The sequence below is a fragment of the Centroberyx affinis genome, unplaced genomic scaffold (assembly GCF_046629955.1).
Source record: "Centroberyx affinis isolate AG114_WGS23_722 - 3 ecotype Tasmania unplaced genomic scaffold, CSIRO-AGI_Caff_v1 ptg001004l_1, whole genome shotgun sequence".
Taxonomy (NCBI): Eukaryota; Metazoa; Chordata; class Actinopteri; order Beryciformes; family Berycidae; genus Centroberyx; species Centroberyx affinis.
In genome coordinates this window covers 2,680-288,571 of record NW_027279568.1, presented here as the reverse complement: position 1 = coordinate 288,571, position 285,892 = coordinate 2,680, and the positions used below count along the sequence as shown (strand labels likewise).

General features: G+C 42.8%; 18 protein-coding genes across 40 annotated transcripts; 9 read left to right on the top strand and 9 right to left on the bottom strand.

Annotated features, from left to right (window-relative positions):
* Positions 1–53,160: 53,160 nt before the first annotated feature.
* emx2 (empty spiracles homeobox 2) lies at positions 53,161–56,740 on the bottom strand. Its single transcript, XM_071522609.1, has 3 exons — positions 56,350–56,740; positions 54,875–55,059; positions 53,161–53,328 (listed from the first exon to the last, which is right to left on the bottom strand). The coding sequence occupies exons 1-3, from the start codon at positions 56,738–56,740 to the stop codon at positions 53,161–53,163; spliced, it is 744 nt and encodes a 247-aa protein (XP_071378710.1).
* Positions 56,741–59,895: 3,155 nt separating this feature from the next.
* eif3s10 (eukaryotic translation initiation factor 3, subunit 10 (theta)) lies at positions 59,896–69,570 on the bottom strand. 5 transcript variants are annotated; one of them, XM_071522590.1, is made up of 23 exons: positions 69,411–69,570; positions 68,636–68,826; positions 68,404–68,540; positions 67,968–68,131; positions 67,284–67,483; positions 66,967–67,175; positions 66,703–66,874; positions 66,350–66,454; positions 65,925–66,023; positions 65,692–65,808; positions 65,215–65,400; positions 64,512–64,859; positions 64,283–64,387; positions 64,079–64,192; positions 63,849–63,971; positions 63,592–63,745; positions 62,904–63,085; positions 62,599–62,623; positions 62,496–62,556; positions 61,933–62,393; positions 61,679–61,802; positions 61,367–61,569; positions 59,896–60,857 (listed from the first exon to the last, which is right to left on the bottom strand). In XM_071522590.1, the coding sequence occupies exons 1-23, from the start codon at positions 69,457–69,459 to the stop codon at positions 60,670–60,672; spliced, it is 3,717 nt and encodes a 1,238-aa protein (XP_071378691.1). In that variant the 5' UTR covers positions 69,460–69,570; the 3' UTR covers positions 59,896–60,669. The 5 variants fall into 5 exon arrangements, with proteins under 5 accessions (XP_071378691.1, XP_071378692.1, XP_071378693.1 ...); XM_071522591.1 differs by having other exon boundaries at positions 59,896–60,836; XM_071522592.1 differs by having other exon boundaries at positions 59,896–60,836; positions 62,599–62,620.
* A 7,019-nt stretch (positions 69,571–76,589) lies between these two features.
* Positions 76,590–81,122, top strand: dennd10 (DENN domain containing 10). 3 transcript variants are annotated; one of them, XM_071522598.1, is made up of 10 exons: positions 76,590–76,649; positions 76,846–76,900; positions 77,484–77,680; positions 77,804–77,883; positions 78,013–78,161; positions 78,891–79,002; positions 79,104–79,204; positions 79,361–79,468; positions 79,599–79,693; positions 79,808–81,122. In XM_071522598.1, exons 2-10 carry the CDS (start codon positions 76,855–76,857, stop codon positions 79,973–79,975), a joined length of 1,056 nt encoding a protein of 351 aa, XP_071378699.1. In that variant the 5' UTR covers positions 76,590–76,649; positions 76,846–76,854; the 3' UTR covers positions 79,976–81,122. The 3 variants fall into 3 exon arrangements, with proteins under 3 accessions (XP_071378699.1, XP_071378697.1, XP_071378698.1); XM_071522596.1 differs by having other exon boundaries at positions 76,600–76,736; XM_071522597.1 differs by having other exon boundaries at positions 76,622–76,900.
* Positions 81,123–81,162: 40 nt separating this feature from the next.
* Positions 81,163–84,852, bottom strand: sfxn4 (sideroflexin 4). Its single transcript, XM_071522602.1, has 14 exons — positions 84,699–84,852; positions 84,456–84,521; positions 84,312–84,368; positions 84,197–84,223; positions 83,713–83,767; positions 83,346–83,371; positions 83,199–83,252; positions 83,054–83,116; positions 82,752–82,820; positions 82,547–82,637; positions 82,091–82,206; positions 81,918–82,003; positions 81,585–81,702; positions 81,163–81,509 (listed from the first exon to the last, which is right to left on the bottom strand). The coding sequence occupies exons 1-14, from the start codon at positions 84,735–84,737 to the stop codon at positions 81,432–81,434; spliced, it is 945 nt and encodes a 314-aa protein (XP_071378703.1). The 5' UTR covers positions 84,738–84,852; the 3' UTR covers positions 81,163–81,431.
* Positions 84,853–85,286: 434 nt separating this feature from the next.
* prdx3 (peroxiredoxin 3) lies at positions 85,287–90,040 on the top strand. The gene is made up of 7 exons (XM_071522556.1): positions 85,287–85,338; positions 87,165–87,276; positions 88,133–88,274; positions 88,543–88,678; positions 88,867–88,970; positions 89,321–89,486; positions 89,649–90,040. The coding sequence occupies exons 1-7, from the start codon at positions 85,303–85,305 to the stop codon at positions 89,697–89,699; spliced, it is 747 nt and encodes a 248-aa protein (XP_071378657.1). The 5' UTR covers positions 85,287–85,302; the 3' UTR covers positions 89,700–90,040.
* A 369-nt stretch (positions 90,041–90,409) lies between these two features.
* tm9sf3 (transmembrane 9 superfamily member 3) lies at positions 90,410–101,654 on the bottom strand. Its single transcript, XM_071522565.1, has 15 exons — positions 101,494–101,654; positions 100,365–100,560; positions 100,077–100,199; positions 98,315–98,475; positions 98,019–98,096; positions 97,192–97,323; positions 96,897–97,063; positions 96,401–96,495; positions 96,126–96,256; positions 94,951–95,090; positions 94,266–94,334; positions 94,017–94,163; positions 93,761–93,844; positions 93,534–93,610; positions 90,410–92,169 (listed from the first exon to the last, which is right to left on the bottom strand). Exons 1-15 carry the CDS (start codon positions 101,584–101,586, stop codon positions 92,102–92,104), a joined length of 1,761 nt encoding a protein of 586 aa, XP_071378666.1. The 5' UTR covers positions 101,587–101,654; the 3' UTR covers positions 90,410–92,101.
* Positions 101,655–103,173: 1,519 nt separating this feature from the next.
* Positions 103,174–108,468, bottom strand: LOC139646820 (lysophosphatidylserine lipase ABHD12-like). Its single transcript, XM_071522560.1, has 13 exons — positions 108,251–108,468; positions 106,869–106,981; positions 106,664–106,769; positions 106,420–106,539; positions 106,255–106,285; positions 106,106–106,151; positions 105,465–105,594; positions 104,751–104,788; positions 104,590–104,672; positions 104,405–104,487; positions 104,204–104,282; positions 103,914–104,035; positions 103,174–103,793 (listed from the first exon to the last, which is right to left on the bottom strand). The coding sequence occupies exons 1-13, from the start codon at positions 108,331–108,333 to the stop codon at positions 103,772–103,774; spliced, it is 1,056 nt and encodes a 351-aa protein (XP_071378661.1). The 5' UTR covers positions 108,334–108,468; the 3' UTR covers positions 103,174–103,771.
* Positions 108,469–110,568: 2,100 nt separating this feature from the next.
* Positions 110,569–115,816, bottom strand: mocos (molybdenum cofactor sulfurase). The gene is made up of 15 exons (XM_071522559.1): positions 115,627–115,816; positions 115,450–115,539; positions 115,243–115,309; positions 114,476–115,120; positions 114,267–114,343; positions 113,941–114,140; positions 113,715–113,831; positions 113,230–113,622; positions 112,977–113,139; positions 112,762–112,849; positions 112,204–112,328; positions 111,643–111,739; positions 111,366–111,507; positions 111,173–111,277; positions 110,569–111,028 (listed from the first exon to the last, which is right to left on the bottom strand). The coding sequence occupies exons 1-15, from the start codon at positions 115,736–115,738 to the stop codon at positions 110,924–110,926; spliced, it is 2,526 nt and encodes an 841-aa protein (XP_071378660.1). The 5' UTR covers positions 115,739–115,816; the 3' UTR covers positions 110,569–110,923.
* A 5,975-nt stretch (positions 115,817–121,791) lies between these two features.
* LOC139646817 (poly(rC)-binding protein 3) lies at positions 121,792–129,446 on the top strand. The gene is given in 13 exon segments (XM_071522557.1): positions 121,792–121,869; positions 122,172–122,195; positions 122,315–122,347; positions 122,457–122,573; positions 122,770–122,901; positions 123,365–123,493; positions 124,117–124,206; positions 124,967–125,008; positions 125,441–125,516; positions 126,439–126,491; positions 127,738–127,904; positions 128,270–128,448; positions 128,451–129,446. Coding segments are annotated over 13 exon segments (1,299 nt in total). The 3' UTR covers positions 128,630–129,446.
* A 9,996-nt stretch (positions 129,447–139,442) lies between these two features.
* vwc2 (von Willebrand factor C domain containing 2) lies at positions 139,443–151,723 on the top strand. Its single transcript, XM_071522611.1, has 3 exons — positions 139,443–140,111; positions 141,696–141,825; positions 151,572–151,723. The coding sequence occupies exons 1-3, from the start codon at positions 139,443–139,445 to the stop codon at positions 151,721–151,723; spliced, it is 951 nt and encodes a 316-aa protein (XP_071378712.1).
* Positions 151,724–161,521: 9,798 nt separating this feature from the next.
* On the top strand, positions 161,522–167,781 carry LOC139646827 (protein SPMIP7). The gene is made up of 9 exons (XM_071522577.1): positions 161,522–161,960; positions 162,408–162,505; positions 163,353–163,435; positions 163,906–164,044; positions 164,964–165,031; positions 165,135–165,176; positions 165,329–165,436; positions 165,704–165,808; positions 167,667–167,781. The coding sequence occupies exons 1-9, from the start codon at positions 161,522–161,524 to the stop codon at positions 167,779–167,781; spliced, it is 1,197 nt and encodes a 398-aa protein (XP_071378678.1).
* A 4,218-nt stretch (positions 167,782–171,999) lies between these two features.
* On the top strand, positions 172,000–189,637 carry ikzf1 (IKAROS family zinc finger 1 (Ikaros)). 11 transcript variants are annotated; one of them, XM_071522571.1, is made up of 9 exons: positions 172,140–172,418; positions 177,346–177,399; positions 177,586–177,699; positions 179,526–179,534; positions 183,407–183,673; positions 185,634–185,801; positions 186,544–186,669; positions 187,273–187,407; positions 187,966–189,637. In XM_071522571.1, exons 1-9 carry the CDS (start codon positions 172,274–172,276, stop codon positions 188,697–188,699), a joined length of 1,752 nt encoding a protein of 583 aa, XP_071378672.1. In that variant the 5' UTR covers positions 172,140–172,273; the 3' UTR covers positions 188,700–189,637. The 11 variants fall into 11 exon arrangements, with proteins under 11 accessions (XP_071378668.1, XP_071378667.1, XP_071378674.1 ...); XM_071522567.1 differs by lacking the exon at positions 179,526–179,534 and having other exon boundaries at positions 172,000–172,418; positions 187,276–187,407; XM_071522566.1 differs by lacking the exon at positions 179,526–179,534 and having other exon boundaries at positions 172,000–172,418.
* A 4,177-nt stretch (positions 189,638–193,814) lies between these two features.
* On the bottom strand, positions 193,815–197,313 carry fignl1 (fidgetin-like 1). Its single transcript, XM_071522610.1, has 2 exons — positions 197,242–197,313; positions 193,815–196,349 (listed from the first exon to the last, which is right to left on the bottom strand). The coding sequence occupies exon 2, from the start codon at positions 196,330–196,332 to the stop codon at positions 194,383–194,385; it is 1,950 nt and encodes a 649-aa protein (XP_071378711.1). The 5' UTR covers positions 196,333–196,349; positions 197,242–197,313; the 3' UTR covers positions 193,815–194,382.
* A 316-nt stretch (positions 197,314–197,629) lies between these two features.
* Positions 197,630–205,181, top strand: ttl (tubulin tyrosine ligase). Of its 3 annotated transcripts, XM_071522594.1 has the most exons (8): positions 197,630–197,928; positions 198,142–198,325; positions 198,592–198,670; positions 198,806–199,038; positions 199,448–199,583; positions 199,720–199,989; positions 200,789–200,932; positions 201,553–205,181. In XM_071522594.1, exons 2-8 carry the CDS (start codon positions 198,157–198,159, stop codon positions 201,749–201,751), a joined length of 1,230 nt encoding a protein of 409 aa, XP_071378695.1. In that variant the 5' UTR covers positions 197,630–197,928; positions 198,142–198,156; the 3' UTR covers positions 201,752–205,181. The 3 variants fall into 3 exon arrangements, with proteins under 3 accessions (XP_071378695.1, XP_071378696.1, XP_071378694.1); XM_071522595.1 differs by having other exon boundaries at positions 197,630–198,325; positions 198,845–199,038; XM_071522593.1 differs by having other exon boundaries at positions 197,630–198,325.
* A 752-nt stretch (positions 205,182–205,933) lies between these two features.
* Positions 205,934–214,699, top strand: polr1b (RNA polymerase I subunit B). Of its 4 annotated transcripts, none has more exons than XM_071522582.1 (15): positions 205,934–206,126; positions 206,889–207,056; positions 207,975–208,121; positions 208,225–208,357; positions 208,514–208,650; positions 209,565–209,788; positions 209,891–210,062; positions 210,458–210,629; positions 211,041–211,322; positions 211,965–212,098; positions 212,214–212,384; positions 212,514–212,670; positions 212,890–213,086; positions 213,188–213,438; positions 213,814–214,699. In XM_071522582.1, the coding sequence occupies exons 1-15, from the start codon at positions 205,950–205,952 to the stop codon at positions 214,694–214,696; spliced, it is 3,405 nt and encodes a 1,134-aa protein (XP_071378683.1). In that variant the 5' UTR covers positions 205,934–205,949; the 3' UTR covers positions 214,697–214,699. The 4 variants fall into 4 exon arrangements, with proteins under 4 accessions (XP_071378683.1, XP_071378682.1, XP_071378684.1 ...); XM_071522581.1 differs by having other exon boundaries at positions 212,163–212,384; XM_071522583.1 differs by lacking the exon at positions 206,889–207,056.
* A 676-nt stretch (positions 214,700–215,375) lies between these two features.
* On the bottom strand, positions 215,376–217,162 carry nanp (N-acetylneuraminic acid phosphatase). Its single transcript, XM_071522585.1, has 2 exons — positions 217,027–217,162; positions 215,376–216,023 (listed from the first exon to the last, which is right to left on the bottom strand). Exons 1-2 carry the CDS (start codon positions 217,114–217,116, stop codon positions 215,382–215,384), a joined length of 732 nt encoding a protein of 243 aa, XP_071378686.1. The 5' UTR covers positions 217,117–217,162; the 3' UTR covers positions 215,376–215,381.
* Positions 217,163–246,381: 29,219 nt separating this feature from the next.
* Positions 246,382–252,735, top strand: cyp1b1 (cytochrome P450, family 1, subfamily B, polypeptide 1). Its single transcript, XM_071522558.1, has 3 exons — positions 246,382–246,752; positions 246,868–247,875; positions 248,887–252,735. The coding sequence occupies exons 2-3, from the start codon at positions 246,878–246,880 to the stop codon at positions 249,488–249,490; spliced, it is 1,602 nt and encodes a 533-aa protein (XP_071378659.1). The 5' UTR covers positions 246,382–246,752; positions 246,868–246,877; the 3' UTR covers positions 249,491–252,735.
* A 2,326-nt stretch (positions 252,736–255,061) lies between these two features.
* On the bottom strand, positions 255,062–282,171 carry LOC139646838 (regulator of microtubule dynamics protein 2). Of its 2 annotated transcripts, none has more exons than XM_071522599.1 (11): positions 282,125–282,171; positions 280,441–280,913; positions 270,841–271,018; positions 270,607–270,709; positions 269,139–269,199; positions 261,836–261,911; positions 261,083–261,160; positions 259,131–259,229; positions 257,919–257,972; positions 257,699–257,779; positions 255,062–257,354 (listed from the first exon to the last, which is right to left on the bottom strand). In XM_071522599.1, exons 2-11 carry the CDS (start codon positions 280,902–280,904, stop codon positions 257,301–257,303), a joined length of 1,248 nt encoding a protein of 415 aa, XP_071378700.1. In that variant the 5' UTR covers positions 280,905–280,913; positions 282,125–282,171; the 3' UTR covers positions 255,062–257,300. The 2 variants fall into 2 exon arrangements, with proteins under 2 accessions (XP_071378700.1, XP_071378701.1); XM_071522600.1 differs by having other exon boundaries at positions 282,130–282,163.
* Positions 282,172–285,892: the final 3,721 nt, after the last annotated feature.

Here is a 285,892-nt window from a genome sequence, read left to right as displayed (position 1 = left end):
AGATTAGCTTACGGATTCACTCTGAGTGAAAACAACAGTTAGTAGCTAGCATGGCGAGTAGAGAAAAGTGAGTGAGGGTCATTAGCAGCATTAGATAGCTGATACAACCAGGTTTATTTTGGAGCTATTTCAGGTGAGCAACCACAGTGATTTTAACTGTAGGCTACACAGTCTCCCATCGCCGCATTCACTTACTATGGAAACAGGGAAAGTAGGCCCTGCTAGTTCAAACCAATCATATTTTATGTACTGCAAGTTTTACAAATCTCCTGCACAAAACTGCCAGACTTAGCCGCATATCACTTGCTTTAGAGCTGTTCTTATTTTCTCACTTTTGAGACAATGCTAGCTACCTACTATCATTCAACATAGCCTATGCGAGTTAGCATGGAGCACGGGAGCAAATAATCTACTGGGGACACATGGATGATTTTGGTGTCTATGTTCTCATCACTTAACGTGCAGTAAGTTGACCTGCAGGCCAATCTCCAAAAACTTGGTGTTTTCCTGTAAGTCTGGTTGGAATGGATTGTAGAGTTTCCAGACTGGGAGGCAGTCATGTGACATGGAAGAAGACAAAGGCCAGAGGATTTGAATGTGGATTTGAGTCTTGAACAATAGAGTAATGGAGCAACAGTGCCTCGATGGCTGGGAAGGCCTCTTCCACCTAACAAAGAGGACTGCTGCTGATCTCAGCCCTGCCTGCATTTGTTGACACTGCCACCAGAGGAGATCCATGAAGACAGACAGAGCTGGTGTTGTTTTCATCAAGATTGCTGAGCTATTAATTTTACACCTAGCCACCAAGCTTTTCTTTTTCTACCTCTTGTTTCTCATCATCATTAACAAACCTAGCACACATTTTGCTTGAGTTGAGAGAGGCTAAGTCCCAGATAGCCCTTTAAGAGCTCTGCTAATAACATACAGTGAGTGCAGTTTAGTGTAGAAAAAGGCCATGTTTTAGCACTAATATATACAGTATATAGAATAGGCCAACACCCCAAACTGTCTACTCTCAGGCCCATAATCAGCACTGATTTCACTCTTTTATTTTGAAAATTGAGTCTAAAAATCATTCTTCTAATGTATCCACCAGCAAGGAAAAGGAAATCCATGTAATATTTTTTCTTTCCATATACCAGATCACAAGGTGTAATATTGCCTGGTTGCAATTATCAATATTGAGAGTTGAATAAAAAAAAGCACAAATCATGGCAGTGACAGTATATCCAGACACCAGAGTAGAAACTGTTGAAGGTTTTCTGCAGGTTGCCTGAGCTTGTATGGAGGTGTGCATGCTGAAAAGTTGAAATATTCTACCAAAGTGATTTGACCCCCCACATCAATATTTTGCCCATACCAGCGCCTAACGATTGTAACCATTGTTGTTGTTGTGAAGTCCTTTTGAGCAGCTAATATACTGTACATGCATTTGGTATTGTTGCAAGGATTACATTCTTCCCTTTTCTTTGAACTCAGTTCCATTTCAGTAAGATTAACTCAGTAGCCACTGGGGCCCTCAGACGTGTTCTTCTTGCTGTTACCTATTTTCACCTCCTTTCACATGGTTTTTCTGCGTTTATTGCTAACTCTGAGATCGCTGCAGACAAAGACTTCCAGCTGTGAGATACTAACAGGACTATAATGCTTCAAAGACCATATAAATGGACCAGCAGTCACATTTTAAGGGAGGTGTTCATTTTCACTGTGTGTAAGATGCAACTGTTACAAATCATTGTATTACCAGACTCGTAACAATTTTTAAAAAATTATCCAGGGTCTTCTTATCCATGAGTTTGACCGTTTTAAAGATTACAGTAATATTAAACACATGAATTCAAAACATTTTGGACCATTTACACCCACATTCATTTTCATACCACAATATGATACAACTCATACAAATACAACTACAGTGCCTCAGTGTTATCAGTCAGATTTAGCAGATACTGCTCACACATAATAGTCCTGAGAGAAAGTCCCCAAGAGGAGGAATAAAAAACATGAAGGAGGTAGAAATCTGCTTTGCACTCCAGAGCTTCCCATAAGGGTTCAATGATGTTTAGATCTGGTGACTGGGGAGGCAAGGAGTTCATGCTGGTGTTCATGAAACCACTCTTGAATTTGTTTAGCATGTATGGGGGCATTATCATCTTGATGTATGAGAACACCATGAAGGAACATTGGGTGCATCTGGTCCTGTAAAGTGGTCTTATATTATTCCTGGGCTGTTACATCAGACCTAATGACTCCCACAGGATGGCTGCCTATACCATTACAGATCCACCACCATGTTTAAGAGTTGGCAGCAGACATGATGGGTGAAGGACTCCAATACAGAAGATGTTGTGAAAGTGTCAAATCATCTTTTGGTACCAAATTTATGTGTACTTCCCCTATATTAAGTAGCTAATATTTATTACAGATCTATTACACCATATATGAATCATACACACACCCACATTCCGTGATTATATCTTTTTCTTTTGGCCTACATCACCATCAGAGTTGCCCAGTCCTTACTTAGTGGTGAAGCTATTTTTTTTTATTATCCATGAAATGACTAGGGCACATTCTTCATCCTACTGCTGTGGCTGTCATTTTTGAATCTACACATCACAATACATAAACTAGATGAAGACAGAGAGCCATGCAAGATGTAACAGCATGACAACATCAGCTGTCCAAATCATCTTTTGACGTCTGAGCATGAATGCCAGTCCAGCACAGCTCCACCACTGGAACATAGGAGCTCATGCTGAAAACATTTGGTAGACGAGTCCTTGTTAACGACATCCAGGCACGATGTGTGCAATGTGACAGCAACTCGCTGTGACTGTAGAAGTCTCTTGCACAAGTTCATTCAGGACTATGCTATCGATCTAGAGCCACTCTGCCCTGTCATCCACTTGACAAAAAGGAGTGCACTCGACCAAACACTCAACAGAAACTAGGAAGAGGTGAGGGTCAACATTTATATTTACATTCACATTTTAGGCCTTTAGTTGACGGTCTTGGAGCAATTAACAATGAGTGGAACAGTAGAATAAGCTTAAATTCCTAGATCCTGGATTACAACCAACCAGTAATTAACATCTGTAGCAGACATTCAATACTATCAGTATACTGCTGCAAACAGGATGCAAAGCTGCATCTTTCACCCCGGGCCCTCTCTACTCTGCCTCTGTAACAGGAACATGTCCTCCCAGTCTGGCTGTTGTTATTGCACACAGTCATAGGGACTGCGGAGTACAAATCGCCTCAGCTTGGTGGGGCAAATTGGCCCATGGCATTTCCTAAGCACATTCCCCGGCGAAGCATCTTCCGACTCTTGGCTGTGTCTTTAATGTGCGTAATGTCTTTTAAAAGCTCCCAGTTCCAGGTGAGCATTCGCAGGTGAGGACAGTTAGTTTGTGACTGCCAGGGATTCACCCATTAAGGCCGTCGCTGCCTCCACCGTCCACAGCTTCACTGCAGTATACTAGATGTTTGGCTTTTGCTTCTGAGCTGCGTTGTGCATCGTCTGAATGATCTGAACCAGACAGTCACTTCAGTGGTTCTGATTATGGGATAATGTAAAACACAAACAGCTGTTTCTTTTGTAAGAAATATTTCTTCTATCTCCCAGGAAGTTCACAGAACTCAGATAAGAAATAGAAAGCCAGTGGATTTATCTAATACATAATAATCAAATTACAGTTGTGAGAGAATTACTCTAATTGCTTCTGCATTCCCCCTTGGACACACACACAGCCACACAGACACACACACACATATACACACACACATACACACACAGAGCCCCATCTGTCTAATAAGGACATTCACAAGCAAAATTAAAGCATATGCTATCATCACTGAAGATGATTAAACATTAGGGCCAAATCTGGCTCCATTCCCAACTCAAATTTACAACCAGATCTTTTTCATGTTTCTTGTTGAAGCACACAAGTCTCATTATCATGCCCGAAATACAAAGGCTATATTCCCTATGCCAATAAATTTCCTCATGATTGGATGCGAAAGATAATTAGCCATGTTGTATCAATGGTCTGCCAGCCACACCATCTCTTCAAACCTTTCACACCCAGTCGTGGCCAACAATTGGCTCCTTGCCTCCCTCATTCACATACACTCACTGAACAACCGCATGAGGGTTTCACAATGGGAAGGGGAGAGACTGACACACAGAGAGCAAAAGAGGGCGAGAGAGAGAGAGAGAGAGCGAGCGAGGGAGGGAGGAAGGGGTGGGAGGGGAAAAAGGGAGGGAGAGAGAAATAGCGGCCAAACTCGTTTTCCGCTTGATGGGTTAGCTGCAGAGAATGCGCCTTTACTAGGTAAATGATTAAGGGGGGTGGAGGGAGGGGACCTTTGCTGCTCTGCTATTATGTACTTCAAAGGTCTCCAAAGGCAGGTTAAATGAAAAGCAAATGTGTTGCCCTGCTGCTCAAATACCTCAAATGTTTTAGCAGGTGCAAGCAATGAAGAGGCGGGCGGTGACAGGAGAGCCGCTGCACCTTGCTTGGGAACGGTGGATCCTCCTTGCGACCGGGGGGCGGGGGGGGGGGGGGGGGGGGGAGGGACCGATCCGGTGTCCGGGTGTCCGCCGGGCCTCTGTTCAGCGTTCGCACCGCTCTGACCTCCAGCCAGACACACAGGTGGAAAGGCAATTGGGTGCAAGTGATGTAGCTGAGGTGCTGTGGGACGGAGCTCTCGGCCCTGGTTTGTCTTGCTCATTCACTGTCGTTCAGGGTGTTCAGCCCCTGAGAATATCAAAGGCTTCTACTCATTTTATTCCATTTTATCGCTTATTTCACTTGCACCAGTACTATTTACAATCATCTTTATTATATAGTAGTTATATAGTAGGGATGGGACGATATGCTAATCTCATGATACGATTCGATGCGCGATATGGGGTTCACGATTCGACACAACCACGATACGATGTAATAAATAAAAATTCAATGACAACAAAGTCTGACTGTGCAGATGTTTATTTCTGAGATTCAAATATTTCTAGCGATGCCATTGGCCTTGTTAGAATGTAAAGAACATTGGGCAAGCCATCTAATTTGTGATTACTACAGCAGAATAATATGGAGTTATTATCACAATTCATTTTTCTGCCCCACAATATGTATTGTCACATTTTTGTATTGCGATATATTGAATTTCGATATATATCGTCCCAACCCTAATATATAGCGAACAAATCACTTACATTAAAAACAAGTGAATAACAGAATTAGTCATTGATTTACTGATCAACACAGATCATTTCTGAATAAACATATAATTTAGATATAAACCCTGCTCATTGGCAATAGTTGGTACTGTTTACACACACACAATAACTATTACCAATAGTCTGAGTAAGACAATAGTATCATTAAGCCGTTTACAAGATTCAGTGAAGTGACAATAATCTGGTTTACATGTGACATGGTTAATGCAAGTATTGTGTTTTGCGCAAGAGTGGGCGTCCCTGACAGAACAGCATGACATCACCAACTACACATGACACACAACTTGATCACATTTAAAGAAATGTGATTAAGGTGCATACAGTACATGTTCTCTATTAATATCAATATAAAATCATTGTACTCCACATATGTTGTTGTGATCACACTTACTCCCATTAAGAGTATAATGGCACTATGTTTTTTGTCTTACTCTACATTGTCTGTATCACGTTACACGTGTGTTTTGTGTGTGAATGTAAACGTGGTCCGTGTTGCAGATGCTCCAAGTGAATCAACTTATTTCACCTGTTCCATATCAGCGAGGTCCATTACATAATCACAGTGCAGTGATTACAGTCTCCTACTGGCAGAGCAATTACCCCGGCTTGGTCATTATCACCTCATAACATCATCTGCTCTTTGCATATCAGCACAGACAACACAGCTGTATATTACTCAGTGTTAGGTCACCAAGCCACTCTGCCGCACTAATGCAGTGTAATGTTCATTATAATAAGTGCTAATGTAATAGGTGTAAGTGCTGATAAGCATATTTGTGATACCTATTATTCACGTGTGTTTGGGTTCTGGTTTGCTTGGGTTCAGACGTGTGGAAGAGATTGCACAAAACACACTGATGCTGAGGGTTTGCTGGGTTTTTGAATATGAATATGAATATGAATATGAATATCAGCAGTAAAAGCTGCTATGATTTTAAGAATATGAAATGTGTTGCCCAGCTGCCATTAACATCACGATGATCATAAGAAATTATTTCGATATTGGTATATAATGATATCTGCTAACATAATACATACAGTATTCATACTGAACTGCATGGTAATATAGCGTATGATAAAACTAAAATAATATTCCCATTTGTTTCAGATCTCATTTTGTGGGAGATTTCAATTAGTTTGGGCTTTTTATCATTAATTTAGACAACAGAATTGTGTATCACGATAATTTGATAACTTGATAACTTGATAACTTGATAATATCATTTCACCCCAATATCATTTTGTTGAAAGACAGTAAACAATACTATTGAATCATTGCCTAGCCCTAATTACCAGTCAGTTATTGTTGTACAAATTTGCCACAGGCAATTTTTTTGTTAAATTTTGATTTCTTTAATTATTTTTGAAATAATGAAATGATTTGATTTTGTTAATCGGGACAACCTAGCTTTGGGGGAACTTTTCCCATAATATTCATAGACTAGATATTTTGGCATTTCACAGCCGGCCCCAACATGAACAGAGCCTGTCAGGTTGTCCACTCAGTGTGACACCTCACTGTGAGGCTGAACCTTTACATTACACATTAACTCTGCCTCTAACATGTGTGCCACCACAGAGGTGCTAAAGAAGAAATGTCTGGCAAATACATTTTTCCGCTTTCAATTCAGTTAGAACAAACTTTATCCGTTTATGCTCGCAATATGACGAACGGCAAGGCGGACACCGGGGTCTCGCCTTGTTTAGTTTGCACTGTCTCTTAGTCTAAGAGCCATTTGGAAATCCACATCCAAGGTGTACAGGTGTTGATTAATCCCTTCGACATTTTCCCCGAGACATTCTTTCACTCGTATTGACATTCTTGTGGCTGCCTAGTGAGTGTGTATGTACTGTAGTATGTGTGTGTGTGTGTGTGTGTGTGTGTGTGTTTGGGGGTGGGGGAATGAAAGTGCTGCCATGGTATTTTGGAAGCCCCTCAGAAGTCAGACTTACACGGGCAAGCTGCTGTGATGGCCTACATTATGGAGTTTATGGCCTGTGGGGGGGGGGGGGGTTTGCTCCCACTAGCCCCCGATAGGCGTCCGTGTAAAATGCCCGTCGCTGACCGGCTCACCGCAACGCCAGCCTCCTCATCGCCTCCTCAGCTCCAGCTCACTCTCCGGCACACAGGGAACAAAAGGAAGCACCCAAAAAAACACGAGGGATGAACGTCCAGCAAACCCTCACTTGTGACCGAAGCATCACAGTGTTCATGTAATGGCTGTTAACTGTAATATTCAACAGTTTTACAGTGCGCTAAAAACTGTCCTCGTCCTGACCCAGCCTGCAGAAAACCACAGCTCGCCCACTCGTTTTTTACCCGTGGAGCCGGACACAAATCCAGCGGCCGCCCCCCCCCCCCCCCCACCACCCGCCCCAGTGGAAAGGGGCGGTGGTTTTTATTGTGGTTATGTTCTCTAGCGGAGTGGTAATGAGTCGCATTGCTCTGTGCTGCAGCTCCGACATGGTGGAAGCGTGTCACACTGCGGTCGACTCCGCACAGCAAGGCAAGAAAAGAATTTCATGGTGGTGGTTCAGCCGCCAGATAAAAGCTTCTCTTCATTAAAAAAAAACAAAAAAAACAACAACAAATAAATAAGAAATAAACAAGGGAAGAAAATTATATGTCAACACATTATTAACATAACACCCCCACCCCCCCACCCACCCCCCCGTCTCATTACGATTCCTCAACTGTGTTGTCTCCGAAAAGTCAGATGGAGGATGGTTCACAAAGTAATTTAAAAGTTCAATCACATGCGGTGGTGGCAGTTTGTACTTCGACAAACTCCTGGCAAATCACAGTTACAGATACAAGCAGACACACACACACACACACACACACACACACACACACATATGTACATACAGTACCAACATATGACAAGTTAACGAAATTGTAGCCTTGTCAGAAGTAAGAGGGTAACAGATTAACAGCGTCATTAATGCAGTTCTGTTTGATGCTTTGCTAAATGCAGCTCACCATTCAGCTGCATTGTTCTCATCAATGTTGAGAGTGATTGATACTGTTTCTTCCCTGGGAAAACTGTGTGGAGTTTCACAGAGTATAGCTGGGGGCTGAATATTATGCAAAGAGGCATCTCTACCAAAAGGTTTTTTTTTTTTTGAGGGTCAGGTTGGGCGCTTACTGATGGAGCAGCGAGAGGAATCTTGGCTTCTGCACTTATCTGGTGTGTGGAGTGTGGGGTACTTTCCTCCCTCTTTCCTCCATTTCTTCTCTATCTCTGGCACCAAACTTATCAAAATAATGTGCAGTAAGATCATTTTTGGCTTGCGCCTGACAAACTGATATAAATTTCAATCTGACTCTGACAGAAGTTTTCATTTTGCCAAGAGTGCAAAAAGAGGCAGGGGATGGGGGCGTTTGTGTGTGTGTGTGTGTGTGTGTGTTGGGGGGGTGGGGGGTGTACAGTACACGTCTTGTGAACACAAGTTAAAATGTTACCATGGGAAAAGAGGAGCCGTCCAGAAAATGTTGTGTGTTTTCAGACAACACTCAGTTGTAACAAGCATTTTCACTCAAGAATCAATTGGTAAACCGCAAATTCTTTCACAAATTACACAACTCCGCTGGAGCCAGATCATTGCCTCTGTTTCTGGCTTGAGAATCGCTATAATAAGGTTATTATTATTCTTCGGGATCATTACTATTATTATCATTCCCACCTGTTGGGAGCCGCTCCAGTTCAGCTGTGAAAGTATTGTGAGACTAGTCAGCGACTTGGACCCGAGCCTCCCCCTCTGATATGATGCAAGCTTTTTATCAGGTGTCCAGTGTGCAGGTCCAAGTCAGCGGTTGGAGACGGTTAAACCTGCGGAGGTGGCAGCCCCGCTCTGGCTGGGATGCCGCTCCTCGGTGTGTGCCATCGGCGCCCCGGTCCAGTTTGGCACCGGCTGCCGGAGCAGGAATCTTGCACCCTCATTACACCTCAGCCACTCTAATTACAACCTGCTCAAGAGCTGTTATCCTACACCTCACAGTGACAATGACAGCGCCTCCTCTTAGAGGCCTGGCCGGTTTTATACGCCGAGGTCCAGGGAGCAACACAACACCCCTGTAAATAAATGAAGGCGCTGCTGGAAAGGGCCTGTAGCGACGACTAATTACTGGCTAAAACCTGTGATCTGCTGGAGGCGAACATTTGCGCCTGCATTCAACTTTGTTCATGCATTCTGCTTTGATGATGATGATGGTGGCGATGATGGTGTGATGATGTATTCCGCTGAATGATGATGAAACCGAGCAGAATTCTTTCTGGCCCTTCGCTGGGTTTCATGCGGGAGAAATCCATTTACACAACAGGAAATGAATGCGGCTATGAATGTGTTCCATGGTGTCCTATCGCACACACATTATTGTTTGAGATCCTGTGTTATGCTGACAAATCCTCTCGTGGCAGCAATCACCTAAGCGTCTTCCATGAAAGGGATGTACATATTCCTCCACTTATTTCAGAATTTATTGTGCTCATCACTAATCCAAAGATGGGTTCCTCGTGTAATACCCGCCATCTAATCATTCTTAACACTCCAAGGGCTTGTTAGACAAGATACTGTAGACTGTAATTGTTTTGTCAATTGATCCCATAGAAAAGCCAAGATAGATTAGAGAACAGGAGACAGTGGAACATTATTTTGGAACACTGGAACACAAGGAAATTCGCTGAAATAATTACTCCACATTGATACCAACGAATTACAGCAAATATGTAAAAGTGTTTCAAAATAAAACCTGCTGTAACATGTGAAATGCTGCATTCAGGGGACGGAATGTACATCTATGTGAACAGCTTGCTAGTTCATGAAATAAACATCACTTTGAATGCACCGTGCGCTTTGTTTTCCGCTAAAGCGCTTGACTTTCAGCAAAGCGGCGGCTGCCTACTGTTATGTCCTAGCTGAACCTAAACATATTACACAGCATAATGTTTTTTTACGGAGGTCCATATTAGGCTGCGCGGGATCTTAAAAGGTTTATGACGACCATTTAGCATCATGAGAGCGGAGCTTAACATGGCCATGTCAAGATAACATGCAAGCATCCGTGTTGTTTTCATTGGCTGTCAGCACAGATTTTACAGTGGCTGCGGGGGAATAGGGGGCATATGTGCTTAAGATGCTCCGGCGAGGGCTGTCACTGCAGGAGCGCCGAGGACGAGGACGAGGACGGCAGCCTCCGAAATAGAACAAGGGAGACAGGGAGCTCTCCTGTCCAAAGAGATGATGAGGAAGAATGGAGCACAGTGGATAATTTGACTGGAGTAGGGGATAATGCGGGCCGCCGTTATTTTATTTGAAACGGCAGATCCCGCCCCCCCTCTCTCTCTCTCTCCCTCTCCCTCCCTCTCTCTCTCTCTCTCTCTCTCTCTCTCTCTCTCATTCACTCCTCTCTGCCGCCGCTGCTTCCTGAGAGGAATGCGAGCGGGCGAGAGAGCGGCGCTGCAGAAACTAGGTGGAGCTATTGCTTACATCTGCATCTGCATGGCAGGGGAGTCGGGGGGCCAAAGAGAGGGGACGGGGAAGGGCGGGGGGGGGGGGGGGGGGGGTGAGGGTGGGAGCAGGGTGGGAGGGGGGGGGGGTAGAAGACAATGTTTAGGAAATGAATGCAGTGCAGGGCCGGGTCACAGCCTGGAATAAGACCTCGGGGGTACGAGCAGAAGAGTTGTACTGTGAGCTGCGCACCTGTCACACAGGATCTAGAGGGTCTCAGACTTAAAGTACAGCTTTAGGCCTGGTTGTTACTCTGGGGGAGGCAGGAAAAAAAAAAATAAAAAAAATAAATATGAGGAATGTCTGCTGTCATGCTTTATCGAGCCGGTGCTCCTCTACACCCCTAAAGATGACACCCAACAGAAATTAATCTATAGGGAGATTGTGTTGCAGTAATGCTGAGTTGGATTTTGCCGACTAAATTGCTCTTTGGGCTCTATCTCCCCCCCCATCGCCCAATGCATCATAAAAGCTAGGGGTTTAGCGAGAGATGAATAATCTCGCTCCGGCATGCCTCTCTTCCACCGCCGCACCCCCCCCACACACACACACACCCCCACCACACCCCCCCCTCCTCACGCCATAATCGTCAGAAGGCGAGGCAGCTTAGTCAACCCGGTGCTACAGGCCAGGATAATAATTGCTGTATTAATTGGTGTTGTCCAGGCTAGACAGAATATAAGAGATCCCACTGGGGCTAATAATTAATGTTTTTTTACCCTCTCTTTCTCTCCCTCCTGCACTGCCACCACCTCCACCCCTCCCTCCCACCTACCCCACCCCACACACACACACACACTCTCTCTCTCTCTCCCTCTCTCTCTCTCCCTCCCCGTGTGTGCTGTATCATTAAAAAGGGCTTTCACTACCTCCGCCAATCTTGAGTGGTGGTGATGGTGACGTCTCTCGCCGGAGTATTTTTAGATAAGGCAGTGGACAACAGCACTATCGCCTATGCTTATTATGTTTATTTAGGTTCTGTAATCTCGCGCCTGCTAAAAGATACGGGTATCATGTATTCCTGGCTGTTCACAGTTGTCTGTTGGGATGGGGGGGGGGTTATGATAAGGCCCGTTATAGAAGCCTGGGCTAAATTAAATTACGCTGCCTTGATGGGAGCATGGCCGTGGTCCGGCCGGTTGCAAAATATCAGCTTTTCGATATGTGGAATCTTTGCAGCTTTGAGTCCAAGTCTGAAGCCTCGCCAAAACTTAGCCATGAATGAGTAAGTTAAATAAATAACATGGTGCGGTGCTTCCAGTGAATCATGTGTAGGTGTGCACTATATTTTAGTGTCCTTTTGTTTCCCCGAGCAGCATAGCAGGCTTCCTAAGCAGATGGCTGCTGTGCTACTGCCCCTCCTGGTGTGAACCTGCTTAATTTGCTTGGTTAAGTCTCTTGTCGGAGCCCAGTGACTCAGTCTGCGCGAGCGATTGCCAAAGCAGAAGAGAAAAGCATATTATGAGAGGCATACAGGAGCTCATGGCATTTTTACGCAGCCATCCACCTTCAGGAAACGGATAATTACAGACTGCATTATGTGCTGTAGTATCATGTCAGAAAGTATAGTGGCTGCACAGGGCTGCTGAATGCGCTATTACAGCATGTGTCCAATTGTAAAATGATGATTATACTGTATGATCCTTTTAAATGACAGATATGGGGATTTTTTTTTCTTGCTCAGCTGGTATTTAGCACATATCTCAGTATGGTGCTTTCGTCTTTCAAATAAATCTCACAGTTAAAGGGGGGGAAGGAACAGAAATTTGGAACTAGTTTAGAAAAAAAAATAACCTAATAAAAATCTCACCGGGTTATTTTTAAGTGTCTATAAGCCCAACCTCACACTAACACACAGATCTGTGTCACAGCATTAATAGAGTTACTTTCCAGGATATGTTCTTTCTTTCTTACCTTCTTTCTTTCTTTCTTTCTTTCTTTCTTTCTTTCTTTCTTTTTCTTGGCTACCAGGTTAAAAAAAAAAAAAAAACTAATGAGGAAAATGAAATAACCCTTTCTTTTTTGGGAACCGATTGAAGGTCATTCAAACACGAGTACCTGTACTGTGGAGATTAGGCAGCTGCGTATTAACAGGCTTCATTACAAGTCATTTAAGGTCGTATCTGGCATGTTACAGAGACTGTCGCCTAAGCGTCCTCCCTGTTGTCCTCTACCGAGTCTATTTACCATGCGCCTTAATTGTAGCCACAGCCATAATAAGAGCCGGTCGGACAGAAAAAAACAACTCCTCTGTAACGACGTGCGGGGGGAATTGGCCGAGGGACGGCTCGGCTTCGCACAGGGGCGGGGAATTAGGACCTTGTAGTGGCCCTACTTTGTTAACAGTCTTGACAGGGTTATTTGACCATCTGCTTTAATTACAGGTACTGACACACTCACAAGCTAATGCCTAGGTGTCACCCGTGCAGAGGTGCAAATTGGTTTCCGCTTGAGAGGAACCAGGGTGTCCCACAAATCAAACTAATGGCATCAATTGGCTTCAGGCATCAGGTACAATCAACTAAAGTGTCCATGTTAATCAATTTCTTTAGTATTCTAATCTTTTTAATTTTATTACTTTGATGACCCAATTGAGGTCTTGAATTAAATCCTTTACACGAGAAAATTCCATAATAAGATGATGCTTGTGTTCCTCTTTATCTTGTTTCGTAAAGAAAAGTTTGCATCAGTCGCTCATCTTAACTGTAACGCATGAGAAGCACTTGGTGCTGCGTTACATGTGTACACTTGTAGGCTGTGTGGGACAGAACATTGCCACCATGGTTGGTATTTCAAAGGCAAAGGTTTATGAAGCCTGGAGGGCAAATTAAACAGCTGCATTCCCGACGTGCCTTGTTTTGCAACGTACTGGCAGTTAACTTAATGGGAGCATAGCATTGGAGTGAGTTTTTAGTAGGAGTCGATCCACTCCCTGATTTCCAGTTGAGCTTGGTCAGGCTGTAAAGCCGGAGTCAAACTGCACTCAGACTGTTAGACTGACAACTTATGGCCCCCATAATGCACCTCTCTCCGCTACAGAGGCGAAGAGCTGCTGGCTTTCCATCTTCGACATCTGCAGCAACTCAGTACCTCTGCAGAGGGCACGACACAAGGGAAACCTACAGTATTACTTTTCACTTTTCACCCGCATTCACCTCTGACTCATGGGTGTTACCGCCATGAACTATCAACTAATCAGCTTTCCACACATTTCTGCGTAACGACGGCTTCACTGTTACTCAGTGTTAGTGTGATCTCCGGTAGGATGGAGTCACCTCGGTGGCGCGAGGGCTTAAATCAAGCCGTCATTAGTGGAAGAACAGATTGTCTTTTCTTCCACTGCCTCTGTCCTTCAGATAAACAGGCCTGAGTGCTGACATACGATCCCTTCCACTAACATGGCCTGTCTTGACCAACTGATGGGAGGAATAGTAATCAGGCGGGCGGAGTCACGTGGACGACACACTATACTGCCCATAGGATGCAATCTAAACTTCTTAGAAAACCAGGATGAAACGCTGCAAAACGCTGTATTTGTTGTGAGAATTAAGCATTTGTATAAACTGGATTTTCCAGTACTTCATAGGGAATCATTGTAAACACATGGTAAATTACACAGAGGTTTTAAAATAAGTAGCAAAAACCGAGTGTATATGTTCTCTGTTCTCTGCAAAACTTTGAAATGCTATTGCTAATCATCTGAGGTAGTCTAACAGAGAGAGAAATCAAAAGGGGGGTGGCTCTTGTTCTTGGCAAATGCTTCCTAATGGTGTGTTTTCATCCAAGCTAAACGTCTGTCTTTGTGATCTGTTCCTGCAGGAGCCTGGTGTTCTGTCAGCCGCCCAACCCAGGCAATAACTGTCATTAATTAGTCTGATAAATTACGTCCAAAACAATGACATGTTTAAATGGTCCAATTTAGCTCAAATCCTAAATGAGATATTACATCAAAAGCCAGCCGTTTCTCTCTTTTAGCCCATTTAAAGAGGCATACTGCCTTCCTGAAAGCGTTTTAAAGGTTACGATTTCCTCAGATGATAAAGCAGTACCTTTTAATGAAATTCTAATTAGTAATTTCATGGACTTTGTTACCAACCATATCTGATTAGTGCACATTTTCACAGCCCACTTTAATTAAGCACACTTACAGTACAGTTTCAAACATTCCCCACTCAAAAGATGGAGCCCGGCGCATCAGAAACTTACTTTGTAAACAAAAATGTTGCAATTTGGGGTTTTAATTAGATTGAATTTGAATCAGTTCTTTTTGTGTGTGTGTGTGTGTGTGTGTGTGTGTTTGCAGAAATATCTGCTTTTTTTCACTGCTGCTGCACATGCCCTTGAACATGAAAAAATATGGGATGATAAGGTTCTCGTTCGCTACCATCATTTTGGATTATTATTTAATATAATTACAATGCAATTACTCCACCGCTGTTTGTTTCTTCATCTGTTTTTTCATTTTGGAACTTTTTTCAGATCTCAGCCACAGTTGCATATATAGTGATGTAGCTTCACTTCCTGACATGAAATATGGTGACAAAAAACTAATAATCTGGGAGGAGCCATTACAGGTGGATCCCTCAACACGTCTATGTTTTCCAAGCAGTGTGCAAAACATAATCACATTACACTTTTTTCAAGTAGGTGGGATTTGATCGGGCCATGTCTCCCGTCCCATTTTGTCAAAGTCAATTACGCACTGTTGGTGTGCCGAGGCTTGGAGACTGTTGACCAAAGAGCCCCGAGACATAATCTGATTTCACTTTCATTCAAATCACTTCCCACTTTGAGATCTAATCCTGGTTCCATAATATGAACTCTGACCTGGAATCTCGACCGGACTGCAGTTGGTATTTAATGTTCATCGCGGCTCAATGTGGGAGTCTTCCCCTCACACTGGAGTGCTTTTGACACAGCCTTCACCCAGCCGCCCCACAGCGGGCCCCAGCGGACCCTCTCAGGTCCCTAACCACACAAGTGTTTCCACGGTGGCGAAACTGTTTCAGTCTGACTGACATCCCAGTGTTGGGGAACACAGTTCTAAAAGTGCACAAAGCGTGACAGACCACCTTGGCCCTACCTCCTCGCCCCATCTCTCCTTTTAAACATGGAGTCCGCCCTGTCAAGTCACATGCCGGAGCCGTAATTTAGACTAATAATTACCAGACATCACCACAATGAAACATCAGTGTCTGAACTTCTTTGGAGCAAACTGAATTTTAATACATTTGGAAAAGGTTGGCCGGAGGCAGGAACCCTGCGCACTGGGAAAGGCGGCGAACATGTGGAAGCACTTTGGGAAGTGATAAATGATTTGAAATCCACAGCGTCCCCGAAAATGGAAATTAGGGCGAACAGGTGTTAAATGGGAACCACTGGCGCATTTTGAGCAGGGAAAGAAAACGTCCCGGGTCTTTGGGGCCAGATGTGACGGGGGCCGGGATGGGCCGGGACGGGCCTGGGGAGGGGGGGGGGGGGGCGTTGGTGAGTGGTCATGGCCCGAGGTGTGTGATGTGTGGAGGCCCCATGTGCCTGACCTCCCCTCCGAGAAATAACGGATCACTTGTGTCAGCTGTTGTGGTGGGGGGGGGGGGGGGGGGGGGGTGGACGCATAAATAGCAATATTATCAATTTAGCTTTTATCCGCCTTCATAGATAGCATGTTTAAACTCATTCTCAGCTGTGATCTACTATACACGCGAGGTATTTGAGCTGCAGAATACGATAATAGCCTCCGCTCGCACATTCTCATCACCTCTGGCATGATTGCTAATTTGTATGGGTGCCGTCTTTAACATGGATAATTGCCATAAATTGGAGCTTTATTCACAGTGGGTCAGGAAATGGCCAAGTATAACAGCCATCAAGCGAGGAGGACTAATTTTCCCACTGCTGTGCCTTACTCCAACTGGAATTTCAGGCCAAGGGAACTTGGCCGTAACCTAAATGCCCATGATTTCATTCACATCATGCCTGGGGTCTGTTCACCTTTGGGAGCCATTTTAAATGTGATGAGTCATTTACATTGTCAGAGATAATGAATGAATAACAAAACGGCGAATGTTGCCGGCGTTACAGAAAATAACTCCGATGCAAGTAGATGAGAGGAGAGGAGCGCCGGATTGTGTTTCATTGTTGGAGCGACAATGAATATTCTCTAATTTTCAATCGAAGCATTGACAGGGTTGACAGTAAGCCGGCCTCTATGCCCACCTCGCTTCCTTCACACACACACACACACACACACACTCACATGCACGCATACACAGCATTCTCTCTGTTCAGTAGACTTTCCTGCTTGAAATTTCTTTTCAAGCTCCCCTTCCCCTTCCCCTGTCAATCTCACTTTCACTATTGATTTCATGGAAAGTTCCTCGGACACAGCTGAATTGTCCGCTTGTTTTAAGGGTGAAACTCTCAGATTGTTTTTGTCCCAGCTGTCAAAACAAGAGGAGTCAACATTAGGCACGTTTTGGGGTCTCGAGTGATGTCGACGATGTGCTCTATACAGCCTCGACCTGAGAAGTTCCCAGAATGCATCGCTCCGAGGGGGCCATGGTATAGCGTGGAGCTTAGAAAACAGACAGCTGCCGGGACTCCGTTGCATTCAAGTGTATAGGCTTCATACTAATAGAGTGGCACACTGCCCAGATGGAGCTTAATCCTATCTATACATCAACATAAGTTAACCATTTCATTAACCCTGCTGTACCAACCACTGCTGTGGGAAGGCTGTGCGGCTGCATTGTTTTGCCATGACACCACTGTATGGGAGTTTAATTGGCTATTCCATTAATAACACGGGCAAACTAATTTAGCAGAACCTGTCCTCTTTAAACCGCGGGAACAAAGAGTAGGAGGGTGGAAATCAATCTCAGCTTTGTGCCTGAGCCACTGACCCGTTCACGCTTTGAAGATTGTTGCTGTAAAAAAAAGCATCTGAGAAGTTATTTAACTACAAACAGAGCCTACCTTCCCCATTCCAGCTGCATAATCAGGCATAATAAGTGACTGCAAAGGTCCACTTAATGTATTTCTAACACTGGAGACCTGCTAATCCTGTCAGGGGGAATGAAATGGAGGGGGGAACCGTGCAGAAGCCCAGCCATGGAGCTGAGCATTTAACTCCATAACCATGCAGGCAAATGCCTGGGCGCCTTTCACACAAAAAGAGAAAGAGAGGGAGAATAAGCCCAGCTTCATATTTCAGCCCAAAGTGGGGATCCATTTTTCCGCTTTAGTGGCCATCGAGGAACAGTGGGAATAACAACAACAGCAGCCACGGCAGTAACAGCCTGTCTCACTGGGCTGAGTCCTCATAAACCTATGCCATTATCACTCTCTTTATGGGCCTTTAAATAGAGAGCCCTTCAAATCAGCCATGTGTGCTCGCCTAGGTGTACAGCGGCCCCCTCGCTTTTCATGGACTCTGCCATTTGTTACAAGCCATTTAATGCCATTTTGCAGGGGCCGCTTTGTCAATAATCATTTTTTTTTTTTAAATGCTTCCTACAGAGATTGTGTACAGTACAGTGTGTATGCATGTGTGCATATTTCTATGTAGTCAAAATTTCATAATGGGTATTCTGCTTTTAGGTCTTCTCCAGAAATGTGATTTGTTTACACTTTCCACTGATTCTTCATTACAGCTATATGATATATAGAGCATCCACTTTTATTCCATATGCTGTCAAACGACGGAAAATGCGATCTGACACAAGCGGAGGAAAATTTTCAGCACTTCGAACACGAATGCCCTGTGAATAATGGAAGCGTAAAAAAAAAAAAAACGGCTGGGGAAACCAAACAAAGAGCCCCAAATCAACAAACACACTCCGACTCATCAGATATCGCATTTTCCCCAGCTCTGTTTGTCAAAACACCTTTTATGGTGGTCTTTGAAATGCAGGGGCCCATTAACAGTTCAAGCATATAATCACATCTCCGTAATGAGGTATTAATTAAGCGAGGGGCATCTATTGGCCCGCTAAACAGCCTCATAAACAATTGACAGGAGATTTGTGATTTTTGACTCCCTGACACCATTAAACAAATCAATATTGGGTTTTGCAGACATGCTCTCCGGCTGGCTCTCTCTGGTCTTTGCCAATCAGCTCTGCGGAATACTAATGAGGGAATTAACTGCCTCATATTCCGCGTGTGTCCCATCAAACAGATCCTTATCGAGCGAGTCTCATTTGCATGGAAGAAGACTCTGCTTTGTAGGTAAAGATTTCACAATATGTCACTCATTATGCCAACCCCCCCCCCCCCCCCCCCCCCCCCCCCCCACACACACACACACACCCCAATCTCCCATCCCTCCACTTGTCTCCTGCTTGCCATCAGACTCTTGAATGCCCCATGACCACCACACACACACACACACACACACACAGCCATACTATTCATCAGTCCTGTTTGGTCTGCCCGTGCTGCAAAGAAGCCATTGATGATGTAACATAATAATGCATTACAAGTGCCGTGTTTATCCCTCTCACTTTTTCCTACGGCGAGATTTCCTCCAGCCACGCCTACAGTGCGTTTATTCTTTGAAACGGCCTGTTTGTTGTCGCCCGGCGTCGCTCTGCTTTTGAGCGCCGCAGTAATCTTGTTTGATGAATATTGCTCTTAGAGCGCTTAATGATGTTTGCTGTTCAAATTACAATGCCGGTCCCTTTCCAAACCTGCCTTTCTGTCTGAGTGTTAGACAATCTATAAGAGTGTCAAATACCGCCGAGGCTCGCATGTATATGTGATGTGATGTGACCTTTGTTCATCACATGAGCGCCAGCCAGCCTGCTAGGAGTGTGTGTGCTTAGAATTTTAAGGTTCTATTTGACTGTTTTCTTATCAAAATCCTCATATTCATGATCTCTGAATATTACTTTATGCTTCTGTATTGCAATTCTATTTAAACAAGGAACCTTTTGGGGTTAAATATGTTAAAAGGTAGAAAGTACATCAAATCAAGTCAAATCTTTGATGCTCAATATCTCAGAACTGCAGATAGAACCTTATAATTCCAAGCTCACAAGTTACTATCATTTATGGGAATTTGCATTATGAATTTGATCATAAACGCATCTAATAAATGCATGATTCCATTTGAAGTAGTGGATTATAATGCATCTAATGCTATGAGGCCATATCCATATATATCCATATACTACACTGAAGTTATCACTGTGACACGATGGCCCAAATGGCAGACAGAGGTTGGAGCTATAGCAGCAGACTTGTGTCCCACTTCCTTGCAGCATGATATTTTCCAAGTTTAGGTTTCAGCAGGTGAGCCCAGAAGGACAGGGCATCTAATTTAATCTATCTTGGGAGCACTCTCCGCACCGCTCACCCCAGTAAAATGAGTGACAGGGGATGGCCTGTTGTCTTTGTGCTGTGTGTGTGGCCGCGGGGCGGCGAGTTAATGCAGGAGATTGACTCTTAATTGCAGTGGGGAACGCTCATCTTTTCTCATTAATGAGACGGAGCCAGAGCCTGGAGATTTTCTCATCGCGGAAAATACACTCCTCCACCGGCCAGGTTAAGTGCTGTTTAGATTATTGGCTTCCCTGCATATGATTTTTCCATGCACTATGTCTCAGGTTGTGAACACGGGGAAAAGATGAGGGCGCTTGGGAGTGAAGCGGGGGTTAAGGGAAGAGGGTTGTGTGTGTGTGTGTGTGTGTTGGGAGGGGGAGGGGGGGGGGGGGGGTCTCTGAAGTGAGGCAGTCACATGTGTGGTACGAGTCCAGAAGAGGCAGGGCTCCGTCCAAAGGAGGCTGGTGAAACCTCTTCACAGCGCCTAACGAGGCAGATGAGAAGGCCATTTATGGGATCACGTTTCATTTGCATTTTGTCCAGCCTCCAGATCAAAAGACAATCTTAATTTGAGGGCTGCACCAATAGCAAGTGAGTGTTTCCTGATGGATACAGATGTTGCGGGTGAGGCAGAGCAGAGCTGGGAGAGGATAGGACTGAGTGGGGCGGTGCTGCGAGTCTGTCTGTCTGTCTGTGTGTGTGTGTGTGTCTGGAGGTGGGGGTTAACCTCTGCCTAAAGAACGACCACTGGCTCCCCATGATGCATAACCGTGAGGGATTAGAGAGCACAAAGCAGCAGACTGTTTGGTGGAGCACTAAAATGTGCTCCTCTGGGGCTCATTGAAAAATGATTGCCGATTAAGTGTTTGAAGTCTGCCAAAGACGAGTGTGCGTTTTTAGTGGGATGACGATGAAACTCTATCTTTCCTGCTTATGCAGGCAATTTTCCCTCTCTTTTTTCCACTAACTGTACCATGATGTGTGTTCTCTTGTCGCGCCTGGAGTTGAGGTTGCCAAACTCATTTCACCTCTTGGACCCCAGCTTGACTGGAAGCCAGACAACCAAAAGTGATAAGAGTGAATTAAGCTGTTACTCTCCAGCGGGAATGTTATTATACCGCCAGAGAGAGGCATTGATTTCCTTATGAGAACAACAGGTGAGCTTGTAGAAAATAACTAGGAGTCTACCTAAATAGCAGGTAATACTGAGTCTATAAAGATAAAATTATGTTTATGGAAATAAAGAGGATTAGGTTCCATAACTCAATTCACATATGATAAATTGGGTCATGTCCTAATACCATATTTAGAGCGCCATAATAGTCATAATTTCTAGGAGGCCCTATTTAAGCAACAATTGGGAACGGTAAAATGTTTTATTTTTGGAATGGTATGTTTCCAACATGATTTACAATATTCTTTGATATTTACTTAGGATAGCAAACAGTGAAATGTAGGATTTAAAAAAAAAAATCCAGGTGTAGGATAGTAATGTATGGCTTTGTTTTAAGTCAGCAGTGACGTTGGGGTCAGTCAAACTTCCCCTCCAAAGGCATATGGAGCTGTGCTTCCTTTGATTAATTGAACCTCTAAGAAGACTAATATTCTGAAGTGAACTGGAGGAAATAATTTGTGCAGGAGACAATGTTGAGAGTGATGACAAACATAGCTTAGTGTTTCCCTGGTTGCACCTCAATTCCCTGCGATGTCAGCTTTGAAACTGCGGCACTCCTCAATATATTATCATGTTACACTCATTTGTTTTCATTATTGCATCAAAGAGGAACTGGTCATGCAGCGGCCATTTTCCGCTGTACGGAGGCCTAGAGAACAAATGTGACTCTGGAGTCACTTTGGGGTTATATAAACAATAAGGAATCTGCAGTTTAATAAAGGGTTAGAATCACATTCTTATGTTACTACCTAAAGAGAGCAACAGCCACTGGACTTCAGGGTAAAAAAAAAAACTACCCTATATTGCCCCGCTGTGGGCTGAGATTTGAATATCCATCTGCAGTTTAAGTTCATTCAAAGCTACATCCACGTCCCATTATGGAAACCGCCAGCCTCCCCCAACATTTCATGTCCCAGTCCAAACATTCCCTCTTCCCAGTGTTGGTAAACAATGGCAGAGTTTTGTTTAAGCGCTGTAAAAGGAGATGAGCGGGGTATGTTAAGTAGTCTCACAGAGGAGCCGGAGGGCGAGGGGTGAAGGGAGAGGCCGGCCCCAGCGGACAGGTGGAGGTAAGCTGAGAGCCGTACCACCCAAGGGGAGGATGAACTTGAGACGTGTCCCTCACCGTCCCGCGAAGGTGGAGGTCAGCAGACAGCCAGCGCTGATCGGGCCGCGATGCCCCAATCAGCGAGGGAGGGCCGGACCCTTCTTCCCCCAGATGAAATGGAGCCACCGGCGGGCCGGGTCAGTCACAATTAGGACTCATAAAATATAATCAAAACCTCAAAAGCCGGGCCCCGATGCTCGGGTGGTCAGAGCGGGACAGAGCACATCTTTGTGCTGGGAGTGGTATTGCTCATGCGTGAAACAGACACACCTTGTTCCAATGACTGAGATGTATCTCTCAATCAAGCCGGCCCGCCTCCCATCAACAGTGGAAGACAAACCCCCCGCTCAAAAGTTAGTGCCATCGCAGAGAGTCCCTCCAATAACGCGGAATTAATTAACTCCAGGAAACTATGATGCGCGCACTTCTTTAAGTGTCACAACCCGTGCACAGGCCCACTTCCACAGTATACGAGACATAGGGCTTTTACGCTAATCTCTGTAAGACATCGGAATATGGCGATAACCGTCTGTAAGCCCAGAGGTTGTTTGTTTTCCACCAGCATCTCTATCTAAGGCAGATTTATTGTTTGTTTTTGAAATCCGGTAATTAAGGCAGCTGCAAATTTGTATTTCTGTTGTCTGAGGCCTCAGGCCAGGATTAACAGCATTTAGCATTGTAGAATGCACCCCGCCCCCCTTAAATAGGGTAGATAAAAAAAAAAACATGGAGAGATGAGCTTGTGGCCTAGTAATATATACGCAGGGGGAAAAAAATACTGTATTGACGTGTGTATGTAATCGGTCAAGCATTAATCAGTGATTAATCGATCATGCACACACACTGGTGCGCTTGTGACATTCAGGAAAGCCGCAACATCGTTATTTACGAATATACATGTAAATACAGGATATGCCTAGGTAAATAATGGGTATGATACACTAGCTGTATCCAAAGGTGATCCAGTTCTCCTGACAGAATTACATCCAAAACATCACCTGATGGAGAATATATTGTTTTGGAAATAACCAAGTGGAAATGTTTGTGTTCCCTGCACTTCAAAGCTGACACCTGACATGAATCATATATTCTTAAGTGAAACAATTACAACTACACCTGCGGATGGATTGTGGTCTTGACACCCTGTTGACAGATGATGCCAAAAGGTATTTGGAATGGCCATTGCTTTTTGACACTCATTACCTTGGTATTACAAGAATACGTCAAGCATGAACATATTTCCCATTTCTGCAGTACAACTTGAACAAAGAGTTACATTATAGCCCAGGAATCCTTAGGCCCTCGCAAAGGCCTTATTTGCCCAGGGCTGCACCCATGGGTGACATCTCAACTCCCTGGCTGATTACACCTGCCCGTCAAGCGTCGGGTCCCAACCTCTTGCTCAATAACAAACACGATATGAGCTGTCACTGGGAGCGAACGGCTGCACGGACTCGCTTACCAAGGGGAAGTTTTCTGTTAAGACGCGGCTTTTGAAAGCAGATCAAGGCGATAAGCCAGATTTGAGCAGGTAATAAGTCATTTTTACCGCTTCATCGTTAACCTGGTCTGATGTGCTGATATCCATACTGATAGTATCTGCTACAAATTATATGCTATGTAAAGACTTTCAGGGGTTTGACGGTGCTGACGTGACAGTAACAGCCTCTGCCTGTAGATCATGAAGCTCCAGCCGGCCCTCTGCCCGACCCTCGGCCCACACTGGGTCACAATTAGCACATTTCTTGACTTAATGTTCCCTAGTTGTTAGTGGAGTCATGATAACTATGTGCTCCTGGTGCTGACACAAGAAGAAGACAACAACGTCCCACGGTTAAAAAAAAATCTTCTGCATGGTACATGTTCCTTCCTTTCCTCATTGTAAGATATAAGTGGAGACTTTAACATTTCAGACTGATGCATACAACTTTAAAGTAATAATTTTCATATAAAGAAATTGCTGCTCTCTATTGTGGATTGGTATAACGCAATGTATATATATAATAGTGATTCAACCTATAGCCGGTTCATGAAAGCTTTTACATTTGCTGATCTAAACACCTGGTGTCTGGTAGGTCTTTTTGGGGAATTTTACATTATATTATTGTTTGTAGTTCCTCAGCAATTGCATGTCTATCCGGTGTTGAGATAGATGGACGATGGGAGTTCTGCTCCAGTCAAACCTCAGTATGCCTTGATCGTCATGAGCAGTGTGCTGCGGCGGCTCGAGCGGCTCAGATGTGACCTGAGATGATGCAAGTGCTTCAGGAAAAAGGAGAAATCTGAGATCATACATAATCCCAAAGACAGAGCTACAGAACAGGCAGCACTGGGGGAGTTTCTGAGGTGTCGCTTCAAGGTACAAAGGTATTACCTTGATCTGGAACTTGAGATAGGAAGACACACAAGCACACCTGTATAGTCCAAGTTTGTAGGAACATGCTTCTCAGTATGAGGCGCACAAATCTAAGTTATACCAAAGTTACTACTGAAACACCATTATGCTGAAATATATAAAGAGGTTTGTTAATTATTTCAGTGAAATGTGAGATATTCTGAATTTGCTTGAAATTGCAGGCATCGCTGCAAAATGTACTGGTAGTCTTTCCCAGCACACTATTACCAGCCACAGTCAATGCATTTTAAATTACTATTTGCAGGAAATGCTATACATGATCTTGGTATAACAAATATGAAGAAGACTTTTGTTTTATTTCCCCATAGTAAGTAGATGAATGCATGCAGTCTGGCCGCATTGTGAATCTGCTAAGGTGGAGAGAGTGTGTGTCAGAGGCAAAGTTTATTTTTCCTCATACATTCCTCCACCTTAGCTCTGTCATAAGCTATTTTCTGCTCCACTGCAAATCCTAATTGATCGAGCTCAATCTTAGCTTTACATTACATGGAGAGATGACATCATTTGATACCGATATTTTGCGCCGCTCTTGCAGGCTAATGTTGTTTTGCCAGCTTTATGGCAACACGGTGTCTAGACAAAGGCGTATGTACACAGAAATAGAGTGTATAAATGTTTAGACAATCATTATTTTAATTTAAAAATTTTAAGGTTGACTTACCTCTGGTGGAAGGTGCCAGTCATTGTTGAATAGTGGCTCTGCGAGTGTTGTGCTAAGGCCTCCAGTGCTTTGGTGTCTTTCAAGCTCAATGCTCACATGCTTCAGGAGACTAAGTCAAATGTGAAGAGACAATAGTGTCATTTATGAGATAGCTAAAGATAGGACTCCGCTGTCAATCCTGGCCTGTCTCAGAGGTTATACATACACATGTATTGTTTCGGTTATGAAGCAATAATCAAAGTAATTTCTCATCTGCGTCCCACTGCTCTGTGGGAACATTTCTGACAGTCAGCTTTCTCATCAAATAATTGTTGTTGCTCACTGGTTTGATTAGGCGTAACATTGTTTTCTGTCAGGTAGATAGATAGACAGATAGACATATAGACAGACAGATAGATAGATAGATAGATAGATAGATAGATAGATAGATAGATAGAAAAAAGAAAAGGTTATATTAAACTTCATTTGAAAACATTTGTTAAGAGGCGATTGCATTTGGCATACATCTGAGTTTGAATTAACAAATGTGAATGTAAAAATGGTTCATTACTGTAGTTTCTGATCTCACTGACTTTACATATCATGTGTGAAAATGGCATGAAATACTTTGTTTTGTACACAATATATTGCTCTTGTCAGGTGAAAATCTTTTATCTCCAAAATGTCAACTTTTCAAGTACTAAGGAAAACAGCTTTGTTTCCACGCACCAAGGCTTGAGTTTATCCAGAAGGTTTTGAAATGGTTTCATACGCCCAAAGGGTCTTTGAACTTTCTCAACCTATAGAAGACCATGTGACCCTTCAACTGAAATTGAAACATGAAAATCCCCAAAAATGGGAGTTACAAGGTTTTCACCCTACTACAAAAATATTTTTTCCACCTTGATGAGGTAGACATGAAACTAGACATGAAACTAGTTTGCCAATAGCATCAGATAATGCCTTCATAATGACTTAATACTTAGTTTGCTTTTGCTATGTAGACTCACAGCACAAAAAAAAGAAAAATCGGTTTCTTCCAACATACCACAGTCTCCTTTTTAACAAGACAATTAGGACACTCTCAAACATCAGTCACTGCAGGTTTTATTGCCGTCCGTTTCTTCAGTACAGCAGCATCCCAGAGGGGCTGCTAAATCAACCTTAAGACCTGAGACTAGTGCTTTAACCCCTTGACTACCTCTCTGCAGCTCCTCCCCCTCTCAAAGCTTGTCCTTTAGACACTTACTAATAAACAACAGGTCAGCACCTGCGATGGCAGGTGATTTATCTGACCCTGAACAGCCATGACGAGCCAGCTATGTGTGTGTGTGTTGGAAGGGGGGTTGAGGTGTGGGTCTCCAGCAGAAAACCAGCTCCTCAGCCCCGGAGGCCTGGAAGTCGACGCCCCCACTGTAAACCACTTACCGCTCGCTTCGTTCTGCTTCTCATCTGACTGTTTTCTTTATTTCCCCAGTAAAAGACGACTGAATCATTGCCGTTTATCACCATGAGCTCATAAAAAGCCCGGAGGATAAAATAATCGCTCGTACGGAGGGAGGTGTGTGTGGGGGGGCGGGGGTGTGGGGTATGTCCCCGGTGTGTGACATCACTGGGTCTGACTGCACGTTGCCCCGTCGAAAACCTCCGGGGTCTCCTACCTGGCAAGGCCGGTTCGCAGAGGGCCACCATGTTGTGGCCCAATGATAGAGGATTAAAGCATGTTTCCCCTGCATCTGTCCGATGGATTGAGCTGATCAGACAAGGTACAGTGCAGGATGTTGTCCAAGGACCTAACGAGAGCAGAATTATTGAGTAACAGGAAATTAAAAAATTCCTGCAATGCCGATCCACCACTCAAAGCAATTCTTTCGCAATCTGGCCTGCCCCCTCTCTGAACTCCAGCCATTGAAGGTTTCGTTTTTTTGTGGTCATCGCCAAAATACAGGAGGCCTTTCAAGAGGGAGGAAGAAAACAACAAGCAAAAGTCACAGTACCTGTTGTCTTTTTTTTTGTTAGAGTATAGTTATTGTTTCATGTGTCACATCAGCACAAGCACAACAAATCGATGAAAATCTCTGATACCTATCCCCACTTGTAGTATCAGTATATCCCAACACACACACACACACACACACACACATACACGTATGTGCAGAAACAACACGGGCTTCAGCAGCAACACCGCCACACAAAAGTTAATGAAAACGAGGGAAAGTTTAATGATTGCATTTAATGAGATTCCGGGTTGTCTGGTTCCTCCATTTTGGGTATTTACTTAGTTCCTCTTGCCAAATACAGATAGTCTCTAGCTGTTAATTCCCTGCATAATACATGGGATAAAGGCCTAAATGTTCCACTGTTCCAAATCTCCCCTGAATAATTACACTGAATTTTCATTCAACATTTATGCCTGTGAGAGACTGATCCTTCTCCAGGAATGGCAGAAAAGGAGCCCATATCTCACTAAACAAATCAGACTTTCATCTATGTGGGTTAGCTGCTTTAAAGAGTCAGGAAAGTAGTCATCAACCAGAAACCACATGTTCTCCTATTAATGCAATCAGACCAAGCTTGCACATTTGGAATAAAATATACACAGGCCATGATAGTGGAAATATCATTAATGAAAAAGATTAGTTTTTAACCACTGACATACTGCCTATACAACATAAGCATGGTATTTTGCTGCTTTGTGTTGCATTAATCCGATATAATAAGTGTTCTTTTCACATGAATCAAATGAGACAGAGGGAAAATGAAAAACACCCTGAAGTGACCGCTGGGTAAGACTGGGTGCTTTTATGTGGGAGTTTTTATGAATTACCTGGACACATTACACAACCGCCTATATGTCACAGCAGTCCGTGTCTGTAAAACTGTAAGCAGGTGTGAATGAAAGCTGAACAGAAGTATCGCTCGGTGACCGCAGACTCACCGAACCTTTCAGACTCAGTAACGCCGGCCTCAAACCGGCGCGTCAAATATTAACGAACGGAGGAAAAATTACAGGTGCATTACTTTAGATTTCAACAGCATGTGGGAATGGTTAACGCGGCAAACGCTAATGTGGCCTGGCTGGCTCCTCTCATTAACGGGACGGCTGGGGCGGGGAGGGCCGGGTCACTAGGTGACGGGGGAACATCTATACCCATTTGTTCGAGGCTTCGGCGCACCTAAACGCTACAGCAGGGTTTGGTGATTTCACTTCCCGCTCCTCTGAAGGCGGCGCAGCTGGGATCATGAACACGCTCCATCAGTCCTGTGTTACCTCAGCCTGACCCCAAACAGATCTGGGTCAAACACTATTTGCAAATAGTTCCCTCGCATTTGTTTTAAGCAGCTCGGAGCACCGGATGGGTGGGTTTCACTCCGCTGGGACAAGCCAGACAGTGTCACATCATAGAGAAGTATAAATCTACTTTCAAATTCTTTCCTGTAGTAGTCAACATACATTTTGTGCTATTAGTTGTAGGGTTCTATGTGGCATATTCCACCCATTTGGCACCTAATGTACCAGTGGACACTTTTCACCAAATACTACACACACTCTTTGAAATGAAATGAAATTTCTAGCTTCTCAGATATGTATTATTTCACATCACTTTCAACAGGAAACTCTTAAAAATATTTGCGCTAAAAGACTAGAAAATTGTAAACAATTGTAAATTGTTGTGAAAATTTGGAAAAGTCTTAGATACCAGGGATGTCTCTTTTTTTTTTACTCTATATTCCTGAATGAAAAGACTAGAAACCCCATCAAAGCATGTGTGTCCGGTTCATTAAGTAACCCAAAACAAACCACAACAACTATCTGTAAATGCTATTTGACACCGATCTGACCCTAAACATATCCTCATCCATTTTTTCTCTATTGTTCACATCTCTTCTCACTGATCATTTCAGTCACTCTAAATAAGCAGCGAGTTAAACTAGCCTGCTAGCAGCTCAAGCTATCCGACAGAGCCGAGGCAGCCCAAGACAAACACTCTGCCTCTGACACACAGAAGTATATCATGTAGCTGTGTGTACTTCATACTTCACCCGAAAACATAGCTGTGCTTGGCTCTGTCACATACATTACATCAACGTCGGCCTAATTCGACTCCATCCAAACAATCGTTCGGATATATTGTCAAAAACAATCCGGCATACAGCAGGAGACGCATCGCGGTGAACTCCTGCCCTCCCTCTGCGTTTGTGTGTGTGTGTGTGTGTGTGTGTGACGGATGCACCGTTATTTCTCTCCCCCCTGTCACCGCCGTGAGGACTCGAGTGGAGCGTGAGTTGTGTTTGAAAGGTGGTAAACCTGCTGAGGCTCTTTAATTTCCCCCCTCTTCAGCGGCATGAGGGATGGTTCAAAGGGTGACTCTCTGACATGGCATGTGATCGCTCCTCCGTCCTTTATCTGCCTCCCCACATTAGCACGTAAATGAGGCTGCACTTTGGGTTTTGGGAGCCGGAGCGTGCTGCAGTGTAAACAGGAGTTGTACTGTTATCGTTATTGGACAGATTTCTGACACCCTAACACCTCCGTTTCATTAACATTCAAAAGCGCTCGGATTTTGACACTGCTCTCTGTTTATACAGATTCTCGAATACTTTGCTGTGGGGGATTGTATACAAAATATTGTATACATAGTATCTCCTCTGCTGAGTGGAGCCACACACTTCCATTTTGTTGACCTAAGCATTGAGCTGTAGACGGATGATTGTCCCGCTAATGCTGAGTGTTACATTATAGCATGAATGCTGCAGTTAAAAACGTTTTTTTTTTCGCTATATAATAACTTAAGAGGCTGTAATATAACTGTAAAGATGTCTTGCAAGTACTGATCACAAGAAAACAGAGCTTTTTTGGTGTAAGTTGGATTCAACATTGTGCGTCTAATTAGCTGCAGTGCTATATTTCAATGCGGCTTGCATATCGGTGTTGATGTGTATGCTGGAGTGTGTTCTCAGGCCTACATTGGGGTGACTGCAGGGTCCTGAAACTCCATTGTGATTCGAGCAGAGCTTATCGCATGGGAGAGAACTGGCAGCCTCTTAAAAGGTATTATATGTGCTCTCGTTCTCCTTCCCTCTGTCTGACAGGAGCCCTTGGGATGAAAGGGAAAAGCAGTGGAAAAAGAGACATCGGTTCCCGACATGGGGAAGTCTTTGTTTCTATTCTCTCCATCCCAAGTCTCTCCAGGAATCCTAATTTCCACCATTCACCTACCTATCGGCAGATAAAAGCTGGTTGAAGGGGGGGATTTCCTCAATTGAGACAGCTTGTAACCAGTCTGCATAAGGGGAGCCGCACAAAGCTCTGGAGTGAGAGGAGGTTGGAGCACAGATTTCAAACCGCTTTGAATTTGAACACACTGGCGAGCGATGCTTGTTTCTAAAAGGACATTTTTCACAGAGCCTAATCTGAAACCTGGCCGGGAATCTCGGAGCTGGGAGTTCGGGATAAGAGCGGCGGTGACACACGACACAAGAATCTCCGCGAATCCCGGAGATATTCCCAAGGCTCGTATACGACGGAGACGGGTGACGCGGGAGAGATCGGGAGCGCGATAGCTCCTTTCTCCAAACCACTCTTATTAAAAAGCTGTGTCTCTTTTTGTTGGGGGGTAGGGAGGGAGGGTGGTGCTCAGTTGGTGATGTCCAAGTTCAGGGAATGCCAGGCTTGGCAGCTGACGTCCTTAATGCGGCTGCTTGGCATGAGAATGAGGGAGGGGAAAGTCCATGCCAGTCTCTGGGGAGTGGGAGGTGTTAACTTCTAATGGCTTTCTCTGCCACAGCCCTGACATCTGCAGGGCTCCCAGAAAAGAGAGTGAGGCCTTTTTGAAAAATTAATGGAGCTGAATGCATCTCACAGCAAGGAGAGGGCTGGATTAATCAGCACATTAAGGGCTAGCTCCGGATTGGAAATAATTATGGGAGCTGACAAGGTGCAGAGGTGCCAGTGCCAGCTCCTTTCAGGAATGCATTTTAAAAAGCAGTTTAAAAAGCCTTCAGATGTTGGCATTATCTTGCGTGACCAAATTAGGAGCAAATGAGAAAAGTTTATCTGGCATTTTGGAGTATTGAAAGAGCTTAGGCTTTATAAATTATACAGTGTGTGTTTGTGTGTGTGTGTGTGTGTGCGTGCGTGTGTGTGCGTCTGCATGCGTGCGCGCAAAAGGGTGCAGATGTGTTTTCTGCAAGTGGGGGGAAGGGATGTAGGCAATGAGAATTATGGGTAAATCCTTTTTCTCACAAAAAAAAAGAAAAAACATAGGTTTCAGATTAAAAGTGGGTGGTTTGTTTTTTTCTAGAGGGACCGCACAAAACTTTAAGGGGGATTAATTTAAATGGGTGCTTGAAACTATCATACTGTTTGTGCAAAATGAAAAGTGGATGTCTTAACACCCTGAAAGAGCCAGACGGTAAACTGATTACTGTTGACCACCCATGAAAAGCATGAAGAGCGGAAGGGGGGGTGGAGGAGGGGAGAAATGATTTAATAAGCAGCATGTTTTTCTGCCTTTCAGAATTAATCCTCTATAATTTCTCCAGGAAAGTGATTGGGCATGCGTTGCATTTATCACTGATATTCCCTGCGTTTCAGACATCATTTGCCGGATAATGGCCGTTTCCATCTGAACACAATCAAGGTGATGCAAGCCACGTCAAAGATAAGGCCTATTTCTGTCAAAACAGCAAGTCGTTCCCCATGTATTTCCATTGGTGCTGAATGAAATCACTCAGATATACTACAGAGTGGAGAGCGTTGGAGGAGAATCAGAACTATTGTGATAATAGCCTGTCCTCACCATTTGTGTCTACAAAAAAGTCAGAAAAACCCAAACTCTTTAACATACAAATTCTGTCTTTATCATCTGACTTCTTTAGTATTTTCTCAATTTGGGAGGAGTAGTCATTTAAACAGCTTTTTATTTGAAGTCGAAGCTTCAACTTTAACCGTTCAAGTGAAGCGTGACGTATCAGCAAATACAAAAACGTTATTTTCTGTCAGAAACTTGCTTCATACAAAAAGCCGAGTGAAGAGAATGGTGATGATTCCTACGAATTTCAGACCTTTCCACTTTACCGTTATAAAAAAAACAACATATCTATCTCTGTCTCTCTCGGGCCTGTTCTGCATAAAACAAATATGGCGCCGTCCAGAAAGCGATCCGAATATGACTAAATCGATTAAGGGTAATAATGTTTACATCTTCATGGCGGTATGAAGACAATACCTTTGAAGAGAGGCGGACCAGGACATCAAAAGGAACTCTGTGGAATGCCGAAGGTTTGGCTGACTGTTTGATCTTTAAAGCCCCTTGATCAGATATGTAACCTTGGATAGAGATCTCCCATTATGGCTGTTATTCTCTTTTAACACAACGGCTCTCCAGGTAATGGCAACACACTCAATGACAAATTGGAGGGCCTCAGTGGCAGCAATCACCTTTACGATCTCTGTTACACTGCAGCGGCAGTCCCAAACTTCAGGCCACAGGACAAACTTTAACGCAGCTTCAGACAATATCGATGTAATGCCGTTGTCAGAGAATGGTTGCATATTGGCCTCTGGTTTTTTCAATTATTATTGCTGTCCTTGGCCATGTAATTACACAAAGCATGACTAAAGTCAAACCCTAGAAAATAGGTGGATTTGCAGATGCAATCAGGTTCGCGATAGACCCAATTCAAGGGGTACAAATTTGATTTAACTATTTCTACGGGTGATGTATGGAAAAAGATATTACTGAAAAGGCACGTAAATTGAAAAAATAAATAGGAAAGAGATGAGCTTAATTACCTTGAAATTAGACTCATATTACATGGTCTAGATATCAGAAATTGACATAGGTTACAGATTTCAGCTGTTTATCCACCAGTCGAGTTGGTGATTGCCGTAGATTGCATATTACAGTTTGTGTTTTTCATATGCCATATCAGTGAAATTGTGTTTGTTTCAAGATGGAGTAGATAATCCAAGCAAAGGTGCAAAAAAAAAAGTATGAACTGAATTGCTAAGTGGTGAAGACTAAATCACTGCCAACATAAATGGATTGGAATTGTGTGTGTGTGTGTGTGTGTGCGCGCGTGTGCGTGCGTGCGTGTGTGTCTTCTGCCCCGTAGCCCGTGGGTGTAATGCTTAAGCTTTTACAGTCGTGAAATCCAACAGGATATTTACCACATGTAAATGCTTACATTTACGTGGAACTCTAATTTCCCCAAATCCATGTGTGTATGATTGTGTTTCTGAGACCTCACCTCGGCCCCCGGCGCCTCGGGGCCCGGGCTGGAGCCGGCCTGCTGTATTCTGTAACGCTCCAACTACTGAAACTACTGAAACGAATCTGTGCTCGGACCAAGTTTTTGTCTCCGTGACACAGCGCTGATGAAGAAACAGGCTGGAAATGTATTATTAGGTACTATTTTAAAGTGGGATAGATATGCATGTGTATGGGTATTTTAGCATGTATACTTCCAAATAAATCCAATCAAACCTTAAGTGCAGCAGGGAAACCTAATGCATCAAGTGTGCTGAAGGGGAGGTTTGCCTTCAGGATATATGACAAACTTCTCAAAGTGTGGGGCGTTTTCGGAAAAAGACGTGTAGAGCTTGTCATTATGGCCGGTCCCACCTACTATTTCCCCTCTGTCTGTCTGCAGAGAGGAACCCATCTCTGCCCCCAGGGCCACGGCCCCGGGCATTGTGGGTAACTGTTTGATCACACCTCTGTCTCCTCTGTTCAAAAGCTGTTCAGATCCTGGGAAATATTTATGGATCCTGTTTCGATATGTTACAATATAGCGGGAACGCACGCACAAGAACACACACACACATTCTTTCTCACACACATTCACGTTTAGTCACTAAAGAGTAATTAAAGAGGTATGAGAATGCTGTGTACAAGAGGAAAGGCTGTTCTTGGAAAAGCTTAACTTATAAATCAATGGCAGTAACCATATTCACACACACATCACCTGCCGAGTGGTTAGTCACCATCCTTCTAATGAACTCTAAAGCAAAATCCCTGTTATCTACATGTTTCCCTTGAGAAATCACTATACTGCCCCTTATTACACATTCTTAGTTATTAGGTTATGGCAGCAAGGAGAGTTCATCTGGAGAATAATACCAATATGTGGCTTGATGAGTTCACTGCACACAAAACATCCTCTTGAATAGACAGTCTGAAAAAAGTTCCATGTAACATGAAAAGAAGGGAATAGCAAAATTGCACACATTATAATAAATACTCTCAAAGCTTAAAAATCCTTATTTAACTCATCTGCTTCTCTTTATCTCCATCTCCTCCTTTGTGATTGGTATAGATTTAATAAGGGAAATTAACCTGGATTCACCTCATCAGAGTACTTCATGAAAAGAGTAAATGTCCCTAATATTTTGCACATTCGGTGTACATTTTCAGTAAAAGAAAATGGTGTATATAAGTTCAGACCATGAGGAGAAATGTGTGTGATCTTCAACACAGACCTGAAATTGAACCGTTGAATTATTAAAGCTGCCGAAAGAGATTTCTCGGAGGCGAGGTCAAGGGTCGCAGGCTGGCAGCATGGGTGCTGCGAGGGTGCTGATGGTGCAGCATGGTGGCACGGGAGAGCTGCGATAAAGGCCAGCTCCTGGCCATTTAATGAGGGAGCAGGGAGACTCGGGGATGTGCCACCCCCCCACCCCCCCACCCACCCACCCACCCATAGCAACTCATCGCCACTTAATGGCACCACTAATCCCTGCAGAGTTGGTGCTGTACACACAATTGGTCTGCCTTCCATGTGGCGAAATATCCCAGCAACACTTTCTCGCGCCCGATGTCACCAGTTAGCGGTCCACAAAATGAAATAGTGGCTCTTTCAGACGACGTTTACAGGAAAAAGGGATGAGTCAGTTCTTCATAGAGGTGATTCACTCTTGAACACAGTAATTTGAATGCTGATTTGAGCTAACACTGCCTTTTCATCCGCTTTATAGCTGAAGCCTTGTGTTATTGTTGAGGAGGGCGCAAAGATCCGTTATTTTTCACTGCAAGACACTCTCTTTCTCTTGCATTGTGCTTGAACACTATTGACCACATGCTGCTGAACGGCAAGGAAATGAGAGTTCTTGCTTCCGTGGTTGTGAGGAGTTGTAATGTTCGAGTTGAGGCAGATCCACCGCTAACCTTTGCCCACGTCCGGATGCTCGTTTATGCAGTTTAAAGTGATCCTAATTGGCCTGAAGCATGAAGTGTGATATGTGATATGCTGTATTTTTTTTTCACAACAATACGCCGTTATTAAGTGGATAGCACCTGACCTGATGGCTTTGCCGGGGAATTCTGTCCTACATTTTCTCTCGCATGTATTCAGCAAGAGCCTCAAGCCACGGCTAACACCACCAATGTGCATACAGGCCCACTTTAGTTCAATCATCAAACACGATGATTTTCAAACCTCATTTTTGTTTATATACGGCACGGGCAATTCTCCTGTCTATATTTGAACTGAGCCTCATTAGAATGGCAGAGAGAAAGAACTTGAATTTTTGATAGCACCCCCCCCCCCCCCCCACCTCCCCTCCCCACACACACACACACACACACGCATCCGCCCCCAAACTCATGGGCCTTGCAGTTAAAAAGCACAGCAGCACATATGGAAAAGGATTTGCAAGTATAAATTCAAAAGCATGAAAATCCAAACCACACTCCACAAAAACATTCCACATTTGAGTGCGGTGGTCTTGGGAGGGAGAGCACTTGCCGCGTCACATTTGGGCTGCACAGATCCTGAAAGGTAATGCATCCAGCAGGAATGTCAAAGCAAGCATGTTTCAACTGTAAAACATCTCAATATGTTAACACGAGTTCCCGATTAGCATAAGTCATTGGGAATCTATGCATCTACAACACAATCATGCGCGGCGAGGAGCTTGGATTTTTTTTTTTTTTTTTTTTTTTTCTGGAAAAAGAGTTACATATTTTCCTTGTCTGGATAATAATTTACAGATTTGCTGTCTCACAGAATACACCCATTCTTAGACTCGAGTTGATACTTTAGTCTCAGCGGGACTCCAGGGCAACGGAAACAAAATCTTTCTGATTCTTTGTTCCTCCATATGTTTCGGTTTAGAAGCGGCTACCTCTACCTGGGAATTCACCCCGTCATGTCGGGACACAGAGGGCACGTGCCTTTTTTTTTTTCTCCCTGCATAGTTCAGAGTGTATGCCCATACGTAGAGAGCGCGGCCCACCTGCCCTACACACACAAGCCCTCCGTCTACATACACACACACACACACACACATTTGTCTTTTCTCACCATCCCTCCCTCAGCCTCAGCTCCAGATGTGTGCTGTGCTCCCGGCTCAGTCTGAGCTGCCAGCTGAGGCGAGAGCTTCGCCCGGGCCAAGAGCAGAAAGGCCAGATGAAACAGAGAGAGCAGGCGGATTAATCCTCTCCTCCCATCTTTTATTGGGAACCTGCACTCATGACGCCGCCACATACAGTCCCACTGACCCCAAATGCATTTAGGTTACTGCCTTTAATAAAGGGCAGAGCCTCTAATGCGCCCAAATTTATGATTTTTTTTGTCTTACACCTGTTCGCAGAAATGGGCCGCGGGTGTTTTAACTCTGACGTATACAACATGTTCATCCTCTTTAAAGTGGATGAAACTCTTGGGAAAATCCCCCCAGGTCCATGCAGTTGTAAATTATTGTTTATGATATTGTATTGGCCGGTGGTGTGTGTGTGTGTGTGTGTGTGTGTGGAGAGGGAGTGGACAGTGTGTGAGCATCTGGGTGTTTTATGGCGCAAGAAAGAGAGGGGCTTTAATCAATCTCGCTTTCTAAGTTAAATGAAAACTCTTGATGGCGCAGATGAATTTTATAGGGAAGACGCAGGCCAAAGAGGGCAAAACCTCAAGGGATGGTGCTTCGTATTTCTCTCCAAGAGGATTATGGGGGATTTCGTACACAGACACCTCTCTAAACCAAAAAGAGGCCATGGTGAATCAAATGTAGAGAAGGAAAAAAAAGCATGTTTGCTTAGTTTTCTGTCTGGCATGTTACATTTATTTTGTTGTGACGTTGTAATTGCCTCACAAAAAATAAGCCCCTTTATTGTGTACACAGAGTGGTGAGAAATGTGGCGGAAACAGTCATTTTACACAATAAAACTAAATTCACCGCCGGTTTACAGCCAGAACTGAGCTTCCATGACCGCCATGTAATATGGTATGTATCCTAGAAGATTGTCTTCACATTTTTTTTCTCCCCCCTTCTCCCCACAAAATAAGCAATTTATTTGTTTTTTTGAAAAGGTTTCGCAGGTCAAAAGACAAATCAATGCGATCTTTATGCCGCGGCGGCGAGCGCATGTGATGAGCCGCCAGCGAAAACAGCGATGGAGGCGAGGCTCTCGCCGCCGTTGCCCCCATCACTCTTGACAAATGGAGCGCCGGCAGAAAGGCCTCTTTGAGTGAGTTGTAACTTTCGGCAGCCCCTCGCAGGTGTGGGTGATCTTTCATCCTCCCGGCGCTCCTCCTCCGCCTCGCCGGCCTATCTCTGGCCTCCATCAAAAGTGAAACGTGCCGCCCCGGGTTCAGATTAACTCCACTCTGACAGACCAAAGGCCTCCCCTCCTCCTGCCCCTTTCCACCTCAACTCACACATCTCCTACAACAGGGGAAATTAGGGCTAGTTTAGCAGATCTTACAGCACCACTAAACACCGCCCCAGATCGCTCACTGATTGCCTGGCTCAATCCATTGTCCCCCCCCCCCACCCCCAGCCCTCCTTCACCCCCCACCCCCCCTTCGCTTATCTTTGCCTTTGGCCAAAAGCAGCTTCACTACTCTGAGCCACCGCCACCACCTCCCCTCCTCCAAGCACTTAGTTACCCACTCACACACACACACACACACATTCCCTCCCCAGCTTGTCCAGAGGAAAATATATAACTGACTTATTGTGAACCAGCCTCTCTACACAGGGTGAATAGATAATATCGGTTACCATGTCACAATGTTTGCTTTGTGGTTTCCCAGGAAAACACACTCAAAGTTAATGTTTCTTTTAATTGTGGGTTGAGACAAACCTTACACTGTGTTTATGATAAACTGTAAGAGCCGCTTTATAGGTTTATTATCCCAGGTTCATCCCAGGCTGGTGTTGGTGGTGACAGATTTACCTGGGATCTGGGACTGCTCTGTTCACCGAGGTGAACGCGGTTGTTGCTTAACAATGTAAGGTAACAAATCAATGGTAGACGGTGGAAAATTAGTTACGGCCAAAAGAGGATTCAGCGCTGTGGTAATTGCTCGGGGAGAAAAGCTCCATTTTAAGATGAAACCTCGTAAGACCTCTATCATTTAAAGACTTTTCTAATTATTACTCTTGCTGCAATTATGGATGATCAACCTTTGGCAAAGTGCTTAAACGGCCGTGGCTGGGTGAGACCTATCATTTGTCTCTCTTGTCAGTTTCCTGTTTTCCTGAGCAACTCCCCTGACCCGGCTGGCAGGCCCGCCTGCCCTGAAGAGCACTTTCCCTTTCCTCATTCTGTGTTGGGCTGTGAGGGAGGGAGGGGGGGGAGGGGAGGGAGGGACGGGTGGGGGGTCTAACTTAATCTGACCCATTGCTCAGGTCAGTGAGCTGCTTACCGGGTCTATCCAAACATAGGGGTTTGTTTTGCTAAAGCCGTGGAAAGAAGAAGTACCCTCTTAAATCAATGCTTTACTTAGAGCAGAGCACATGCAAGGTTGTTATGCGTGAAACCACAGGAGGCAGGGCTGGCACACAACCAGCCTGCTCCTCTCCTCCTGACTCCCTCACCATGAAGGCAAAGCACAAAAAAAAAAGAAAAAAAAAAAAGAAAAGAAAACTTGTCTATACACAGCCAAAAACTTTTTCAAACATCAGAGGCTGTATTCCTGCATTTCTAAAGCATAGCTGTAGACTGTCGAACAATTCCCCCGCAATTGCTTTGGCGCACTCAAACAGAACATGCATTTTCATTTAGGCCTTCCACACTGTGTGCTCTTCTCAATGACAAAAGGGAATTACACTCTAAAATGTATCCAGCTGTGTGTACTTATGTATTTTCCTGACATATTTTCACCGAAAAAGCCCCCCCGCCCCCCGATAGGATCGCTACACCGCAGCGCTACGAGATCGGACGCCCGCACGTGTTAAGTTTGTCGTCCGCCGACTGATTTTCGAACGGCGGCGCTCAGGTGTCAGAGCGAAGAGGAATGCAGAAATAACCCAGATTTATTGTTCCTGTGCGACTGAGCGTGTGTAATGGCGAGAAACGATTCCTTTACCTCGAGGAGGCATTCAAGGCATCTTTGAAGTCGTTGTAAGACTTTTTCTTTTTTTTTTTCGGGGCACTAAACGGCCTTGTTACGGAGAAGACCAGATGCGGTGCAGATTGCAGGGGTGAATTGTCATTTAGATTGAATTTTTATGAGCGCCCAACGGCACTCTCTCTCTCTCCCTCTCTCTCTCTCTCTCTCTCTCTCTCTCTCTCTCTCTCCGGAGCGGACGAGATCCTCCGCAGACAGGGTTCTGCGCTCTGGGTGAGGCAGGGCCGTGTCGAGTCGCTTTACCTCACACAGGCGGGGAAGGAATCCACATTACCTTGTGTCTTCTTCTCCACTTGTAACTCCAACACCTGTGCGCGGTATGCTCCAGCACACTTGACTCGGTGGAACACAGTCAACTTGAACCCATAAAGCCACATTACGGCTTATATGGGGGTTTCTGACAAACATGGCCACCGGTAAAAGGCTCTTGTTGTGACTGTAAACAAAAGGCTCTAATTCACTATAATGGTTCTGTGGGTCCAATGCTCTGGGAGATGCAATGGCCAGTCTCAGTAGCTTAATTATCTTTCTAATTTGTATTAGCACCGGCTATCCTCTCAGGGATAATTATGTATCTAGTGTGTGAGCGAGCTTAATGAGGTTAACTTCAGTCTTTACATGGAATAAGGGTTCAGTCACCTTATAGAGGGAGGGGGGGGAAAAAAAGCTTCAGTATGTTTTTCTCATATATAAATGCTCACAAAGCAGGACTCGAGTGAATCCCAGCGGTCTGCAGAAGCACAGTTTGAGGAAGTTACTTTGCTATCGCCGCTGCTGGTTCTTGTTCTGGAAGGATCGGCGGTTCAAACGGTGGAGGGTAGCGCCCCGTAACAGCTAAAACCTCGCCGAGCGCGCCGTAGATAAAAATCGGAGAGCCGCTCCTATCAGATCAGCGTCAGCCTAACTATCGCTCGCCGCGTCGCCTCCGCTGACATTTTCAACAAGTCTCACCACTCCTGCCGCACAAAAGTCACCGCGCGCCGGAGCGAATCGTGTTTAGCAGGTATTGATAACGGGGGGGGGGGGGGGGGGGGGGGGGGCGATAAGAGCCGGAGCTTGCCATCGTGATATCATCCGAATTCCCAATGTCTTGTGATAAACATGCGCTGTATCTCTCGCGGCCCCCAGATGATATACAGGACTACAAAAGACGACGTATTCTCTCTTATGATTGAGTATAATCCGCGGCTAAAGATCCCTCATTTATTCTCCGTGCCCCTCCCACTCGCCTGCCTCAGTACCTCGCTGTTTTTTACTGCAGGTTAGGAAGGGAAACCATCTTATCTGTGACTGGGGGGATTTATTAGTGCGAAAAAGATAATTGCTACCCATAGGCCACTGGGGGCTGATTTACAACCACTAATATTTAGGATTCCTAGAGCCGTTTTTCAGCTTTTTTTATCTCCAGCCCTGCCTGCAGCGCCGAGAGGAGAGAGGTCACCGTGGACGATGAGGGATGGGCCGGGCAAAGCCTCCACTCACAGCAATTTCGCTAAAGACTAATGTGCGAGGAAGTTGCCTACATAAAAAAAAAAAAAAAAAAAGGCAGCATCCACGTAGGTCTGCCTGGAGCTGACAAACACCTGTTCTACTTAACCCGCACTCAGTCTGTTAACCCAGATCCTCTTTCTTCTCCGTTTTGTTCCTGTGAATCCCAAGAAAACATGAAATGGCTTTGAAAGGGGGAAAAAACACAGAAACCACTTCTAACCACAGTATTGTTTCAGCAGCTCTTCATACATGTTTACATATAGGAAAATATCTGGAATGTCTTTGCATTATTGCCACTTGCCCATAGATTCCTCCTCACCCTTTACTAACAAAACTGGTTTGGGAGTTTGCAGTGTAAACATGACACTTTGCAGTTACCGTCAAAAGTGATGGTTCGAGTGTGTGTACATGTGTGTGTGAGCACGCCGCATTGTCCTCATGAAGGTCATACCTTGGCTATGTTGATTATATTACCTGAAACACAGGTAGCGTTTTGTGTTTTCGTTCGGGGCAGGCGAAACAGGAAATGAAGAGTCTTGGGCCTGTCTGTCCACGCTGATCCCGGAGCTGACCGGGAGGCTTCGGCGAGTGCGCTCACATGTCAGGTCACGGGTTCAAAGCCCAGGTGTTGTGCCTCGCAGCGGGACACTTCCAGTCTAAACAGTGTCGATGGGTTTCAGAGAATGCGGAGGTCGACCCCCAGAGATCAAAGAGCTCCACCTCATCAGAGGCTTATTTTCTACTGTATCTGTGAAAGACATCGCTTTGTCAACAAGCTAATCTGCTCCTATCTGTTTTGTGTGTGTGGTAATTGCATCAGTTATATTGGCGTTCTCACTTTAGGGGGTAATAAGGCGTGCTGGAGGATACTGTCAGCTGCCTCCGAACAGCCAAACTGTAAATCTTTTGGCTTTTGCTCATGCGTACGGATAATGAAACCTCAAATCTCAGTCCTGTTTTGTTGTATTTTGGTGAACAAATTTGGTTTAAGATAACAAGTTGAACCGAAGAAATACCAAATTTAATTTTCAATTTGTTGTCTGAACAAAAACAGCATAACAGTGGACGCAAATTAGAGTGGAAGAAGAAGTCCCGGTGAACATGGAGCCATTCCTTTTGATTCCCATTTCATTTATTTAATTTCTCATCCTTAAGAGATGTCACTTTGTCTGAAAATGTATTCATCCCGCATATCCGACTCTTAATAATGCTAATCTTTCCGCCGGAGCAGAAATCTCGTGGCAGGATAATCTGAGATAAATATAGTTAATTGAGGCCAGGTGAACTTTCTTTATCAGCACCACAGTCAAGCAATCTGAAGTAAATGTGATAATTAGAACGGAGATGTCTTCGCCGAGAACAGAGCGCGGTCCTGTCCCTCAGCCATATTCCTCCAATCATATCTGATTTCAGCACGCATCAGAAATCTATAGCAAATTAGCGGAGTGACAAACGCACTAATATTTTGCATCAACATTTGTATACGTGATAATCTGTAAGCAATAAGCAATAAAGACATCTTTTACAGCACAGGTGGAACGCTAGGCTAAACTTTCCTACGTTTTTCCCTCCACTAACATCCAGTTCTGCTCTCAGATCACGTCGCGCAAACGGCACAAATCGCCGAACATATATTTTCATGACATAATTTTCTCGTCAGCGGCAAGTGCGCCAAACAAGACGCTCCTTTCTCTCTCTCTCTCTCTCTCTCTCTCTCCGGCACGGGAACAGATCCGAATTCAAAGCGCGTGAAGAAAGGGCCCTCCTCTTCCTCGCGGGGCGCGCGCTATGAAAGGCCGCTCTCTTTGGCCATACGTGCAGCCTGTGCTCCGCCGAGCCTGACCACCGCTAACACCCCAGAGGAACCGCGTCCTAATTACTCATTCAGCCTGACAGAATCTCCTTAATTACAAACTTCATTAGCCTGCAGGACTTTGTTTTTCTCCAGAAAAGGAGGGAGCGGGGGGAGCGGGGGGGGGGGGGCTCGGGCCAAGGTGCAACGGAGGCGAGGGGGTTGCCGCTTTAGCACCTTATTCCTCTATGCATTGCTTTTTTTTTTTTTTTTTTTTTCTTAAAGGAGATGTTAAGACCTCAGTCAGAGATCTAATTAGATTCATGGTGAGAATCAGACACCTTTTAACTAGCCTCTGGAGTCCCCCCTAAAAGGACAGCGAGAGCCGGGCTAAGAGAGGCACAGAGAATTAAATGGACCTACTACTGCCTTTCATGTGTGAAGTGGTCTGATTTGCCATGTCCTCACCTCCAAATACAAAATAACCCCCAGCACTTACACACCCTGCTGCCATTATACCTCGCTCATAAACACATAGGACAGCCGGTGGGGGGGGGAGGGGGGGAAGACAAAAGCGTCTGTAATCGCACTTTTTAAGAAAGCATATATTCCCATTACCCTCGTTTGTAAAATCTAGCCTCGCTTCACTAGTTCACTGAGTTACTACCGCACCTGTCCCCCCCGCCGACCGCTGTTTTTACGGCCAAAAATCATGAACCTGAGAAAGCGACGCGAAACTCGCTACTTCCGGTGGCGTCGGACGTCGCAAATCACACGGTGGGTTCAAAGTGGCCCGCCATGTCATTTCGGCGGGGGTCGCGTGCGTTTAGAGCTCATGAGTTCACACGGCGTGCGGTAATATGGTCAAAAGCGCTTTAGCCGGTAAGCGTTACCACCGGTTAGAGTCAGGTGCAGCGCGGCGGACCGCTTCTAGCTCGCTGCTAATGCATAATGGAGTGCTGCATATCCGTCGATAGTGGAGAGGTTCCCAACCGTCGCTGGTTGAACTTCAAAGTCTCTCGGTGTACAGAGAGCTGCTGCTGCTGCTGGAGAAGTAATTATTTCACCTTAAGCTTACATAAACCCCCCTGCAAGAAGTTATGCTTGTTATTAATTAGAAGGCAGCTCTCAGAAACTCCACTCGAGATCGTTAGACAATGTTAGTATCCCTCTCCTTCAATGGCTAAGCTCTGCGGAGGACGGACATCATGGGTGAATGAGAGTGAATGATTAGCAAGTATAATTTGGGTTACTTTCTTTGTGGAAGTGCTAAGGTGTTCATTGGCAAATAATAGATGTCACAACCTGAATTACTACCACCAATCATTTACACCTCCTGTCAAGCAATGCTCCAATTCTCGGAGCAGTCACGCCGAGAAGCCCACGTTTAAGCCCAGAACACTTAGCCGAACGCCTCTTCTCCCCTCGCTACATTTCTTAAACATATCAGTGTGTTTAGATGTCAGACACATCAGCATACAGTATTTTTCTCCTGTGACACATTTTAAACACATGGTCATGCTTTTTCAAGATAGGGAATTCAGCAGCATCCGGCGCCAAAAGAAAGGAATAAAAACAAATCATAGAGCATTTCTCGCTGGCTGCAACTGACCGACTTGATATTCTTTTTATATGTTCTGTGTTTCACCTCTCCAACTTTTGCTATATCCTCAAGTTCATGATACTGAACCATTTTTACCTCCAAGGATTCTGGGCCGAATCTACAATCGAAGCGTTTGTAGGCTACTTACAACCTTCAGCATACAATTTCTCGAAACAAAACCCACAGACTATCTTGTCATACGTGCTGAACAGCCTTTTTCCACTAAGTAGCGCAGAGAAAGCAAAGATACCCACCACCTACCCACAAATACACTACACACACTCACACACATACAGCAGACACACACACCACCCTCACGGACCATATTGTTTGTGAACATTAGTCATTTTAAAACCAACTTCAGGGGTTTGTTGGGCAGGGGAGGAATTTTATTTTGACATTGTTGACCAGAGAGTTGGCACGGCTTCGCATGGACACCACAAACGACATAGATGTTACATGAACAGCTAATGGAAGCTGGCATGAGTGTTGGATCAGCATTCATGAAGCCAAAGCATGTAGCTGTTGTGGGGCATAAACTTCATGAATGGCTAAATGTATTATGAATTCCTGTATGTTTTACGTTCATGTGTTACGAACGTAGTCTGATGTAAATTAGGCTTCGCATAGTCTAAACTTATTGGAAGTCACTTTGGACAAAAGCTTCTGCTAAATGACATAATATACATAATATATATAGACATAATATCTAATTTTCAAACATATTGGAAAAAATTTGTTGAAAGGGAAACTTCTAAATTCCAAATAAAAAAACTATAATTTATTACTCTGATCATTTTGTCGATATTTTGGTATTTCCTATAGTGCTAAAGTTATTATATAAAAAACTGTTAAAGTATACATAATCAGTATATCGCTGTAAGCTTCTTGTCTACAATTGTCTAAAATTTTTCTCACTCTCAACATCATGAATTCTTGATTAGAGATCTCATATGTTCTATGAGTGCTATAAACACAAGTCGAAATTTTATATAAAAACCCAGGTTCCCAACCTTATTGGTGCCTGGCTGATTGTCGCCATCGTTTCACAATCGAAAGTAATTTTTGGCTTGAGGAAAGCGAAAATGGTGAAATAGCACCACTCAGTGGCATGTTTCACCATGCAGAGTGTTCACGTGTTTCGAAACTGTGCGCAATCTGCAGTATATGTTCCACCGAGCCATGCTAGTGTTTATATTGCTGTTTAAAATGTGTTCAGATGGATCTAATGTAATGGACCACCAACTGAACAAACTGATCTCGTGATAATGTGTAGGAAATGAAACAAAAAGGTGGGGAAAAAAAGACTGTGGTTAGTAAGCGTCAACAAAATTTTTACAGAAAATTCCGTACAAAATTTAATGAAAGGATGCCTAACACACCAGGTCCAAAGCCAAATGTCAACCAAGAGCAAATTTGTTTTCAACATCGAACCATGACCAAAATCTTTCAACTAAATCTTGCCTGACCCTGAGTCAGTTTTCTCTGTTGGGGAAAAAAGCCCTTTCCTGGACCATAATCCCCCCCTTCAACACTGATTTTCTTCTTACCTAAATTGCAATTGAGAGAGAAAATTGTGATTTTTTTTTTGACACTCCTCTAGGAGGAGCTGCTTGGACGTCACTCTTTTTTTTCAGCATTCTGTAAAATCATGTACATAACTTCTCACAAGCACTCCAAGGACACAATAATGAGCACATGTTATGCTGCAGATTAATTAGTATTTACTAGTATCGCATTTACTTTAGTTTAACACTTTGGGATTAGTCATGATTAGTTATAAAACACTTAATGACAAATCTAAATTTAGGTTTTAAATATTACATGCCACAGGCTCCATGGTCTCTCGCATTGAGAAAATACAAAATCCACTATCTACTATCCGAGTGCACAAGCCCCTATCCAAAGACTCCACTAGTATTTTAGTCTGCCTGCCTTCCCAGACACTGAGCACTCAAACACCATCAGACTCAACCGACAGCAACTTGATATTCCATGTATTTTGGGCCGATTTCTCTCCCTCCCAGCTACCAAGAGAGGGAGACACAGCAGAACTCCAAAGGGTGCAGAGCGGGGACAGCAGAACAGGTGCCCATAATTTCACCTGTCTGTTCCATAACCCCACACCCTACAGGCGATATTACATTTCGCCTCTAATTGTTGCCACATTTGCAGCACTTTCGCCGGCATGAAAGAGCCAGCGTTGGGAAAAAAACAGAGGACAACTGGGCTAAGACTCCAGTTTTAGGAGAGTGGATGTGAGCTAATGTCATTGGACGCAATCAAACCCTGACATGGAACGAGACAAAACATGGCCAGCTGAATTAGTGGCCTTCGTGTGCTGACTTTTGCGGTGTGGATACGCACCAGACGCCGTTGTCTGGAGCAATGCAGATTCCCCTCCGCGACCTATTGAACCCTGTTAGCCCGCAGCAGGTAAATGCACAATCTCATAAAATCTGCGGCATTATTTTCAAAAGTACCTGCCTGATGCGGACAGATACACCCCTATCAAGGGGCTGATGATGTGGGAGGGGACTCGCAGGGGTCAAGAGACACAAAATAGTTCAGCAGGCACATGTGATATATTTAGTGAGGCCATTGTTTGTTTTATTTAGGGAGCGAATTGAGGATTTTCCAAACTGCAGGGCCCCTGAGGTATTTTATCAGGTGTACAGTCCGCCATATGTTACACATTAGCGCACTGAGGGGAATGCTGGTTGCAGATATAACCTATAAAATGTTTTGAGGTTGGAACTTCAGAGGACGGGGGGGGGTGTCGACAATTGCTCTCTTTAAGGGCCGCCGGACATGTGGGAAACACGCCAGCTATATGCAAATGAAACAGCATCGCGTTACACCCTGAATATTCCTCTGATTAAAGAACATAAACTTGACGAGTCTGCGAGACGTAGCGGGCCATAAGGATATGAATTTGTCTAGCAGTGGACAGAAATGTTTACTGCCGGACCCTGCACCCCCCCCCAACACACACACACACACACACAAAACACAAGACTAATAAATCCCTTAAATGTTGCGAGGCCTCCCACACTGAGCTTTGCCTGTGCAGCGTGGCCGGCCTGGTTCAAGCAGATGCTGGAAGTGTCTGCGGACTCTGCGCGGGGCATTGCTGGGACTCGGGCCAAGAAGAAGCCGAGGAGGCTGACGGAGGGAGAAAAGAGGCGGTCTGTGCAGGTGGAAAAAGTTTAGTGTTTCTGAATCCGCATCTCGAACCGAAAACTCAAGATGAATATTTCATTATGAAATGCCCATTTGTCACCGCCGGGGCTGTGACATCTCTCGGGTCACGTGGCGCACCGCGTCGCGGCCTAAAATAGGGCCGGGGTGTGTGTGTGGGCGGCCGGCTGTAATGTAGCCCGAGCCTGCTGAGTGAAGCCCCGGGTCCGTCAGGGGCAGGTTGGAACGTCTAGAGTCGGTCTTAGCTTCATTAATCTGTGAACAATAACATTTTGGTGCCAGGCTCTTGGTTTGTCTACAGGCTGCAACCCTGCTCTTAATTCATTAAGACAGAGAACACAGAATTGGGCACTCTGGGCTCCTGTAACAACCCCCCCTCCCCACACACACACACACACACACACACACACACACACACACACACACACACACACTCATGCACACACACCCTCTCTCGCTCTCTCTCTCTCTCTCTCTCTCTCTCTCTCTCTCTCTCTCTCTCTCTCTCTCTCTCTCTCTCTCTCTCTCTCTCTCTCTCTCTCTCGAGGCTAGTAGGGGCGGGGACAGGGGAATAAATTGACAGCCCTAATTGCCAATAGGAATAAACCTCGAAGTGTTACATCACCATGCAAAAATGCAACTTCACAAATTATGTCCAATTAGTAAAGTGATGTTTATAGCTTATGTGTAGGCCTTATCTTCGGTTGGAAATAGACACTGCGTGGAACACAGACAAATTCAGCCCCGCACTGTAAATTAGCACATTAATTCGCCACATATTTTGACTTTTCAATTAAAAAAAATCAGCACTTTGAGTTTAGTGTAGACAAAAGACAGGCTATCTGTAACGCCTAATGAAGTTGTTTAATAAGATTTTAGGCTTTCATGCGAACAAGCGAGATCCCGTTTATGTCAATTCTAAAAACGCAGTAGGCCGATAAACAGCCTTACAATTAAGACGGCTGTGCGTGAGTGTGCGTCTAAGCAAGTAAACGCTTCACTTGTGATTAATTCATATGATTTAACACGTCATCTAGATAATTCAAAATCAATCTCAATTCCAAATCAATTCAAACCCATATGAAAAAACAACAGAGCAGGTAGTTAGTGTTAATGAATGTGCGTAGTTGCAGTCGGCGCCATTAGAAAGTCGCCGGACTAGTTAGTCAGTCGAGTCAACAACTGCTGACTGTAACCGATGGCAAATTGAAAATTGCTGCGTTTGGAAAACATAATCATCTCAGCACATCACGCCCCTCCCTCGTTATTAATAATACAGAAAGAAACTGAATCCGAGGCACGGATGTTTAATTTATTATTATGTAAGCTATTTGAAGGGTGATTGTATGGTAATTGCTCATTAGTCTTGTATATTTATCGCTGCACCTTATGTCAAGGCCAAGGGAATTGTGTAGGGGTTCATTCTCCCGTTTCAAGGATCAATTTCAGAGGCAATTTGTGAAACAGGAGAGATCAAGTTTGTCATGACGTCGTATATTCTGACAGGACCGGCCTGTAAGTGCCACCTCAGAAACAGGCATGTTACCCTGACACGGTTCACTTTGGGTATACTAGACAAAACGGGGAAGGCCTTTGCGCATCATGGGAGTTGATGGCGTCCAGCTCCCCCCAGACATTGTGTTGACTCTTAACTATCCACACATCCCAAAGCATCCTGTTCAAAAACCCACTTCTCCCATAAAGATTCCCAGGTAGATCACGTATTGACTTCAACTTGAATCTGAAGCCTCCTTCCCACCTATTCCCTTCCTCAGCTACTATTCGCATTAGCGGTGTCAGCGGAGGTAATTATACCTACTAATTGCAGATTAGAGGTTTTGGGTCAGTGGGGTCATTTGATAGGACCGACTACTCTTTTCAATGACGGATAATCATTTCACGTCGCAGGGCTGAATGTTTTATGCAATCGGGCGCGCAGCTACGTCCACGTGGATCTCCAAAAGCGGCTCAGTCGTGAATATCTATAGGAATTATCAATATGGCCATCAATCTATAGCGCAGTAGTCGAACTCGGTCAACAGTGAGCGCAGCGGCTCTGATGATTTATGGTTTCTTTGGCCCCTGGATGGAGCAGAGCATCTTAAGGTTAGATAAGCGGGTCACTAAAGGTCCCCGCTCTGGCCCTTAACGCACAGCGTGACTGTCTGCAAAAATAATCTGACCTCAGATCATAACACACTGCCCCGCACAGACAATCTGACTTCTGTCCAATCCAATTATATTTATGTGACCTTATAGTCTCAAACTGCGCCATAATGCGCAAAGACAAGTGCGTATAGAATAAAAAAAAAACTATAAGCTGAGTCTAAATATTAGACAGGCCCAATGGTTTGCAACCAGTATATTCTACGCGCAATGCTTGTTTTGTTTTTTGTTTTTTGTTTTTTTATCATGTTTGCCTAGACAGTTACAAGTGTATATATGGCCAGAATTTACATTTAGGACAACATATTTACAGATTTAATGATGAAATATTTGAGAAGTGCCTCTAGAATAAAGAGTAGCTGCAATTTAATTTAGCAAGTTTAAAAATAAACCCACAGCCGGTCAGGAGGAGCACGGTCCGAGCTTTACATTTTTTTTAAATTATGCTTTTAAATGTGACAAACCTAAACTGACATGTTTCACTGACATCTGAATTGCAAATTTCTCGTGTGCGCAAAATATATTTAATTGCGTCTCCTACAAACCTAGCCACCGTTGAAATAAATAAATAGAATAAAAAAAAGATTTGCTGGTTAAAATCAAACGCGTAAGAAATTAATAAAATTAGTGCCAGTTCTAATGAGAGGGCTGTCCTGTCTCCTGTCTGTGTCCATTGAGGCGCACAGAGGGGGAGAGAGTGCGCCAAATTTGTTTGCGGCGGATCAAGGCTCACCGCCTCCACTGCACTTTCTTTATCTTAATTCCAACTTGAAAAGATATAATTATCTAGTTTGAACAGGACTGCTATCAAATCCTTCTTTATAGGCAGGGTAGGGAAAAGCTCGAGTGGATTGTGAGGCTCTGAGCCGCTCGGTGTTGCCCGAGATAGGAGTAATGAAGTTGTGGAGTCCGGAGATACAAAGGGCATTAACCTCATTAGCATGAAACCTTTTCTTCTAACTATTGTGGGACCCTTTCAGTCCTCTAATCCCCCCTATTTCAAAGCTGGGTTTGTAATAAAGCTTTTAGGGTTTTTTTCCAAAGCTAATGGTATTCTCTAAAGATTTTTATTGCTGTTATAATCTATGGGCCGATTAAGAATTCCCTATATAGTTTTTTTTAGTCTGTGCCATGCACCCCCCCTCTCCCTCCCCTCCTTCCACAAACCAGAAAAAACGCATTTTCAGTTTGTGAAACAATAACACAAACACATTCACCTCGCACCATTAAACGTTTAAGTTGGTGTTGTTATATATTCACAAGCCAAATTCATAACCTAGCTGAATTTTGTCCGATTTTTAATTATTTGAGCTGCTGTGTTCAGTGTTTTGCTGTTGTTTTGTTTGTGGATATATATGGAATAATTTCCCTGCTGTAAATAACCCTGTGCATCTTTTTTTGATTTTAGCCCACAGTGCGTGCAGGCTCCAAAACAAGTGCTGCAGTAATGTTTCCGTTCAATTCAAAGCAGCAGCTTGCAGCACGATGCAGCCTACAAGACAAGATTTTAAACAAAGATCCCATTTTGCGGCACATTGCAACCTTCCCTTATCGCGTCGTGAGGGGTAGTCAGATTGTACTAAATTATGTCCAACCAAGCCCCCTTGGATCCGTGGATTAAGAGATTAAAGTGGACCACTGGGCAATGCATCCCCTTTCCCCCTCATATTACTCGCATGATAATTGCCTAAACTGATTTGCACTTTCACAAAAGCTTGTAGGGACTCTTTGTAGCTCGAGCGGACCAGACGTTAGCCCCTCAAAATAAAACTAATGCCGTCTATCACACTGAGAAACAAATGCAGAGCAGAGACCAGCAAATTATAGGCTGCAGCATTTTGGTGCGTGCGTTTAAATCAAACTCCGCAAAGTCCCAACGCCACATCACCAAACGTCAGCATAAACCCTTTAGAAATTATTCTATTTGAAGGCAGATAATAAGAATAAAGTGCAAATATCGAGCTACAGGCTCCATCTTGTTAGAAGCGCATGTTGTTAATGCGCAGGCCTCCATTCAACTGCTCTAAAATCAAAAGCCTCTACTTTTACTGCGCGCAACATATTGATAAAACTTTATTGACAAAATATTGACAATTACATACTTCTTGGAAGTATACTTTGTGTTAAAATTGTAGCAAACTTAACACAAACACAAAAATTATTTACATTCTGTAAAAGAGGGTTTAACAGAAACATTAACTTTTAGCATTTCTGTACATGGAATACGCTCAGTGCTTGAAGTTTTCTCAATTTCTTGCATTTAGTCCTTCGTGGCAACTTTCACTGGAGGGTCAAGTCCTGACAGTAGGCTGGGGCCACAGCGACGGATTGGTAAAGCTTTAGGTTAAAGGAATGTCCTGATACCTTCCCTTTAAGTACTTTAGATCTGTGGTATATGAGAAACTTTTAGAAAGTTTTTTTTTCCAAATTCATTTTTGTTCTCTTTTCTTTAAAAAAAAAACAAAAAAAAAACACTATAACGCAGCACCGCTACTTCATATGTTTTCACAATCACTTTTACACGAGAATCATTAATTAAAGACTGCACACTTTGTAAAAAGAAGAAGCACGACATCTCTCAGTTGGAAAATAGAGTGGAAAAACAAAAATGTTATTATTTTTTTTCTTTTCTTTTTTCAAGGGGGGAGAAAAATTTTGTCAAATTAAAACAACTACCAGGAAAAAACTAGACCATGCAATTCAAGTTTTACAAAAAAAAAATTAAATAAAATAAAATTTAAAAAAAAATAAACAGTTTTGTATTTTGGTATCTTGAGTGGAAACGTTTTTTAAAAACCTTTAGAAGTGCAAATGTCCAATGTGAATTGGAGGAAAATAAAATCGGGGTGGTTGATGGGGGTATTTGTAGTGGTGGGTTGGTGCGTGGAAGGGGGTCAGGTAGGTGGACTGAGACACTGTCAATCACATTTTCCTGGGTAATTCGGATACGGATTGACAGACCCGCGTACAGTGGCGGCAGTGCCACCAGTCGGGTTTCTCTCACCCTCAGCTGCCGATCTCCGGAGATCTGAAATGTGACATTGGCTTTTTTTTTTACCCTCTCACTGTCTCTCTACACGGCTTCCTTTATCCATGTCCTCCTTCCCTCGGACGCGTTATAAAGTCTCTTAATCGTCTGAGGTGACATCGATTTCCTCCGGGCTCGCCTGCTTAGTCGCCAGTCTCCACCGGTTTATGTGATGCGTCCCCTTCTTCTTCTGCTGCGACTCCGAGCCCTCCTCCTCCAACTTCTGCCGTTTGAACTTGGTCCTCCGGTTCTGAAACCACACTTTTACCTGAAAGGGGGGAAAACGAAACCTCGATCAGTATCACGAGATCAGCCGCGATTGGCCTGTGCGTAAAAACCACGCGTAAAAAAAGGAAACCTTGTTTGGATAACAGGGCGACGTACAGTACAGTCAGGCAGTGATGTGGTAAATAAAAAGGTAAACTATCACCTCCAGTCGGTGATCATCATGAGGCAAACAACCACCAATATAAACAAAAATCAGCTATATTTTCAGAAAAACATTAATTCCTGCTTCTCTTTTCCTTAAATGAGCCAATCCTCATATAACTTACACTACTGCTACTGCTTACTATAATATATAATACGAATTTACAGCATAAATATTTAACTCAGCCTTAAAATGGTGGGTAAATATATAATACACTGGGTTTAGTGGCTTTATCCCCCTCTACATCCCTGCAATACTCGCCCTGCAATACTGAGCGAATGGAAATAAGCAAATTATAGGCAAAAGTGTAATTATTTATGCATTTGGACCCACAAACATTTGATGTCTGAGCAAACTTTGGACGCTTCATGTAAAGTAGGTCAGATACAGTGAATAACATCCCATTCTATTCTAGTATGGGGATAAAAAGGAAATAAAGGAGGGTTTCACAAATTCAAAAATCTATTTTGACACGTTCGAGTAAACTGACCTATCTTGTTTTAATAATACCACCGGGAATTCACAGCGTCTAAATCGATAAATTGTCTATTGCTGCTTTGTTAGCCGCAGCCCCTTCGGTCTAATATGGCAACTGAGGTGCATTTAATATGCCTTCAGTCGGCTAATTGAAGTAGGTGATGGTTCATTTCTCCCTTCAGCCCCTCGAAAGGCCCCGCTTCCAAAAGAGACACAGCGGACAAAAGACAGCGGCTGATGGGCTCAAACAGCATCTTAAATATGGCAAGGGGAATTCATTGAACCCGCCTCATTCTTTGTATCGCCTATCCCATAAAATGGTTAACTGGTTAATTTGCCCTCCATTTTGAAAGGCAACATTCTCCCCCCAAAACAAAGTAATTCAACCCCTCCTAAAATGAGGTTAGGCCTATACAATGACGGTGGATTTGATCCAACAGAAAAGCCTCTGTCTTCGATTGACAACATTCATTTGCGGATCTCGCTACGTGGACTCCATTAGGTGCCTCATTCATTTTGAATTTTGTTTTGCAGTCTGGGACTCTTATTTCATTATATGCGTTAATATCCAGCCAGTTTAACAGTCACAGCGGCCTGGTTTAGTGCTTCCAGGACGCACGGTGCCAAAGAGAAAGAGAAGGAAATAACACACATGTGCCATCAGCCAGACTGTGAGAAAAATATTATGTTTTGTTTTTTTTTCCTTTTTCAAATAAATATAATTGTCAGCTGCAAAAAGGCCTGCACCATCAGCCACACCATGCCACAATTAAGCAAGCTGCAATATCACCAAAGTTCAATTTGAAAATAAAATAAGCGCAAAGCAGGCTGCAGTTTGCTGATTTTTGGTGAAATAATATGGATTAACGTGAAGGTAATTAACTGGGAAAGAGTGTGTGTTCCTTACCTGAGTTTCTGTGAGGCTAAGGCTGTGGGCGAGCTGTTTTCTTTCTGCTCCGACCACGTAATGGTTTTTCTCAAATGCGTGTTCAAGCCGCAGAAGTTGCGAAGGTGAAAAAGCTGTCCGGATTCTTTTGGGCTTTCTGGCCAGTGCATTGTGCAAAAGGAAGCTCTCTGGACTCGTTTCATTACCTGGAAACCACCAGAAAAACGGGGATCCGTTAGGACCTTTCTTGTTTTTTATGAGGCAATAACATTTCTACAGCAAACATCAACAGCAGAGCAGCAACTTTTCCAGGCCTACGCAGCCCAATAAACCAACAGTGAGGATAAGACTGAAATATCGCATGATCATTATGTGTGGGGAGAATTTAGACATTGACAAAAAATAGAGAGTTTATTTAGCCAATAGTGTGTGTATAATGAACACTTGTGCTTATTGCAAATATAGCCTTGCGTCATCTAACCTTAATGAAACCCACCCGCATGAAGGAAAGGGGGAACAATACAATGGCAGAGACTAGAGGTATAATCCTAATTAAATTAGTTCAAAAATAGCCTTGGTAAACAGAAATCATTTGTAAAATGGAAGCTGCATATAGTTCTATAACCATTTAAATACAATATGCAGCAAGAAAAAACAGGTTTAGAAAATGATTTACAGTAAATATATTTATTCCTTCAAAATAGAAACGTCTCCTCTATTCCTAACTCCTTTAATTTGTCAGAGCATGCTAGCAAAATAAACTATAATTGTTGACAGAAATACTATAAAAATGTGCAACCAGCAAAAGCAGAACGAATATAATTGCCTGCATTAATAAGCATGTAGTCTACTGTTATAGCACACAGGCCAAGTCAACTTAGTCATTCAAAATTAAATTACCACACATTTCAGTCTAATCAGTCCCGCAAGAAATTAGCAACAGCCAAAAAAAAAAAGCCCATGCCATCAGAATTGTTTTCTATTTTTTTCCCTTTAAAAACAAAACAAAAAATTACATCGATGTAGTGAAAACGTGAAATAGCCTTTAGCACAAAATACAGGGAATCGAAAGAGCCATATAAATATATATACAGGCCCAACTGCATATTGACATTTCACATATAGTAGTGGTGTATTTTTTAGCCTTAAACAGACACTCAAGGGGCGAAACGTTTTTAGAAGGCATGGAAAGCATCATTTCTTTATTCAGGCTTCTTTATCCAAGAGGCTTAAATAAAGACATGCATCAGAGATTCGTCATTTTGAACGAAATAACCTTTAACAATATGTGTGCATTGTTCGGCCCGGTCAGGGAAGATGGCAGGCTTTAAAACCACTGGACTACTCTCCACTACAGCTTCACACACTTTTAATTCCATCTATATTGCAGCCTGTTGTCAGCAATGATGGAGGGAGGAAAAATCATACATCATTCTCCTGCCGCTCGGCGCGTTTCGTGCGTAAAAGTGAGCCAAAGACGAAGCGCTCGAACTTACCTTGAAATCTGTGGCCCAAGTACCTATATCTGTGTATTAACCAGGGGTAGAAAGTTGAAGGGTCTCTTTGCTGGCTGGCGAAAAGAGGGTGCGGACTGTGTGAGGAGGAAAGTGGGTGAGCGGCCAGCGCGTGCGGCGGGGCCACCGGATGCACCGGGACGGCGGAGTTGGGCGGATGAGAGACCGCCTCGGCGAACACCAAGTCCGGGTTAGAGTAGACGCCCCTGCCGCCGGAGTGAAAGCCGTTCAGAAACGGGTTCATCTGGCCGGAGTTTGCATAGCTGAGAGCCGCTGGCCGGATGGGCTCCTCGGACCGGGACGCCGGTAGAGGATTATCCTTCGCCACCAAAGACTCTATAGTGAAACACCTCTTGGGTGTAGGTTGAAACATGGTCTGATAGTCCAGATTCCCCAGCTTAAGTTGAAGTTGTCGCAGGCGCTCTCGCTTAAAAAATACTCCACACCCAAGAAGGGGGAAAGTTTCTGCGCAGTAAATAAGTTGGGAAAACGGCGGCGGTGGTCGAGAAAGCCAAAAATAAAAAGTGGTCGGCTACTCCCAGACTAATCCATGGATGTGATCGTTTTCCTCGCCGGTTTTGTGCAGGCAGATTTGTTAGTTCATGAGCCTAATTAGCGCTGCAGTCCCATAAACAGCTTCCTCTGAAGGCTGTAATGGCATGGTGATTGGTCGCTGCTGCTGCTGCTCGCCTTAAGGTGGAGAGGGGAAGACGCTTTAAAGTGCGTCAATGGGAAACAGGGGCGCGGAGAGGCGGACTCGAACGCGCAACACGGAACGGATTCGTCCAGAGGAGAGACCCCCGCGCGCGCGCGCACTGACACCCGACACACACACACACACACACACACACATACACACACAGGCACACACAGATCTCCAGGACATTTTAACACACTCATCTGAACCAGTAGAAAAGCTCAAGGTACTTACGTTTGCATTTAAGTCCTATGACAGTTTCAGACTGACTTGGAGAGAAGGGGGGGGGGGGGGGGGGGGGGGGGGGGCATGCAGGGTTACTAGTAAGTGATTATTTCAAATTATGAGGCCTGTGCACAACAATGTTGCGCAAACATGAGTTCGGCTGTGTTAAAGTGTATTTTGAGGCTGTGCAGCACGCAGTATAAAACATATAGCTCATTTGGCCCAGCAGCTTAATTGCACTGCCACTCGGCCTCCATTTATTTCCCTGTTTGGTTTCTATCTTTGCTTTTAAAACTGGGCTAACGCACACAAACCGCTCTCGCTTCGTCGCTTCGTTTCTCCGCGTCTTCATTTTTGCCCCCCCCCCCCCCCGATTCTATTTAGGATTTGTTGGAAATTGAAGACTCCCTTAATTTCCATTGGCTGGAATATCGGGACGATATTGGAGTCACAAACAAGCAACGATTTGGGGCTTTTTGTCAACTGTACGAGATGGCGTGAAGATTGACAGGATGCTCAAAATTCAATGAGACATTTCCACTGAGGAGTCAACGTGTCACACAGTGCCTGCGCGTTATTCAAGCCCAGAACGGGCAGGTGTGTATTGGAGAAGCCTACCTGTGTGACTACAGGCTGTCAGCCCGCTGTATGGATCAGACACACGCGTGCAGAGGAGCGGCAGCCCAACACAAGGGACCTGAACCTGAGGCTCTGCTGACTCCCAACACTTAGGCCTTCCTAAATAAATAATACACTCTAATACCTGGAGTTATCCTCGTGATGTTACTTAATAACTCGCCACGATGCAGCACTTCCATTTCAAAATGAATATCAATCCAGTTGAGATTTTTGTACGTGTTTATGTTAGGTGACTCCTCATTTCAGTTTCATTTGCCGTTATATGGATCGTAGGCTACGACTGTAATAGGCGACAAAATGTTCAATGTTGGACATTATTATTAGGCTATTATTATTATTATTATTATTATTATTATAATTATGCCGACTATTATTATCATTATTATTATTATTATTGTTATTATTGTTATTACTATTATAATTATCATTATTATTATTATTATTATTATTATTAGGCCGACTGTTATTATGTCATTGTTATTATTAACCATTATTATAGCCAATTATTATAGTCGCTGTTGTTAGGGTTAGGGTTATTATTTAAAGCAGCTTATGGACAAGGCTAGCCTACTTGTTTTTTTATTGTTTTGTTTTTGTTGTGAGGGAAGGTCAAGGGTCTCTATGGAATAAAATACGAGCTAAGAAATGAAATGGGCTTCCAAACCTGTCAGAACAGCAGCCACTGTGCGACACACAATAAGCCCTATTGGACACGCTTACAGAAACCCTCGCTGCAGCACTATGGGGAATCACTGGAGGTTAAAAGTCTCTTATTTGCGATGGCGCAGTCCATTTTATTTTTTTAGATAGGTTATTATTTTGTAGCCTATTAAATATCAGTCAGCGGATTCATCTCACTTATGTGGTAGTAATAATAATTGTATTATGATTATTGTTATTATTATTGTTATTGTTCGTATTATTATTGTTATTGTTATTATTTCAACATATAGTCTATCCTATAAATCGGGCTAAAGCAACCTAATTCAAGGCCATTGGTTATCACAGGACAAACATCATTTTTAAGGAAATATTCCGCCGAGTGAAGAGGTTTTTTTTAACAGCCATAACAGCATATGAATTGTTTTCCTACTGACTGCATATTGACCACTGCCTGTGTGTTTATATTTGCTCAGTTTTACACTGAGTTGACTGCTGACCATGGTTAGACTGACACACTGTGACTCCTCTCACACTGTGGACCGTGCCGGTCCTCTCCACGGTGCTTTACCGGCCTCTAGTGGATGCAAGGTGAAAGTGCGCTATAATGGTTCCCAAACTAGGATCCAGGGACCTCCAGGGGTCCTTGAGAGTTATCCAGTGGGTCCACAGCAAAATTAATAATTGGTAAATGTCACTATTCTTCAGCAGTGTTCAAAGGTTTCACTCTCCCCAACTACAGTATAGACAGGTAGCCGATATAATTCAGAATCAGTCATATCTTAACAAAAATCTCCTCAGATGTGGTTCCTTGGGATGTGCTCTTGGAGGTCCAGGTCTAAACCATTTGGGGGTTGAAAAGTTTGGGAACCTAGCTGTAAAAACCTCTAAATGTTAAAGTAACAACTATGTAACTTCAGAAATAATGAGTAATATTAGTAGCTGTTCAAATTTGTATCGGAATGAAATTGACTTAAAATATTTTTTTTACATTCACAGTCAACAAAGACATTTGTAGGATCATTTTGTACCTGTATGATACCTGGACTGTTATTTTATCCAGATCTTACAGCCTAACACTGTATCACATAATATTTGACTGAATGTCAACCTCAAATTACTCCTTGCTACAATCATCTACCAGTGGGGCTTTGTGCAAGTTAATGATTTAGATTCATTATCAAATAAATAGGGCAGTGGCACAAATCGTCCATTTTAATGACTCGGTATAGACTACACCAGATTGAACAGAAGTGCCATGTAGTCCTACATGCCAATACAACATTTCATACAAAACAGACAAGAAATTGGTGAGCAAACTGCTTTATTAATAAAGGCTTTATCTGTACACATGCAACCTGCTTTCATACAGTTGAATGTGGTGAGATAGAACCACACACTGGATATCAGTGAGACCAATTTAATACTCTAAGCATGCACATCAAAATGGAAATTCCACTAGTTATTCAAGAGGTTAAGAAGCATCTTAAACATTTGGAGATGAATGGCAGAGATCACTGAAGCAGATGACAAATTCCTATTCATTCCCCCATCACCACAACTGCTGATCTATGCCATAGTATGAAGTTTATGCGAAGGTATACCAGTAGAAGAGGCGGTCAGTGATACAATGCATTTGCCTTGCGAGAGGTGGAGAAAATACAGGGGTTTTCATTTTAGCCAGATTGATTGTATTGTATTTGTGGCAATAACACTCCTAACCACTTGGGGCAGTCAGGTTCACATTGATGGTTTGCATTAGGCCTAAGTGCACACAAGTTCAATGGTTGATTGTGTTTGGGTGGTGGGAGGGCCTCTGGTTCTGACCGCAAATGCTACAAGTTACAAAAAAGACCTGCTTAATGTCAAATATAGAAATAAAAGAAAAAAGAAAACCCCTGGAATACTACTGTCTACAATTGTTTAATTCAAGGTAATAATAATACACATGAACATCAGAAGCTTTTTGCCATTAATTCACCACTGTGGCCAATTGGCTGATGGGGTATATTGGGACATTGTTTTTCAAAACCAATTCGTCACTACTTGAGCCGTTTGGAGGCAGAAGCAGGTGCTGCGACTCAGCGGCGGACGGTGGTCCAGCCGTCGTCATCCGTCTCGTTCTTGGTGCGACGGACGTTTTCTTTGTCACCGCGCCAGGAGTTCTTGTCCCCTTCGGCTTCGCGCTCACGCTCCCTCGGCCTTTCCCGCTCCTCCCGCTTCTCCTCACCGCCACGACGCCAAGACCCTGTGGAAACAGAACTGCTCACTAGAGAAGTCCAAGTAGGAGAGTATTGATTTTAAAGGTACATCTTTCTGCATCAAGTTGAAATAACTACTGCATGTTCCTAAGTTTGTATTTGTCCAACTCAATCAGTATTTTGGTACAGCAAATGCAGTAGCACTAATCTAAAAAAGGTAAACAGTGACATCTAGTGGCTGTAAACAATACACCACTTTCTGCAGCCATGTCAGAAAAGGAGTTCTCAAGAGAAATGGAAGCGTGCCTAAAATGACTGCTACAATATATTGATCATACTATCATGGATATCAGAACTGTCGTCATATGAGGATAGTGCATGCTAATCTGAAGTTTGAATGTTGAGCATTACTGCTCAAGGTATGTTCAGCCAAAAGCAACATTATATAATGTTAGAACTTTCTATCTAAATGATGTGGAACGTCCTGAAGGAAAAGCTGTAATTCATATCCATCTTACCTTATGCCCCTAATATATAATGCAAATGTTATGCTAAGCTTGGAGCAGGCTCTGCTTACCCTCATCATTGTCTCTGGGGGGCGGGGGTCTTTGTTCACGATCGTCCCGGCGGTCTCTATCACGACGCTCACCGCGGAGATCATCACCTCCGTGGCGATCGTCGCGGTCTCGGCGATCGTCGCGCTCGCCGTCCTCGCGGCGAGAATCTCTCCAGGCACTACTTTCTTCTGTGCCTCCCCTCCTCCAGGCACCACCGTCCTCTCTGTGAACACAGGGTCCCGTCCCATTAGCCCAACTGTATCAATTATTACTATTACAAGAATAGTAATACAGAAAAATCACATTCCTGGCACAGGCCTGTCGGAGCTCACCTTGGTGGGCGACGCTCTCTGAAACGGTCGCTGGATCTTTCATCTTCTTCGTCCTCATCTTGGCCACCTTCGCGGGGAGGCGCCCAGCTGTCCTCTCGGGCCTTCTCCCGCTCACGCCAACCACCTGTAAACGGAAGCATTTGCCTGTCACCCTGCATGACACAATACATTTCTGCTGAGCAAAACATTATGCTGTAAGATTTTGTTAGAGCTATAACCTATGCGAGTTGGAGACTGACTGGATACATGCATACCAGGTCTGCCAAGGGGTTTCCAAGGCTTGGCGTCATCACCTCCACGACGTGGCCCATCATCCATGCCTCTCCTGTCATCTCCTCCTCTTCTGGCGCCCCAGTCGTCATCGGCCCCACGCCTCGGACCCCTGGAGTCGTCCATGCCTCTGCGCGGACCCCTGTCGTCATCGAAACCGCGTCTGGGCCCGCGGTCGTCGTCAAAGCCGCGCCTCGGGCCGCGGTCCTCGTCTCCTCCCCTCCTGGGACCGCGGTCCTCGTCGAAGCCCCTGCGTGGGCCGCGCTCATCGTCCAGCCCTCTGCGCAGAGGACGGTCTTCATCGCCGCTGCGACGGGGGCCTCGGTCCTCATCGAAGCCCCGGCGGGGTCCTCGGTCATCTGCACCCCTGCGGGGACCATCTGCTCGTCTGAAGGACGTGTCTTTGTCCTCTCTGTCGTCTTCACGGCCCTCTTGTCTCCAGTCCCTTAAGGGACAACACAGGCATCGTTAGAGCACCTCCTCATACTTTAAGGATGTAAACAACAAAAATGCAGGAGTGAATTATGAGGTGCCAACACCCACATACCTATCAGGCACAGGACGACGCCACTCTGAATCACCACCACCCTCTGTGCGCTTCCTCCATCCTCCGCTGCCGCCGCCACCACTGCCACCACTGCCACCACCACCACCCTCCTCCTTCTCGGCCCACTCCTGTATAAGGAAAGAATATATTGATCAATCGAGAGCCATTGTGCAAATTTGTCAGGATCACTGAAAGTAAGGCCTGAAGGCCAAATTTTGCTGTCAACAAAAGTCATTTGGTCCATATAAATATGCAATTTCATTGTGTTGTCCTGTGGTCCATCACTCAGGTTATGTTTCAGTCGTTATCATTCGGTATCGTCATACCTGTACAAGCCATCAATTGAATGCAAGAGTGAATAGCTGCATGATCTAAGCAACGGTTGACAGGAAATTAGCGGAGTTATACCTTGGCTGGTTTCTCTTCTGGGGCCCTTCGCTCCTCCTCACGACGGCGTTCGCGCTCCTCAATCTCCTGCTGGCGGGCACGCTGCTTCCGCTCCTGCTCCTCCAGCTTGCGCAGGCGCTCCTGGTACTCCCTCTCCTCCTCCTCGCGCTGCTCTTGCTCCACACGCTCACGCTCCTCACGCTCTGTAACAAAACCGGAAAGTACAACTTGAAGCGTGTTCAAACCACTTTTTTGTACAAAAAGGGCTGCATGAGCTGCATTTTGTGCTAATAAAAAGCGGGACGTGCACTTTGTTTTCATTGTGACTAACTGGAGTAGCTGCCATCATCAGCAAACAGAACCTATGCCCATATGTCAGATACGTATCACAAACTCCCACAACACAGCCAATGGGCTGTGTTGATCTTTATGATCAGAAGAACAACTACTACCAACATTTCTACCACTACTTTCTACATTTTCATTCTGGTTTGCTGTTGTTTAGAAACTGTCAGCCGCCTATGTATAATGTAGCATTAAACTCTGCCTCTTTGTTGCATCATTAGCACTCCTCTAAAATGTTTGAACTTTTGAAATATTGAACTTTTTCAACTTTAGAAAGTGCTCTGGCTAAAAAGTAGACTTAATAGGTTCCTGTGGCATTTCTTAGTGAATTTGTGAATAATACGGTGTCTTTGACATAAAATACCTTTCTTGAGCTGCTCCTCATGGATACGCTGTGCCTCTTCCTCTTTCTGGCGATAGAATGCATTACGCCTGTCCTCTTTGCGTTGCTTCTTCCTCTCCTCCAGACGCTTCTTCCTCTCCTCCACCAAGCGCTCCTGGAACGCTTTTAGTTTTTCCTTCAAAGACAGAACAATGAAATTGAAACCACTGCTACTATCATATCAATACTCACTGCAGTGTTGGTGGCGGGACTTAATGGAATTGCTCTACTAGTCTTACCTCATAAATGAAGCTACGGGCTGCTGTTATTTTGGACACAAAGTTCTCTTTGTCCTCCATCATCCTGGACATGCGCTGCTTGTGCTCCAGAGCCTTCTCCCGTTCAACTTTCATGTTGCTGATCTATAAACAAAAATAAGGATTTTTTTTCTTAAATTCTTGATACTCGTCTGTGTATCAACTTCCCTTGATTTAACAATGGCAATTTTCAAGCAATGATTTACTCTTACCCTCTCCTCCTCCTGGAGCTCCCACAGTTCCATGTCCTTGACACGCTGCTCCTCATAAGCCTTTTTGATGAGAGGAATTTCCTCAAGGCGTTTGGCCCTCTCAAAGTAGTCAATCTGCAAAGAGCAAACCACAAAATTGATTGCCCAATCCACATGGGTGGTTGTTATTTACAGTGATTCATAAGTGATACATCGCTCTGTTACCTTCTTCTCCTGGTTCTTCAGACGCTCCTGAAGTTCCTTCTTCTCCTTCTCCAACTGCTCCACCTGTTTGGCCATGATGAAGTCAGGGTCCAGCTCCTCCAGGTCCTGTCCAAAATAGATCTGTTAGTCTCACCTTTCGAAGTTTGGTTACATTGACCCATTTCAGCAGCGTAACCTTCTACCTGATTATTTTGAATAATTTTACCGAGTTGACTATTAAGACATTTACCTCAATATCAATATCCTTGAAGGCCTTGGCTCCAAGTTCAGTCTTCTTAATCTGCTCCAGCCGTTCGCGCACGGTCTTCTTCTTGATCTGCTCATGCTCCTGCATGATGCGCTCCTTCTCCCTCTCTTTGGCTTCCTGGCGCAAGCGCTCCTCCTCAGCCTTGCGAACTTTCTGCATCTCTGCCTCGCGTTGCTCCAGCTCCTCCTTCTCTCGCTGGATGTTCAGGCTCTCCAGGCGCTCCTTGCGCTCTTCAATGGTCTGTCTACGAGCCAGGATGCGCTGGTGATCCTTGCGGGCATTTTTCAGATAGGCAGCGATGGCCTGCTGGCTCTGCTCCTCACGCTCTTGCTGGAAAGGGACAAATTAGGCCAAATTTCAGCTCAGAAATGGAGAATAAACCATGGCAACATGAGACACAGTACTGAACAAAAGAGATGTGTCTGTTAGTATTCAAGCTATGTGTATGTAAAAAGTCTGTATTTGTGTATATATTGGCTTGTGTTTAAAAGGGAGTCCTGCACAGGTTATTTTGTTTCTTCCCATAGCCACAAAACCATTTCCGAGGAACAAGCCATTTCCTCTTCTTCCACAAGACAAGCCAGACATTCTGAACCAATTTTGGTTTCTCATTGGGCGCCTGCAGTTGCCTGACCAGATGCCTCTGGTGTCTGTTTTCAAGTTCTCAGTAGAAGGATGAACTCACCAGGATGGAGGCAGGCTTGATGACCTGGATGGCCTTGGCCAAAGAGGAGGACATTGCAGTCAGCTGGTTCCTGATCTGCTCCGAGGGCATGTTCTGCAGGAACGGACCAACCGGAGAGTCTTCTTTGGTCGAGTAGTTCAGGTCAGAACCAAAACTCAATGTTCGAGAGCTGTGGTCAATTCGAACCTACAGAAGAAAATAGAACATAGTTACAAATGTGTAGAACAGTACGAGAGAAATACTAAGTCTTAACATAAGATGTAGTGCTAATGTGGGAATATCTCAGAATTATCAATGCAAGTGACTGTAATGAGTTTTGGTGACTGATTGAAAAAGTGTTATCCACACTCAATAAGCAAATGGAAAAATCATAGCTGTATTTTTGTGAGTGATTGCAATGAAAGTGGTTTGTAAGTGGTATCAATAGTGAACCCTAAATGTTGAATGCACAATTTCTCTCCAGAAACGTGACCCTACCTGCAGATCACAGTGTCGGGCAGCATCCACGATGGAGCGCTCCAGCTGGAAGGCATCCACGAATGGAACCAGGGAGGCCAGGCGGCTGAATTCGATGCTTTGATAGATCTGAGCAACCTAAAATTGTGGATGCAGCAAAATCAGACAGATATTACTCCCGTTACAGTGAAGACAGGATGGGACTTGTAGCAATTTTCTCTTAGGGGGAATGAAAAAGATTAAAGAGAAATCACCTGCTGCAAGAGCCGGAGGATGGTGTTACTCTGCAGGTGAGGGACGTACTGCTGGAGATCAGACTCCTTCTCAGCCTGGTCTCTCACCCAGTTCAGCACCTAGGAGGAGAGAAGGTAGAAGATGGGTTAATACCACAAGTTGGGATAGTTGGGAAATGACCATTTCTTACATATACATAATTATAGTACTAACAGGACAGATAACATCAGACAACACACTACTGTGTCCCATAATGTGGTGCAGGACGTTAAACTCCAAAATTCAAATCTAGGTAAAAATAAACTCAAGAGAAAGGATTCAACTCTGCATTTCTTCTGTCAATGATATGTTCAATGACCATAAAATAAATTGCACAATCGAAGAAGTGTCGAGATTAATAGTTTTTTCCCTTTTTACACAATCTCCATGTTGCCAACTTGTTTACCTTGGTCACTCTTCCGCTCAGCTTCAGAGGGTGGAAGTCTACCTCCAGCCAGTTGTACAGTTCTTTCACGTCAGGTACAATGTACTGCAGCAAATTAAATCTCACCTAAAGTGCAATCAATAGAACAAACAATTCCGTTAATACACCCTGAAGCAAAGGATTACAGAAAGCTAATTTTTAGAAGGTCATGATGAAAAGGTCAATGCCAAAGTCCCAACAGGAACTGAGTCTGTGTTTACAGAAGCAAGCAGAAAGAATCTTTGGCGTTGGTGATTTGAAAAAAAGAGGAGCAAGGACATTATTCATAATTAACACAATTCACAAAGCTCATTTCTTTGATGTGCATAATGTACCATGTCATTGATGAGACTCTGGCGGGTTGGTGGAGACTGCAGGCCCAGAAGGGTGGCCAGCCTGCGGTGTTTCTCCACAATGATGCCGTCCATGTCCAACAGCCGAGCAATATCGGTGCGTTCAGGGGTGATGGGAATGGACAGTGTGGCCAGGAGGACCCTGGTGGACATCCTGAAGAAGGAAAGCAACCGTTACTACCAGTCTGGTCTATACCACAGCAAAAAGTCATGTACTGCTCCACAGACTGCTAATGAATAAATTACCTCTGCATCTCCTCTTGAGTGAGGTTCTTGCGCATCTCCCTGGAGAGGTGATAGAGCCGGTGGAGGGTGCAGGCATGGAAAAGAGCATTACCAGACTTCCAGAACACAGTGGACACCTTGTTGTAGTAGTTGGCCATGAGCTGGGGTTTGGGAGGCTTCTTGGAAAGGGCAAACAGGCCGTGGATGTCCTCTACAGCCTTGAACGCTTCCTGGAGAGAGACAAATCAAATAATACTGCATCAGTGACATAATCGTCCAATGAAAACTGCATGGGTATCGTAGGGAGGATTGAGGGATATACGGTTAGGTTGACCGACCTGCCAGAGCTCCATGCTTATGGCACTGTCCAGCTGCACCAGACGGGTCTCCAAGTGCATTGACTGGCTCTCGGGGTTGTTCAGGTTGATGGCGGTGCTCTGGTTGTGGTGGCGCTGGATCTGGCCCAGGTGCATACGCAGGTTGTCACACAGCTTACGAAACTCAGCCTTACGGGTGTACTGAAGGCAGAACTTGAACGCTGCAGAGCATAGGACCGCATGTTAATGAAGTGTTTAGGAAGCGACTCTCAGAATGTATTCATTTCAAAATGTACTGCATAGTTTACCTGTGAATCAAAATATGCAAAATATATAAATATGCTCAATGACTCTTGCTTCAAAGTATATTGTCAAGCTAAAAATGTAGTTATGTACAGGAAAGATTTAAAATTAAGTTTTTACCTCTAAACTAATTGTGTGTATTTTCCCATGGTAAAGGTTGGTTGACATCTTTCTTTGATTTAAGCTTTAGACTTTATGAGACAAAATTACAGCATAAACTAGGTCAGAAACTCAACTTAAAAATATGAATTCCCCTGTAGAAATACAACTTATGTTTGACTATTTTATTGTTAGCAACTTTTGTGTGGCCTTAAAAAAAAAAAAAAACACACCTGAAGACAAAAACAGGTGAAACGCATACAAAAGGTATTTCAGGTTGGCCTATTCAATGTGTGTCACTACCTTGCTGGGCAATGTCATGGTAGAGGCGCTCCACCTTGGAGTTGTTTCGCAGCAGGTCCAGGCATTGGCGGTAGGACTCCCACAGGAACTTCACCCAGGGAGTGAGCAGCAGACGATCTGTGCGGTCCTGAGTGTCCTCTCCACTCACAGCACTCAGGAGCACACTGAAGTCACATAACAAGAGTGTCAGTGTCAATAACCCATCATAAGCAATTTACCTCATTGCTTCTAACCATCTTATATCCTCACTATGTGACTGAGCATTCATCAGTTCAGAATCAGCTGCACTATAAGCAGATGCATCATTAGCATCCAACTACATGAAAATGTCTGTTTGAATCGAGTTAAGGGTGATTCAACAACAGGGATGGTCATATTACTTGAAGCATTACAACGATTTAAGTGCAAATCAGAAGCCTGATTTCTGTAGCCTCACCTCTCTGGAGTCTGGATGTTATCTAGATCCTCTATGTCCAGGACCATCTGCTGGGACTCCTCCTTGGCCGTCTCGGTCTTCTCCTCAGCCAGCTTCAAGTATGCCCTGACCACATCCTCCAGGGATTTGATGTTCACCTAAAAGAAAAGGCAGAGATTAAGTTTGATCTCCAGGGGGCTAAAGAGTAAACAACCACCTGATCTGCACGAAAAAGGAGAGTTTTCTCACAGACCTGCTGACATATGTTCTTGTACTGGTAGAGGCCCTCCTTGGCCAGGTGGCTCTTGCGGAGATCCACGCAGAGCTCCAAGTACTTGAGCATGATGGGCTCGTGGATCTTCTGCCATGTTCGATGTTTCTTGCTCTTGATGACATCGTACAAAACATCCAAGGCAGGCTGCTTCTTGCCCACCTCCAGAAACTCTGTAGGGACATTAGCAGATGCGGACAATGAGCTCACATCCCACAATAAACAGGTCAATAATTAACTAGACAAAGGTAACAACTCAAAAACCCTAATAATCGCATCTCAACAAGTAACACCACTTTACAACACCTCAAAACATTACTATTAGCTGAATCCACGTCTGACTGACGTAACGTTAGTTAGGCCCGTCAGTGGCTGTTAACGTTACGTTAGCATTAACTGTGTGTAGAAAATGACTACCTTACACCTTGACAACTAGCATACATTGTCAACAGAAAGCTACCAAGACCGTTAACGATTGTCTATTATGCATCTCAATTAATTGGGAAGATGTTACTGACGTTACACAATATACGTGTTGCTGGACCACTACCACGAGAACGGCCTAGATAGCAAGCTAACTGCTAACTGTGCAATATGGCTTCCCCGCCATTCCAGCTAGCACTAGCCGTTAGCCAGTCTAGCTACACTGCAGCATGATGATGATGAGGCAACCGAAAGCTACCTAGCTAAGTTAGCTTGCATGCCTGATAGCTCGCCACAAGCTTGACATCTCTAAAAAAGGTGCGGTTGTACTTACCGTTCGCTCGTTTGAGAGCATTCTCTGGGCGTTGAAAATATGCCGGCATTTCGGTGGCTTAATAGTGACACGAAAGATTGGCTGACTTTGGTGAATTTGATAAATTTCACCAGTCCATCCGAGCCGGGCTCTGGTCCCCTTCACCACGGTGCTGAGAAAGGGAAAACCTCGTGAGCGGCCTAGTTAGGGTTGCCAAATGCGTCATGGGTTATCCCCCTTTCAAGGTGTCTAACAAGCATCATATCAAGGCTATGAAGCTCTTCTGACATGATAAACATGACCAACACTGTGTATGCGAAAAATTATGGCTGTATCCCAACCACAAATAAAGTTTAATCTATACTGATTACTTAACTGTAGTCTTTGATAATGTGAACATCTAACAATGCATATTTGTGCACATGCACACCATTCTCTACATATGTTCTTCCATCTGTATACCAGATAATCTGAACATTTAATGATGTAGGATTTGCACATCCGCTTCAAACCTGTGCATCTGTCAACGAAGATGCTCTGTACATATTTCTATTCTTATTTATATCCTTCTCTCTGCTGCTGTAACAGCACAATCCAATTTTCCCTCAGATATCATTAAAGCTTTAAATAACAGCACATTACAGCATAGGCCTCTCTCTCTCGCTCTCTCTCTCTCTCTAGATAGACAGATAGATAGATAGATAGATAGATAGATAGATAGAGATACATATTAGATACATTTTACATGAATGCCCCTATCCTTCTCTCTGTATATTTAAAGTTAAAATGTATCTAATTGTGAGATTATGAGATTGTACTAAATAATCCTCTAATTACGTATTTATGTTAATGGCTACAAATAAATCGATGATGGTAACCAACAACCTTCCAAAAACTAAAATCCCTAAAAGGGGGTTTCCTACAAACTTGGCAAGTCTGAGTGTACAAAGTTCCCGTATGTGCTCCTCTAATGCTGCGTTCAATACACCCTCGCAACCTGGCTGTAACCTGTACAGAGGATAAAGGCAATATTTTTCTTTCTGTAGTTAATATTAAATGAATGCATATTAAATATTCACGAGGAACATTTGGGACCACCACAGGCTGATGAGCCAAACAGGGTCTAAATACAACACCGATTATTGAGATGATTGGTTATAAACTGTGATATGACTGACCTGTTGTGGTGGAAATCAACAGTGATGGCTTACGGAGCAGTGGTCTTCACATCTGCCATCATACTTGGTCATATAATGAATGTAAGCAATAAGCCACAAGAAGATGTGCATCGCAGTAATTTTAGAACAGTTCATGTGTCAACGTTGAGTGGCTTAATTGCTTAATAAACGCAATACACAAATGCATTAAAAAAAGAATTAAATTCAAGAAATCATTTATTTTGAAATAATGATAATTCATAATAAAGATGATGAAATGTTATTCCGCCCCCAAGCAATACGGTTCTTGAACAGTAGTTAACAAGCACAGATCCCACAGACCCACGGCGCGTGTTCAGTTCCGCACTGAAGCCCAAAGACACCCACTCAGTCCAAGAGACAGTATGGACGGCCAGGTCTATCATATTAAGGAATCAATGAATGAATCAGTAAATAAATGCAATAACAAATAAAGGAATAAATAAATCAATAAATAGCCTAAATTAATGAATCAATGGTCAAATAAATGTGGGAATATTTATAGAAATACGTATATTAATAAGCTAAATAGGCTAACTTCAAAAATAAATCAATAAATTAATAAATACCTAACATTTTTGTTCATTCATTCATTCATTAATTGCCCAATAGCCACTAGTAAGCCATGCAAGCCAAATTGTTTATTAACAACGTCATCAACAATACGAGTTCTCTACTCGAATATGTGATTGTTACATTATCTGTGTAGAGTTCTATGCTTCCCCGTGAAACAACTTCAGACGGCCTTCACATGATGATTTGCAGACACCTTGCTCTGGTTATATTATCTTTCTAAGCCTAACTACATTTCACGATACACGAGGAACTGTACAATTTTACAGGTAAGGAAAGAGGTTTACTTTAACAATATTTAATACTGCTATTTATGTATTTTTATTGTCAGTATCCAGTGAGGGCTTTCATGCTAGAGAAACAGACAGACACCTCAGGTCTGGTTTCTTATTACAAATGTAATTATTGGTAAATTATTGGTTATTGGTTGGCTAAATTAAATACAAGAAATGCATAAATATGAGTTGTTGAGAGCATATTTTTGTCAGGTTCTGTCATTTGTCTCATTATAGTGTACATCTGTGCAAATTGCAACCTGTGTCATTTGTATTTGTGCACAAATGTCTGTCCTCTGACAATGCCTCTGAGTTTCCCGGGGAGTGTTTTGGATCGATGTATAGGTTTGAAACCAGCTTCTTGGGCTTTTCTTCCTCCACTTTGGTAATCAACAGCTGAGTCTCTATGCAACTGGATTTTAGATTTTCTGTCAGATAGGAAGCAGGTGGTTAAGATAAGTAACATGTTCTCTAGGCCTATGACCCTCAACACTGGGCCCCTCAGGGTTGTATTCTCTCACCTCTGCTGTACTCACTATATACCAATGATTGTGTATCCCATTCTGAATCTGTGCAGATTTTTTAAATATGCAGATGGCACAACAGTGGCAGGCATGATAAGGAACGGTGATGAATCAGCCTACAGGGCTGAGGTGGGGTCCTAGTGGAGTGGTGTAGGGCAAACAACCTGGTTTTAAACATCACTAAGACAAAAGAAATGATAATTGACTTCCGGAGGGGTGGGGCGGTCTTCCCTCCATTGGTCATCAATGACCAGATAGTGGAGAGGGCTGACACTTTTAATGTTATGTATATTTGATATGTATATAAATATTATGTATGTTTGAATGTATAAATGTGATAACTGTTTTTGCTGTTCTTATTTTATGTATTTTATTTACTTATGTGTGTGTTTTTGTGTCTGTTCTTAAGAGCTGCACTGAGGCAAATTCCTATCAACTGTGCTGACATGGCAATAAAGTATTGAATTGAATTGAAATCTTTAAAAGGCTGAATTTCCTAGCCTCATTTTTCTTCTGGCTTCACCCAAATGCCACCAAGTGTACAGCATCCCCTCGTTCTACCGAGCCCAAGAAGAAGATGAAGATTTTTCCATCCATTAATAAAATAATAATGATAATAAAAATCCCCCAAGGACACTGTTGCACCAGCCATCAGTAATGTTTAGCAGTGTGGTGGAGATGAAGGTGTCTCGGAGGGCCTCAGAGAAGGGATGTTATAGGACAAGACAAGTGTCTCTAACCGACTCACCCCTCTTTCTCTCTTGTCTCATGATCATGTCTTCCTTCAGGACTACACGAGGGATAGCAGCCTCACTATGACTAGTCCTGGAGAGGACTGCTATTTCTATTTCAACTCCACCTGCACTAAAGTATGTAAAGCTTCCATTTGAGCAAAAAAAAAAAAAAATCCAACCAGTTGTAATGACAGTATGAATGGTGAACAGATGGAAGATCATGGTCTTGTTGTGTGTTATTCTGCAGGGTGAGAGCTGCCTTTTCAGGCATTGCGAGGCGGCAAAGGGTACCGAGACGATCTGCACCCTGTGGCAGGATGGACGCTGCGTCCGTGCAGACTGTACGTTTCGGCACACGAAAATCAAGGTAAGCGAATGGCAAACTGAAGATTTCCCAGAACTATCTCCTTCAGGCTTTGCCAACTCCAGGCTGTGTGTGTCTTAAATGGCCATTTACGGAAGGGTAGAAAAAAGCCTCCCTTAAAACCTGGGTCAGGAGCCTCACTCCTGCCTCTGAACCTGTTGGCAGGAACTTACTGCGCAATCTATAAAGTCAGACAGAAAACCTGTTAATATGTTACTTACCAGTGAACAGAATTCACAGAAGACTCAATTTGGTTCATCCTTGTATTCAAATTAACATAAAGAAAGAAACATTTAGTTGTTCAGGGTTCTTACATAGGTGTAGAAACTATGGACAATGAATTAGTTGGGAGGAACACTAAATTACAGGGATAACTGGACATTTTCAGATTACCTTCCTCCAGAAATGTGTCATTATATAGAGAAAAGTTTCTCAGTTTTCCTTCAGTTTTCCTCTTCTTTACTACTCTTTGAAAGTTGACCAATCAGGCTGAAGTTAGATCCAATCTCTAGGTAAATCCATGGGGATAATTTGCTCTGTGACATTGTGGTCCATTCTGGCTTTAGAGCTCTTTGTAAGTGGAGTTGAGCAGAATGTTGTTACATGCTGTGTGCCTTGTTCACCCCAACAGAAAAACAGGAATGAGGTTCCCTGCTATTGGGAGAAGCAGGAGACCGGCTGCCAGAGGCTGCAGTGTCTTTTCCTCCATGAAAAACCTCGCTGCATTGGTGATGTCTGCCTCCCACCTACTGAAGGTGAGTTGGCTTTCTCAAAGCAGACAAACTAGGAATGTCAAGTAAAGAGATCAAGATCATCTCACATCCATCTGTGAAAGACAATAATGATATTCTACGTAATTTGTTTGATCTCAGGTCCAACGAAGAACGAGGACCAGGCACCTGAGGAACCAGCTCCTCCTCCACCTGCCCCTCTCCTCCCTGCAGCCGATCCTCAGCTCAAAGGAGGCATGAGGGCAGGAAATCAGGAGACCAACGGCAAACAGAAAAGGCAGGAGGAAAATCAGAGCCCGGAGAACTTCCCCAGCCCTAAAATGAAGAAGACCAAGAAGGCTCGTAAGAAAGCCCTATGCAAGAGCACAGCCCTGCCCAGCCATGTGGCCCCAGCTGGGGCTGAGGTCAGAGTGAAGACCCTGGAGGAAATCCGCAGGGAGAAGGCAGAACAAACTCAGGCTCAGCTGGCACCTGAAAATGGGAAGAGTCTTGGCACTGAAGCGTCCAGCGCTAAGAAGCCCTGCATGAAGAAGCCAGTTTCCCTTGGTAAGACAGCACTTCAACTGTTGATTAGTTTTGTTCCTTATGTGTTGCCACAAGCTCACAGAAACACTTGCAGTATTGAAAATAACAGTACATAATGAAATCCATGATGGCCAACTCTGGAACATACATCAGTCAACTGGCATATGATTGGTCTATGGGTCTTGAAGTGGCCATCTTTGATGTCATGGAATATATTTACTGATGATCGTGCATTCAGTTCTGTAGCCCTGACAAAGCCTACTATAAGCGAAACATGTGTTTTTAATATTAAGTTTTGTCTGTTGTTTTTGCAAGAGTAGCTGAATTATTTCATTGTTTCTTTGTTATGGACAGTCATGTACAGTATGTGTCCCTCCATTACATGCCATTATTAATTTGCTTCCTTTTCAGCGAGGGCTGATTGGAACGTGAAGCCTGCAGACAGGGTGAAAAGGAAGGCAGCGCCCCTCAACAGTGTCTCCACAGTGGCAGAGGGGCCACTGCACAAGACAGCACGCAGACAGGTGGAGGTACGTGGCAGACTGGGCCCGCGTTTGGAGTAAATTGTACAATTTGTTTTACACAACACGTGACACTTTCTATCCATACGCATGTGGGACTGTAGATGTGTTAATGTGACAGATAGGTAAAAGAAAGAAGCAGTTCCACTGCTATTATTGACCTTCTGTGACTTATTATATTGCCAGGTGTCCCCGTCTTCCGGTGCAGAGGCTCGGCTGAGCCCTGCTGTCCCCAGGAGCCCCACTGCCCTGCTGGGCTCAGGCTCCAGCTCCAGCCCCCTGAGAGAGGAGCTCCACACACTCCGTGCTTTCCAGCAGAGTCTGTTCCAAACCGAACCTACCGCCAGTGCCGCTGCAGCCAGGGAGGCCGCCACTGTCCCTCAAAGGTATGGGTGAGAAGAGATGTCATGATTGATTTACGGTTATGTCTGCATTTACATCATATGAGAAAGACAAGGTTCCTACAAGAGAATACTGTTCACCTCAGGCTTCAGATGATGAGAAAAATCATAAATAATTTGGTGACCACAATTCTTAAAATAACATGGCAACATTTTTTATTATTATTATTTGTGGTTGACCTTACAATGTTTGGCTTGCTGTACAACATGAACTCAAATGTTTTCAGCACTAAATTAATGTGTGAAGTGTAAAAAAAAAAAAAACTTATCAGGAGCAACCAAAGTCTATGGAAATCTTCAATCATCAAGTACAATCATGGCTCCTTGACAGCTTTGAGTTTGAACGTGTGAACACCTCCGACTCGTTCCGATGGTTATTCCCATATGACACGAATGCAGCATTATTGTCCGTCACTTAAGAAGAAGAATGAGTGAATATCAACTTGCCTCTCCCTACTTTTTAGCCCAGTGCCAAAGACAGCCACTCACCACAGCTTGGAGGAGCTGCTGGAAGAGTTCATTGACGACTCTCTGGCGGTGGACTACAGCAGAACAGTGGACGACCTGCTGCAGGAGCTGCTGGACATGACTGACAACTAAGGGTTCCCAGCAACATCCTACCACCTTGTTTGCTGGTTCCCAATAAAAACTGTTTATCTTAGATTATGATGTGCCTTTGTGATAACCTTGTCAACAGGTTGTTGAATTAGGAATGTTTTTGTCTTCATCAGTTTGATGTGATTCAAAATGTTTCCACTCAAATCTTATGGATTGAATCTTCTTTCTATTTTTGTCATTTTTATTTATGGACTCTGCATTGGCCTTAAAATGTAAATGTTTGACTGAAATTATATATTTTTTTAACCCATGGTTCTATCCAACAGCCATATTTTTAAATCACTGCTATCTGGGATAACTGTTGTAAGTGCTCTCTTGTCTTACTCTGTGAATGAACAACTCAGGGACTGTTTCTGATTGTATGATCTTTATGTGCTTGACATATATATGGTGTATATGTGCTTGACATATACACCATATTTCATTTCAACAGTGCTGTTTAGTTACTTGAATGCTGATGTATTTTCTTTTGTGAAATCTTGGCATTGGTTTATCAGTATGGTATGAGATCCTGTACAGACCATAGGTGTATCATTATTTCATTTTTACAAAGCTATTTCACATATTTACGAGCAGCAATTGAATGCACCATTGAATCCGGGGTGTGGCTTTCATGTGACCACGTAAACCCAAAGAGGTTCTATATTAACCCCGTAAACTTGCACTGCGCATGTGTAGTATTGCCAAATCTGATTGGTTGTGACGACTCTGTCCCCTCCTGCATCGTCCTCCTGGTCCGGAAGAAGGAAGAGACTCGCATAGAGAGGAAAGTCTGTTGACAGCAGAAATCACACCCAGGTCACTGACAAGCTTATGCATATTTATTGTTTTTTTTTAATCTGTTCCCCGTCGCATTTGTGTATTTGGACTTAGCAGGAGTTCAAGGTACACAGCGTTATTCTTCTGTTCACCGAGTGCCATACAGTCACTTACAGTGTGGAGACTGAGCCAGGTTTCTCTCTCAGCGGTTAAGTTATATTGTCAACTCTTTCAGGTATGGAATATGGCAGCAACTGAAACGCAGCTTATGTTAAGCGTCGGATTAATTGGTAAGTGTTTATTATTATTATCACAAGCCACTTGTTTTTCAACCGGTGCCGTCACGCTAACTTGGCGCCTCAGCAGTAGGCTCTGTGCAGCAGCATCACATGATATCGGTGTGATCCAAAATTGTCCTATCAGCAAGGCTCTGTGGCTCAGATACTGCTGGTTAGTACAGTTCCATTTGTCTGGTAGGCCTATATAAACTGTAGAATGTATTGAATAGGCCATAGAGGGGTTCCCAAGCCTTTTCATGTTAGGGCCCCCCACATTTATACACTTTTCACCACATTTTAGACCCCCATATGGTAAAGGTTTGGTTCCAAGGGGCTCTATCTTAGACTGTTTTGATTGTCAGTGTAGGCGGGGACAGGGAACCCTCTTATACAGTCTCTAACATGCAGTGAATGAAATAACAGTGACATTGAGCTAATCATATTTTGCTGGGGACCCACTGGAACCCCTTCAGGGACCCCTGGGAGACCCTGGATCCCAATTTTGGAACCAGTGGTATTGGCAACAGCAAAGAGTTTCCCGCTAGGTCTGGATCTATTTCCAATGCTTTTATTTATTTATTTGTAATCCACACAGAGAAAGATGTGAACGGAGACACACTGTGGGTGTGGTGCTACCCCTCCGTCAGCACAGAGCTGAGGGACGTCCTGCTCAGCAAGTGCTGTCTGACGCAGGCCAGCCGGGATCTTCACACCTTTGTGTTTGGTCAGTTCTGTCGCACCTGGTACTACATCACCACAGTGGAAGTGCAGGAACCCACGGCCCTAAACAAGGTCGAGTGTCACCAATAGCCGTTTGCCTTTTTAACTATAGTATATGTAGGACACAGCAATAAGTCAGCTTTCTTTAAAATCTTTGCACTGAGTTGTATTTTTGTCTCTAATTTCTCTCTTCAGGTCACTCATTTTTCTATAGTTGTTACAGCAAAAGACTTCAACCCTGAGAAGTATGCTGCATTTAGTAGAATACTCTGCAGGTACAGTGTGCCGTTTATTAATTAAATGTGTTATAGACTATTTCAAGATGAATGATGAGACGGTAGTTCAAACAGCTGAGTAAGTGCCTGTTGTGCGGTATTTTTTTGTTTTTCATTTCCATTATTCAGAATGTACATCAAACATGGCAGCCCGGTGAAAATGATGGAGGGTTACATCGCTGTCCTCACCAAAGGCATCTGCCAGAGTGATGAGAACGGTTCGTTTCTCATCAAGGATTACGATGTCCGGAAGGCGTACTTAGCCGGTTCAGTCAAAGGTAAAAGCTCACAATTATATAGAGGAAGTGAAATCAGGAACTTTGCCACGCTTGCCTGTTTTCAGTTTAATCTTGACACAGTTGAATTATTAGATTAAAACCAGCAAGTCCTACAGGAAAGCACCGTAAATGCAAATGTAGGGATCTTCCAATCGATCAGCTGCTGACTGGTATTGTTGGATATTCACTATTCGCTTTAAATTGGAGTTTGATCAGCCTGCAGGTGACTGGCCTCCTCTGATATACCAGTTATGTAAAGCAGAAGAGGCAAGATGTGTGTGTCCTCTCTTGGTCACCATCTATTGTTTTGCATTCTATTTGTTACCAGTGATAAATGTGATATTTTGCCATTTATTGGTGCAAGATTGCTGAAAAACATAGCTGAAACATACCATCGGTATAAGGTGAAAACATTGTAACTTCACCTGAAGGAGTCCATGCTCTTCTATGGGTTCACGTAATCTTTTCAAAACCAATCAGATAAACTCAAAACTGCATCATAGTGAAACTAAAAACAAGGCTGTTTTTCTTAGTTCCTGAAAAGTTGACATGTTGGAGATACTAGGTTTTCACCCGACAACGGCAATACTCTGCATTAATAAATCTTTCAGATGACCCGAAAATTGGCAATCCGTAGTGGTTCAGAAAGTCTCACTCGGAACATCGCTATCCAAATGACTTCAGAGATCCAAGTGGGTCATCCAGTGCAATTCCATCTTTCCGTTTCAGATGTGGTGTCCCAGTTTGGTATGGAGACCATCATCCTGTATACCGCTCTTATGCTGAAGAAGAGGATTGTCGTCCACCATCCTCGTATTGAGGCGTTGTTGGAGTTTACAAGGTGAATTTTGGGCAGAGAATTAAAATATCTGGGTTGAAACCTTAAGCCGCCTGCTGTGCCAGATGTGTGATTTTTTTCCTCGTGCCCCCCCCCCCCCCAAGAGTTCTGCCGGCTCTGACGTGGCACAGGAAAGACTGGTCCATCCTGCACCCCTATGTGCACCTGACTGACACCGAACTGGACGACCTCAAGAAATGCCCTGGTGAGGATGCCTGCCTACTCGAATCTACCATACTTTGTTACAGAAACATTTGCTCGTCCTCACGGTTAGGGATTAGCCGCCATCTGTGTATCCTGAAGAATCTCGTGGCGGGGGGAATGAATTATTTATGTGCCAATATGTTCGTTTTCTCTGTAGGATACGTGGCGGGATTTGTAGATCCAGAAGTGAGCAACAGATCGGACTTGTTTGATGTGTACGTGAACCTCCCAGACAGCGTCATCACGGTTTCCCAGGGTGCCAAAGGTACAGTATGGGTCCGAATGCGTCTGTTCAACAGGGAATGCGGTGTCAGTGTGTTTTCTAAGGCTGCTTAGATTCCCGAGAAAGTAGGGCAGCATTTCCCCTCTCACTGAAGCTCATTGTCCCACCGCAGAGGCCATGTCTATGGGGAAGCTGCACAAGGACGTCGGCCACTTAATTGTCCAATCTGCCGAGGACGCCGACAGGACAGACAGCCAGGTGATCAAGGTGAGAATGCACTCAGAACACCAACACGACTGTCCACCGTAACACGCGATCTCCATAATCCTCCAGTCCGTTTCAATTGTAAGAAATGTATTCCGTCTTCTTATTCATTCGCAGGACATTTCTGTAAAGACGAAAGAGATCCTTGCCAACTTGATTGCCCTGGCGGATGAGGGCGAAAACTCTAAGATCACACTGGAAGGTTTGAAGCGGCATCATTTCCCCCCAGCGACAGAGAACTTCTTGTTTCATTTGGCAGCTGCCGAGCAACTCTTAAGGATATAAGCCTGTTCTCCCACCCAAACGCTCTACTTCAGGACGTGCCGTTACTCGCAGCAGCATGGACACTTGCTGTGCTGTTGTGTTTATGTTGTGGCAAGCACTATGTTCTTAAAGGCTTGTGCGTACTCTAAATAAATGGTTATTATGGCACTTAAACAGCAACCTCGACGCTACAATCCAGTGTCACAATCATCAAATTGAGTTTAGCTGCACTGCTGTGCCAAAAGGTTATGTGACGAACAACATGTACCAACAATCAAGTATGATATCAGGATGTTTTATGTCATTTTGAGATAGAATTTATATTAGCAGTTGCTTACAATGAAAAGGTAAGTATTTGTCACTAATAATGTGAAATATAATGGAGACAACTGACCCAGGACTTGGGAGCTACTTTGTAACCATTGCCGTCTTAGAATGTTTTTTAGCGTCCATCCCACAGTGCAATGCAGCAACACTGACTCTTGCCAGTTCAGAAACATTGGGTACATATTGCACTGTGAGGACCCAGCTGTATTAGTGCAGCAGTGCCTGATGGCAGCTGAAGTCACTCAGATGTAACAAGCACTCTCTATTATTAATGAGTTAGTTTCTAGAGACCTGTTGTACGTGGGTATCAGATCATAAAGCTAACCGCAATATATTGGTATGTTGGTTTATTTACATTCTCATCTTTTTAATGCCTCATTTTTGTATTTACTAATGACTGCGGTGCCACCCACAATTTAAAACAAAAATACAAGCAAATTGTGTTGCCTTTTTTTTTTTTTTTTTTGCTATGATGCTTTTTCAAACGGCACAATGTTCGTTTTGATAAATAGAAAGAAAAGGCTGGTGCTGTTCATCTATCTGCAGCTGGTCAAATAATCGACCAGCTCATTGATTTCTGTTGCATATTCTGTGTCTTACTGTTAAATTTTCTATTGATGTATAGTTTGTGTAAAACGCTACATGTTATTTTACCATTGACAACATTGTCATCCCCATTGCCAAAAGGATGGTTTTGTGCCTAAGTATTTCAGATAAGACACTGTGTGTGCAATATATAGAAATGCTCATTTAACTTTGAAAACTAAATTAATGTATTTTCATGAATTGATGTAAAATTTAATATCTATAAATGCACCTAATCTTCCCATTAAATAAATTTACTATCAAACACTTATATTCAAGCTTCTTTTAATGTAATAAATAGTGTTTTAGAAGAAAAAATACACATGAAAACTAGGAGAAAAAGATTCACTGTATGAATGATTTTGCATTTCCTTCATGTCCATTACATGCACTTTACATTTGCTGCTGTTTAGAGTCCCTGCTGCATGATAAAAAAAATGGCAAATTATTATTATGCTATGCAAATTAGGCCATAATGTAGGAAAGGACATTGGAGACCATGTGTCACAGTCTTGGGTGATTTTTGCCTATACTATGTATAAGTGGGTGAAGTGCGGGCCGCTCCTCACAGTCCCCTGTGGTAGAATAGCTGGCCGTCGACAGCTGCCGCCTGCAGCTCCTCCTCCAAGTTTTCCTTTTTAATCTGCAAAACAGGAATAACTTCAGCCGAGTTCATCGCGAGGACAACGCTACGGTGCCGACAGACGCCGAGTCTTACCGTTCCCAGTTGTGGAAAGAGGCTGAATGACACAGGAATCATCAGGCCCAGGACAATCGCGGCGCTCATGTGCCGGACAGGAGCGAGCAGCATAGAGCTCCTCTGGAAAAGTCTCGTCCTGTAAAGAATAGTCAGCTTCAACAAACGTGATTTTGTGTAGGTAGATTCCTGTTCTTCCCCTAACATTTTCTCCAAAATCTTCAGTTAACCAGGAGGATGCTATCAACAATCCCCCTTCATCCCTTCTCAAAGTGTGGACATTAGATATGATCTAAAACTGAACACCTGCTGAAAACAGAATTCAGTCACAACAGCACAATAAAAGTGACTCACCTCTGTAAGAGCAAACCCAGCAGATTAGGAACAGCAGCGGTCGTTCCTAACAGCGCTGCTCTTGACAGCGCAGTGTCCCTCACTGCCTGAAAATACAAAGACAAAAAACTGTCAAATACTGCAAACCGTTAGAGTGTGAAGAACTCATTTTCCCCCACTGAGTCTCTTCTTACCTTTTCTCCTGCTGCTTTAGAGAGCCCGACAAGATTTCCACTGGAATCAAACACTTGGATTCCAGTTTCGGACTCCTCGCTTCTGACAGTAAACACATTGAAGGAGGCCAGAGCAGCTGGAGAGAGTTTCACAACACGTTTAGGGGAGATACTGCACATCAAACAGTCCTACCTCTATATATCTCTAATTATATTAGGTTGCAATTGCATCCTACTATCAATACATAATTGTATGACAAGTTATTTCCTGTTTAACCATAACAGTTAACCTATTATCAAAAGATGAGTAAATACAAAATTAGCAATTAATGCAACATAATTCCGCCTCTGGGAGAATTTATTATGTATGTACTGTATGTATGTATATATCTATATATCTATCTGACAATAACTTCAAGTAAAAGAGTATCCTAATGCAAGGGTGGACCTATTTTAGTTTAAAAATGGAGGACTTACCTGAGAGTGGGATTGGTAATATTGACCTAAAGAAAATCTGGAATGGCACGCTGCTTATGCCAAGACGATAAATTACTATTTGCGGAACGGCCTGAAACATAAAGTACAGAAAATTAAACAATTTTTTGGTAAGCTAATGATTTGACACTTTCATCTCTCCATGTACAGGGCTTTAGATGCCACCGCACAATCGAGCTGTACACACCCCTGCGCACGTCGCATAGGCAACCGATCCAGCGATCAATAGAATCTGCTTCAAAGACGTCTTGTGACCCTGGTGGGGAGAGATAAAGACACGATGAGCAGATAAGGTGAAACACACACAGAGGGAAGATTGAGATTAAAGACTCTCCACAGTGGGAGGGATTTAAAGCCGCTCGCCTCCTGTTATTTTTCAAATAATGCAACTGCCGCCTGGGCTGGATCAATCCAGCCAAACCCACTTCAGAGTGCTGACATTAGTACTGCTTCATTTATACTAACATATGTGGGGACTTAATACATTACCTGCTCTGATGAAGAATTTCTGTTTGCATAGTTGAATCCAGCACTGTAACTCTGCAGCAAAAACTGGAAGAATGCATTTTGTGTCATTAACAAGACAAAGTGTTCTGGTGATTTGTGGTTTGAACTGACGTGATGAAGGTTCTACCTGCCAGAACAGAGCTGGTTTGACTCCGCTGTGTGGCAGAAAGCTGGCAACAACCTGAGAGAAGAGCAATTTCATCAGTACTCCTTATACAAGCACTGCAATGTTAAATTCATATTGACTTTATTTATTCTCTGACAACAGACTCACCAAAGGGGCTGATATTGGCAATAATGCTAGAAAGAAAATAAGAGGAGTGATGGCATCTGTTTTTTATATTCATTGTTTCAATAATATAATGCAGTGGTATGGTAATAATATCTGCAGGTTTCAGAAAGACACATTTTTGAAGACTTAAGGGACATGAAGTCCAACTGGGTTTAGTAAAGCAGATGTGATGAAAAAACAATTTATATGTTTTGCATATTATACTGCTAACACTTTTCTGTATTGACCACCATTGCATGATGGAAAACTAAGACTTCCAATAACTATATAAGACATTTTAATACTTTTTGAGGCTTTACATTTAGATAATTTAAAATGAGAATTAGTCAAACTATAAATTCTACTGTACCTGGAGGACGGAAAACTAGTGGAAGTGCAGCACCAGAATCAGCATGGACAGACGACTGGAAACACATACAGGAGAGAACATTGAGCCTCACTCATCAACTTCTTTTCTTACATTTGTTCCTGTCAGTCATTTGCCAATAACATTTGCAAAATGGCATTTTCATTAAAAGTAGCCACATCCAACTCACGCTTATCATAATGTATGCACATCATAGCTTCAACAGTATATCTGTACATATCAAAAAGCAACTCAAAGATATGAAAATATCCATTGTGATTTCATATGCACCAAGATATCCAAGATCTATAGTAATCATCTATACTGCAATATCAGTTGAGTCCTGTTTGTTATTGTTATGGCAGTAGTCGTTACAGTGTTATACGGTATTATGGGTGATGTCTACACAGAATCACTTGATTTAATATAGATTAATTTTGTGAACATTCACGTATTATTTTCACTTGTTGTTTCCCATCCCACTTACAAGAGAAAGGCTCCATGCATGATCATCCTAGAGGAGGAAACAAGAAAGGTTTTATTCATCTGTGCAGGGCAAGGTTCATAACGTATGCAGTTAGATTTTCCAGCATTAAGCTTGCCTTTTCATTTAGTTTCTCCCCACTTTCAAGAAGGGTACGGGCTTGCTGTATTTCAGCCTGAGGAGAAGAAGAACCTCTAGTTAAACATCAGATGGTTTCTACTCATCTCCCACTATAGGGTCACAGCAGTGGCAGGATACTCACATCAGAGGAGAGCAAGGAATTGGGATCAAGGAGATTAAACCAGATTCGTAGTCGACTGGGGAATGACTGAAAGAGAATGAAAGAACAGTTCAGCGTTTCCAAAATAACATCAGGAAAACTCATATATAAACAGAACTCATTTGATACCATGATGGTATCTCTTCATCAACTTGATGATGCTCTGTGCCTGCATGCAAACCCCAAGGAGGTTCTATATTAACACAGTACCACTGTGCACAGTACCTGTCCCTGGCTTTTCCAGTACAGCAAGTTAGGATCCATTGGAACGACGTGTCAAATACTTTCTTATAAGCTCAATGGTCTATGGTTTGCATTACAATAAAATGACTAAAAAATATTCTACCGACATGCATTTCTCATGCTTTTGAGGTCAAACTCTATTTACAAGCCACTTCCGCATTCAACCACATGGCCGGTGTGGGCGGATTTATGCTGCGTTCATGTACTGTCGGAATGTAAAGCAGTGAAGTTCTGTGGGCTTGATTCCTAAATTAAACAACAGCCACCTTAACACTACTTTGTGACAGCGTCCATCTGTTATTATGTCCGACCCAAAGCATCCGCGACGAGTCGTATTTATAACGTCTGAAATCGAAAGTAGGCGCTTACGAGGGGGGGAACTCGCAAACTAGCATTACTCCACCAGTTCTGGGACTAATATTTCATAAACTCAGGTTGACCAAATGTTGCACAACTGCACTTCTATACTCATAATTATTCGATAACTGCAGGTTTCACTGACTGCAATGTGGGAATACAGACAACCGCGCACCTGCGTAAATACACATGATGACGTGAATAACGTGAGCCACTGACATAATCCAAAATGGCAGCCACCATCGGAAGACTGCTCAAGACCTCTGTAAGTGCTTTAAGTAATAACATGAGTTTTGCTGTTGGAAGTGTTTGGCTTTAGTTTAAAGTAGAGTTGAGAAGAAGTATTGGTCAGTAATGCACACTTTTAGTGAAGCGCTGTCACGGAGTGGAAACCTGAGTGGAAAACTGGCTCCGTAACTGGCGCTGTGGTTCCCAAAGTCTGGTCCGGGCCCCCCAGTGGACATTTGGCAGTCCCAACAGGGTCCCTATGAAATATGATAAAAAATGTTTTAATAGCTATCATTTTAGTAACTATTGTTTTATTTTCCCGACGTTTGCTCGAGAGGATGCATGAGCGACTATTTGATGATTCATTGTTTCAGCATGTTGCCTCATCCTCACACAGAAGCCTATAGTTATACAATGCTGAATTGACAAAACAAACCCTAACGAAAAATCAGCTATAATCTTCCTACAAGGACTTATATAGCCCAATGTGTATATGGTACTCCATAATGAGTTCATACTGACCTTATGACTTTATATTTTTTATCTCCTATGGCTGTCACTATTCCTATAGGGACTTAGTGTGTCTGAGGTATTCAGTAATGATGACTTTTCGTTTTTTGTTGTTTTTTAATCTCCTGTTGTATCGCTGTAATGTTCTACTTCTAATTCACTACAACATGACATTTGTATGGCATCCTCCTAAAATGTATTATAAGATATACTGTATAGTTGTTTTTCGCAAGAGAAACAACAAAACTTTTCACATGAGGCTGCCAGGAACTAAACACGTCAACTACATAAAAACAAAATTACAGAAAATTACAGAAGATGATAATAATGCAGCCTCCCTTGTTAGGGAGTACATTTTCATGGATATAGAAAATAGCCAAAATGGCTTATCTTAGAGTATGGGTGTGCTATTTCACATTTTCTCCTTTGTAGGCTGTAGACACAACAGTCTGTTAGTCTCATATTATCAGATAGGCATTGATTTATGTTGTTTTCCCGTTACCTTCACATATTTTATATCACTTGGATATTACTTAATAGGACGCATACAATGGATTTACCTCATACATATTTATGTCAGCCTAAAGGTAAACAGAAAGGTGGGTGGGTTTACCCTCCACTACATCTCTGTCCTATTAGTTATGAAAGGACAGGGACTTCTATTTCTTTCTCAGTGTAGAAGCCCTCTGAAGTAGTAGAAGGAACTCTGGTCAAAATATAAATAAAAATAAATAGCAATGACTTATTTTTCATTCCTTCTGACCATGGCATGATGTTGGAAGGCCAGCAGGTTAGCTAACTAGATAGTTATAAGCTAGTATGGCTAGTTTGAAGATGGAAGGTCAGCTAGGCTAACAAGCTAACCATAGACTTAGTGTGACTAGAATGTATTTTTTTCAGTTAGTAGCAAGAACAGCAGGCTTCATAATATTAGCTTCCTCCTCCCTTAATATAAAACCTCATTGCTCTTATCTCTTGCCTTTGTCTGTGGTTCTTTAGCTCCGCCTATTGAGGTTTAACTCAATTTCTCCCTCCAGAGCAGCTCTGCCTCCCAGAAATGTTTGAATAAATAAAACTCCAATCTGCAACATTTAGGACAAATTTGTCTCCATTGTAGTTAAAAACCAACCAGGTAATCAATGTAACCTTCTTGTCTCTCCCCAAGTAGCTAGTTCCAGTTTTCACATATGACTTCCTTTTCTAGCCTGACATTTGCCATTATGTAAAGCCATTTTAGGCATTCAAATGGCTTTAAGGTGAACTAAATGGAAGTGAACTTGCTGTAACCTGCTGATGGATTACTGAAAATCAAATTTGTGGACTAATGTTGACTTGATAACTGTCATGTCTCAGGCACGGGTTGCAGCAGGAGGGCTGAAAGTCTCAGCCTCCTGTCCACATGGAGCCTCTGGGGCTGCAAGGATCCTGACCTGCCCGACACTGCAGAGAGCCTGCTTCTCAACCAGTATGTATGGACTCAGTCACACATCAACTCCATCAACTTCAGACCACGCTCAGCATTGTTCAACTTTTTTGAAAGACAGCTGATCTAGGATAGTTTTCACAAAGCCGTTTTAGTATTAAGATTATCTCAGTTTTCTTTAGTTTAATTTACTCTCGGTCAGTGGACAGAGATAATCTTAATCCTACAAAGCATTGGGTAACCAGGCTGTAGATGTTGTGAAATGAGTCCGTCTGCTGTTCTGCATTCTGATGCTAACAGCATATTCTCAGATGAAGTAAGAAATAATATGGTTTCTTTCCAAGATAGTTATATACCTCATTATGGGTGGAACTTGCTTCCCAAAGGTGTCACATTGAAAGCCCTATTCAGTTTTTCCTTGTTCCTTGAAGTCAAGGAAATGTTAAACACCAATTTACCAATGTGATACCATTGGTGGATAGCTACCATTAACAATGGCTGATATTCTTGGTTGGGTAACTCTAAAACACTTGAGTTTCTAACAGTCAATTTTATGAAAACAGGAGTTTCAGACTGACTGCATGTTCCACGATTCATTTTTTGCAGTGTCACTGTAAGTGGCTCTTGATTGCAACACCTGCACAAAAGATTTACCATGAAAACATGGAACAAGTAGTCCACCTGGACCTGCTTTGTTAAATTAAACTGACAGAGTTTATAGAGTTATACAAACCATGCATGTATAATGAACATTTTCTTGATTTAGCAACAAACAGCAAAAGAAAACTCAAGTAGGGCTTGTGACGTAATGCCTCTACGCTATGCAAGTAAAGTTGGCATGGTTTTATATAAGCAAATAATAATATACATATTAATAAATCCTATTTGACTCTGTCAGGCACCAGCAGATGGGCCGCTGCTGTCACCCAGCCTGCGCCTGCTTTTAAGGCCACAGCTGTCCACAACGGGGAGTTCAAGGAGATGAGCCTGGATGACTTCAAGGGCAAATACCTGGTCCTCTTCTTCTACCCCCTGGATTTGTGAGTACTACTCATTCTCAAACACGCAGTGACACGAATAGCATGTTGGCATTGCTTACGCTTGCTTTAAAGGTGCGTTAAGTCTTCTAGTAACCTTTATCTACCTCTACTGGCGACCAGTAGGAATTTCAACATTTCTAGAACTTGTTTTGTTTTTGTTTGTTCCAAAACAGAGTATGAGAAATAACTGTGATGCAGATATATTATGGTAATTTTGAGCTTGGGGCAGTAAAATTATTAATTTCTCTCTGCTTTTGTCCTTTTGCAGCACCTTCGTATGCCCGACAGAGATCATCTCATTCAGCGACAAGGCCAGCGAGTTCCATGATATCAACTGTGAGGTGGTGGGCGTGTCGGTGGACTCTCACTTCAGCCACCTGGCATGGATTAACACGCCGCGCAAGGTACACTCCACTTAATCATTACTGAATAACAAACACGATGCTGCAAGTTTTATTCTATTCCTGGTCTTTGGAGAGGTTAAAGTTGACCTGTTGTTGTGTTTGTTGTGTTCGTAGCACATTGTAACTGTGAGTGAGTATTATCGTGATTTATTATTATTTAACAGAGTCTCTCATATTGTTTTTGTCAGGCTGGAGGCTTGGGCAACATCCACATCCCCCTGCTTGCAGACCTCACTAAGCAGGTTTCCAGGGACTATGGGGTGCTTCTGGAGGGTCCAGGCATCGCACTGAGGTACATTCATCATGCGGCCTGAAGAAGAATGATCTATTCACAGCTGCAACCAAATGGAAATACATATATAATGTAGAATTCAATTCTAACACAATTTAGAAGTGTAGTCTGAACTAAGCGAGGTCCCCTTACTACTACTATTACTACTATAACTACTACTAGTACTATTACTACTATTATTACTACAGCTAGTACTATTGCTATTACTATTACTATTACTGCTACTATTACTATTACTACTATAACTAGTACTATTACTACTATTACAACTACAACTACTGATATTACTACAGCTACTGCTGCTACTACTAATGCTATTCCTACTACTACTACTACTGTTGTTTCCCCAGGGGCCTGTTTATCATCGATCCAACCGGTGTGGTGAAGCACATGAGTGTGAATGACCTGCCGGTGGGCCGCTGCGTGGAGGAGACGCTTCGCCTGGTGAAGGCGTTCCAGTTTGTGGAGACCCACGGCGAGGTGTGCCCTGCTAGCTGGACTCCACACTCCCCAACGGTGAGCCGCTGCAACCCCCGGAGACCAGTTCTGTCTCTGTGTCACATGAACCGTTTCTCTCCGAAACACTAGATCCATTATGATTCATTCTGTATCGTTAAAATAGAAATGATCCTTTCTGGACTTATGTAGCTTACTATCCTATAATTGTTTGCTTTTCAGATTAAGCCAACCCCTGACGGATCCAAGGAGTACTTTGAAAAAGTCAACTGAAGAAGACAAAACTTCACAGCGCTTACTAAATCAGCGGACCATCCAGGTCTAAAGATGAATAAATGTGCACTGGCTCTTAAATAGTTTACAGTATAAAAAGTTGCATTCATCCATACACAACTGAATACAGTAATAAATCTATTCTTTATAAATGTGAGACATATTCCTTCTGTTTTGATTCATTTCTTGGCTTGTGGTATGATGAAATAGGTTTTGACATGTTCTTAGGTTGTAAGTAGCCAATTGGCCTGAAAGCCCTTTTTTTTTTTTCCTTCCAAAATTTATCAGTTATCTCGGTTTCCCTTCAGATGTCTCATGCTACTATAATAAAGGTTCATCTCACACCATTTGTCAACTCAATATTCATGTGTTTGTAATAATACCATACAGCTCAGGACTTTTGACAGTCCTAATTCACTACCATTTCCGTTTGGGCTGGATACAAGAATCCCAACTATATTAAGAGGTGGGAGTTAAATTGACAATTTCAAAATGTCTCACTTCATATTTACTCACAGCAAAGCTTATTTCTAAGCCTGTACAGTCATAATTTTGTCATTTTTAGTAGCAAAATCTGCTGGCTCAGTTGCAATCATTTTATACTCAATATTCTTCACTATGGCTATGTGCCTGTAATAAACGGGTACATTTTTGTAATAATTCAGTTAAAAGGTTTACCTTCAGTGACAAAACCACACTTGCATAACCCCTGTACATAAACATGTTTATTTTGTTTCTTTTTACAGCAAGTTAATATGCAGGTTCAAAATGTCTAATGAGACATTATTGGTACACAACATGAGGTGCCAACTTCAATCAACTTCAGTGGGGGAGAATTGGAAATTAGAAAAAAAAAGGCATTGCCACTTCTCATACATGTAAGGTACATACTGTATTTACACAAAATGGAAAAAAAGCATTTGAAACACTCCGCAGCACTGTATGTGGTTATGAAAACATCTAGTTTTAAGTGTACATAAATTTCACTTTGTACAGTATGTTTGCAGAAACAAAGCGATCGCCTCATTCCTTTCCGACATTCACGATGACGTTTCGGGTTAGGCAACGAAAAGAACGTGAGGGAGATGGCTTACCAGAAGATGGAGAGCCTTTTAAAGCTTTAAATAATATATGAAATCAAAATAATAGAAGTGTCCGTAAGCAGGCTTTTTTTTTTTCCAAACACCTATCTACTGGTCATCAAAATATACCTTTATGTTTTGAGACTGATTCAAGAGATGCTCACAATCAGGGAAGGTCAAAAGAAACAGACAGCGCCGACCAAAATGGACTTAGATGAGCAGATGGTTTGGTGAAAACTTCATGCAATTTCAGGCAAGATGTAACAGCGCCACCAGCCCCACCCCAAGCACCAAAAAAAAAGAAAAAAGAAAGAAAAGACAAAAACAAAATATATTTTTTTGTTTAGAACTGAATGATTCATTTAAAAAAACACCCTGTAGTAAATCTGTACAACGAAAATACATTTGGGATCTACATCTAAAGGTACATTATTAAGGTTATATACACTTTTCCCCCCTATCCATATATTATCTTTACAAGTAGACTTCATTCAAACCCAAACATTAAGAAAACATAAGACTAAACGGGGAAATGGGATCACATCAAACATCCATTTAAAACAATCTGTTATTCATACTGTACCTCAACCGTTGATCAGTCCCTCTTTTTTTTCATCTGTACAGTAAACTACAGCAGGACTAAAATACCTTTCATCAACTGGATGGATTGCTACTGTAACAGGGAATTAGAATCGTCGAAATAGGGGAATGACTCGAGAGTGACTCGACAGTTTGTATATGATCCATCATTGCAGTGGAAGTAAATTTGAACAACCTACTGTACTGTGTGATGATGTCATTTGTCGTTAAGTGTATGGAGACCAAAATACAATAGTAACGATATTCAGAGTGACTCAGGAATACAAAATAGAATCAGGTCAGAGCACGGACACAAACCCAACTCTCCAATATTCTATTACAATAGAACAAAGGCTTTCAATACACTTAGGCCTCTTCACTGAAGAGAGCTAGACTATTCCATCAATAAACATCTATGTTCTCTGGTCTCAGGTGGGACTGGGTTGGAAAGAGAAGCCATGTTATCCTTTAACATTTGCCCCCAACGTTTTGTCTGAAAGCAATTGATAAAAACACAACCAATGTTTGATACCTTTTTCCGCAGATTCTGCTCTTGTTCACTTTGTTTTGCGGCGTTTGAAATTCATTCAGAAAATGGAAAACTACATTGTACAAAGTGAGATTCCACAATCTCTTTGCAAGAAAGAAAAAAAATAATAGTAAAGAATGACTTGTGCCCGCCGCCTGTGTTAGGATACACTTAGGCAGATGCAAGGGTATCCCTGTGTTGCTGCTTCGGTCTTAGTCAATTTTCACATTTGTGTAGATCTTCCTCACGAAGGCACTTGTTCCCATGTATCCCACGGCACCTGGAAAAGACATCTGTTCTGTGAGTGGGTCGACAACCATGAACATTTTCAACTGAGTACACTACTCTTTCCGCCTTATCCACATACCGCACAGATCATTTTGCAAATGGAAGCCATATAAATCCATCATATCAACAGACTGCTGAGGCCCAGATTCACTAAAGCTTTACGCAAGAGAAAGCGCATGCATCACTAAAATGCCACGTCAGAATGCCATGCTATTCACTAACTGAGCAATGAGTTGTGTGTATTAGTACTGCTGCCTCACAGCAAGAAGGTGGTGTGTTGGAATCTCCGCCCGGTCCTTTCTGTGTGGAGTTTCCCTGTGTTTGCGTGGGTTTCCTCCCACAGTCCAAAGACATGCAGGTCAGGGGAACTGAAGACTCTAAATTTCCCATTGGCATGAGTGTGTTTAAGTGCAGTATGTTATATGTAGCATGTATATGATGGTATGTTAAGCCCTTTGAGACATGCTTGTGATAAAGGGCTATATAAAATAAACATGACTTGACAAGCTGCCAAATGCTGCTGTTAAAAACATAGTCTCTTTGCACCTGTCAAGGTCATATATGTAAATTATATGTAAATCTAATTATTTAGCTCACCCCATGTGTAGGTGAGGCAATGCAAATCGAGCCCATTTCACTAACACTTACTCAACACCAACTCCCCTGAATGACTGTAGCATATATAAGATTCTCTGAAAGGTGACAAAGACTTTGAGCAAAGAGAAGCAGATAGCAGAATGGCTGCAACTCTGATCTTCTTGTGTGTGACATGCATGGGCCAGACATGACCATCAAACAGCACTGTGCAGTTACTATGGCAGATCAGACCACGCTCCAATTATAAAGGACGCTTTAGGGCGCAAGGATGCCAGTCTTAGTGGATTCGTCTTCCAGCTGAAGTATGCAATTTGCACTTGCAATTGGTGGTGAGGGGCTATGTGATTGCACAGAGCAAATGAAAACTCTGCACTCTTAGCTCAAGTGCTGAGGTGCAAAAAATGCACAGAATGCCCTCACAGCGCAATCTTAGTGAATCTGGACCTGAATATCCTGGTTATTGTTTTGTTGTTTTTCTGTTTTGTATATTTAATATGGTCAATTGTCTTATTTCAGGTTATATTAAAATTAATCCTGGAAAATCATTGGCATATCTCTGGTATTACAACAAAATCACACATTTTTGATAAACACAGGATTTAAATGGCACACATTGCATAATAGGATTAAGAAAAAGGATTAAAAAAAGATGACTATTACATTAGTCTGCAGAATGCTATAAATATTATTCCACAAAGAGTTCCTTTAGTCCAGGACAGCCCTAGAATATATAAAAAAACAACTAGATGGGGGACTCACCACACATGATTCCTAGGGCAGTACTGAACACAGCCATGTAACCAAAGTAGAAGGATGTCTGGAAGAGCCCGTACATCCTGAAACACAGCGGGATCAAACGAGACATTCAACTTCGACAATCAGCTTTCATTTTCTTTTTTTGGAATCTCTCAACTTGAAAATGTTTGAGTCACTAATAAGATCCTATTTCATGTGATCAAAAGTACTTAAGGATGACTGAAACTCACTTAGTTTTGAAGAAATAGTAGTAAAAGGAGTACATGTAAACGTAAACAGCGGTAGATGCAGCGGAGAGGAAGCTTGTCCATTGCCTGGGAAGGAGAGAAACGAGTAACAGTTCAAGACCCAATCAGTAATTTGAGTATTGAATCACTTTTGCCTCATTACTGACTGTTTACTTCTGTGTTCAGAAGACGTTTGATGAAGGATGTAAAAACTGTGCCAAACCATGCCAAAAAAAGGACTTAAAGGTCTTATACTCACCATCTGTAGTCCTCAGCATTTAGCAAGAAGTATGTACACACGATGGTGACGCACACAGTCACAATGCACAGGATAACCAAGACCAGCATCATGAAGCCATAGACATAGTAGATCTTGTAGGCCCAAAAAGATGTGAAGATGAAGTACCTGAGGAGCGAGGAAAGAAGACGTGTTGACTGACGATCAGTTAACAACCAACACACCCATCAGTATCGCCTGCTCGCCTCCCACAGCAGAGAACAGACTTACATTTCAATGAAAATGGAACCGAAGGGAAGGATTCCTCCCAGGCAGACGATGACAGCCGGCTCCATGAACCTACGAGATCACAGGAGTTTTTGATCAAACTGCGTCAGCGTATCAAAATGACTACATGCCCCCCAGTGTTTGCACTCGGCTTTCACGTTCCACCTCTCAGGGAAAAAAGGTACATCATGCCTTATTGTATTTTGAGAAGGCGAGGGGAAAGGTAGATATCGATTCTAGAAATTCAACCCAAGTCTGAGAGCGGCCTTAGGTCACATCTACAGTTTCTCTCTCAGCGATTGGCCACAGCGCACGGCAGAAAAAGTTGTAAGCCTTACTACACGCACGGTTTATTACCATACTATTTATCATCACCCAAGCATATTTTGCACAATATTGCACTACTACAGTGTCAGCGAAACCCTTTTGTACTTCAGACCTGGCGCATAACACTTTTCAGCCACAGGAATGTAGGCCATGCAACGGCCATAACTTATTTCATGCATGTCATTATACTGAGCACAACTTCCTCATGGCGTACTGGACCAATGCACTACTGATCTCTAATGAGACTTTCCTCTGCAGCTACAGGTATGCCATACTGCTCCAATATCACCGAGGCAAATTCCTGCACAGCTATTTTCCTTGGGCAATTTAAGTGATAATGGCTATACAAGGCCACACCTACCATTTCTTCTCGGGGATTGGCCGTGGCACAGCGTTAACTCTGCAAGGAAAGTTTGGCTGGCCAGACAGATTTCTCCCCAAAATTGTTCCTACGAGGTTTAGCGGCAGAATTACAAAGAAGCAGATACAGCAAACAGCCACCTGCAGAAAGACAAAAAAAAAAAAACAATAGGACATTTAATATTCATTTGAGAGTGGTTGCTTTCAGTTAATGTAATATGAACTCCTATCACTTGCCTCAGTTGGCTTTTTTTCTGTATCGCACCATTAAATGTTTCCTGATATCAACTCTGCTAAATTGTCGTCAACGTTTTACTGGGAGACGTGCTTCAATTGGGTTTTTACCTGCTATGTGTGTAATTCCAAAAGACCTTTCGCACAGGACAAAAGATCTAAGTGGTTTCTCTCAACTTACTACTCGCAGCCTGGATGTAAAACATTATGATCTACATTTATTCCAACTACCGGTTAGAAAAGGGCTTTTATTATGGTAGTATTTCAAGAAGCTTGCTTAACACTTATGATACCTGTAACGTTCTACAAGTCTCACAGTCTACAAGTATTGTAGTTTTGTGTTATAACTTACGCTGATAACATCAGTATGAAAAGATATGCATTCCACTGTTCTCTTCTACCATCTAAAATTAACTGACAATTTGTTTGGTGTATTCTGTGGCATGCTATTTTGATGCTAATGGACACTAATGGTGTCCTAATGCTAATGGTGTGGTATTGGGTAAAATTATTTTATCACAACAACCCTAGATCATAATGGGAACCATGCTTGTCCCAACTCCTCAGAAATTGAGGTTGTTTAAAAGGACTAAACGTTTCACATTACTGAAATACAGGGCTAAAACTTATTTAACACACTGGTCATGGAAACACATTTTCAAGGGCCTGTACAGTATGATATGCAGTTAAAATAGTTCTGAACTCTGTATATTTTGTTCATTATGCTACTTGATGAGTTCAGATGTCTTCAGTTCAAGTTGTACAGGTTCTGTGACTATGCAATAATATATATATCATGCATCATGTGATTATTATTGTGACAACTGTGCAGCGCAGTGACACAGATAAACCGCCAACTGGTGACTCAGAGGATTTTTTTCATTCTGTGGTTTTGGGGAGAAGGGGGGGGGGGGGGGGGGGGGGGTGGCGCATAAAACTCACCATGGTGCCAAATGGGATGGCCCTGGAGGCGTGGTAGTAGATAGCGATGAAGTTGATGAAGAAGGCCGTCCCACACACCATGGCTGGGATCAGGAAGGCCCCAATGAACATTTGCTTAATCCATCTTCTGCCTGGGTTATCAGAGCAAATCAAAAACCACAATTTGAGTAAGGCGATTGAGAGAGCCAAATGCATTCTACATTCAGCATCACATATATCCAGGAAAGCTGAGTCAGAGAGAGAATGATGATGGATGAGGGAGTGTTTTATATTACCTCCTTGTTTTGCGTACAAGCTTCCCCCAAAGTAGCCATTGACAGGGGAGGTTGCAGCGTACACAAAAATGGCTGTGCTCAGCATGGATCCTCTCCTACAGAGAAAAATTATTTGAGTAGAGTCCTATGAAGCCCCCCACATTCCCTTAAAAACAGGATTTTCACACTTATAAAGTGTTTCCTTACACTCAAATAGCTGTAATCACATCTTTTTTTTAATCTTAATTAATATATCAACAACAGAGGGCTTGAATTTTGCCTGATTTGGTTGTGTTCAACTTTGTTTTTTCCATAACGCACACACGCACACACATGACATTACCATCTTTCCTTATTTTCCCCTCAGGACCATTCAATTCTGTGGTTTCCCCCTTTTATGCACAAATGATTCTTCTAAACTTAAATGTATTATTTGCATCCGTTTCCTCCGGACAAAAACAGAAGACATTCTGAACACACTTGGGCAAGTTTTTATCCCGAGGCGCCCGTCACTCACTCTGTATACAGATCCTCGATCATGGCGACGATGATGACGATGAGGGAGACGGAGAAGATCTGGCAGCCGGAACCGATGAGCGAGGAGAAGATCATTGGGTGGCTGGACGGCCGAAACACATCTCCGTGAACCTGCTTCCACCCGTACTCATCTCCCAGGTCTCTGTCCTGTAGGTATGCAAAGATAACACACAGAAATGAGAAAAGAAACGTACAGATGGGATAAAAAAAAACCCAAGACTTAGAAAAACATTCCTTGCTTTAAAGTGCAGACTGCGGCATCAATGAAATTTTACCATGTCATCCATTTCTTCCTCTTTGCTGTATCTAGCATAATCCTTCCTTAGTGTTCTCATCAGAATCATGGACACCAGACCGACCAAGAAAATGACCATCATGAAGGAGTTGAAGATGGAGAACCAGTGAATCTACAAATAAATAAATAAACAAAATTAATCAACCTCAAGAGCACATGTTGAGAAATATGCATATTGTAGAGCTTCTTACTTCTAAACTGAAATATTAAGAGATATTTATTTCAAATACATTTCAAAAAGCTTAATGGGCATAATTAACAAAACATGCAGTGATGTGAAAACATTTTCCATTAATTATGTGAAACTGCTATAATTTTCCATATGCATGCTGGTTTCATATACTAAAGATGTTACTCGGGTATTTCTATGTAATTAAGCCACAGAAATACTGGTTTGTACAATCCCTGATCCCAGTGGGTTCAGCGTCACGAGGCGTCACTGTACAAGTTGGGACAGGAAAGAAACTTTTTCATCCACTGGCTGTAGTGGCTGGGGGGGATTCCAAAAATCAGCAGACACTTTGACTATTTCACCAGCCAACATGCTTTTTAGAACAGGAAAGAGCCCGGCTGGACACCTGCCACAGCAGCAGGTAGCGTAAACAATCTAACCAGCCACAGCCAAAAGTTACCAGCGTTTGGTTGGTCATTACAGAGCATGCCTATCCTGGTACAAGGCTGTCAGCTCCACAGATCTAAAGGTCATATACCAGTCCTGTTACAACAAGCCACTCACCTTCTTGGCTGCCATGATAAAGCACATGCATTGTACAAAAAGGAATACCAAACGTATAATCAGCAACTCACCCTGTGCTGAAAAAACGATGGATCAAGATACTTGTCGAATCTGTCTTCAAACTTCACATCTGACTTCTTCCACTTAACCTGTGATGGGGAAAGGTTTGTTTATACTGGTAGGGAATGCATTACTAATGTCATTTTTTTTAATTTCTTTTTTATTTCAAGAGCTAAGTTAGTGCTCTTTACTACCAGAATATGAATGACGTGACCCATCCCACATGAGATTGTATGACATATTACAAAACATAAAAATGAGCATTGGCACATAAAGAAGCCCACTGAGTGCATAATTCAATACTCACAGAGTAAGACATTGCAATTCTTGTGTTTGGCACAAGCTTGACTTTGCCTTCGCTGGTCAGATTCACATCAACAATTCTGTTGCCATTGAAACCAATCTCCAGTTTCTTGTAGGTCCACAGGTAATGATCCTCTCCATTTTCATCTGCCTCGCCAACAATACCTAGACAATTAACGTGCATGAAATAAGAGATTTGGGCTTCATAAAAGGGGGTCACATGGGCAGCCTTGAGACTTCTGTTATTATAATAAATAGGCAGGCAAGGTCCATAATTACCAGCCTACAAGTGCTACATGGCAGTAGAATTTGTCTTTGGGGATAAATCGATATGACTCACTGCCACACTGGCCGGCAACTTTTTGTTACAATGACATTTGTATTCCTCGGACATAGCTATACAGTCACTGGTATTTGCCTGTTCTCAAACTTTGTCCCTGCTGACCACCGTACACTCTCCCTGACAATGAGCAAATCAATTTGATGCAAAACAATGGTTCTGTATCCGACAGCCTCCTGATTGGCTGCTTGTTAGTCCGCTCTACACAAAACTTCCTCCACTTTCTCTGCTGCCCGGATAGTTAATGAGCCTTGTGTTAGATGAAACTTTACGTTATTCCCATGTGGCGACACATAGCAGGTGTGAGGCCACTAAAATGAAAAATGAAGACAAAAAATATCTATTGTATAAGTGAGCAAGAAAGTTTTATATTAAAACTCTAAATCTGCACTTGTCTCTTTATTGAATATTTCACACAGCACTTGAGTTGATTCTATATATGAAATAGCATTGAAAAGGGGTAGGGTGTCATATTTCTATGAAAAATGCATGTTAATTACTTTGGCCAGTAAAAAATATTCTTGGCAATTAACTGTTTTAGTTTGCCAGCCCTTGGCAGGTGAGACAAAAAGTACAATTTCAGACACTGCAGTTAAGCGGGTGCTGCAGATGTGTTGTGGTCAGAAGGTGATAAGCAACAGATCTGCACACTGAAAGCCAATGAGCTTCAGGACTGCTGGGTCATTTAGTGAATAGCAAAACTTACTTCTCCCTGTCTCAGACATGATGAGCACACTGGTGAAGTTAACACGCTGGCATGTACATAAGAAACCGGATATGAGGTCAAAGTCTATATTTATTTATTCTGAATAGACCGTGAGTATGTACTATACAACGTGTAACATAGTTTGACTAAGGGCCCATGCCCCACCCATTGTCCACAATATCATCAGGCTACACAACTGACATGTTTGAGAAACTCTAGGAGTGGCTCAATTGTACAAATTGCCACGAAGCATGTGAGCGACCACACTGATAGCTTGTTAGAGTGACAGTATTAAGAGTCTGTGTTTACACAGAATATCAAAGGAGCTGGTATTACTAGCTCCGCTGCCACTTATGGACGTGCCAGTATTGTAAGTTGGCTAAGGACAGATGAGCATTTCCACCCATGAATAAGAACTGGTTCAACCTCTCCAACACCACGTGAAACAGTCTCATCGACAAAAGACCAGTGTTGTTGCAAAAGTTTGTAATCAGCTAATGACAAGTAACACACAAGCACAGACATAATGGCATGCAGAGTGAACATTAGCATGATAACTTTTTAACTTCTGCCAGTCAATACTACAGTACTATCCCAAATCACTGGACCACTCACAACAAGACATGCATTCAGTACCCAGTAATTCCCTGAGGTCTGGCCGGCCCAAGAAACAATGTTGTCTCTACAGAAAACCTTTGAGGAAATAAGAGTATCACTTACCCCAGATGGGCAGGTCATCGATGTACATTTGGTACCAGTAGTGATTCTTGATAGCATAGACAAAGGCATCCCGTTTGGCTTTGTCCAGGTCAATTTCACAGTATGTTGTTTGCAGGACTTCATCTATGAGGGACAATAAACACAATATCAGCTTTGTCAGATCAAGGATGAAGACGGTGTGGAAGAGAGTACATTGAGACATACAGTAACAAAACTAACCATTCCAATGCACTCATCAATTCAAATGTGCTCAACAGGTGTGTGGCGGTTAACGTGACAGTTGAATACCTTTGAACTTTATGTCTAGGCCGCTGAATTCCAGCTCCACTCCCTGCAGAGCCTCTCCAAGCGTTTCATGGTAGTGACTGATGGTCTTCTTCGTGCCCACGCAGAAGGGCAAAGAGAAATACTTGTATGTCTCTTGTCGGTTGTGGTAAGGCCCCACTGTATTCATCCATAAAACCACCTCCTCTTTATCTGTGTACTGTGAATGAAAGCAGAAGGGCACTTGCTGAAGTCCAAGAATGCTGCACCAGTTTTGCTAGTCTTACTAGTTCCTTGTCGTCAGTATTTGATATTCCACACAATACAAGACGTTTGTGGCTTACAAATGCACGCGCAAACCTACATTAGTTACAACGCAGTTGAAGCAACATTTTAATATTGAAAGTGGGGCTTGTAAGGACACGAGTTGCACCATATTTCCACTGAACAGATGAGTCCAGCTACATTCAAATTCATGCACGTATATGAAAATGCTGTTGGATTCAACGTTATATCCTGTTCTACGCATTAGTTGACATATCATTTAATGGAGACAATATTATATAGCTTTATAGCTATCTGTTGGTAACTAGTTGTACAGAGGACGTCTTGTTCAGATTAGAATGAACAGACTGACAAGAACCACCGAGAGGCCCTAACGTTAAACCGGCATCAGAGCAAGACAACATTACTGCTAACGTTACGTTGACTGGCACAACATCACACTCGTCACTTCGGGAAATCTGTGTTTTGTGAGGATTGCCTAGGGGCTTAATAGCTTTCCATATTATTCATATTAGCGTTACTGTTTTTGAGCAACTAGCTAGCCTAGCTGCAGCCTCCGCCGGTGCTTCAGCCCAGTTTGGGAGACGAGCTAGCAAGCTAGCTGGCAAATGTTAGCTATAAGCACTTGGGCCGATCAATGGTAACAAGCTAGCTAACTGAGTGCTTATCACTTCGATAGCTAACTAATTAACACTACACAACGCTAAAGTCCAAGCTACTTAATGTGACATGCCATGAATTAATTCTTCTTGTTTGCAGCTAGCCAGCACAGCTAATGTTAGCAAGTTACACTGTGAGCACAAACGTCCATTATTTTCAACACACGCAAGGCTCCCCTTTTTCAATCGGCCTCAAAACGCTGTCTTACCGTGTGTTCGTGTTCATCTGCGCCGACAGGTAACGAAGAACCCACTATAGCGGCAAACACCGCCACTGCTATCTTCCACCTGGAAGACCCCATTATTTTCGGCGAAAGTATGCAGAAAGATTGGGGATGTTAGCTTTGTAGGGCTATCCCACCTTCTTCCTGGTTGTATGACAGAGGCAATTTTTTAAGGATGCTCTCATACGCATATGGCGTAAGCGCCTCACGAGCACTCATCGCACACAGATACGATTGGCTAAAATATGTCACGTGGCTTACTGCTTCCAATCACAGTCGAAAGCGGTGGATAAGATGGTGAATAACGAAACTCTTTCTGCACATCGTCCGCAACCTTCAGCCACGTCATCCGACTGCCAGGAGAGGAGCAGCGTTTCACCTTTGACAGGGCCAATTCATGAAACATGATCCCTGCACATAACAAATAGGTCTTGTCATTGATGCTCCCCAGTGGGCCCAAAATATCCTGAACTACATCTAACTTTTCAGGTATTCTGTTCCACAAAGCACGCACGGAGGCCTCAACCTTTTTCATTTAGCCTGAGGCTTTGCCATTTCCACGTTCCCCTGAAGATGATGCAGCTAAAACATATTACCAGAATTTAAGAAATCATCTGCAGTATGTAATTTATTCCTTTGGCAACAGTCCAATCAATAGCCAAATGACTGAGAACATCCATCTCTCTGCAAAGACTGCAGTAAGCAATACAGATATAAAGTTTATCAAGGTCTGATTTTGTGAATTATTATCCTGAATTTGGATTAAAGTGGATATTAAAAAAAAAGTCTCATCAGAGCCACACTGCCAAACTACATACAAACTTTCACATGACCTTTTTCAGTGGAGCTACAGTTGTTTTCAGAAAAGTAACTCCAACACAACTCATCAAGTTTGAATTCCTCTAGGGACAACCTAGTGGTCAAACCTTCTCTTGCACTTATTACAGTGGCTTATTAACTATTCAGCCCCCTTGACTTTTTGTGCATAGGCCTATTGTCCTACAAAAGTGAAATACATTTATTTGGGATATTTGATCTAAAATCTACACAAAGTGCTCTTTTCTATCCAAGTGGAATGGAAATTCAAGCAAGTTATGTGAAATTATAAGAGTCCTGGGGTTTCAAATATATATAGTATAGTAGTAGTAATATATAGTATATAAATGTACAGAAGACGCATTATCAATCCACTTTCTCTTCTGTTTCATTATGGAATTCAACAAAGAAATTAGACAGAAAATCCCTGAAGAGTAATCCCTATATATTTTTACATTTTATATGTAAAGATGGAGGAATGCTAGAGATGAAGCAGAAGACACCCCGCACCCTAAACATCTATTAAGATGTACAGAGGGGACTTGGTTCACAGCAAGAAATGTGAAATTAGAGCAATTTTGAAAAGAAAATACATCTGACATGTCTAACTGCAGTGCAAAGATCAAGTAGGAATAATATATGGTATAAAGTGAGAGGGTGAAGATTTAATAGGTTCTTCAAGGTACCTTATGTTTCTAACATGTTTCCATTCTGTGTGAGGCTGTGAGGTTGGGTGTTGCTGTATGTATTGTGCAAAATGTTTAGGTTTTTCTGTGTTTTCTTGTGACCCAAAAATGCTTGGCTCTGTGATGACTTTTCTGAAAAAATGCAAGACACACATGCAATGAGTTGCTGGTTGATGAAGGCTTTCATAACATTTATTGTACTGTGCAGTAATTGCAATGATGTATGGCTGAAGTGAAGCATGGCAAAATTGGAAATGGCAAAAGATGTCAAAAGGTGATTCAATTCTGTAATCAATTTTATAATTCATCTATATTATTCCTAATTCCACTAATGTCATAACACAGTCAATGGAAAAGTGGTTTTCAGCTGTTTTACTGGTGTTATTTAGAAATTCCCAGACATCCAAGAGCCCGATTACCAGATTGAATATGCAGTATTATACAGTAGTTATCAACACACAGGAGTGTCCAGTAGAGGGCAGCTAACACTCTTTCACCTATCTTATTTCTAGCTCTGATCATGCAGAATAAATTCCTCACAGACATATCCAAAAGAAATTCGCTCACTTATTTCTTACAACCCTAAGAATCACTTGGAGAACTTGCTCTAATCACACAGCTGCATTCAAATATTCTTGAGTCAATCAGCAACAGCTCGGCTAGGATTTAGAAAAAGCAGAACATTTGAATTTAGAGTGTAATAAAATGTATTCAGTGCTCTTGGTCCTTTTTGGGCTTTTGCTTGAGACGTCTTTCCAGTTTTACAACGACAGCACAAACTGCCTGTTGAGGAGACATGATGAGACAGACATTTGGTTTATATGCAACCAAGTGTAAATGTAATGGATTCGCCCATAAAAATGCTAATCAGATAAAACATTAACAACAAATGTCTTCTCTCACTTTAGGATGTCAGGCAGACGAGGGTCTCTGTACAACCCGTTGTGCAGATACCCCAGGGAACCTTCGAAGGACACCATCTTGACTCGCTCTGAATTCTGGGTACTCACTGCGATCTCATACACCTGAGAGAAAAACCCCCGTAAGGTTAACAGTCGATCCAAAACAAAAGGTCATTCTAGAGAACCCGTTCAGTTACAGACGTGTGGAAAATGCCTCATCAATTTACAGTGTGATCGATGAAGAATAAGAGAAATTGTGTTTCCAGAGCAATTGAAAAGCTGCTCCTCTACCTCCTGAGGCTCTTTAATGGGAATTAAGTGGTCGTCTTCTGAATGAAGGATCAGGAGAGCGCTTCTCATTTTCTTCACACTGCAGAATCAAGAAAACAAGCCAATTTAATACTATTAATTGATTATTGTTTGGGATTTCTGCAGCATTCTATGATAAATCGTTGTGCATTGCCAAGGATGTCCAGCATATTTAAAACTTACTTTTCATCACTAGGGAAGACAATCTTGTTGTCTTTCAGCGGGTCGGAGAAAAAGTACTTGTAGCCCGGAAATGTCCAGTAAAACTTAAAGCGAAGCAAGCAAAGTTAAACGTGACAAGCTAAAATGTAATGTAGCGACATAAAATGCATGAAGGAAATAGACGGGGGAGTGTTAGGTGAGTGTACCCAGGCAAACGGATGACCTTCAGCAGCATGGCCGTGTGCGTTCTTGAACATGCCCTCCAGGATCACACCATCGACAACCACACCTGAACGAGACAAAGGAATCATATAGAGATTTATTTTCCCTCGTGAATTCCCCAAAATTCCATAATAGCAAATCCTACCTTGCTCCATCAGTTTGGCTGCAGTGTTAGTGGCCACTCTGCACAGAGATATGAAGGGAAACATCATTTAGACTCAATTCCTCCAGTTTTAGGAGTATTTTGAAATAACTGCTGCCTCTTTGACTATCTCAGTCATTTCTGATGGTAGGAGGCTTATTATACCTGAAGGTTGATTGCTTTCATTTCCATCACGAATATGCCCTGTATTGCACTTGAGTTGCTAATGAAGAGACTCGGTTGATGTAATTGTCTTTTAAATTATTTATTATGTAAGTACAGAGGTGGAAAGTCACTACAACTGCGAGTTCTGCGATTTTTTTAAGCAGTGCCAGCTCTTTGAGTACTTCAAAAGGCATCCACTCTTTTCCCTACTTGTGTAATTTTAAAGCATTTATTCCTACCAGACACCAAATAGCTTCCAGACACCGGGTGTTTAGAACAGAAAATGTGAATGCTTCCATGAACTGGCTGTAGGTTGAATCGCTATTGTGTTTTATCACTCAGTGATAGAGAGTAGCAAAACAGACATTTATTTATATGAAAATGTTGCGGATTATTACCTTAAAGAATTTGTATCCATGTGTTAAAGGTTAATATTTGTTAAAGGGGTGCATGAACGAATAAGTAACAATGACTTGACTACAGTTTAACCCAAATAACTGAGTAGCTCTACTTGAGTAAAATGCTGTAGATCAGCACTCTTTCCTTACTTACCCAGTGCCAAGAGAGTGGCCCCAGATGACTACCAGGCTGCCTCCACTGCGTGCTTTGACCCAGTGGTACAAGTAGAGGGCATCAGTCGTCAGGCCGGCTTCAGTCGGCTCCCCAGACGAGTCTCCAAACCCTGCCACAGTGTCCAACATCAGCTGCTGCAAACCAATCTACAGATCTACTCTTCACAACCACAAGGTGGCAGTCAATCAGAGGAAAACTTAGACAAAATGTTGACTCAAAGTTTAGCTGTTTTTGACATTGGTCTTTTGACTGTGTTGACCCTACCCTACTACTTTACAAAAATACACCTGTCGTCACTCTACTGCGATTATAAGGCTGCAAATGAATATCAAATCAATGTGAAAAGGCTGTTTCGAATATAGGATGAGAAGGCAAAGTAGCAAAGACAAACAACAGGTTCCCACACCTTTTCACTGATCTATTTCCAAAACTTTTACATGACGTCTCCATGACCCCTTTTCAAATTTCCTACATTTTAATGAGACTGGATTAAAAAGTAACTACACTAACTTTAAGCATTAGTTTGGTGTAGACAGTTTTTGGAGCCATGAATTTTCCAGGAGTGTGGGAACCCTGCAAATATGTCCGTTGAATGAGCAGCTATACAAATTCACACCAACCTCTGTAGTCAAGCACCAACGCGTGGTAACCCAGTGCGCTCAATACCTGTCGACAAATATTCTTATTTATCATCACAGTGGCTACTGAGGCCGTCAAATCTTTAGCAAGCCTCCAAAAGATGAATATTTGTGTTATGGTGATCACTCACATTTGCCACGCCCACACGATGAGTGGCTGCTCTGTTTAAATTAAGGCACAATTCACAAACAAGACTACCAACACATTGTTGCAATGAATGTGTCTAGCTGTGTGGAGCTCTCTCTCTCTGCTTCTTCAAAAGCCAGCCACAATACAATTGCATTATTTATCATACCTGTTGCCGCCATTCCCGTGAAGATATATGAAAATTGGACTTCCATCGCCTAAAGACTTCTGGTACCATGCAGAGTCCTTCCCTTGTGCCTCTTTCCACTGACTTTCAGGGACAGTGTGCCTTGAAGAATTGAAACCAGCACGTCCGCTTCAATATACATCTGGCAATTGGCTGATTAAAAAAGGGGTCATGTCTTATTTCTGCTCGAAAAGGTTGTGAAATGTTGAACTTGGCTTATACTCACCATACACCGAGGGAGATCCCCTCCTCTGATGTCAGGTACATGTTGATGGTGTGATTAAGGGAGAGATCAGCAGGTTGGCTGAGGTCAAGGAAGAACGGCACCCTGACTGCAAACAGGGGGAGAAGGGAAGTATAGGCCTTTATTTTGGTTATCTGCAAAGTAATTTCAGGATCTACTTTGAATAGCTGTCAGGGAATTCACTCACTTCTGTAAGAATAAACGAGCTGCTTGATTAAGTCAGGGAATGCTCTGAAAGACACCAACATGTAAATAACGAGGCCCAATAAGCCTCTTTTCAGCCAACGCCACCATCGGGATCTGAGAGAGAGAGAGAGAGAGAGAGAGACACTACTGACCATTTAAGTGCATATCTTGGCACAGTGGTCCCTAAAGTAAGGGCTGGGGACCCTCCTGGGGTCCTTGAAAGGGCTCCAGGGGGTCCCCGAATCAAATATTAGCTGAATTGTACTGTATTGTATGGAAGCCTGTTTCCGCCACCTGTTAAAAAAAAATCTGGCACATTTTTTTTTTCATCAAGTTATATTTTTTTCCAATAGGATGACTTAGTATCTCATAATTATGACTTAGCATTTATGAGATTTATGAGATACTATGTCAGTAGTTTTTCAAAATTAAAACGTACTATCTCGTAATCATAAGCTACTATCTCATAACAAATCATAATAAATCTCATATTTCTGACACCAGCCACTTTATTAGGTACACCTCTCTAGCAGCGGCTGGTCATCTGTTGCTGTAGCCCATTTATCATAAGGGCCAACACCTTGTGTGTTCAGATGCCGTTCTGGACTCCACTGTTGTAAAGACTGTTATTGGAGCATTAGTAGCCTTTCTGTTAGCTTGAACCAGTCTGTCCGTTCTCCTCTGACCTCTGACCTCTCTCATTATTAACAAGGTGTTTTCAGCCACAGAACTGCGGCTCACTGGATGTTTTTTGTTCATCGCACCATTCTCTGTAAAATCTAGAGACTGTAGTGTGTGAAAATCCCAGGAGGGCAGCTGTTTCTGAGATGCTGCCATGTCTGGCACCAACAATCACACCAATCAAGAATTATAAGATGCTCATAAATCTGACTTATGATGCAAAGTCATATTTATGAAATACTATCTCATACTATCTCACTAAAAAATCTATTTCATTTACTAGACAAAATATATGAACCGAATTTAACACAATGAAATGACACGTCTAAATAACGTGCTAATTTAACTGCGAGAGTGTAAAAATCAACACCCTGCATCGGTTTATATCAATCCATTGATTTGATAGTTTTGAACAGCCACTCCAGAGCCATATCAGCTTTATAAGTGAACAATCTCTCCAGTCAACACTTGCCAACTCCAAATCAATCAATGTCACTGAAAAATCAACTCTTATTGGCCTAACACTTATACTAACACTGGAAGATTTGCTATGAAGAACTGATCAATTTTATACTCTGACTCTATACTAGATCATATGTAACTACAAAAGTCTAGCCAGGTGAGGGTTCACATGGGTGCCACCTCCCTATACCTAATCCAAATTTCATCTTGGTCTAAAACAAATGTCCAGAAATAACTCACGGACTCCCCTTCTTGACTCCAGCTATTCTGTTATGCTGGGAGGCCGAGGATGAATCATCCTGCTCAAAGACCCTCTTCCTCATCACGCAGTCAACAAGTAACGTTAGGCTAAATTACTCCTTCACTGCGACCCACGAAAATAATGTATCAAGTACCAGACTAAGACAAGACTAAAAAGGTTAGTGGCTAACTTCATATAAACAAACGCGGTGGACGGATCAAAGTACAGGCAGTCAAGAGCCGGGAGGGAGGCACCGAGAGGCTTAAGGTAGTACCTGGTTATTACAGTTACACGAACGAGTCGTGTTTCCCACGACGCCACCTTAAAAACCCTTGGGCGTTTGAGTTGCAACACAGGCTAGACAAGTTACACAGTGTCCTTTTACAGTACACTGGTCAATGTTAATAATTTAAAAAAATATATTATTCCACGGCTTTGTTGAATACTCGATTCTGATTGGTCAATTACGCCATTCTACGGTCTGTTATTTCTGAATAGCAGACCGCTGCTATAAACAGTAGATAGAGTAGTAGGCTAGTATTTGGACTAACAGTAGGGAAGACCGGGGATGATGGTAACTCATTTTGTCTCAGTATAACTCAGAGTTTTGGTGTTACATCTCTCAAATTTTGACACAAAGTGACTACGTTTGTTTGCTACAAATAACAATCACTTTAACCTCTATTATAATATCACAGACTTATTGATTTGAAGTCAAATACGAGGAGTTCCATTGTGTCAACCTACCCCAATACCTACCCACAATAAGTTGTAACACTAGCTCGGGTAAGTTGTAACAACAAGAGGAAAGAAGCAAAAATTGAGCCCACACTATGCAATTTCCATTAGAACAGCTCTAATGAAGAATGTATGACATTAAAGAACAACATGACTGTCGGTCACTGTGTGTGTGTGTGTGTGTGTGTGTCTTTGACTACACTGATCCTTTTGAACTAAACCATTTTAACATCTCTTAACTGTGCATGCATGTATGGGTTGTCTTTTTAACAAAATTAACAAATCTCAAACTTAAATCTTAACTCAATTAAAACTCAATTGACTTGAAATGTGGTGTTCCATCACATAACTGTTTAATAAATTAGTTATAGTTACACTTTTTTTGACAGTGTTATAACTATCCCCACCCATCAGCCATTATATTTCTAGCTGTTGTAGAGCGGTGGTTTGAGATTAGCACGGATGTAATGCATCACATTTTACTTGAAAGACTACTGTTTAATCTAATACAAGTTCTATCATTTTAACTTCAACAATATCAGTGCTAATCAAAATGTAAACTTGATTCAAAAAATGACTTTCTTGCCTCAAAATAAGTTTTTTGGTTACAAAATCTGCAGCTTTGCTTCCACAGCCATGAAACTGCACATGTAAGATCAGGGAGGAAGTGGGTGTGTACAGTAGTGATCATATGACTTATCCCTGATTGCTGGAAATGGTGCTGTTACAACTAACCCCATGTTACAACCATCCGCGGTCTCCCCTATTAGTAATAATAGAAGTAGGATGGTAGTAGTAGTTCTGGTAGTAGGTGTAAAACCAGCACCGGCAGCAGCAGTAGTACAGTGGGCTACCAGCAGTAGCAGGTCTAGTAGTACTAGTAGTAGTTGTAGTAGCACTAGGTGTAGGCTAGTAACACTTGTAGTAGCAGTAGCAGTAGTAGTAACAATAGCAGTAGTAGCACAGGTAGCACTTTATAGTAGTAGGTAGTTGTAGTTAGAGCGTGATATACAGTGTTTGCTAGGGTGTTTCTAGAAGGTTGGGTTAGGGTTAGTTAGTAGTAGCAGTATAAAGAGTAAATGATTGAAAGCCAGTGCAAATCTATGAAACAGTTAGAGTGGTGTAGAGACTGTTCAAACTGCTAGAATGACATCACCCACTGCAGAGCAAGTGCAAAGTAGTTATAACTTGAAACCATTTAAGCTATCAACATTTTTCAAACTTTAAAATGTTCAGCATATTCAGGAATGGTGTGCTTATATTCATACAAGCAATCTGATATTTATAGTTTTTATAGCTTTTGCACAATTTTTAAACAATTTTTGGCCTTACACAGATGAATGGCAAAATGTTCAGCTCTGCAGTGTGTGATGTCACAATTCATTAGGCCTATACATTTTGTTTATATTATTTGCATTATGTTCATAGCCCAACAAAACAAACATTAAAACTAATATTTTATTGTATTATTATTTTCTTTTATGAAATGCAGTAAACATTTACATTAAATTATGAAACAATCTATTGATTTAAATTAGACACATTCGATTATGTTTAATGAAAAAAAAACTGCGCCCCAGTTCTCCTTTCAGACAATAATGCACATGTACTGCAATTGAAATAAATTAAAATTAGACCTTAGATAACAGATAATTGAATTGAATTCAACCTACCAGTTCATGAAAGCTTTTACATTTGTTTTACATTTCTGGCAGCAGCAATAGGAGTTTGTTTGGAATAAATAGAAGAAAACTGGGTAGTTAGCATGAGCAGTGATGGCTGAACAGACAAAGAAAAGAAACTCAAACTTCATCAACAGAAAATCCAAGCAAATAGACGTCACAGTACTGGACACACTGTTTGATTGACAGGTGATCTCTGGGAAGTGCAGTGCAGAAACACCACAGCAGCGGAGGATTTTGCAGATTACCACTTCAAGAAACATGTGGCTCTGGCAGTATCAGGGAACCCGCAGACAGGGTCTTGGCTGTAGTTGAGTCGTCTGGTAGCTGACGGCTCAGGTACACACCGAAAGTCACCTAGAAATTCACGAAATAACAGGCAAAGTGATTGTTCTGTTCACAGACAAGCACTTCACCCGCCCACCACTACCACTGCACACGCTGCACACACACACACACACACACAGCACCTAACTGGGCACAGCAATTGTTTTGACTGACCTTCCCAGCGCGGCAGGCGGAGAGAGACAGTAGCGGCTCTTTTGTTTTGGTCCCTGTGTCCTGCTCAACACCAATCATCTGGCACCTTCCACATCGACCTGCAACCTTTGGGTTAATCACACAGGGAACACATTCGTTTTTTTTTTTTAATCCACTTTGTAATGCATTCGGAGTTGTCATAGTATCAGCTCACCAGGAATCGAGTGTTGCCAATAATCAGGTGTGACCAATTATCCTCCTCAAACGGCTCCACTCCAGCGATGACTAAATTGGCTCGAAAGCGACTAATGAGATTCTGCGTGTCAAGAAGCGGATGGTCCTCAGAATACTCCTGTCTGAGAAAGAAGATGTGGACAGTGCATGTTGTTTGGCTGTGCTATGTAAATGACCCCTTGTAATGCTTATGTACAGGCAATTACTGCGTTCCTGATGTTTTCGCAATCTTGAGTAACGTCATTATGTGTTCAAACCTGCCGCTCATATGTTTCTGAATGAGCTCCACACTGGCACGGTTGATCATGAGGTACTGCGCTTCGTTCACCAGGGAGAGGGAAGCGGAGGTGGCCACTAGTAGGGAGAGAGTTTATATTATTCCAGTTTTTTTTATGTTTAACCACACTGAACAACCTGCATCCTCAAAGAGTCTGAATAAGTGAGGCTCTAACTGTAATACACAAGGTGGAAATATCACCAAATACCAATGTGTGAATTTAATCACACATTGATCATTAAATAAAATGTGCAATCACCTGTAACAAACAAAGCAAAAATAGAAAAAAGTCTGAATTTCACATTTGCTTTATGGGTCATGAGGTGATGCCTCTTATGCAGAGTGACTTGCAAAAGCAGAAAAAGCGGAAATTCCCAGATCACCAGCATTGCAAGCATGCAACACTAGGGAGTGCAAGGGTCAAAGCCACAGCACCCAAACAGTAATTACACCAAATGTTTATTCCTGTCATCCTACAGACAAGTCCCATAAGTAAAGAAATAAGAGCCAGGGAGAAAAGGTAAAATAAATGTTCATGTACCTCCGTCAGGCCTCTTTCTCATGTCTCTGGTAAAATCGGGACTTTGTCTTATCAGGCGGCATGGCTGTCCGAGGAAGTCTGAAAGCCATGACGCGGCTTCATCCCCGCAGTCGACAGTCTCCACCCTGGGGAAGGAAGAGGAATGTATTCGGGGCGTCCCCAGGGAAATCTATGGGCTTTGATACAACTTTCTTGGTTTGCTATTTGGTGCTACATCTAATCCCAGAACCGCTGGATGAATAGCTTTTTTTAACTTGTGACTCGTCATGCGGGTATCTGTCAGGGGAGATTAATATCATCTCTTGCTTATTGTTTGCTGTTCCACAAAATGGTAAATAATATGGATTTTATGTGAATTTGAGAGAGACACAGAGAGAGAGAGAGAGAGAGAGGCCTTATAAAGCCACACACTGTAGCGAAGGAAAGTTTCCAGCAACGGAACAATTCTGAATACATCGATACAAGTAAAAATAAATATGTTACAAATGATATCTGCCACTGTGTATCCCCGCAGTGTTTCAGCTGTTCCTTTGAGATTTTTTGAAAATGCCAACTCACCTGTCACCACAAACTTTACTTTGACACACCCGCAGGCTGCTGTGTAGTGGAGTCTTGTTTTTCAGGGGAACAGAAATGGTATCCATCCCTGTAGGGAGATATAAAAAAAAACATATACATCCAAGATCATTTATGGCAGAAAATCCATATGATTGAAAATTCCTTTGCTTAAGGAATACATTTATTTCCAATGAAATATTAACACGGTTTCTGACCCGATGCCTGCAGAAGCAATTTGTCAGATGGCAGGTGGACTTGTGGGCGAATGAGGCATAAGCGTGGCTCTCTCTTCTGAGTCAGACTCACACCGTTTCCATTCACCACCATCCAGCCTCTGTCATACAGCAAACCCAGAGCTCCCACTGGCCAGTCATGGACCTGCATGAACAATAGCACAAAGTAATATAAAAACACAGAGAGAGGTAAAGAATCAGACAGAGAGAGGGAAAGAGAGAAGGATGCTCTAACCTCATACGCTCCACATGATTTAATGGGATATATGTAGATGTTGGTCAGAGTGTAAGCCTCCCCATGGCTGTTTGCATCTGTACTGATTTCTCTGCCTCCGCATCCATTCATTGGTGGTTCTGTAGGGTTATGTCTCTTATCTGCTTGATGAATTGTGCCATTAGTCATTTGGATTGGAACATCTTGATTCGAGCCTTGGGAGGCTGCAGCTGTTTTTAATTTCTCTAGTCTAGCTTCATCGACTCTCGCTGGTTTCTCTACAAAGCAGTCGACGGCGAAGTTCAGGAAGTTCTGACAGTCTTCAAAGGTCGACATGTAGCCGAAGGACACCCGAACAGACCCCGTCGGCTGGCCTTCCACCAGGTCTATGCCGTCTCCGCACAAGTGGCCCGCCTCGAAGAGAACAGACATTACATTCATACCCAAACTCTCTTTTATCACGCTTAGAATAATGCATATTTTTCCTATTTCCCTCCTTTTCTCACCTGTAGATTTCGCTTCACCTCTTGATTGCTGATCCCAAGGAAGAGCTGGCAGGCCCCGGTGTTGCAGAAGCAACCTGTGCGCACATGAATATTATAAAGACTAGCCAGCTTGTCCACCTGAGGGGAATAGAATAATTGAGTTGTTGCAATATTCACTGGCGCTGCAGATGAATGCAGTAATTACACCGTATGGAAACAGAATATGAAGCCTGTTTACTGAATGCACCTGAGAGTAGCCAATCATCTGTCCAAGACAATCCATCAGGTTGAAGTTAAGGATTGCGCCCTGTGTGCTTGGACTCTCAAACTGGCCTTCGGTGTATATCTGAGCCACCGGTCGCCCGTTGCCATGGCAAAGACTTGACAGCAGCATGTAAGTGTAGCGTGCTAAGCCAAACGTGTGCAGCTGGATGTTGTCTATGCCCCCTGAAGCCAAAAAGGGGATAAAGACAGGGCTGCTGTTGATGCATTCTTGAAGCTGATTGCCAGGACACTGCAAGTAAATGAGGGTTTCTCTGTTTCCCAATAAACCATCATCCTCTTTCACCGTACCTGTGATCTTGTGCAGAGCGTCAAAACTGTGATTTAGAGCAATGATGTCCAAGAAAGAAACGGTGCCATCTTCAAATCTTTATCAGGAGAAAGAAACATGTTATTACCAAAGGAAGGGAGAGCTATGAATCAACTGTGAGCTTGTTACTTATTACTTGACGACTCCCCGAAACATATTTTGGCTCGTGCAAGCTTGTGCAGTATTTCACCTGTCAGAAATGTTTGCTGTTTGCACGTAATAATCTTCTCCGGAAAGGTAAGCCGCCGCTGTGCCCCCTCCAAAATAAGTCTTTTTTAGTATGCCTGCTGTGTCGTTGCGGACGAGAAGGGCCCCTAGACCTGTAGGGAAGCCAAACATCTTGTAAAAGGAGATGGGAATGAAATCAGCAGGGCACTCCTGTAGGTTTAGAGGGGAGCAGCTGACAAGAGAGGCCGCATCTAGCAGCACAAACCAGCGGCCCTGGTGGTCACACGCTGGGTAGAGCCGTCTCGCCTGGATGCCTTTCACATGGCTCAGGGGATACTTTCTTCCAGAGAAGTTGCTCTGCGCCGGGTAGCAGAAGAGGTGTGGCGTCTGGCAGGTTCCGTCCTCACCCGGAGCCGCATCCTTTGCCCCGTTTTCCACCTCGTGCGGGGAGAGCGGCAGGGCAACGACCCCCTGCCCGCGCGCCACTCCTCTGATGCCGACCACTGAGGTATGGCTGTCAGTGAGGTAGCAGAAGTAGCTCCCAGCTTCGGTTGAAGTGCGCGGCCTCCAGGGAAAGCTCTCAGCCACTAATTTGAGCGCCGCAGTACAGCCAGAGATGAAAATCACAGAGTACTCCTCAGGGGTGGTGTTGAAATGCTGCAATACCCTGTAAGAAAAGGTTCCTTTTTTTTTTACTCCTCATTCATTTGATCCAGCAAACTACCATTGAAAGCACAAAGTCACATGGGCTGATTAGTGCTTGCTTCTGATGGAAGAGAAAGGCTTTACCTATATCTGACCCGCTCCACGGTGTCATGGGTCAATCGGCTGCTGGGGTTATGGCTGTGGGGGTTTCCTATGGGTTAAACATAACACTAGGGATTTGAATAAAGAACATGCAAAACTCAAAGGCTATACAGTTTGTTGTTGAATTAAATAAAAAATGGAAGTTATAAAAATAAATCTTGGTATAAGATAATATATGACTTCTCTCACCATACACATTCCTTGAAATGTCCTGGCAGAAGTCTCTCACCAGTGACTCCGGGTACAGAGTTGCTGCTGCATGATCCAGATAGGTTATGCCTGTTTACAATAGAAGTGCAGCCTTGTAAACAGTCCGCCGGCGGCGACTACAGCCAACTATTCACATCTCACGGACAACACAGTTACCTTTAATCCTCGCGAACTCCTGGTCAATCACGTCCCGTAAGTTTCCTCCATAACCATAGTGACCCCAAACTTGCTGGAAAGTATCAAAGGTGCAAAGTTTTTGGAAATCCATCGATCGCTTTTCCGCAGAAGAGAGACAGAGCTACAGAGCACAGCGCAGTGTTTTGTCAGGCATTTCAGAGACTCCGTCTTTCTCATTGACATTTAAGGTCTAAAGTCCACGATCACAAGCCGAGTCTCTTGGTCCTCATTCGAGAGTTCATATCGGGTCGAAACGATTTCTTCGCATTCCTCTTCTGATCAGACACAGGAAGTTTGGACAGCAGTGACATAAGAAGTCGCTAGAAAACTTGTAAGAAGTTGAATTTATGTCGACGGACGAGGAAAAAACACCATAGAGCAGACTGGAGTTCCGCTTTTTTTATTCCCTCACCTACAAATGAATCTCAGCTATTTCCAGTTAGTCTAATTAATGTTTTTTGTGTTTTTCCCTCAGGAACAGGCGGCCCATGGCGAACAAACAACAGCCAGCATGGACGCAGGAAAAGTCAATTGAAGTTATTTTCAAAATATGAACCATTACAGATGATTGATTAGTTCAGATTATTCTCCTGTAGTATTGATTACGTCGTGTCAGACTGCTATTAGGCCTACTTCCTCCAAAAATCTGTGGTCAACAGTCACTTGAATAGTGTTATCGGCTTTGATGATGATGGTTATAATAGGCTATAGTAATAATAATGATAATAATAAGGTAAAAGGATGTTTGCAGCTACAATCTCACAATACAAATGGCCTTTTTCCTTTCAAACATTTTTTCCAAGTGACCCACCTCTATTTTCAAAGGTATTTTAAATCTGATTGCTACGGTGCTTTCAGTAACTGTAACAGATTACAAGTCTCTGTCATCAGTTTACAGTAATCCCATTACATGTAATACCCGACTCCCCAATCTGGTTTATACACATGGTACATGGAGGATGAAGGATGAAAAGAGGAAATTAGTCACAGGCAATTGCCATGAAATGATAATATGCAGCCTAAATCATTTCACGGCCTACGTCTGGATAGAAATAAGTTACTGTCAAATATTTTGTTAGATGTCATGGATGAAAAAAGCCCTTGATAGCTTTGTTCTGGTTTGTCATTCTGATTGCAGTTTCAGTATTGGCTCTAGTGTGGATGCACACCCACCCACCCACACACACACACGCACACACACACACACACACACACACACACGCTACTATACAATTATTACTATGCTTGTGAGGACCTTCATTGATTACATTCATTCTGTAAACCCTAACCTTAACCCTCAACACTACATGCCTAACCTTAACCTAAACCCAAGTCCTAGTCCTAAACTAAAGGCCCATTCACATCTATGATGATAACTACTTTATAAAGATAACTATAAAAATATTTAAATTTCTCTAAGTAAGTAAAATGTCTGTGTTCCCACTACAACGATAACTATAAAAACATCCAAAACGATAACTATAACTATATTCTTGGTTTGATTTTTTGAATGCAAATGAACAAATGGATGCAATCAACAATAAAACATTTCCAACCAATCAAATTATAGCTCCATGTAAGAAGGTCACTCACCGCTGTGACGGCTTCATTTGCTATGGAACTGATCACAAGACAGCTCCCATAAATGAGCATTTCATGCTCCAGGCTGCTCTCGTCTTTGCAGCAGTTCATGAACCCAAATCCTACTTAACCCTAAACCCGAGTCCTAACCCTAGACTAACCCTTTAGAGGAGTGAGTAACGGAAAAATGTCCTCACTTTGGAGGATCGTTCTCATCTTTCTATCCTTGTGAGGACATTTGGTCCCCATAATGACAAATACAAGAACACAAACACACACACAGGATTTTGTTACAACTTTTTAACTCTGTCAAGTGTATCTTGCCCTGAATATGGGAACACTCCCTAGTAGAGAAGTGGCTGTTTACGGCCTGCTGTTTTTAGATGCGAAGAGACCAGTGCTGCTCTGACTGTCGGCCATGAGGCTCACAGCAGCCATCATTGTCTCCGTGCGACGCAGTGAAAAGTAATTAAATATGCCACTTATGCTTCGCTGATTCATTTCCCTCACAATTTCGAAGCGCAGCTGAATACATTTTTCTGCGCAGAAGGGCCGTATTGTATCCACTATGGCCTCATTACGAGGGCAGAAGGGCTTTGGCGTAGGGGGGGGAGGGGCAGAGGCCGAGCGAGGGAGAGAGAGACAGAGACAGAGACAGAGACAGGGTGGGGGGGTGGGGTGGGGTGGGGGGTGGGGGGCAGGGGTGAAGCGCCCCGCGAAGACATTGTGCTTAACATGACTGAACACCTCAAACGCCACATTGTCCTTCCCGGTCCTCAATTAGTCGGGCGTTATGTGGCGCGGCTGCCTCGCACAAAGCACCGGTTTCATACAGAGGAGATTTATTTTTAGAGAAAATCCGGCCTTGTGCAAGCAGGAAGCTCTCTGAGAGTCTAATGATGAACACAGCAGTCATGCCGAGTTGTTAGTCACAGAGCTACATCAGTTAACAAAGCTTCTCTTTTTTTTCGGTCCTCCCCGCTCAAAGCCGTGCCTCCGCGTTGGACCCAGACCTTCCCTGTTCTGTTGTGGTGTCTGTAACTGTAACCCCGCTCTATCTGCGCTGGACAGCGTCCAGCCGGAGAGCCTCTTTGCCCTGCCCTAAGGCCTCCTCGGCGAGCGGATCTCGGCGCTGAGGAACGCCTCTTTCGTGGCTCTGACAGGGAGAATTAGGCGAGAGATGCGGGCTCACTTGCCCTGCATAGGGGCTTATCTTGGGCTAAGCTGAGGGACTAATAGCAAAGCCAGCCTCCACTCCAGCCGGTCTGAGGGCACGGGAAGCCATCTGTCCACTCTCTGTGCAAAAACTGACAACAAAGGGGGCAAACATTTAACACGGAGCGGAAACCAAAGGGCCATTCATTCAGAAGATACCAGGGGTAAAGAAGAGGAGCGAGCATTCTGAAATACAAGGTCAGTGCTTTATACTAGTCTTGTTGCGTCACAGGCCTCTCGGCCACAGAGAGAACTGAAAGGGTCAGGCTCTTTAAGTTTCCGTTGGTAATAATGTTACAGAGTGGAATAATATAGGGGTCTACCAAGCCAGGCGCATGGTTGGACTTTTCAGTATTCCTTTTGCTGCTGTACTTTTAATGGGAGCTGAAGAATGTGTAGCTTCATCTTGAGGTAATGTACAACTAACTGACTTCCATCAGGATGAGCTGAAGATCTGAACTGGTTGTTTTTCTGTAGGCTGCAATATTGCTTATCGTTGTCCAAATACTTGTAATTGAACACTTGAATATACAGCAGAGACAGAGTATTCAGCCTGAATACATTCAATCAAATGTTGTAGATTTGAAGTAAATTCAACGCCACAGGAATCCAGACATGTGATGAATCTCCAATCTTGAGTGGTGTAACCTCTATGCTGTGGGTGGAATGCCCTGCTGTAAGGCCCCGTGCTTAGGCTAATGTGTGTAGGCTCACAAATAGTTATAAATAGAATATTAATGCAGATATCTAAGAAGCAGTTCCTAATGGGTTAATAAAAATGGCTTATGTTGTAAACAAAGATGCATAATTTGACACATTCTTACAAATTTGATTGATTATTGTTTAAATCATTGGCTATCTGAAGGCCTTTGTGTACAAACTGGAGCATTGTTGAGGATGTAATCATCTTTATTTTCAATTCCTTCTTCTTGGTCCGCGCTCCAAATGGAAATCTATTTTCAATTGAAACCCTCCAAGTAATCCTCTTTCATATTGTTCTCCATAATAAACCTAAGGAAGTGTTCTTTCGCACAAGGATTAATGCCCGCTTTATTGTCTGCTGCACATTTCTGCCTGTCAGTGGAGTTGAGGTAGTTTATCTGTATATCATGTACGCTTTGTGGGTGCCGCTCTGCACGAGTGTTTTGTTCTGAAGTCTTGAGTGGGCGCTGACATGCTAGAGGTGACAGAAATGGGTCAAAAGGGTCTTAGCATTAACTAAACAAATCCTGGCCTTCAGGATTAGACTGTGATGTTGCTGTTTATTTGATGCGTTTACTGTAACTTTATAATGACACACTGAAAGGGGACTAGCTGAGACTCTTGTTAGCAGCCCATACCCTCCTCTTCAGCATGATATCGCCCCGATTAAGTGGTTTAGCTCAGTCTGCTATTATCAACACAGGACTGTACTAGGACAATGTTTTGATGTAAACTAAGCTAATCATTTGCTCGTTTACGCATCAAAATCCTCACTTTTTATTGGATCACGACATAGATTTGTTGACCATTGTAAGGATAATGTATTCCATGGTAAATCTCATTGTGTTGTTAGCCAGTCTAACTTAATCACCATGCTTGAGTCACAACCACACTCATTTCTGGTCTTTTTTAGGTGTGGAATGGCGGCAGAGCGTTCTTTATTTATTGGTTTGTGTGAGTATCTGGGGAGGGGGGGTGGGGGGTGGGAGGGGTTAAAGGTCATGTATTACAAATGCCATTGTACATACTGTAAAACCCTGCAGCGGGATTGAAATGTATTCTGGATTAACTGGGAACACCTCATGCGCATTCACCAATAGAGAGCGAGGTCCCTCCCCTTTTTACATCACCAAGGCCTCAGTGAGTAAATTCCCCGTTTGCGTTTGGCCTACAGATTTTCGGCGGGTTTCACGTGTTTCCGCACACTGAGTATGCCCAAAATCCAGGCAAGGGGCCCAGAATATCCCACAGTGTGCAACTGTTAAAAAGGAAATATCAGTCTCCCTCTACCCTAACTTCTCTTTTCATCTTTTCTTGAATTCTTCAACATCCTCTGTCGATTCGCTGAAGCCTCTCAGCTCCAGCCCAGTGTTGAAAATAAACGGTTAAAAACACTTCCTGGAAGCGTGGTGATCTAATAAGTGACGCGGCCTCTGTCCTCCATAGACTTGAAGGCTCCTCTCTGTGTGTCATGGTGCCCGCTGCGCTCCCCGCACTGCATCCAGGCATTCTTTTATCGCTCCTCAAATATGACGAATTGGATATGCGGCCAGAACAGAACGGAACAGAACAGACATTGTGTTGGTGTCAGTGCGATGTAAGGAGACGGTCACACAGACGTCACTTGATCCTCGGGCCTGTCCGACACAAGCGGCTTCCTTTGTGTCTTATCTAATCAAAGGGAGTCACACTAGTTGTATTTAGCCGGAACTAAAGGCACGGGTCCCATGTGAAGATCACACCTAGAGATAGGCTTATCTTCCTCCAGTCATAACTGCAGGATCACAACACAAACAGCAGTGGTCCGCTACTCATCGAAGAGCTTTATTGTAGAGAAGTGAATGAATTTAGTCTCAATCCACTCATGCTGTCACAAGTAACTGTATTGTAACTGTAACCTTTTAAGTTGTCATGTATAGAATAGATATAATAAAACTCAAATTCAAAGGCACTCACTGCTGGGAAAACCCCATCTTCAAATGAACAGTTTACTCCCTGATAAATTCTTCAAACCTTATCCAAGAGAACTCAATTGCCTGACTTTTACTGTCAAAATTAATAAATGCTTATCTCATCTTGGGATGATTTTTCTGCTACATTTCCCATAGTTAAAGTAAACTCTGCAACATTTTCATATAAATAAATGTCCGTTTTGCTACTCCGACTGATAACGCAACAGTGATTCAACCTATAGCCAGTTCATGAAAGCTTTGACATTTGCTGTTCTAAAGACTCTGTGTCTGGTAGGTCTTTCCGGGTCTTTCCCTCTGCCGCACAGGAAGTGACATGTTTTATGTTCCCAATTTGTTTGGAATCATTAGAAGAAGAACTGGGTAGTCAGCGTGAGCAGTGATAGCCACCATGGCTGAACAGACAAAGAAAAGAGAAACTCATACTGCATCAACAGAAAACCCAAGGAGAAGCCACAGTACTGGACACACTGTTTGATTGCTAGGTGATCTCTGGGAAGTGCAGTGCAGAAACACCACTAAAGATGTCACCAAATTAAAAAAACAACAACAACACTTTAATTTCACAGAATAATTCACTGAACCACCTGGAATACTTGTTATATTTACTGCAGATGTCTCAATCCATTTTTTCTTCTGTTTGCAGAGTTTACTTTGAAGCTCGGAAACATTGAAAATGTCTGACAGGGAGGAAATGGCTTCAGATGGCGGTCTGAATGTTACTCTCACACTAAGGCTGCTGATGCATGGAAAGGTAACCGGCTACAACCAGACCTGGGCCAAAACATATGTGGAAATAATGTATATGGTTTTGTTTTAGCCTACTTAGGTTCCAGATGGGTGGGGTTTGCTATGTAAGATGCTATTTGACTATAGATTTCCCTAAAAATACCATGGATTTTAATATCATTTTTGCTTTTAAGGCAAACATTTAGTAATAGCATCTCTCTGCCATTACGACCTCCAGATCCTATTCTGAATGTGAAATGTGAGCAGAAAAGCTTTTTACAATACAGTGTGCATTGCCATTAAGCTTTGTCATCTCTTTATTCATAGGAGGTGGGCAGTATCATTGGGAAGGTACATTTATTTTTCAATCCATCAGCATTTATTGTTTTATGATCTGCTTTCTTTCTGGTTTCCTTCCATCTGTAACACTCATCATGTCTTCTATTTGAAATCTTCTTACATGACTCTAGAAAGGGGAAACAGTAAAGAAGATGAGAGAGGAGGTGAGTATCGGTTCTGACAACCGTTCATGGGAAAACACTTTTATTTGAATGTTTTCTGGTAGATCAGTTACGACAAATCAAAGCTGGGAATTTCAACGTGTGTTTCCAGAGTGGTGCTCGCATCAACATATCAGAGGGATCGTCTCCTGAGAGAATAGTCACCATCACAGGACCCACAGAGGGCATCTTCAGAGCTTTCTCTATGATCGCGGAGAAGTTTGAGGAGGTACATGGCAAAAACAAATGTGAAGCAAACTCCACTCTAACTTTAAACACAAATCCTCCATGAAACCTCATTGAATTTAAACAGATTTTGTCTTTATTTCAGTCTGGATGCAGCTTTTTGTCAATCAGAAAGACTCAAATAAAGCTGGAGTTCTTACAGTCTAAAAAATACAGCATATTATTGAACTCTCCCCCAGGATATCACTGCAGCGATGACAAACAGCAACGTGACAAGCAAGCCACCTGTGACACTTCGCTTGGTTTTCCCAGGGAGCCAGTGCGGCTCACTGATTGGCAAAGGAGGCTCTAAGATCAAAGAGATCAGAGAGGTAGGAGTCCTCTCTCTTCTATCATCTAGAAAGTTGATTTCTGCGCCCAAATGGGGGCATCACAACAGAAACTTCCCCCTCCGGTGCTTCGACACCTCGAGTATCAAACATTCCAGTCAAATTTCCTTGTTTTTCAGATGCATTTTCTTCCGTTGCTGCACTGAAATAACCCATAGGAAACTCACTGATTATGCCTGTAAAGATCGGAGGAGGCTGAATACTCGTAGTGAATGGACAATATTTGTGTATGCCTCTTCAAATATTGGAGCAGACATTGCTATTTGGCATGCAGCTGCTGCCTGCACGTCGAAACTTGTTCAGAGTAATTCGGGGACGCTTGAGAACAGCAGTTGAATTTGGGCGATGATGGGATCTTTTCAGCAATAAATAGCCTTTTGTCTCCACCCCCCCCCCCCCCCCCTCCCCCCTCCACCCCCACCCCCCGCGGTTCGCCGATGCGAAGACCACGGGCGCCCAGGTTCAGGTGGCGGGAGACATGCTGCCGGACTCTACGGAGAGAGCTGTCACCATCTCCGGCACTCCACAGGCCATCACTCAGTGTGTGAGGCACATCTGCTCTGTCATGCTGGAGGTAAGCACTGTCAGAGAGGCGGACGCGTCGGCGCGTTCGAGAGCTCCGTCGAGGCGCCAAGGGTGTCACATTTGTTTAAGACGCGGCGGGAGGTGTTTAGCGGAACGTTTCCAGTGAGGTTAAGGCCTTGCGTCCGGTGATGTAGTGGCAAGGAAAGAGGCGGGAAATGATAATCTCCAGTCGGTGCAAACTACCACCAATATGAATTAAAAAAACATTTGTGATTCCAGGAAAGTATCAATTTAGGTTTTGGCCCTTTAAATGACCCTATCCTCATGTAACAGATCAGTTTGGTCCTGCTTACTATCATGCATATGATGATTTTACATCATAAAGATTTATATAAACTTAAACATTTGGTTAAACTATTCTGCAAATAAAAAGCAAAAACTCAACTCAACTTTTCAGGAATTTAGAAAACTAGCCTTATCTTCCAATTTTATCGACCATACATTCTTGAAATTGTATCAAAGGTTTCTTGGGTCCTAACTTTCATTAATCTCGCTCAACCGATGAATAAAACAAAAACATAAAGCATCAGCTCTAGTAAAAACGAAGAGATTTTTCCTCAGTTGCAGCATCACGTAACGTTTTTCTTCTTCTTTGGTATGCATGATCTCCAGTCACCGCCAAAAGGAGCAACTATTCCCTACCGTCCCAAGGCCATACCTGGAGGAGCCCATCCAGTATTAGCACCACAACACCCTGCACAAGTAAGTAGCCCTATGATGTTATCTGGACTGTACTTTTAGCCATTTTGTGAAAACATCAACAAGTCAATGGATTTATGAGTTGCCTTGTGTTTCCATTAACTTCATAAAGGTAAAAAATGGGTTCTTTGGGATTTCAGACATACAGTGGGTTCATCATTAACTATATTTCCACCACTAGAGGGACACAGCTGTGTAATTACACAGATGTGTTCACAGATGTGCAGCAATAAGCTCTTCATACTATAAGATGGCAAGGTGAAAATATGTCTTCAGCCGGAGCTCTACACCTTCACAGATATGATCCACAACCATTTTACATAAAAATGAATATTCCCCATTGTGAAGCCCTAATATGCTGATAGTCATCGAAGTTACAAAAGACAAATACAGTGACTGAACCCCTTGTTTTACCCAGGCTGGTTCCCCTCTCTCCTGAATTCGGCACAATCCGTCACAGCCTATCGCACATCTGTTTATGCTATTGGATTTCTAGGCACGGTCAAAGAGGAGAAGGAAAAAAATCAGATGACATTTAGATTAAATTCCATCACATACATAGGCATTAGAGCTGTGGAAGAAGGGAAGGGCATTACTGAAAGGATTTTCAGGATGCAATGCACTGGTGAGGATTACGGAAGCTGCACCCGGGTTCATTCTTCATGCATTTCTGACAAATTGAAATTTTGAACAACACGACACGACCAAGCATGTCCGCAGCTGCCAGTGACATAACCGCACCTCCTCTCTTGTTCATTCGCAGGCCTTTGCCATCCCGGGGCAGTACGCTTTTGCACATCAAGATGTAAGTGTGTCCGTCTGAGCCCCCCGATCACCTACTCCTGCCCACTCCCTCCAAGCCACCACTACACCCTCTGTACCCCACTTCAGCACAGACAACAACTTCGACAAACCTCCCCCGATCTGTCGACGTTACTAACACTAACACACAAGTAGCAGCATGCTTTGTCTTGAAATGAAACAGCGGAGATCATAAGAGTCACCCTTAATGATCAGCTTGTAGCTAGAGATACTACTGTACGGTTAACTGAGACGAGAAGCCAGCATGCTTTTCTCTTTTGTTTTGTTTTTTTTGTTTTTGGAACAAATCTCTCCACACTGACACACTGATCTGTGATGTTTGTGAACTTCAGATTTGGCTCTGTATTGCAGTTGTCAGCTCCTCTGAAATAATCCGGTTTGATTGGTTAGTTCTAACTTCCTTCCTACCCTGCAGTTGACCAAGCTTCACCAGTTGGCTATGCAGCATATCCCCCTCCCCTCCCTTGGGCAGAGCAACCCTACCTTCCCTGGTATGTACCCAAGGCTCCCCGGGGAAGTCCATCTCTCCCTCTGTCTGTTCGCTCCTCTTCCAATCACACCATCAGAACACCCCTGTCGCCTCACAGAGGATCAAGTCTGTCTCCATTTCCTCAGTTAAAACTGTTGAGTCTAAGATGGCTTTATAGAGATATACATATATTAAGTTATTTCTCACATTGGTATTCTCATCTTTTTTTTCCCCTACCAGAAATAAGATGGGGGGGGGGGAAAGAAAGAATAGCTGCAGGTTATCATCATCCGTTATCTTTAAATTTACTCCCTGAGATATTTATCATCCAAGAGAATAGTATGCGACAGATTTGAAGCGAAAAAGCAAAAAGCAAAGCGCAGTTCTTTGAGAGGGAAATGTGAAAAATGTCAGAAATATTTACAGTGTAGTAAATATTGGACCATTTCTCACCATTTCTCACCGCCTCCCCCCGAAAAATTTCAGTTCCATTTGCCCCCGTTTCCCTCTCCAAAAACATTTATCCTAATCTCTCAACCCCCGTCCTTGACCTCTGCAACATTTCTCCTCCAATTCTAACATCGTCTTGGCCAGACCATCCCCGACCTCAACCATCCCACGCACTCATGTATTCTACCATCACTAACTGAGGAGAAATTACAGTATAACATGATGAATAATCTAGGCAGGACTGATGTGATGCAGCCTTTAGTGTATGAAAAACATTCATTTTCACTGAGATAAGCTATGATATACAGTAATTTCCATAATGATGTAATATATATATCTATCTATATTATGTATGTATGCATGTATCTATTTGCTGTTCTTAATTTGGCAGTCTAACAGTGACAAACTAGGCAAAGTAGGAAAACTTGTCACAGCATGAAAGTGGAAGCCATTAGCGCCATATTGTTGTTACCGTTCCTTGTCCTACTTTGCAGGATTGGATGCGTCTGCCCCCACAAGTTCACAAGAGCTGGCAATACCTAATGATGTAAGTGTCACTTTGTTTGCGCTCAACTCTCGCTGACAACCTCGCGCTACTTACTTTGCCAACACTTCCCATGAAGACGGCAGCTATAATCAGGGGTGTAGTGGAGGGTGAACCCACCTTTTTATTTGCAGAATAGAGTTTATCCAGCTTTTTCAGGCTGGCAGAAATCTTTATGATAGAAGCTCACAGTGCACATCATTGTAAGCCTCATCAAACTGATGCATTTTATATGAGGTTAAGGGGAAAAAGCATAAATTCATGCATTTCTGAAAGTATAATTTACTTTTTTTCTATCTTAGTGGTTGTTTGCCTTATGATGACTACAGGTTATTGTTTATCCACATTTTTTATTTACCACTACATCCCTGTCTATAATGCATTGTTAGGGCCATTTACAAAGCCTGACTTATACTGCATTCATAAGGTATAATGCATACTAGTGTATGTATTTCATAATGTTTAATGAATATGGTAATAGACACAAACAACATTTCATGAGGTATTACACCTTACAAATTATTGTTTCTATAATGTGCTATGATAGCTCATAATATTACCAAAAAATTCAGTTTACTTACAGTTCAGCACTGCACTGCTTTATAGTAGTGTATTAGCAATGCTGCTTTAGCCTTCACTAATTTAGTTTGGGCTACTGAATCATTTAAGGATTACATGTACAGCTGTAGGATGTAATAATATTCCTTTTTAAATTTTCATAATCTTAGTAAGATTAATGAAAGTAATGAAACATTAATATTTACTGACAAGCTTAATCATAATATAATATATTTACGGGCTCTAGAGGGTTAGGATATTATCAAAGCAGATTGGAAAACATTGTTTTAGTGAAAATGTGCTTTATGATTCTAGAGAATTATACACAGTATAGCATAACCTTTACAGAGCCAATAATGTAAGATAATAAAGCGTTAGAAGCATCGCTCTCAGTGAAAACAATGCAGTATTCTGACCTATCATCTCAAATGACCTTATAATTACAGTATAATGTGTTAGGAATATGGATACGATGCATTTTAAAATACTATTTGCTTCAGAAGCAAATGTGCCAGCATCATATCCATTTATAGCAGCTGGAAGAGTGATTCTCTTCTATAGAAAACTGTAGGGAACCTGCGGTGTTGCTGTTGCCATGGTGTTGCCTCCACATGGTTTGTGTTCAAATTTATGAAAAGTGGGGAAACATGAGCTGTTTTGTTATTTACATGTTTTCCCTCTCCCCTTCAAGTTCATTGGCTGCATAATTGGAAGACAAGGCAGCAAGATCAATGAGATCCGCCAGGTCTCTGGAGCTCACATCAAAATTGCCAGTGCCACTGATGGCTCAGCCATGCGCCAAGTCACGATCACGGGCTCGCCGGCCAGCATCAGCGTGGCCCACTACCTCATCAATGCAGGTGAGACATTACAGAGGGGTAGCCATGTCCGGCGCGGCTTCACATCGCAGACTGTTGATAAGGCTGCCGAGCGCCATGCTATTGTATAAGGGCAGGCTTGTTGTGCTCAGGGTGTGAGGTCGGATTTGTTCCGACTCACTGCTCCATTCTCTTGACAGCATTAAAATCCTTATTGTCTCTGCTTTTTAACACATTCCTTCTTTGATTCTTATGTTTTTTCCTTTCTCTCACCTCCCCTTCTCCTTTGTCTCGCCCATCCCCCCCATCCCCCCCTCTTCTTTTTCTCCATGACATATCTTAACCCCTCACTGTCTCCCCTCCTCCCCCTCTGCCTACCGTGCCCCCCCTCCACCGTCCCGTCTGCAGCTTAGAGATGGCTAAATACACCATGCAGGCTGCTTCCTCTGCGACCCCCGTTGACCTCAACATGAGCTTCTCTCAGTCCGCTCCCACTGTCTCCACTCCTACCTCTATGGCTATGCTGGCGGCCACCGCCCAAGCCCCCGCCACCATTAGCGTCCACTCTCCCTCCACCTTATCCACCATCCAAACCCGCACTACACTGTTCCCGTTTCCAGTCTGCTTGGCATGAAAACTCTCCCTGTCCTGGCTGTCCACCCTGCGGCCGCTTCCGGCCTAACACAAGGTCTAGCCCCTTACGCCGCTAAAATGGCAACCGCCGGCATGAAAAAATCAGAGCGACAGAAGTTTGCTCCTTATTGATATCTGACACAAGTCTAGTCGGCACGGCAGGCTGGTTTGACATGATTAGATAACAGTAAATTATTTATATTTGGGATTTACGAGTACGCTGTTGCACGTACATTTTGCCAGTGCAGCACTTGTTTTACACAAATCAGGACAGTGTTAGGAACAGGCTTTCAGGTTAATTAGCATAATGATGGAGGATGATAATATCAACAATGTCCTCATTAACTGTAGATAATTGCATCAGGAAGCAGAGGTGAATATTACCTCGGTATCACCTTACAGACATGCATAACAATTCACGTGGGTATCTCAGGCTTGTATTAGAATATCTTAGAAAAAGTTATTTTTTCAGGTGGATTCATGTGATAATTTAATCCAAAATGTATTTTCCATAATGTAAAAATGGACTTAGTTTTGTATCTGTCTAAATAGTTTACAGGCAGGGGTTTTTTTTGTTAGAAAATGCAAACCAGTATCATATGGTGTGGTGCTTTGTTGGCAGCAGGCTGTTGGAAGGGTTGTCTTTGTAAAGTAGAGGTAAAAAATGTGTTAAGTATCTTTTAACAAGGATTGCTCCACTCTTCTGTTCCCCTGTCATATTCCCTCCTTTCCTTCACTAGGCTCTCATCAGTGGTAACAGGCTTGGGTGTTCTGTAGTAGCGCTGCACTGTTGCAGTTCTGATGGGATTATCCTAAAGCCACATTGGATTCTAGTGGATTTCACTCTACACAGTAATCCTGTAGAGCGGGACTGGCCTAACTAACTCATTTATTGTTTCTTTATGCTAGCTGTTTTTGTTTATTCTGAAACCTAAAATGAGTGGAATTCTTCAACTTCAGTGTCTGCAACTGATGCTGAGCAATTATTGTAACAAATGTATGTTTTATTCATGTGCTCCTGGTGTGGGTCTCCACCCCCCCCCCCCCCCCCCCCCCAAACAATGCAGATTTGTAATATTTGTTGATGGAATGACTTTGAAATAAATAGAACTTTTTATGAATACAAATTGGTTGTTTTCTTATAATTGTGCTGGAATGGGAAATCATTTACATTTCTGCAGATTACTCTGACCTCTAAATGCAAAATGTGTTTTTATCTTAGGATTTATGCATTGTTTACACTTAAGTGGCCTCAAGCTTTAATTGTAAATAAATTAGTTCTGGGTTTCGACGAGGGACCGCAAATTTCCACTCGCCTAGATTTATTGGCAATAACTCACAGGGCATTGAAGTCTGGGTTATTTTGGTTAAAATAACCTTGCTCCAGGAATGAATTCCTATTTTAAACTAGCTCCTGCAGGGATTTCTTGTAGATACACAATATTCATGCTGTTGTATGACTTTATATGTAAGTTGCAGACGGCAAGAAAAATATATGCACCTGTAATGTGATGTTGGTCCACCTCTATTTCCACTACTAATACTCTTTGGTTTTTGAATCTGTCTTGGGGCAAATGCTTGGCAAATAAGAGGATAAACACAACATTTCCAACGTCAATTTCATATTTTAATTTAAATTCATAGATATTTCAATTTCAATTATTGTTTTTCTCTATAGTGTTGTCTGATCTTGCAATGGATATACAAGAACAAAGACAAGACATACAGCATAATGCATGAGTTGGAGCAAAATTACCATCCGTTGTGAAGTCTGTGTCACAAAACTAGAAATACTTTATAGATGGATACTTTATTGTTCTCCAAAGAGCAAATTTGTTTTCACATCCCTTACAAGAAAAATCTGTCAAAACCTACATGTGAATTTGAAGCGCATGTGCTTTTTGACACATGTTGGTATGTGAACAGTTTTTTCAGGTTGTGTTCTGACATCACGTGACAGTTTTTCCTTCAAATGTGAAATTTTCTGTGTGTTTCAAGTGTTTTTTGCACATGTGAACATTTTTTCACGTTTTCACCTGCCATATGACAATTTTTGTTCCACATGTGAAAACTTAATTTCACATGCAAAGAGACAAGTCACAGGTGAGAATGCCATGTTCACATATAAAAAAACAAAATGTGTCCAAAAAGCACATGTGCTTTGAATTCACATGTGGATTTTCATATGTGACTTTTGTGAGTTCTGCATATGAAAACATTAAAGAACAGTAATACAGGAATATAGAAAACTGTAACACCAGACATAAACACTTCACAGCACACACATAGACATGTTGGCACTATATACTGTATATAAGAAGACAGTTTTTAAGTTTGTTGGGGGTGCAAAGCTCCTGCCAAAACAAACTTTTCACTAACACTTTACTGACAAAAGTGAGTCGAACTTGCACTAACCTTATGGTAAATATTCAACACACGCTGAGGCCAAACCCTCACAGGTGCTGCAGGAACAACTTCACCTCCAGTTGTCCACTCAAGCATGCTCTGCGCTAATGGCCAGGCAGAGAGTAGCCAGTCCCTGCTGCCCTCTTGCCCTGCTGTTAGACTGCCCTCTCTCCCCGTTTCACAGTGTAAAACCAGGAGTTGGGAACTCTGATCCACCCAATATGGGTAGTAAGCCACATGGACCATTTCCACATCAGGGTTTGAAATGCCGAAGTGGAGATAATCAATAGTTAATGGGGATGGAAATGTAGTGACAGTGAAGGATGACATTTTAACCTCGGGGAAGGCGTAGCAGCAGCGAACAGTGCTGCATGTGTGCTGATGTGTGCCCAGGGCAGTTATGAGTTCACAGCCAGCCTCTAATGCTATATTAATGATTTCCTCTTTCAACCTGACACAGCCAGGAGTGAGGGGACGGTTTTTTGCAGCTTGCTCCCATCAACCATTTTCGAAAAAGCAATTTGGAGGTTAAAAAAAAAAATCTTTTTTTTTTTGGTGCATAATCACTTGAAACTTTGTGGCAGTGCTGTCAGTCAATCCCTGATGAAGAATCACTGCAATATTCCTAAAGTATTCCTCCAGGGACTTGTAGTGTGTCTGCGTGCTCAACAGTGACTATGGTGTTTTTTTTTTTTTTTAGCTCCTTTGGTATTCCTATAATATTCCTGTAGTGACTTATAGTGTGTCTGTGAGACTCTACAGTGAGTTTATGGTGACGTTATGGCATTGTATAATATTTGTTTTTATCACCTATGGTATTCCTTTAATATTCCTATAGGGACTTATAATGTGTCGGTGGTAGTCAATGGAGTTTATAGTTACCTTATAGTACTTTGTGGTATTTTTTTATATGGTATTCTTATAATATTCCTATAGTAAATTATAGTGTCTCTATGACAGTCGATAGTGACTTTATGTTGACCTTGTCATACTTTATTTTTATTTCCTATGTATTCCTACAATATTCCTATAGGAACTTAGAATGGTTCTAGGTACTCAGTAGTGAGTTTATGGTGACATTATCGTACACATACATATGATCTCCTATGGTATTTTTATAGGATTTTCTGTGGCTCATTATTTGACCTTTTGATATTTTTATGTTTTGCTGTGATATTTATCTAGTATGTCTATAATTGTTTGTTAAAGGATTAGTATATAATTCCTTTTCATAATGGGCTTTACCCTTGTCTCAGTCGACGCGGAATTACACAATTAGAGATGACCAAAGTGTGTCATGGTAACAACTTCCCTATTCAAGACCATTAATTAAGCTCTTTAATCACAGCGGGGAATGAACCTCATGAACCCACCTATGAAACGTCTATTTAAGCCACTAATTGAGCGTGTGTGTTTGGTGCTTAGAAGGAGCTCAATTACTTCACACCGCACCACCTAGTGGCCGCCCACCGAACAGGACTCCCTCTTACATTACGTGACGTCGGAGCGCTACTGCTTTTCTGTTTTTTTTGTCCCCCCCTTAGAAATAAAGTGCCAATGTAGAGCGGGGGGCATCAGTAGCTCCACGGCACTTGCAACAGCGCGAGATCGCCGAGGACAGACCGCTTTCACTCACTGTAGCGATTAAAGTTGAGTGCGACACACTGATGACCTGCGAGCATCCTCCGGGGGAACTGTGCATTTGACTGGCTTAACGAGCGTCAGTTTCCATCTCTTCACTACAGATCATTTGTTGCTGTCTGGGCTCCGCTGTCCACAGTCCATAGGCTCTGCTTCAGCCCGGCGGTCAACTGACGGATACGGACACACACCCGAGGATTACAGGTAAATTATAGCAACGTGACCGCAAAGGGGTGCAACCTTTCATTTCTTCATTTTGAGCCAGAATTGCTCCATTGCTCAGGTAGCCTATCACATCAACTTAGTTTATTGGGGATGAAGTGTCTGGTGTAATATGGGGGAAATGGTGTTGGTGTGCATTTCAGGAGGATTTTACTCACCCAGGGTGAGTAAAGCCAGGATTTGAAATTGAATATATCACAATGGCCTATACATGTAAATGCTCTCCAAAGGGAAAACTAATGAAGATTGTTGGGGGGGGGGGAGGCTGTTGTGTCTGTACAGTGGAGGCTGTGCAAGGTGTCAGTGGAGGTGAGCTGTAATGCCATTTTGATGTAAATAGGTCTGATGGGTTTAGGCTGATTCAAAGAAGCATCCAAGGGGTTTCAGCACCCACAATAAAGGCTGTCTGTGGTTACACACTTCAGGATGCAATATTCCGTGAACACAGCCTCACACACCAGAATATATGAGCATATGAGGGATATGAGTTTACCAGTCACCTTTTTATATGTGGAATAGAGTTTAGCCACCTTTTAGACTGACGTCTGACCTAAATTCATGGTAGTAAATAGTAGTAAACTGATGTAAATGATATGAGGATAGGGTCTTGTAAGGACAAAAAAGCATATTTTTCTGATAATACAGTATAGTTGATTTTTGTTTATATTGGTGTTTGTTTGCCTTGTTATGATCGCTGAATGGAGGTCGTAGTGTATTCACCTGTTTATTTACCACTAACATCACTGGATATGAGCGAGCATAAGCTTGAGCCAAGTCAAAAATGTGACCAAAATAGGCCACTTGCCTTCATCATCATCATCATCATCATCATCACCATCATCACCATCATCATTATACATCTCCCTCCTCTTCTTCCTGTCCTTCTTGATCATGATGACCCTCATTATCAACACAGCTACTTCCACTCATGCACTGAGTAATATGGAAAACCAGCCTGTTTTGCATTCTGCAATGTGTTTCCTGGTCCAGATTTTGCTTGGCAGGCTTTGTGTATTGTGTATTGTGTATTAGCAAATTCTTACCTATTTCCACTCCACTTAATCCTAAAATCATATGACATGTTTTGCAGGGACCGTTGGTTTTTGCATTGCTTGTTTGAGGAAACTTTATGTGGATTTGGGTCACTAGTAAGACTTACAGTCAAAGGATAAAATTCAATTAGACAGCCCTGCAGCAATCTTTATTCACTGGCAGATGGCTTAATACTCTTGGATTCTGCCTTACCGTCCCTTATTGCTCTAATTGGATTTCATCATTTCACACGGTTTATCCATATAAATAATGAGGTTTTTTTTTCCAAGTTTGGTATCATTAATTCAATGCTTTCTCGGCCCTGTCAAATCCAAGCCCACTAGCCACCACTGTCGAAACACTTCACATTTCATCTCCCCTGATCTGCCTTGTCATAAATTGAAGTAGACCTCAAAGTAAATTGTTGCATTTCACATTTGCCATCGACGGTATGTTGGGATGTTGAAATAGCGTAAATAGTGGAATCTGTTATGTGCAATAAATGAACTGTACACAGTGGAGAGGGCATATTGTCAGTGTGAGTTAATTCAAGCCCCGAGGAGATCACTGGCTTTCCTCTAAATGACATCCAATCTCACTTCACAGAGGAGCATAACTGGATTTTTTCCGTCTCTAAGACAATGTGAATGTGATCTTTGTGAACTGCTTGTTTTGTCAGTGGGAAGATAAACATATAAAAACATATTCTGTATAATACCTGCCTATCCAAACAGGAAGGATGCTGTCAGATTCATCACAGCTGTATCATTCTGTCTGTACAATGCTGCTATGATTTTCTGTCACACTATGTTACTATGATGTTATTCTGTCAGATTAGAGCAAATGTACCAGTTTATTTCCTTCTACGTTATGTTTATTATTTAGGCCACTCCCATACCATACAGAAAACAAGACTAAATGAGAATTAGGCATAAACAATCGGACACAAAACATCTCAGACCGTCTGAGGAAATTCCTGGAGATGAGAGCCCTGCTTCACCAGATTTGTCCCTATTTATAGCCGTATTGTGTGAGTGAAACAGCTATCAACCGCAGTGGAAGAAACCTTTTGAGTGACATCAAAGAAGAAGCGGGGAGGTGGGTTAACCTTAACTGCCATGCTTTGTGCCATTGAAACCCTGCCAATTCAATCTATATGAAAAATAGTATCGTATTAGTCAGGGCGGAGCTGAAATTTTGCGGCGAGCTCAAAAATTCTTGTTTCATGAGTTATGGGCTATATCCGCTCCGTTGGCTAATGAAAACGACAATAATTTCTGAGTCATAAATCGATGAAATGGTGAGCGCCGTTGAACCATGAACCGGCAGGCAGGTTGAATCACTGCCTGATTAATCACTGTCGCTGCACCTCACTGGTCAAACCGGCTATGTTCAATAGCACTGGGATGCAAGCACAACTTTGGCCTTTGACAGAGTGATCTACACTGACATTGACTACATTGACGATAATAACTGAACCCACTCCTCTTGCCAAACACTGAGGGTAATGTTGAGTTCATTCTCTCTAGTGCAGGAAGCCACTGCACCACTTAAATGTCAGTGGAAACATTGTCAGTCCTCTGCAAGACTGTGGGGACTGGCAGCATTACAATATAAAATGTTTATGGTACAGCAGAATAAGTGCTACTTTTCTGCCAACTTTATTATGATTAGATTACCAGCGTATAGCAAACAATTAGAATTTCCCACTGCTGCTTGGGCCTTATTCCCAGGAAATATCCATATGTGACACTCGCTGTTTACTGCAGAAAACGAGAATATACAGCTTGCTGAAGCCAACGCAAGTTCCAGCACAGCACAGATCTACAGTTAAGGATAAGGGGAGCGCAACTTTAATGCAGGGAAATGGCAGTTACTGTTTATATTACAACTGGACTCATATGGGTTTTTGAAAGACGATGCTCATGCAGATGTTTCTGTATTGATGCTGCTGATAGCTGATTTTTTGTGCATTCAGTATCTTTCATTTTGACCATTTTCATGCCACATTTTGACAAGTACTCAGTGTTTATCCCAGACATTTTAGCCTCTGAAACAGAATTTGACCTTGGGACACTAAAACGCTCCACTGAAACCCAGACAAATTAAAGTCTTTTAGGGTTAGCAGCTCTTTAAGGTAGGGTGACCCAACCCAACAATAGTTCATATCTTGCTCATAGAAGGATTGTTTTCTTCACTCATGTTGAATCTTGATTCTAATAGTGTAGTATTGAATTTCATGGAAATCAGCTTTCTCCTCTGTTCAGTTGGCGGCTCAGGCTTCATGCTGTTCCACCTGTCAGGCCTCAGGTTTGAACTGACGACTTTTCCATCCTCGGTCTGTGTGCTGACCTTAGCTGGCAGGCTCAGTGCTGGAGGTGTTATAAAACAAATCTCAGTTTCTAACACTTCATTTAAAGTGCTCTACAACTTCATTATCAAGAGTGTTTTTATATGGGTAGAGAGGGTTTAGAAATGTATATTTAAGACGTATACTTTACTCCAGGTTCTGTGACTCAATGCCATACAGCAGACTGTGCTACTGTATTTTGTTGTCCCATTTAGGCTTTCATTAGTTCTCACAGCATCTGCTTGCATCATTGTTTACTAATCAACAATAGGTATGGCTTGAGAATGAGAAACAATATTATATTACCCACAATTCAATAGAGCAGTGAGGCCAATTAGGGGTCTTGGTTGTGTAAGACTAATGACCACTAATTTATAATGGACCATAGGCAGCATTCTGTCTGGCTCCACAAACTGTTTTGGTCCAACCCACTATCAAGCAAGACTAATAGCCATACAGCGCATTCTTGCATCTTGAAATTAAGAAAAAAAATCTTCCAGACTTTTGAAAGAATTCTTTGTTCGTTCTCATAATTTTAAAATTATACCATTTTTGATTGGACCAATTTGAATGTTTGGAACCACAAATAATAACACTTTTCAGTGATAATTATTTGGAGTTGACAAGTGTTGATTGAGAGTTGTTTGTCCACTTATTGAGCTGATATGGCCGTTCAAAACTATCTAATGTGTTAAATTAACTCTGATGGGTGAAGACTTGCATAATGTTAATTTTAACGCTCTCACAGTTAAATTAACCCTGATGACTTTGCTGTGTAGTCATCCATAACAGTAACGTCTAACTACCTCATGGCGATGTGTTCAGATATTGTATTGTGTTCCTCTTTTCGGTGTGAAGGTGTGCATTTTCATGTGTGCATCCAGCCAAGATGTCAACTATTCAAGATAGAGCAGTGAAGCAAAAACCTGAATACTCTGCGGGGCCGTGGGGCAAAGATAAATCCATGACCTTTCACCAAATGGCTTATATGGGACACTATATCTGTGTGGCCTATAACAGAATTGGCCATTACTCCATGACAATTTGTCTGGTCATTATGAAACTTGGCACACACTGTATGTTGTGTAATGTGAAGAAACAGTACCTGCAAGGCACTTTAAAAATGACAAACAGCAGGCGCCGCAAACGACAAACTCATATTTTTTTAAACTAGACATTCAAATTTCATGAATGATGGCACACATTTTGCTATATGGCTAAGAATTACTCAAATATCTTAAGTTTTGTTGTGAGCGGTAGATGTGGGCATGCCCTGTCAATACAAGTCTAGGAAGTATGAGATCAAAGGCTGGCACATCTTCTCCCTGCCTTATGCTCTTCCAGTTAAACAAGATGTGTTCTGTATTAAACATTAAGATGCCAAGATGGTATATGGGTGCAGCGGATGTAAACAACTTGAGATCCAGAAGCCCTACATGAAGTTACATCGATGCTGCATTGGAAGTATGTTGCGGTTCAGGGTGGGGGTAAGTACAGATCAATATTAAGACAGTGTGGCTCTGTGGCCAGTTTGGCCCAGTTGACAACTAGCCTGAGGGCCACAGAGCACTCCGTCCTGCCGGAGAGGAGATACAGGCAGCAGCAGTGTCAGTGTGACAGCTAGTAACAGCTGTTAAGGTGGAGAGGTGAGGCTGAGAAAAGCCAAATGAGGTCCTTTTACTAATGAGGCTTTGGCTCTGTCTCGCTCTCTCTCCCTCTCTCTCTCAGCTGCAACATTATCGGTATGCACCTCATTCTGCTTCCTCCCGGTTCCACCGCAGCTCCAAGGATTCTGCCTCGAACATAGCAATTCAGCTAAAACACAGCTCAAATACCACTGGAGTGCCAGCAGTAAATTCCAGCCTTTTTTCTCCCTCAGAGTGGATCAGAATTCATGAATATCAAAATGCATGACTTAAAACATATGGAGAGGCTTTCACTTCATACTTAGGGTGGAAGGAATTAATGTGGATTTTCTTATTTTCTGGTTGCATTTGTGGTGTAATTTGTCCCAAAAAAATTGACAAATTTTTGACATTTCCCAACATTATTGCTGCTTTTTCTGTGAGCATCTACTTACTCTCACACATCTAAACTTATTTGCTTACTGTCAGTTTTAAGCAATGGCATAGCTTTTGTTAGAGTAGCTCTGCTGGAAATTAGTTGTTCTCATTGAGGTTGACAAATTAATCAATACTGTGTGGACTATTCTTAAATAAGTTCAGACAAGGCTTTACAGCTAATTGTTGAGCCAGTCAATACAGAGTAATCACACCTTTATTGAAAAGAAGCTATAAATGTCAACATCACTGTAGCCTGTTAAATGGAGCTCAGCGAAGACACTGAACATTCGGCGTAAAGAAAATGAATGGAAGTAGGCCACAGAACGCAGCAAAGCATCATAGCAGGCATTTGAATTTCAAGATGCCGCAGCAAATCAAGTTAAACAGAAGACAAAAATAAAAACATTGACTGCAGCTTTCAAAAGTGCGCAATCTCACATGCCTGCAGCTGATTCTGGGACTTTACTTGACTGGAGCTGCTGTAGAGAAGGGCCACCATATAGACTCCTCACAGTGCTGAAGACTGAAAAGAAAGTTCCCTGCTGTTAATTTGAATTAAAACAAAAACCACAAGCTCCTCTATCTCCAATGCACTTATTTCAGAATAGGTTTTTGACTCACCTATGGCTCTCTGTAAAACTACAGCAGGTCTGCCTTTATTGTGAAATTGATACGGCTGTTTCTTTTGGCTGTAGTAAATTCATCTTTCCAGACTAGAATTATGTCCCATTTTCAAATCAATTTCTCCTTTTTTTACAGTTCACTGCGCTTCATTTAAAAAAAGCAGACATTGATCTTTATTCTTTGTTCCATGAGAGGAGCGGGAGTGTAAGAGTGTTAGATTCAGGTCCTTCTTTGGCCATTTTCCTCTCACTCTGTCACTGCTGGAAGCGATTGATGCAAGGAAGTGTTACAGTACGAAGCTGTATTGATTTCCTGACACGGCCCTATGAATACTCCCTATTCTGACCATCCAATTCACTGATCCTACAGGCTTGCGTCAGGCTCTGTGGGGTGTTTGTTTGACAGGATAGAGCGGTTCTCTGAAGTCAACCGAGTTTCCTGCACAGTTCTAGAGGCCAACTGAGACGAGCCGCTCGGCCTGTGACAGAATACTGAGGACATAACCCCGGTTTAATTTTCTCTTTCCAGATGGACTGGCTCACACCTGAGATGTGAAGTGTGTTATGTGAGCCAAGGTGTTTTCCCACCTCGCTGGTGGTGGGGAGAGATGCTGCACTCCGTTGCCATGACAGCGGAAGTTCTCTTTGTTCTCGGGTTCCTGATGAGCGGCGCTCGGTGCAATCCCGTGGCACCCTTACCGGCGAGCCGCGAGCGTCTGGAAAGGGTGCTGACCCAGGCCAGGGAGGATAAACATCAGGACCGGCAGGCCTCCGAGGAGCCGCCGGCCTACGGTGGTCAGCAGCGTCCGGAGGAAATCAATTCCCTGGGCGCCGAGGGCAGCCGAGAGGCCAACAGGACCGGCGCGAGCCGGGCCCGGACGAACTCCGGCTCCCAGAAACGAGGACCTAAGGGCGGGAAATCGCAGGAGCTGTGGGGCGAACAGTACGGCCCCAACCAAACGGACGAGGGCCCCACCAGCGAAGTCAACCTCTCCCTGGACGCCATCGACGAGTACGCCTACCCGGACTACAGGGGTAAAGGCTGCATGGACGAGAGCGGCTTCGTGTTTGCCATCGGCGAGCAGTTCACCCCGGGCCCTTCGACGTGCCCTTGCCTCTGCACCGACGAGGGCCCCCTGTGCACCAAGCCGGAATGTCCCAAAGTTCACCCGCGCTGCGTTAAGGTGGACACCAGCCAGTGCTGCCCGCAGTGCAAGGAGAAAAAGAACTACTGCGAGTTCCGGGGCAAGATCTACGCCTCCCTGGAAGAGTTTAAGGTGAGCCCATTAACTGCATTCACTCATTTCTGACATGCTCAAACTTTCAAGAACTGCTGACAGAACGTTCCCCTGCCGAACGTTCAATGGAGTTTATCACAGGCACTACACAGGCACTAGTTACCTTGCCTCGCAGCAAGCAAGCAGGCAGGCAGGCAGATTTATAATGGCAAAGGTCAGCACTTGTCTTTTCTCACACAACGCTCAAATATTACCGGAGGCTGTGTTTAGTAATGCAACTTCAGCAGTGGTTCCATATTCAGTTTGTTGATAGATATGATAGAGCTACACAGTTATAACAATATCGGAACTCTGTAAAGATTTAGATGTGTGTAGGTGTGTGATCCTCTTGACATCCTGCCAATGTGTATATGTTTCCATGTGTGTGAGAAGAGAGAGAGAGAGAGAGAGGGAGAGAGAGAGAGAGAGAGAGATCTTTCATGTTTTATCTTCTGACGCTTCTTTGAGAGGCTCTTCTTAAGGATTGCAGCCCAAGCTCGGTGTTACGTCTCTTACGAGGCATTACATTTATCAGCGGCTAATGCTTCTCTTTATGTTGGCGAGGCTCTCACCAGGAGGTTATGGCTAATATGGGATTTTCTTTTGCTAACTCGCGGTGTTACCGACGGCTCTGTGTCAGGGCTTAGCGTGTCCTGAGGGAAATCTACAGAAAGCACTACTTTCACAGGAGTGAAACGGACGTCATCCTTTGTGCGGTGGAGTGGGGGGGGGGGGGGGGGGGGTGAATGGGGTTGGAGGGGGGAGTGGCTGCTTCGAAACAAAGCAACAGGCAGGTTTTTATGGTTGATTGCTATGTTCTGGGGTGTTACACTAAGTGCCGCCTTGCTCCATTTTTCACAGTGGAGTGCCATGCGGAGGCACAAGCCTCTGCAATCTACAGCCACGCTGTCGGGATTAACCTTTGCACTCTCATTAAGACTAAAGGTGCACGGCTTGATACAAGTGGAAGTGCGAAGTGTGGCCGTCGAAGGGAAATGTAGTAGCTGGCCGCTGAATCCAAACTGTATAATGATCAGCCCCAGCCTTTGTCCCACATTTGTTCTATTCCTAGACATACAGTAAAGCTTGGTTAACCAACCCATTTTGCACTCTGTTCACGCGCCGCAGAAATTGGAAGCATCTGTCTTTTGTTTCCCATTCCTATTGATTTCCCCATATCCCTTGATTGTATAGTGAAGTTCATTTCTTGACTCGGCTCTCCCTAAAATGAAGCATTCATTTCCAGTGAAGTCGACTAGGATGGGACTTCCCTGTGGATGCAGCTCTCATGTTGAATGCGTACTGTCTTAAAGGCAGACAGGGGGTTTTTGTGGATGTGAGTGCGTATCTGTGCTTGTGTGTGTGTGTGTGTGTTTGTGAGAGAGATAGCAAGAGAGCGACAGAAGAAGGAAGAGAGAAACAGAGACAGAGTTTGAAGGAAACAAAGACCCAGAGAGAGAGATAGGAAGAAATTAATTAAGAAGAAGAGAAAGATGCTTTATGTTGTGTGTGTGTGTGTGTGTGTCTGTGTGTGTGTGCACTGTTTATAGGGGTGTTAATTACCACTTGTTGCCCGCTGTCCAGGTGTCTCCATGTGAGAAGTGCCGATGTGAGCCAAGTGGAGAGGTTTTGTGCTCAGTGGCAGCCTGCCCTCAGACAGAGTGTGTGGACCCGGAGTATGAGCCTGATCAATGCTGTCCTATCTGCAAGAGTGGTGAGTGGAGACGACTCACAGTTCTTCAATTCTTTCATTATCGTTATGTTTGTTTACCTTTATTTACCCGGGGAAAGCCAACTGAGCATGCTTGTGTTTTTTTCCAGCAACGCTCTGCTTCATATTCACACAGTTACACACATCCACACCTGCGAGCTGCCCACATTTTTCCATGCCAACAAACAGTGAAACCAGGTGACCGTGGCTAATATCGACCAACGTTTCTCTGGTCATGGAAAGTAAACAGACTCCAGTCGACTGGTTTCCTAAGTTGCTTGCAGTGTGAATGGAGGGTTACAGCACAGAGATACAAAACATGCAGCATGCTGCACCACAGTGTTTGCAGTCACTCGGCATGAGTGTGAGTCTATGTCAATGTACATATTTGAAGTAATCAAATCTATTTTGATACATTCTCCCATCATGCCCAAAAAGTGGTAATGCAGTCTGAGTCATGCCCTATTATTGTCTAAACTGATGTATTTTTCATGCATAATTTTCATTGGTAATTTCATTATCAAATCACTCTATTATCAGATTATTCAGCCCATCTGATGTCGCTGGAGCATATGTTCCAAATCCATCACTGCTGTCTGATAGGCTGCCATGAGTCATGGTAGGCTTACATTTTGTGCTCCTAGGGGTTGTGAGTAAGATCCCATTGGTTTGAAAGCATTGCCCCGTCTGAGGAGGAATTCTGCGGCTCAGAGTCGATTATCTAAAGTTGTTTCGGATGATTTCAGACAGCATGTCCTAGATTATGTCCCCTTGTTTTCTTGGTGTGACTCTAATGCAACGTGGCAATGTCAGCAACATTGCCTCCTTCAGCAAAAAGAATGATGACTTGCGATATGTATCTCTGACTTGGAATCTTAAAGTGGCGCGGGCTGTGTACTATAAACAAGGGGAAGCAATCTGCATGAAAAAGACATCGTTGTGATAGAGACAAGATATACCTTTCCCCAAAAAATACATGTATTGTGTATTAGCCACTTTGTGTGTTGTTTGTTCACTGTAAGCTTTTAGAGTTTATTTATTTGCACATATTAAAATGAACATAAAGAGATTAGGAAAGAAAAACAGATTGTACAAGTGAGATAAAAAAAAACCAACTTAAACTTAAACATTTAATCTCAAAAGAAACAAGTAAACAAATAAAAAAATCAAGATGATAATTGCATTGCGTAAAATAAACTAAAAGACAGAAAAACAGTGGTTACACTTTCTATGACCACATCTGCAGTGCATTAAAAGGACACTCATAATGAATTATAATGCACACCTAATGCCTTATGGCCATTCTTTTAAAAACACGTAATGCTTATCCATGTGTTATATCAGCACTCATAAAACATTATCAATCTAACATAACAAAGTGTAGTAAGTACAAGCATCTAATGGATGTTTATGACTGGTTAGCAATCAGAGCTCGCCCCATTGGATTAAAAGCCTATCTGACAACCTCTGAGAGATAACTAGTCCTAAACATTGACATAGATATGGTTGTCATAGAGTGCGTTACCCGCTCTATTAATATTTCCCCGCAATAATCTTAGGAGATGCATGTGGTCCTTTGTTCCCATTTTTTGCTGCTCACCCACATTTTATTATGCACATATTGATCGTGCTGTGAGAGCTTTGTGCAGAGTTTGGGCAGTGCTCCATATTTTCCCCTGTGAAATGCCCAGTGGATTTGCCGGGTTGCATTCGCAGGCACATCAGTCTGGGAGACAGATGTAGATATGTGCAGACATCGATGTGCACAAGCAGAGATGTGCCAGACTGAAGGGAGTGTGCATGTATATTCAAACGTCCCAACAAATCCATGTGCTCGTTCAGGCAATAAGGATTTGTGGTTTTAAGATGGCATCAGTCCCCTATTACCATAAGATTACCACACATTACCATTCAATGAACAGGGCTCACAGTGTCGGAGATGCCATGTTACCTGACCATACATCTAGCATCTGTCACAGCCTGAGAAAGAAACGCTAGGATTGTATTTTTGTAGTCAATGTTTCTATAATTATCCTAGCTCTGTTACTGCCTTTTACATATGCACCTGTAATTTGCTAAAGTGAGGAATATGTTCCTACTTCATCATTGCAGCCACTGTCAGCTCATTCAATATCCATGTTTAGGCTTTCGCTCTAGCTCACTTCTAGTGATGTACAGGAGCACAGCGGTATTTACCCAGGTGTAGAAATAGCCTTTGGCAACATGTACACTTCAATTTCCCTGTGTAGTGTTCAGGCTACAGTGTTTTAAATGGAGAAATGGGACTGCAATACAGAGCACCATCCCCTCCTAATTGTGACCCTGCAGATTTGCCCTATTTGCCCAAATTCAGTTTGTCACTTCTCTCCATCCAAACTGTCTCCTAAACAGCAGTGAGCAGGGGTTTGTGCAGAGAGAGCTGGACTCACCAACAATCGGTTAGGTCTCCCCTCTCTTTCCATTATTCCTGCTGGTGTCTGCACACAGTCAGTGTAGTTGGAGATATCAGGGCTCGTTTTGCTGCCATTCATTCTTGTACAGTATGAAAAACAACTTCCACAGACTTGAAAAAAGCCCGAGCTAGATAATCCATCACAGTAAAGATGAAGCCTTTATAGGTTTCATTGTTCCCAAGTTGAGTGTTTTCATATCGGCGTGTGCATTCAGTGACCTCTCATTGGACCAGAGAGAGTATTTCCGGCTCTTTGATTGGATGAGCGAGGCTAGAGGGCGGGCCTGTCACGGTGTAAACGCAGGATGTAGACAAAACTGGCAACCGCAGACATCCTTTGTGATTACGCTACGCTCTGCTTACTGTCAATCACCTGGAAGACGCCTACAGAAAGAAATGGAAGTCGCTAGGAAATAATCCCTCAAAAACATGTCATCTTACCAACTTTACTGTCACACCCATGTCTTCTTATTTGGGGCGCCTTTGGTAGATGGGGCGGCAGTTCATTTCAGGCTAGACAAACGACAAAAGAGAAAAACAAAATCTGAGCACATACAGCATGGATTGCAGAATGATTGGGGGGAAACGTAAACTACACGTAGACAGAAGTAAACGGGCTGCAACTGTAAGTGACACCGACGTTCTCCTTTCAGGCCTTTAGTCTTTTATTCATGATGCCCCTTTGCCAACCGGTGCAGAGGTCGCGCTTTAATTCACCACCGAGTGTCAAAACCCATCGCTCCGCTGTTGATCACGCCGCTCTCAATATCAGACGGCGCAGCGGCGGCCGCTCCCGTGATGCAATGAGGTTATCGGAGGTTGCCGCGGCGTTCCTGCTGTAAGGTTGTTATTTGTGTGGCGTGCAGATGTTGTTTGAAGGGGAGACAGATGCTGAGACCTCCTGAGAACTTTGATGCATCTGGAGTGTGACATCAAAGCATAGCCCGCCGCTTCGTTAACGGCCACCACCACGGTCGGGGGAAAGACTGACACACACTCCTCCAGATGTGTGCTACCAGGGTACGGAAAGAAAACTGCGACATGAAGTGTATTTATTTGCGCATATATAAAATGATCAAGCACAGAAAGGGAAAAAAAATCTGATTGAAAAAGGTGAGATTGAAAAAGAACATGGGACTTATTGATGCATCTCACTTTAAAAGGAATAAAGAAACCAAACATTTTTAAAAAAGCAGAAATTTAGACATATTTATTCCAAAAAGGGAGCGGTTTGGTTTGGCATTCAACAAGTCCTCCCTGCTGTCAGGTTCTCTTACCATCATCCCCCCCCCCCCCCCCCCCCCCTCTCCTCTTTACCGTTTTTGAATATTGATATAGATCACGCTGCAATATTTCAGCGTTATGAAGTTTGATATGTTCATCAATTATGCACAGACATTATCTTGGCCTTTTCAGGCATGCAAAGCCGCTGCTTATGGCAGAGCACCTTGTCTCAGATGTGTTGTTCAGCCTGTATGCAAGGAGACACTTGAGGAAGAGCCAGGGGAGGAAGATGAAAGTGAGAGGTATCGCTAACATCCACCCCAGACAGTTGTTCATGAATATCAAAGAACAGCTGTGAATGGAGGCACGGTGAAATGAAAACAGGTTCCCATCATTTTTTACTCATTATCTTAAACCACTGTAACACATTGCAATTAAACGCTTTCATACCCTCTAAAGTTTGCCACCGCCATTCGCACGCCGCCATAAAGTTTAATTAAACAATATTGATTCATGCAAAGAATGCCCCGTCAATATAAGTCAGACAAGAAAACCATGTTCTCAATACTCTTTTAAAGTATTTTTTTCCCTGCTGTCGATATTGCCAAATGTTATTTTCTTCTCTCCGACAAAGGACAGGAAAGGATTTAATTATGTTGGTGTCAAAGACGTGCAAGTGTTTGGAATAAAACCAAAGTTTTCTCTCGCCGCGTCTGCTTTTGACGATGCTCGGAGCAAAAAATCAATGCAGGAGAAGACTCTTTCCTCAGCGGTGCCCCCCCCCCCCCCTTGACCTTTGCTCTCGCAGGCTATCGCCTTGGCAACGCACGAGGAAACAAGTGGCGCCCTTGAAGACTCAGACATTAGGGTCAACACTAATCTTGGGGTGGGGGGTGGGGGGGGGATGTGATAAACAGCCCGAACTGGAGCCAAAATCACTTCAAATGGGAGCAACACAAGACATGGGGGCCTGGTTGCCAAGAGGAATGGAGACTCATCTCATTCAAATTAAGAGAGGCATGATTCATAGAGGGCCTTTTGAGATGTGGCAGTGTTTTTTTTTTTTTTTTTTAAGAACACATCAAAAAACACACGAGTGGGAAAGGGAAGTTGTCTAGATGGATGGTGAAATGGCTTGATTTGTCCTTTGGAAGCAGCCTTCAGCTCATCCTGACAACAGAGACAATGAACAGTGTGACAAACCGCACTATTTTCACTCATTAAATGCAAAAGCCAGATGTCCAAATGCATTTAACTGTACAACAATTCCCTCTTTTTAAAATTTGATGTCAACTCACTATGCAGCAGATGTCATAAAAGACGAGCGGTTGTGATTGAAATGTGTCGTGCCGGTTCTTATGGGTTACACGCCGACTGTTACTCATGATGTCATCAGTTCGGGAATGACACTTCTAATCTAATCTACACACCGATAGCTTTTACTTTTAGATAAACTGGAAAGGCAAAGCAGGACATTGTGCATTGAATACCATCTAATAAATCCACTCAAGGTTACAGTTATATTAGCCTTCACAGTTTGTTCACTTTTTTCATCACACCTCTGTATTGTATTACTTAAAAGCCAGCTCCCATTACTGGGCTTTGGGTTATAATTGGTCCAAAGGTCACTTTAATGAAAGGTTATGTAATGCTCGGTCACATGAAGTCATAAAAAATAGGGTCGTGCCGGATAGCTGAGTGGTTTTCAGTTTTTGGCTGACTTATTAAGTGTTTTTCTCTATATTTCTTGGAAATAAAAGCTGATGTTAATGCGACTTTCAATTACACATCACACAATACGCAGTACGCATTGAACAACAGTCGAGGAGGGTGTAAATTAGCAGAGAAATGGCAGAGATGAGCAAATATAACCCTCTATAATACCTTTCTTAGAATGATGCCAAAGCATTAGAGACACAGTTTAGGACATTTAAGCGTCGAGTAAGTAAATTAAACTCTTCCATTTAAAATCGGGCATCTGAACGCTGCCTTGGAGAGCTGTTGCATTCTGAGGTCTTGAACATGCTGCTGGAGGGTTTGCGGCTGTGTCCCTGTGAAGGACATCGGTTATGACGGTCATACTCCTCGTGTGCAGCCGGGTTGTTCAGCCACAAGATGATGGGTAGGTAGCTATCAAGAAAGCTGGAGACAACGTTCGCAAACAAACACTCACATGAGGTGGCACCCCCCTAAAACCTCACTGTGTGCAGCTTTACTGTGTATTTAGAAGTCCAAACTCGTCTGGCGCAACATCTCTGAAAGAAATTATTCATACTGTTGAAAAAATCACTGCTGCCGTTGTCTGTCCTCCCAAAGTACTCCCACTTACTGTCTCCACAAAGCAAGGTCATTTTTTCCTGCATTTATAATGCAAATTGTACTAAAGAAGTGCATTAAGACGAGTGATTTCCGCTATTCTTCCGCTTCCATTACCTTAGAATGGAGCTCTCCGGGTTTTTAACATTTCAGAATTAGGGGGTGTGATGGTCAGGATGTGTCCTCATTTCCCTGTCAGCGCTGTGGCGCTGCCACTGAGCCAAAAGCCACAGGTGCTAATGGCTATCTTTTTCACACTCTGCCCATGCCAGCTCCTCACACACTGTAGTGACAGTTTGGGTCCAACTGTTCATGCACATGGACAATCCATTTGTCCCCTCTGCCTCGTAGGGTTACGCTGAAAAGCTCTTGGAAAATTTGATGCGTGTGTAAAAAAAAAAGACTCTCACTGCCAGAGAAAGACAGAGAGCGATGGAGAGAGGTGGATATATTGTATTAATGAAGCAGGGATAAAAAGGTGGGTGCGATATGATAGGCAGAATAATAGGGTGACAGCAGTGAATGAGCGCGGCAGTGCTGAATCCATGCATTAATTAACAGAAATGAGTGTCATGCAACTGTGAATGAGTGCTTGACAGGCTTTGGTTTAATCCCAGCTCCAGGAGGAAGCGCTCTTGATTTATTTTGCAAAGCATATGATTATTTACCCATTTTGCTCTCCTCGCGCATCCTCGACATATGTGTCTTTCATCCGGGGCTGTGTGTTTCTAAATGCAGCTAATGATGATGAATCAATAGCGACAGCAGCCTGGGCCATGGGATGAGTTGTTATTCAGATAGGGTGTGTGCGTGTTCATCTGAAGACTTATAAATGTGTTAGGTCTGACATTTTGACAGGCCTCGGCAAACTGTTCACATTGATTGATGTGCCGGCGTGCTCCTCCTGGGCGCCGCCGTCCAATGAAACGTCGAGGCTGCGGCTGAAAGACTCCCCATTTATCAGCATCTTAATTATACAATAGAGTGGCTCAAGACCTTGTTAGTCTAAGGAAACTAGCCATTGTTATGCTATACCTGATGTTGTGAAAGCGGCTCCCGCGGTGTTTATATTTTGCCGTGCCGCCCGAGAGATAATGGATGATTTATGAGGGGCTCTTTCTCGCCAGTGGCTGAGGACAGATGCACTCTCGGCAGACAAAAGCCTTCCCGTCTCACCGAGAGCCGAAAGAAGCCGGTGCCGCGGCGAGACAAGGAGGACGTTTATGTTCTATATTACGGATTTGCCAAGTTCATTTCGGTACACGCGGCGTTGGCAGAGCGAAGGGGACGGGGACAGAAGCCGGGTTCCAGTGTGGGGGTTCATTTTCTCGCATGTCTCGGGGCCACTCAGAGGGCTCCGTTCTAACAACTACTAACTTCAACATCAAAATTTCCATTAGTGAGAGCTAATTTCCTCCAAAATAAAAAATGAACAGTCCCTTGGGGCGCAATTCAGAACTGTATTAAAGCGCTGCGGAACGGCGCTTAATTTGGTTTTTATGCACAAGTCCCTCTCTGCGCATTCCAACCTTGAAGTTACGTATGGGGAGAAAGCGCCTTAAGCGAGATTTGTGCTTGTGGTGTAAAGCCGATCCAAGGAGGGTCCAACAACATATTGTTGAGTAAACCTTCTGATGTGCACACCCAAAATCTTCAGTAATTGCATCAAACGTGCCGGGTCTAAACAGAAAAAGCCCAAACTTGAACATCTCAGTCGCAGAACAAGATAGTGGAGGAGACAGACATAACTGTCTGAACTGGGTCTTTAACAATTCTGTGTGATCACTATAATCCCATGGTGCATTTCTTTCTTCATGGGAGCTCTGACTTCCAGACTGAAAATGCTCTTTTACGTAAAGCATGAGCGGTCAGTCAGTGGCCTGAAGAGCATGGCAATGATGGCTAATGCCAAAGTAATTTTGATAAACAGATGCAAACCCAATTGAGGATTCATGGGATATTGAGCGTAACTGCCTGAAACTGCATTTTCCACCCCCATCATAGAGACAGACGATCCCGATGATAACTCAGAATCGTTATATTAAAAGCCATCAGCACCGGCCTCCTCCTATAGGAGATGATTAAAGTCAAATCATGCCTGAAGTGGCCACCAGCACCATTACAACCACCTTTACTGAGCAGCATCCTGATGCTCGTGGAGCCATTATGTGTTCTTGTGCCTTGTATATTCCCTTTACCAAAACACTATTTTGGGTAACAATGAATGTCCGCATGTGAGAGCCCATTTTCCGCTGAGAGAAATGAAATGAAGGGCCGTGCATGTGGGCTGTCTCCTCCGTTCATACTCTTCTTCGACTGACTGCATTCAAGTTCAGTGGGATGTCACCAAACTATCTTAAGGAAAATAAGATAAGAAGGAACATTATTGATCCCCAAAGGGGGATTTGGTCATTGCAGCAGTGGAAGTAATAGGATACCAAAAAAAAGAATATAAAATAAGCAATAAAAACAATAAAAGCACTAAAAACAGTGAAGCAATAAAAGGGCAGAAGGCGGAGCCAAAGAATCACAGTTTTTCAGAGCGCAAGTTAGCTAACGGGCAAACTTGGACGGTCAGTTTAGCTAACTAGCTAACCGTGATAACTTCTATGGCTGTATTGCATTTTTTCAGTTAGTAGCAAGAACAGTAGGCTTCATAATATTAGCTTCCTCCTCTCTTACCTCTTGCCTTTCACTGGGCTTCAGTTTAACTTTATTCAGCCAGTAAAACTGTGGTTCTCTGGCTCCGCCCACTTAGGATCTCAACCAATCAGATTATTTCTGCCTCCAGAGCAGCTCTGCCTCTGAGAAATGTTTGTATAACTAAAGTTCCGATCTGAATAATAATAATAATAATTCATATATTTTGAAAGGCCAGATGTTGGTCGTGTAAGTATTCTCCACAGCACCACTGTCAATTCCAATACAAACTATATTACTCTGGGTCAGTGCATTGATTGATTCACATGCTACTTAAAGTTAATGTCAGTTACCGGAGTTGTTGCCTGAAAGGAAAAAGGAAGATAGTTTTTTCTCCTAACAGAAGTGACATTGCAGACTTTATAGTGATGGATTACATAATTCACATGGGTCCAGACTGACAAGGATGTCTGTCTGTCTGTCTGCGATTTGATGGCATTTCAAACTGATTGGGATCTTCTGAGCAACATAAAGTGATGTGAGTCGCGCGTTCAAGCTGTAAAACACATGGCGCACACACTGAACGATGACCTTGCTGGGTCTGAAGTAGCAGAAAAATGGCAAATATGAGCACAAACTCACTAGTGCAGGTATTTCATCTTTATAACCCAACATCAACATCAGAGCTATTATTTCTGCTCTCTTTTGTTGTGCAGTCGAGTTATCTGTACACAGGCTAGGATTTTGAACCAACAAAAACTCATCTATCGTGGTCCAAGTGTCAATTCTTTCTACTTTGACCAGATAACATTCCCCACAACATATGAAACCGGCTGTTCCTTGGTTTCAACGGAACAAGGGCAAAGTAAATCATGCGTTTCAATGTTGTGAGGGTGACCTAGATAATCTGGCTCGCCACCCAAAAAAAACAAAACACAAAAGAAAAATATTACAGGAACAGGATCAATGCCATATTTTTTTTTTTTTCTTTTTTGTCTCAATCAAACTCCATTTTGAAACACACAAGGCCTATTTACTATCCGGCTTGTACTTTTTCCCCTGTAACCCCCCCCCCTCCCCCTCTCCCCTCCGCCCTCCTCTTGCCACGCCCCTGTAGGGCCGAACTGCTACGCGGACACGGCGGTGATACCCGCCGGGCGCGAGGTGAAGATCGACGAGTGCACAATCTGCTACTGCACATACGAGGAGGGGACGTGGCAGATCGAGCGCCAGGCCACCTGCAGCAAGAACGAGTGTCAGCAGAGCTAGAGACTGGCGGCGGCGGCGGGGGCGGGGCGGCGGCCGATCAGCATGTCAAACTCTCGGCCTTTCTCTCGCCCCCCCCCCCCCCCCCCACACCCCCAAGTCTACCGGACATCAGGGTCAGACCCCACGAACCATTTCAGCATTTATAGTCACTCCTGTATTACCGAATAAAAGCTTTTATGACGATTTGTAATCCACATACAGAATATCTATTTATCTATGTATGAAATTATTTATGAATATATACAAATATAGGAGCTGTTAACGCTGAACTAGTGGAAATATTTTTTATAGGCACTGTATTTTAATAAACAATGTATCGGAGCAGAGGTCAGTTGAACATAACAGAATGTATAGAACACCCACAGCCGTCTTCGGAGGTGTGAAGCCTCTGCGTCCCGACACGTGGTGTCATCCGCCCCTCTACCACCAAAGTGCAGACTAGTGCTAGACTTGTGCTATATCCATTTTAAAAAGCGATGGGTAAGGATTTGCTGTGTAGAAATGATCAAGTACAGAATTAACCAAGACCCTGTCGAGGAAGAAGAGAATCCATGAGGTGACTTGACTGTTTTTCTGACTTTTTTTTTTTTTTTGGATGTTCCGACGTGTTTTGATTTGAAAGTGCTTTTTTTGTATGTGCAATTCTCTTGGTACCGTGTGTTCATGTTTCAAATAAATGCCGATCTGTGCTCTGTAAATGCTCAAACGGAACTTTTCAACTTCGTGTTCAGTTTTTACCGGCTGACAAGCGAGAGAGCACTTGATGTTGTCTTTGAAACTGGTGCTTTAAATTTACTGACTACCAACCGAATAAAATGTTGACAATTCCACTCAAAGCATCGTGATATGGAATGATATTGACATGTTTGGATGCTCAGGTATGCTTCCTTTTGTGTCCCCCGGAGTTTGCGTTTCAAACATCAAAGGGCAACCTTTGAATATAACTGACTTTAACAAATCCACTGATTCGCAGTCGGAGAGCATTCTTGTTTGCAGCTCCTGGATGAGAACAGTTAGCTTATTATACTTGGTGTGAAAGCTACTGGTAAATATTTTATGGGTTGTCATGAGTATATGAAGATATTTAGTAATGCTGCAGTTTAATATGCAGTCGCTATATGCCTCACAATAGAAACTAGTTGGAAAGTAAGAGAAGTGAATTTCCATAGTCGCCTCAGGACACAGGCTGAAACTCTGCTATTTCCAACTGCATTAATAAGGGACAGACTGGACGCTCCAATTACATTGATCCCAATTTCCCCTCTCCAAGATTTGGAGTCCGCAAAGGTCATCAGACTTGAAGATGTCAGTGTGGATTAATACCGAATTAACGTCCAGCCGGCTTATCTTTCTTGTCTTCATCTCCCATCTGAGGATGAGGAGGAGTCTGTGGCGGAGGTGCAGCCAGGTGCTTTCCCCGACCAGCGGATCAAAATGATGATTAATAATTCAAATCCCGGTTATGAACAGTGAAGGGCAGTCTCTGATAAATGGATGCAGATGTTGTGTTTCTCTTTTTTCTTTTCTTCTCCCTCCTGTTTTCCGTTTCATTAGCAGCCCGGCGCTCCCTGCACTGTGCCGGCCACACAGCAACACTCTTTGATCAAGGGGGGTTGCCAGACAACGGCGCCGCACCTCCAGCAGTGAGACGTGCCTGTAAGCCAGCCGGCAGGATCGAGGTAAATAAGCCTAAATGCATGTACATACTAGGTGACAGGCTTCTCTCAGAGCAGCGGGGGAGCGGCGCCACACATCTATTAACACCTCCGCTTCACCCCTAACTCCTCTGTTCCTATGACTGTAAAGGTCCTCTCCCTTCCAAACCAATCTCCAGCCATTCGAAAATCAAGAAATGTGTGCGTGCGCATACGAGTGGTAAATGAGTGCAGGATTTCTCTCCTTTATCCACATACTTACTGGTAATATGAGGCGCTCACTTGTATGCGAGGTGTGATTCCCCTTCAGTATGCTACTAGTAAGAGGAATTACATCCCTGTCCTGTCTCTCTGTCCTCTCATCTACAAGATAACACTGCCTCCAGTCTAATTTCCCACGCTGCATATCTGCTGCATATCACCCAGTAAAGCAAAGTAATGAGTCTGACCAGGGATCTTATCTGTGACCCCTAACTGCTCTAGATAGGCCATTAACATTCACAATTGGCTTTGTATCAGTTCATATTTTCAGCGCTTAACAAAATCAGGTAGGTGTGTAGTATCGGAGAGAAGAAAGCCATGATTAAGTCTACCCACTGGAAAGGAGCCTAGTCTTTTACTTTGAAATGAAATTCCCAGAGTAGCACGCATCTAAACTGGTCTTCCTTCAAAGACAGCCCATTAATTGGACACATCTGTTGGAGAAAACCATAAGAGATTAGTCCGGTCTCTCCAACGCTGTAACCACGTAATGAGGCTCCTGCCCCGTTCTGGACAATGCACACTGCTGCACCGAGGCTGGATTGTGTTCGTATTAGGTGATGAAATTCATTATTCATCTGTGGCAATCAGCCAGCTCTGTCATTTGAAATGAGAGCCTTTTGGGTTTTGAAAAACCCATAACTCTGGTCAAGTGCTCATAAAAAGAGACATGAAAGCGTCATCAGCATACCAGTATCACAGCAACACTGTGTTTTGTTTTGTTTTTTTTGAAAACATGAAAACAAAAAGACTAAATGAAATGCCCTCCAGAGTTATTGACACCCTTGGTAAAGATGAGCCAAACATGCTGTGAATAACAAACAACACAAATAACGAGCAATATTCTATGCTCTTATTAATTAACTCAAAAACACATCAGAAAACTACTTCCAGTGTAGTAACTTATTCTAAATACAATGGCAGTTTCAATGCAGCAACTGAATTCCTCCTAATTTTGATATTCAGTAAAATTCCACTTACGGCTATTTATAACTTCATGAGACTCACAGTTTATTTTTCCCAAAGCTTCAAGCCTCAACAACCTCTTGCATGTGAATGCATCACTGTTGTTGTTTACTCTGGTTTGCTGTAGTGTGGTTTGCTGAGTATTGACTGAATAATGTCAAGGTATTGAGAAATAGTGTGAGTTAATATTAATTTAGAAAACTAAAAGCGCTCTGCCACTCTATTTTCACTGCTTATTTATTTTTCACAAAATCTAAGATGATGCATTTCTCACATTCCAACTTTTTGACGTCTTTGATGGCATGTTCCTCAGCCAACTAATCAATTATTGAAAACCACATGATTAGTTCGGTATACTTGAGGGAGAAAAATCAGCTGGATATTTCCAACTTCTCTAACATGGGGGCCAAAATTAGCTGGTTGAGCTGCTTTATAAAGGCTTAATGTACTGTATGAAATTTGCAAAGCCTCATTGGGTCTTGTGAAAGGATAATGAATGTCCACTTATTGTTTTGCTCAACTATTATGCCACATTGCAATACAAAATATAACACCAGGAACAGGGTTTACATAAACAAACCACTCATATATCTAAAGCTCTGATATGAAGCCGTATTTTGCAGCTTGCTTATGCGCCTCTGTAAGGTTAAAAATAAAATGCCATTTGATTGAGGGTTTGGATCAAAGCATTTCACTGTCGACGTCAATCAAAAGTTTTGAAAGCGCGGGCCACGGAAGTTCACTTTGAGGATTTCCCATACACAGGTAGAAACCCAAGTCAGTGGCCCTATCTGTCTGCACTCTTATGAAATGCATTAAAAGCTTCTCTGGAAAAAAACGACTCGGCGCAGGTGGAAATGTTCCCCGCACCCTAAGACAGGGAAATAAGCAAAGGTTCACAGTACAGCAGCGGAGGTCTTAAAATCATACAGACGGTGCACATAGCTCTGCCTGCCTATATGCCGGGAAATGTTAGGGCACTTCGCTAAATAATATGTTAAGAAAGCATCTGCCAAATCCCTGAATATCATATATAACACTGCTGCATTAAGAATTAGCCCCATAATGAACTACCTCCGCGGACTTTCCACTTAATAGAAGTGAATAACTCCGTAAGATGTTGTTTTCTGTCGGAGGCGTTTTCCTCTTCAAACAGCCAAGCCAGATGACGGCTCGAGGTTATGAATTTTTAAACGTCATATTTGCAGCATTTATTTCAATTTCCGAGGGAGCGCTGAGCTTTTAACTGGAATCAGTTCAAATAAATGTGTTATCTGTAAGTGCATTTAGGCCCTCTGCTTAATGTGGGACTGTTATCAGCGGCGCGGTTCATTAGCAGATTTCCGATGCGGCTTTCACAGAGAGCCGGGGCCGCTGAACTCTGCTGAGAGAATACAGAGTGGATTCCCGCCTCTGTCTCTCCGACGGCGACTTTATTCCCCCCCAAATTCCACTTTTGAGAACATTAATTTCACTGGACAGCTGCTAAATGCTTTGAGAATTCTATTTGCACCTTCTGAAATGATTTCCAAGCACATCACCTCAAATCCATTAAATCCCGCTTTGAGTCCCCTGACAGTCCTGCGAATCATCCTCCCGGCCATATGTAACGTTCCCATGTGATTACGACGCTCCTTGATCAATCTAAGTGAATCGCTTCATGATTGAGCGCCCGGCTCTCCAGAGTCTGGGGCCCTGAAATTGTCCTTTATAGATTTGGCATTATATCTCCAGCGCTCCTCCTCTGCTATTAGCAAGACATTCACATTTTCAATTTCACCTTTTCTGCCTAGTCTTTGCCTCCAGATGGGGGTGACAGTCGAAGTGGCGGCGGCGGTGAATTGTCTTTCCCTCCATCCATCTCTGAAGCAACACCGGTGAGAGAGCCATATGCTTCGATTAGGTTTGGCTGAACTGTGCCCGGGTCTCAGAAGGACAGGGTGTCGGAGGCAAACATCCAACTCGCTCTCGCGTTAGCGTCAAGAACTAATAAACACAGGATCTGAGCCCAGGGAAAAAAAAAAAAAAAAGGAAATATCCTATTTCCTCTAAATGACATGGGTTGGTTAGGCCAGCGCAGGTTCAATCCAGCCCTATCCATCACAGGCTTGTTTTAGGCCAGCTAGGTGAGTGATAAGGCGTGGAGCATGTGGGAGGACAGAGTTTCAGCATTTCATCCATAACAGGCAGCCAAAGCCAATGTGACCTGCTTGCTGAATGCTTTTGAAGAGGGGGGGGGGGGGTTCCAATTCGAGAGAGCATTGTTGTTGATGCACACATCTGCATAACTTGCTGTCAGGCCCGGCGATGCTGTTGTGGATTGTTGCGTTATCATAAAGGAAGCAGCTTTTGTCTTCGCCCCGCGGAATACCAAGTGTCTGTATTTGCAACACAACATTCATCTTTGGGAGATTTTTCATTTTCTACGGCCCCTGTATTGTAATTCATTATCTAAGTCTTGAGTCTACTGTCAAGAGTGCCCAGTGAATGTGTTAGCCAGCATAACTGTATATATACAGAACAGTGGCTCACGTGCTGCTGCGGTTCCTCCAGGGATGTTTGCGTGTGAAAATTGCGAGGATGCCAGACCTCAATGCAAACAACCCTTGACATATTTTCTTTTTCTTTTTTTTCGCAGGAGCCTCCTAAAAACATATATAGCTCTTATACCTAGCTGACAGCAAATGGGGGTTCACAAAGTAGGTGACCACTCTGAGGTGATGTGGCTTCTTTGCTACATTTAAGTTTCAAAAGCGGGTAATTTCACTTTGGTCAGAGGGAATGGAAACAGCTTGGGTGGGCAATATGTTGAAGGTTTAATAATGGAAACAGAGGTCTCGGGGGACAAGTCCATTTCTCCGAGCGACAGAGAAAGTCCATTACCTTCGGTGTTTCTTTGCCTAATGCAACGTCTTATTCGTAATTGAAAATCAGAGCTGTATTATTGCGTACAGATAAAAAGCGCAGCTGTGGATGGGTCTCCTCTGTGTCACCTTTAGAAAAGACAGCTCTAAAAACATCACTGATGGTGGGAATGATCTGAAACACCCACTGGACTGTGGCTTCATCTGAGCAGTTCCTTTTCAAATAGCAAAAATAGACGTTTATTGTGCTGTTGCCATGCGGTATCTGACAGCTCTCTTCATTTTAAAGGTTAAAAATATGCCAAACCTTGCTAATTTGCCTAATTACTTGTTTGTTGATTAACTCCTTTCTTTTGAACAGCGCTTGCCTTCATTTGCATTTATCTTTGCATCTTTATGTCTCCCTCTCACAGTTAATAGTCTCTATATTTGGAAGCTCATGGGTGTGCTTGCTACTAAACTAATTAATTACTGTAATGATGTGAAAGTTGAACAGGTGACTCACAGTACAGCAACACTTCCTCCACCAGTTATCCCCCTAATTTGTGCAATCCCCTCTCTCCTCTGCACAACAGGACAGGCATCGTTACCTCAACTCACACTCGCGATTTACAGCTGCTTGTATATCTGCTGCAGTCAACATATTCATCAGCGAAAGTGACATTGCATTATGCTGACTCTCCCTTGGGGAATGTTAACATTAAACATCATGCTCATGCGGCATCATGATAGCCCACAGGCTGCTTTGCGGGGGAGAGTGTGTGTGAAAAGTTCCATATTAAAAGCATAATAAAGAGCAGATTTTTTCACCCCCACCTCCCTCATGAAAAATGTACAGCGCCATATTCATTACTTCATTGAGCTAACTGAGTGTGACAAGCACAGAGCTGCAGCCACCGAGGGCAGGGAAGCAGCACTACAATAAAGCCTTCGGCCAGTCTCTGAGGACATGGCTACCCCCGCTGCTCATAGGAGCTTCATCTCAGCACTCTGTTTGGATTTTTCCAAATGGTTGAAGGTGCTGCACACAGCATGAGACAGAGTTTACTTCAGCCAATTCGCCCTCTATGCTAATGCATGGTCATCGGGCGGTAATCAATTCACTGCCTTTACAGTATGATGAATACAGCCCATGAGCTCTGACCCGGGGCACTACGCTATAAATAAGGCCATGCATTTTCATCAGTTTACAAGACATATGGACATAATCCAGGCAGTGGATGCATAAAGCATCACACACGGACGTTGTGTTTTTTGTCTTTATTTCTTGCCCTTTGAAACACAGCCACTGTTGTAACATTGCACCAGTGTACGTCATGCATATAAAGATACTGCTAGATTTAGGTGAGACTTTCATCCCCATAGGGTATCTACAGGCACCTGATGTATTAAAGCTTTATACAGAAATAACACGAGTCAGTCATCTATTCTCATTCATCTGTTTAATTTGTTGAAGCTCCAACATCCCTAGCACTGCTAGTGATGGAGGGTCCTGTCTGTCTCTACAGTCTTGGGCGCAGGGCCTGGTGATCCACGCCCCGCGCCCAGTAGCCATGTCACCTCCTGGCCCTGCCAGTCTGATCCTGAGGTGTCATTCTGGGTCACCCTCAGCCCAGTCGTCTGATTAACAAAAATAATCCCCTGCCCGGAGGAGCATCAGCCCATATTGTCTACAACATTAAATTGTGACTTTGCTTTAATGACCCTCTGCAACGGCAGCAGCGACCGCACTAGCAGGGGCAGCTGCAGCAACAGCAGTAACAGCAACTGTAGCAGCAGCAACAACAGAAACAGCAGCAGCAACAGAAGCAACGGCAGTAACAGCACCACCACTGAAAACAACAGCAGCAGCAACAGCACCACCACCAACAACAACAACACCACCAACTCCTTAATCCCAGAGCAACAGTTTCCTTCAGATGAATGCAGCCTGCTTAAATTAGTGGCTGCTGCACTGTAGAGAGATGGGAGAGATGGGAGATTTAAATAATTTCTGAGACTGTGGAGGAGTTTAGAGAGAGGCAGACACGCTGACTAATAACAGAGACTTCAGTAACAAGGGTTGCTCCGATGGTAATGACTCCTCACTCCATAAATACCCCTACCCCTGCCAAAAATACAGTCATCTTGGGCAGGGCTTGGTATTTAAATTCCTGCAACAACAGAAGGAAAAAAAGGTTGGAATAATTGGGACACAATGGATGGAGGGATATAACGTATAGTATGGAGGATTTTTGATATGGGAATAATTAATGGGCTGCAGAAGCAATAAATCATGTGGACCTCGGGACCTATATAACCTCATTCATTACAAATTTATGAATATGCATATTGAACAATGCATGGTTCTCGTGAGCATAAAAGTGATGCAACAAATAGTATGTTTTTTATATGAACAGCCAATTCAAAAGGAGCCCACATCACATCTCACAAGTGTCATTTGAGAGCTCCTTTTGTGGAGGAACATTGTGTGGGAGTCGGGCGTATTCACCACAGTTATCAGAATAACTCTAATTAGGCTATTTTTAACACATCCCTTTCAACAGCTCTTGGGTGTTTACATTTGCTAATGACAGCCTGAGTAAGAATCATCTATCAGCAAGCATCACCATCATCACCACTGACACATTAACATGAATTCTCTCCCAAGAAAAATGTCACCTATTAAGACTGCCATCACTGTGGTATATAGCACACCAGCTCTGCAGTATGTGTGCACACATGCGCCTATGTATTTATGTAACATATTTACATTTTAAATTACATTTTCAGACAACCCGAGCAAACTAATTAATAGGCACTGAAGCACACAGTATTTGACGCTGTTTTGCTCCAGTGAACATAAAATAGCTCTTTCAAGTCGGCACATTCACCAGATTACGCCCTTTGTGAAAAGAACACTGTTTGCATGCATGTGATTTACATAATTTTCATTTACAAGCATCAACCTTAAAAACACAGGTTACATTTGAAGTTGGATGTCAACCAACGCTAATTCTGGTCAGACACCCCCCTCCCCTCTTGCAAAAAATGAAAAAATAAAAAATGCAAGTGTCTGCTTTAGCCTACATCCCCAGTGAAAGATCATTATTATATTCCTTCAGGGACTTCTAGTGTGTCTTTGGTACTCAATAGTGAGGCTATTATAGTTATGGCGACCTTGTTGTACTTTATGGTATTTTTAATATCTTAATGTATCACAATAACACTCCTATTGGGACTTATATTTTTGCTGTGATATTTGTATAGTGTCATGTAATTCATAAGGGATAGGGCGGAACATACAGGCCTATTTCTGATGTTATCATCTGGCAACACAGGCTCTTTTACTCCATCTAGCGAGCATTTGGAGGCACAACAAGTAATTACTAACTGCAATAAACGTATTAAAAATGAACCCCCCCCCCCCTTAAAATAAACAAGTCATAGTGGCCACCTGTTGGCCTAAAACATCATAAGAAGATAATAGGCTGCTCCTCTCTCAAGAGGGTCAGTTCACCAAACCCTGAGCCTGAGGCATGGCCAAGTCTTTCATTTAATATTATTTGCCGCCAAAAACCCGCTTATGTCGATTAAATTTAAGGGAACAAGTGGTGCAGAGATTGATGACCGACAAGATATTATTATTATTATTTGGTCAGTGTGATAAATTACTAGAGGTGGGTCACAAACTAGCAGCTCAGATGGAACATTGGCTGCCTGATATGGAATAGGTGTAGATGTGGCTTCCAAATAGATATTGGAGAATTTAATGTAGCTTTCATCTCTATTACAATGACAAAAACTATCAGATCAAATTCTGACTCAGTCAGGCTAAAGTATGGGGAGTGCCCACACCTTGCCATAGCCAATGACGCCCATGTGACCCCTCTCCATGTCAGTAATATGATTCAAACAGCAAACACAGTCGGTCTCTGGGCAACAGGAGCCACACTCACTGCATCATAATGGCCGACAATGGATCCATGACACGGCTCCATCCGAGTCTCGCTGTGTGGGTCTGCACCGGATTCCTCCACTCGGTCTGACCGCCATCGCCGTCGACAACGACAATGGCTGCAGTGCTGGAGCCAGTGAAGCCGCCCTCTGCAGAGCAGCAGGTCATCAGACGGCTGAACTCCAGCGCGTACCGGGCCGCCGGTAGTGACGGACTGCTACCGGGACGCGTGAACACGCCGTTTGCCAAGTTTAACCCCCAGGCCCGCCCCCCCGCTGAGCACGCCGCCCTGGCCCCGTTAAGAGACGACGTGCCCCTGCTGGACCCGTGCTGCGGCCAGCTGAGCGCCGGGGCCGAGGTGGACTTGGCGGTCAAAGGTCGACAGAGGTTCATAGATGTGGGTCACGTGGCCTCGGCATTGCGGGTCCCCGCCGGCCTCAGAGAGAGGCCCCAAACACCCCGGAACCCCGCCGCGCTCTGCTGCGACCCGGCGCAGGACAAGGCCTGGAACTGCAGGAGGGTCCCAGAGGCCGCCGTGAGGGCCAGCCTGGGGGGTAAAATAATGAGACAGTGTTTACATCTGCTCACAATAACAGGCTCTATCTATCTATCTATCTATCTATCTATCTATCTATCTATCTACATTTATTTGTTTGTTTGCTTGTTTGTCCATATCTTTCTTATTATGATTATGATTATGATGATCAATGATGCCAATATGCCTCTTAGTCTGTTCATTTATTAATTTGTTTGTGTAGTTATGCATTTTCTTCTTCTTCTTCTTCTTCTTCTTCTTCTTCTTATTGTACAACTAGGAAAATGACAAAAGTGTATTTTATTTTCAACTGAATTGCAGAGAGCTATCTGTTCTCATGTAGGTCAGAGTTATAGGCCTATCCTATACTTACAGTATACATTTGTATAGTTTTATATAATTATATAGTTATAGCCTACAGTGCGCCTGTAGCCCAGGGTCTTTATTGTTGTTGTGTCTTCCTAAGGTTGGACCAGTCCTGTAAAAGTGAAGCCAGAGTCACACAGGCTAACAGCTAGTGTGACCTTCCCCAGTTTTTTCCTTGAAACAGACACAGGAAGTCAGGTGGGTGATAAAAACTTATGCAATCATACATGTTCTTTAATTATCTAAAATAAGGTTTTATGAATAAATAACATAGTTCAGCGTTTTACATAAATGGCCATATATTCATTTTTTTTTTTAAATCAAATATATAGTAGCTTTTTTTCAACTTGTGCAGAGACTTATAGGCCTACAAGTCTTAGACCCAGTTTCCCTGTGTCAGCATTATTCAGTAAACACAGATTCAGATTTCTCTAATGGATATCTGAGATAATTAAATATCGACTACACAGTACTGTAAATAATCTGGTATGGCTGTCTGCACATTTTATGTCTTTGGTGTTTCTGCCTCAACAGCCACAGTAAAACTACTGTGATTTTATTAAGTACCTTCAGTGTCAAAAGGTCATTTGATAAGAGGCTGTAACATAAGAACAAGATGCTGTTCATTTAAAAAAAAAAAAAAAAGGCTTACTTTACCTTATGTGAGATATGATAACACATCACTGGAGTTATATATATATCTATATTGAATAAAGTGATGTAGTTTCACTTGTATTTGGGCTTTTAAGACAATACCAATGCCAAAAATATATATATATGTACAGCATTATTTGAAGGGAATTAATGAAAATGTTCATCTTAATGTTGAACATTAAAGTGCATATTCCCTTTTAGTACAACAAGGTTAGGCAAAGAAAAAGAAAAACTCAATATGTTAGTCTAAATCCCAGTAGAGAATGACCCATTAAACAGTTTACGTTGCACGCTCCATTTACTCTTGGCAAACAGATCCTACCTGCTCTTTAAACAGACATAAAACAGCAGCAGAGATGATAGAATGTAAATATGACTATTGATTTTTAAGGAGGCCTGCTCATCTGATGCGAGGGAGTGGACAGACCACACCAGGGCAGTTCGACGTTTCGTCTACACCTCTACCACCCAGAGGTCAGTTCTCATCCTCTAGTCAAAACAGGCTGACCTTTAATTATCCTGTATGCGTGATCAATAAACCCACATCCATTTTCTGTGTTTACTATAGCATGCAAGAGGTAGATTCACTGGGAGACAAAGCTGATTTATTATGTACAGTACGCTCAGCATCATTTTGTTTCGAGGGTTATTGAGAGTTAATAGGTTTGATTTTGTGCTCCAGTGATGTCATCAGGGACCGCTGAATCCTTGTGTTGCGTTAATTGCCGCTCAATGAAACGATGCAGACAAAGCCGTAGCGTTGCCTAAAGCCTCGGGGAAGAATTAGTCTCCCTGTTAATAAGCTGTCTAATATACTTAGCCGAGTGAAGGGGGGGCTGTTTAAGAAGTCAAAAAGCAAAACACTGCAACTAAATATCTTTCGGGAATCGAGCAAATCAATTAACGTTCAAGGTAGAGGCAAAGCATTTCTCTTTGGTTTGCAGGAGTTATGAGGAGGTGGGCTGGGATGCGAAGCTGCCCCGGCGCTTGCGGGCTCCAGACACCACCCTTGAGAAAATGGCTGATCCAGTAAATCAGCGCTCCTCATGCAGGCGCTACCACAGCCAGCCTCAGCTGTGGCAGGTGAGCTGTGTTAAACAACCCTTGCACCAAAGCACCAGTCATTCCCACTATCGACTGAAAGATTACCATATTTTATTTGCAACGGAGAGTAAGTGACTAATAGATGTTAAGACATTTACCCTTTAAAGGTGCTATGTGTAGCATTTTTAAGCATCAATATATCATTGTCCGATTAATTGTGATAACTTTCTATAATTACTTAATTATTACGTGGATTGGTAGCCTCTATCTCTGTGGTATTGCTGGTGTTTCTCAAAATTAAGACTACATTTCCCATAAATCCCCTTGCTTTCTGTCACAAAGAGGATTCCCTTTAGCTTTGCTGAAGAGGAAAAACATGTTGGAAATGATTTTTCCATCGGCCGGTCACTTCTTCCACCATCTGCCGTTGCCAGAATCTCTGAAAGCTTTAGCTCCGTTTTCTCTGGAAGAACAGCATCCTCTTCCTGTTTTGTGCCATAAAGCAATCCAGCAGATTTTCCCTCCAAATCCGACCTGGTGGCTCACAATGTAAAATGCAGTGTAGAGGTCGGTAGAGGCTGACAGTCTTCTTAGTGATGGTCTTGTTTGTTTACGGCAGTTATGCTAATGTCTCAAAATGAATGTGGTGATGATTTATTGATGTCAGAATGCTACATGTAGCACATTTAAAGAAGAGATAAATAAAAGCACCAAGAGAGAAGTGTAAGTTTTAGAGCTGCAACTGGAAGATGATTGAATCTATTGTTCCCAGTGTTGTTCAAATGCCTCTGAGCAAAGAACAGATTACCAACCTGTAGAATAGACCACAGCATGTGTATTTGTGTGTGTGTAGTGGAGTGAGGGTTTATGGGGATATTAGAGAAGACAAAATGAAAATCTAATGTAGATGCCTAATAAATTGATCTAAAATCGATCTGTTGTCACCGTCCCTTCCTAGTCGATTGGAACGGAGTGGAACAGACTCCAACTTCGATCCAGGAGTGACGCCAGGAAACCTGTTTCATTGTGAGCTCTTTAACAGCCAGTAGCTCTACTTCTGTTTTTCAGCGCCAATAATGTTCATGTGGATCTCTAATTTTAACACAGCATCCCTTCCTTCTCTGTGCAGCTGCAGTCGATGTTCAAGATCAGGTCAAATCCCACTTTACAGGCGAGTAGGTTGAGAAGTCAATAAAAATGTCTTAAAGGTTTTTTTGGCATGAATTGAGAAACCCAAGTTCCAGGTGTGTTTCCCTAGAGTTGACCTTGTGTGTGTTTTGCATGTGTGTGTATGTGTACGTATGCATATGTGTGCCTTTGCAGTGGTACGATTGGTTCTGAGAACATGGACAACATCGACAACATGGATGAAGACTTCCATCCTCTGACTCTGCTGAGGAATACCATCCCTCCATACACTCCCACAGCCCGGTAACACACACCTCTACCACACACACATACATTCACAGTGGATGTCATTCCAGAGCTCTACTCAATCAGCATGAAATTGAATTATCACTTTAAATGTTATTCATTACACCTACAGTAGATAGTGCAGACTCTGCAAGAGTTGATCCGGTTCAATTAGCTCAACCGCTGAGTTATTCACTGATTCACCAATCACTCCCATGTAATTCCTGGAATGGATCTTGATAAACAGTGTGTAAACTTTCTTTGCTCTCTGTGTTTTTTTGCCAGCCGTACCACCATCCCTGGCTATACAGGCAAGGCTGCCTATGCAAATTCTGCTGCTGATGCTGCGGTCTCTATCCCAGCGCTCTCCATTCCTGCACACTCCTCTGGGTGAGTCTTCACAGTGGCAATAAAAGACACTCAATACCTCTAAAATATATGATCCAGTCCGTAAAAGTGGCATCAATTCGACAGTCAAGGGCTCAAATCAAACACTATTTGTTGCTACTAATCATTTTTTAACACTGTCATGTTCTTCAGATGGTAAATATGTATTTTTTTTTACATTCTCTAGTTTCCACTGTCACACTTTTAGTTGATTTCTGATCCTTAACACGGCTCCATCTCCACAGTATACTGTACATGACTGCTTGACAGGTTTAACCTACCTCATCTGTCCAGTGGAGGGCGGTCTAATGCACTCCACCAACACACTGCCTCAGGTTAGATCCTGACATCAATATGGATATGGTCATATTTCACTGCCATTCCTACAACAGAGGAGGAAAACTCAAAGTGATCATCATTAATACTAACTCTACTAACTCGACAGTGTGTTATTTCAAAATGAATAATTAAAAAAGTTTGATGAATTTTGAGCTTTTATTTAACTGCTGAGATCAAGAATCTATTTTTCCAGGAGATCTGGCTAAAAAGTAGATATCAAGACGTAGTATACAAGTATACAACAACAACAACAACAACAACAACAATATACAAGATACAAGCAAAGTCACAAAAAACACAGAGTGAAGTAAGAGGTGCTGCAAAAGGCAAGGCAGTAATCCAATATTAAACCAGCAGCTCATGGCCAAATGTATTTAAATCTTGACTAAACAACCTCACTGAGCCTTCATTAATAGTTTAAACTCGCCAGGAGAGAGCAGATCTTTCAGCTTTAAATCATTTTGCAGCGAGTTACAATGAAAAGAGCAGGAGACCTAATGGCACTTTTGCCTAATTCACTTCTGACCTGAGGCACAAATGACAAAAACAAATCCTGTGAGAATAAGAATACAAGGAATCTGTACTTTCAGGGAATGATGGAGATTTAAATGAGGAATACCAGGAATGCTTGGTATAGCTTATTGGACAGCAGATATTTATTTCAACTAAAATACTGTATTTTATCTCATTGTAATTATGTTGTTATTACCTAATTTTAGTGTTTTTCCTATTGGAGCTTATTTGGACTTATTTCTTTACTTTTTTTTCTGCCTTTTTGTATTTGACTGGCATCACTTCCGAGCATTGTAGGTATTTGCATCAGCTCAGTGTGTATCTTTTTTTGGATGAGTGGGCCGGTGAAATACACGTTGGCGGTCAGTTGATAAAGGCCGCAGTAATTGGAAACGCTAAGACAGAGATGAAAAACAATGGGTGTCATTCCTGAAGATAGACAGTGAGGAAATCGGAAGTCATGGAAAATCAAGAAGACCTTCCGTACGACTTGAGGTCAAAAATATCCTTATATATATTAATATGAACACAAATAATAAATACTTTGCCTGTGAAGCAGACCAAGCTGTGTGGCCTGTGACAGCAGCAGAGGCAGCACCTCCCTCCACACCCGGGAGCGCTGCCTGTCTGTTGAGGATGTGAAAACCTGTTTCCTAGTCGGGCCTCAGTTGAGCGAACTTTACCGGCTTTTGGAGCAGGCATCTCCAGATGGTTGAATCCAGAGCAGCTCGCGGTAATCGTGGTTTTCACAACCCAGATCCATTTTCCTGGTGCCCGACACCTCCCTCCCCCCCTCTAAGATCTGTTTCCTCTGCTGATTAGGCCGGCCTCCCATGTTTTCTTCCCCAAAACAGAAAAAAAGACAAGTACTTGGATTGATTAACTATCTGCTCCAACGGTCCGGTTTTCCTTTTGTTCACTGTTAAGTTCCTCTATAAAAGTTCTAGTTTTGCTTAAGATGTAGAATTTATTGACTCATAAAATAACATAATTTCTGCTATTTTTACAGGACAAACAGGGGATCGGGGAGTGGTGTTTCGGGCCGTGCTGCCCCCCTGTCCAGAATGGTGACCACGGCGGCTCCCTGGAACCCCTTCCTGCACCCCAAGACCCACGGAACATGAAGGAAATATTACACCAAGCAGATGAGAAAGTTTTGAAGGTGTCAGCTTCCTTTTTATGCCATCCAATCTGTTTGTATGAATACATCTATAATGATGTGATGTCAATGACTGATTCGGAGGGAGTTGGAGAATAATGAGATGCCCCATTAGCATAATTTCCCTGATTTAGATGAGTGGTTTTCTAACTCCGGGTAGTGAGCTCTCACATTGTCCTCTTAAACACTCGCTCTGCCTCTCTCTCTCTCTCTCTCTCTCTCTCTCTCTCTCTCTCATAGTGTGTGTGTGTGTGTGTGTGTGTCTGCGCACGCGTTCTGTATTTTGGTCATGAAGGGCAAAGAGAGGGACAAAACAGAGGAAATAGTGAGAGGGAAGTAGAGAAAGGTGATTTGTTGCATTACTCCTACATATTTGACATTACTAAAAAAAGTGCAGCAGGTATAATAGCCGCATTAATCCAATCTGCATGTAACATTACGGCATTAACCCAAGCTCATTTGCTCTGCAAGGGCAGAACGTCGGTACGCTACATCTGCAATGCATACGTCTTTTAGTGCCATTTGATATTTCTCTTTAGATGAGAATGTAATGTAAATAGAGATAATTCTGCAGTGTCTGCCAGCTATAGCTTTAGGTCTGTGGTTTGTGCAGCTTCACGCTTACACAGGAAATAGGGATGAGCGGGTTTCCTGTCACTCTTCATCTATATTTTGTTTAGATTTACATTTCGTGGGGATTCATTTTTTTTGCTTCAACACACAGTGCTGTGATCACTAATGCATATGCATATACATGCGTATTCAGCCATACTCCCAAAACTGCCTAATCTGACATGTATAATTATCTTATAAGCAACAAATCATACTATCACTGGTTTGTCTGGATTTATCCTTTACTTTGCATTGCAGTGAATCCAGTGAATCTAGTGAATGCAGTCTGTTGGTGATTGGCGTCTTGTAACCACCAATCCATGTGCTGGACAATCTTGACTTTAAGCCTTAATTTAGGAAGCCGGCATCCATGATCGATCACATGATCTAACTAGAAGGGCACTCGGAGAGCGCAGACCTCCGCCAAGGTCCGTGCTATTATTACATGTTCGTGAGTCGGATCCGGATCCGCTCCAGAATTTAATGGGTTCTTCCTTGGCCCATGCTACACCCTTCCACCAAGTTTAATGAAAATCGGGCCAGTAGTTTTTCCATAATCCTGCTAACAGACAAACAAACAAACAAACGGCACCGAAAACATAACCTCCTTGGTGGAGGTAATGATGGAAGGGATCAGACCTAGCTACTGTTAAATGAACCATTTCCAAACTAATTATTGGCCATTTTTCATCGATTTACTGCTTTCGGAGATGTTATTTTTCATTAGTATCATATACTTGGATGTGGTATCATACCCACAGGATGCTGCTGTGTTTGCCGCTGCGTTTAAGACCAATAAACTGAGTAAACCTCCCCACAGCAATCATAATTCTATTTGCTAAGAAGAGTGCTCCTCTTCCTCGCGTTTTCCAGCGTGGCTGCCAGTGGTGTGAATCTCATCACTGGCTCCCTTTCAAAACAGGGTCACAAACATCATGATTGATTCAGCTACTATCCTGCAGGATCTCTCAATGCCTGCCTCGGCTGGAGATTAATTTCCCTTTCCTCATCTTAATTTTTACTCATCGCCTCTCCATAAAAAGGCTAAATGTCAAGCATGCCTGACTCCTTCTAGTGACACGTCTATTCCAGCAGATAATTACCATAAGGAAATTGATGCTTTAGTGTGCAGAGGGGAATTTAATTTACTCTGACATCCCCACAGCATAATGCATTCCTAAAGAAAGAGAGTTTCTCAGTTTGCAATTGACTTTTTAGATAAATTGGACTATTTAATGTGATTATCAGTCTTGAACGTCTTTGACTTATTAAGGTGTTGAAACCAATTAAGGGTTACATGCTGCTCGTGCTTCCAAATGCGAAACAGTGAATACTGCTTAAAGATCCATGAAATAAGAACCAGGCGGAATCTATTGTTCTTGCCGAGACTTGCCAGGTAATGATATTAATTACAGCAACATGCCGTGTGCGAGGTTGTGGATTAACCTGAAGGGAGCAGGAGATCATGTTTAGTTTGATGTGCAGCCTTTTGGACTGTGGACTATATGATTTTAAATGTTGCAAAAAAAAATTCAGTATATGCACAAAACCCTGTTATGGAAAATGAGGCTTCTGCAGAAATATGCTTTTAAATGCTTTCATGTGAACAACCCATAGACTTTATGCAGCTTTTACACTTTCAGATGATAATCAATAAAGCAATCCGGCCTCTGGTGGGTTTTCGATCCTCCCATCTGCACTCGTTTCTCTTATAAACTCGTCTGAATCCATTGTCCTCACGCAGCCTCTCAGTGCCCACAGTGGGTGAAGCTGCTGTGTCACTGGGACAGGACAGTATCTCGGGGTCATGGAAGACCACAGTCCTCTGCTGGCCACGATTGGACGGCCCTGCGTGCCCTGATAGCGCCGAGTCACGCTTCCACTCCGCAGCATTCCCTCTGCCCCCGGGCACTCAGGAGCCCGGGCCCCTCGGCTACTAACACTCTCTCCCACCTGCAGCGTGTCCGCGGCGGCTTCCGGTCCGCGGCGGCTTTGAGGAAGTCGGCCCGGGCGTTGCTGCAATCCACATTACGGGCCGTGAAGACACTGCAGGGCCTCGGCGCTCCTGCCCAAAGTTCCTCCTTTTGCACCAACCGCCCGAATGTGGTGCTTCTCAGGAGATAAGGGGCAGCCTCCCGCGAAAGGTGACTCAGCAAATCCAGCAGCACACGCAGCCTCTCCTGAGATAAGAGGGCCGCGCGGGGGGCCTGGGCACGGTGGGATACTGGGAAAAACAAGACACGAGAGAGTGGAGTGGAAGGTGCATTCACAAACACTTTCTCTCTTTTTCTGTATAACCCCCCTGTGAGCATAATCACCAATGAAATACACAGCAGAATCCATGCCTTAGTAGTATAGGCTACCTCCCTTCCTCAGCGGCGGTACCATCGCATCACTGCTTAGAAACACAGCAGCTACAGCAAAGATCCACTCTACCAAATTTTCATACGAGACGATAATGACGGAACATGATTGAAAATGAGAGGCGATTTATTTTAGTAAAACCAGAGGTGTGACTCATTATTTATTTAGTATTTCCATCAATATTAATCCCCAATTTCTATTTCTTTGAATAATTTGAGACAAGACGTGGGCACTCGGTTAACTAGTTATGATGGCGCACGTGATTGACACTTCAAATTGGCATTAGAAGAAAATTGGAAAAGTAGTTATTAAACAACTTAAAAGGCTCTAATATAGTGGCACGCCGCCGCTGCTGCTGTGTCGCACTCGGCTGCACAGTCCCTGCACGTCATCTTCATACTAGCAACGTGAATGATGAGAGTTGGGAGGGAGGTGAAGTGTTGCACCCAGAGAGGAGTCCCCCCGTCCGGTTGCATTTGCTGCCGGAGATCCATGGACAGTGTGTGTGGTGGCAGTTTACTCATTTACATCTGGCGTGTGCTTGGGGATTTCAGTTTCAAGTCAGGTTGAAGCAGTTTGGAATTTAGACGATCGACTTCGCAGCATTTTTTCCAGTGTTAATAAGTGTTGGTTTTTCAGTGACGTTGATTTGGAGTTGGAAAGTGTTGATTTGGCTCTGATACGGCTGTTCAAATCGATTTAAAGTGTGAAATTAACTCTGATGAGTGTGAAATGATATAAACACTGTCATAGTGTTGATTTTTACACCCTGAATTAAATTAACACTGACGATTTTGCTGTGTATCTGTGTGTAAAACCAAAGTGGGAAATTCAAATTCCAGTGAATGTAATGCATGGCTGTCCGTCTACAGTAACACTTTTGCATGATCACCTTTTTCCTGTAAAGGAACATGTGAGCAGTGACTCCAGGACAGGCACAGTGAGGAGAGCAGCCAGTGCACAGGCATCCCAAAACAGAAAGTAACAAAGAATAAAATGAAAAAAGCCTCTATACTTATGGTTCAGACATAACTGTGATGCTAGATACCTGTGATAAGGTATAATAGGCTGTTACACTAAGGGGGAGCTGCGCTGGAGAGAGAGCAGCAAAGTGCACCACAAGAAAAAAGAGAAAAAAAAAATCTCATTATATAGGAAAGCAAACAGTTGTGTTAATTTCATGGACTGCTTCAGCGTGCCAGAACAGGTGACAGAAGGGGAGCTGCCCAATATGCAAGTGAGGAGTCCCCCCCATCCGCCTCCTCCGCGAGAATGAAATAAATAAACAATGAATGGTCCACTCTCCTTGCGCGCCTCATCCCATCTCATGCATGGCTGCCAGTAATGGTCTACTGGGTGTCAGCTTTTATTGGCACGGTACAAAGCAAGTGCCAAGGGCTTGGTGCCTCGACTCCCCGCCGCAGACTCGGCCTGTGGATAAAAGCAAGCAAAATGCCTCAGTCGAGCACAGAGACATAGACATGTTGGGCTGGAACGAGGAAGTGCAGTGGAGAGGGGAGGGACCCAGGGCGCAGCTCCATGGGGCCGCCGCGGCGCTGCGACCTTCTGCACATGGAGCCGGGGAGAGTTGGAAGAACTTCATACTACAAACTCAAGGAATAGCAGGTAAAGTGACTTCCACCGCGCTTTTCAGCTGGGCACTGCTTCTAAATTGTGGGTTAAGGGCTTTGGTTTGCGCCACACGCTCGTTTATACTTCAGAATAGAGGATTTGCCCCTGACTGGAAAACACTGTCCTTAGTTTCGGTGCAGGTGCGCCACAGCATCAGATCCTGCTGGGTGCGTAATTCTGTACTGGTAGCCGACATAACGGATTAAACACCCGGGAGGATTTTTTTTATATCTAAAGAAAGACAGATTAAATTAGTTCCCGTTTTTTGTAATTGAATAGCCAACATTTTATGGAAAATATAGTGGAATGTTCCCAATTTTCCATGCGTCTTTTTTTTTTTTTTTTTTTTTTTGGTTTGGAAATGTAGGAATATTTATTTCTCGCACATAAAGATTTCTTTGAAATTATCCTATTTCTAAACGGGCCTACATAGTATCCAATCACTTGCTCAACTCATTTTTAACCCGTTTCATCGTTTTTTACTCTCTTGCCATAGCACCTGTTGCAACTGATGCGCGCACCCGAAGTGCTTCTATCTGAAGTTTACAACAATATTAAAAACCCACGTTTTCAAAAATAAGTTTGGAGTCAATATCTTTGAATCGCTCTATAGCTACATATTTGCCGGAGGCCTAAAACAAAAGTGAGAAGATCTTCTAACGCAACTTAAACAGGAAATAAGCACAGCAGAGAAATGCTATATTTAAGTATGTCTCAGATGAATCGATAACCAATAAACCTGATATTTTACCATGCCGTTAAGGAATACCTATCTGTTCGCACCACAGTCTCAATATAAAGTCATGTGTGGAGGGAGAAAAAAAAAACACATTTGTAGGCAGGACTCGTGAAACTTTTTACACTGCTGACACTGAGGTGGAAAGTTGTTCAGCAACACCCATACAAAAAGAAATGGATTCACTGTGAAACATTTGAGGAAATAAGGTCGCAGGGTGTTTTCTTTTCTTAAACACGTTTCAAAACTCCAAGTTCCTGCTGTAGAAGTTCAGTCTCTACAAAATACACCCGACTGTCCACTGCCTGCTTCTGGTTAAATTAGCCTACAATTTAGACATTTATAATTTTGTAATTAAAGTGTCTTTTCAGTGATGCAAAGCATTCAAGCAGTGAGTTGTCATTAATGTGATCAAATCTTAAATATTGGATTGTATTCCATTAGAGAGCAGGTTGGTGTTATATATATTTTTTAGCATATATGAATGTATATTTGGAGTTTATTTCAACTTCAGAATGTTATATTGCATCAGTTTGCAGCATTTAAGGGAAGTTGATAATCTTGTAATCTCACACAAATCTGATTTAAATACAAAAACTTCACAAAAACTAGCACTCGGCAGAAGATGTATGAAAAATCTGTTTGATATTAGATCAACTTTGAAATGAACCCCAATACCTGCACAAATAGGACTTTTTTTTCATAGCTGAGTTGGAAAGAGACTTGCTGAAAAATGCTGCAAACATGTCTGCAGATGCCTCATCTTTCTTGTCAGTAGAAACAGAAGTAGGAGGGGGCAGAGGAAGACAGACAGTTATTAAAATGATTGTACTGTCTGAATAGCAGAGTAGTGAAGTGTGTCAGATGCAAATGAAGGAAACTTCTTCTCAGCGCACCTTTTACTCTCACCCTCACCCCCACAATAGGCTCCCAGAACACATCCGCTAACACACTAACACTATCGACCCACTTACACCCATACATTTCATGAATTACTGATGAGAATCTCAATATGCATATTTATCCGAATTGAACAAAGGTGACCATGCATCACATTACATGGTGCTGTAGGACAATGTCTTTCCCTAATGGCTGATAAGGAAGCACCCACAGGTTTATTATTTCTCATAAGCTGATGGACTGTGACTGAAAATAATTAAATCACTTATGTGATGGATTGTCAGTAAGTCGACTTTGTGACGGCTAAACCTGGAAACTTTATATTCCAGGGCTTGTATGTGTAAAACAATAATTAGAATTATGAGTCATATTATTTGCTTGTAATCATAATAAGGTCAACACTGGGGCTAATGTGACTGTATGTCCAATGTAACCGTGATCACATTCCAATATTGATGATATAACACTGTCATTGATATATTCTGAATGCTATAATAACATGTTTTATTATAGAGAACAACTGTAATTACAATATAAGATGTAAAAATATACATATATATTTCATGTGGACCTCTGTGGCTTTGAATCCCAGTTATATTTTATTTTTATTTATTTATATTCCAATACATGTAACAGACACCATCCAAATATTTGACATTTGAGTTTTTGTTTTTAACAACTTTACGATTTTTAATGACTTAAAACAAAGCAACTTCATAATTCTAATTGATACACTGAAGGCCTTGTGTCACTTTTTGTTGCCTCCATTTATTTATTTTCTGTGAATTCCCACATTCATTCTTGAGTGTTTGGTTCATATATTCCAAAATGTTACTATTTCTCCTAAACCTGCATTATGTGTGTTATATATAATACAGAGTAGAGCTCCCCCCCCCCCCCAGTATCCAAACTTTGCTGGTGTGGTCCTCAGTATCTGTTAACGGTTTGGCTGTTTCTCATCTCCACCCTGCTCCCTGGTGTAGCTTTGCACCTCGCTATGTGCAGACGCTTCTACTACCCCCACCCCCACCCCACCACCAGCCACACACACACACACACACACATATACACACAAGCGGGAGGAGGACTGAGAATTTTGTCAACCCACAAGCCTCTTCCTGCCTCTCCTCACTCGATGCACTAAGACCAAAACTTTTCCAGTCCTTCAGACTCTCGTACCCTTCGCTGTAACTTCCACCGCGCTGGGTGAACTGGGTGAAAGATTCCACCGGCCCCCAGTCAGTCGCTCTGACACACCGCCCCCACTTCCCCTCATGGTTACAGCCTGGACTTGAACACTTTCAGCATTTCAGCATTTGAGTTTAATTTTGATGAGATGAAATTAAGAAAAAGTAAAAAAAAAAAAAAAAGTGACACTGTTGACAGGCTGATTGCATGACAAAGTGTGTTTAGAATATAGTGTTTATAAAGCAGGACTTTAAAATTCCAGATTGGACCAGCACAAAATTATCAAATCTATCTAAAGATATCTGAACCTAACCCTATAAAAGCAATATGGGGGGAAAAAAATCCTAAATAGTGACAACAACTAGTGACAAAATCATCAAAGGAATCTAAAGATTAGGGCACACCTAAAAAAGCAATATGGGAAAGGTTTCCTACGTAGTATCAAAAACTTATGTAACACGGAAAATAAGAACAGAGTGAAAGTATCACTCTAGTCACTCTACGCTCGAACAAACTACTTCCTGAATCGTCTTTGTGCACCTTACTTTCCGCATGCCTACACAAGTGGGTTGTGGTTGAACGTAGGAATTCATTTTTTTTTTTATTTTTTTTTTTGTATTTCTGTCGAAGACCCCCCCCCCCCACCCCCTCGCCAACACATCCGTATTTCCCCTCTCACCATCTGCCCAGAAAAAAGGGCACATGAGAATACCCCCCCCCCCCCCTCCCACACACACACACACACACACACCTCCAAAAACTCCAGATGCTTAAGAAAGAAAGGCGGTAGTTTCGGCGCAGTAACACGCAACAATCATCTGCACCAGTGACCTTTGCCCCCCCCCCCCCCCCCCACACACACACACACACACTCTGCGTCTACGGCCGTCGGAGCTCCCCGCCTCGAGTCGCCACTCCAGCTAGCAAGTACTCTGCGCGTTGCGACAGAGCGCCACCGGCCGCTTCCCACTATTTGTTCCAAATGTGTGGAGCCATCTGTCAGTAAAACAGGAAGGCCTAGGTTCCCCTTCTCCCTCGGGCTCGCTTCGCTATTTTCGGGAGCTTCACTTCTCCCTGTGTGGCTGCTTGGACCGGGGCGAGCGGGCCCCCGCCGAGGGTTTCTTGAAGTGGCAGGAGCCGGGGGCCGAGGCTGTCGGGCCCATCTGCTGCCGGCTTGAGGGCCATCCATTATTAATGGGGCCACGTGCACTGGTGACTCCTCAGATATGCAGCCCTGGCCAGAGGAAGGCTTCTGGACTCAAAACAACAACAAAAAAAAAACAAAATGTGGGACTCAAAGAAAAAAAAACAAAAAAATAAAACAACTTCTCTGTCTTTTTGGCTCTCTCTCTCTCTCTCTCTCTCTCTCTCTCTCTCTCTCTCTCTCTCTCTCTCCACCTTCCTGATGCACTTGCTCTTCCTGACTTTCTGACTTTGTGCCCTCACGTTGCTATCTACCTCTCTGCCTCTATTTTTCTCACTGCCTCAGAGGCCTTCTCTCTCTCTCTCTCTCTCCCCCCTCTCCCCCCCCCCCCCCCTCTCTCTCTCTCTCTTTGTCTCTGATTGTGCCTCGCATGCGTCTGTGTCTCGGGCCGCGGGCTCAGCGATGCATGCTCAGTAAATTAGAGAGAACACGAGCGCCGATCAGCTGGGCACGGCGGACGGCCCGCATCCCCGCTGACCCGGGGGCCAGTTAATTTTCTGCTTAATTTTGCGGCAGTCAGTTTGCATTTTTGGATGATTACGTGGCAGGAAATTAACAATAAATAACAAATGCGGTCTGAAAGCGAACCCGCACCCCGCGACGCCGGCGAAGGCCCCGTCAGACGGAAGCCCGAGCCGCTCTCCCAGGGGCTCGGTCTCTCTCTCTCTCTCTCTCTCTCTCTCTCTGTCAGACTCGTAATGAAAATGTCTGTGATTCTTTGTAATGTAATGTGGGGGACAGTGGCGCTGACAAGAGCGATCGCGCCGGGGTGATGGAGGCGCGCGGGGGGAGAGGACGCCCTTTACTCTGCTCCGGCGTTTTGTAATGTTGTTTCCCCAGCCTGCTCTTGATTAAACTTACACACGTCTCCGTCTCCGTCTCTGTCCCATTAGAATACCTGCACCGAATGGAGACAGAGGAGGCCCAGGAGATGGCCCAGATGCCAGGTAAAAGACCCGCCACTGCATGATTGAGCTCTCACAGGGCAGAAAGTAGATACAATAGGCCCCCAAAACAGCCTCTCTCTCAGGTAATTTTGGTGGTCCTGAATGGGACACGCTGAAGGGGGAGGGGGGGGGGGGGGGGTTTTGGCGAGGTGAGTGATGGGTGTTTGCTGGTGTGTGTCTCCCCAGGCAGGGACAGCCCCCCCGCCAACGACACGTCGGAGGAGGCGGAGGAGCCCATGGCCGTCCCGGAGGACCTGTCAGCCGGCTCCGCCCACCAGCAGAACAACAGAGGGGACAAAGGTATGGGGGGGGGGGGTGGCTGGGGGAGCATGTCCAAACGCACCTACAGCCAATCAGAACATCATTAACGCTTGTGCGAGTGAAGAGTAAATCAGCAAATACACAGACTGTGCCGTTGCCGCATATAAATTCGTCAACTAAAATTCCCCAGTTTGAGTGTCTCCCATGAAGCAACAAAAATGAATACATTCCCAAAGCATCTAAATCAGTAGAGTAAAATGGCTAAATGAAAGTAATGCCAGCATCAAAAGTATACTATCAAATAAAAAGAAGCATAGTAATGTTTTAATAACTTAATCCCACGCACATGCAGCGGGAGATATTAGGTGTTCCAAATCCCTAGGAAAAATTAATTTACAGCTGCAAAGAGGCACATTTAGGTCATTGGCAGAAAAGGTAAAAAAAAAAAAAAAAAAAAAAAAAAAGCTCTTTGATCCATGGCATGTCATTAATAAGCAGAATCTTAAGGAATTGCTAATGTGGCCTTGATTTTGAGCATGTGAACATCCAGCCAGGGAATATCATGGTGAAAACGAGGATGAAACATCGCATCTGTGGCGGATAGTTATCGCCACTCTCTTCACTTGGGTGGCATGTCAGAAAGCAGGGGATGTTTTAAGATGGAGGTCTGGAGTCATTACGGTTCATTAAAAGCTAATCGGTTTTACATGACAGCAAGATGAATCGGACGTTGACACACAGAGCTCATATGATATAGTTTTGTTAGTTTATGTGACACTTAATTTCATGAAGTACACTGATGAGGAGAATCCAGGTAAAAGCCATTATCCCTTATTGATTTCCATGATTAAATTTATACCAAGCACAAAGGAGGAGCTGTAGATAAAAGAAGGATTTTGAAGCTGTACACTGAACGTTATGAAAATGATTCCATGTTTTACTGCGTGGCCAAAAACCGAGAGCGGCTCCTTGAGTTCTGTCAGTGTTTTTCCACTCATCCAGATAACGGTAAAGACTCGCCCCGCCGAGCGCTTTTGAAGCTGCAGATAGTCAGAAATAAGATGCGAGAGGAAACTGAAATAGGATGTGTAAGAGTTTCCTAAGAAGAACTTCAGTTTCAACACTCCTGGAGATAAAGTGTTCAGGAACGGAGCCAAGCTCACAGATCGGCGCAGCGCCTCGCCGCGCCACATAGGTCACACACCTGCACACACATACACACACACACACACACACACACTCACACACACGCTTACTCACACACGCTCCCGCTTTGACTTTACAACTGTCGAGCTGTCATGCACAGATCTCAGCGCGCGCAAGGATCTCTGAACACGGCATCTAATTCAGCCGGAACACTGTTAGAACAAGTTAGTCAGCGTGTGTGCCGCCTCGCTGGCCCTCATCGAACATAACAACACGCTTTTATGTGACAGTGTTCATCTGATCTCAGTCGATTGATGGAAATCTAGCATGATCTGGAAAAAAAAAAAAAAAGGGAAATAGTCAAAGGGGAAATGCTTTAAATGTTTGATCGACTTTCATTGGAGGCAAGGAAAAGGTTCTAAAACGAGTTTGAGAGAGAAAAGGGGGCAGGGCTGACAGAGTCGGTGTGTGTGTGTGTGTGTGTGGATGCGTGACTTTGTGTACACGTGTTTCTGTCCGTTTCCTATAGATACTATCGCCTTTGTGTGTGTGTATGCGTGTGTACATGGGGACAGAGAGAGAGAGAGAGAGAGAGAGAGAAGAGAAGTGTGTGGTATATCTGTGCATCGCTGGCTCTCTGATAAAGCCCAAATGTGAGTTATAATTATCAGGCAGGATCATGTGCTGCTCGGGCTTCTGAAAAAAGGCAAAAAGCAGAGGGACTATATGTGGGACACGGGACCTCAAAGTATTGAGAGCTCGAAAACCTCAAAGCCAGGTTGTTTCCTGTTCCAGATAAGTCCTCGTCATCTTTGAAAGAATAAAATTAGAAATTCACACTTCAGACAGAAAGTAGGTTTTGTTGTTTATTATTCCATGTTATTCTATGGTGTGATTGTCTAAACCTACTGATGCTTATTGTATTGTCTTGTGTAGCTTAAAGCGCCCATTTGACACTCCAAGCCAGTAAATAAGCATTAAGAATCATTTTACCCAAGTGTTGAACATGGATGAAGTCACATGGGGGGTTAAAATGACCCGTCATGACATGAAACGATTTCTCTTTCATTTTGAATGAATCAGAAGGCGCCATTGCTATTTCGGAGACATGAAAGCTAAAAGCTGCCTAGTTCCCGAAAACGTGGAGGCAATAAGTTTAAAAAAAAAAACAACACACAGTGCGAGGGGGGGAAAAAGCAGACTGTTTTTTTTTTTTTGGTGTTCCTTATCGAGTGCGAGTCGTGTCGGGTGTGTTGCTGCCGTGGTTTAACACATGTGGTTCCACTACCTTGCACACTGGGCTATTTTCAGGCAGTGAGAGCAGCGCAGCCCTCGAACAGGAACCTCCACCAGACTCCCTGTATTTCCACACTGCAGACAACAACTAACAAACATGCTACCTCGCCTCCTAACTGTCGTCTACCTCCTGCTAATTTCCTCCTGTTGTGCCAAAACCGCTTGTCTTAATCAATGCTATATTTGCTATATCTAACATTCGCTGTTATCTCAATATTTGTTGCCTTTTGGCTACACTGTGTCATATACTGCTAGGTTAATAGTTACCCTATAATCTATAATCTGAGGATAACATTCAGACCAACATCAAGCCAATTTATTGCAACCGTTTTGTTTGCCCTCTATGCGATCTGACACTTGCTTCCCAAAACGAGCAAATCAGGATGTGTGACTGTGACAAACATGATATAAAGTAAAAGCTCTTCTTCCTACTCCCAATTTAGTCACAACTTCCCCATATCCCTGAGAAGCTGCAGCCCAGAAGTCATGGTTCCCTCTGCCTAGTTCAGCTGTAACACTGGAGGGTCACACAACACCCAACTGATGATCAGGCCAGTCAGACCTAACAGCCTCACTATTATATTAAAAGCCTCATTGCCCATTCACTTTCTCTAGAGAGTACATAGAGATAAACATAAAGTATTTTTAGTTATACAAGATTGTGATTAGGGAGTTTTTTACTCCAATCAAACAATTTCCCAAAATCATCATTCATCTAGGTTAGACTAGTAAGACTACCTATACGGTACACACCTGTACACTAATGTGACTATTGCCAATACCTTGACTAAGGCAATAGTCTGATTAAGCCGTTTACATGATACCATAATTTGACATGTGCCCATAACAATCCCATTTACATGAGTGCACTTATTTTTTTTGATTATCCAGGGAGAATTGTGTAAATCAGAGATTTTATTGCCAAACCCTTCTAAAAACGGCATCACATCCATGTCTACCATAAACTGTCTTTTCCTTACTCCAAAAAGTGTCGACTCCTGCCAATCCACTTCCCCTCGACCTCCACATAACACGATGAGCTGGACTCATGTGCAACTTGACCGCTGTTCAAGAAATGGGACCTAACCGCTGTCTATTAATGCAAATAAAATTGGAGCGCTCCACATACTCTGTCACTGTGATTACACTTAGTTCAACTAAGAGCATAATGGCATTAACATAATCAGAGTGTGGTGTTTACATGGGTCCTGCTTTACTTGCCTTATTGTCTTCACTGCATTATAATCACATTTTTGATTTGCATGTAAATGTGGCCAGTGACAGCCTGATTTGTCTGATTTGAAAATTCTGGCCATGACTCTGAATGGCCAGAATTTGAAACAGTATTCTCACTGTAACTGAATTTTAGCAACACTGTACACAGATGAGGAGAATCCAGGTAAAATCCATTATCCCTTATTGATTTCCCTTATTAAATCTATACCAATCACAAAGGAGGAGATGTAGATAAAGAGAAGCAGACGAGTTAGAGAAGGATTTTGAAGCTTTGACACAACTGAGATGTGGATTGTGCAAAAAGGGCTGCAACTCAATACCAGGAAGATGTCCCTAATACATTCTGTATAGTGTGAAGCATGGCCTTCCCTTCCACTAGTGTTTGCTGTGTCACTTCTGCAGCGCAGCCTGAGTACTATTGACACATGGCTGGTGCTTCTCTTATCTCATCTGCTCAGCAGAAAGACACAAGAGTTTGTCCAACAGACAGTCAGTAGACGAACACATTGTTGTTTATGCAAGAGCAAATAAACCTGTGATAGAACTGTGCTGGAATGGCCGATCTGATTAGGGGAATTCAGTCTGAAAAAGCGATCATGAGTATCTTGTGATCCCATGCCATTAGTTCTCACATTTGTGTCCGTCCCCCTTGCTGTCTGAGTGAATGATGCATTATGGGAGTTATGTTCCCCACAGTGTCGCTCAGTGAAAAACAAGCCTCCCGCAAAACGCCTGTTTCAGTTACAGGCTGTTTTACAATTCCTTGCCTGTGCTTCCCTTTCTGTCACTTCTCCATAATTCTTGGTATTTCGGTTAGACAGGCCCTCTTTCTGAAGCTTCCCCTTTTCCATAGATTCCTATATTTCATGATTTCCACTTCTTCCTCTTCGGCTGTACAAACAGAGGTAGAGGCATGGGGAAATCGGGCTGCCACCGTGACATGCAAACCACAGGCTTGTAGTTGTGGGACTTGCAAGATTTCGGGTTCAGTTAGACATTTCTAAACGTTTCTGAAGTTCCCTGGTGGGAAAAGAGGGAGCTGACAGGTTGACACGCAGGCCACTTCTCTATTCAGATGAAACTGGGAACATGAGCAATCAAACACAGATGAAAGAGTTTTTATAATAGCTCCATAGATAATAGTTATCATTTATTAATCATGCAGTATTTACTTCAGGTGCTCTAAAAAGCTGCAAATTTAAAGAATTAGGGAAATTAAGACCCTTTAAAATGCACAAGCTAGTGAAAAGGCACATGTTTTTGTGTGTGTGTGTGCGTGTGTTCACCGTACTCTTTTGCTCTGATATTCACCGCTGCCGTCCCTAGTTTCACACTGTTTCCTGTGTCTCTGTTTCCTGTTTATCTTGCTGTCATTTGTTTTACAAAAGTGTGATGGTGTGAGATGCTCCGTGCGTTTCCTCATCCCATCGCCGACATCTTCAACCCAAAGACACGCTCTGCACCTCTGTATCCTTCACACACACACTTTTGCATTGGAAAGCACCAAAATGAGCTTGTCAAATTGCATTCAAAGTCTACAGTTGAAACATGCAGGCTGGCTGTTTGATATTTGATGTGTGTGCAGTGATCTTATCTAATATCTTTGTTGACCTTGCTCAGACTGAAATCACACAAAAACACATGAAATATCAGGGGAAGTGTTGCAGTTTTGGTGTATAGCACATGAAACAGTCTTATTGTCTATTCAAGTAAATATGTCATTACAAAGCCTTTGTAGCTGTAGTGATATGAAGGTGATTGCAATGCTAATACATGCAGGTTCTGCCCTGACAGTGGCAGCACATCAAGAGGGAATGAACAGAATCACATCATGTATACAGTGACTAATCCATAGATAAATACAGAAATTGGCACATTGTCATCATGTGGATTTTTAAGGTTCAGTCACATTACACTTGGAGCTCACCAATAAGTCAAGCAAACTGAAAGAGAGGCACACCCAGGTTCCCAAAGCATTTCACAAATTCACATGTAGCAGCATTGTAACCTATAACAAGAGAACCAATGCTCGTATTCTAAACCGTGGCCCCCCTGCCCTCTTTTCCAGCCTGTAACATTAAAGTTGAGGCTCGCAGTGATGAGGAGAATGGGCTGGCCTGTGAGATGAATGGCGAGGAGGAGGAGTGCGCGGAAGACTTGCGCGTGATCGATGCCTCGGGGGCCAAAGTGAACGGCTCACAACCGAGCCCCGACGCCAAGGCCTTCTCCTCGGCCGGCGGTATCCGGCTGCCCAACGGGAAGCTCAAGTGCGATATCTGCGGGATAGTTTGCATTGGCCCCAATGTGCTGATGGTGCACAAGCGAAGCCACACTGGTAAGCCACCTGCGATACTTCTTGCCCTTAACCTTTGCACCCATGTTCACTGTTTGCAATGATGGAGGGATGAGGCTCTGAGGGGTTTAGAAGCGGCTGAGAAAGCTGGGGGTCTGCTGTGGCTCCTCCCCTTCAGCCATTTTTACAGCTTTTCCGTAGCTTCTTTGATCTATTTTTTGTCTTTGGTGTAGCTCCCTAAAAGGCTTTCCCCAAGTTACACACCTCATGTTAAGTTTAAGGTGATTAAAACTAGACATTGGAGTGATTTCACTTCATCAAGATGGTTGTCTACTGCTATTTTTTTGGCATTGACACAAGCAGAATCAGCAGTGTATACCCAACTATCGTCTTTGTAGTAAAGCTTGCATACACACCAGTAGTAATGGATTCTTAGAAATAAACCCAAACTTTAGAGTTTATACTTACACTGAGCTGTATTTGTATTGGCATCCAATGCAATTGGCTGTATATAGACCTCTCTATGGTGCGTGAAATAGACTTTGAGAATACCATTAGCAATTATTATTGTTCTCTAAATGATTCTGAATTACCACACGACAAGCAACAGTAGCTGATCAAATTGTTGTGTGATATAGTAGAAGAGACGAACTCAGTCCGAAAAAACATGCCCTTAGTCGAGAAACAGGATATCTGCCGCAATTAAATGGGATCTCCATGAAATGACAATTATCTGACTATTAAAAGTTTTTCAAATTTCAAAATTGATATTCTATTGTAATGAACCCAAACCAGTGGTGGGGAACATTTTTGAAAAAGGCACTTAACTGTCAAGCTTTAGAAACTAATGAAACCCAAAATGGAAGAAAGGAACACTAGACTAATGTAAATGCAAAAGAATGTACAATAAAAGATATAATGAAGTGCCTCCTATTTAAATCGAAAATATTCTGTGGTGAGTCTTTGCTCCTGAAATGCATTTTTAATGAGTTTCCTTTTTTATATATTTTTGCTGCTTCACTGGTGACTCTTATTTTATGGGGGGGCCTTTGAAAAAAAAAAGCCATATTAAAACGTTCTCACAGAATGCCACAACACTCGGAGAGGCTGGATATTGGTTTATTCCAGAAGCGCTGATCAGGAAGACTGGCTCTCAACACAAAGTGTTTCCTTCGCTTTATTCAAATGAGGCTGAATTTGCATTGTGATGTGCCGCTCTTATTTTAGAGACGAAGAAGAGGAAAAAATGAGATTTTCAGATCAAATTGACCTAGGCAATGGTGCATTACGGAACTGGCAGGCTGAGTCTGAAAGGCTCTTGTTCGATCAGAGCGCCGGCAGCCGGTGGGGCAGGGGGGAGCAGGGAGAGAAGGAGTGTCACTCTGCTGTGAAACCCTCCCAGGCTGCCGGATCGCTCCCCCCGCCCCGGAGTCGCTCCATCATCTGCCTTGTTCTGGCGCTTGGGATCTCTTGTAGTGCGGTGACCCCCGCATTCACGTAGCAGGGGCCCGCTTTTTTTAATTCTCCATCCGCATAGTGAAATTAAAACAAAGGCTTTGCGCTGTTGTCGCTTTTATGTTGTCAGCGGGACCGTGAGCTTAGGGGAATGTGGTGCGATGAAGAACCTTAGCATTCATACTGATAAACTATCACACTGCTTGATAGCATTCATGTACAACAAAATAACAATTGGGTGCCAGTAAGAAAATAATTTATACTAAAATAAAATGAGGTAGTATAGTACAGCTTCAGGATTTCTTCAAGTGTTCCCATCCCATTCAAAACAATTGTATGTATGTGTTGCACAGCATTGTTTGCATTACCTGTCTTAATGCACAGCACACTTTAGATCATCAGTTTTGTTCATATTCATTATAATCTAACTGTCCAAATAGCCTTTACAGCCTGTGATAACTGCTTATATTAAGTGTTTTCCTGCTCCTTTACAGTGACGTGTGTGTGTGTGTGTGTGTGTGTGTGTGTGTTGTGTTCTTGTCCTCAGGAGAACGTCCTTTCCAGTGCAGCCAGTGCGGTGCCTCGTTCACCCAGAAGGGCAACCTGCTGCGTCACATCAAGCTCCACTCGGGGGAGAAACCCTTCAAGTGTCACCTGTGCAGCTACGCCTGCCGCAGGAGGGACGCCCTCACCGGTCATTTGCGCACCCACTCTGGTGAGCACGGTGTCACCCAGGCTAAAAAACACATGCACTCATGGTAGTGTTAGGAACTGGATTGAAGTGTGTATGAATGGCATTACTTCCTTTGAACTGTATAGGAGCCAAGGGGAAGTAGACAGGGTGAAGATATGGGTGTCACTTTATTTGCAAATGCTTTGCAGAAGTTTCTGTTGATGACATGTTTGAGTGAGAACAGGACACTTACAAAGCCTGCTCTAAATATTGTATTTATTGAATATTAAAGTGGTAATCCAAGAGATTTTTATTTTTATTTTGATGACATCTTTGCACATCTCAGCGCTCGTTGCTGTGGTGTTTCTGCACCACACTTCCCAGAGATCACCTGTCAATCAAACAGTGTGTCAGTTTGAGTTTCTGTAGGTGGCGCTCTTTTCTCTGTCTGTTCAGACATAGTGGCTATCACTGCTCATAATAACTACCCAGTTCTTCTTCTGTTTATTTCAAACAAACCGGAAACATAAAATGCATCACTTTTCTGTGTGTCAGAGACTCTTTTCCAGAAAAGACCTGATAGACACCGGATGTTTAGAACTGCAAATGCAAAAGCTTTCATGAACTGGCTTCAGGTTGAATCACTATTGTGTTCAATCAGCAATAGAGAGTAGCAAAAGAGACATTTATTTCTATAAAAATGTCATGGATTAAAACTTTATGATTAGCTGTTACATGGTGCATCATACTGCTCTGTTGACTGATATAACATTATTTGTTGCAGTTGGAAAACCCCACAAGTGTGCTTACTGTGGGCGGAGTTACAAGCAGCGCAGCTCTCTGGAGGAGCACAAGGAGCGGTGTCACAACTACCTCCAGTGCATGGGGCTGCAGAACAGCATCTATACAGGTTGGTGCCTCACGGGACGCACACTTCTCCTCCACCCACTCTGATGACCTACTTTACCCTGAGCGCAGGACTCGCTATGCATGCAGCGTCAGTCTACCGTGTCGACAATGTTGCAATTACAAAATGCTCCAACAGGTCAGGCTGAATTTATATTTAAAGTAAATATAGTGTTTTGTTTTTTTTCTGATGGATGCTGGCTCATGCAGAACTTCTGTAGTTATTCTAAATAACGATATGTGCGATAGTCATGAATTTTGTTGCCACATTTCAACTATAAAAATGTTTCATTGTTCATATTTACAAAATAAACAAAATGAACCCACTATAGACTCATGATTAAAAAAAACTTTACATGTAGGGTATAAACTGCTGGGCTGAGGCTGAGAAATACATTTACACTCTGTCTGTGAACATTAACAAATATTTATAGACCAAGTGCTTCACATGTGTCAGAACAGTCCGATCTGTGCTCTGTAAGAAAAGCACCATCAGGCATATGTTATCACTGAAAGACAAGACCCTCTTACACCAATTCCTCACTTTGAACAGATCAAATTCTAAATACTTTGACTCTGAAACCTACTTTTCTGTCTTGCTTTCCAGTAGTAAAGGAAGAAAGCAACCAGAATGAGCAGAGGGAAGACTTAAGCCAGACGGGATCTGACAGAGCCTTGGTGCTAGACAGACTAGCTAATAATGTAGCTAAACGTAAGAGCACTATGCCACAGAAGTTTGTGGGTAAGGGCTGAAGTCTGCTTCCTTTGTATATCAACAATGACATTTCTTTTACTGAAGAATAAGTGTAACTGCACCTGTGAAAACTGTGTTGTATATCAGATAATGTTCCATTTTCCTTACCCTGCCTCTGCTGAATGCATGCAGTTTAACCTGATCATCATTTGTGCCTTTAATTTGTTTTGGACATTTTTTTACTTTTAAGCCATATTCCTTTTTAATGTGTGTTAGGAAAAAATATTTTTCACCATTTACAAAAGTGTTTCATTGTTTTAATCCTTTATATTATAGACAGACTATAGATATAGAGAGAGAAATGAGGATATTACAAAACAGGAAGATACATTTTCTGAAGTGGCTGAGGATAATGCAAATATGAGACCATGCAACAGAAATACTCAGTAATAATGAGCAATATCAGTACCAGAAAGTGAATGAATTAAAGTTAATCACAGCTAGAGAGCAGCAGGTACTGTATCAAGCTGCTGAGGTCACAGGCTGTAGGTTAAGTGCATCAGTAAAGTGTGACCTTCACATGGCCCCGGCCCCTGTGACCCTCAGGTGATCGGCGTCTGTCGGACCTGTCCTTCGAGGGCGGGGCGGGGGAGCTGATGCAGTCCCACGTCATGGACCAGGCCATCAACAACGCCATCAGCTACCTGGGGGCCGAGTCCCTGCGGCCGCTGGTGCAGACCTCCCCGGCCTCCTCCTCCGACGTGACCCTGGGCTCCATGTACCCGCTGCACAAGCCCCCGTCGGAGGGCCACGCGGGGCCGGGCGGCGTCCTGTCGGCCAAGGACAGCGCCGCCGAGAACCTGCTGCTGCTCTCCAAGTCCAAGTCGGCGTCCAGCGAGAAGGACGGCTCGCCCAGCCACAGCGGCCAGGACTCCACCGACACCGAGAGCAACAACGAGGACCGGCCGGCCGGCGGCGGCGGCGGCGGCGGCGGCGGGGGAGCGTCGGGCCTCATCTACCTGACCAACCACATCACCTCGGGGGTGCGGAACGGCGTGCTGCCCCTGGTGAAGGAGGAGCAGCAGAGGCAGTACGAGGCCATCCGGGCCAGCATAGAGATGGCCTCCGAGGGCTTCAAGGTGGTGACGGGCGACGGCGAGCAGGTGAGGGCGTACCGGTGCGAACACTGCCGCGTTCTCTTCCTGGACCACGTCATGTACACCATTCACATGGGCTGCCACGGCTTCAGAGACCCCTTCGAGTGCAACCTTTGCGGCCACCGCAGCCAAGACCGGTACGAGTTCTCCTCCCACATGACGAGAGGGGAGCACCGCTACTGAGCCGGAAAAACACACACACACACACGCACACACACACACACACACACACGCACATTCAATAAATACATGGGAATACATATTGTAAAATACACTGTTGATCTCTGGAAGTGGTGATTTTTTTTATACAAAATATGCATGTTTGTAGAACACAGATAAAAGAAGACATCTAATTCATGAAAGAAAACAACATTCAATTTCAAATGTTCAAATGTTCGGGAGGAAAATGATCTCTTCATGATTTTTTATTCATGATTTATTATTGTTCAGTGAAGGCAAAACAGTTACTGTGCCTCAGTACTGTCACATTATAGGTGTGAAGTCATTTATTTACAGTTGCCACGTGTATAAAGTGTATAAATGTGTCTCTTCTTTTGGATATCCAGGCAGGAACATTTTGTTTTTCTGGTTTTAGAATAAAAAAAAGATTTTGACCTTTACATTAGTATCTCTATAGTATCTCTATACTGAGCTGTCTGAAATGTTAATAAAGGATTCTGGTTCTTTTCTCAAAATGCTTGCAGCGTGGGCGAATTCCTATAAATATTGGATATGGAATACAATCAATACAATTTTTTACAATCAATGTAGAAAACCTGCAAACCCATTTATTATTATCATATTATTCATCATTCATTATTCAATATTATTCATTCCATTACCAACTTTAAACCTGTTATTCTGTTATTTTGTATTCAACTTTCCTATTATTTATATCACAATTACATGTACTTGTATTTATTACAGTGTTCAATGTTATGTCTTTAGAGTAGTTCTAAAAAACTGCATCCCTTTCTGTTCAACTGTACTAAATGTGATTGAGTTTAAACATAACTGCTGCTGGAAGCTATATTTGGTTTGACAAAAGAAAATGTTTTGTTCTAGATTTGGTTTTATACCTGATGGCTGAGAATTGTATTACTCGCGGAATATGAGCTATGAGGAGTTTTATGCTTGCAAAATATCAATAAAAGATATTTTATATATGCACCGAGTATTCACACGTGTTTTTTCATCAAAATTAGATTGCAGTTATAAGGAGTAAGTAGCAGAAATTTACTTAATGAACCTTTACAGAAGGTAAATAAGAAGGAAGCTGTGAACTGCTTTATTGCAGATGAACATAAGGCTACTTGTAATACATATATACATAGGCACATCATCATATTTATTTATACATATGGATATTTAATAGCAAATGTATACATTTTCAAATGCAGGGTATTATCTTAACTGGCTAGTATGAACCAGTTGCCAAACCATACTTTATTGTCTATATTATAATTATTATTCACTGGCTGTTCACAGTATATCTGGGCCAAGCTCAGGAAAATGTTTCTTGGAGTTGATGGGAAGTTTCTCTCAGTTTCATTTTGCTCCCATTTTATGTTCTAATATTCTAAAAGTGAAAGAAATATGGAAATGTCATTTCACACTCTCAAACCTTGTGAAATAATTAAGTTTAGACGTCATTCAAGAGGCTGCTCGCTCCTACCTGTCAAGGAAAAGCCCAGAGAGAGTGAGTGACTGGCATTTGTATAATTTGCAGAAAAAAAGAACATAGTTTAGGAAAAACAAACCACTTAATATGTGCTGAATAAATAAATACTTTAAATAAAGTATAAATTGATTGCATTGGGGGTTGGAATATGCAATGCGACATGAAGATTTTGCAATAAGGTGTAAAAAGGCACATTGCCATCAAATAGTTATAATTTTTTGAGTGTTATTATAGTTCTAAACCTCCATAATTTACAATGTAGACACACTTCTTTTTTTCATATTAGCTATAATCTACCAAGGTTGCCAAACAGACAATGGAGTACCACAGTGGCATTTGTCTGCACAGAGACCATAGTGTTAAAAACTGTGACATCAAGGGAGTAAATGCTAGCACACCCGGCACACACACACACACACACACACACATACACACACACATACACACACACACACACACACACACACACACACACACAGAGAGAGAGGGGAGGGAGTGCGTGAGTATGGAGGGCCAGCGTGTCGAGATCTGCCAGGTTCCAGGACCAGGAGAGCAATCGAGCGGCCGGCTGGTCCTCAGAGGAGCGAAAAGGCAGCAGAGAGCTGGGACGGCGAGGATCAGGCAGTGGAGCATAAGGCTGGGGCCGGGGCTCAGAGGGCCAGGCCCGTCTGGAGAGGGCCTCAGCGGGGCCCGGCGGAGGAGCTCATCAGCGTTGTGCAGCGACAGCCGCGTCCAGATGGCTGCTGTGTGATTCGGCAGAAACGGGAAGCAGCTGTGGCCAGCGCCGAGCCCCCACGCTTCACTGGGACCCGGCGGGGGAGGGAGGGCATTTGCATGAGAGGGATAACGTGGCCAAGCGACTCCGGCCCTGCCAGAATCCCAGATCTCACTTCCCCTTTTCAGCCAGTTGACTGAAATACCCCGCCGCTTTAAGAATCAGAGTTGAGCAAATCCAATTGTGCTGCAGCGGGATCCAACAATTTTCAGATGCCCTTACTTGAGGTACAGAAGAAGATAAAACCACATTTTTTCACGACCCTAACCCTGTAAAAATTGTTAATTTGGACACTTCTTATAACAGTTTTTCAACCAGCGGGCCAACTCTCCTGACAGGATCACAGTGAGCATGAATAAATTCACAGGAGCAGTTCTCCTTTAAAATGGCCATTGCCTTCACATGATTGGACGTCCCTTTTGGAATGCAAGGTGATCTTCTTGGAAACTCCATAGACTATTCAAGAAATCAGACAGAGCATACTGACCTATTTGTACTTTGTACATGAAGTCAGTAGGGTCTAATCTGATTTCTTGGAAGGTCTATGGCCAGTTTGCAACCTATAATCCTGTACTGATTTCTTTTGTGACCAATTTTTTATTTATTTATTTTATTTTCCACAAGGTCTTGTACTGATTTCTGTCCATTTGCTTTGCTTTAGCACTGAGGCACACCTGAACCTGTCCCATTGGAAATGTGCTCAGTCTGAATGGGACACTTGGACATCAAAGGGCAGAGGTTATTTCCACTGTACATGCCGCTGGGCTGAGGTATAGGGCAGGTAGACCAAACAGTCATTTATTAATCCTTAATTAACCACAAGAGGTTACACCTTAGGGTGCAGACTATATTGGACAATAGGCAGTTAATGTAAACTGAAACTGGGATGAGTATAAGGAGACAGCATGGAGAGATATTTCCTATAGGCCCTTCTGATTGTAAACTGCTAGAAAATTAGTCCAACTGCCAGGATGTAACATTATTTGTGTTAAATTCAAACCTTTAATGTGACATTCTTCAAATGTCAAGCAATTATTATACAAATGTCCAGTATCTCCTGTGTCCTCTATGGCAAACATGCCTAATGTCATATTAAGCTTGTAGCTCAATTTCATATATCAAGGTTCCAAAATGCAAGCAGTAATAATTTTGACAATATATTTTTTGGTGTCCAAAGTGTGTGCTTGTGGCCACGCAATCTCAGATGTGACCACAAAATCATTGCTGCACCGTCACGAAATTGAGCTACCAGCCTGCACTATATGGCACAGTAATCAGTCCACACTCTATGGAGCCGGCATCCTGGGCGGCACCAGAGGAATCCTGTGCATCTGTCCCGGTCCAGCTGTGAGGAGTCCTGGTGTTCGGAGACACTCCCGCCGGCCCGCTGGGATGTGTGACTACTTTCACTGCTGGCTAATTCAACAAAGTTTCAACGCTGTGGCCAACCACACAAACTCTGAAATATTTATCAGGGACTGGACAAAAAGATGAAAAATGAATGAAAGTCTTTTTTCATGGTCTTCCAGTTTTTCAAAGATTGTTTCATGAAAATTACATGACAATTTCATTTCATGTGTGCACAATCTATAATGGTCTCCTCCTTCAACGGCACAGTGTATGACCAGTGAGGCGTTGGAGTCAAAAGACATCAACAGCATTAAAAATCCCTGCTGACCAGAACTAGCTGTTGGCGCTGGAGGAACAAAGTTTGTGCTGTGGGCAAGCAGTATTCTTGGATTAATTGAGACCAATAGCAAAGACATTAACTGGACAGAACTATTAAAGATAGCTGTAAACTTATACACCTTCAAAGCAGTCACTAGGCCTATAAATCAAATACTAAAATGACAGCAATTACTTGGCACATGCTTACCGTCATAAAATAGTCTAATAAAAGGCATGTATTGCTGTAACACATTTTCCTGTTGTGTCCACTGCTGTCTTAATCGCTAACAGGAAGGGAGGCAGAGCAAAAGAAAAGTGTTTTTATCATGAGGCCAGGATACTCTCAGTGTTGCCCAACTTCCGCGGGCATGATTAGCACATCCAACTCCAGGAACTTTTCAGGACCATGAGAATTAAGGCGAAATGTTGGGTGACACCACAGACAGCTGTTAGTCAACCTCCTAACAGAGTGATCACACTGCCCTCTGTGGATTAGACGGGCAGGACCGAGTGGGGAAATGCTGCAGTACACTGCCTTTATATTCTCTACTGCAGTGTTTTGTTTCTGTGGCATAAAAGGAAACAGTTTAGAATGAAGGTATTTGGCATTTTTTATTTTATTAGGAACAAATTACAATTTAGGAAATCCAGTAAAGAACAATATTGAAACAAAACTAAAACCTGTGGTCGAAGTAGAGACGTGACATGAATGAAATAGAGTGAAAAAAGAGAAAAAAAAAGAAAAAAGAAAACGAGAATGCCTCTGGAAATAAATACTAACCTGCAAAAAAATGCATCTTGAAACTTGTATAAAAGGGATACCACTTCCTATAGAGGAGTTTATAAAGATCATAACAGTCAGAAATTTGTATGAACTTCTGAAACTCTCAGTTGAAAAATAAACTTGCTAAACATCACTACTGGTACAACGGTCACGGCCAAAAGCTTCACCTTTGACCAGGAGAAGCCATAACTGAGGAGGTCAAGTGTTACACATAGTGAACCTGGTTGGAAACAAGCTGGTGATTAACGTCAAGGACACAAGAGTGTCAGAGAACTTCACACCAACACCGGGACTCTTGGCAACCTTGTCGACAGGGAGATTAGCAATGCAATTTGTCTTTGCTTTTCAAGTGGAGGAAACCCCCCCCCCCCCCCCCTACAAAAAGCCCTCATTAACTCAGGTGTCAATGAATCAATTCCCAGTTGCTGGTAACATGTACACAGTGCACCGCCTGCTGCCCACACTGAATCACAAAGCAGTCGTCAAATCAATAGCATAAACTCCTGAAAATCATTTTAATGCAAAATACAAACTGCTGGGAACAATTTGTGTGTTCTGAAATATGACTGAAACTAGACAAATCCTTCCACTTCTCTCACTACAAAGTGCATAAGGATGATGATAAGAACTAAATGGCTGCATGTCATAAGGTCTCCAACAGCACTGCCAAGGTCTGACATTATAAAGCATATGTGCAGAAATGCTGACAGTTTCATTACCTTGTCTCTACATCTTTGTTCAGAGGAAATCACAGCAGGGAATCAATGTGCAAGTGGTTCTGAGGCTCAGTGAGGAATTACAATAATGAATCAAATTTCATCATACCGGCCATCAAGAGGTAAAAAAAAACAACAGAGAAATCAAACATGACAAATGGGACAAGTAACTGTATTTAACATTTTGCACTAGGCAACAAAGAAAATATTCAAGATTTTTTTTAGATTTTTGAGTGTCCTGTTCAGCGTCCGCATCCAAAAGTCTTGTTCCACTCCTCGTACAGCTCCAGGTCTTTTGAAGAGACGCTGGGCCGTACGGTCCTCAGGGCGTCCTGGAAATCGCTGTGGAGGATGGGGCGCACCTGATCAGGAGTGATGGTGGCGATGTCGCTGAGCTGGATGCTGCGGATGGGCCCCAGCGCCGCCTCCCGACACAGCTGAGTCATATCGGCCCCCGAGAAGCCCTCCGTCCCCGCCACCACGCTCTCCAGCTCCTCCTCTCCCAGCCGGTTCCTCTCCTGAGCCATGAGGTTGGTCACTATCTGCCGTCGGGCGGCCGCTTCCGGCAAGGGGATGTACAACCTCTTCGCCAGGCGGCGGCGGGCCGCCTCGTCTATCTCCTGAGGCCGGTTGGTGGCGCCCACCACCAGGATGCGGTCCTCTGCCGCCGTGGCGGCCCCGTCCAGCTGAACCAGGAACTCCGTCTTTATCCGCCGCGACGAGTCGTGCTCCCCGTCCGTCCGCTGGGACAGCAGGGAGTCGATCTCGTCGATGAAGATGACCGCCGGCTGGTGGCAGCGGGCGATGGCGAACAGGGCTCGCACCATTTTCTCCCCCTCGCCCACCCACTTGGACGTGAGCGATGAAGCGCTGATGCTGAAAAAGGTGGCGCCTGACTGGCAAGCTATACACTTCCCTATGAGAGTTTTGCCAGTCCCCGGGGGTCCAAACAAGAGGATGCCTTTGGGTGGACCACGCAGACCTGTGAAGATGTCAGGTCGCAGCATGGGCCAAACCACTATCTCCTTTATGGTGGCCTTGGCAAACTCCAGGCCCGCTATGTCATCCCAGGCCACAGGAGGGCCGTGGTCCATGATCTCGCTCATGATCAGCTCGATTATTTTGGGCTCAAAGTTTTTCAGACGCTCATCCAGGAGCTGCGTCTCTTGGCCGGAGCTGTGGCCGGCCCCGCCTTCCTCCTCCTCCTGTCTCGGTATAGGTGACACAAACTTAGAGAACGTCCCCCGAGGCCTGTTGGCGCCCAGGGATTTCTTCACGACCGCCGCCATCCCAGGCGCCTGACCTCTCTGGGGCTGATGGGAATGTTTTTTGTGCTGATCGACGATGAGCTGCTCGCGAGCCGTTTTGAAGTTGCTTCCGGCTCGTGGCTCAGTAACCGTCTGACCTCCGTGCGCCCCCCTGCTGCCGCCGTCCCCTCCGTTTGGGGTGTAGAAGTTCTTCCGCTTAGTTTGGTTGGAGGTGGGGAAGAAGGAGGACTGGTAGTTTTGTGTGCCACCAGCAGGGCCTGGGTTCCCCTGCAGAGGAACTGAAGAGGTATGACTAAACACAGACTGCGCCCATGCTGGGGGGCGGGAGAATGAACTGGGATTACTTGCGATCCCCTCAGAGCCTCTCGGCCTCTCTGCTGCACTACCCAGTAGATTACTGCTGGTGCTACTACCCTCTGTTTTAGGCTGTGGGGGTGCTACAGACTTGAATAATGGAGGCTCTGCCCTGACCCCGGTAGAGGGAACAGACAGGGAGCTGCCTCTGCTCTCTTGTCCAACAGATATGTTAACATCTGCTGGTGCCACCGGGGAGCCTCCACCTCCCCCTGTCCCTGCCTGAATCATCTTCTGCACGCACGGCAGCTCCAGCACGCTCCCCGCGGTCAGGGACGACTCCCATTTGTCGCTGTAGTTCCTCTGACTGCGGGCCAGGTGCAGCGCGCTCTCCGCATAGTTGTTGAGCCCTTTGCGAGGGTCGTCCGAGTCCAGCACTGCGGCGTAGCGCTCCGTGTAGGTCCTGAGCAGGCTGGCCATTCCGGCCTCAGAGAGCTGGGAGCTTGCCCATGCATACTGAATGGAGAGGATGTGGGCCCGGTAGGCGTCTGCCGTCTGTTCAGGTGTACAGGTGCCAGATGAAATGTCAAAGGACCTCCTCTGCCACTCGTCCAGGTGTGCGCCACTCATGCCTGGCCTGCTCCAGCCTGTTGAAGGACAGGGGGACAGGAGTCATTAAAAATACATGACCCCAGAAACAGCCAGGGCAGATGTACATCACACATTACCCTTAACACAAAAACACTACATTTCATAACATTAGATACTGCAGAGAATATGATGTGAGGAACTTTAGAAATTATATTAAACTAGGCAAGTAATGCTATTCAATAGGATAGAGAGCTAGGTACTTTATTTATCCTGGAAAGAAATTCAGATATTTCAGTTATAACGCTGCTGCAGTCTCCAGTGGATCCAGGTTAACACTCCATTGACACACTGGGAATGGCTACCAAAACAGTGCCTACAAACTAGTACTGTCACGAGCTAACCCCGTGACATTACGATATTCAGAAATATCACTTACTGTTAGTGATAAGCACCTTTCTTGTGATATTATGACAAAAGCAAATACAAGCGAGAGTACAAACGACAACTGTTGTGTCCTCGTCTGACTTGTTCCCGCCAGCTGCTTGTCCGTAAAGTGAGACGTAATACTGCCTCGTTCCAATTCGTTTTTTGAAACCTTGTGTGACTCCTTTGTACTACTACACTTCAACGGTTTGTGGAGTGTGTAAAAACGGCTACTTCAAAACTACCCACAACTAACATAGGTTTATCTTAATTAATTGTCAGCATACCAAATAAAGACCAAAAGTTGAGTAACAGTGACAGTAAAGGACTCTGCTGAAAATAATGGAACGGGACCGAGCAGGAGTCACAATTTTGGAGTGCTCCATTTGTACTCCAGGTTTGCCCAGTGAGCGGTATTTGTGCGGGTTTTTACAACGTTTCTCTATGTGCTAACTCATTTTTCGCAACTTCGGCGTAGCCTTTTTTGGTAATAATAATTACTTACAAACTACGACACAGACTTACCCACAGCGAGATCCTTTCTCTTGAGTTTTAATCAAGGTCTATGTGTGGAGACTAGTAAAGTCTAGGACGCCATCTTGTGGCCATAATACAATAAAGCAACGTAATAATGATCGCTTTGCTTTCTGGGAAATGTAGTATCTTCAATGCTACTCGAATCAGTTGGAATACTGAATCGAGATATAAACACTTTTGAATAATATGTATTTGTAAATTATTTGCATTTTCAATCGTAATTGACTTATATTATACATATAAAACAGTCATGAATAAACTAGCCGAAATATCATTTTACGCGTTGACTACACTAACCACAACCCCGGGGCTTTGTGTTTATGCTGTCGACTGAGGATGACAGCGGCTGCTGAGCTCCAGAGAATAAAGACAGCCCGTGGGGAAAATAAGATACGAGATTGCCACCATTGTCACATTGTCTAGCTAGCCAGTGTTACTTACCATTAAGTGTTTAGTACTCGTCTTTGAGGCGGAATACCCACAAAGTTCCTGGATATCTAGCTGCTGACTTTGGTAGCGGTCAGTTAGCAAAGCCGGAGAGAGGCTCTACTGTCCAGGCAGGACCGGCCCCGGGAACCGGACACCGGCACCAGCAGGCACACCCTAATCTGGACACACACATCCGAAAGAAACTCTGTCTGCTAGGCGGCATGAAGTAGCTAACCTCGATGTGTTGTGAGTTATACGCTTGTCTTTGTCTAGACCGCTGAATTGTAGCTTTGCAGCCGTGGGTTGGATATGACTGACTCATCATCATGCCACAGACAGAGGAGATAACCCTGAACAGTCTGCCTGCTGCAGTGCCAACCAGACAGCCTCGCAACTAGCCAGAAAGCTATTCACACAGTCGTGTTGTATTATTCACCCTTCTCTTCCCCCCTCGGTCAGTATTGTGGTATCGTGATGAATGCTGCGATGTACACCTTTGTCACCCGTGACGACAACAGCACAGTCTATGCAGAAGTTTCCAAAATCCTCGTCTCCACTGGACAATGGAAGAGGCTGAAAAGAGACAATCCCAGATTCAACTTAATGCTGGGTGAACGGAACAGACTGCCCTTTGGACGTCTAGGTAAATCACGGTTCCCTTATTTCAGTGATAACAGACTTATACAATTGTGCTATGTTTGGTGTCCACCCACCCGGGATGAGACTGTGCTGTGACTGTGCAGATGCATACCACTATAGGGCTGCTAGCTTCCAGCATCCTGTGGGAAGATAGAAAATCCCTGCTAGCCACCGCAGTGTCCCTCATCTACATCTGCAGTCTAGGCCCAGGCTGTTCAGATGCAGGTTTTTGAATGCATTTTTTGTAATGTATTCACTTGGTCTCTGCAGGTCATGAACCAGGACTGGTGCAACTGGTGAATTACTACAGAGGAGCAGACAAGCTTTGCAGAAAAGCCTCCTTGGTCAAGTATGTAGCAAAGCTTTTCAAATGGAAAATCTTTATCATGTCTTGTCAATTCATGCTACTGTTGTGTTTTCTAGAAGTAAATTATTCAAAGGCTGATGCATTAGCTGACCATTGCTCTTCCTTAACATGACAAAGGCTAATAAAGACAAGCCCAGAGCTTTCTGACTCCTGCAGCTGGTTCCCAGAGTCCTACATCATCTACCCCACTAACCTCAACACCCCCGTCGCTCCGGCCAAGAATGGCATTAGCCATCTGAAGAACAATCCCAAGACTGATGAGCGGGAAGTTTTCTTAGCCTCCTATCACTCTAAAAAAGAAAGCGGGGAGGGAACAGTGTGGATAGCTAAGTCATCTGCTGGAGCTAAGGGTAAGCTGTATTATGTGTCATGTGGATCATATTTATCATGTGTATCATGTGTCTCAGCTGATCTGCAGAAAGAGCACCCAAACTTTTTGTTATCAAGAGTCAAGGGCTGACATGTAAAATGGGCTGTGGAGCATTAATAGCCTCTTAGGTTTTATATTCAAGATGTAAATAAGCAATAATCAGCCATTTTTCCTCAAAATGACTTTTTCAATGTTATTAAATTGAATTAAAAGATGAAATACTCATTTTGCAAAGTTATTTTTATTTTTTGTGGAGGGCCAGATTTGGCCTGTGGGCCTCACTCTGATCAACCCTGTTCTGCTGATTGTATTGTTGACAGTTATGAGACATGATGGATGGATAAATAGTCTCATGGTTTTTAACTTATGATTTATTGTTATTGCAACAGGTGCTGGGATTTTGATATCCCATGATGCAAATGAATTGCTGGAGTACATTGATAATCAGGGACAGGTTCATGTTATTCAGAAGTACCTAGAGAGACCTCTTCTTCTGGAGCCTGGCCATCGCAAGTTTGACATCAGGCAAGTGTTACCTGGGCTTTACATGTATAATACAAACCGACAGAGGATATGCTAGTTTGTTTGGACTTTGTAACTGAGGAAAACAGCTCGTGGCCTCTGAGATGGTCACTTATGGTTTATGTTATGCTGTTGTTAGGAGCTGGGTGCTCGTGGACCATCAGTATAACATCTACTTGTATCGGGAGGGTGTGCTGCGGACTTCCTCGGAGCCCTACAACAGCTCGGACCTGCAGGACATGACCAGCCACCTGACCAACCACTGCATCCAGAAGGAGCACTCCCAGAACTACGGACGCTACGAGGAGGGGAACGAGATGTTCTTCGACGAATTCAGGCAGTACCTGCTCACCACCCACAGTGTCACCCTGGAGACCACCATATTACCTCAGATCAAGCAGATCATAAAGTAGGTCCTTCTCTGTTGTTGTTTTTCGACCACAGCTAATAAAAAGGTTACAGTGGCTGTCTACTTTTTGTAAATGTGGCGTTTACTTAAAGGTGTAATAAGTACGATTTTTACCATCCCTTAGCACAAAATGACCATAGTATATCAGCAGGGGGTTGATAGGGTTGTTGATCGATAACAATGACTCAACAATTACTTCACTAGGTGCTGAGATTTCTGGCTTTCAAAACCCACTTCCTGTCCCGTAGTCTGTTTTGGAACAAAAACTCTCCAAACAATGGAATCCCCCTCCCACCTACTGGCATTTTCAACTGCTCAGTGATGGAGGATGGTGCTATGAGCATCTGACCGGCGCTGCAAACATTTTAGCAACAAAAGCTAATAAGCCTCATTCTCAAGCTAAAAAAGCAAATCACAATGCAGTATTGTTATTCCAGTATTTTGCATGGTGACATATTAGGTCTTCACTTGACATTTCTGTTGGATCTCTGCTCTAATCAGCTAGCTTGCTCCTCTCTAATGTGAAAATGTGACTTTATTATTTGTCAGTTACAGGCCACAGTGGTGGGGCTTGTGCCAGAGACTTGTGTAGGATGAGATCTATCGATGTTGTTGCAATTCCTACTGGTCACCAGTAGAAGTCAATAAAGGTCATAGATTACTTAATGTCCCTTTAAAATGTTCTAAATGAATTGTACCACAAGACCTTACATGGCCTTCACAGTAGCTGCAGTTGCTTTGGTGTTAGCTATAGAAACAGTGACATCCTTAGCAATGGCTTTGCTGTCTGATCTGCCAGGAGCTGTCTGACGTGTATCGAGCCGGCCATCAGCACCAAGCACCTGTCCTACCAGAGCTTCCAGCTCTTTGGCTTTGACTTCATGGTGGACGAGAGCTTCAAAGTGTGGCTGATTGAGATCAATGGAGCTCCAGCCTGTGCACAGTCAGTACCGTTCTTGTTCTGATCAACTGATTATGCTTCACATGTCTCTTTCTTAGCATCTGTTTCCTCCTTACTTCTGTCAGTTTTACTTTTTCTTTAGCCAAGCCCAAATTTCATCATGTCTCATCTGGTAGTATTATAGCTTTCTACTCCTCCTATTCACATCTATTTATTCAGTCTATATTTGGAGTATGTTTTTGGCTTCTGTTTAACAATATGAGGAAAGCAAGTTTTGAATTCACTTTCCTAATTATCTACAAATGATACTGGAGTGTTGGGTGGCATGTGCTCCACTCTCTTCAGACCAGCATTTGTTTGTTTGTGCTTGCTTGTCTCCCGTGGAGGGTCAGACTCCGAAATAGGAAATCCTTTGAAAGTTTTTCCATTGTTCAAAGCTATGTGTTTGTCCTGCTTGGCTCCTAATGAATGTTTTATTTTTGGAACTTTGACTTTATAATGAACTTGAATGTCTTCCAGTGTAAACGTGTTATTGAAATTGATTTTCCACACTAGATATGGAATCAGTTAGCGGTGGATTGCGAATGTTTTCTAGAGCTCATCAAGTCAGTTTAACAAGCGTGAGAGCAAATGAATTCCTCTATTATCTCTCCCTCCTCCAGGAAGCTATATCCGGAGCTATGCCAAGGTATCGTGGACGTGGCTATCTCCAGCGTCTTCACCCTGAACAGTGGCGGCGACTCGTCCGCTTCCTCTTCCCCGTATTCCTCCTCGCCCTCCTTCTCCACGATCACCACCAATTCCTGCTCCTCTCCCAAACTGAGAGCGCCGCTTCACGTGGGCCCGTTCACCCGCCTGTAAGCGCGCACATGTTCCCCTCCCTCTCCTCCCCCTTACTAGAAGCTCCTTCCACGCTCTGTCCATCAGTCCTAAACTGTTCCTGAGAGGTAGCACATGCCAGCGAGCCTAGCCTTTAATTGCCCCCTTGCCTGCCGAGCCTGGAGGGAATCGCTGTATTTATGGAAATCGCCGATCCGCGTAAACGATACAGTAGATTCTCTGCTCCCTCTGTGGATGAGCTTCTTTGAGACGCCGTGGACGCAGATTATGAATGTGAGGTGAACAGGTGAATGTGAGGGTGAGGATGAAGGAGCAAAGCGTATGGGGGGGGTTTCAGAACGAGGATAGATGCCCTTCCATCTCAGCGCCGTCCACCATTTCTCCCCCAAGCGGATGGATGATAACGGAGGTCTGGAGGATGCGGGGACGCTCCGACCCTTGAGACTGTAGTGCCTTACATCTCCACCCATGCTCCCTTAAAAAGACTTCGCTTGCTCTGCTACCATTGAGTCGTGCGTGTCCTATAAGCCTTTGCACTGTTGGTGGGGAAAGTCCGTGTGTCTGCTGTGCGCTGTCGTTCTGATGAATCAGCGGAGTCCACAAGCATAAAAGGGATGCCTTTATGTTTTGAATTTTAGTTGATTTTTAGAATTTCGGATGTTATTTTTCTCAGTCTCATTGGAGGGAAAAAGATCCACATTGGATTGCAGTTTGCTCGCCGCTAGCTGTACCCATTTGTTTCAATGAGGAATGCTAACAATGGTAAGAAGCTCTTAGGGAATATAGAAACCTGTAAGGACCAATGTTGACACTTCTCCCCCCAATGACCGATGTACTCCAGTGTGACTGATGAAGGAAAATAATTCAAAATGTCAAGGTGTCCCATGAAGAAAAACATTCCTCCTACCTTGCTGTGTGAACACTAGAACTGAATTACATTTGGGGCAGCAGGGTGGTACAGTGAGTAGGGATAGAGAGAGCCCGGGTTTAAGCCCCTGTGTCGGCAAGTCATCTGCCCTGCTGAAGTGTCCTTGAGCAAGACACTGAATCCCTACCAGCTTCAGGGCTGCTGCTCTGTAGCTGACCCCTGACCTCTGACCTCCCTGTGGAGGCGAGAAAAAAAAGAGAAGTCCCTTAAGGGGATCGATAAAGTATCTCGTTATCAAAACAAAATGCAGAGCATCCTTGGTGGCGCGCACTCGATTATGATTATAAGCCTACATTATTTGGTTTTCAACCAATTCTTTACAAACCTTTTCCAGATATAGACACTTTGACGTTTTATTTGCCATGTGAAGAGAGAGAGCATGTTAGTGTGAAAGCATGTTGTAGGATACTATGTGTTATGCATCCTTATACAAGCCCCCCACCCCCCCACCCATCACCACACCCATCTTTTGCCCCAAATGCTCAGTTCTTCGTTTAAGAGCTGCCCCAATGTATATGTTGTTTTCATCCTGGTTTATAAAAAGCTTAGATTGTAATTGTAAATTGTTCTCGACAAGTGTGTGGATTACTTTTTAGAATTGTTCTTGAGCGTAGATTGTACAAAGTGTGTTCTTGATTATTTAAAGTATTCGAAGACCCCATGAAGCGAAAAATGACTGAGTAAGCAATATACTTGTCTGTAAGATAACTTAATTGGAAGGAGCTGATAGAGACCAAAAACATGCCCCCAAATCAGATTTCCTACACTTGTCCTGTAAACATACTCTGTCAGATTTGTCTTTTACCAAAGATTAGCATGCTAACAATTTCAGTGAGTGCAAAGCCAGTGGGCCCCACAGTTACAGAATACAGGGTGATAAAATTTGTCCTCAATCATATCTCTTTACTGCCTCTTCACGTTTAATCATCACTTCTTCAAACTTTAACCAGTTGCTGTTATTAGGTGTTTGGTTCAGCTGACACCTGCATGAGTTTTTTTTTTGTTGTTGTTATCAGACTGGCACTTCATGAATGAGCTCTGATTTTTGTTTCATGGGGTCTTTAAAATATTTTGTGGAAGATTTGTTCTTCATTTTTCTTTTTACTAGATCTCTTTATAAATAGAAGAGGAACCTTAGAGTAGTAACTGTCCAGTTTGCCGTGTGTCAGATGAAACTTCAATTTCTTTTCAATTTCTTTTCTGTTACCTGAACTGTCGCTGAGTATTTTGTCAAATGGATATGCATAGGTTTCCTTAGACTTGAAACTTTCCATCAGCTTGAAAGTGGTGACAAGTGTACGCTGGTTTGTTGATTTCACTCTCCTTCTCACTGTGGAATTCAGCGTGGACAATAGCCTGTTACGTTTCCAGGGGCTTAGTGTTATAGTCACAGTTTTGACCCCTAGAATAAGTAATTCATAAGTAGTTTTCATTGTCATTGACCCTGTGTATGTTTTTTTTTTTTATCCCTGCCTTTCCTTTTCTTTTAACCTCAATTCCAATGCGTGAGGCTGCGCTTCCCATGTTTTGAGTAAGAGAAATTAAGGGACACCATTGGAGCATTTATTTATGTTTTTAATCATTGTGTGTTTGTGTTTACAAGATTACTCTGAGGAATGAAGGACAAGGAAGTGTGACTAACAGTGAATGAAGTCTCCATGTGAGATCAGAAAGACGGAATACAGGGCAGGTTACACTGACATAAATCTAGCCTGGTTCTTTGAAAGGAACTTGACTGTTGTCGGATTAATTAATGTCTGTGATATTTACAAAGCCCTGCTGTAGCTGAAATGACGTGTGAAAGTTTGGCAAGATAATATTGTATTCAGAAAATGGATATTTGTGTCAAGATTGTGTTTGGAAATGGGTTACAAGTGTTTGATCCTGCTTATTATTTTGGAAAATATCAAAAGGAAGCTATCAGTATTTTTTAAATCAAATTTGTAGGGAAATTTCTTTCCATCAAAGGGAAGGGGTGCCTTAGAGGGAATTGCCTATTGATAAAGATAAAAAGAAGCAATGGACCTCCTGCATTTAAATGCACCTTCATTTGTTGTTTGATTGTAATGGAGTGAATTTGCCTATCATTATCAGACCTCTGTGTCTTTCTGACTGTTTGTTATGTGAAATTTCCAACAATGTCAATTTCCTCTTATTCAGAGTTTCTTTGCACATGTGATCATTTCAATCTGTTTTCCCCCCAGAATGTTTCATATTCCTATTTTGATATGTCCTGGATTCCTCATCTTTACCAAAGATAAATTTCCTGTTGTTTTTTTTTCTTCAGAATTGGTTTCAATATTTCTTTTTTTTTTTTTTTTTTTTTACCTTTTTGTAGTATCTGACATGATCATTATCTATCACATTAATTGGCCAACATGATCTAAAAGAAAGTATCCGATTCAGAGGAATGTCTGTGTTGTGTTTTTGTTAGTTGATGTTTTATCAAAAATCTTGCATGAAAATTTGACTGTCTTTATCAGAAACAATATATGTAGAATAAAAATATTACTATCTACTGTCTACTATCTACTGTCTGTTATTGAGTTCTCATATCTATAGCCTACATTAATGTCTGTACCACATAGGCTACTTGATATTACATTATATATTAGATATATATATATATATATATATTAGAGATTGTCAGAAAAAAGTTGATTGAATTACATGCCAATATGAAAGGTGTGTATTAAAGTTTGAGAGAGTGGTGTGCCCTCGCCCTTCTTCTATGGACAACCTCACCCCACACTCCATTCAAAAATGTGTCAGTTTAATGCACCCTTGGTTATTTGCAAACACACACACCTTGTAGAACACTAATTTAAAAAGGTGACGAGTCTTTAGTATCTAGTCCTTGATTCGGCATGCTTTCAATACATCAAGCAGCACTTATTTAAATACAATTTCAACTTTCCCAGCGGTTCTGTTGTAATAGCCTACTGTCCAGGGCGGTAGCAAGCAGGGCGAACCAATAATAATATTTGGGATTTTATAAAAAATTATGTGCTGCATGGTGTTTCACTTGTATGCCGAATTTACCAGCAGACCATAACGATTCGTAAATGGTCTTCATGTTCTGCCAGATATGTACATTCCCCGATAAGCAAGGCCATGTTAAATTTGCCATATGTTGAATACTGTTTGGCGGGTAGGAAGGAAAGAGGTTCTATGGGAAGGCCTAAATAACAGTACTGTCCCTTTAAGCGCCAACACTTCGTTCACTTCCTGGTGGCAGGGGGTTGTACTTCCTGTCTCACCATGCACATGTGGTAAACAAGCTGTGCAAGCATGGATTTCTCAAACAAGTGGACTAATTTACCTAAAGGTCCGAGTCTAAAAAATCTGACAGAGCAAGGATTTGGCGTCCCGAAGAAGACACAACATGCCGCTGTTCAGGATCTGACCAAGGCGCACGTCGAGTCTTTTGACCAGGCTGTGACTGAGGGACTCAGTCGAGTTGTGCAGGTCAGTAGACATGTCTTCCCATGTTCCCACCAAGGTTAATATGACTGACTAAAACCAAGACTAGAACCAAGCACGAATGAAGCATGTAAGTAAACTGAAATAACCCAAAAATCTGGAGTGTGTTAAAAAATACTGTAACTAAAGTAAAACTACAACCTCTGTTTCCAAAACTGACTAAAATGAATTTAAAAAAACAAATAGCACTTAAGGTTTAAGCCATATTAAGTAGTATAGGGAACTATGTAGAAATGAGTAAAAGCTACATATGCTAACATACTGATACAAATAACTCCTAAGGTAAATCTCCAATTATGTGTACTTGTGCTGCGACTTCCTGTTTCAACACTGGACACATGAACAGCCACTTAGGACACATTCCACTTATCCATGACCAAAGTCTTTGTCAAAATACTAAAACTTAAACTACATAAAATAAAAGTAAACATATTTTAGAAATGGAAACTAAACCAAAGCCACCAAGCCCTGTCTGAAAACGAACTGCAGCTAAACTAAAATTGAACTCCAATTTGACTTTGGTTAGCTAGTTTTCCAGTTGCCTTGTTCCATGAAGACTACACCAGGTGGCTGTTTGCTTGTGTCAAGTTCCTCTCTTGTCTATCCATTTCATCTACCTTAATGTGAAGTTAGTTGCGCTCACAGCCAGCTTGCCACTTCCAATCACCTCCCATTATCATTTCTCTTGGTGCAAAGTGTCTGCTTTTAAGTGTCTCGGCTTTATGTGATGTGACGTCTCTTTCTCAGGCCATTCCCCCCTTGGAGTTCGCATTCAGAAATGAGAGGATCAGCCTTGCGTTTGTTGAAGCCACCGTCTACAACCCGGTGGTGGCCAAGGGGAGCATCTGCAGGGACCTGAGGGTGTTCCCAGCAGAGTGCCGGGGAAGAAGGTGTTCATACAAAGGAAAGCTTGTGGTAAGCCTGAGCTGCACGACCTTGCTTTTTATCCTGGTAGCCAGTATGATGTCACCCTACTTTTTGTTTTACTTCCCAGTCAAACACATTCAAGTCTCTAAGCATTAAGCTTTAAGGATAATTCCAGCCTTTTTCGGCCCAGACCCTATTTTTCATTGTAATCATACCAATTAATTTTGACCAAACTCTCCTCAGTTGCTTCTCTATAGAGCTACTTACGTCTTGCTTGTCTGGGTGTGGCTCTCCAATACAGTCCTATTGGGCCAATAGACCCTTTTTCAACATATTGACAGACTGTAAAAATGTTCAGTTTATTCATGAACCGACTACTTTCACTATTTATTTTGCACTACTTTACTCGGCAGCACATACAGACAGGCAGCCACAGCCAGCTCGCAAAGTAAAGAATAGACAAGAAAGTGCTAAAACAATGGCCAAGGTTGCAATCAAAACCGTATGATAAAGGCATGAGTTTAGATCATTTTCATTTACATCTTTTTACCAACATGTCTCACAGAATGTGCAATCCATGTGTTGAAAAAGACATGCTTTTAGAGTGTCTTTTGGCCCATAGGACTGTATTGGAGAGCCATGCACCCAGGCAAGCAAGATGCAAGTAGCAGTACAGAGAAGCAATTGATGAGACTTTGGTGATAATTGATTGGTATTATGGAAAGATAGCACCCAGGTCAAAAATGACAACAGTTTTGCTTTAAGATGTAGAAAGTGGAGCCATGAATTGATAACAACAAACTGAATGAAGGAGTTATGAAAAAATTGGTCCTTTCATACAGCGCATCACTAAGGGCAATTTCAGATAAATTCTATTGTTTTGCAAGCATAGTGCACCAGCCTCTTCTTGAGCACAGTAACACATAGCCTGGTGTTTTGATTGGTCGTGTTTGTGTATCTTCTCAGGCGGACGTCAGCTGGTCAGTCAATGGCATTCCCAAAGGCATCATCAAGCAGTCTCTAGGCCAGGTGCCGATCATGGTGAAGTCCAAGCTGTGTAACCTGCATGGTCTGTCCCCCAAAGAGCTCATAGAGCACCACGAAGAAGCAGAGGTAAGACATGTAAAATACATCAGTAAGACAAACAGCAATTCAGTACCTGCATCTGCTTTCATGTATAAAGTACAAATTCCTTTTCTCCCTCTCACCTAAACAGGAGATGGGTGGTTATTTCATTGTGAACGGGATTGAGAAGGTTATCCGTATGCTGATCATGCCCAGGAGGAACTATCCTATTGCCATGTCCAGGCCAAAGTGGAAGAGCAGAGGCCAGGGATACACTCAGTATGGTAAATAAAACAGTTGAGATAATGTGTAAAGACATCACTGCATAATAACCTAGGTTGATAAATTTAAATTTAAGTGAACATGAGGTCATCGGGCGCCTTCAAACTACAAGCTCCTGCCCTATGTAATTAAATTTAAGCTATCTTCTGTTTCCCTAGGTATTTCCATGCGCTGTGTGAAAGAAGAGCATACAGCCGTCAACATGAATCTACATTACCTGGACAATGGGACAGTGATGCTGAACTTCATATACCAGAAAGAGCTCTTCTTCCTCCCACTAGGCTTTGCACTCAAGGTAATTTGGACCAGGGTGATGCATAGTGGTATGCAGTATGAGACATTTGATGTAAAAAAAAACCCAAAACCTTATGTCATTTTATTTGGAAATCTAAAAACCTGCAAAAACACCAGTTATTTTTTAGTGAAAAGTTGCTCCATGGTGTCTTATGGACTTTACAATGAGGATCTTCCTCAGAATGTATTATGGTACATGGGAACTTTTAAGAAAAATGACAGCTCAGTGTCTAGCATGCCATTTTCATTATTTTATTTTATTTTATTTATTTATTTATTGTTTACAAAATTAGAAGCCTGCAGCAGTGAATTTGTGCAAAAGCGGGCAATCAAATATCTCACTAAGAGAATATTAGAAATACTCTCACATAGAAAAATATGCCTGAGGTGTAAACTCCTATCAAGACAAGAGTGACATTGGCCTTCAAATGTCAAAAAGGCTGGTATTGTTCTTGATTAAAATTGTGTCCTATAATTGAGTCTAAATGCCATGGGAGGTTTTTTGTTTTTTTTAAATGTTGGTTTGGTGCCATATAGCAGTGATTCTCAACCTTTTTCATACCAAGGACCCTTAAATTAGTACACATTAGGGCCATGGACCCCCATTTGTCTCTCGGACCCAAATCTGAGAATGTTTTTATTGTTAGATATGATTTTCTCCAGAATTCCATGACTATCTGTATTGTAGGCAAAGAGATAACAGTGAGACTATGATCAAAACAGTCATTCTTCTACATTCTGTAACTGTGTTAACTTCTTGTAAATGATATAATGGTGAAGTTTAACAATTCATCAATTTGCTGGGGACCCCCTGGAACCTCCTTAAGGACCCCTGGTGGTCCCCGGACCCCACGTTGAGAACCACTGCCATATAGCATATTTAACAACACGCATTTTCTCTGTTGTGTCACCCAGGCCCTGGTGGACTTCACAGACTTCCAGATCCAACAGGAGCTGATCAAGGGCTGCGAGGACAATTCCTTCTACAAGAGCTGTGTGTCAGAGATGCTGCGTATTGTCATGGAGGAGAGCTGCACCACGCGGGCCAAGGTGCTCAATTACCTCGGAGAGCGCTTCCGGGTCAAGATGAACCTGCCGGAGTGGTTTACCAATGAGCAGTGTGCCAACTTCCTGCTAGAGTAAGAGCTTGATCCTCTGCCTTTTTTTTGGACTTGCACCAGAAATGTTATCAGTTCGACAATAACAACATAACCCCGCCTCGTATGTTGTGATCTCTTCAGCGAGTGCATCTGTATCCACCTGAAGTCGGACGTGGAGAAGTTCTACCTGCTGTGTCTGATGACCAGGAAACTGTTCACGTTCGCCAAGCAGGAGTGCATGGAGGAAAACCCGGACAGCATCATGTGTCAGGAGGTGCTCACCCCCGGGCAGCTCTACCTCATGTTTCTGAAGGCAAGTGATGGGACTGTTGGAGAGTTTATTAATTATAGCACAGAGTACGGGGCCAGAAAGTGAGTTTTGAAAGCCAGAAATCTTTCAAAGTAATTGTTGAATCACTGGTATTGATCAACAATTCTATCAAACCCTGGAAGAAATATTATGGCCATTTTGAACTATGGTACAGTAAATTTCTTTCTTATTGCACCTTTAATGATCCATTTTTGTCATGGTGTTCTTGGCCAGGATTCTCTTTGCTGAATCTCAAAAAGTCTGATTCCTGAATCTCAAGAAAATTACATTCATGTACCATTAAACATATCAGATGTCGGTAAACTGAATAAATTGTACGTCATTCTTCTTTTAAGTCTTTATTTATTATGGTTATAACACCTACAATGTGCTGACAGGAGAGAATGACGGCCTGGTTGGTGTCTGTGAAGCTGGCCATGGACAAGAGGGGCGCCAAACTGAATGGAGGAGTGGTCGCCGACAACCTGGTGAAGATGTTCAACATGGGCACCGATGTGACCAAGCCCTTTGAGTATCTGCTGGCCACTGGGAATCTCACCTCCAAGACAGGTATGGCTGTATGAGGCATGCATGGTGTGAGATTTAAAAAAAAAAAAACATGAATTCCATTGCCTGATCAGATTCAGATCATGTAGATTATGTTGTACCAATGTGCTTCAAATTGTATTTCACTTTACTGTATTTATTTATTCTATTGATAAATCTTAGCATAGTTTTAATCCGGTTGGGTGGGATTTACTGCATCAGGACATATCTAAGTCATATTCTTAATTGACTTTCAATGCTTTCCTCTGAACGTCTGAACTTACTGGCACTCATCATCTTGTCCTCTGCAGCAAACTCCACCCATCTGGCACCTAGGAAGGCTAAAACAAACCTTAAACAAGTATTTGCATATACTGTTCCACTGAGTTGTAAAAGTAAACGGTCCTGACCCGGCTCTCTCCTCTCTGTGCCCAGGTCTTGGCATGCTGCAGGACACGGGCCTGTGCGTGGTCGCCGACAAGCTCAACTTCATCCGCTACCTGTCCCACTTCCGCTGCGTGCACAGAGGCGCGGCGTTCGCCAAGATGAGGACCACCTCGGTGCGTAAGCTGCTGCCCGAGTCCTGGGGCTTCCTGTGTCCCGTCCACACCCCGGACGGAGAGCCCTGCGGCCTCATGAACCACATGACGGCCAGCTGCGAGATCGTGGGCCCGGCCTTGCCCACCACCTCCCTGCCCGCCCTGCTCTGCTCCCTGGGTGAGTGCCGACTTGTTGCCTACCATGAAGCATGTGCTGAAATGAGCTTGGTGATTCAGAGTAGTTTGTCAACACAGTGGGGCAGTTTACTATGGCCAGGATCACACTTAATGCATCGAATGGGTGACACTCATTCATTTAAAATGTGTGAACCCCATTACTGCTGCCTCATCCCCCTGCAGAGACATTGTGTTGCGATGAAGGTGAGATTTATTCTACTGGTTCATAATGACACTGGCACTCTCTCAGCCTATATGCAGCCAGCTGCCAGAAATTGGGGATTACTTTTTGATGCTGCTTTAAGCTTTGATGAACCGTGAAACAGAGTGGTGCAGAGCTTGCTGAGAACAATTCTGCCAAATTAAGCCGTTCTTATCTCTTAGTAATTTGGAGAAAGTCATTTATTCTGGTATTTCCTCCTATTTAGACTATTATAAGTCTATTCTGGCACCAATCAAAAGTCTCTTTCACGTCTTCTGATTGTTCAAAATGCAGCAGCTGGGATTTTAACACAGAATTTTGCACATAGTTTGCAGCAGCACAAATACATTACAGATTAAGTGTGATACTGGCCTTGAGCTATCTGTATGACGCACAGTTTAAAGTGCATTGTGTAAAGTGTGTCTCTCTCTGGTGACTAAGGTGTGACCCCAGTGGACGGTTCTCCTGGCCAGGCCTTTTCAGACTGCTACCCCGTGGTGCTGGATGGGGCCGTGGTGGGCTGGGTGGAGACTGACTTAGCCCCCATTCTGGTTGACTCGCTGCGCAGGTTCAAGGTACACTAGGCACGCATGTCGTACATCAGAATTTGTAATTGGTGACAGTCAGCTTGTGAAATAGTTGAGGTATATATGTGTGCATGGTGCTGATATTTACAATGCACACCTGCAGGTGCTGAAAGAGAAGAAGATCCCTCCCTGGACTGAGATAGTGCTGGTTCCCAACACAGGCAAGGCCAGCTTGTACCCGGGACTTTACCTCTTCACAACACCCTGCCGTATGGTACGGCCCGTCCGCAACCTAGCACTGGGCAAGCAAGAGTTGATTGGCACCTTCGAACAGGTAACATATAAACTGTGTTATTTATAAGGTTGCTATGGTAGTTATATGAGACCAATACCTGGAACACACAGGCTGATTTGTTGGATTCTGTAGTTTCGATGTAACCATCTTCTTTCTATCCTGCTGCAGCTTTACATCAATGTGGGCATCATGGAGGATGAGATTGAGCCAGGAGTGACGACACACCAGGAACTCTTCCCCCACAGTATGCTGAGTGTGGTGGCCAACTTCATCCCATACTCTGACCACAACCAAAGTCCCAGGAATATGTACCAGTGTCAGATGGGTAAGTCTTAGACCGACCAATGGACTGAAAACATTTTGGCCCCAACATTTATGAATGCCCACAAAGTTTAATATTAAAGCTGATTTTTGGGTGTTGAAGTTCACATTTTTAAACAGTTACCTCCCACTATCAATTGGAGCTGCCAATATGCAATGCTGCATAATGCAGGTGTAAAGCATTCTGTCCCTCAGAGATTAAACTCCTCCTTTCTCTTTGCAGGTAAGCAGACTATGGGATTCCCCCTGCACTCATTCCAAGACCGCTCAGATAACAAGCTGTACCGCATCCTGACCCCACAGAGCCCACTGGTCAGGCCCTACATGTACGACCACTACAACATGGACAACTACCCCATCGGCACCAACGCCATCGTGGCAGTCATATCCTACACCGGCTATGACATGGAAGATGCCATGGTGAGACATTACTCATTTTACTCTTTTTACACTACTGAAGAGAACTAATAATAATAATGTTTAAATGGAGAAACATCCTGACAACGCTCTAATCTTACTAGATTGTGAACAAGTCATCATGGGAGAGGGGTTTCGCCCATGGAACTATCTACAAGACTGAGCTGGTGGACCTGGCAGACAAGATGAAGGGAGAAGACTGCTTGGTGTTTGGGACCAAGCCAGGTGACCCTAAGGTGAATGACAAACTGGACGACGATGGACTGCCCCCCATTGGGACGAGGCTTCAGTACGGAGACCCTTACTACAGCTACATCAACCTCAACACTGGCCAGAGCTACGTCACCTTCTATAAGTGAGTCACAACACTTACAATGCTTGGTCACATCCTTGTGTGGTTTTAGTTTTTGTGTCTTTTCTTTCTGAGCTCTCTAAAGGAAATCACTTTGGAAGCATGAAAATTAAGAATTCACTTCCAGAATGTTGTATATCCGTTTTGGGAAAGATAATGAACATTCTTCGATACATCTGGAGGAGATTCTGTCTGTAAAAGTGCTATCATTTTGTTAGTAAGGACTGAAGTTGCCCACTATCCTTTGACAAGTACCAGAATGTTTTAATTTGTGCTGTGAGACATTTAGGTTTCACTATTTTTCAAATGGTAGATCTCATTTTGGAGTGAAGATTTTCACATGCAAATCGATGATCTGTTTTTCCCTTCTGCCTTTAGGAGCCAAGAGAGCTGCGTTGTCGACAACATAAAGGTCTGCAGCAACGACACCGGCTCGGGCCGCTTCAAGCGCGTCTGCATCACCATGCGAGTGCCGCGCAACCCCACCATCGGCGACAAGTTCGCCAGCCGCCACGGCCAGAAGGGCATCCTGTCCCGCCTGTGGCCCGCCGAGGACATGCCCTTCACGGAGAGCGGCATGGCCCCCGACATCCTGTTCAACCCCCACGGCTTCCCCTCTCGCATGACCATCGGAATGCTGATCGAGAGCATGGCGGGCAAGTCGGGCGCGCTGCACGGCCTGAGCCACGACGCCACGCCCTTCACCTTCTCCGAGGAAGCCTCTGCGCTGGAGCACTTCGGCGACATGCTGCGGGCCGCCGGCTACAACTACTACGGCACGGAGCGGCTCTACAGCGGGCTGAGCGGCCTGGAGCTGGAGGCGGACATCTTCATCGGCGTCGTCTACTACCAGCGGCTGCGTCACATGGTCTCCGACAAGTTTCAGGTGAGGACCACGGGGGCGCGGGACAAGGTGACCAACCAGCCGGTGGGAGGAAGGAACATCCAGGGAGGCATCCGTTTCGGGGAGATGGAGCGAGACGCCCTGCTGGCCCACGGCTCCTCCTTCCTGCTTCACGATCGCCTCTTCAACTGCTCGGACCGGTCGGTGGCTCAGGTGTGCGTCGACTGCGGCAGCCTGCTCTCCCCTCTGCTGGAGAAGCCGCCGCCCTCCTGGTCGGCCATGCGCCACCGCAAGACTGTCTGCACGCTGTGTGGCAAAAGTGACTCCATCGACACGGTGTCCGTTCCTTACGTCTTCCGCTACTTTGTGGCTGAGCTCGCGGCAATGAATATCAAAGTCAAATTAGAAGTAAAGTGAATCCTGCAGGGCATTGACTGAAGATGCAAGTCTTGCTGCATTCTATTATGGAATTGCTCTGTGTGTGTATTTTGTTAAAATATTTTTCTATTTCTTATAGTTCTCCTAGAACTAACTGTGCTACAAAAACAAAAATATGCAGCCATGTTGTGTAAGAGAATTGCCAAGTGCCTGAGAGGTTTGCCTCCTTTGTCCATGCTGGTTTATTGATAGACCAAGACTTTGGGAAAACAAGCAAACAGCAGCTGATGGAATGGATGAGGGCTTCTGGGAAGGAATGTATAAATAACCCAAACTGAGGCAATTGTTGTACTGTAATTCTGTGCTGAATAAAAATAACAATAGACAGAGACACTATTGTACTTTACTTGTTCCTTGAGATTGATTCATATGATCTTACAGTATGTAATAAACTAGTGTTAACACCTGTGCTGACCAAATTTTACTTTTGACTCCTGAATAAATTATCATTAAAAGACTGTTTAGTACAACTTAGAAGCGTTCATACAGTAATTATGCACTATATTAAGACATGTCACCTGGTGCAAATATGATTCAAGTTGGAAAATATTTCTGTCATTTATATTTATCTCTGGACCTACATATAATGTCAATATCCCAGCTTCTTTAATGATATTCCTCCTTGTTTGATTCACACATGATTTGTTTAAATCACCAGTTGTCCTCATTTCAGTTCTGCCAAAATACCTGGCAGGTCTAGCACGGTTGGAATGGTATAGTCTGGTTTAACTGAACCCTCTGGCAGAGCGCCTCCTGTGTTGTTGATCCAAACTGAAGCCCGTACCCCAGCATTCAAGCCTCCCTCAATGTCTGTGTCCAGGGAGTCTCCAACCATAACACAGTCCTGGGCCTCCACCCCCAGCAGGCCGAAACAGAGTCTGAAGATGGAGACGAACGGTTTCTGCTCTGCATGTTCTCCCCCGATCACAATGGTATCAAAGAACTCCTCACATCCAGCCACCACCACTTTCTCCCTCTGGGTCTGAGTTTCCCCGTTGGTCAGCAGCAGCAGCTTGTATCTGCTCCGGAGGTCCTTCAGCAGGCTGCATGTCTCAGGAGATAGACTAAGAATCTCCAAGCGACTGTTCTTCCACAGATTGTAGCAGTCAGTTGGCAGAGAGGGTGTGGGACAGCTACCCAGGATCTCCTGGATTCCCTCCTGCCAGTGGCCCACACGCACCTCGTCTATGGACCTGCCTGCTGTGGGGTCAAAAGTCTCATGCAGAAGCTTGTGTTTGAACTTGTCACAAATGCTGCTGATGGCGTTGTCATCAAGGCCCAGGGCGGTCTTCAAAAGTTCACTAGTCTATGAGATTCAAACACAGCACATGACCTTGTAAAATTGCAGTCAGTATAATTAAACAATAAACCACAAGAGGCCTGCTGTAGCTACAGTCATTTTTTAAAAGCTAACAGGTTTAATTAGGCATGATGCAAAGCAAAATAATACAGCAGTTAACACAACACTGTAATACAAAGAGAAAACAAATGTTAAGTCGATCTTATTTTTAATTAATGCTAATTATATATAATATTGATTAAATGTTAGCCTGTTCTTTCACCAAATAATATAGTTGTTGATTTTATTTAGCAGCGGCTACATTCCATTGTAATAAAAAACAAAGCAAATGTTTCAGCAAACTGTTTTCTTTTCTTTTCTTTTTTTTAAACAGCCCCAGTAATTAAATGTTATTTTCCCGCCAAGCAACACAGTTCTTGAACAGTAGCAAACTAGTGGGGATTTTAATTTAATGCATTAATATTAAACCTGTTATGAGGTTAAAGATGTGCGTTTACCGGGTTTTTTCAAAGGCTTCGAACCAAGGAATATAGCTAATAAGAAAAAAGATAGTGCGACTTTAATCAAAATCTACTATGAAAACACTATAAATGTCATTGCCAACACAAGGCAGAGCTCGTTTGAACTTCAAAAACTGAGGTCAGCACATCTCTGTTTTCTTCACTTTGTCTCTAATTTATTAAGATAATTTTCATAAGTCTCCAATAGCCAACCATACCAATTAGCAGTCACGTGCATGGCTCTGATGTGGACGTGTCTGACTTTTCCTTTGAGATTCCTTGAACGCGACTGAGCCAATCACAAATGAAGATCGTCTATTAGCTGAATCAACCATTAGCATAGTCAAGAAAACAGTCTAAGTAAAATAAAGTCGACGTTAGCTGAAATGTATTATCATTCTTGGACATTAATCTTTTGGCATTGCCATTCAACTGCTGCACTACACCCTGTTTAATTGAGAGTTGAATGAGCACCTACAACTAGATCTGATACTGAGGATTCAATTCACCTTTTGTATCGCCACTGCACCTGCACGAGCTGTTTCAATGAGTGTGTTGTCCAAGTCGAACAATATTGCTTTAACAGATTCCCCATCCATTGCTGGGGACCACGTTTATCTGGTTACTACAAAAATACTTCGTGGAGGCTACTTGCGGAAGTAGTCGCCTGGCGTTTAGGTTGCATGACAGGAGTTGTAGTTCTGACAAATGTTTTATATTTGCTAGTTTCATCCACGAGAGGGCGCCAATGTATCAAAAATACAATTGAATTCTTTGCCAAGACTTTCTAATAAGGCTCTCAATCATCTTCCCCTCCAGTCTGACACAGCAGGATTTCTTTCAGTCGCCCCAGTTCTTCTAAGAAACAATAAAACAGACTCAAACTTTGGAAACGTGTATGTCGTATAATAGAAATCTGTGCGTGACGCAGACCCTTACAAACAACGACTGTACAGTAATCCTATCATTTTTAAAAGGATACTATACAAATGTTAGCAATAATTTTAAATATCATGTAGATACTATAGGTAAAAATATACCACAGAAGTCCTATAGTAATATCATAGGAGATGAATAATAATGCAAAAAAAAAGTATAATAAGGTCACTATATACACACACTCTATAAGTCTCTCTAGGAATATTATAGTGATATCATAGGAAATAAAAAAACAAAAATACCATAAAGCAAACACACTTTAAATGTCATACTGGGATGTTATAGGAATATTATAGCATAGGAAATAAATGAGTATAAAGTACGATTATGTCACTTCTGAGTACAACTGACACACTATATGTCACAATAGGAATATTATAGGAATATTATAGTGATTTTTCACTAGGGGAAATGGGCTTTGGAGCAAAATGGAGCAGTTTATCTCCATTAATACACTGTGTTTGAGACACCATGCACCATTTTCCACCATCACTTTTCCATCCCTCTGCGATTCAATTATAGACCAAGCCTATTCTTAGAAAGAGAGCCCAATCAAAATGAACAGGAAACCATGACAGTGTGTGTAGAACCATCACTTGTCTAATTAAACCCTCTACGTGACTCTTGACCACGCATTGCCCCAATCTAAACAAACACAGACACTTTCAAAATCAAAACATACCTCAATTCTTATGCAACCCGTCCATTTTCCTTGCTCTGTCATCTGGCACGGGGCCAGAGGTTCACACGCAATAGTGTGCAGGCCTGTTGCACTACCAAACCCAATCAGAAATCACAACAAGCCTTTCTCACGTTACCTATGCAGGATTTTGACTGTAGCTCTTCATAAGGAACTGAGCCTCATTATTTCAATTACCTCGGATGCAAAAAAACGTCAAAGATAAACTATAAATCAGGAAACGGAGTGAGAGGACTAACCTGCTATTATCTATCAGAACAAACAACACCTGCTGCTTGCATGCGAAGGAGGGATACGCTTGTATAAATGACAGACATCCAGCAAATGAACTCCAAACCATTTTTTTTTATTACCTCTTAACCTTAAAAAGGGAAGAGAAACATAAACAGTGGATACATGGAGTGTGAACTTACTCGCAAAATATAAGACGGAATTTCCCCTGCGATGTGGGAGGGGGAGAAAAAAAGGAGAAGCGAATGACTTCCCTAACAGTGTGACTTCTAAGAAGCTGCATGCATGTGAGGGACCGGTGAGGCCTGTTGCCTTTTGTCTGCACGGCTCACACACACACACACACACACACACACACACACACACACACCAGTCCTCTTTTATCTGTGTGGGTGGTCACGGCTGCACGCTATCTCTCAGCTGGGCACCACATCTCCCCCCCCAAAAATAAAAAAAGAATAATTATTATAAGGGTCATCACATAACCTATCCAGAGCATGAAGATAACACTGGTTTGTCCTCTTTTTCCTTCACCTGAACCCCTGAAATGAGGTTCTTTACAGTTGGGGCTGTTCGTTTAAGGGAGCGGTGTTTGCAATCTGTGTGTGTGAGTGTGTACAGGTGTGTGTGTGGGTGGTGTGGGAGGCAGGATTGCCCCTCTTTTGTGAGCAATTGCGGGTGAGGCTTGGATGGGACAAGTGTGTTGTGAGTAAGCCAGAGAGACAGGTGAGTGTAAAGCACCTCTAGTCCATCAGAGAAAGGAGCTTAGAGGTTGGGATCCAGAGGATTGAGCTGCTGCTGCTCCTGGGTCAGTGATAGGTTATCTAAAGGGAAAGGAGCTGTCAACTTTATTTGCACGTTCTGAGCCCTGCGTGACGTCAGAGAACCTCAACAGAACGTGTACAGAACGCTTTTAAAATGTAGATCTAGATACGGCTCATCCTTGCCATTCTTCCTCGGGGCGTCACTTAGCCATAAGTCACTGTGACCCGGGTTATTCCAATTTTAATATCTCCAATCGTTACATGGCTCCGAAATATTGAACATTCCTTCACGTGTTCCTTAATGATTCTGATCAAATATGCCAGCGATGCGGCGATAGAGCGGAGAGAGCGAGAGCTGGAACTCAACTGACCTTTCTCTTTGTCAAGGTGCTCCCATCCGCCTTGCCTCTGATATACAGACAAACACTGGCCACACACACACACACACACATAGATGTGAGATTTTATCAAGGGCAGGGGAATGTATGAACTACAGTCTAAATGCAGAAACACTGGTGTGGCTAATGGCACTTGTCATGGTAACAGGGGGCGTCTGGCAACCTGCACGTACACACAAAACACAAACAAAGTGATGTGGGGCAGGATGGTGCCTCCTCAGGCGGTTATGCAACGCACTGCATGATCAAGGAGTGATATGCTATTCAGTGAAGCTTATGTAAATTGTATGTTAGAGGCCACCAGCAGCTTATAGCCTGCAGACGTCAGTAGCACCGACGTCTGCAGGCTATAAGCTGCACATTTTATATCTGATTCAGTCAGTTCTTTTAGCTGACACTGCTTGCTATACTCTTGAGTCTGAAAAAAGTCAACATAACATAGTGAGAAAGAGCTATAGTTTGCAGGTATATGTGGTCTTGCACAGCGGTGGAAGAAGTATTCATATCTTTGACTTAAGTAAAAGTAGCAATACCACAGTGTAGAAATACTTTGCTACAAGTGAAAGTCCTGCATTTAAAATCTTACTTAAGTCAAAGTACAAAAGTATTAGCATCAAAATGTACTTAAAGTAGCAAAAGTAAAAGTAGTCATTATGCAGAATGGCCCATTTCAGAATCATATACAGTACTGTGCAAAAGTCTTAGGCACCCTAGATTTTTTATGTAAATTTCTTCGAAGTCTTAGATGTTTATTTGTTTTCTGCATTAGTGTGTCAGTAGACTGCTGTTTATTGTAAATTTTTGATATTCAGAAACTTTTCATCTCATTAGTTTTGAAAGCATCTTCGTTTATGGACTTCTTTGACATAATGCCTAAGACTTTTGCACAGTACTGTATATCATGTTATTGGACTATAATTATTGATGTGTTCATCACCTTAATGTGTTCATCACTTTAATGTTGCAGCTGGTAAAGGTGGAGCTAAATTTAATTACTTTATACACTGCTGGGTAGCTTAACCTATAGAAATATATCATAATTTATTAGTTGATTTATAATTTGTATTAATAATCTAAATCTGCAAAGTAACTAGTAACTAAAGCTGTAAAATAAATGTAGTGGAGTAAAAAGTACAATATTTCCCTCTAAAATGTAGTGGAGTAGAAGTATAAAGTAGCATGAAATGGAAATACTCAAGTAAAGTACAAGTACCTCTAAATTGTACTTAAGTACAGTAGCTGAGTATATGCACTTAGTGACATTCCACCACTGGTCTTGCAATATTGTAGTATTTGTGTCTGTGTATATGTGTGTACATGTGTGTTTGTGACTGCGACTGCAACTTTTTAGTGCGTGTGCTGTGGAGGAATATGTGTATCTATCAGTGTGCATCAGTTGAAGTGTGGGTATGCTGGGTGCTCCTGCCGGTGAGAGACGGGACCTCCCATGGCTGTCTGGCAGACCGCCAGCGCTCCCTGGAGCCCCCACTGTCTCCCCGCTGACACACCTGAGTTCTCCTGACCAGCCGCTGAACCAGTGCAGCAGCAGGGAGGGGGGGGGGGGGGAGAGAGTGAAATATGTGTGGTCACTGGAGTATAGCCCTGGGAGCCTGGACTGCTGAAGGTGGTAGAGAGTGTAAAGTCACCCTGTAATCCCACCCAGTCCCACTCTGTAGCACGTTTCCAGAGGGGAGTAGCTGTGTGGAGAGTGATGGGATAGAAGCTGAATCTGCTTAAGATCATCTTGTCTTGTAGAAAACATTCCTGACTATTCATTACTATTCATTTTTGGGTAGCTTTTAAGGGGAATTCTAGTAGCAATGACATGAAAAATGACTTTTTTCACCTTGTTAGCTAATTTTCCATGTTATAATACACACTTAAAAAAAATGTAAGTGTGGAAAATGTTCTTGTATTTTTATATCAAAATTCCATTACTTTTATTTCTTGTAAACGGTGTATCCTTAGTAGCCACCACCACGGAAATAAATATTCCAACCAATAAAACCATCACAGATTTTTAACATCCCTGCCATCAAATAACATTGCCTTTCTCTCCTTAACTGATATCCTAACATTATGGGATATCAGTTATGTCCTGCCCCAATATCCGGTATCAACAGGAAATATGTCAAAGTACAGAAGCAACATGCTCTCAAAATGCTGTTTCACTGTGACGTTAAGTAATCTACAGAATGACCTTTATTGACTTCAGGCAGCGACCAGCAAATTGCGACAACATGGACAGATCTCTGGCACAGCGTACAGAGGCTTGTAAATGACATCAATCATAAAATCATGTTTTCACAATAGAGATGAGTCACCGAGCCGATTAGAGCAGAGCTCCAACAGGAACATCTAGTGAATGGATTATATGTTACCGTGCAAAATACTGGAGTATTAATATTGCTGTGTCATTTGCTTGTGACACCGGTCACTTGAGGAGGTGCAGGGTGTCTTGAAATTCCAGTGGGTGGGGAGTTTTTCTTCCAAAACAGAGTAAAGTGAGTTTTGAAAGACAGACATCAGCTGTCAAAGTAATTGCTGAGTCATTGGTATTGAACAACAGCTATCAACCCCATGTAGATACAGTATATTATGATCATTTTGTGCTTTGGGGCGGTAAAAATTTGACTTTAAGCACCTTTAATGTGACTTTTTCATTGCTTGAGGACACATTTTGGAGAACAGTTTTGCATGGGTAAATGGGACTCTTGTTATTTCTGTAAATCCATAAGGATATGAGGAAAACGAGCAGGTTACATTCTTAACTGTGAATCAGAGAGTGTTAGGAGGTGGCTTTCTTCTTGATCTGACTCACAGATGAGGTATGAGTAGCCTGGAGTAAATGTCGGTGCGAGCGCGTGCGATGGAGCTCCTCTAACCCGGAGGAGTTACACTACAGATCCTGCATCACGTCACTGTATCCCTAAGGTACAATTTTCGGGCTGACTGGACAAGGACAAGACGGGACAGGCTGAGACAGGCGACTGGACAAGGAGCATCAGAGGCTTTGTTGCCTCCTCGACACACGCGATGCAAACCGCGGCACATACACACCTTGTTACCAAGTCTATCAGCAACAGTGTAGACTGTGAAAAGCAATGCTGTCTCTTATGGAAACAGCTTGCATTAGGTTTTTAAACCAACATATTCATTTTTTGCTCTTTTTCTCAGTTGACATCAAAAATCCCAAGCCAGAAGTTGAATTTAACTCAAGAAAAGCAAGTGGATTTTGGGTCTAAGAGAAGGCCAAGCAAGGCGTCAATTGAAGGGGGAAATGTAATCATAACTACTATTTCCTTGTGTGATTTTGAAAGTGGAACAACACTGGTTTGTACAGACAGTGGGTGTAGGAAAAGTCACGGAGGGAAATTTTGAAAGCCGAGATATTTCAATGCTAAATTTCAAAACAGCAGCCGATTCACGGCAGCTTGGCCTTCCCAGCGTTACATCATTATTCATCATTCATCATTAGACAAGATGGCAAGCTTAGAGCAAACTTTTATAGGTGTGCACTGTGTACGTAAAATCGAATAAAACCGCTCAGATTATGGAATGACGATCTAGGTGATGGTTTGATGAATAGCTGGAAAGCAGTAACACACCACTTCTCCTCCTCTGAGATCTTTTCTCACTCTTTTTTTGTTTATACCTTGACAGCTGCCCGTGGTTTACGCTGGACGTTTCTGCTCAAGGATCAGAAAACAAACCCAATCAAGTCTGATCTGATTGGATCATGATGTTGAGTCAATGCAGAGATCCTTGGAGCGGAGGGAACAGATGGTATGGCTGCTCGACTCTGATTACACACGCCGCTGACACTTTCCATTTGAATATTTGGAGTGTTGATAGACGTGCCCAGTGTCAAGCGCGGCGGTTGAAAGGAGGCTTCCAGATGGAGGGTCTGGATCTGACGTGGAGGAGACATGACTCCATATGGATTCTGTGTGTCATTCCCCCCCTGTCCTTGCAGTGTTCAGGGTTGAGCCCTGCCGGTGACATCATCCAGCCCTCACCTCTGACATGGGACTTTGGCAGAACTGTTTTCTCTTGCCTTTACTGTATCAAACACCACCTCACAACAGACATTTAGAGTAATAATCTGTGACATTTTCATATAAATACATGTTTTGCTACTCTCTATCACCGATTGATATAACACAATAGTGATTCAACCTATAGCCAGTTGATGAAGCTTTTACATTTGCTGTTCTAAACAGTGTCTGGTAGGTCTTTCCTGGAAAAAAAAAAGCTTGTGGATTACCACTTTAAGCAGGAATTGTTTACATGCATGCACATATAAAACAGACAGGATCAAGATACACTGGTTTTCAAACTAATTCAAACTAATTTGATCAGTGTTTCAAGCTGAAAGATACCTAATGCTACCTAGGTAGCATTAGTACCCTGCCTGTATTTTAAATTTGCTAGTTCTATGAGACACATTCATTTCCATAGTTTCTTGCAAATAGAGCTGGTAATGCAGAAGTAGTTGCCATCCTATCTGGAGAACATTGTCATGTCATGGTGTATAATGAACAGCTCAGTTTCTGTTCACTGTGCCAAATATTTGTGACATACTATGGTACAGGATACTCATCCAACTGTCACTGACAGACTGCCAAAGCTGGTTTTATTATTTTCTGAGCAATAAACAGTAGACAGCGAGGTTACACCTACACAGACATGCGCGCGCGCGCACACACACACACACACACACACAGACGCACATATATACACAGAGTGTGAAACGCTGGACAACTGTAGTATAACTCAGAAGAAATTCAGAAATGAAATAAAAAGAAAATGAAAAGGGAAATGAAAAAAATCTATATCATGAGAGTTGCAAGTTGCTTCAAGAAAATGAAATCTAACTGAATGTTTCATGTTAATGTAAAACATGCTATTGTTTTGTTTACACTGGTGACACTGATTATCCATCTCATGGTGATTACTAACTGTTCATAGTTTCCCCATCTTTGTATTTACCACTACATCATGGCATACATTACTAATATGATGCCAAAAGTGCATACTGGTATATAGAAGAAGTGGTAATTAGGAGTATGTATGGAGTCATGTTCTCATGTATTCTTCCCCTTAGGGAGTGGGAAAAGTCTGCAAAGACTTCTTCTTTTAGCGGTGACTATATGGCTTATGTCATTACATAATTGGATCAACTGGATTTTGTTTCCAGGGCACTGCGAGCAAGCATGCTCCAAAATATACCAACCAGTTTCCTTTAACTAACTGTAGCAAATATGTAGACTGAGACTATATGAAATGACAGCAAACTTAGATCTACAGCACATATAGGGACAGACAAACACTTTATTGAGAATATAAGGATGCTCTTAAATGCTACATACTCAACTCTATAAACATGCAGCAAACATCACAGTCATGGTGGGATGTTAGAGAGACATTTAGAGAGGGAGAAAGAGACAGAGGGAGAGCGAGGGAGAGAAAGGAGTGAATCAAAGAGGCTCAGGAGCCCCGGCAAATCACATTCCACTCAACTTCCTGGGGGGGCTTTTTCTCACGGAGCAGGGTCCCAGACGAGTCGGCGGAGGGGCCGATAAGGGCCGATGACTGATGGCCGGACCCTTCTTTTATCTCACCTGGCTGACAGGCCCGGGACCTCTGACCCGGCCCGCAGAGCCTCAAGGGAACCTTTGTTGTGCACGGCGGCCCGCGATGGACGACAAAGAGGCCTTCTCCTCCCTCCTGCTCCTTTCATCCATAGCTTCTGCCCTGAGCACAATTACACCTGTGTCTGTTAGTCTGCACATGATGAGGAGCGCTAGAAAGACAGGGGGGGTTACACTGTTTATCTGTTGGTGCTTTGCTGATAATTATCGCTGAGGGAGATCAGGTGACTGGCCCTTCTACAGCTGACTGAGTTTCAACATAGTAATAATAATGATAATAAACGTTATTTTTATGGCTCTTCTCTAAAGCAGAGTTTACAACGTGTTTTACAGGAAGAAGTAAAGACGAGAATGGTGAAATACATAATGTTGGGATAAAAATACGGATAAATTTTATGTGTTTGCTTAATTTTGTTTCCTTGTGTTTTATGTTGTTTCCACACTGTATTCCATCATTTTGGTTTGTGACTGACTACTGTTTAGTTAGATTTAGGTAGGTTTGTGCTTTGTAAAGTCCTTTGAAACATGCTTTTGTGATGAAGAGCTATAGGAATAAACCTGACTTGACTTGACTATCAATAGAAAAAAATGTTAAAAGAAATATAAATGTGAAATGAAATGAGATTGAAAAACTAAGAAACAGCACGTTTTTGTTATTCACCCAATGTTCGCGGGTCTGGTGGACCCACAACATTATTGGGTTTTTAAAACAATACAGCCATAACAATTTATGTAAAAAATAGGGTCAATCTCATCCTATTCTTCCAACTTACTGTCAGACTCCAAATTTACAGAGAAAATGATCCTCATATTCGGAAAATTCTTCATCTTCCAAAGTGGAAGACACTCCTTCTACACTAGCTTCTCTCTCGTCAAAAGGCGTTCTGAGCAGAGATTCCTTTCACCATACTGATCGCTTGTGGTACGGAGCCACACACGCAAAGCTATTTATTGTTGCGTGTCTCCCCCAGTTTGCACCTGGCTGGGGTAGAGTGTGGGAAAATACTGAACGTTTACAATGTTTCGAAATAACACTGTGCAGGTTCCCGCAAAATATGAGTTTCACACACTGCAGAGGGTGAAGAGTGCAGGAAAAACAAAAAAAACAAAAAAAACAGCAGGCCCAGGTAGGAGGGAGGTAGAATGAAGTCACACAGCAAACCTTTTTGTTTCATTTTTACTTGTTTTCACCCACACACACATTTTTCCACACTTTTATTACCCTCGGGTCCAGTGTACATGTTCTTCACAGAAAATGAGCCAAAGCCAATGAGTCTCAGGTTGAAAAACTAATTCATTTTATCATTTTTCTTTTAGTAAACATTGAAATCTGGTCCAAAAAACCCGAACACCACACAAGGGTTAAAATGGGCAAAAATCCCCCAAAACACTTACATATAAATGCAAATCTGTAAAAGTGTGTTTCTCACATCTCACTTGTCTCAAAGCTTAAAAATCCTTCTGTAACTCATCTGCTTCTCTTCATCTACATCTCCTCCTTTGTGATTGGTATAGATTTAATAAGGCAAATCAATAAGGGATAACGGCTTTTACCTGGATTCTCCTCATCAGTGTACTTCATGAAAACACTAAGAGTCCCTGACATTTTCTACATTCAGTGTATTTCCTCGTAATGTGACTTAGTATGGTGCCATTATGAGAGACACTTGTGGAATAACTGCTACCATTCAGCAAGCTTGGATGTTATATCAGATTGGCGACCAAACGCTACATCTCATCTGTGGTGAATGGTATAACCTGGGGGCACGTAAAGTATGTGGATGCGTGTGGAAATGATTTTAGGCCTAAGAGGATTTTTCCATGAGTAAGGGAGGCGGTGAGTCAGCTGTTAATGATGAGTTGGGACTGCAGCGACTGGTGCTATGTGCTGGTGAGCTGATGATGACCCAGGCTATGGGATTCCTGGAATGATAATGGTGACTCAAATTGGCTTGTACTGGGAACTGCGTGTTTGGAGCACGCATAATTGTTAGGTCTTATTGCCTAATCCTGCCGCTGGATTATCTTTCTCATGACATGTATCAGTCTGCAGCGCTACAAATATGTATAGATACACCTCATATCACACAGGAGCTCCATAGTCTTGTGTTTTATTATGGTATCTCTGGTGTCTAGAGGGGAATGAAGAGACAAGCACAGGTTCAACATGAGCAAACTGCAGGGACAACCTTAGATTTCCTGTTTGTACCTCAAAACAAATGCAAAGAAATGAAATGAAATTTGTGGATACACAAATACTCAATTTCTTTTCATTTGTTTTGATCAAAATGACCTCGACAAGCGGCTATAAGGTTTATTTCGGCAGCTCATATTTAGGTCCTTTTTCAATTCCTCAATATATTCCAACAGGTTTGGGTCATGGTCCCCCTGTTAAAACTGTTTCCATGTCCCTTTGGTGCAGCCTTATCCCAGGTCAAATGTACACACACACACACATACACACACACACACACACACACACACACACACACACACACACACACACACACACACACTGGTAACAGAAAAGAGAGTCACCCAGGTGCATCTGAGTTCACCGGAGTTGGGAATTCTACCGGTTATGTCAAAAACAAACCCAGGACATCTTTTCCTTTTCCTTTTTGCATGGAATCGTTTTTTTTTTTCCGCCCACCAAATGCAAAACCAGGAAGTTGTAAATCTTCTGATAAAAGGAACAGACAAAATGGCACCACATTGTTGTTTACCTGGCTTGATGGTTTTTTTTTTTTCCAACCAGAGCATCAGAGCAGCAAATTCGAGCCAACTGGGCAAACACAATGACAGCCGCGAGCAAATACATCCACGTTAAAAATAGAAGCTATCGCACACTGCATACCATCGGCAAACCAAATCAAAACTGATCGTGACTTGATTTGTGACTTGTGAATGTGGTTGACAATTACTTTTCAGAAAATATGCATGACCTAATTTGGTTTGACATAGATACTACCGGGGCATAGTTCTCACAAAGTGGGATTAAGGAAGATATTCACGTCCGTGTTCACAGACAAGAGCTGGGTGGGAATGTCACTTACAGCGTGACACTCTGAGTTTCAGTCTATTAGCATAAACCCAGCGGTTAGACGGCCCCAACGGAGAGCGCCCCGTTTTTTCTCGCTCGTTCACGCCGAGTTCCAGTTGATGTGGGTTGCTTTCTTTTCCCCCGGGGTGGGACGGAGATTGCCTCAATACGCCTAAATGCTTGTAAAAACATATTGTCCATGGTGATGACATTGCTGTGTAAGGCGTACTCGCACGTCATACTTCAGTGAGCTTCACGCAAACAAAAGGTGTAACTATGGCTGACTGAGCTGAGCTGAAAATAACGTATGTCTAGTGCATAAAATTAAATATATTCACTTTTTAGTCCTATTTAATGAGCCATATTATGCTTTATTGAGGCCTTTGACCTTATTGCACTTCCTGATATTCTCTCATTGTGTCTTATAAATACTCCAGGCAGGAGGGAGGAAAGTAGAGCATATTGACATCAATTAGCAACGAGTAAACAAACGCAAACAAAGGTCTGTCACTACGTTCTGTTGAAAGTGTTAAATTCAGCACACTCATCTTAACACCAGGAAGGACTGGCAGGGCTTACACAACACAATGGGAAGCTGTCAGTGCCACTAGCGGGAGTCCGGTAATTACCGCACACTTAGTTCAGATGTAGCCAATCCTACAGGGAGGAGGCCCTGGCTGGCTGGAGCGTCGCTGAAAAGGCCTCGATCAAAGAGATGACAGATAAGTGTAGCTCTCAATGAAGCAGCACAAATCTTGGCGTTTGGAAACGAAATGAGACTGGATTAGGGTTAACCGTGATGTAAACACGGCAGAGGAATAAGATAAGTCGGCAAATATTTTTCCCATGAAAAGAAGCGGCGGGAGAGGTTACTCCCTCACCGGGGCGTCGATTCACGGGAGACTGAGCTGCGGCGAAGTCACTGCATGATGTCATCCGCTGCCTTTGAAGCTTCCTTATGTCGACTACATGTCAGGGGAGTAATGGCTGATGACTAACGAGACATTATTATTTGTTAATGTGATGAAATATCAGATGTAGTACGGTGGCCGAGAGAGCTCAACGCACTGCAACTTAAGAAAACATATGCAAATAGTTGTTAATTTGCATGTGTTTTGTCTATTTGCATGTGTTTTCTTAAGTTGCAGTGTGTTGAGCCCTCTCGGCCACCGTAGATGTAGGTCACTAAACTATCTTGCACCATGCTCAAAAACACCCCCTTCACCTTTACTCTATTTCTTCCTATTTCTTCTTTCTTGCTATTATACACTCATGCATAGACACAGGAATATTGGTTACATCTATTGCCTGGGTGCTGTGGCTCTGACCCTTGCACTTTTCCCTATCGTTCTCATGTTGGCAATCTAGAAATTAAACCCGACTCTGTTGTTGCACTGGATCTCCCTGGATAACACCATCAGCTAAATGCCTTACGTGTAAATGTAAGTCTGACAGCCTCCTTGCAGACTGGTGACTCTGCTTTATACTGCAGTTACAAGCTGCTGCTTGTGCCTCAGCCATTTCTTCCCTCAGTTTACATGAATACTTGTCAATATGGAGGATAGGAGTTCAAGCCTACAGGAGCCAAATCATTTTCAGAGAAAGGGCATATTGCACTGCTCCTTATTAACACAATGTAATAAGAGACTTTACTTGTGTAGGACTTTTCAAAACAGTGTTTTACAAAGCAATAAAAGAAGAGTTAATACATACTGGTAAGGTAATTGATGAAAAGTGCCAAGCATATTAAAAACTGGGTTACATAAACAGACAGAAAGAATAAAAATCCCATAAAAGCCTGTTTGCAGAGATGTGTTTTGAGAAGCGATTTAAAAGATAACACTGGTTTTGCCAGCCCACGCTCCTCAGGCAGGGCGTTTCAAAGCCTGGAAGACACACATAACTGTCAATAATTTGTTTAATATTTGATTTGATTTTTATTATGAGTCATGTAACTGTCGCCAGGTGGAGGAGGAACTAGTATCCAGGGAGGCAACCAGTCAACATAAATTGTTGCAATAACAGCTTTATAATTGACTCATAATAATCATCTTTTGCCTTGTTAGACTAAAATTCTTCTTTTCGTATATATTATACTTATGTTAGAATACTTCCAAATGTGTTCCATTCACTTTCTATTCTACATTCACTTTGATATGCGATGCTGGCATGAGTCAGTGAAATGTGCTCCCTGTAAGCATTCATCTCATATTCCTGTTGCTCTACCAGTCTTCTGAGGTGAACACAGTTGCGAGGTGAGGGGCCTTTTCAGCGAAAAAAAAAAAAAATATCTCGATATCCCACGCGAGCGCACCGATCTATCTGATGTAACACATTCTGCTGGAAGTCATGGGACTCTTAATAGCCACTTCTGAGAGATTCTTCATTAGATATTCCGCCGCGCCGCGCAGCCTTCCCCTCCCTCGCTCGATCTTTTCGTGAGAAGCCGGCAGCGGCAGAGAGTTGTCGGGGCAGAGCCGCCAACACGTGACGGTTGCGCTGTAACAATAACTCCTCGACAGCTCATCTTACCTCTGAACACCCTCATCTGCTCTCGTCTTACCGAGCGGCCCGGGCCAAGTCCTGCAGCCCAGAGAGAGAGAGAGACGGTTTGGCTTATTCATAAATCACACACACACACACACACGAGTCTACAAAGAGTTGGAGACTGTTTTGGCTTGGTGGTAAACAGGTCATTCCCTGTGTTGACACAAAAGTGGGAAGAATCATGCAGTGTGTGCCTGTTTTAGGTTTGGGAAAGCAGCCTACTTCCTCTAAATCAGAATTCTCACAAACAAAAAAGCAAAAAAAAGTAAGTCAGTAAGTAAAGCTTTATTGACTTTAAGTAAAGCTTTATGGCACTTGCACAGTTACGAAGTGCTTCACATAGCAGAAAAAGTGGTAAAAAAAAAAAGCAGGGTAAAAACACACATAAAAGCTGAAGCTGAAGCTGTAAAAGCACTGCGGCTCCCATCTGAAGCGGGCTGTGTGTGGAGCTGTGTGTTTGCATGTGTACGTGTGTGCGTGCGAGCGCCGGGGAGATTATAGAGCACCTCGCGTGTTTCTGCCGCCGCGACCTTGCCAGTCCAGTTTGGTGTGTTCCATTCAGCGCTGACACACACACACACACACACACACACACACACACACACACACTCCATTACCTGGTTACAAAAGAGGAATGTAAACTACAAAGAATGTCATGAGCCGGCCTGCAAAGAAAGAGAAAAAAGAGGAGACACTCAGACACATACAGCACAACACGCAGACTTTTATGAATGGAAAAAAAAAAAAAAAAAAAAAGCCTTTCGCACATACCATTCATAAATCCACCTGAATGTACATGTGTGTGGCGTGCGAGGCTCCCACTGTGTGCACTGGCTGTTGATGATGCTATTTTGCCCGGGAATACATGAATGAATGGGTTCAGAATCTCCAACCGAAACACACGCAGGCGACAAAGTTCCTATAGCTTGCGTTTCTTCCTCAGAAATGACAATACAAATGCAATCTGGGTCCCGCCGGAGTGGGAGCCAATCCAAACAGGGAGAGGAAGCGTATGTTCCTCCAGCTTGTAAATGTTATCTGAGGCTGTCAGTGCACATCAAAGCCCCGCTGAGACAGAAGTAATCCAGAATGACAGGCCAGCCTCTCACCTCTTTGCCAGAGAGTACCAAAGCCATGACAGCACTCCTTTATTTCCACCACTCTGAAGGCAGAAGAAACAAAAACGATCCCACACGGTCCTGGCAGTGCTTTGTACACCTTGTTAACACCCTTGGCAACGGCGAGGCGAGGAGGAGGGCGAGGAGGCGGCATGGGAAAGTGGCACGCACGGGTGGATGGAGGGTGGATGGGGGGGGGGGGGGGAATGGAGGTACACTTTGAGGGGTTTGAAGGGTTTTCTACTCAGCTGATCTCTCCTCAGCGGATCCGAGGCCTTCGACGAGCTAAAGGGGGGGGGTCGAGGAAAGCGAGCGTGAGGTCCTCCAGGTCAGCCCAGGGGGAGAGGGAGGGACTCAGAGGCCAAGCAAAAGCGGAAATCTAATTAGAGCTCAATCCGAGTTATTAGAGCGTGTCTGTCTTTGTGCCTTTGACCGTTGGACACACCCAAACAGCGGCCCAGGACGGGCACCTTCGTCTGACCTCAATTAGAGGGAGATGTCAACATTTATGTTTGCGGTTCACCTCGGGATTAAAGGCGTCGTAAACACGGCGTAATTAATATCAGACAGGAGACGTACACATGGTTTTGGAGAGGAAAACAAAACAACACAAGGGGGAAGAGTTGAGATTTCGGTAATGGGTGCAGCGCGGTGCGTAGCTGGCTTGGCACACGGCAGCCGTTTTTGTCAAAAGAGTATCCAAGATTTTTATTGACGTTCCATTACATCCCACGGGCATAACTGGATGTTGCAGACAACAAATGGCATCAGAGCCGCGAACGCTTTGTATTGTGAAGCGTGTTAGTAATAAGTCTGGAAAATTGTAAGCATGCACACTCCAGCGAGCAGACAAGCACTCCAATAACCCGGAGACATGAAACGCTCATCAAAAATCAATTTGGAGCGTTTTTCTCTTGAACGGAGAGTGCGGCCAGAAATATGTTCATGGTTTATTTGAATATGACAAATGCAGATGACAGCCGTGTTTCATTGTTTGTTGTTGTTAGTTTAACGCGGAAGAATGTTTCATTGAAGAGAAAGTGCCGCTCTGGAAGTACAGAGATCACATTGTGTTTTCACAAGAAGATTTGAATTTCTGTCACGAAAACGTTATTATTCCACTTTTTACCAACTAAAGAAACCAGAAAAAATGAGAAAATTTGTATAAGGTGATTTTTCTTGCGCTGTGTCACTCTCCCAACTCCCAAAATCCTTTGCAGCTTTTCAGATTGATTGGCCCATGTCGGCCCCAGACCCCCCGGTGTCGCCTTTATCTGCAATATTATATGTCAAGGAGCTGTGACATTCTGCTCATGTTGTGGCAACATGAGGAGAACGTCATGCTTCAGAGATCCGCCGCCGCTGTCTCACAGTCAGTTTGGCCTTTTTTCCTGCGTGGGACAGTTCGTTTTCCTTCCGACACAATGGGGGACTGGTTCTAAGTTTAGGGGCCAAATCCCCCCCCCCCAAATCTCTCATCACACAAAAAATACAATTAAATCCCATAGCTGTCTGGGGCGTAGATTGAGTTTGAGTCCTGCTTTTATGCGAATACGGCAAATCAAAACGAATTTGGAAGGACAGAAGCTTGAATAGAAAGAATGGAATGATTGAAGCCTTAGACAATCGGTCAAAGTACGAGGAAAGGGAGAAAAAAATGCTCTTGAGTCATTATGTTGATCATTAGTACTTTTTTTTTATTACATTTGCTTGGTTGCCATTTCTTCCTTAATAATTGCTACCCGAAAATAGTGTCATCTCTTATCTGAAAGAGATTTTGGACAAGAACTATTAGAATGTCAAAAAAGTGCAAAACCTGCACCTTCTCTCTTTTATTTCAGTGTGTGAGTATATTTTTAACGGTTGCATACTTTAAAGAGAGTTTGCCATCCAGAGTAAACGTGCATCTGCCTGCATAACATGTTTCTCCCTCTGGGTATGATGAAGGAGGAGAAATTTATAGGCACAATTATTTCAGACAAGTTTGTTAGACTAAAGACACAGACTGCATCTCTCCATGCTTTCTGTAATTAGTGATAATATAGATCTTATCTTATCCTGAGATTCAGAAGAACAGAAACAGGCTTTAAGCATTCCTAAAAGAAAGTAAGCTGCTTGCAAAGCTATTTCTCTGCACAGGCAGCAAATGAACAGTTTTGCGTGAGATATAGTGATGCCCACTCTTACAAAAGTATTCATTGCACATATTTAAAATAAATTATATATATATCTTTTTTAAAGCTAGTAGTAGTAACATAAGTCCTTAGTTGACAAAATGAATTAGAATAAAATTAGACAAAATGTTATACAGCAATTTGGGAAAACAAAAATCATCGTTGGTAACACTTTACAATGGCCTAATTCCAGTATTAAACTGTGTATTACCCTATGGAAAATTATTGTACAATACTGTATTAATTATTGCACAATATTACTGTGTAGGTAAATTTCCCTAATACATAATGTACTTACAATGGTGTAACAACACTACTAATGAAGCAATTTGAATGGGGTTTTTCACTTTTGCAAGTACCTACACAGTAATATTATGTCCTTACAATACTTTCCCATTAACACACAGGTTAATAGACTGGAATAAGTCGTGTGTGTGTGTGTGTGTGTGTGTGTGTGTGTGTGTGTGTGTGCGCATGCATTAAGGAGGCTGGGCTCTTGGCTAGTGCTCAGATGATAAGGTATGTTTTGCTGCGCTGCTCTCTGCATCTTCCTCCACCCTTCCTTCTCTCAATAGAATGTGATCCGCTGGGAGCCTCCTTCATTCCTGTCAGGGGCTTTCAGTCTGGGGGGGAAGGGGGATGTGGGTGGAGAGGAAGTGGTTTGTTTCCACTGTAGGTTACACTGATATATTATGGGATGCAGTGGAAATAAGCTATTATTATTTTTGTTTTTTTGCAAAAGACCACCCGTCTCTCTCCCTCTACCTCTCCACAGAAATGAGCTGTATTTTGCGGTCTAAAACAGAGAAGAAAATGAATTATTTATCCAAAAATGTTTATTTCAAATTTGTTTCCATCTTTAACTTTAAAAAAGATGGTTATCAAAACTATTGGAAGTCTTTTTTGCATGTCTGTTGCTTGGTAAAATTCCACTTTAATTTAAAATAACTGCTATATGACCCTGTAGACTCAATGTATTATTTTCAGAAAGGGGAAAACTGGCATTAAGAGCCTTATAGTAACGTATCCATATTTGTTTTATACAGTATGTAAATTAGAAGCAAGGTAAAGGTATATATGAATGTTGCTGCCAAACACCTTGGCATTCCATGAATTAACCACATACAATATTTAACAAAATATCAAAAATTCTATAAAGCAATTGGCATTTGTTCAAATGCAAGATGTTATAGTAAAACATTGTCAGAGTATCTCAAAGGAACAAATGATGAGTGCTTGAAGCAGATATATTAATTACAATATAAATACAAGTGGCAATTTACCAAACTTAAATTGAACAAATGTAGGATGACTTTAATAGGTTAAGGGCTTTGCTAATTTTTCCAACATTTTCCAATTATTTTGACATGCATTCTGTTAAAAGTTATAACACACTGGAAATGTATTATTTGTATTCTGAACAATCGTCTTAATTGTTTGAGTATGGATATAGGAATTTACTACTGATCTTTACCTTTTACAGACTCATCTTTATCAAATGTGCCAATAGTTTCAGAGGGAACAATACTCCCTTCCTCAATACAATCTGTCAGTGCAGCAAAAACATACATGCATGTCCTAGTAGTTATTATGTATTAATTATTTGGAAATGACACAATGACTATTCCCAAGAAACAGCGCCCACCACACTTCACACGCCATGCAGAGGAAATTCTAGGGAAATTTCTAAGCAGCTACATGTCTTCATTTGTTTGTTGGAAACTATTCCATGGAAACAGCGGCCGCTACATTTTATAGGCCATGGGGAGGAAACTAGGGTGAAATTTATAAGATGTTACCATGTACACATACAATTTACTAATAACTAGTTATTATAATACAATTACTGGTAAAAGCAATGTTTTGGCCTGTATATTACTCAGTAATTACCATATTACCATTACCAGTAATTACTAGGCAATAAGGCAATGTCTGTCAGTCTTGTATACCATTATTACCTAATAATAACCACTAGTCATTACAATAAAATTACTGGTAAAAAGCACCTTTTTTACTTGTATTACTCAGTAATTAACAGTCATTTTATGCTATACCTAGTTATTACATCTATTTTACTTGGATATTACTTAGTTATTTCCAGTCATTAATGCGTAATTAATGGCCTGTAATTTAAAGGGTTATCAACCCTGGTATCTTTAAATTCTCAACCTTTCAGGAATTGAAACCCATTTGAGGAAGAAAAACAGCTTAAATTTTCAGATTGGCGACCATGTACTTCTGAGTTATACAACAGGTTTTGAAAGGGTTTCATTAGTGGAAGAGTCATAGAGGACTAGTTTGTATTTTATTTCCCTTTTGTTACAGATGCATACGATCCACAGTGTGATAATATGACAAAATGAGAGCAACACTGTTTTGCACTTTTTTTCAACTGGAACAATTTGTCAGCGCCTCAATGTGTACATTTTCCTTATTTTGGAACAATGTGCGGATTACTCTCATTTCCTCACTCAGCCCATAGAGCACCGTGCGAGCCTGTGCACTTCAAGTGAAAAATGACAATCGCAAAATTGCGGTTGCAAGGCTTTCACCTGATAACAGTGCAAAACACGACTGCTAAACCTGACCTAATCTGCCTCCGTATGACACTATCTGATCGACTGTGAATGCCGTATCAGCAGCAACCACAGGCCCAAAGGAAATACCAATCCCCTTGTGAAACAATAAGCTGAGAACATACAGTACAGAGCCTGAATAGACTGTCATAAGGGACGATAGGGGAGGGATTTCAGCCGGCTTCCTCCTGAGCCACTCACTGCCACACAATGCTGCTGATGTACTCAACTGCCACAACTGCACTTTGTGTCAGATGATTTGGAAAGTGAACTTTTGAAGGATTAAAAAAAAAATGAAATGCATTATCAGAATAACCAGGTTTCTCTGGCTTCACTATAGCAGCATAGGAATACTGGATTCACATGTTTCTATAACTTGTTACGAAACAAATGGGATCCATGCTTTCCCAAAAAAGCATTTAACTATTATTTTACAAGTAATTAAAATGTTACTACTTTACTCATATTCTAATATAACAACAAAACCACCGCACATGCTTATGCAATATCCTCCCAGTTAAGAAGATGATCTACTTAATGACAAAGGCTACCACACTTCATAATGGAAATCACAACAACTGGAGTTCAAAGCCCAAAGTGTAAAAAAAAAAACCCAAAGCATGCAAGCAAAAGGATATTAAGCATAAAGTCTTGGTCAAATCCATAGTCCTAGTTCCAACAGACACAAGTCCTGAAATAGTGTTCCAGGATTATCCATGGTTTATTAATTTCAAAATGTGTCGAAAAAACGGTGAAGCTCCAACAAGATTGTTGTAAAAGTTAAATCTCCAGTCATAGGTGAGAAAACAGTGAAGTCAGGAGTCAGGAAGTTAGAAACTAGTGTTTGCTGTTGACTGTAATGGTTTATGTATCCTCACAATCACTGTATGGAGGAGTTATCTGTTATGGCAAAAAACAGATATGAATGAAACAGATACACCATCCTGTTCTTCTGACACTGCAGTCCAGGATTTCTTATGGAAGAACCATTGTCCAACACAACATCCCTGCTCTTCTGACACTGAAGCACCATTATGGATAAAAGAACCACAAAATAATAATAATAAAAAAAATATGGTCATCTTCCTCTAAACAAATGCGCAGCAACATCCACTGTATTGGCCTCCCAAATAAGATCATCCCACTGTTGTGGCATTTTATACACCCGTTGTTTTCACATGACTGGCAAAATAAGTCACAGTTTAATGCTTCAGAGAACTGCTACTGGATCTGTTTGGACTGTTCCAAGCTACGAAGACAGAAACTAAAGACACTAAATTCTAAAATAACACAGCTTAGAAAAAATGTTAAAAACAGTATTATCTATGTGCTTTTGGAGGTACATTTTGTACTATTTTAATTGACATGCATCAACTGTTCAGAGACTGAAAATATGAAGAGATTCTATTGAAATACAGTATCGCTGTTGTCATGTGCAAACCTTGTAACTCCAATTTTGGTGATTTTCATACTTTAACGTTGAAGGATTTAGCAATTGAAGGATTACATGCTCTTCTATGGGCTGAGAAAAAAAAGTTGGATGCTTGGACTTTCAGAACCCATTGGATGAAAAATTAAATGGTTGGTCAAGCTAATAACAAGGCTGTGTTTCTGAAAAGTTGACATTTTGAAGATAGGAAGATACGATTTTCACCCAACAGCAACGATATGGAATATTACCAATTCTAGTTCCTTTTCTAGTGCCGAGATTTATTTATAACTGAACACAGAGCTTTGGTTTTATATGTTGCAAGACAGGTTTTATAATGTAAGCAGCTGCCACAGAGTTCTCTGTCGGACTAATTACTGCTCCTCATGGCTCCCCGCTTTCTCCCTCTTCGCGGCTCTGCCTCGGATACAACACGCAGTCAGCTTCGCGTGACTTCCACCTCCGCGGGCCTCGGCCCATCGCGCATGACTGTCCGTCATCATTACCTGCTTGTAAAAACACCAAAGACAGGCGCGGGGAGGGGGTCTCCGAGGAGAGGCTTAGCTTCCCTTTGAGCGCCGGCCTCACCTTTGACCTCGCACAGGGGGGAAGAGGTAAACACAAGGGGGGAGACGGCTAAGCTTCAGTGGCTTTTAATGACAGAGCCGGTTTGGGTTAGAATAGCAACACTGTCATCACGCGGAGACTAGATAAGATTAGGCTTCGTCAGGCAGGCCGGCAGCAGAAGTGGCAGGCCGCGGCGCTCTGTTTGCCTCCGCATTAATCCGTGAGGGTTAGCGTACGAGTCGTGGATGTGTGCTTTGTGTTTGATGTGGAAGTCAGGCACTTGCATGTACACACTATAGCGCTCGCTTCAGATGGGAATTGTGCCTCAGAGGTCGTTCGGGCCACAGTTTCCTGCAGGAAGCCGTTTCCAAGCAGGAGCGCACCATTGCTTAGCGCATTCTTTGCTAGTCGTTCAGCACAAAGGCCAATGCCAGATAGCCCGCTCTATAAAATCTAGATGACAGACTAGTTTGGGACAAAACTCACAGAGATTATCGCGAAGGGGTGAAAGTGTGTCTTCACCGATTTTGGAACCGCAAGTCCTGATCGTGCTTGGCTTGTCGTCAGCGTTCATTTGCCCGTAATCCTCAGTTCATTCCTTTTCACACGGCAAACCGCAAAAACAAAACACCTCCGCCTTCATTAAGAGCTATTCACTTGCTCGGTCTTTTTTTTTTTTTTTTTTTCCACAACGTTCTAGTCCGTCTCTTCAATTAGGCCAATAAAAACAAAGACTGACGACAACAGTTACAACGGTAGAAGAGGACAAGGCTGTTTCAGTCGGCGTGCTCGCTCAAAGCACAGTCATGCGGCTGAACACGTAATAAGCCTCCCATTCTTCCCCCAAAGTACCAACAGTTCAACCCGGACTCCGCAGACCTCTGAAAAGGTTTCTCCAAATCCGACATGCGCGCCGATTCAGAATTCAGGGGGAAAATGCCCTTTTAGTGTGAGAATGGAGGGAGACGCCTTCACGGGCTGCTGACTACGCTTTGGCAAGGGCCTCCGTAGCAGTCGGCCGGACAAAAAAAAACAAAAAAAAACACAGACCATACAGATAGAGGTACCTCAATGAGCGCTCAGTTAATCTGCAAGGTCATTAGGATACTTGAAACTCTCATTAGCATCATTCTCTTTTCATGAACTTAGATGGAAAGCTTTTTTTTTCCGGCTTCGGTTAAGTTCTGGAGTTCTGGGAAATTTCGTGGAGAGCCGGGGGGCCGGGTGGATGGGGGGAGTTGTTGTGGGACAGTTTGACATTTGGAGTCACCGGGGTCATTCAGTCGTAATGAGGCGCCCGCGGTAGGACCGCAGTAAAAGGCTCTGCCCCAGTGCTCAACTCTGCCTGACTCATCGCCAAGCCGGATGACAGTTTGGTTTGGTGCTGGTCAGACCAATCACACGGCGGCAAGCTGATTCATCTCTGGTGGAAAGTAATTAACAAGATGGGGCCATACGGACAATCCTGATGTGTGTGTGTGTGTGTGTGTGTGTGTGTGTGTGTGTGAGCTGTCAAAGTCCCTATATTGTGGTACTGCTCACAGGAAAGTTGAAATCCATACCGGTTTTTGCATTGCTTTTATGGTTTAAAGCTGGAAAAACAAGAATTCAATGCACATGCATACACATTAATTTCCCTCTAACTGCAATACAAACCATACTCAATATACATTTTCCGTACTTTTTTTTTACATGATTAGAGAAACTTCTACCTGCCACCAATGGCAGCCAACAATGCTCACCCTCACCCTGTATACAGTATATGCTCTAGAACTGGAATGTCAATTTGTAGATCTATAAACTGAAAACATCTGCTATCCTGTAAGTATCAACAAAATAAGAAGTCTTTCAAGCCAATATGGGCTCAGTGTTAGCATGACAAGGGTGCTATATCTTTATCTAATTTCCATAACATTCTATTAATTGTATTATCTCCAAAATGCTCTATTGGTTGTATTATCTTCAATATGTTCTATTCTTATATTCCAATGGCTCAATTTCCCCATTGGGATCATTCAAGTTGCATCTATTATCTTATTTTAGCTTGCATAGGAGTAAGACTATGTTGTTAATAATACATAATACATGGTTCAAAACCTCATTACCTCTCTACTGGCATGTCAGCATGCACCCAAATAGTTTAAGACCCACCTATCAGTTGCTGGTATCCAACAGACTGCTTTATTTAAAGGATGTTTGTTCACTTTGTTTCCATGTATGCAGAATGTACAATCGTTTCTGCCTGTGTAACAAAAGTGATTAGAGCAAGCAGAACCTGTGACATCACCCGTCTACTGTCCACCTTCCAGTCTATGTAACCCACTTTTAGAAGGTAAGCAGCTCTATCCTCCAGCCCCTGACAACCACACGTAGGTAGAGCTGTGTTTAGTGAAGTTGTCAGCGGCTCTCCCTTCAGATGTCACCCCTATGATGGAGCACATGTGCGTGACTGCTCTGCGCCTTTAGAATAGCCCCGGGCGCCTCCTCTCTGTTCTTCTGTTTCCCCCTAAGAAGTTCACAGCGCAGATTCACAGCGCGAGATAAGCCCCGTAAAGTGCTGTGGAAAGGCGCAGAGCTCTTCCGCGGCCCCGCGCACGCTCCCCACTAATTACAGGCATAAATCAAAGCAATGTCCCTCTTCATCTATCGTTCCTGTTTGCACATGATGTAACTTCCTACTCTTATTTTACTACAGCCTCGGCTATGCGACGCGCGTTAGAAATGTTGAATGGCGGTATCGGACGGGACGGGTGCGCTGCCAGGCCGGGACGTTAGAGTGTAACTGTACCTGCAGTGTCTGAGCAAATCATCACCTGCACACACCTTCCTGAGCCCCTCCCTGACCTCCATGCTCACTCACACGCGATGAGCAATTGAGCTGTCAGTCAAAGCGGAGGGGAAACCAGTGTTGAAACTACACTCGCTGGCTCTGGAGGCCCAAGGCGGAGGCCATCCAGGCCCATGTTGCTCCACTGCTATTGTCCCCATAATCACCTCATCGCACCTTTTGAGGGGATTACCCACAAGGCTCGGTATCCCAGCTCTATACAGCTGTAAGAAATGACAAAGAAGATGAATAGGTAGTATTCAATTTAGTATCCAAATAGGACTCTTTTGCAGAAATAGAGCTTACTAGGGTGATTCTGTGCATGAAATTCCCTACTAAATAAAGGTGAAATAAAATAGAAATGATTTTTTTTTTTATACATGATACATTCCCAAATTAAAAAGGGACTATAAAACTGACACATTGTAGATGTTATTACTCCAACAAATGTATGTGTCCACCTCATCATCAATGAATCCTTCCTAAATTTTATTGGAGAGGTTTTAGGACTTTAATTTCAGATTAATGGCTGGCCCAGCATTGGTCTAGTTGGTCATCTCCCATTAAAATGCTGACAAATGGTGAATGAAGTCAAGGTAGAATGACTTTGAAAAAAAAACTGAATGTCATTAGTTAGATCTCTGGATGAAAAAGAGTATGTGTTAAGCTTCAGATGGGTGCACATTATTTAATGTCATGCTGATTAACTGTTGATGATGTGGGAAACTCGACCACATTTTGCCCCAATTAAGCTCACACAAGTCAGGGAGGGATGGAAATTCTATTATTTTTCTCATAGGCTTTAATAGCCTTTTGTACTTTGGTGCATAGCTGGCAGAAAGAAGCCAATCGACAAAGCAGCAAATTCCTTCCATAAATATCCTTTAACTGACTAGAACATTGAGGTTGATGGAATTTAATTGATAAGGGGCAATAAAAGTGAAATGGTTTTGAAGCATTATGGGTTAACCAGTGGGCTGAATTCCTCTTCACCATTCAAGCACTGACTATGTGGCTCTTAACCAACACAGAATTACCCCAAACATCACAGACCTAGAGAGAAACCACAGTGGGTCTCATGACCAAGGATGTTCAGGATCACTAGGTTGACCATTCACTATGCTTTGCTGGCCAACCATACACACACACACACACAGAGAGAGAAAGAGAGAGAGAGAGAGAGAGAGAGAGAGAGAGAGAGAGAGAGAGAGAGAGAGAGAGAGAGAGAGAGAGAGAGACTGACTCATGGATCAGCTAACTTCCTGAAACTAGATTTTGTTTCAAATAAAAATTAGTTCCAGTTCCAATGGCGGTTGGTTCAGTAAACACAGTTAACCAAAAGAGATTTTGAGATGTCATATACCAATAGGAACCTTTCAGCAAATCTAGTGTGCCTTTTACTGAAGGGCCATGTAGAATACACTTTAACAAAGGACAGGGGGTACTGCTGGGGTTTGGTCTAATCACTGAAGCAGAGTGCAGGGGGTCCTGCCAGTGAAGGAGGCTGGGACCAGTGGTTTGTTACCCAGTCTGTCTCCACCCTCATGGGTCCAGTCACTACTGGAATAAAGTGAGACCACACACTGTCACCTAGTGAGAGATTTAACAAGGGGAGGACAGCTGGAGGGTCCAGACTCAGTAAGTTTCTGTATGCTTCACATTCAGCACTGTCATAGGCCTGGAAACATAGCAAGAGCTCTGGAGGAATCAATATGTTTGCAATTTGATTTAGAATTTTCGTCAAGGCATCCATTTACTTATTAATTGATGTAGTATGTCTTAGACTACTAATCTACTACTTGAAGGCATGAATAGGCATCAATGGCCAATTTAATGTTCCATAACATTATAGCCTATCTTTTATTAAATAGAACAGAGGCTATTAGTCAGTAATAGGCTAGACTTCATATTTTCCACAAATTCATAAAGCAGAATCAAACACTAATTTCAGGAAAAATAATATTCACGAAGGAATTTTTTTCCACGAATTTGGCTTTTAGAATTATACACCTACTAATTATTGGCCTTAAAAAATAACTAGGCTATAGTAAACCTGTGATACATTTTTGCAGGATACTATAGATATTATGGCTAAACTATAAACCACATCCTATGGGAATATTATTAGTTGTATTATAGTATATTATAGTAATGTTATAGTGATATTGTAGTAAAAAACCTATGACTAAGTACAGCAAAGTCACTATAAATTCACTATTGAGACACACTATCAGTCCCTATCGGAATATTATAGTGATTTTTCGTTAGGGTGCGACGAATAATGGACTTCAGAATCAATGAATTTAAATCAGGCAGGTCGATTGTTTCACAGCAGATAAAATCCACATCACGGCGGTTGTTGCTAAAGCGAAATGCATGTGAAAAATGCATGGCAGCGGTGCAGTTCAAGGTCACAGGCCAGAATATTACCGTGGGTTTGTGTGAGTCGCTGTCCGTGGTGCTGAACCAGGATCCCCGAGTCCACATCACAACCAGACCAACACCGGGCTGAGCAGCAAGGGCCAAGACCCGCAGAAAAACCCCCGAACATCACCTTCATATCGGATCAAACCCACATCCCCAACAAACAAACAGGTAGGCTAGATTAAGCAAACAAACAAAATTAAAGGTGAAACGAAAATGATAAGGCAGGTCTGACTTTTTTTTTAGGAATATATGGCAGCTTTAAAATGAACATAGAAGAGACACAGGTGACAGTTATTATACCACCCATCCTTCAGTAATGGCGTCTCAAAATAGTGTTAAACAAACAGAAGATAATTGATCTCCATCCGCCTCTATTAACCTTTAGGTGCAGCATTGCCAAACCTTTTCCTAGATTTAGTTCTATTATATGAACAGTCAAAAGATTCATAATGGTGAGTGAATGGCAGGACGTGTCTGATGTTGAAATGTATATTAATTAGGGGGAATTAATGAGCTGCAACATGGGGTTCGCCTCCTCCTGGTGGCTTGATGGAAAAGCGCACCCTCGATTTTACATTAAAACAACTTCTCTGCAATACAGAACCGAGGCATCCAAAGCATCAGATGGAATAATAACAATATTACACAGAGCATATTTCATGAAATAAAGGTGGGAGTTGTATGAACTGTGCAATTAGGCTACATAATTTTATTCTCATTTGAATGCAGCTTTGGCGCAGAGCCTTGAATGCTGCTTTGAGGCGAAGGAGTGTAGATCGACCTGTCGCAACCAAAAGAAACATTCACTCGGTAACGTTTGCCAGTCAATTCAAGGAGCAAAAAATAGTCCGTTGTAAAACTTCACTATTCATGATCATGGAACAGAAACCTGATGTCGATTCTGTGTAAAATAAAACCACAGCCTTAACACAATTATCCAAATTATGCAGTAGCCTAATAGTTTCTTGAGGTCAGAGGCAGGTATGATTACAGAAGCATAACAAATTATTATAAGCTACAGAAGTGCAAAAAATATAACACGAGCATATGGGCTAATTCTGAATCCGCAAATATCTCAATATAGGCTAGATCATGACTAAATAGGCCTAACTACAATGGTAAAGTGCAATGCACATATACTGCTAAATAAGGCTAATTCATTTATAGCCGATGACAATTATAGGAGAATCTTAGAAAGGCCTATTTTTTGGTTTTATTAATTTTTACAAATGACGCCCGCTGCAAAATAGATAGCCTATATATAACTTTTGCTGTGACAGGCAATGACATAAAACCTGATGCCTCGTAGGATTATATTTCCTATGTAGGCAGCACCTATGAACATATTTCCTATGTAGGCATAAGGGTTCAATTTATGACATAAAAATGGTTAAAACAAATGTTTTAAGTCACATCTTAATCAATGCAGCACACTAATAAGCGATATAACGTTTACGATTTGATTTCAATCTCTAAAATCCACACACAGACTGGTGAATTGGAAACAGTTTGGCTTGCTGTGTGCAGCCTACTTCCTTAAGGCAGCGCCGCGTGTTGCTACAGGCACATTGATTTCTACTGTGTTGTCTCACACAGAAGACACAAAAATATTACAAAAATATTACAAAAATAAGAGATAGATAAAAGAAGACACGAGCAGCCTTACTTTCTTAATGATAATAATATTGTTAATAAATACAATCATTATACAAATAAAATAATGTGACAATATGAAATTATTACTAATTATAATAATGATAATAATAATAATTATTGTTATTATTGTTGTTGTTGTTGATGATGATGATGATGATGATGATGATGATGATGATGATGATATTATTATTGATGTTGTCATTACCATCATAAACAAAAACAATACTACAACTACTCCTACTAATAATAATAATAATAATAACATACAGCTGTAGTGTAGTAATTTATTCCTATTAGGGATATAGTTTATTATTATCATTATTATTATTATTATTGCCATTATTATTACTATTATTATTATTATTATGATCATTATTATCATTATTATCATTATTATTATTATTATGTAGCAGTAGTTGCAGTGAGGCTGCCTTAGTGTATCAAGGCAGCCTACTATTATATCGGGATTATTCTGAATTATTATATGGCCAATGAGCGCACATCGGTCTCAATTACTGTTAATATTCGATTTTATAGCAAGTAAATTGCACAATCGACGTTCAATTTAAACGCTCGCATTTCCTGAGCAGAATAGTCGGACAATAACATCTTTTAGCCTGGAACTACTACACCGAGAGAGAGAGAGAGAGAGAGGGAGAGCGAGAGCGAGAGAGAGAGAGAGAGAGAGAGAGAGTGAGAGAGTGAGTGAGTGGCGGGGGGAGGGGGGAGACACCCTTTGCAACAAACCCACCCACTGTAACAAACCAGGACACAGACGCTGACGAGCCGTGATGCTGCAGTGTTTTGGGATAAATGATTCCACTTGGTGCTGTGGGGCTTCACAGCATGGGCGAGCTGAGGAGAGAGCGCGTGGAGCTCACTGCTTTCAGGCTGAACCAGTGATGCACAGCATGCTGAGGACTAGGGAATGACTTTTTATTTATTTTGTTTGTTTCAGGCAGGTTTTTGTTCCTCGTTCAAAGAATATATATTTAACAGGAGGATCTGTAATAAGGGGGAGAATGTTTTTTCTCTTCAGATGGAAAAATGTAGTCTCTACATGTCAAGTCATGGACAAACACTGATGTGAAGTGGGCGCAGGGGGGAAAAAATATCCAGAATAGAAACAGTTTGGATAACTCGTTAAAGCTGGTGTTTATCGAGGAACCAAGGATTGACACCCAGGTACCTGATTACCTCCTAATTCAACACAATTTATTTTCTATAATTTAAAAACCACAGGCCTATACTGGGACATATATTTAAAACATGTGCATTTTAATATTGATTTCCACTGTAGGATCCCCATCATGGATAATATACTGGAAGGGATTAACCAAGCGTCTCCCAGGGGTTTTTTGGTGGCATCAGTGACTCTGTTGTTCTCCCTCTACCTGTGGCGGTGGCTCCGGCAGGTGACGATCCCCTGCCCGCCCGGACCGTTCGCCTGGCCGGTGATCGGCAACGCTGCGCAACTCGGCAATGCGCCGCACATCTATTTTACGCGCATGGCGAAGAAATATGGAAACGTCTTCCAGATCAAACTGGGCTGCCGCACCGTGGTGGTGCTGAACGGAGACTCCATCAGACAGGCGTTGGTGAAACAGGCGCTCGACTTCGCCGGCAGACCGGACTTCACCTCCTTCCAGTACGTCTCCGGCGGCGACAGCCTCGCTTTTGGCCCCTTCACCGACTGGTGGAAGGTGCACCGCAAAGTGGCCCAGTCCACCGTGCGCAAGTTCTCCACCGGGAACCCGCACACCAAAAAGACCTTTGAAAACCACGTCCTCTCCGAGGCCAGAGAGCTGCTGCGGCTGTTTGTGGGGAAAACGCAGCAGCACCGATATTTCCAGCCCATGACCTACCTGGTGGTGTCCACGGCCAACATCATGAGCGCGGTGTGCTTTGGGAAGAGGTACTCGTATGAGGACGAGGAGTTTCTGCAGGTGGTGGGGAGGAACGACCAGTTCACCAAAACAGTGGGCGCCGGGAGCATAGTGGACGTGATGCCCTGGCTGCAGTACTTCCCCAACCCCATCAAAACTATATTTGACAACTTCAAAGAGCTCAATGTGGAGTTTGCCGAGTTCATCCGAGATAAAGTCATGGAGCATCGAAAAACAATCCAGTCGAGCACCATCAGGGATATGACAGATGCTTTTATAGTGGCACTGGACAAGCTAAGAGAAACCGCTGTAGGGGTCCCGGTCGGGAAGGACTACGTGTCCCCCACAGTTGCGGATATATTTGGAGCGAGCCAAGACACACTGTCGACCGCGCTGCAGTGGATCATCCTGCTACTTGTGAGGTAAAGCAGTTTTCCTGTGATTTCCCAAAAATCTTTCAAATGCATAAATGATAATGTAGATAATAGACAATAGAAGTAATCATGGGGAATCAAACTGGATCATAAATCACAGCGGGTCGTCTTCCTGTAGAGACCTGAGGCACTTCAGTAGCGTTCAGTTATGTAATAACAGTCTACCGGAGAGCTGAGGCGCACAGGCAGCTGTTGGCATGAAGCTCTGAAACGTCCAGCGTCCAGTCAGCACTATAAGCACGGGATTCTTTTGCAGGATATGCGTTCTTTGTATAATGTTTGCTGACTGGGTGCATTGAGAGTTCAATCCTATCAGTGCCTGATTGCAAAGTGTTTCACAATCAAGACACAAGATACAGAAACAAGGTTACACCTGAACAAAGGAGGGAAGCAGCAGAAAGACACAGGCAGTAGGATGGGGGTGGGATAAGGACCCTGGTAATAGCGTAAGGGGCGGGTGAGGGGGGTAATGGCTAATCTGTGTATACACTAACACAGAAAAATAAAGGTGTGAACTGGAAACGAAAAAGAACCATTTCGGGTTCCACAAAGAACCTTTCAAGAACCTTTCTTAATTATTAGCTATTGGATGGTGGGTGATGGCATAAATGTGGAAAATAACCAAACAAACCCCTCCATAGTTTATATTGTGCAATAGCAAATGAGGCTATACAAGGACAGATTAAAAAAAAAAACCCACACACAATGCAGGTGTCTAAGCAAAGGAGTGCAGAAATGGCTCTTTAAAGAACCTTGGTCTGAAAGGTTCTTTGTGGAACCAGAAATGGTTCTTCTATGGCATCGCCATTTTTGGTTCCAGTTTCCACCTTTATCTTTCTGTGTGTGGGTCCTCTAATCAAATAACTTGCTACATTATCTTTGGTTTGGCTGCAATAGTCTTTAAAGGTTAGACAGGACTGACTGAGAACAGACGCCTGCCATCACTATGTGTGTAACCTCCATCGTCCTGGTTTTCACCTAAAATGAATTTGAACGTAGGTACCCTGAGATACAGGTGCGCCTGCAGCAGGAGGTGGACAAGGTGGTGGACCGCAGCCGGCTTCCCGCCATCGAGGACCAGCCGCAGCTGCCGTACGTCATGGCCTTCGTCTACGAGGTGATGCGCTTCACCAGCTTCGTGCCGCTCACCATCCCCCACTGCACCACGGCCGACACCTCCATCATGGGCTACCCCGTGCCAAAGAACACAGTGGTCTTCGTCAACCAGTGGTCCATCAACCACGACCCGGCGACGTGGACGCAGCCGGAGACCTTCGACCCCCTGCGCTTCCTGGACCAGGAGGGAGCGCTGAACAAGGACCTGACCAGCAGCGTGCTCATCTTCTCCCTGGGGAAGCGGCGGTGCATCGGGGAGGATCTGTCCAAGATGCAGCTGTACCTCTTCACAGCGCTGCTCGCTCACCAGTGCCACATCAACTCGGACCCGGCCAAGCAGCCCAAGATCGACTTTAACTACGGTCTGACTCTGAAACCCCTTCCCTACTCCATAGCAGTGACTCTACGAGACAATATGGCGCTGCTGGAGGAGGTCAGCAGACAGGGAGACACCCAGGAGGTGAAGGGTGAGCCCGCATCAGACTGACAAATAAAAAAAAAATAGCTGAAACAAAACAATATTGCAAAACAAAACAAAAAAAAAACAACAATAATGAAGGTTGAAGGACAAAACACTGAAGAGACTCATGAACTGTAGCTCATGTGCCCCGTGTGCCATCAGGTATCAGCAAAACAGTTCTGAAAAATATATTTATAAACAGAAAACTCAGGCAAAATTATTAACTTTTCCACACATTATTTTTTTAATTCTTAACATGACGTTGAGCTGAGAAAGATTATAGATCATTGACTTGTGATCAGTGATTACTGACTTATTTTTTTAAGTATTACGCTATAGTGGCAGATGAAGACAGACGGTGTCATCTGTTTCACTGGAGACATGGTGTATACATGGAAAACATGGTTTATACATTGCACACCTGTCACAACCAGCAGTTGACTTGGGGTGATCCTGTCATTTCTTGCTCATTATCCTCTCACATGGAACCACAAAGGCAATCTGACATGCCAAGAATTAGCATCTCTATCTGATTCAGCCATTTCTAACAAATTATCAAGTGATTCAACTGCATATAATGGAGCAAAACTACGGCATCCTACACCTGACGATGTTGTAGTGTTTTATCACAAATAATGCTGGCATGCTTTGGTTTTCGACAAGCTGGAGGACTGCAGTCCGCTGCCCACCACTGGAGATCAGCCTCAACCGGACCTCAGTACATGCAACACTGTGGTTACAGTAGTTACAGTGGTTACTGTAGTTACAGTAGTTACCAGCATCATGCCAAATACTAGCTTGAACAGCTGCTGTAACAGAGTTTTGCCTTTTTAGTGTGCACACCAGGATTTCTGCAAGAAATCATTAGGAAAGAATATGTGAATTGATATAAAAGTGGGATCCATCAAGCTTGTGTAGATTTAGATATCACAAACAATCACAAACTTTACATTACGTATTGTCGTCGTCAAGTGGAAACCTTGTAACTCCAAAATGTCAACTTTTCAAAAACAGCCTTGTTTCTACCATTTTTCAGTTTGAAAGGGTTTCATAAGCCAGAGTGTTGCAGAATTTTCTCAACCCATAGAGGAGCATGTAATCCTTCAGTTGCAGTTAAAACATGAAAATCACATATATTGTTATGAGTTACAAGGTTTTCATATGGCAAGGGCAATATGCCAATTACAAGAGTAAAGGTCAGGATCATGGCCAGTAATTCTGCAACAGGCTAATAAGCTGACGGAGTGCTTCAGTCCTTACGCCTAATGTCTACTAAAATGAAATGTTATGTACACGTGTAGTTTTTAATATACTTACAGAGTATAAATGCATAGTTACTCAGTAATAAGGCCTATGAAATGCCAAATATATTTACCTAGAATGCTTCTGAATGTCATATACAGTAACATATTGTGAAACCCACACCTACTTTGTTCCAAAGGACAAGGCTAAGGAGTGTAAGGGTACACCAAACATTAACACTGACCTGCTGCAAGTATTGTTGCTTGTGTCTGTGAACTGCTGTGCAACGCATGTAACCATATGAATACTAATATTAGATCTATATTAGATCAGTGTTATTTAGGCATATATTTCTTATTTTTGTTCCGTTGTGTATAAGTTTGAATGTCATAGGATGCTGCTCTATGAAAAACCTTTGACCCTGTTGCATTTAGGTTCCCTTCTGAAGACGCCAGTTACCAAATGATTTCTTCTTCATGTTGTTTTGACTACAGAATATAATCACGTGGTCAAAATTGGGTAAAAATGGGGTAAGATTGGTGTTGTTTTTGCTGTAGACTCTTCTAATTGCTTTCTCAGCGCTAAAGATACATATGAGACAAATGCACTGACTGTCAGGTCTTGAATTTGGGTGTTTGCTGGCCTCCTGCCAAACCATGTTAAAGAATGAATTACAGCCGACTTCAAGTAAGTGTTAATACTGGGACAGATTAAAGGGGAAAACCACTGAATTTCAGCCCTGAAATATGTTATTTCTGTGCCCTAGCAAAGTTTCTTTTAGTGAACATTACTATGTCTCCCATTGCTGGAACCCAGAGAAACTATCACATGATGTTGTGCTGACATACAGTTCAACAGAGAAAGAACTAAAAAAGACATAAAAGCTGATTTTAACAATATTCAAGAAGATTTTATAGGGATGAGGGTAGATTTCATTGCAATATGGTAGCACTGTGGCATCATATAGTCAAGTTGTTAAGGACAGACAAACATTGTACAAGTCATTGTCAGTGGAACGGTTCCAGCATGTTCATCTGTGTGATATTACAAAGTTACGTTTCAGTCCTCTGGTTTCTAGCTTCGGGAGAAATAATAATGGGAATATTAGCATGTGACATTTGACAGTTCTAAAATTGAGTGGTATTCTCCTTAAAATGCATAAAAGTTATGCAAAGAGGGCATTTGGTCACAAAGACTATTGCTATCTTCATTTGAGAAAGTATTTAAATCATTAAATGCAGCATGTTCAACAGGATTTCATTTGTAGGGTTCATTCTCCCTAAATAAATTAAATAAATTGTGTAAATTGTAAATTGTGGAATACATGGTCCAAAAATCATATTCCTCTTTCCACTATGGACCAACTGATAAAAGAATTACTTTAGTACTTTACTCATTTTCTCATAGAAGCCTACATGAGTATCACCCAGGAGGAAACCCACTGTTGAAATGCAACAGGAAGGTTTGGATTTGGAGCTGCTACACTGTCTCTGGATCAGAATATTTATGTTACAGAATAGTTCCTGTATTTCATACTGTACCAGACTACTGGAGGATAGAATGCTAACCCTAATCCTGCAGATGATCTAAAAGGAAATATCAAGTCTGAATAAACTCAAAAACAGTTAGCAAATTAAGGTTTTGTGACCAAATTGTAAATCATTGTACCTTTATTTACTTAAATGTTTAGCTGTTCCTATGCTTATGCTTTTCCTGTAATTTGTGAAACTGAAACATCTTTCTAACCTAGTCGCCATGATGGGGGGTCAAGAAATATCTAAAAACAAAAGCTGACAGCCTGTATCTTTACCTCATATGTATCTTTTGTTGGGCGATACAAATTAGAAGAGAAGCTACAGCAAAAAAAAATACATTTTTCACTGATCACTGTAACAATACTTAAGCTTTTGACTATACATTACTGCAGCTGTGATGTTGTTCTCCAGAGTATTTCGTCAGTAGATCGTCCTCTTGCTCAAGAGGACGATCTAAAGTTGATATTGTACAGTAATACTAAATAAACAGACATGTTAATTATTCTTTTGTTTTTCATTGATGCTATTTTCTAGATGTCAAACAGGCTTAAGGTGATAAATGAGAGGCTGAGAGAAACCACTCCCGAATTGAAGAGGATTTTTTTAAAATTCCAAAACAGAGAAAGGTTTTTTTTTTGTTTTTTTTTAAGTTGTCTATATGCATCTCAATTTGTTGCAACTGGTATTCAAAAGCTCTCTCATGAAGGTAATTCTATTTATTTGAGCTTGATAAGACAGAACGTTGATTAAGATAACATTTCATGTGCTGTCAGTGCGGACTTAAGGAGAAATGCACTGTCGCCTCGGCACCCTGCCAGGTCAGGTGGGAACAAAAGGGAAGTGTTTGGGAGAGCCCTTTCCCTGCGCCGCGTTTTATCTCACCCTCCCAGAACATCCTGTACTTGATCAGCCAGCGGCTCGCAGCCAGCCAGCCAGACAACTCGGAGTGCGTGACAAATTCAGATAAAACTACAGTAGATGATTACTGATACGGCTCTCTCTCCCTCTCTCTCTCCCCCCTTCACCAAGCAGAACATGAAATCTGAAGACTAAATACTACCAGTGAATGCGTGGCAACACTCCAAGCATAATCTTTATGAATCAGTAGGAAAACAATGTCATTTCACATTTGCGCCTCCCTGGTGAAATGAGGAGTCGACCTGTCACAAATGAGTAACAAGCACAGAGAAACTGACACTGTTGTGTTTAATACGCCCGGTTCAGTCGGATAATGACTTTGAGTATGAATCCTGACAATATCAACCTTGAGGGGTTGTTGCTCCGGCACAATACGCACCGAGCTTGTTTTGCTTTGTTCCCCTTCTTGGATTACAGGAAGCCGCAGGAGGTAGCAACTATTCCTAAAACACAAACATAGAAGAGGGTGATTGTGGATGAGATTTACAAGGAAATGAAACAAGCCTCAAACTATCCTAAGTACAGCCTGAAATTGGGGAAAAGTCATATTTACACTTAGTAAAGCAGGTGCCTTATATGACTTTGGGGGACGGTCATGACAGGTACAGCAAGATGAAATCTTGCATGAGCGACTGGTGAGATTTTGTCTGGCTCACGAGGCTGTATCATCACAGCTTAGACTTGTCAAGACTGTATTAACAAGATTAGTCTGAATCTTCTTGATTTTAGCAAGAGCCTGCATTCTGCATTTAATGCTAAGCATACACATACCAAGCTCTCATTCAGCTGGTATACTTGGAAGCACGATATTCTTATATCCAGGTCCTTAGATTTTGTATGGCGGCATATTTGAAGATCTGAATACACAATGAATACACAATGAATACACAATGGGCATTAAGAGAGAAGGTTGCTGAGTGTTCAGACTAACTGATGTTTGTAGTGCTGAGGATAAAATAAACCAAACATCAGTAAAAGAACCCTTTTTTTTTTATATTTGACGAAAGGCAGGAAAAGTCAAGTCAATATCCAGATCGGGACAAGTCTGAGTCAAAATAGGCAGCAGAACGAGAAAAGTCCAAGATGTCACAAAAGTGTCTCAAGACCAAAGAAGAAGAAAATCCTCAGCTAAACCTGACAACTGTCCATCTGGAGCAGCACCTCCTTGTCTATCATCTGTAATTTGTGGCTTCAGGGGGAAGAAAACCTGAAAACACCAGTGTATCATGTCGTATTCAACATGAGGTCCCGTCTTCCAGGCAAGCGCGTGCAGACTTTTTAACATTATATGCGATTACACCCACAGACACACTAATTGTGTCTGCGAACGGATACAGAACATCAAACGTTTGCATCATATTTAGGAATAACGGCCGTAATTGAATTCTGCAGCAGTCTCAATTGAGGCTTTTGATCAAAGTGAGTAGGAGGCTAATAAAAAATCAGGTGCAGTTGTTTTCCAGACTGTACAGTGTTTTTCTTTGGGGAGGTACATCTTTAGAGTGGTTCTACTGTGAAAAAAAAAAGATGCTGAAACATGACTAGACTGGAGGGAAGCTGGCCTGAATCTGATCCAGTGACAAATTCCCAATAGCCCTGGCACAAAATGTACAGTCTGGGAAAAAACAGAAGGGACGGGGCGCCTTAAAACTACACCATCATTGTTAGTCATGTAAGAACCTGCTTGTTGTTTTTCTGCTGCATTTGGATTAAGACCAATGTCAATATTTGGTTTATAATAAAGCAAAATTCCTGTTACATTTTAATCATGAGGTGCACATAAAACTAATTGCTGTAAGCGAGTACACCTCAAAAACTCATAAAGCAAGCAAGCACACAACAAGCCCATGTGTCATACATGTAACACCATGACGAACTGACCATACATACCAGGATTGCACACATTTAATTTTAGTACCATTTATCATTCAGTGCACCGTCTATGACATTGTACAGTATAATCTCCATGTAGTGTATAGTTTACTGGATAACCTTCAGGAACATTGTACTTCCCTTGGCAAAACAACACAAAAAAAAAAAAATCAAAAACATTCATATTGCTAAGATAGAAAAATCTGTAAAGCCACAAATAAAAGCTATTCTTCATGATTTTCACAACTCAGGTTAAACATAAAGTAAAGGAACATCATGAACCACCACAGACTCTAAATCCCTGGCCTCTTCCCAAACAGTCTTAAAAGTAAACCATAAAACCCTGAAATATTTAACTCTTCAAGCCAACAGGTTCCACGTCTATAATGTATTACACTTAAAAGATTGAGTAAAATGTTACAAAAAAGGCAAAGTCCCCACCACAAGTTTAAAATCGGGAATGCATAAAACAGTATTTAAAATGAATCAAAATCAACTGCATATAACATAAAATAATCATTTAGATTGTAACACAAATTCTGATCAGATCACATTACAGTGGCATACTTTGAACAGGAATGCAGACTCCAGCACTGCATCATGCCAAAGTGAAGGCTATAGAACCACCAAATCCACTGCTATGTTTACTATCCTTTTACTAGAAAGCCACTAGAACACCGCTAATCTTTCTTCCACAGAGACAGAAAAAATAACAACAGGACTGGCTCTCTGTTTCCCTCTCAATGACTCCATTTACATGCAACAGCACCTAGCTCTTAAAAAATACTAAATTAAAATACTAATTAAGAAATAGGTCACATAAACACCTTGATCTAGCAATGTTACTTCATTAAGGTCATATTTTGATCGTGTGATTAAGACATGTGGAGAACTGTGATCAAGTCTTTGCCCAACATACCTTGGGTTACTATGATCTATTGCTAATATCTACATCCAGCCTTCATATTGCAATATTTGAAAACAGAAAAGTTACATGTGAGCAGGATAATTTCCATAAGAGTTATATGACTGTCATCAAAGGGTTTGACAGTCAATAATCACAGTATGTCAGATCTCACGGATGCTACAACAAAAACATAATATTCTTCTTCTATCCATGTAAACTGCTTAATTGAATTCGTCAAAATCAGAGAGATAACTAGGCTGCTGTGCGCGTGTAAACGCAGTCAGTGAGCGTTAATGCTGGTATGAATGGCGGCAGAGGGAAGAGGGCAAAAGGTCGTCCAGTGGTCACATCTTTCCAAGATCTTTGTTTGGGTGCGCCATTGTTCGGAGCGTTTTTGTTATTGCCACTTTGAATGCGTGGTGGGAGACACAACAAAAACAGGACGCGGCGGGAAGGAACAACAAGCTCCGTGGATCACTTTCCCAAAATGTGACAAGTCTTTGTCGTCGAGGAAACTCAGTATCTTTGAGACGCGCTGCTGCTGCACTCCCCACCGGTGCAATCAGACGACGCAGAGAATGTCTCTTTTGATATCTAATCTACGCTGCTGTACAGAGAGATGGGCAAGGGATATACATACTCATACTTGCTCTCACTTTACTAATAATGGATGATTCACCCAAATTTTATATAACATTTATGATCTCTTCTCTAATTTCTTTATCATTTATATCCACCCAGTAGACTTGATTGCAATAGACTTGATTTTTTTTGTGAGGTGGTCTGTGCAGAAAGGGGAAAACAAGTCTTTGACTGATCAGATATGATCTGGTATGCAAGATTTGTTTTCTGTGCTGAAAAAAATAAATAAAAAGTTTGTCTAAGCACAAAGTTAGTCTAGAAGTCTGATTAAAAATGCTGCAGGACGGTTCTGACTCTGGCAGCCTATTGCTCCCAATGATGATGATATAACACATGAAGTAATGATACGTGTGTGTGCCCAGCGAACCCCTGGATGCACAGCCCACCTCCCTCCACTCACAGAGTGAATTAACATGAAGGACTCTGAATACACGCTGCATACACACACACACACACACACACACACACACACACACACACACACACACACACACACACACACACACACACACACACACACACACACACACACACACACACACACACACACACACACACACACACACACACACACACACACACACACACACACACACACACACACACACACACACACACACACAGAGCCCATAGTGGATAGTGTGCCAGCAGAGAAGGATGGCTCCTTTTCAACTCATGGAAAATGATAGTTTCCAAAAGAATGTGCTATTGGACAGTCTCTTCAAACTCCAAGCGATGGGCAAAGTGAGTCCAGCTCCTTTTGTGCCTCTTCATCCTAGGAGAAAGAAAGACTACGCTTTAAAATACAATAATACAATAAAATACAATCATCTACAGTGTATTGCCTTGTCTCCATTAAATCTGTTCTGCCCTGCTGGGACTAGCCATGGTATGGTGTGGTTTGGTTTGTGACTGGCTACCTACCCAAAGAACAGGAGGATTTGAAAAAAAACAAACAAACAAATAACAAGAACAACTCATGAAATGTGTCTGGTTTCATGATCCAGCCAGCTTTGGTCAAAGTGTAAAGTGGGTGGAAATGTGGAGACAAAGCATAAGGAGTGAGCCAGTGAGATGGATATAAATACAGCATTGCGATAGGCCAACGATGAGCTCTACCTCTTTGGAGACTGTATCCATTGAACAAGCAGCTTCACACATCTTCTTAGCCTCATCCTTCTGCCCAAGGTCTCTGTAGCACTGTCCAAGGAAAAGAACAATGATAATGGTCAATGCATAGTTTAGTCTGAGAAGAGGATCCCAGTAGGGTCCCACAGAACAGTGCATAGTTTAGTGCCAAAATGGCTACATGCATAACTTAAAAGTTACTTGTACTGACCTTGGCTAAAAACACATAGTTGAGTTTGGAATATTTGGGACGGATCTCCTCGACCTGTGAATAAAAACAGAGACAAACTGTATATCTGTTCTTTATACATATAGAAAGGACTGTATGAGGTAGGCCTATTTCAAAGTAATAATCAAGTGCTATAAATAGAGCATATTCAAGGGAAGTAACCATTCAGTAAAGCTGTAGTGGTAGCAACATTATTGTCTGTATTAATCCTTTTAATGGCACTAAATCAGCCATGTAATCAGGCATGGATTTAGATTTAAATGGAATGGATTTAAATGAAGGCATTGATCTCCACACAGCCAATCGCAGACTGTTCTAACTGTATCATTATAAAGGCCTCTAGCAACGGCCTTTTCCCTTGACTCATCCCTGCCTGTCTTGTTCCTGCCCTGCAACTTAAACAGCCCTCCTACAGTCAGTCGAGTACGGATAACACCTGGCCACTGGTTAGCAACTGGAGATGTTGTATAACCTTGCAGGATGTTTGTTGAAGCTAGAGACAGCCTCTTCAGAGGCCTTGGGGCCATGAGCGACAAGTCATAACAGGGACCACTTAAATCAAATTGATGGGTGAGATACACAAGACATGAGGAAGAGGCATGCACGGGAATATTGGCCAGGAGCAGATTTCATTTCTTTACTATATAAACATGTGAAATGTGGGAACACAGATTAAGCCTCTCTAAATACCTAGGGTTTGGTCTTTAAAAACTGGGTGCAGGAGCGACCTGGAGGCAAGTTGCAATTTAGCGCTAGACAAATAGGGCACTGTGTGCTACATGCGTCAATACTTAGGGCCACTCAGGGGACAACATGACAACAACAACCAATCAAAAGACAAAAAACAATAGATTAAAGAAATACAAAATAAGACAATCAACCCTTATTGGCATAAGCACAAAGTAAGTCTAAACACACACAGAGAGACGGATCTTAGCAGGAAAAACACACAAGCGGGGTACACACTCGTCCTCTGCTTGTAAATTCCCATCTAAAAACACACATATCTAGAGAATAAATGAACAAAATCAAAAAGTCTAAGTGTTTAATAGCAATTATAGCAGGCATAAAGACAGACTGGTAGCATTGCTGGCGAGTTAACTGTCCCCAGCAAGTACTCAGACGGCCTGCATGTGAGGCTGATTTGAAATGCTGCAGTTGGGAGGGGAATGCCAGCAGAGTGAATCACAGCACCTTCAGAAAATTCTTCAGTGCATCTTGAACTGTGGCACTTGGAGGCTCTCCAAATAATGTAGCAGCAACCTTCCTCTCAATCCACGATAACTGAGCCACCTGCAAATAAACAATCAGAGAAAAAAATCCAATAAGACACCATCAATGACAGTTAACTGTAACATAAACAAACAAGAGGCACTTGAGCTGCCTAATGTCCCGTCCATCATCACAATTATATATTACAAATAGCTAGTTATGCTAATGAGGCAATTAATTAAGCTAATCCATGCATTAAATAATTATTATAAATTTTGTATCTTACAACATTAAAGAGTTATAGTAGTTTCAAGAAATCATTCATATTTTAAATGACTTATTATGCAAATGTTTGCAGCAAGGTGCTCCAAAGTAAAAAAAATAAAAATAAAAAAAGTAAAATCTTTACACATCACACCAAGAAAGGATCTGATGGCCATACCTCAGTCTTGGCTTGCCCTCAGGTTTCCTACACATTTTGCTGCTGAAAAGCTGATTTGAATGTCCCAGATCTTGTTTTGGCAAACCACAGCTATCTCTTGGGATTTATGTAATCTGGAAATTTGTTTTTTTTGCCTTTTTATCCCTTCAAAGGTAATTACATCTATGAGCAGCCAACAGTCATATTAACACTTGAACAGTTTAGAAAGAGATTATGGAAAGAAATATCCATGAAACTTCCACACCCTTTTGGGTACCTATCATTTTTCATAACTATTCCAGGCCTGCAAAATACAACTGTCCAATTCTGTGACTTTTCCAGGTTTTCCATGACTGCAGGCACATTGGTCCTTTTCCACTGACACTTTTCCCAGAAGAAGACAATGGCCAGGAGGAGCCTGGGTCAAACATGTACTGTTCCTCCCTCGCCCCATTCATCATAGCAATGTGTAATTGCAGGTGTAGCATTGCCTTGGCGTCATCATAGGACCTTTCAAAGAGAACCGCTGCCTGAATGCAAACAGTGCATCATTGTTGAGCAGAGAGCCCATAAAATTCAAGCCCCAAAAACATCAGGTGTTACTGCTCCATCCAATTTGCACAGTCCCTCACTCCCTTGCTCCTGCTCTTGTGCAGACGGTGCATGGGAGCATTATATAATTCATCAGAGCAATCTCAACCGTGTCTGTATTATGTTAAGAAATAGCTTCCTTCCTTTCAGGCAATTATTTTGATAACTGGCAGCAAGTTACCTGATGAGCAGCTCATGAACCAACAGGAACCGTTTGCAGTAGCATAGCTAAACTTGTTTCATACATACAGTATTCTCCATATACTTTTTTAAATGACTTCTAATGTCATCATCGCATAATAATTTCAAATATAGAAATTAGGGACCATGTGCCAAATCATCACTATAAAGTCATGCAACAGGAAATAGGATGGGGATTGTGTGCCACAGCGGCTTGATGAAGGAAATGAGCAAAACTGTGGAAAACACCAGTTCTTTCATTTCAGCAACTGCACTTCTAGTAAGAAACATGAATGGTGTAACCTCTGCCATGTCTAAAGGGGAATGCCTGGTCGACAGACAAGATATGATTGTTCATAGAAACAATCATGAGCGATATCGGAAACAACTCCTCGGACTGAGAGAACACAGGCCGAAGAGAAACAGGATAAAAATACCCCTCTGGTGCAATCTGATTTAAAGCTAACAATGGCTGGTGTTAACCTCCCGTAGCGTTCGCTACAGCTATCGCAGAGGGAAAAACAAACCTTAGGGAAACCTAAACAGTGGGAATGAATGAGGGGAAACTGTGGGTGGGTTAGCAAAAGCCAGGAGGCCATGCGGACATGTCGGCCTCCATAAATTCAATGTTTGTCGATGTGAGGAGAGATGGGAACAATAGGTGTGTTGCTGGGGCTGTGTGGGTACAGCAGTGTGTCAGGAGGATGAGGAGGATGAGGGGGGGGGTGGAGGGGTCACGTACAGCGTAGCACCAGCGGCCCAGTAGGTAGTAGGACATGGGGTCTTGTGGCTTCAGCTCAATGGCTTTATCCAGATGATCCTGGGAGCGGAGACAGACAGGCAGGGGGAGAAGATTTTCAGTGTTGATTCATGACACGGCTGCTATTTCCATTCCCTTCTGTTCTGACCTGATCTGTCCTGCTTCACCAACCCACAAGTATTTCACAAACACCTCTCACACACGCGATCGCACCGAGACACCGCACACTCCTCGCTGTCACGCACCCTCCCCTCTTTCTTTTCCACCCTCTCTCTCTCTCTCTCTCTCTCTCTCTCTCCCTCCCTCCAATTCAGGTTTCTCATATCTTCCCTCTCTAACGCTCCAGCTCTCTCTTTCGCTCTCTCTGTTTCACCTGTCAAGAGTTTTTGCAGGTACACGGCGTTTGGGGAAGCTGCTGACAGGAAGATAAATGCTACGTGCTGTTGTTCCATCCGCCACCTTATGCAACTGACTGGCTGGGGGAGCGGCATAGTGGGAGAAGTGATATCTAGCCCCGAGGCAGCGAGGCAAACCCCTCTACACCAGTACACAGGAGGAGCAATGTCCAATTAATCGACATGTGTACACTATAGGACCATTAATACACGCAATAATGCTTGCATATAGTATTGTATATTGGGTGCTTAAGACGGTTTGGCCAAATGTGCATTAGAACTTGCACAGAAATAATAAACTAGTAGAGTTTAGACTAGTATGTGTTAGACAACAACTTACCTTAAAGATATATCCATTTTTTATCCTGTTCTGAACTGTGTCATATTCTGCCATGATACCGCACATGATGGCATACCTGTGGAGAGAGGACATTCAGTTCACTCCTGTTTGATGAGTTATACTGCTAAGGTGAATGAACATGTCCCATTGGCACGTGCAAGCTTGGCTTCGGCTGTTAGACACAACAAAGCATTTTTTTTTATCCTTTATTTATCCAGGGAAAGCCAGCTGAGCACGCTTGCTCTTATCCTGCGTTGCTTCACATTCACAGAGTTCAATAATTGGGAGCTTCCCAGGACAACCAGTCTTGGCTGGGGGTTCAGTGTCTTGCTCAAGGGAATCCATTTTTATAATGCTGATCAGTAAGGCAAAAATATCCCTGGAAATATTTCAATACGGACAGCAGTTCCAAGCCTTCAATTTCAATATCAGTTCTAAATCAATGCTTATTCCAATGCATTTCTTTGTTGATTGAGATTTCACTACAGAAGAGGATAAATGATTTTCAGTGTAACATTTGTACATTTTATTTGTTTTTTAAAATAAAATCTGATCATTCTCAACTGATTTTCTAAATACAAATACCCTTAGGCTGGTTGAAAACCTGTGATCCAACTGGAAGAATCCAACACTTTAGCATTTTTTACAAGTTGGAATCAATATCCGTGCTAAAAATTAGAATGATACCGATGGGTATGCAGCCCTACTGATTGCTGACTCCGATACAGGAGTCAGGTAGTGGAGCTTTGGGCGGAGGGGGAGGGGGTTGGGAAGCACCTTCCGGTCACACCACCCATTCTCTGGGTCACTAGCTACCAGCCAACCCAGGGGGCACCGAAAAGCCAGCAACACTCAACCTTCCTTAGCGAGACTCCTCATTAGACAACATCAGTAGAGATAAGCCGCTTCACCTCTATTCCCTCACTCTGCCTCCTAATTAATACACCGACTGGGACCAGTGAGCAGGAGGAGGAGGAGAAACAAAGAGTGGTTTCTACTTTGCGTTCTGTAAGCTGGCATGGTGCTGAGGGTTTGGAGAGGAGAGGAGAGAGGTGATCAAAGACTTTTCACCGCAAGGCTGCTTTAATCCTGCTGGTACTCTGTGTCAAACACCACAGCGCGACACAAACACCTTTTTACATGAAGGATCGGCGGGCACAAAGGTCATCTGACAGTGTCGTCTGACATGGTGGTGCTGATGGTAGATGGAATCTGCAATTGTATGTGTGTGTGTGTGTGCACTGAGGTGTCTGGTATGTGTGAATGGATTTTTTTTAGCAGGGCATGAGTTGGAGGTGGGCTCCTTTACTCACTCTCTTACACTCTCTCTGTCTCTCTCGCCCTGGATTTTAATCAGGGGAAATGAAGCGGGCACAGCACGCCTACACGGATTTGAACGCCAAGAGAAAACAATGAAAAAAAAGGGGGGTTATTTAGTGAGTTGTGCCAGAGTGCAAATTGCATTACATGATTAGCAGGTAATTACAATATTAAGATCATGTAATGTGTATGATCTTTCTCTTTGGCAGGTAGGAAATTGAGCTATTCGACATTAACTGTTATTGTTCCAACCGGTTTCTGATCATAGGGCACAAGACAAACAAAAAAAACCCCAAATCATAGCTCAGGTGGTTGTAATTGTGTGCAACTGCACGCGAACATAAATCTCTATGACTTTGTGCTAAAGATCATGACTTCGATTTAGTGTGGGCGCCTTGGAAAATTAACAATGTTAAAACAAGTACTAACCACATCATACTCTTACGCACCCTAAATATTGTCTGCCAAGCAAACAAAGCTGGGTGAATTGTGTTTAACTGTAACCAAAAAGATCTGTGTTTATTTTCTTAAGGCAGTGCGGGGCGCGGCCATACCGCCGCTGGTTGGCGCTCGATGAGTAGGGAGCTCTAAAATATCACAGGAGCAGAGATGCTATCTGTCTGCAGTTGTGCCGCCTGGCTTCCAATGAAAACATACTGCTGGATGTAAAGGCTTTGAGAAAATCCACCACCAATGGCTGACTACCTGCTGTGTGGAAACCGAGCCAGGACACTGTTGGTTTGCGCCCGGCCACCGCATTCAACCCTATTTTTAGCTTCCACGGGACAAGAGAGTCGCCTCTTGTGTGCGGCGGTTCCACAACCGGACTGCACGGTACAACTTAAATGAACTCAGATCATCTAAACAACACTGGATCACACACCATCAGTGAGAACTGGGTAAACATCATGAAGAGCTGGTGGGGTGTCAGGGCATTTAACAAGACTGCTAATATTGACTCCACTCAGTACCTAAGGGCCACCTGCTGGGATAGACACTTCTGGAAACTGAAGGTAATACAGTACACTGTCCAGCAATATTTCTACTTATAGATGAACAGACTAATCTAATACACATCTCCCACAATGCTATGTGATATATGTCCAAGTCAATAATAATGAAATGATCTCAACCACCTCCCATTTTCCTTGAGGAGTTATGCTAACCAATCAATAATTCCTCTGTTTATTCCTGCATTCTGAAATATATTACGTGATTAAATGCAATAAATCTAGTCAGAGGTCAGGTGAGGAAAGAGACCAGAGTGGCATACCAGAAGGGAGTACTAATCATGGTTGAGATCAAGCATTGCACAGGTGAGGGCTGTGGGAGAGATTGCTCAACATCTAGGCTACCGCAGGACATATTTTCCCCTACCTCTGATAGGCTAGCTCTACCATTATTCAGCATGTAGCAATTCTGGCAGCACTTAATGAGAAGTATGCGGACCCAGGAGTGCCAGTGGCAGAGCTGATCATGATTGGCCAAGTGCATAAATGGTGTTGGCTCATCTCCCCACCTGGACTTTCCCTATGTAGAAAGACAGGGGGAAGCTTTCATTAAGCAAAAGGACACATCCAGTGATTATGTTGAAGTACATCCCTATCCTGTGCTTTGTGTCCTCCATGCAATATAATTTAACAATAAACACAAAAGTAAAGATCGGCATTTTCTGCACCGTGCTGCACGAAAAGAGAGCATGTGATGTTTTCCTGGCAATTTCTTACGTAAAGTTTATATTTTCTTCGAGTGAAAGAGAGGAGAGAGAGAGAGGTGGGGGTGGAGAGAGGGAGGGAGTGGGAGGGAATAAAAGAGAGTGGGGGAGATGGGATGTGGAGGTGTGGAGAGGTGTGTCTAGCCTCGGGGGCCTACCTGCTGTTGTTTAGCCTTTCCTTTCTTTCCTCCTCTGTGTTGAAATAATATCTCTCTTGACTGTCTACAGCACGGAGGGGAAATATCGAGGAGGAAAGGTGGGAGGGGACAAAACATTTATGACAGGGGAAGATGAGAGCAAGAGAGACAGAACATATAATTGCGCAAGGTTAGTCCGCGTTTTCATCGTGGCTCAGTGAAATCCCCCACTCTACTGGGCAAAAACAAAAGGGCCTAAGTGTCAGTTGCTTGGCGGAAACAGCAGATTGATTTCAGCCTTCAAATCCAAACATAGAGAGCTCATTCAAAGACAGAGAGGACTAGGCAGCGCTCCAGGCTAAAACTTGCACAGAAACAGGAGGAGGAACTCGAGGAATTCGAGGACAACCTGTGTGACAGATTGTGTGGGAGTGAGTGAAGTGCGCTGTTGTGCTTAGTCGTTTTTGCGTGGGAGTGGGATCTGTGAAAACCTTAACTGTGTGTCAAGTGTTCCCACAGTGATGAACCATATTTAGTGCCTCTAAACACCCACAGTGAGGTTTAAAGTCAAAGCACACGCAGTGTTTCCATAGCTGCTGATAAAGCACGAGGGAACAGAGCACAGTGTTGTCAGGACGACCCTAATTTTCACCACAGCAACAAAGGCATGTGTTCAATTTTAAAGTTGTCGTTCCAGAGGTCAAAGTGCCCCTCCCGCCTCCCCCCTCCACCTCCCCCCTCCTCTGACTGGCACTGCCACAGGCTCCCTGGTTAATCCACGGCCCTTTGTACCATCGGAGGGGCCCTATAGTCAGGGATTTACATGGGCTGAATTCACACGGTGGGATCAATGAAAACGTACCTATAAACAAAGCCGGCGATACAAGAATGCAATCACGTCTCCCGGCCGCCAGCCTGCTGAGATTATACAAATAGGCTTCACACTCGCAGTCACGAAAGCACCCCGCGCAACCCCGTTCATGAATGTGTGCACACGATTTTGTGCACACAGACACACACACTCATATTGATACACACACAGACACACATAGACACACATTATATACTACTTGCGTTTCCACATCAGCTCTCTTTTGTGGTTTACTAGAAAGTTCCATAGCTAAGCACTACTGGAGAGCTTTTAAAGAATGGCATCTGAGAGCAGGAGAGGTGCAGGCGTCTAGGCTGACATGCATGGAGGAGTTCAAAAGTTGGGGGGGGGTGACAGTGTGGAGTGCCGTGGATAGACTGATAGCATCCAACTCAATGGGGCTCTTTGGTGGAGTCAAGTGCCGCCCTACACACGCGACTTCAAAAGAGTCCTCATCCGCCTCTCCTGGGAAAAGTACAGAGCTGAGCTGTCCTTTTGTGCATGACACTGAGTGGGAAAGTATGCGTAAGCTCTTGAGAAGTGATCACTGTTAGATGGACATCACATTCATTTACCCACTTCTTGCTTTCATACAGCCAAGACTTTAATATTACATTAGGCTAGATGGCAACATAAAGATCTGTAAGGTATTCACACTGGCTGTGTCAAGAACTCTCCACAAGAAGTTTCTGTGGCAGAGCAGAAACTGACTGGCAGTGCATCTAAACCACATCTGCCAAACTTGTGACGAGCTCAGCAGCATTCAGGAAAACAGGTGACAAGTTTTCTCACGACACCGGTACAGTAAGTAAACAATTACCTCAGACATAAACTGCCTTGCAACACCGCCTGGCACGGTCCCCAGTCTCCATCTCCTCCCTTCTCCAAGTGCGGCTTTATCTACTTTGCCCTGTCCATTCAACTTAGACAGCGTTTCTGATCAGTTTAAGGATCTTACAAATTCCATTAGTGGATATAGGATTAAGCATTAAGCTTTTTTAAGCTGTTGCTCTTAATTAACTAAACAAACACAGCCTTCTCTTTCACTTGACGTCTCGAGTGCTGCGGTATGTGCATGAGCTAATGCTAATTATTTCCTAACGAGCAGAGCAAACAGGACCGCTGGCTCAACCAGGCACTCTGGGACTGTTTTCCATGAGAAAACTCCACACCTGGGTAAGGATAGTAACCACATGCTGGAGATCAATTACACATGACACTCACTTAGGGAATGTAATGAATGGTAACAAATACGTACACTAGGGAAAGTATTAGCTTATACAAACAAACATAGGCTTTATTAAAAAAAGTGCACCGTTTACATATGCTGTATATACAGGTCCAGTGCAGCCACATATAGAAAAAAAATCTAAATTTGGACTACAGCATAAAGATCTCCTGTATATCTCAATGGGTAGAGCATGGGACTAATGCTGCCAAAGAGAGACCTACACTAAAAATGTATGCACTCATAGTAATGTATAGCGATCTCGGATAGAGAAATTCACCAACTGGCATTCCTAAGATCTGAACATGAGTTAATGCAAAATAAAAAGGGAAATACAGCCTTTTATTAGTGAGCTGGAGCCTACGCAGAGTTAGCGGTTGTTTTCAAACTCCAGCAACTGCAGGCCAATCTCAGACCTTAATCTGCTGCAATCTTCATCAGCTCTACTCCAGCCATGGATTCAGTGTATGATCTGCAGTCAAGTTTTGACATGAGCAGTGTTTCAGATGAGGAATGCAACACTGGGGCCTGCACAAATGCAAACAGGATCCATGCCATCAGGCCCACTCTGCACAACTAATTAAAAGCAAGGGGATTTTTCCTCACCAAGCAACCGAGGAGGTATGGTTTTTTCATCAAAAGCGCCAAGGGAGCGGAGACTCTTGATTTCCTGCCTTAGAATCACCTACAGCTGCAAAATTTCCCTCAAATAATTGCTATACTCTTGCCCACTCTGAGGGAGAATTAGCCTTTGTGTAATGTCCACCAGCATCACACAGAGGCAGCAGATATGTCCTTAAAGATCAGTTTTCAGTCATTTCTGAGGAACAGCACAGATCATAGGAAAGAGTGACAAGATGTATGAGGGAAATAGGTCAAACAAAGGTCAGGAGTTGGATTCAGACCCAAAAAGCCAAAAGCAACTGGTATATGCCACGGCCCGCAGAGTCACCAGGATGAACCCGAGCACTAAATCGGTACGACTCATGGTGTGAAGCAAACACCAACGTAGAGTAACAGCAACTGCAATAACAGAAGACCATTAATCACATGCGTGTGTTATTCCAGTGTAGCCATCAGGCTATCTGAGTGAGCCCAGGCCATGTTTACATTCCTGGAACTGGAAGGGATGTGATGCTATCAGGTGGACAAGCTGAGGGGGGAGGGGGGTCTGCAGGAAGGAGATGCTGGGAGGCCAGCTACTGTTATCTCCCAAACATGTATGTCTGCAAAGCATACAGCTAGGATATGCTGTACAATGTTCCACTCATTCTCTTGCCAAGTTTTCCTTTCTTTTTAGATTTCTTTGCATCGCACAACCACAGATTTTAGCCTAATTTGCTTCAGTCCCAACAGTGAGGCCCAGCTCAAGTTGAGCACAAGCTAACATACACACATCAGAATCACTCTCTCCTCTACCCCTGTGGTACTGACAATCAATCAGGGGAGGCTCTTCAAGAGGCTCCTTTTGATTCACTTTACGGTGAATTTGCTGAACTGCCCGAAGAAAGGGCAGAGTCACAGATCCAGGGACAGCTGCTCCAGGCCGAGACGTCAGTCAAAACTAGAGGCCCCCCCCAAAACCTCTCATCTGGGGAAAATACCTGCTGTATGTTCTCATACTGTCTCATAGCTTTAGCATTTACTAAAAAAGTTGGCTGGATAAGAATTCAACCATGAGTAATTCACATAAGGTAAGTGGGCCCACACAATAGAGACATGCCATGAACCCTTAACTGTGTCACCAAGCGTTGTGTTTTTTGCAGCAATCTCTGCACCCAATTGTGAAAAATAATGGCATTAATAAAGGGAATTGACTAGCAATTCATAGGAATGTCTTCAGCGACTTTGCTACGGATTCAATCAGACGTTTCTTGTGTATTTGGCCTTTTATATCTATTGAACTATTGTTTCTGTTATAACTGCATAATCATAATCTAGTAGTTCACAGGTCTGGTGGAGATGCACCAGCAGGAACACAAACTAGGTTGTAAATGGAGGGAGGATGAATGAATGGAAAAACGTATACCTACCACTGATGACTATCAGCACACGAAGGGTTCAGCGCAACGGCCTCCTGTCCAACTTTCTTCCCTGAGGGGGAAACAAAGGATAGACCACAGACAATGATGCCACACTGAAACACAAACTCAACACACAATCCATCCAGGACATTCTTGTTCACATGACAAAAGAAGAGAGTATGGATTAGCAGAATCAAGGGGTGTGTTGACTGAGAAAACATAACAGCTATATAAATCAAGAAACGCCACTAGGCACTGGATTCCAGCAATAAAAACAAAAGGTGATATATATAAATGCAATCCAGGAAGAGCTCGGTTTTAAATCCTCACTGGCAACTGTCTCATTCCACTTGCTCTATTAATACCTGAATGAATGTTGAATCTGATGCCCTGTTACTTTAAATAACCATGTCTATAACCCTGTCAAACCCTTTGACAATGGTATCTTTACGGAAAGCACCTGGCCAGCACTGATTAGAGGCACATTAATGAGGAAGGATTACAGAGAAACAGGTCAATCCAGTCTGAACTTCAGTGCGATCACACAACAGCCTCTGTTTAAGAAAAAAGACATTATGATCTACATGCTGTTGGAGTGTAACACAAGACAAGCAGAGTAAGTTATTGTGCTCTGCTTTTAAAAGACCTGTGGGAGATAACTGCGTAAAAGCCAGGAAGGATCTGAAAAAAATGAAACCCTAACACCCTAAAAATGGTTTGTCCACCATGGAATTGAATAAAACACAAAAGATGTTATCTTTGTTGAGTGCAATCTGTGCTATTCATTTTGAATAGGCATTCTGAATAATGATTATGCATTAACTAGTCCAAGTGCAGTGGCCTGGTCTTCTGTCCATTTTTAAGCATATTTAAGTACCAACAATCATAGTTTGGTTGAACATCATTCATGTTCAAAGAGGTAAAACAACTATGACTTTTATGGAAGCTGCTCTAACAATGTTTCTCTTTTACCATCAGCACTGTCATTGTACAGCAGATATACTGTATCAAGAAGTAATATCTCAAGTCAGTATTACAATTAAATATTAACTATATGGGTACATCGATTTATGAGTATTTTTTGATTCATTTGGACAATGCCAATAAAACTAAAAGATCCTACTTGCAGTTAATCATCACTGGTCCATCACAGGCTGTTACCACAGACAATTTATAAGTTTGGTCAAAGCTTGCCAAATATCATTTCTGCCAATTCTCTGTTGGCCCAGAACTGAAACCACCTGACTGAGGTCATTACAGGAATAGAGACTGATGCGGACTTGGGTTTTCCAGATGTCATTCAGCACTTGATTCAGTATGCCAGTGCTACTACGAGTTCTCTGTGCTTGAGACAATCATATTCAGGGTTCAGCCAGTATCACAGCTGTATTTATGACCTTACATCACCTTGCACCCAGTGGGAAGCACGGTAAATGAGGTATATAACAAGGTTTAATAGACAATTATGATAGATTACCAGTCTCTGCGTTGGTCTTCTTTTCCTCCAGGCTGGAGCTGATGTCATGAACATCACAGTAAGCCCGGATTAATCGCCATAGAAATGTAGAATTCTGTCCAAACTATGACAAAAGATAGAGAGGTTGATCAAGGTGGTTAGACATACGATTTTGTAATTAGCTTCAGGGTTACAGACAATAATAATGGATATAAACCTAATCCATGAAGGTGTTTCACACCCAATTCAACGCACCTCCTCTCTCTTCTCCAGCAGGGTGTTGAGGCTTTCTCTCTTGTCGGTTTCAGTGCCGTGATGCAAAGTGTCAATCGTCTCAAGAAGGACAGTTAGCTGGTCCACAGGCTCTTCCTCCCCCCTCTGACCTGCATCACTTGGCTCTTCTTCCTCAGAGTCTGTCAGTGCGGTCATATACCTGAAAACACAAACAAACACAGGGGGCTATTGGTTAGCAAAACAAAAAGTGAAGCTTCAGTTCACTCTCAGCATATGGATGTTTACTGATGCTGGAAGAAGATCAACAGAACACTTGGGTGGCTCAGATCAACAAGTGTGATTGTCTCCATTCTGCACTCAGCGAGATGTACAACTTGGCCTTGGTGAGCATCAATAAACAGATTCTCCTGGATTACAAGAACATGGCCGGTGTCCCAGTAACTCAGTGTAAAACCATCTTCTACTTGTGAGGCGGAATGAAAACATCTCAGCTGAGGAATTTCTCTGATGATGACTAGGATCAATTAAAATCAAGTTTTAACAAGTATTTTTTTAAGGCCCTTTCTCTGCCAGATGTTGATGATAATGGATCAAAATTCACTGCATGTTTACATGCAAATGGCTACAGGTTTGTTTACACAATTGTGTCACTTAATTGTTTATAAATACTGGCTGTTAAGAAACTCCTGACGTCTTAACATGGATACCTGAAGGCTTTTCCACTGAACACAGGGAGACTTGTTTGTCAGGGTGAGGCACGCAACACTTGCATTAGACGTTTTATGGTCCCCTTTCAACTACTGTAAGTAACACCAAACACCCTAAGCTAACACTTAAGAAGGAGCAGTAAAAAAAATAACTATATTAATGGCATAGGTAGAAATGAAAGACATAAAGAAGGGTGAAAATATGAAAAGCCTCTATTAAGTGTTGGCAGCAGCTGCATGTGCGTCATTGGCGGTTAAGGGAATATTTTGGTCTGCAAGCCATGGTTCTGGTGGGATGTGTCAGAGCGGGCAACAGACAGAAACACTATGGATCCAACAGGTGCCTCGTGCCGGAGGGTCCATCCAGACTCCACCCCTCAACACACACCTTCAGCCCAGAGTGCTGTGATTACACGAGTAATATGAGGACATGTGAGCTGCAGAGATGTGCTCCAGTAGAGAAAAAAGAACTGCTAAGAAAAATGCAACACGGCTGACACAGGCTACAAAACAAATGACACTTCAACAGCATGGTGAGATGAAGGAGGAATTAATCTTTTACCAACCATCACCTCGTCTGGTACCACCAAACCGATTCTAAATCATTTGAAAATACAAAAATTGTTAACAAAAAAGATGAAAAGCACGGTAGAATAAGTTATCTAGAAGCAAAGGTAGACATTTTAAGCATCAGAGCAAAACTGTAAACGTCATTGCTACAGGCCTATTCTTTCCCTTCATTTTTTAAAGCCAACTAAAGTGAGTTTCATGGAGGCACACCCAGTAGTAGAAATGCTTTCTGTGAAGATTACAGCTGTCAGTCTCTCCTCACATGTGTGTGTGGCCAGCAGGCCTGGCCTGTTAGCTCAAAGACTCCCCCTGCTTGTTGTTTTAAAGTCAGTTTTCTTGGAGGGAAGATTCCACACAGAGGCAACTCAGTGATACAGAGTGAGCACTGTGTGAGCCATCAGACTGAACCTCATCCACATCCAGTGGCTTGGTAAGAAAGGGACAATCAATCTAACTCTAATCCATAAAAGGAATTAGGCTTGGATTATCTTTATTTTGCTGGTCATTTGTTTTCATACTACCCACTTTTTGGAACAGTACACCAAAGCCCTTTTTATGATCCCAGGTTCATAATCCCCTCTCTACGCAGTGACCGCAAAGTAAACCCTAAAACCTGCAGGCAGGGCTCAAACCATTTATTGGCCAATACAACCCAGCTTAAAAATCTGAATGGGTGTGCTTTTGTATGACTAATGGCCATTTATTTGTTGTGGTCTCCCTCTTTGTCTGTCTGCACCACATTTTGCAGAGTACCACCTCGTAAAGGGAAGGTCTGGCCTTTGGCTAACTATGGCAAGACTGTCATGTTATTCGAGTTCCGTCATTCATTCATTTGCTAATTCATTCATTTGTTTGTCCTTTCATTCATTCAGCAGTCCGTTTTCTCTCTCTCTCTCTCTATCTCTCTCTCTCTCTGTCTCTCTCTCTCTCCCTCCCTCCCTGCGGTTATTTACTCAATGGAGTTGGTGAGAGAGACAGCAGAGGACTGAGTGATCAGCGCATTCCTGTCACGCCATTCCACGGCTCATGAATCACTTGAGTTGAAAGAAAAAAAAAGCTAAGGATCTATTTGTATTACTGTGTATGTATGTATGTGTGCATGTACCATCATCATCCTTCAAATGTTACTAATAGTACACAGCTCTGAAAGAACAAACAAGTCTAAGTCTAAGCCTAGCACTGCCATTTCAACACTGTGACTAAGACCACCAGATATCACCAGATATATGTCTTACAGTACAAAAGGATAAGATGCAATGCCATTATTATCTGGAGGGAAATTCAGTCTGCAAGGCCAGTACAGAAAAACACATACATTCTCATACATAGTAATTTTATGCATGTATGTTATTATGTATGTGTTTAATCTGCTTGCTGCAAGACAAATTGCCCCTCGGGGATAATAAAGATTGATCTACTCTACCATACAACCATGGGCAACATATATAGTAATACATTAACAGCATTCAGTGTCATCAGTCTGCTAAATCTTGTAATGCATATGGGAAGTCCAACACAGAAGATGACATGCAGCAGTGGGAGCACATAAGACATTTATGAGTTTAACAACATAGAAAATATTGCTATTAATCAGGTCAATTAATGCTCAAGGAGAGGCCAGTGCAGAGAATATGGTGCACATCACGCATGACAGTGGAGGTCTTGGATTATCTGCACAGTATAATTCTAATTTGGGGTAGAAGGGAAAGGCTGAAGGTAGAGAATTAATGTTTTCTATTCTTTCGACTTAGTGGGGAGGAAAGGGGAAATAACCTAATCCTTCTGACAATATACTCATGGGGCAGATTTAAGTAATAGCTTGATACTGGTGGTCTTTCACAACTTTGAGCCACTAGAACATTCACTTTATATCTAACTCTGAGGACACACATCCTAAATAAGACATTCCAATAACACTGGCATGCTAGCAGTGGCATACTAACTCTAGTGAAGATTAAGGATGAAACCCAGTCTGAGAATCAACTTTGATAATGATTTGTACCTAGCAACGCTTAACACAGATATCTACCTAGTAGCTGATGCTGCGTCCAACCTTGTGACACTTTGTCAACATACGCTATACAATAGCTAACATTGGCAACAGGCTCTAACCATCTTTTTCAACAGGCTGTGTGCCCACTAGGGGAGGTTGGCCATTCAATAAACAGAACCTGGGGGGAATGAGAGAGTCTTTCAAGGGAGCTTAGCAATGGCAGTCTCCACGGTTACACTGTTCAAAACAAACCTGATGAAGAGTTACCATCCCAACATCACTGGGCCTCGGAGCATTCAGCCCAGCTTATTCAGTCTGTGTAACGCTGGTGACAGAGCCAGTGAAAGCCAGCTCGACAACAATGGCTGACTGGAGAGAGAGCAGAGATATTGATTCTCCAGATGCCCAAAGGGTGGACAGGAGCTGAGTCTCTAAAAGACACCTGCTAATTCTCATCTTTCCCACAGATCAGCTGCTGAACCACCCATGCAGTGACATCATTGAGTTTCTACCATCTTTAGCATCATGAAACCAACAGGTGCCAAGTATGCCCCCTGTTTGTTGTGATAAGTAATGGCATGCAGAAAAACAAAGCAAAGGATGACCAATAAAGTGACAGACATGTTGTGACATTATGAGTAAATTACAATGACAATAAGTCATACTGCGTGTTCGCACCTTCACACTAGTTTGTTTTTGTTGATACTGGGTAACAGTAACTGGCAGCTTTTTTCTTCACTAGAGAAGCAGGTTTGTGAAGGATACTGTAGCTGATTTGTCCTGTCGCTCTAAAATAGCAGGGAGAGTGAGTTTGGAGACTGAGGTTTTGCCCCCAGATATCGCTTCCGCACAAAGATTTTATTTGTGTACAAAGGCTTACAAGCTTTGGCTTGTAATGAAATTTGCCAAAAGGCAATTAGGCAAGAAATACTTCTCAAATTAATACAATCACAAGGAAGAGGGAGGGGGGGGACACCTGCACTTGTTAGAGAAATGTGAATGCACCTCAAGAAATGAAAGCAAAAAGAAAAGGGTGATGAAAGAAAAGTGAATGAAATGATGAGGGGGGAAAAAACCCACAGTACCCGCTTGAGAATACAGGAATACTGCAGAATACAGGAAAGGACGGGAAGATGAAGAAATCCAACTGACAAAGCGCACTCTACTGTTCATTATTCATGCGTAGAGTTTTGTGTAACATTTTACACTCCTTTGCAAATGCAAAACATTAAACTAAATGGTTTGCTTGCTGTTGTGATGTTGAATAGTGCAGATGTGCAGATCTACAAGATGTCCGTGATGGTCAGCTGCAGAAGAGCCTGGAGCCTCATTCAGACAAATGCCATTGTGCAATCATATAAAAAAATATGACGTTTATACCTTGGGTAATAACAGGAATTAGGTTTCACTTTTAATTTATCACTGAAAATGGGAGAAAATCACTGATACTGGTGGCAAGATCAACTTTTCATGAATCCTGAAATGTATGCGTGAAAGCCTTTTGCAATCACGGTCCTTGGAGCCTAGCAAGGTATGCCTGGGTAACTATATAAAAGGGAAATGAATGGGAACTGTGGGTGGTCAGAGTGGTACCTGACATACATAGGTCAGAGACCGGTCAGGGTGACTGGGGACACATCAGACAGTTGAGCCTGTTTAGAAGACAAGGTTTGTGTGCAGCAGATACATTCTATGCTTTCAAAAACTGAAGTAAAATAAATATGTTGGTTTGGCCTAAATGCCTTTCCTGGAAGTAGGAACTTGAGACTGTTAATGTGAATGTCTTGGATACTCAACAACACCTACCATGACGTCATAGAACAGTTAGGCTAAAGCTTTTAATCACAAAGCAGACAATGAGTTCCTTTTTCTCTTTATAAACATTTCTGTGTGTGTTGATCAGGCATGCCCGTCACTAAACAAAACTGCTCTGCTTAAATCAACAACTATCCAATGTCATAAATGCTATTTTTTTGGAGAAGGTAAAAAGAAGTTATAATGTCCTTGAGCTACAGCGACGTGATGTGAATAAACTGCAGTGGGAACTGTTGGAGGAATTACAAGTTCCTACAAGATACTTTTAAATGAGGCTTCTGACAGCTTGGCACACAGTCAATGTGATTGATGGGTCTCCTTACTTGTAGAGAGGTAGCTCTGAGGAAGCCGTTATGACACATGGGGAGTGAATGGAGTAAACAATTGAAACTTTCAACCTTTCGGTGGCGAGGTCGACATGTTCATTGTTCTGACTGACTCTGCCCTACTCCATAATTTTGACATTATGTCATACTGACTTTTTGTCATTTATGAGCACCACCAGTAACATGCCGTCCTACACAGACTCAGGCTTGAGCAAGACTGTCTAATCAGCAAGTATGCCAACACTGGTCACAGTTGGAATATCTCTACAAACACACCAGACAAAGCTGGTTTAGAAAAGATGATGACTTAGATATTTTTATGAATCAACTGCAATTATCTGTACTAGAGCTATACAGTCCATTTTAACACAAAGGTTAGAAAATCATGCATGAAGCTTGCACAAGCAATCAACTCCAGAGAGACAAGTGTCATGATAAAACTGTAAAAAAAAAATTATAACTGTAAAAAAAAATCTTATTTCACCTATTCATGGTTTACATGATGCATGTGTCATGCTACAGCAGAGCTTGTTGTGGAAGTTGTTAAGAGGCCCTATCCATACTTGCGTGATGACCCCTGTTGGAACTTGTTTGACCCACTAATGGCTTTGCCTACATAAATTTATTGAATTGAATTGGATAGAAGATATTTTTTCCACTCTGATTTACTGTCTCAGCTGCTGATACTAGGACATTTAAAGATGAATTCTACATGTATTTTTGTGCTGTAAAATATTGAATTAAATGTTTGCAAACCTGATTTTGCACAAAGCAAAATATTTACTAATCTTGCTAATCTTGACTGTATTCTTAAGGCTTTAGATTTCAACAAACGAGCAATGACAGAACTGAGCAATGAGTATTGCCCAACCCTTAGCATCTTGGTTCTTATGGGATATTGTGCGGAGATATTATGCTGTGATTCCAAACAGTTCCAAGACAGCCCAAACAGACATGGAGAGCCTTTTAAATGGATGTGAGGATTAGGGGTGTAACTGGTTCCTCTGGGTGAACGCCAGGCATTCCCTAAGGGGCTGGAATTTCTTCACTGCACCATTCCGTCTAACCCCACACCCTCTGCTCATACAAATAACAGAGCGGCGGGAAAGGCTCTTTAATTACGGGAGGTGTGTGCGTGATGTGATTTCTTTTAAAGCATAATAACCTGGGCTGTAATTAAGAGCATTTGATGGGGCCAACCACTGTCACTCAAAACCCGGGATCCACATCTGCTAGAGGGCAGTCTTTACACCTCTGTCTGCCTCTCTAACCAAAGGGGAGGGTGATGTTTACATAGGAAGAGGTAGGATGACCTGAAATGACCCTGTTCATCATCATATATAGTAGTTCAAGCCTAATGAAAGACCACTCACATGGTACGGTATTCCCTTTCTTACTTCCAGTGCCAAACTCTTACAATAACTGAGATACTTAATGGGTGACACCAGCACTTTTCATACGTCGGTCCTATGTCATTCTCGACTTGACCAAGGTCATTGCCTTAGATCATTTTTCAGCATCTCTCGACATTATTTTTAGTTTATCTGAAAATTCACCTTCAACACCTCGTGCAAAAAGGTACGTTTTCTGAAAATGGCATGTAGTTACAGCCTCAGAAAAAAAGCCTTTTCTTCCTCTCTAGATACTAATGCACAAGTTGCAAAAAAGTGACATCTTAGATGGATGTTTGTAATTTATTTGTTTTGTTTTGTTACCAATACATGTTATGTTGCTGAATGGAAGTATTTGGTTGCATCTGAGTCGTCTTAGCATAAAACTGTGGTATCTTGAAAACCCTGTAACAATATACCTTGGATTGTAAACTGCTGAAGAAAAATACAGCACTGAACTCTACCTACGTGCGGAACGTGTTTCTTCGAAAACACAGACAGCAAAACACAACACTGATTAATTATCCCAAGTGCACTGGATGTTCAGTTGGCCCACTTTGCTTTGTTGTAGTTGTAAAAAATTGCTCCGAGGCAATTGACAAATCATTGCCAGGATAATAATCTGGAGCAACAATGGGGAGGAGCCATACAGCTCTGATCTGAGGCCCATTATACACCTCAAAATTGCCAGGATGCCAATGCAGGTAGTGCTCAGTGTTATAGTCCTACAGAGAAGAAGCATAGGTAAAATCAATCCATGTCAACTGTTAGCGTGATGGACTAAACGGCCACCCAGCTCCTAGCATGGATCTCCTGCGGCCATGTGCTAAGATATTCAAACTCAACGTTATTTGATTTGTTCCAATTTGATACAATTTCTGAGATGCGTGTTGAGAACATATCTCATTCATGTCCAAGAAAAGCTTAAGTCTGCCTGACTGCTGAAAAATGTAAAGCCTTTTGGCTTAATGATCATCATTTAACTGTTGATATTTGTTTTTACAAGATGAGATATAAGTGGCAGTCCATTCAAAGGAAAGACATCTGTTGTTTATGTTATTCTAGGCTGGCGTGTGATCAAGGTATTTGGCTGTGGATGGAGGTGGATGACTGGGCATGTGGTGCTAGATTCCTGTGCCACTCTCTCCAACACCTGAGGCATCGGTACACAGCTCTAATTTAGCCACGTAAAATAAGCAAGCAAGTTTAACTGGTAAAGTAGGATGGACATAAGACTTTGGCTTCAGATACTGATCAAGTAAGATTGTTAAATGGTAAATTAACTTACAGTGTATGCCATTTTGCTACTTGTTCTATCACAGTATATCTCTATTGTGCCTGTATTGGAGTTATTTCCATACAGATTGGACCATACTGGTGATTTTGCATCATTTAGCCCATTTATTACAATTCTGCATACTTTACATTACTACTGACCATTTTCCTAAGCATGCCATACTTTTTTTAGATGTCTGAATGCGTTTTTCCTACCTTTCAGGCAGCCATTCACTTCCATTCATTTCAGTACGGAGTGAAAATAAACTTGCAGAGACTTGAAACTTCCTTGAGATAAGTAATCCATTACAGTGAACATCCCGCCCGGGTTTATTTTCGTCAGTTACTTTATTGTTCCGTGGTAATTTAGTTTAGTGCCCACACTGATTTGAAAAGTCTACGCATCTTCTGGTGCATTCATATGCTGGTGGGAAGCGCTGTTATAATAGTTAGTCTGGCTAACTACGAAGTATGAAGTTTGTTTTTTCAATTTATCGATAGTACACGACTGCACCATTCCTCTCTGTTGCACTTGCAAACCCACACAACAGAATGTACATCTGCACCAGAAAATAGTAATATAGAAGAAATGATTGCTATACAAACCAAATTCAAACGTTCATGACTTCTAAACCTGGACACGAATGTTAGCCAGAGCAGCAGAGGATTTTAAGGTAGGTTTATCAGCTGAACGTTTGAATAAAAAAAAAAATAGCGATATCGAGAAAATATTGAAAGATCTAAAAAAGTAGTGTGCTTTGAAAATGGTTGGTAGTAATGTAAGGTATGCGTGCCGTGTAGTAAATGGGCGAAAGCATCAAAGAAAAACAGTCTGTGCGCTTTGAAAATGATCCCCTCTTCCTCACTGGGGGAGAGCAGAGCAAGACAAAATTATGTATCCTCATTATCAAAATGTGTAATTATTATCAATGTGATGAACGTAGCGAGTAAGGCATTTATTCAGAAGCCACGTGGCAAACATCAGAGGAGATTAGCTACAAACACTGCTGTTTGTATTAGCTACGGCTGGTTTCCACTAAACAGTTGGAGGCTAATGACATTGTATGGACAGTGGAGGCCTATGATTAGCTTACAGATAGATGACGATTGTAATGGAGATACTTTTAGCCCATGGTAGTCTGGCACGCTAATAATTGCCATGGGAGCAACCTTCCAAAATATTGACAGAGATCACTGGCAGTAGCTTTGCCTAGCTTTCCCTGTGAGAGGAAAAAATGTATGATTCTTTCCTCATCTGCCAACACTTTGTAATGGCTTGGAAATCGGATAGTACTGAACTACGCCAACTGTGCACTCAATCATATATTGTTGACAAGATAGTTGGGGAGAGTGGGGGGTTAGAGCCTAGCCTGTTTTATGTGAACAGATCAGAGATGTAAACTACCATTTAGACTTTTGGCTTAAAGCAACATGATGCCCGCAGCAATCAATGAATTGATTACCACACAATTATGGTAATCAATTCATTGGAGTGTTGAAAGTTTTTAAAGGGTTCCTCCAGTGAAGGATTTAGGAGTACTCACCCTCCCTCACTCTCTGCCTCCTCTGAGCTCTGCCCCTCGGCTCTGGCCCCTGCGGCGGTGCCTGCAGCCCTCTTCCTCCGCGTGGGCGTGGTCCTGTGGAGAGGGCTAGTTCGCCGCGCTCCGACCGCTCCTTCCGCCCCACCGCGCCCCCTCAGCTCCTCCCTCACTTGGTCCGGCAGCGTCGGTAGAGCGTTCTTCAACGCCTTCATCTCATCCTTCAGCTCGGACACACACTGGATCAGGGCTTCGAGGCGCTCCAGCACCTCAGCCTGGCCCCTGGGCAAGCCCGGGCCGTCGACCATCGTGACGCCGGCAGCCTGTTCATTACCGGTGTTGACGTAGAAGCCCGGCCAGGAGCCTCTTCGTCTGGACTTGAGGCCCTGGTACCAGACCACAGCCAAGCTGATTCCAGCCACTCCTGCCAGCGCTCCCAGAACCAGCACCTTGCTGTCTGCCTGGGCCATCCTACAGGCCTGCAGAGAAAGGACAGCAATAGTTATACTGGCTTTGTGAACAATATATACAATGGCTGAAAAATGGAGACTGCTATTTTGTAATTACACTTTTTGATCTACCTACTTACTTCAAGTTATTAAACTAAGAGCTGCAACAATATCACAAAAAACACAAACATCATTTAGATTTAAATGTTTCTAGTGAAACTCTAGAATTCCCTGTCCTCATCCCCATAAGAGCATATCCAAGAAGGCAGTGAACTTAATGGACAAGACTCCCCTTAAAGGGATACTTACAGGAAGGCAAAAAAGTGAACTTAGGATCAGTGATCATTATGTTGTTACTGTTTGCTCCATGTCCTCTCATAGAATGAAATTGTGTTCTGACAGTTTCTGTGTGTCTCCTCAACTTGTGTCATTTTTCATCTGTACACTCTGAAATAGAATCAAAAAACTATCTAAGTATGGCTTTAGAGGGGAGTCTGGTCCAGAGGGGATAAGGGGGATCACCTATTTTTGTTAACCTTTTCCTTAAATACGAAGTTGTTTGGTGTTAGTATCTAGCACAGTTGACTTAATAGCTATATCCTTTCACTCCACAATTTACTGAGCCCTGTCCTCAATCTTTTGAGTCAGCAGCCTCCATTGCTTTAAAGCCTAATAGAGAGCAAATGTTATGGTGAAGGTAACATGCCAATGAACTTTGGATGAAGACTAAAGTTAACATTTTGTTCACAGTTGCAAGCTAGTAGGAACATTGCTCGAAGTGAATCTACAACTGACTGTCATTCATCTGCAGCATGGTTACTGTTTACACGGAACTAGCCTTAAGCCTGGCTGGCCAATGGCCAGTTAGTTAGCTAGATAACTGGATAAACACACTAATCACTTCGCGAGTATGCTAGCCAGCAGTTTGACACAGGGAGCTCTATAAAGCCATTCACACACAGGGAAATCCAGTGACAGCCTGTTACAAAGGTACTAAAAGGTACTAAATCACGACACATACACACAAATGACAGGTTGTCAAGCTACATGTGTGTTTGCCTCAGTTCAATTTCCTCTTGCTAGGTCGCTAAACCATTAAGCTAACGAGTAAACAAAGTTATTCCCCAAAGTTATACGGTTAAAATACATTCATTTTGTTTTCTTCAGTGATACATAATCACGTCAATGAGTTACGTAAACATGTTCTTGCTAAAATATGTAAAATTAACAATGTTAGAGACCTTACTGCGGATAGGCAGGGAGGCACTTCTGTCGTTTGACAGCTCTCTGTTGTGACGACCAAAACAGTCCGTCTGGGCTGAGGCGCCTACAGAAAGGTTCCGGGCCGCATCGGAGTCATTACAGCCCCACAACTCAATAGAAATTTGTACTTCCTCTGTAAATTCGCTGCAAATTAAACACGCCACAAACACAGGCGTAGCCTATTATGCATTCAGTCTGTGAACAAAATTCAAATCTTTGATCTTAATTTATCCTATCCTCATAGGACCCTGCAAACCGAATACAATTATCTAACATTCAGGTCCTTGCTCTGAAGATTTGGAAGCCTCTCATTATGTTGTGAGGATCTTCCCCAGTTTATATAATTTATAGCTATTTTGGCAGCATAAATGACCATTTCTATCCTCAAAGTTCTCTCTAATTTTACTGTACAGCTGTACCATTTTGTGAAGAGAGGGTCGCACTCAGAAATATGTCATTTACTTGATTTAATTGTTCATCTGTCACAAAACGTTTTCAGCCATCCGGCCTTCATCAGTGTGTACAAATGAAGGAATACGTTCCTTATTTATAGGGGACAGGTAGATTGCCAGGTGAACCTAATTTCTAATCATTGTGGTGTTGTAATCACATGGAAACACATCACATAGAATGGAATCACATAGAATTTCACTGTCAGTCAATACTGTGCATTATAATTTCAAACAATTTCATCTGAAGTACATCCAGTTAGATCCAGTACATCCAGTTAGACATACTGAAATAACAATATTTAAAATTAGCATTATTCACAAAGCATATTCCAAAACAAATATGGCTATCACTGTGGGCCTCAGGTTTCTCACCGTTCATAAATCAGTTCAAACCAATAGTTGACAAAAGCCTTTAAACATGTAAATATAATCAAGGGATCAGTACAGCCTCCAAAGCTACATCTGTTATCAAAGCCACACTTACTAATTTGGTATAATGCAACTTTGAACAATTTTCTTTATTCCTTACAGATTGACTTAAACTTTTTGAACTTTTTTTGAATAGCAGGAACAGATAACACTCTGGAGGATATAGTGTCACTTGACTTATGTTTGTAGAAAAGGGATCAAATTACATTCTTCATTCATGCCAGTAGGATAAAGGGTTTTTAGCTGATGTATCCAAAAACACTGCCGTTGTAAGAGTCATTTTTCATGATTACTGCCTCTTCGGTTGAGCCACACTTTTTCAATTCCAGTACATTTTAGATCCTCAACTTTGTGCCCATGTTCACAGAAACGGCGTGCCACGGATGATGTCATATCTGCTCGTCTAATGCTACTTCTGTGCTCATTGACCCTAATTTTCAACTTTCGAGATGTTTGACCTATGTAGTATTTGTTACATTGACAGAATAGTAAATAAATTACGTGGGTCGTGTTGCAAGTGATTAGGAATCTGATTCTGTACTCCTTTCCTCTGTGTGTGTCATTGAATTTGTCAGTTTTCACCATATTGCCACATGAGGTACATGATCTACAGGGGAAATTTCCCAAAATGAATGCCCTCGGTCTAGCTGCATGTGAATCAGCCTTCACCAAGCGATCTCTCTGACTTATTGCCCTCTTGTGTGTGAACAAAGGAGGATGTTGGAAACTGTTGTTCAGTGTCCTGTCGGATGACAGAATATGCCAATGTTTCATAACTATAGATTTAATAACTGAACAGTCAGATAAAACATAATTTGCAGAGTACAATCTTTTTGTTTTATTTTTCTTAACAAATAGCTGTTTTCTTTCTGTTTTGTTCACAGTCTCCGTCGCTGAGTGCAGGCATGATTCTGGGTAACCCTTTTCTCTGAACCTGTGTAACATGTTCTTGCTTTGCGAGGTGAATTCATCTTCTGTGCTACAGATGTGTTTAAGCCTGTAAAGTTGACTCACAGGTAAGCTTCTTTTTAGGGGCATTGAATGGTGGCTCTCGTATTTCAATAGATTGTTTTTGTCAGTGGGTTTCCTAAAGATTGTTGTGGTTATTTTGTCTCCATCTTTCATTAGTTTAACATCCAAGAAATGTATAGATTCTAAACTCTTTTCCATCGAGAAAGAAATTGATTCAATGCACGAGTTTAAATAGCCTAAGAAAAGAATCTTAGAAGTTCCTCCTCATCACCTGACCAAATCATAAAGATGTCATCAATGAATCTGGAATAATGCTTATTGTCTATAAATATTGTTGTTGTAAATAAAGTCTTCCTCAAATTTGCCCATGAAGAGGCATGCATATGCGCAAGCAGAAGGGGAACCCATAGCTGAACCATACTGTTGTTGATAATAACCAGCTTCTCAAATAAAAATACATTCTTATTAAGGATGAACTGCATTAGTGCACTAATAAAGCCATTAGGGGGTGTTTGCTCTGCCAGTCTGTTTAAGAAATAACTTAGTGATTCTAAACCCAAGTCATGTGATATATTGGTATAGAGATGTTACATCGAGAGTCACCAACCAATCACTATTATTTATATCTTTGACTGAATCAATCCTGATAAGGAAATCAGTTGAGCAAAAACTTTGCCTCTTTTTCGGTAATCCATTTATTGTTTTGACCCCTTTGGATAATAGTATTCAACTCATGTATATAGTTCTCTGTGGGATTCAATAGTAAATTCCTGTAATATATATATATATATCCCTGCAAATAGAATTGTACAGTTGTACTGAATGTAAAAAATCTTGTTTGTTTTTTTTTGTTTTTTTGTCTGCCAAGGGGGGAATCAGGGGACAATGTGTTCCCCTGATTCATCAACCAAGCTTCTGTACGAATTTGAGTCATTAGCATGGACCATTGAGAGCCTATAGGAACAATCTGTATCCTATCTGGACCTATACCAAGTCACTCAAAGAGCTCTGAACACTTTTCCAAATGTTCTCCTGTCACACTGGGAAATTGTAATTCTTTTGAAGAACTGACTCTCACAATCAAGGATAAAACCCAGCTTCTCTGTATTTTAATCTACAGACCCATAAAATCAATAACATGATTTATTGATGAGTTCTCTGAACCAGGTCTGACACAAGTTTAATACTAGGGGACTTCAATATACATGTCTGCTGTCCAGGGAATTCATTGGCCCTGGAATTTTTCAATATACTAGATACCTTCAACTTCACATATTCCCTCACAGGACCAACTCACAGTAGTGGTCACACTCTTGACCTGGTCCTGGCACATGGCATTGCTGTTTCCAATTTATCAATCCTCTCCTGTCCTCCATCCATCTCAGATCACTGTCTCATCCAGTTTGTGATCAATTTAGATATCCCACATAATAACTATCAAGCAATGCATTGCAGCAGGTGACTCCCTATCCAAAGAGCATCCCAACCCTCTCCACTGGCTCCCTAGATGAATTCACACAGGAATTCAATTCTATATATCTGACTAGAGCTTTACATACATTCGCTCCTGTATCCACTCACATTCGCCCTCCCAATAAGTCAGCAGCTAAAACAGAATACCATTCTAAGCTGATTAATTCTAACAAAGACAATGCAAGGTTCCTGTTTCACAGAGTTGCTAAGCTCTCACAGAAACATCCTCCTTTTCACTGCTCTCTGTTAAGTGCAGATGATTTCCTGCACTCTAAGATCAGTTCAATTAGAAACAGAATTACTAGCTCCCTTCAGCCCACTTCACTGGGCTCATGCCCCTCCACTGCCACTGAACATAGTTGCACTTAGTAACTTTACAGCAATAGTAATGGACGCAAAATCTACTACCTGTCAGCTTGG

Coding starts and splice junctions, on each gene's coding strand:
- LOC139646820 (XM_071522560.1), bottom strand. CDS start 108,333: ATGAGGAAGAGGGTCTTTGAGCAGGATGATTCATCCTCGGCCTCCCAG. Junction 106,982..108,250: donor GGAGTCAAGAAGGGGAGTCC/GTGAGTTATTTC, acceptor TCTCTCTCTCAG/ATCCCGATGGTGGCGTTGGC. Junction 106,770..106,868: donor GCTCGTTTATTCTTACAGAA/GTGAGTGAATTC, acceptor CCCTGTTTGCAG/TCAGGGTGCCGTTCTTCCTT.
- mocos (XM_071522559.1), bottom strand. CDS start 115,738: ATGGATTTCCAAAAACTTTGCACCTTTGATACTTTCCAGCAAGTTTGG. Junction 114,141..114,266: donor CGCTCTGCACAAGATCACAG/GTACGGTGAAAG, acceptor TTTTGGCTTCAG/GGGGCATAGACAACATCCAG. Junction 112,850..112,976: donor ATTGCTTCTGCAGGCATCGG/GTCAGAAACCGT, acceptor ATCTCCCTACAG/GGATGGATACCATTTCTGTT.
- LOC139646838 (XM_071522599.1), bottom strand. CDS start 280,904: ATGGCCCAGGCAGACAGCAAGGTGCTGGTTCTGGGAGCGCTGGCAGGA. Junction 259,230..261,082: donor TGGGCCGCTGGTGCTACGCT/GTACGTGACCCC, acceptor GTTTATTTGCAG/GTGGCTCAGTTATCGTGGAT. Junction 257,973..259,130: donor CACTGAAGAATTTTCTGAAG/GTGCTGTGATTC, acceptor TTTTATTCACAG/GTCGAGGAGATCCGTCCCAA.
- sfxn4 (XM_071522602.1), bottom strand. CDS start 84,737: ATGGATCCTAACTTGCTGTACTGGAAAAGCCAGGGACAG. Junction 84,224..84,311: donor GGGAGAAACTAAATGAAAAG/GCAAGCTTAATG, acceptor TTCCTCCTCTAG/GATGATCATGCATGGAGCCT. Junction 82,638..82,751: donor CCTATGCGACGTGCGCAGGG/GTGTGTACAGCT, acceptor TTTATGTTTCAG/GCCGTTCCGCAAATAGTAAT.
- dennd10 (XM_071522598.1), top strand. CDS start 76,855: ATGGCAGCAACTGAAACGCAGCTTATGTTAAGCGTCGGATTAATTG. Junction 77,681..77,803: donor AACCCACGGCCCTAAACAAG/GTCGAGTGTCAC, acceptor TTCTCTCTTCAG/GTCACTCATTTTTCTATAGT. Junction 79,205..79,360: donor CGACCTCAAGAAATGCCCTG/GTGAGGATGCCT, acceptor TTTTCTCTGTAG/GATACGTGGCGGGATTTGTA.
- fignl1 (XM_071522610.1), bottom strand. CDS start 196,332: ATGAGTGGCGCACACCTGGACGAGTGGCAGAGGAGGTCCTTTGACATT.
- polr1b (XM_071522581.1), top strand. CDS start 205,950: ATGGATTTCTCAAACAAGTGGACTAATTTACCTAAAGGTCCGAGTCTA. Junction 208,122..208,224: donor AGCACCACGAAGAAGCAGAG/GTAAGACATGTA, acceptor TCACCTAAACAG/GAGATGGGTGGTTATTTCAT. Junction 208,358..208,513: donor CCAGGGATACACTCAGTATG/GTAAATAAAACA, acceptor CTGTTTCCCTAG/GTATTTCCATGCGCTGTGTG.
- cyp1b1 (XM_071522558.1), top strand. CDS start 246,878: ATGGATAATATACTGGAAGGGATTAACCAAGCGTCTCCCAGGGGTTTT. Junction 247,876..248,886: donor ATCATCCTGCTACTTGTGAG/GTAAAGCAGTTT, acceptor ATTTGAACGTAG/GTACCCTGAGATACAGGTGC.
- eif3s10 (XM_071522588.1), bottom strand. CDS start 69,459: ATGCCGGCATATTTTCAACGCCCAGAGAATGCTCTCAAACGAGCGAAC. Junction 68,132..68,403: donor AACATCCAGACTCCAGAGAG/GTGAGGCTACAG, acceptor ATGTGACTTCAG/TGTGCTCCTGAGTGCTGTGA. Junction 61,570..61,678: donor AGAGAGCGTCGCCCACCAAG/GTGAGCTCCGAC, acceptor CTGTGTTCACAG/AGAGGACGGTGGTGCCTGGA.
- tm9sf3 (XM_071522565.1), bottom strand. CDS start 101,586: ATGGGGTCTTCCAGGTGGAAGATAGCAGTGGCGGTGTTTGCCGCTATA. Junction 100,200..100,364: donor CCTAGACATAAAGTTCAAAG/GTATTCAACTGT, acceptor TGTCCCTCATAG/ATGAAGTCCTGCAAACAACA. Junction 97,064..97,191: donor AGGAAGAAATGGATGACATG/GTAAAATTTCAT, acceptor GCATACCTACAG/GACAGAGACCTGGGAGATGA.
- vwc2 (XM_071522611.1), top strand. CDS start 139,443: ATGCTGCACTCCGTTGCCATGACAGCGGAAGTTCTCTTTGTTCTCGGG. Junction 140,112..141,695: donor CCTCCCTGGAAGAGTTTAAG/GTGAGCCCATTA, acceptor CCCGCTGTCCAG/GTGTCTCCATGTGAGAAGTG. Junction 141,826..151,571: donor CTGTCCTATCTGCAAGAGTG/GTGAGTGGAGAC, acceptor ACGCCCCTGTAG/GGCCGAACTGCTACGCGGAC.
- prdx3 (XM_071522556.1), top strand. CDS start 85,303: ATGGCAGCCACCATCGGAAGACTGCTCAAGACCTCT. Junction 85,339..87,164: donor GAAGACTGCTCAAGACCTCT/GTAAGTGCTTTA, acceptor GTCATGTCTCAG/GCACGGGTTGCAGCAGGAGG. Junction 88,971..89,320: donor GGTCCAGGCATCGCACTGAG/GTACATTCATCA, acceptor TTGTTTCCCCAG/GGGCCTGTTTATCATCGATC.
- ttl (XM_071522594.1), top strand. CDS start 198,157: ATGAATGCTGCGATGTACACCTTTGTCACCCGTGACGACAACAGCACA. Junction 199,039..199,447: donor GTCATCTGCTGGAGCTAAGG/GTAAGCTGTATT, acceptor TTATTGCAACAG/GTGCTGGGATTTTGATATCC. Junction 199,584..199,719: donor CATCGCAAGTTTGACATCAG/GCAAGTGTTACC, acceptor TGCTGTTGTTAG/GAGCTGGGTGCTCGTGGACC.
- emx2 (XM_071522609.1), bottom strand. CDS start 56,740: ATGTTTCAACCTACACCCAAGAGGTGTTTCACTATAGAGTCTTTGGTG. Junction 55,060..56,349: donor CTTGGGCCACAGATTTCAAG/GTAAGTTCGAGC, acceptor GGTGGTTTCCAG/GTAATGAAACGAGTCCAGAG. Junction 53,329..54,874: donor TTAGCCTCACAGAAACTCAG/GTAAGGAACACA, acceptor CCCCCCTTTCAG/GTAAAAGTGTGGTTTCAGAA.
- ikzf1 (XM_071522566.1), top strand. CDS start 172,085: ATGGTCCACTCTCCTTGCGCGCCTCATCCCATCTCATGCATGGCTGCC. Junction 177,700..183,406: donor GAACAACAGAGGGGACAAAG/GTATGGGGGGGG, acceptor CCTCTTTTCCAG/CCTGTAACATTAAAGTTGAG. Junction 185,802..186,543: donor TCATTTGCGCACCCACTCTG/GTGAGCACGGTG, acceptor TATTTGTTGCAG/TTGGAAAACCCCACAAGTGT.
- LOC139646827 (XM_071522577.1), top strand. CDS start 161,522: ATGGCTGCAGTGCTGGAGCCAGTGAAGCCGCCCTCTGCAGAGCAGCAG. Junction 164,045..164,963: donor GCCAGCCTCAGCTGTGGCAG/GTGAGCTGTGTT, acceptor GTCCCTTCCTAG/TCGATTGGAACGGAGTGGAA. Junction 165,809..167,666: donor ATTCCTGCACACTCCTCTGG/GTGAGTCTTCAC, acceptor CTATTTTTACAG/GACAAACAGGGGATCGGGGA.
- nanp (XM_071522585.1), bottom strand. CDS start 217,116: ATGGATGGGGAATCTGTTAAAGCAATATTGTTCGACTTGGACAACACA. Junction 216,024..217,026: donor GTGCAGTGGCGATACAAAAG/GTGAATTGAATC, acceptor TGAATCTCATAG/ACTAGTGAACTTTTGAAGAC.